This window comes from Leptinotarsa decemlineata, unplaced genomic scaffold (assembly GCF_025532065.1).
Source record: "Leptinotarsa decemlineata unplaced genomic scaffold, Ldec_3_MD MMD2_tig00000090_RagTag_RagTag, whole genome shotgun sequence".
In the NCBI taxonomy this organism is placed as follows: Eukaryota; Metazoa; Arthropoda; class Insecta; order Coleoptera; family Chrysomelidae; genus Leptinotarsa; species Leptinotarsa decemlineata.
The window spans coordinates 408,371-696,728 of record NW_027412541.1 but is presented as its reverse complement, the minus strand read 5'-3'; the positions used below and the strand labels follow the sequence as shown (position 1 = coordinate 696,728).

General features: G+C 36.6%; 3 protein-coding genes and 1 long non-coding RNA gene across 8 annotated transcripts; 1 reads left to right on the top strand and 3 right to left on the bottom strand.

The window, feature by feature from the left end:
- Positions 1–12,365: 12,365 nt before the first annotated feature.
- LOC141481166 (uncharacterized) lies at positions 12,366–17,172 on the bottom strand. 2 transcript variants are annotated; one of them, XM_074172288.1, is made up of 4 exons: positions 14,463–17,172; positions 13,866–13,937; positions 12,901–13,486; positions 12,366–12,840 (listed from the first exon to the last, which is right to left on the bottom strand). In XM_074172288.1, exons 3-4 carry the CDS (start codon positions 13,480–13,482, stop codon positions 12,505–12,507), a joined length of 918 nt encoding a protein of 305 aa, XP_074028389.1. In that variant the 5' UTR covers positions 13,483–13,486; positions 13,866–13,937; positions 14,463–17,172; the 3' UTR covers positions 12,366–12,504. The 2 variants fall into 2 exon arrangements, 1 of the variants encoding a protein (XP_074028389.1); XR_012464781.1 differs by having other exon boundaries at positions 12,372–12,840; positions 14,463–17,170.
- A 28,514-nt stretch (positions 17,173–45,686) lies between these two features.
- Positions 45,687–225,002, bottom strand: LOC141481165 (uncharacterized). 2 transcript variants are annotated; one of them, XR_012464780.1, is made up of 4 exons: positions 224,179–225,002; positions 223,294–223,460; positions 221,605–222,980; positions 45,687–45,730 (listed from the first exon to the last, which is right to left on the bottom strand). It is a non-coding gene; the product is annotated as an uncharacterized lncRNA (long non-coding RNA). The 2 variants fall into 2 exon arrangements; XR_012464779.1 differs by lacking the exon at positions 45,687–45,730 and having other exon boundaries at positions 219,081–222,980.
- LOC141481164 (uncharacterized) lies at positions 111,282–143,514 on the bottom strand. Its single transcript, XM_074172286.1, has 2 exons — positions 130,882–143,514; positions 111,282–111,779 (listed from the first exon to the last, which is right to left on the bottom strand). Exon 1 carries the CDS (start codon positions 141,658–141,660, stop codon positions 141,199–141,201), a length of 462 nt encoding a protein of 153 aa, XP_074028387.1. The 5' UTR covers positions 141,661–143,514; the 3' UTR covers positions 111,282–111,779; positions 130,882–141,198.
- LOC111514355 (uncharacterized) lies at positions 147,355–261,420 on the top strand. 3 transcript variants are annotated; one of them, XM_074172287.1, is made up of 4 exons: positions 147,355–147,747; positions 147,953–148,072; positions 148,127–148,310; positions 157,556–168,574. In XM_074172287.1, the coding sequence occupies exons 2-4, from the start codon at positions 147,956–147,958 to the stop codon at positions 157,624–157,626; spliced, it is 372 nt and encodes a 123-aa protein (XP_074028388.1). In that variant the 5' UTR covers positions 147,355–147,747; positions 147,953–147,955; the 3' UTR covers positions 157,627–168,574. The 3 variants fall into 3 exon arrangements, 1 of the variants encoding a protein (XP_074028388.1); XR_012464778.1 differs by lacking the exon at positions 157,556–168,574 and adding an exon at positions 260,362–261,420 and having other exon boundaries at positions 147,358–147,747; XR_012464777.1 differs by lacking the exon at positions 157,556–168,574 and adding an exon at positions 206,698–206,895 and having other exon boundaries at positions 147,359–147,747.
- Positions 261,421–288,358: the final 26,938 nt, after the last annotated feature.

The following is a 288,358-nucleotide window of genomic DNA, read 5'->3' as shown; positions in this document are numbered from 1 at the left end:
ACCACCGCAGAGATACCCTACAAACCGAGAAGTTTTCGGACCTCCTCAGAATGCTTTTAAACCAAAAAATATTCCACCTAATCAATTACCGAAACCGGAACCCATGTCCACTACATCAAGAAACCCAACAAAAATGTCTCAAAGACCTTTTCCTCAACAAAACAGCACTTTTAGGAACCCTAATACTTACCGAAACCCTCAAAAAATGTTTACCCCAAGTCAAAAACCCAATTTTATATCTGAGGAATTATTTTCTAACGAATACGATGAATTTCCCCAATATAATGACACTGATCAACAATTTTATGATAATCCCAACCTTAGTGAAGAAGCATACTCTTCAGAAAATGCTGTTTATTTAGAACACGAACCAAATTTTCAGAATGAATACTCAAGCGACATAGATTGTGATGAAACTGGAAATTTTCATTTAACAACCCAATTCGAAAATCATACTTAGCCGAAATTAATGCATTTTGTAACAATGCATTACCTTATGTCGAAGTTAGTCACAAAAATAAAATTATTAAACTACTAATCGATACTGGAAGTTCAAGATCGATTATTAAACCATCTATTATTGAAAAATTATTCCCAAACAAAATTTATCATTCAAATACTATTATCAAAACGGCTTTAGGAAGTCAGAAAGTAAGGTACCAAGCCTCGATACCTGCTTTTCCAGAGTTCAACACAAACTATGAAATTACTTTTATTTTATTTGATTTCCACGATTACTTTGACGGAGTTTTAGGATTATCAGACTTGATAAATATGCATCTGAATATAGACCTTGTAAATAAGAGACTGATAGGAAATCATGTTGAAATTCCTTTCAAGTTCAGACAGTCTACAGATACGAGTTTTTCTTTCTCTGTCAACCCACAAGAAAGAGTACTTAAATATCTGCCTGTCACAGTTCCTGAAGGTGAAATTCTTACCCTTGAGGGAACACTCAATGATCTTTTCATTCCGCAAATATTGACAACTTCAAAAAATGGTTACGCCCTTATGGAAGTACAAAACCCCACCGATAGAACAATATCAGTGAAATTGATACAACCACTTTCTGTAGAGAGCTTTCAATCCTCTACTTTCGAAATGTATTCTTACGAAACTTTCGAAAATACAAGGACGGACTCACCTAAATTGGCAACCGAAATTAATATCGCTGATTTGATACGTACAGACCACATGAACAAGGAAGAAACAAATGCTATACTGAAACTCTGTAAAGAATTTTCAGACATATTTTTGAAACCTGGAGATAAATTAACATTCACCTCCAAGGTCAAACACGAAATCAAGACCACAGACGAAATACCCATACATACCAGACCATACAGGTATCCATACGTTCATAAGAGCGAAGTTCAGCGTCAAATAAAAGACATGCTTGAAAAAAATATAATACGACCAAGCTGTAGTCCCTGGTCTTCCCCGGTCTGGATAGTTCCAAAAAAGATGGACGCTTCCGGGAAGCCCAAATGGCGTGTGGTAGTCGACTATCGAAAACTTAATGATAAAACCATTAGTGATCGTTACCCACTCCCAAACATAAACGACATTTTAGATAAACTGGGACGAGCTCAGTACTTTAGCACCCTCGATTTGGCAAGCAGTTTTCATCAAATCGAGATGGCCGAAAATTCAATCCAAAAAACGGCTTTTAATGTAGAGCACGGACACTACGAGTACCTGAGACTTCCGTATGGCCTTAAGAACGGTCCATCAAGTCTTCAGCGCGTATTAGACGAGGTTCTGAAAGACCTACAAAATAAGGTATGCATGATTTACATGGACGACATAATTATTTTCAGCACTGGACTCCAAGAACACATCCAAAACTTGAAATTGGTCTTCTCTAAATTACGAGAGGCACAATTTAAGATCCAACTGGATAAATCGGAGTTTCTCAGAAAAGAGGTAGAATTTTTGGGTCATGTTATTACGCCCGAAGGCATAAAACCAAACCCAAAGAAAATCAGAGCTGTTCAAAATTTTCCTATCCCAAAAACACAACGGGAAATGAAGTCATTCCTAGGATTATTGGGATACTATCGAAAATTTATAAACAACTTCGCAAAACTAACAAAACCTCTCACAAGTTGTCTTAAAAAGAACGCAAAAGTTGAACACACTAAAGAATTTATCGAATGTTTCAATACTTGTAAATCGGTATTGACTTCAGAACCGGTTCTCGCATACCCCGATTTTGAAAAACCCTTTGAAGTCACAACTGATGCTTCAAATTACGCCCTTGGCGCCATTTTGTCACAAAATGGACACCCAATTTGTTACGCTTCTCGAACACTTGACCCACCTGAAATTAATTACTCAACTATCGAAAAAGAACTTCTTTCGATTGTATGGAGCTGCAAATATTTCAGACCATACCTTTTCGGCAGAAAGTTTACAATTTATTCAGACCACAAACCCCTTCAGTGGCTTTTCTCACTAAAGGAACCTAATTCAAGACTTGTGCGATGGCGTTTGAAATTAGAGGAATTCGACTATGTTGTAAAATATAAGAAAGGAAAATGCAACCAAGCAGCGGATGCTCTTTCCAGAAATCCTCATACAAATGACTTCAATGCTATCGAAACACTTTCAGTTCAAAATAATCCTGGAGACATAAACGAACTTATCGACATCTATTTGAATAACGATAATATTCCAGTCTTAGACAACGACGTTCTCAATGAAGTCCTGGAACCGCAAGAACCGAAAAAACAAATTAACATATTATCTGATATTCAAATTGTTCCCCCAAAATTAAACGAAATCGAAAAAACATCGGATTCACAAACCGTTCACACTTCTCTCGAAGACCCTGTCTTTCAAATTCCCATTTCAGAAAGACCAGTTAATACATATAAAAATCAAATAATTGTAGCTATTGGTGACATAGAAAAACTTAAATGTAGAATAGAAAAGGTATTCGAGAATTTGCGATCTTATATTACCATACCCTCTAAAAATCTGAGCGAGAATATTGTTAAACTCATTAAAGAATATATCGATCCAAAACAAACATTTGCCTTCCATTTTAAAAACCCAGCAGTCTCACAAATGTTCAATACAACAATCCAAAATTTACTCAAGAATTCTTCATTCAAAATTGTTCATTGTCCAACATTATTAGAGGATGTAGAAACATCGAAAGAACAGAAAGAGAAACTTAAATGCTATCACGTTAAGAAAACATGCCATAGAGGTATAAATGAAATGAGGACATCCCTCAGTTCACGATATTATTGGCCAAAAATGGCAGAAGACATACAAAATTATATTAATAATTGCGAAACATGTCAGAAAAATAAATACGATCGGAATCCTCCTGTAATTAAATTCAACCTAACACCTACAACTTCTAAGCCTTTTGAGCATGTTCACATAGATACATTCAAAATTTCAAACGAAACTTTTTCAACAATTATCGACACATTTTCACGATATGGTCAGGCATATCCATTAAAATCCTTAACCGGAGTTTTAGTAGTCGAAAATCTACTCAATTATATTACTCATCACGGTTTACCACTCAAAATAACCGCTGATTCAGGCACCGAATTCAAAAATAAAGATCTAGAAAACTTTTGTAAAATTTATAACATTGAGTTGCATTACACAACTTCAAAAAACAGTAATTCTAATTCACCAGTTGAAAGATTTCATTCAACACTGATTGAGCATTATCGATGCTTAAAAGAAGAAGGAAAATCGTTCACACCTGAACAGCTGATGAAAAGAGCTGTCCTTGGCTATAATAATTCAATACATAGTGTTACCAAATTTACACCTTTCGAAGTAATTAAAGGTCATATTAATAACACAGACCCATTTGATTTAAATGATCGTATAATTGTTTCCGATTACGTTCAAAAACACAAAGAAAATGTCAAAAAACTGTATCAATCTATTCAAAATTGCAACCAAATTACTAAAGAAAAAGTCATTGAAAACAGAAATACCCAACGAAATGAACCCCCAGAGTTTGCAAATCAACAAGTTGCGTATATTAGAACAAAGGCGCGAAATAAAGATAGACCGAAATTTAAGAAAACTGAAATTATTGAAGAGACCGATATAAAACACAAAACAAATAAAGGCACCTACCACAAAACAATAGCCAGAAAACCAAAAATTTCAAAAAAACTTTTGTTACAGGGAGTAAAAGAACATGAAGATACACGTGTTGATAACGCTATACCTTCTACTTCACGTGCTCCGAGTCCAAAGTGACGATATTCAAATAACCCCTATAACCAACCCCATCCTTCCCATACAGCTGGGAAATGCAAGAATTATATACAGCAAACATACATTTTTATATTACATAGAACTTAGCTCTATAATAAAACAATTAAACAAACTAGACGACTACTTCCAAATAATCAAAAATAATTTTGATAAGGGAACAATTAATAACCCAATTTCCTATCATGGATTAGCATACAGCCTGCTAGTCAGAACCGAGTATCTTATTGAAATGACAAAAAAGAAATTAGAAAACCTCCAACCCCATATCCGTATTAAAAGAGGTATGATAAATGTTATTGGAAAAATCGAAAATTGGTTATTCGGTACTCTTGATGCTGATGATGGTAAACGATACGACGAAAGTATCGCTATATTAGAACGTAACCAAGAAAATATGATTGATGAGGTAAACATGCAAATCTCTCTGTCCAAAAAATTAATCAATCACTATAATAAAACTGTCCAAATTTTGAATTCAAATCAAGAAAAATTAGAAAACAGTCTAAAAACATTTCAAGTTGCAGTTCAAAAAACCATTGGCGACCTGACGAATTACATTAGTTTTCAAGGAATTGTTTCACAAATAACCCTTGACTGCCAAAATATGATTACTTTTATCGATAATCTAGAAGATGCTATCACATTTGCAAAGTTAAATACCTTACACAATTCAATAATACCTAGTTCTGAACTGAAAGAAATAATAAATTATTTAAGCAACATCTACTCTGATTCAAAAATCCCGAAATTTGAAAGTATGTTGACATATTATCAATTTTTCGGTGCACAAGTAACTTTTTCGAATGACAGAATAATTTTCGCAATACACGTTCCTATTGTCGGAAACGAAGTTCTTACATTTTTCCACCTTTATCCTATCATCCAAAATAACAGTATTTTTATCCCAAAATACCCATATTTGGCACGAGCAAACCACAATATCCAGTTCGAAGACAGTCCATGCCCAGTATTAGAGAAAACGTATTATTGTCCAGAAGATTACTTTTCCGAAGACCAATGCACATCCCACCTGATCGAAGGCAAAGTCGCCGATAATTGTCAGCCTCTTCCAATCAATGTGGCAGAGTCGATTATCGAACAAATCACTCAAGAAGAAATCCTGGTAATTCCGATACAGAGCGAAAGAATATTTTCCAAGTGTAAAACCGATCAATATTTGGAAATAAAAGCGCCCACCCTAGTCAAGATCCCGAAAAATTGCCAAATTGAAGTGAGAAACAAGATTTTCACCAACAACGTGAAAATAGGAACAGGCAAGCCACTGATCTTACCTAAAATTGAAATGAAAAATATCGAGAAGTCAACAATATATGAAACACAAAATTTCTGGAGAATCAATTTTGAAGAACTCTACGAAATCAACAATATAGTGGACCGATTGAAACCAATCCACAAATTTAACAACTCCGAAAATAACACTACCATTTTTGGCGTTTTTGCAGGAGTTACTATCACAATAATTGTCCTGATATTGGCAGCTTTTAAGAAAAATTGGATTAAAACCCGTATACTGGGATGTTGTTGCTTCAAAACACCCCAAAAAGAAGAAAATACCAATGACGAAGATATGGTTCCAAGCCGCCAAAATAATTCCATTATTTTTTCGGCCTAAGGAGGGAGGAGTTACGTGGTCATATTTCCCACGACACGGAGATTCAGCTGAGTAAGAGATATTCCAGGAATCCCTTATCTCGACATGTAGTTAGCATCCAGTTAACATTATATTAATTATCATTCTGTTTGTAGCTCTCGTAAGAGACAGTCGTCTCTAGTTTGTAAAATAAATTCTTTTTAAAAAGTTATTTTCTCGTTCCAATCATTTAATTCGCGGACTGATTATTGGACCTTCTAATTGTGGCAAAACAAATGTTATGATTTCTCTGCTGACTCATCCTCTAGGATTACGATTTGCAAATGTTTATCTGTATTCAAAATCTCTTTATCAACCTAAATATGAGTATTTACGTGAAGTGCTAACTCCAATTAGAGGATTGGGATTTTACACCTTCGCCAATAACGCAGGTGAAATAGTAGAACCGTCAGATGCCAAAGCGTATTCGATATTCATTTTTGATGATGTTATGTGTGAGAAACAGGATGTTATACGATCATATTTCAGTATGGGTCGTCATAAAAATGTGGATTGTTTCTATCTAGCCCAAACATATTCACGAGTCCCAAAACAATTGATTCGAGATAATGCAAATTTTATTGTGCTGTTCAAACAAGATGATATGAATCTCAATCATATTTTTTCCGACCATGTGTCACCAGATGTTACATTCAAGCAATTTCAAGATATGTGTGCGAGATGTTGGAAAGATAAATATGGATTTTTAGTAATTGATAAGGATCGAGAAGTGCTAGATGGACGTTATCGAAAAGGATTTGACGCTTTCATATATCCTTGACGTTCTTGAAATAATTGATTCATTCAGGTGCTAGATAGTGTAGACAACACTTCATTGTACTCATTTTCGGAGTGAAAACAATATGAAGGGGAAAAATGATGACGACATATGTTTAAAAAGAAAATTAATTGAAGCAACGGATGCCGTTCGAAAGAAATTCAATTATATCAAGAATAGTCGCCAAGGTGATCAATCAACACTCGAGAGAATCTACGAGCCAATAATAACACCATTGAAAGCAATATCTGCCAATACTGGAGGATTATCTCAAATGAATGGAGTTATACAGAAAACAGATAGTGGTACACCATTCACCGCTAAAACTATAATTAAAAGTGAGTTGAAACCAAAATTTGAAGGTGCTTTTTCGAAGGCTCATCAATCTTCTCAATTGTCAACTTCAAATTCAGAATCACCAAATGCACTTGATAATGGTGATGAAATACAAATGCATATACAAAAGTTACTATCAGGAAATCCCTCATACGATACAGTCTTTGGAGTACACATGAACACTGATACGGGAAATTTACAAATGGGTGTAGCTGATGTGGAATTTATCGATGAGAAAATTGTGTTCAAGAAAAATGGTAAAACTATTGCCACATATCAAGGCACACCAAAATTATATAAATTGATATTCATGAAAGTACCATCGGGAAATATTCCCTCTTCCGATATGAGCACTTATGGTGATATACTCAAATTAACAAAGGCGCCATATAAATATAATGAAAGAAAACAGGGTCTACTATCGAATAATTGGAAGAAATATCGTGAAATAATTCTACCACTATTATCCAATGGAAACCCTCTGCCAAACTCTAGTAGAGAAGGTGCTGGCATGATCAAACCGCCAACCCAAAAAAAATATATCAGAAATAAGCATATAGATTATGTATATTGGAATAAACTCGAAGAATTGATTGATCGCCTTCGATTACTTTGGAGTTCACGAATGGCTGGTCATACCGGCCACGATAATGAAATATTGTCCATAATTGAGGAATTACGTGAAGAAGGATTAGTCTATTAATTACAAAGTCATAAACACAGAATCAGTTTGTGAAACTGACTCATCACTAAATGATTTGAGGAATGTGGAAATGTGAATTAGCGTTATAACTGAATTGATTGATACTTTTACTGAGCGAGTTGGTGAATTTGATCAGTCAGTAATTAAACCTGCACTTGAACAGTAGAGAAGTGAATCCTTAACATAATAATCTTGAGTAATATGAGTGATGCAAAATGGGAGATTGTGAAAGAAATACATAAGCCAGCGCGTCGAAATTTTCCCCGTCGAAAGACAATAATAAAGGGATTTTCGGACTTGTGGCAGATGGATTTGATGGAAATGCAATCATATGCTAAAGAAAATAACGGTAATAGATACATACTCATAGTAATCAATTGTTATTCAAAATATGTATGGTCAAAACCGTTGAAAAATAAATCTGCTGATTCAGTTACTGCAGCTATGGCAAGTGTGTTGGAAGATGCAAAGCATGTGCCGAGAAACTTACAATCTGATCACGGTAGTGAGTTCTATAATTCAAAATTTTCATCGTTAATGAGGAAACACCATATCAATCATTACTCAACATTCAGCACAAAAAAAGCTTCAATTGCCGAACGAGTTATCAGAACTTTGAAAAGTTGGCTTTATAAACAATTTTCACTTCAAGGCCATTACAAGTGGTTGAAAGTTCTTCCTAAAATTACCAATCAATATAACAACAAAGTTCATCGCACCATTGGCATGAAGCCTGCAGAGGTAAAACCATCTACAAAATTGTTCGTTTATACAAAATCTGAGAAGCCAATTGGTAAACGTGAAAAAAGTCAATTCAAAATTGGAGATATGGTGCGAGTTAGTGAATTTAAAAACATATTCGCCAAAGGTTATACTGCAAACTTTACCACTGAACTTTTTAAAGTTGTGAAAATTAATAGTACGGACCCTATAACTTATGAGCTAGAAGATGTGAATGGACATCCAATCAAAGGTTGCTTTTATAAAATGGAGTTGAATAAAGCGAAAGATCCCAATACATATTTGGTTGAAAGAGTTTTGAAAAAGAAAGGACGTCGCCTATTTGTGAAATGGTTGGGATTTTCTGGAGATCATAACTCTTGGATTGATGAAAATTCATTAATGTAATTGCAGTATTATTGTTTTTGATGAAAAATAAAGATATATAAATGAAATTGAATTTTTTTTTTTTGAATTTTGATTCTAAATAGTAAAAAAAAACAAACAATATTCAAACTGATTTTATTCATCACATTTATATCTATTAATGCATTTGTTTAATTATTAGCGTTCGTTGTGATAGGTGGCACCATAACCAATGGAATGTAAGATCGAATAACGTTGCCATAGATTTCTAGTGTCCTCATCTGATCTTCACTCTCCAAACACCAACAATCCCGGAAGTGAAAGTTCTCATCGGGATGGAAATCACCAACATTTTCACATGATAACCATCCATTTCTACACATACTACATAAATTGTTCCAACAATCTACTTTGTAGTTATCACAACGCATACAACGTTGAATTAGTAACTCGCGATTTGATGCACAATTCACACACATATTTCTACAAATTCCTATATTGTTATACACGATTTTGGTAAAACATTTGTAGCACTGATGATGGACGCATACTTCAGGAGATGAATCATTTGACGTCTTCGGAATTGTGAATGGACTCGGAACTGGAACTGGATTCTCCAACACACATCTACGACACAAACCAGTACATGGATTAATATACGTCTCAGGCCAATAACCTTGACAATTATTACAAAATATAGTTTTATCAATTTTAATTGGATCGCCACACACTTTCGGTTTTGAATTCCATTCTTTCGGAAAAGGCATATTAGTATTCACTATTAGATGCTGCAATATTCAACTGACAAATTCAACTGCACTCTCATGAACCTATTTTTCCTATCATAAACTCATAGAGAGAATAGAGGGAGAAGAGTGGTGGGGCTACCACCTCCACAATCGAACAAATCATAAAAATCGAATGCTGATTCTAAAACTTCACTTCACTAGTACTATTAGTAACTTCAAGCTTTTCACTCAGAAATAAAGAAAAATGAATTCTGCAAAAATTAATGAAGTTTTGACAAGGTTGACACTTGAAGATGAAAATAATTGGTTTTCGGATGAAGAAGACGAACTTCCCAACATCATTATCGAAGGAGAAGATAACATCGGAGGAGAAATCGATATATTCGATGTAGCACAAGAAGATGGTGGAGCCATAGCTGCTGCTGATAATTTGCAGGATAATGATGGTGTAATGGATCCAGAACTTGAAGATGAAGGCATTGATGATGATCCAGCGACAGACAATGGCAACATTATAATAGGGAGCCGGTGGATGAACATTAGTGAGACAGTGGAAAATAATTTAGATCTGTACTGTGTGACGGACTCTCATGTGCGTATACGAACCATTAATGATAGCATCCACACATTATGTTGGTGTTGTTTTAGATTTTATTCCCATCGAAATAGAAATAATGTAGGCGAATATGAACATATGGATTTACATTTCACTATATCGATGATGGAAATAACACAAACTTGGTGTGAATCTTGTGACAGACCTCTGACGAATTTTCGCCGTTTAGATGCGTGCATTATTTGTAACAATGTCCCTCCACAATGAAATGTTATAATAAATATCATTGATTTCACTATTGTTGATGTTATTTTAATAATGAACCTTTTGATGGAGAAGAAAAGTCCTTCTCAAAAAATATGATTGACACAATATACATGATAAACTAAAGTATATTGTTAAGACATCCAAGTTTTTTTCTTAAAAAATAATTGTATTCTAGTCGACGATTTGAATTCAATTGAATTCTTCTTCAGAGCTCAAAAAGTCTTTTTTTCGTGTTGATGATGTTAATAATTTAAAACCTATCAGAGATAGTAGATACATATTTGAAAAATAAAAATCATTGCAACAACAAATTTTCGAGACAACATCAACACAAAACGAGATGAAACAAACAAATGGCTTTATCTTTATATTCATCATTCATTTTTCACATTGAATTTTGTATTGAACTTACCTAATTTTTTTCTAACATCTATAAGTGATAGATATGAGTAATCAGTTTTCAATAAAATAATGTCTTAGGTTGAACACTGTCCCAAACCACGCAGTATTCCGTGTGCACCAACCAAATTATGTACACTCCGAGTACACTAGCGTAACCTAACCATTCTGATCATCATCGATAACGACTATTTCAGGATCTGGAGAATCAGCTATCATAATGATTTCTGGGGGGTCGGCGAATTGATTTTGTACAATTTCTTCATCCAAATACGGTTCCATAAGGTCAGGGCTGGGTGAATCCCGAAAGATTGGAAAAAATTCATTCATCACACCAAAGTCGGCGTCGCTATTATTTGGGTCGTCAAATAGACCGTATTCGTCAGCGTCGAATTCGAAACCACGGTCCTCATCCAAATCAATTGTGGTGTCTGAATATCCATCAAAGTTGTTGTCCACACCCGTTGAATTGATAATTTCAACTTGAATGTCTCCATAAGCTGAATCCTCAGAAGGAACGAAATATGGTTCACTCGTTGAATCGGCTTCTTGCACAACCGGTGTTACTTGATTCATGATGAGGGAACAAGTGGTCTGTTACTTGCAGTGTGAAGCTGAAAATCTCCAATCTTTCGACATTGACAATGAATGACATCACAAATCCTTGGGATATTTTGTGTCACATGACCTCGATATATGAACACAACTTATTTATATCTCATATGACCTTGTGTTATGAAATGTCATATACCCTCCGACATGGAGTTTTGGCCTTGGTTTTACTTGATTCATTATGAGGGAACAAGTGGTCAGTTACTTGCAATGTGAAGCTGAAAACTTCCAATCTTTCGACATTGACAATGAATAACATCACAAATCCTTGGGATATGTGTGTCATATGACCTTGATGTATAAACACAACTTTGCGTGTCTCATGATCTTGTATTATGATCAAGTCATATAATCTCAGATGACATCACAAGTCGCTGAGATATTTATATCTCATACGACCTTGTGTTATGAAATGTCATATACCCTCTGACATGGAGTTTTAACCCTAACGATTGACTTTGTTTTCGACAGATAACTTTTGAATGTAATGAATGATAATCTCATTCTGTTTTCTGAAAAATAACCATTGATTTGTCTTCATCTGAGTCATCCATCTCAATATAGGATGTAGAATTTTTTTTGATCTGTGGCATTGACGACATTTAATAATCAATGCTACAATCATTTTAATTTTTTCAGAAATTGAAAATAACTTTCTAATTGTTACTTTTATATATTTTTTAAATAATCAGATTTGCACTTTTAGTTATGAGTAGAAAGTAACATACATAAATATTATTTGTTTTTTAGAAATAAAAATGACTCATCATTACTTTCCTTATTTATTTTTCAAAATATACTTTTTTACATATAAATAGAAATTGCATTACATAACTTTATTTTGTTTTTTTTAAACTAAATGATTAACTGATACATTCATTATTCATTTTTTCAAATATGAATAATCAATTTTACACTTTTAAATATGACTAGAAAGTGACATTCACATATAACTTTATTAGCAACATACAAAAAAAAATATTTACAAAATATTTATTGCGGGAGATTTCTCGACACGATTGCTCTGAATAATACAGATATGGAAATAATATAGAAAATATTATGATACATGTATTGCAAATGTACAGGGAAAGATAAAAATTTTTACAAGAGATGTAAGATGGAATTTTCATGTATCTCCTTACTGAAGATTTCCAATTGTCGAATTTTGGGAGAAAGTTTTTTCATGTGAGCAGATCTCTCTCGTTGAGCTGCTCTCATTTGTTCACATTCCACTTTGAGGGGAGAAACTTGCTCTTCCAGTTCAACAAGTTTTTCCCTCTTCGCTATATATTCCGTTTCGAAGCCATTGTAAGCGTGATACATCTCTAGAAATTTGTCTCTCCTGGATCTCATAAATGAAAACCAATCGTCTGATTTTTCGAGGTCAATCGTTGGGGGAGGCGTGCTTCCAGCACTGAAATTGTCGTATTCAGGAACCTGTGGAATGAAAGGATATGATGAACTAACATCTTGTCGCGTTTGAGTAATGATAATTACCTGATGGAGTGATGTAGAAGGTCCTGCTATGACTTCCATCTCTCTCACTTTTATCGACTTGACTTTATCCCTTTTTTCGTGTTTCGCCTTGTGTCTCCTTCTAGATGGCGACTTCGAGCTAGACTTTTTAGACTTCTTCGCCTTCTTCATTATTTTTTCATCACTCTCCATTTTTTTTCTTTTTCGTCTCTCAAGGTCATCATCCGAACTGTTCTGAATGATTGAACTATGTGGAGATCCCATATTCTTTGAATATGTTTCCTCCATCTCTAATATGTTACTCACAACAGTTTGTGATAAGTTCGGAAGTGACTCATCAAGATTCTGGGTGTGAGTCGCCATCACATTATCAATGTTTGAGGGATTGTCATTCATCTCCACATGGTTTGGATTGAATCCATTTAAAAATGATTTAGCATTGTGCATCTGCTGAATGGAAGTCATCACCAGTTGTGGTATCTCCCCGCCTTCCTGAATGATCACGTTCTGGTGGACAATTACATCCCTGCGCTCCATTTCACACATTTCTGATCGGTTCACAGAGCTTGATGGTTTTAATAAAGCTTCTTTCAACAAAGACATGGTTCTGAAATCAAAAAATAATAGACAATATAATATGATTAAATTTAATTAGCTAACAAAAAAGTTTTCATCTTTTCTTTTCATCACCTTGATTCAAAACAGTGGAAATCTTTAAGAAAAAGCAATTTCAAAAGAGGTAACTATATACGAAGAAGTAACGTTTAATCACAATGTACCCTTTCTAAAACAACTACTTTCAAAAAAACATTGAATTACATGAAACAAAAATTACATTCAAATTAATTACTTTCATATGAACACTGAATCATACAAAAAAAAAAATACTTTATAGAAAAACAAAAACCGTTCTTTACCAAAATTATTCTCATCTTAAAATATAACCTTTTCAGTTTGATATGAATAATATAGTAGGTTGTACTCACATCGAGATGAATTTTCAGCTGCTAAGATTTGAAGGCTTTGATGGAGTTGCTTCACCTGGCTGCTTTATTGAACTGAAAGGAAGGAATCAATTTCAAAAAAGAATTCCATATAACATCATCAAAATCTCAATGACCTTTTAGAAACCTTCAAACTTGTTTCACACTTTTCAAGGTTGTATTACGTTCACATAAAAACAACTACTTTCATAGAAAACAATGAATTATATGAAAAAAAACTCTGAACTAATAATTTGATATGAACACTGAATTATACAAAAAAAAAATTTTGAAACTGAAAAGAAGGAAGCAATTTCAGACAAGAATTTCATATATCATCATCACATCTCAACTTCCTTTCAGAAACATTCAAATTTTGTTCAGAATATTCAAGGTTATATTAAGTATAAATAAAAACTCTCTTTCGAAAACATCTACTTTCATGAAAATCAGTTGATTTACACAAAAAAAATACTTTTGGAATAGATAATTTTATATGAACACTGAATTGAATACAAATTAGAAATTCAAAAAACTAAACACTCCTAAAATTATAACCCTTTCAATTCGAAATGAATAATATAAGTACACTGTACTTACATTGAGATAACTTCAACTGCTAAGAATCGTTGATGATTATTGGATTGCTTGAGTCAACTATATCACTTGACTTGACTGTGTCACTGCAAGTTAGTTCGATGGGTAAGAGATACTGAAACAGAATGATGTGTCGTCCCTTCTGATTCTGTTCTGCTGTTCGGAAAGGTCAGCCCTTTCTGGTGGGGATTGAATTCGAGTCTTATGATTTGTCCCAACGATACAAAATTGAAAATGGAAGAAAAGGGTAGTAACAGTTTATTGTTGGTAGAAACTAATTTGAGATTTTACAATTGTTCAGAGTGCAGGGTCATATAATCACAAAATTGTTAGAATTCCGTCTTTATTACCCTATAAAACTTCCCGAATGTCCTAATGGACATTTCGACGGTTTCTACCTCAATTATGTCAATGCACCTCTGAACGTGCTAATGAATTTTACGATCAGGGTTTCCTACCCGAATTTTTTTTCAAATAAACCATTCAACCTCTTGCATCCCTTCAATAAAATAATATTGTCTAGACACGCTATAAAAGTTCCTGAATGGACTCTTCGAGGGTTTCTATCTCAAATATGCCAATGCACTTCTGAACGTGCTAATGGATTTTACGGTCAGGGTTTCCTACCCGAATTTTTTCTTCAAATAAACCAATCATCCTTTGGCATACCTTCAATGAAATAATGAGATTGAGTAGAATACTGCACCATATAATCATAAAATATTTTCTCTCCAAAAATAAACCAAACAACCTTTTGCATCCCTTCAATAAAAGAATGAAAATTGTCTCGACATCAACAGCATATAATGATAAAATATTTTTTCTCCAAATAACCAAACATCTTCTCGCTTCCCTTCAATAAAATAATGAAATTGTCTAGACTTCAGAGACATATAATCATAAATTTTTGTTTGAATATCGATATTTTCTACCCACAAATTTACAAAACTCAGATACTAAACATCCTTTTTTCCCAAAAATGGCGAATACGCGCAATTGTCAGTTTTGGAATAAAATATAATAATTGAATATTTTTTCTAAATCATATACTCGCGCTAAACTAATTGTGACTCAATCACTTATGAACATGAAATCTTAATTCTAATTTATAGTGACACCACAAACGATTTGAACGATTCTTTTCGTCAAATATGAATTTTCCAAAATGTTAAAAGCAAAAATTAGATTTGTAAAATTCAATTACTCGATTGCTCTTCCAATAATGCAATAAGGAGATCTAGGTTTTCATCGATGGTATTGTTGGAATCTTTCATTACTTCCAAAAGAATTCTCAGATTCTGTTGGGAGCTTGTTTGATAAAATTCAATATCGGAATGACCCCAAGGTAATGTTTTGGTAGTATTCGGAATTATGAATCTTTTATCATCGTTATGCGACAGAGCGACTTTATTACACATCAAAGTATAAATATCATGTAAATCACTTCTGAATACATTCATCTTTCGCAATATTGTTCCACCTGTTTCAACAATCCTAATGTAATCGTCAATTGAAATCCGATTTTTAATCACGGATTTTTTGACACCCTTAGCCCTTTTAATTTCACTTGACACACTTTGGATGTGATATGCTTTTGCTCCAGTCCCATGAAAACTAATAATAGTATCGTTTGGAAGTTCGTCTTTCATATTTCCAATTACCGACTTCTTAACTGGCACATAGAACTTATTATCCAACGAAGTGTCAAATTTATCAACATTCTCAATGATAAATTCATAAAAATTATCTGTCATTATTTTCAAAATCAAAGAGTCTGTGTCAGTGTAGAGAAGAGAAGAACGTGATCCGAAATGTTTTTTAATAACATCATAGAAAAAGTCGTAAATGACAGTTTTCGACATATCCAATATACTAAACCCCAGATACAATGGTTTGTTGTAACAAACCTTAACTTTATCCATATGTATGACTACAAAGTCTTCTGCAATTATGGATAATGTTTTGAAATTAGGGCGAGCTATCAAAGCGTTGGCACCCATTCCTCCCCGTATAGATTCCCAATGTGTAACAATTCGAATGTCTCTCCTGTTGTAAACATTTTCCAAAGTTTTCCCATAAATAGAGTTCACATTTAATTTGAAGTAATTCTTCTCAAACTTATTGGTGGCTTCATTTCTCAGTTTAGTATTTAAATCGATATATTTTTTCAACCATTGTGACTGATCGAATCTGAGAACTCTATGGGTTCTAATCAGCTTTAAACCATTACGAAGCGCCTGTTTCAAATTTCTATAATGAACGATATATTTATTTTTATCATTCAAATTAGGTATAAGTTTGGCTATTTTAGACTTTGACCCAGGCGGTATGATACTTTCAACCAAAAATGGTAAGTCTGAATGTAAATCGTGCATTTCAACGGGGTAATGAATATCAACTTCAAGAATGTATCCTTGAGAATTTTCATCTGGAATACTGACGATATCTAGTTTACTTATTTCATCGGAGGTCAACCATGTGAACCCTCCAAAAGGTAGTGATTGAGACATGCTATGACCATACAGATTTGTTGCATCCAAATACATGATAAATGATGAAGCTTCATTAGGATTATAATTTGGAAGGAATTGATTATTTGCAATGTGCTGTCTCTCCGAACATTGACTAACACCGCCACGAATACCTTTTTGAAAAAAATGCACCATGTCTATATCAGTTAATAATTCCAACTTGTTGCCTGTATATTTCAACATAGCGTCTCAAGAAAGTCCTGGAGATGTGAAATAATGTGCAGGTTCCAATTTATATGTACTCAAACTCATGTTTCTGAAATTTTAGAAAATATCACACAGTAATAGAACATCTGATTTTAAGTAAATATCAGAATATTCACCCAAATCACGACAATTGAATGTTTTCCATACCTGCTTCACTCTATCATATTCATTATCAGAAATATGTCTTTCATTCAGTTTGTCAAAAAAGTCCGCCTTTGATGGTATAGATGAATAATTCAATTTATCTAAAGAATCGATGAAACTGTATGGAAAAACACTTTTCTGTCTCATAAGTTCAAATTTATCATTTTCTGGAAAATGTTTTCTCATTTCCACAAAATGTTTCTCATCTAAATTATCGCCCAACTCTTGAAGAGATGCACTCATAAATTTGAAACTATCAATGAACCTTAATTTCAAAAATACTTTTTTCAATTGCTCATTTCGATTTAATTTGTTTTCCATAAATAAATGTTTCGTGAAAGAAATATATTTCTCTTTAGTTTGAGCGAGGACGTCAACTTTACTTTTATTGGTGCATAAATCTTTTATGAACAAGTGACAGTCATACCCACTAAGATTATGGAAAATGATCGGAATGAAATTGGGCAATTTGAAATTGAGATTACATATGGAATGTGTTGCTCCAATTCTTTTTTTTCCTGTCAGGTGACAATGATCACGGATTTTAATGTCATTCTCTTCGAATGTCTTTCCACATATAGCACATGTAGTGGCATTATTGAAATCATTTTCTTCCTCAACAGTTAAAGGGTTCATTGGAACGATATTTTTCAAATATTTGTGATATATATTGGTGACGTCAGCCTCCAACTTTGAAATGAAAACTTTAGATGCATCAGCCCCTCTATACAATACGAATTTTGAAATTGAATCATCAAAAGAGCACTTTATGAAATATGAGAAAGCGTATGGTTCATGAAGATAGGTTCGATTTGTGAAAGACTTAGCAGGATTTGGCTCATTTGTGTGCAGTGGTTTAAGAATTGATTCAAAATCACCATACACCGTGAATGGAACCCTCAACTGTTTCTCAATATTTTCAATTACAATCATTCAATTGATGTCGCAATAAACCCCGCTCATTACTGAAGTATAATAAACAACCATCACAGAAATATTTTCTATGTTCATGTGCTGATATTTGAGATGATACTAATCTCGATAAATCTTCAATCCAACAATAATGACTGTTACCAGAATCATCCATTATATTAAGCAGATTCACATGACTATTAAGTCTACGTTTCGAATAATGTAACGGGCCTACAACATCAAATGAATCTTTACCGTTTTTGAAACATTTTTCTAAACCATAAACATTGATAGAGCAATCATTCATAATCTCAAATTTAGGAATATCTTTCAACTTTACTGGAAAATCCATACCTGCTACATTCAACACGGTAGAGAAGTGAGGATAAGATGAAATTTCACACACTCTCACACTGGCAGGATACAGAGCTGAAGTTACAGCCCATGCAAAACAGTATTGATCTTGATTAATAACATTCACAACACTTTTCTTCAACTCAATGAATTTGGGTAACTTGATATAAGAAGAGCCTCCAAGGGGACTATACTTGTTGACATTTACTTCCATAAACAGAATTTCCTCGATAGTCCAACCTGAAAATTTATTTTCTCTCCACATCTAATAACAAATTTTGTGAATACATCACTTACCTGAATCTCGATGTTGAAATTCCATTGCTTGAGCAGTTAAAGCATCAATAAAAATGTTATAAATCACATTCAAATCATTCGATTGATCGACAACTTGATTGGGACTATTGAATGATTTTACTTCTAAATTCTCCTTAGTTTGAAGATAGTAACGTCCAAACACCTCCATATTGACTTTCACACTTTTATGGATAACTAACACTTCTTCGAATATTTTAAAAACTTTTTGCTTCAATTCATTGAAAAATTTGTGTAATCAATGTGATGGTTTTGACTATCCACTCTATAGCTCACAATTCTACACTTGAATGCTGTGCGTATGATTTTAACACCGTCCCCATATTGAATACATGCATTTGTTCTATGTTGCAAAGTCCTCCGATGAATATTCATCTGATCACTTGCAATATTCAAATTGCAACACAAACAGGTTTGCATTTCTGGAGATAATGGAGCGTTTAACCTAGGCCTCTTCGACATTGATGGTCCTTCATTATTTGCAAGAATACATGATTCTCGCTGATGACGACGCAAGTTATCACTCCGAGTGAAACTATTTCCACATTCACTACACGTATACATCTTTTATATAATACCACACGATTATGATGAGAATACGGACAAAAAAGAAACATTCACAACACACATGTTATATGTGCATAACCCCCCACTCCAATGCAAGGTAAATCTACGTCATTTTATTAAATATCACTCAAACTCAAGGTAATACATCAGTAATATCGTTCAAAATTTTTCCCAAGGTCATATGACGTGTTCGAAGCTCGAAATCGCTTAGGAAATTTCCTAGGTCATGTGACCATGCAAGGCCTAATCATAGCTGTACAGTAAAAAGCGGTTCACGGTCATGACATCACACAAATCTCAATGCCAGTCATGGGCGGAGAGTAAAAAAGGGGTTTCACCTCATTATGTTACACATTACTCAAGGTCAACTCATAGGCAGAGAATAAAAAAACGAATCAAGGTCACAGTCAGTGTTGTGGATCTGGGGGGCCTAGCCTTGGGGGGAGGTCCAGACCCGTCTTTCCCCCTCTACTCACCTGAACAGTTGAGAATTGAATGGTTAACTTCATCACTTTGAAGAAGTCATAGAGAAGTAGTATGAGTAATGCAAAATTGTAGGTCGTGAAAGAAATACATAAGCCGGCGCGTCGAAATTTTTCCCGTCGAAAGACAATGATAAAGGGGTTTTCGGACTTGTGGCAGATGGATTTAATGGAAATGCAATCATATGCCAAAGAAAATGAAGGTCATAGGTACATACTCATAGTAATCAATTGTTATTCGAAGTATGTATCGTCAAGAGCATTGAAGAATAAGACTGCTGATTCGGTTACTGCAGCTATGGCTAGTGTGTTGAAAGATGCAAAGCTTGTACCGAGAAACTTACAATCTGATCATGGTACCAAGTTCTATAATTGAAAATTTTCATCGTTAATGAAGAAACACCATATCAATCATTACTCAATAGGCTGTAATTGCGGAAAGATTTATCAGGACGTTGAAAAGTTGGCTTAATAAACAATGTTCACTTCAAGGCCATTACACCAGGCTGAATATTCTTCTTGAAATTATCAATCAATATAACAACAAAGTTCATCGCACCATCGGTATGAAGCCTGCAGACGGTAAACCATCCACAAACTTGTCCATTTATGCAAAATCCAACATGCAGCGCGGCAAATATGAAAAAAGTCAATTCAAAATCGGGGATATGGTCCGAATCAGCAAGTATACAAAATTTTCGCTGAAGGTTATACAGCAAACTTCACAATTTAACTTTTTAAAGTTGTAAAAATCAATAGTACAGAGCCTATAACTTATGAGCTAGAAGATGTGGATGGGCATCCGATTAAGGGTTGCTTGTATAAAATTCAGTTGAAAGAAGCGAAAGATCCCAATACATATTCGGTTGGGAGAGTTTTGAAAAGAAAAAGACGTCGTCAATTTGTGAAGTGGTTGAGATTCTCTGAAGATCATAACTCTTGAATCGATGGAAGTTCATTAGTGTAATTGTAATATTGATGTATTTGATGAAAAATAAAAATACAATGAAATCGAATTTTTATTAAAAAAACTGTTCTCAACAAACCGGCACTATGAAGTCATCCACTGTCGACATCAAAATAGAATTCGAAACACCCAAGGTGATGTTTTCAGCAAACACCAAAGTATATACATTCGCGTTCGCAACATCTCACTATTCATCATCGATTGTTCCCACTAACCCAAAGCTATGAACTCGTCCACTGTCGACATCAAAATAGAATTCGAAACACGCAAGGTCTTGTAACTTCCTGATCTCACCCGTTATCCAATTCTATATGACCCATTGTATGGCCAGCCATCGCTGGGTTACAATTTGAACATAGGAAGATACAAGTTGTCTTATAGAAAAAATGGTTTTACATCAATAATTATTGATATTTCATTTGAAAAAAAAAGTTTTTCACACCATTGACTTCTACGTAAAAAAGTGCTTCAGAAATGTTTCAATAGAAACGAGGAATTTTTGCATTTTACATTTTGCAACTCAGAAACTATGATAGATATCTTCCACCATTAAGTTTGTTATAAAATTTGAATTTCAAGCACATCCATCATTTTCCATCTATTCAGTACGAAAACAAGAGTTTTCGATACTCTCTATAAACGGCCATGCCAGAATAGACTACACTATGAGCTTTCAGAAAATGAAGGAATTGATTACTTTATTTCCATCGCAAATCTATTTTACTCTTCAGGACATTATGAGAAATATATACAAGTATATACGAGTGAAATCGCTATCGACAACTTCTACAATTATGAAGTATGAGTGCCCCGAATCTAGTACATCGCACCCTTGCTGTCAAAGCGGCACTGTAATGCATTCTTGCACCACCGGATTCTCGTTCTGACTAAATGAATCACAGTAACCGTCTGCTCAGCGAGCAAGTGTGAAATGTCAACCACAAGATGGAAGGCAGGGGTCCCGCAAAGAGCAGTCCTTTCGCCGCACCTCTTCTCCGTATACACAGCGGACGTGCCCAAGCCAGAGAACAACTTCAAAAAGTTGACGCTCTACGTGGACGACACGGCCTGCTGACGAGATCCACGAGCCAAGTACATGTCACAACAGGCGAACAGATAAGAGGAGTGGGCCAACCTGTGGAAGATCAGTATAAACCCTGACAAGAGTCTGGCGATACTGTTCACTCGCAGGTTTGTAAAACCGGAAGGCATTGTCACCTTCAACGGACAAGAAATTCCGTGGACCAACAAAGCGATATACCTGGGAGTCATCTTAGACAGGAGATTAACATTTCAGTCTCATGTACGGCAGAGAATCGGAATGGCCAGACACGCCAGACAACGACTGGCACCAATCATAGGACGCAGAAACAACATGGGGTTGAAAGTGAAGTTGCTGATGATCAAAACCGTTCTCATGCCCATAATACTGTACGCCTGCACTGCCTGGGTCCAGTGCACACAGACATACAGGAAGAAGATACAGTCGTTCATAAACGCGAGAGTAAGGGCCGCCGTGAACCTATCGTTCTTCATCCCCGACAGATTTATATACGGAGACTCAGACAAAGCGATATACCTGGGGGTCACCTTAGACAGGAGATTAACATTTCAGGCTCATGTACGGCATAGAATCGGAATGGCCAGACACGCCAGACAACGACTGGCACCAATCATAGGACGCAGAAGCAACATGGGGTTGAAAGTGAAGTTGCTGATGATCAAAACCGTTCTCATGCCCATAATACTGTACGTCTGCACTGCCTGGGGCTAGTGCGCACAGACATACAGGAAGATGATACAGTCGTTCATGAACGCGAGCGTAAGGGCCGCCGGGAACCCACCGTTCTACATCCCCCACAGATTATATACAGAGACTTAGAGATACAGAGACTTAGACCTGGATACGCAATATGTGGACGTGTATATGAGAGAACACGCAAAAAGCGTGTTCGATAGAATCAGATTGCACAACAACCCAGCGCTACGCGATCTACACGATGCGTTGAATATGGATGACTCCAGATTCCGAGAAAGGGACAAACACCCAAGGCCGACAAAGTAGAATCTACGACCGCCCCCCCGAGTCGCCGTTAGGCGACTCCCCTAAGAAAATTAATCAGACTTTCTTTCAGCAAGTTCACCGCAGAACAACTCGACCGCGTTTCACATATCCTTGGATTCACTGAGGAATGCCCGACGTAAGAAACAACAGCCGCCGGTTAGTTTTTGGGGGCCCCCATGTAAAAATTCAGTTGGGAATAGCCATGTCATAGCAATAAACTGATCGCGAGAGAAAAGCACCCAAAGGCTGACTTTCGACCAAAAGAGGTTAGATATCAATCTTGCTGAAGTGCCCATCAGTAAGTTGAGGACCGCTCGAAGAGCGGGTGTAGATGGATTGGGGTATTAGGTTCTCCTCGCTAACTAGCTAGTTCCCCCTCCAGCTGGGGGGGGGGGAAACTTCTACTTCAGGGCACTCAACTCGGGAGGGGGCATGGAGGTTCGAAGTTCAGATACTTTTCGAATTGAGAGCGCTATTGATTGATATTTGAAAAGACTTCTACAAGCGATTATTGCAAATTGGAATTCGATCTTCGAGGAGTTATCGACTTGAAAATTTGGAGATTTATTCAAGGTTGGATTATTTTGGATTTACTTAATCATACCTTAGTCTGTGCAGGTTCCTGCTTGGCCCAAAATCCTACGAAGGAAAAGTAGATCCCTACTAAAGTTGCCCGGTATTACTCCACCTTGCGGTGTTGAAGGTCGAGGTGTTTCGAGATTAAACTCGGGGAAGGGGGGGGTCAAGACTTCATCAGTTACGTTCTTTGGGCGAACGATCCAATTTAACCGTTGAGACCTTACCAGGACATCGATACATATCCTGCGAGCGGCCCTCATCCTAAGGTGCAGTTCAACAGTTAGGTTCCGAAACAGGAGACGTTTCGAATGCAACGAGGGAATCTTCAATGAGGAATCGCCGGCAGGCGTTGAACGTAGAAAGGGCCTCCGAAATACAGGGTGTTCCGGAAGTGTGGATGAATATTTCGAGAACGGATAGGAAGTTTTCATCGATGGTTCGCCGGCGGGCGTAAAACGCAAAAACGACGCAGTTAAGGATGTCTGACGCCAGGCGTCGCGTTGCCCCCAAGCGACAACCCTCAGCGGTTCCTGGGAGGAGTGGGACGTCGTGCACGCAGGAGTGCACAACGTCCGAAGGGAGTTTGAAACTGGCGTCCTAACGGATGAGTTAGGGGGTGATGGAAGGCCAGTGGGTCACCTTGAAACCGAAAGAGGCTTGGGGGTGGCTTAATGGCGTGGCCGGTGTACCAAAGAGACTCCCTTCTCGCTCTCACAACGAGACCAGCTGAAGATCGTGAACCTCCAAGAGAGGAGGAACTCAGCAAAATGTAACTCCTAGACGAGGAGAAGGTGAATCTGCAGGAGGGGCCTATGGAGACGTCTGAAGGTCAACGCCGATTCACGAGTGAACGTCGTGTCGGGGACAGACGAAGATCTCGAATCGTTGCACTAGAACACAGCAGTACGCAACGCAGACAGAGCACTGCTGCGACGAGGGATGAACTGCAGAACGTGTACCGTGCAGCAACGGGGGAGGGTGATAGTGACAGCGACGATGAGGACGTTGGACTTACGGTGATAGTGACCAGTACCCTGGTACACTAGAACCTTGTGAGTGGAACGAGTACTTTCCTATTGGGGCCGAGAAGGGTGCCACGACAGAAACCTTGTCGTTCCATGACAATCATGACAATCAGGTGGTTTAAGGGGCCCTTTCCCTCTCTTGGGCCGCTGATGGGGTCACGTCCTGTCGAGCAAGAGCTGTTACATTGCACTAATACATGTGCATGTGATGTACTGACGAGCGACACAGATTGATAACACGTGACTCGGAACGACTCACGTGTCGATTGTAATTAAAGGGGAGGAAGTGTCGTGAAACAAAACTGTTTACTTCTGTTTCCCGAGCCTCAGTGCGAGCTACGCCCACTCTGAGGGCACAACTGGAAACTTGGAAATAATGCTTTCCACTGATATTTCGGCTCAGTTTATGGAAATTAAGATTTGGAATATCATTTCCTATATGTTAGGGAAAATCTTTTACAAGATTGTAGTTTTCGCAAAATTTTTAAATAGGGAAAAAGTTGACTTTTCAGAAAATGGCTTTTTCAGTCATTTAGATAGGAAAAATTGTGCTTTTTTCTAAGAAGCACCGATAGACTTTCCAATTAGCTTTCGTTTGACACCTCGATCACGTCTCTAACGTGAGTGGGTCAGATTTTACGTAGACTCGGAAACGAAAAAGATCACACTTTCAAACTCATTTTACAGCCAGAAGGAATGGAAATATCGAAAAATGTTATTTGACTTTTCGATTCGGATTGATGCAAATCAATGAATGAAATGAAAATTTTTGAAAAATGTTTGCAATTTCCGAGTATTTCCGAGAATTACCGACCGTTGCCCTGATGGCAGAAATCACACTACCAGCTAACGTCTGATTGGCTGTAAGCGATCAAATGATTATTGATTTTTCGTCGATCGAAACAGATCGTGATTTTGTGAGCGATATGATTGGCCGAATAGAGTTCGTCCAAGAATGTATGAATATACGGATTTTTACATTCGAAGTTCACAGAGATTGCTGACTTCCGTAGAGAGCAAACGTGTCCCAGCGATTAGGTGTGTTTTTGCCGATTTTTCTTGTGAATGAACAGCCGTGCTGTAGTGTTTCTGGCTCGGCGTAGTTTCGTGCGTTGTGTTATTTGTGCAAACAAAAAAAACGTTTCTGGTGAGTACGTTTGAATATTTCATTTGAGTTACATTCATTATGCTCACGCTTGTATTGGTGCTCTTTTTTGTTGTAAAAAAATGTCTAGCAGTATGGAGGAACTGCTTCGCAATCTGGCTGGGAGGGACAAAGCCGAGATTGTTAGCATCGTTTGCCAACTAATCTCGTGCTTTGGCCTAAACCAGGCAGACTTGCATGGCAGCGCATTGCCGGTTCCTGGGGCCAGTTGTCAAAACCTGACGGCTGCGAAACAGGGAGTGGCTAATGCTCCGACTGGTAGTAACTTTTCAGACCAAGAATCGGATACCATAAGCGTACTTTCCTTCTCCTCCTCAGCGTCGAAGAAGCGTCGTATCAGCGACGATTTTCCACCTTTACCAGACGTATCCAGCCGCAAAATAAGTGACCCAACGACACAAAATCGGGTCGACGAGTTGACCGCACCTAGCGGCAATACACAAAGTGAAGACGAAATGGAAACTGACATAAGAATCAATCACAGTGCTTCAAAAAAGCCAAAGCCCCCCTATTGTTGTCCGTCAGAAGGACGAATGGGTATCTCTGTTGAAGTTGACGACACAGGAGAACATCAAGTTCTCCAAAGCCGTCAACTTGCATGACGGCATTTGAGTCCAGCCGGAGACTTCTGACGATTATTGTCGGTTGTCTAAACTCCTGGTGAAGGAAAAAATTCCTCGCCACACATACTCGCTCCCTGAAGAACAACAAATCCGTGCCAGAACACTTGGCAACTAACGATGTTCGTGAGGAGCTCGAAACCAGAGGCTTTGACCTCGCATCAGTAACGTACATGAAACGCTTCAATAAGCCCATGAATAGTTCTTGTTCTATTGAGCAGGGACCAGAAGCATATTTTCGAGGTCAAAGACCTTCTGAGCATGAAGATCCAGGTTGAACCTCAACACCCAAAAGCTTCGGTGGGTCAGTGCCACCGATGCCAACGCTTCGCCACTACCAACGCAACGGCTAAGCAGTCCCCATATGCGTAAAGTGCGCTGGCAGGCATCTAACCAGTGCCTGCAAAAAGGTTAGGACTGACCCCCCGAAATGTAATAATTGCAAGGGGGCCCACACCGCCAACTACCGTGGCTGCCCGGCGTACCCGAAGGTACAGCAAAAGGGAAAGTCTTCCGCCAGGAAGCCAACCCCTCCAAGAAGACCCGCGGGGTCTGGACGCGTCCAGAAAGGGGTCAGGTTTGCTAAGGCTGCATCTAAAGGTGCAAAGCCCACCCCTTCTCAACCTGGACCCTCTCCTCAGACGCAGGGGGTTTCAGACATCTGTTCCGCATTGGATCAGATGAAAAAGTTGTTCGTGCAATTCCCCGTGTTACAGAAAATGTTCACGGTGAATACTGACGTGATAAACGGAACTGCCAATGTCTAGAAAACCGACATTGCCTGAATCTCTGAAGATTGCTTTTTGGAATGCTAATGGCATTCGTTCTGAAAAACTCGACTTTGAGAACTTTTTAACTGAAAATAACATCGATGTGGCTCTAGTCCAGGAGACACATCTGAGAAACGAATCTTTTGTCATTTCAAATTACAGATTCTTTCACAGAGAACGTTTCGGACGTGCTGGAGGTTGAGTTGGCATTTTTGTCAAACGATCCCTTCAATGTGTCCAATACGGTGTTGACAGTGTACGATTACACGGAACTGAGGCTGTAGGTGTCGAAATTCAACTGGGTAGAGGTTGTCACAGAATAATCTCTGTCTACAATCCCCCGAACAATCGATTACTCTCTGAATCACGGGATGAACTGTTGATGGGAAGCAACACTCCGACAATTCCTGCTGGTGACTTCAACGCCAAGCACAGACCATGGAGCAGAGCCACTAATCGAAACGGCCAAGCGCTCCATGCGCACGTTGACAGACATGAATATCTTGTGCTGGGACCAGATGAGCCTACCTACTATCGCGGGCAGATCAGGCCTGACGTACTAGACATCGCGCTCCTCAGAAAAGTCTCTCTGACTAGCGAAATTTACGTTCTGTCGAAACTGGACTCTGATCATAATCCAGTAATCCTGGTATTGACCGATGATCTTCCTTTCCCTGACTATCACGTGAGATCCAAGACGGACTGGAATGTCTTCACAGCCCAGCTCGGAGAGATGCGCGCCCCTCCTGAGGCACTTGACTCTCCCGATGAACTTGACGTGGCAGTCGAACGTTTCGAGCTTTCTGTAAATGATGCGTTTCGAGCGGCTACCTCCAGGAAGGAGTGTCCGCTGACGAGCTACAATGAGTTCACCCCTCGTATCAAAGCCTGAGAAGGCTCTATCAGCGAACCCTTTTCCCAGGGGATAAAATTGCGGCAAATAGGATGGCCAATCGAGTAAAACAGGCCATCTTTGATCACCGGAACGAAAGGTGGGAAGAGCTTTTGGAATCTTTCGAACCTGGGAGTGACGAGCTTTGGCGAGTCACTCGCAGGCTCAAGGGGAAGAAGACTGCTCTCTCACCCATTCACGGAGAGCGCGGAGTGTGCTACTCCCCCGTTGACAAAGCGCTAGCCTTTGCTGACACGATGGAACGTCAGTTTCAACTTAACGTTGACGACGATGACTACATCGACCGGGATATGCTGTTGGAAGACCGGGTTTACCGACTCCTCAGGGAGGATGACGATGACAACATCCTACAGGAAAATTGCATCGAATGTTTACTGAACATTATAAACAGTTTGTTGGCTCTCAGACACTTCCCCAGAAGGTGGAATCATGCGGTCGTCGTCATGATCCCAAAACAGGGTCAGAACCCGCTGTTCCCACAGAACTATCGCCCGATCAGTCTACTGTCATCGGCGGCTAAGCTGGCTGAAAGAGTTGTTCTTCAAAGGCTCAGCGAAGAAGATGAGGACCGGAATGTTCTGCCTGATGAACAATTTGGCTTCAGTAAAGAACACTCCACTGAGTTACAGGCTCTATGGCTGCTCGAAAACACCATCAAAGAGCTTAACTCCAATGGAAAAGTACACATAGTACTACTCGACATCTCGAAGGCCTTTGACCGTGTTTGGCACGAAGGCCTTCTACACGAATTAAACGAGTTCGACCTGCCTCGGGGCCTCATCCGGTGGATTGGGTCTTTCCTGAAAGACAGGACATTCCAGGTTAGAGTAGAGGGCTCTCTGTCTGACAACAGAGAGATCCTCGCTGGAGTGACACAGGGGGCCGTGCTCTCTCCGACGTTGTACTCACTTTACACCAGTGACCTTCCAAAGCACGAGCGTGTGAAGATATCTCTGTACACCGATGATACGGCTCTCCTCTCATCTTCCATGGGTCGAGAGCTCGGTGTCATCTACATGCAACGGGCATTGGACGACCTCGAGCGCTGGTACCTTGATTGGAAGATCTGAGTGAACCCGGAAAAGACTCAGGCGATAACCATAGGAAGAATGAAATCTTCTCCGGCCAGAAAAGTGAGAATCTCTGGAAGGGAGATTGACTGGCAAGCGCGGGTAAAGTACCTCGGCCTTCTACCGTAGGCTCACTTGGAACCCGCACATAATGACCGTTAAATCTAAGATCGAGGGTCGGATAACACGTATATACCCTCTGATCAACAGAAGATCAAAAATGAGTCGTCTTGTAAATAAGATTTTCATCTATAATACGAAGGCCAAGCCTGTCATCATGTATGCTTGAGGCGTCTGAGGACAAGCGGCGAAATATAATATCTCCATTTTGGTAGTATTGCAAAACAAGTTAATGAGGATGATTGTGAATGCTCCTTGGTTAGTGCGGAATGAAGCCATCCTCAGAAATTTGCAGCTGCCTTCCATTCGGCAGTCCATTCAGTCGAGAAATCAGAGAGTTTTTGATGGTGCAGAAGCTCATAAAAACCCATTAGTCAGGGAAGCTATGGATTATACTGTAGACGACCCCTCCTGATATAGAAGGCCCCGACACTCTGTCGAATGAGGCCCCTATGTCCTCCGTTGAAAGATGAACAATTTCTTCATCCCACCCACCCCATCCAGGTAGGGGTACACCGTGATGGGCGGTACTGATGTCTGAGGACATTCATGCCGCCATACCATCAACCCACCATCAGTTATGACCCGTTCGTCCTTCTGAGAAACATCAGTCCAAAGGGTATGGGAGCCAGGCTTCAACCTGTCTGAAATCAAGACGACGTGTAGGTTCGAAGTTCAGATACTTTTCGAATTGAGAGCGCTATTGATTGATATTTGAAAAGACTTCTACAAGCGATTATTGCGATTCCTGGCTGGCATTTGAAATACTTGTTGGATATTCGAAAATTATTGGAGAGAGATTTCTGCAGTGGATTGTTGGATATTCTTCTGGGTTATTTTGAAGGATTCATTGATATTCTATAGGTCTTATTAGAACTGAAAGAATTCGTTTATTTTCTCTTGTTCTTATCAAAACTGAAAGAAGAAAGATTTTCTTTTAGGTTGGACTTTGAGTTAAAGAATTCGAGAGAGTGTTTTCTTGTACTTTTCAGAACTTTTAAGGAAACAAATTGAGATTCGATCTTCGAGGAGTTTTCGACTTGGAAATTTGGCGATTTTTTCGAGGTTGGATTATTTTGGATTTGTTCAATCATACCTTAGTCTGTGCAGGTTCCTGCTTGGCCCGAAAATCCTACGAAGGAGAAGTAGGTCCCTACTAAAAATGCCCGGTCTCACTCCACCCGACCACCTTGCGGTGTCAAAGGTCGAGGTGTTTCGAGATTGAACTCGGGGGGTCAAGACATCAGTAGTTACGTCCTTCGGGCGAACGATTCAACTCAACCGTTGGGACCTTACCAGGACGTCGATACCTTTTATCCATATCCTGCGAGCGGCCCTCATCCTAGGGTGCAGTTCAACAGTTAGGTTTCGTGTTCCTGAAATATTAGTTCAGTTCACTCTGTAGGCCTTGGTTAGGGAAAGATTAATTTCGTGAAAAAGAATGAACTTGAAATTTGAACTTTCCGTGTATCCTTCCCTCTGTCTATTTCCAAGCCAGAGTCATTTTAGGGAACTTTTTCGAACCGAATTTGCAGACTAGGGCCAGACAAGCGCAAGCGCAACTTGCAATGGGTACGACAGTGCCTACACGCGAGGTCACACATTTCGACCGACTTATCCCACCTACAGACAACTTTAGTCGCCCTATTGCGACTTCGACTGAACTACGAGGAAACCCAATGGAATCTGTGTTCACCGGACACATTATTCCGAGCTGAGACAGCTAGTCTGAGGCTGTCTCATGCTAATCGTAATATTTTTGCCGACTAGACCACAAGTACCGTGGTCGCAGAGCGACAAAACCCAGGCACTATCGGTTCTGTTGTAAGCCGATTAGATAGAGAAAACGATATGTCACAAAGGACTCAGTCCTCAAATCGCGTAAAAACTTCGGGTTTTCAATCTATTCTATACCGAATTGAAGATTCTAAAACGCCGAAAAACCAGCAGCACAGTATTCTCCAGGAGGAAAATGAAACGACTTTCCAGGAGGAAAGAAATGTCAGGGAACGTCAGGAGACGTTACCCGTGACACGGAAAGAAGCCAAGACACAAAGCGCGCCCCAATTAGGGCTCCGCGCTATGATGAGTGCGACAAGGAGACCCGCTATACTGAGATCGGTCGTGAAGAGGGAGAGTCGCCGAAATGCATTTGCCGGAGAAAAGGCAAATTGCGAAGAAATTTACCGGCAGAGTTAGAAGGAGAATGGAATCCCTCCAGAGACAATTCTGTCTTAGAATAATGTTTTCAGACAAAAAGAAACGGTGGCCACTTATGTGGAGACACCGAAACCAACTGTGTACAGGGTGGACAGTTACTCTGTACCAAAGAGTATAGTCCAGGAAGAGAGGCCATTGTCGGCCACGACAAAGAGTTCGTGCCATAGCGGACAGGACATTCGAAACAGGAGACGTTTCGTCGAGGGACATGGGATGTTTCATCGCCGGTGGGCGTAAATCGCAGAAACGATGAAGTTAAGGACGTCCGACGCCAGGCGTCGCGATGCCCCCAGGCGAAAACCCTTAGCGGTTCCTGGGAGGAGTGGGACGTCGTGCACGCAGGAGTGCACAACGTCCGAAGGGAGTCCGAAACTGGCGTCCTAACGGATGAGTTAGGGGGTGGTGGAAGGCCAGGGGGTCACCTCGGAGCCGAGAAAGGCTTGAGGGTGGCTTGGCGGGGCCGGTGTACCAAAGGGACGCCCTCCTCGCTCCTACAACGAGACCAGCTGACCGAACAAATAAAATGGTACAACAAACGAGTCGGACAGCCCAGACAGGAGGTGAGTCTCGAAATTCCTGAGGCTCAGGTCTGTGAGGCCTGCTGGCCGTCTCGACGAAGCGGAACGGTATATGGGGTGAACGGCGGGGTCGACGTTACCGAACACGCCCCCGTCTACACCTACGAGCATGATTCAGGGGAAAACGACGTCCAGCGTACCCGGCTGGAAAAGGAGATCTCCCAAATCGATATCGTGGAAAGAATGATTCAGAACTCAGGTCTTACACCAAATTTATACAAAAAAATGTTGGTGTGGGGAATGGTGGGGAGAGAAAAGTGACATAAGATTTATGTAATGTTCCATACTGCTTCTACAGATATTGACTTCTTCAAAGAAAAGGAGAACTGAATGAAAAAAAAAAACAATATAAATTGTGAGAAAAAAACTTGATCCATTATGTAACTAGTTTTTTTTTATTTTTTTCTCAAGAGATTATTTACATGAGATGAAAGAATATACAAATTATTGCGAGAGATTTGTCTACAAGTGCTTGCCTTTTCTTTTTAATTATTCATTGTAGATTATATATACAGATAAACTTGAAACTATTATTAGAAAAATTCACCTACAACTGACTCAATCTACTATTCCGGATCGGAAAGAGCATATCCGGGATGATCCCCTCACCCAGCATACCCATAACATCCTCGTGGGGTCAGTCATGACACCCTCCATTGGATCTGGCATTATGATTCTGTCAATGGCGGCGAAGTTGAAGAAATCCATATCTGAAACAAATAGAAAACATATAATTGGACAATATCATATTGTTAACTTACCTAGTGGTGGTTGTTTTGCAAATTGTTATACAAGTACAAAGTGAATACCTTGCGTGTTACGGTGGAGGGTCGAATAGACCCACTCACTTTGGACCTAACCTAAAAAAGTGAATAAAGCGACACTGGTCCGGGAACAAGCAATAGAACTGATCGGCTGGCAGCTGAAAGTCACACTGGCGATATTCTGAACGGAGCCTTGTTTCAAATACTCCAACTAACCCCCAACCTTCCACTCTCTACCTTCAATCTTGTCATTCTTTCTTTGTAGCCGAGCGAGTGAAAAATTTACCACAATCACAAGAATACATCTCTCAATATGCTCTCACAAAATCACTCGATGTCAGCTGATATTAGAAGAAATCCTCAACTTCTTTTCAGACACTCTTTAACTCACTCGCAAACAATTTCTAAATGCCGCAGATATCTTCTTTTGATGATTGCATGTGAAAAAACGTATTTCCTATTTGATGGATAGTGAGACACCTCCCAAGTAATATAGCTAGAGGAGTTCTGGCTCATTCCTTATAGAAAAACACGTGCAAATTCAAAGCAGATCTATTCTGGACCTTTTTGGACCTAAAGACCACTTCACACGGAAAAAGAGCAAAGGTCAGCGCCTTGTCTCTGTCAGATGTCCATTATGTGCAAACTGAGCCTTAGCCTTCAAAGCCCACTTCAGAACATCTCCACTTCTCCACTTTTACCGTCATTTAGTCGACCTATCAGCTACCACGCATACAGCGGGAAATTCAAATCAGTAGATGAACAAACTTGTTCCTGGCGCAAAATCCCATGCATTTTCTTATGGAGCTGAACTTTTTGCAATTTTTGTTTCAAACAGGAGTGAGGGAAACATGTGACGTCATCGACGCAGGATGGAATGAGTATCGCAGCGATTCAAGCGTGAAACTTCGCCCCTTGGCCCCCTTGGTACTCCGCCTCACCTATCAGCTCCCTTAGTACTCCGCCCCCGGCCTCCTTGGGATTCCGCATCACCGCTCAGGCCTCCTTGTCACGTGATTCTGATTAAAAAAAGTTTATAGTTATAAGATTCGAACCTGGTTCGTCCGCGCGGTAGGCATTGTCCTTGGCCTCTACACCAACGTGAGATATTGAAAGTAACTGCGAATGATGGGTATTTATAGCGTTAGTTTTGGAGGGACAGAAATTGACTCATTTCATCGTATCTCTCGTATCATTGACACGTATCGAGGTTATACGCTGCCAATGCCAGCATGGCGGTTCGGCGTTGCCGGTTGTGAAATTCATCGTTGTTTATGGGGCAATGTAGCGTTGCCGGTTTTAAAATTGAGCGTGAACGACTCGACGAAAATTGGAAACGCGAAAGTGATATATCAATAATAATTATTCAGATTTAAGAAAAAATATAACAACCCAACAAGTCAACCTACGATCCCTCAATGTGTACGGGGTGTCTCAAAATACATCATTGGAAGAAAGAAACATGGCGTCGAAGTGTACAGGTTGCATCAAAATACATACAACATTCAAGAAAAAGAAAACAAAACAGTTCCACGAGGCTGTAGGTTTTAGTAGATGAACAAGGCGGATTCTGGCCCACTTGGGAGTGGGAGAAAACGTCATCGAAATCGACGCAGGATGGAACGAGTATCGTAGCGATTTAAGCGTGGACCCCCTTGCCCTCGGCCCCCCTTAGTACTCCACATCACCGCTCAGGCCTTTTTGGTACCCTACCTAACCCCTCGGCCCCTTATCACGTTCCAGTCACGTGATTTTAAATAAAAAAAATGTATAGTTATGAGATTCGAACCTGGATCGTCCGCGTGGTAGACATTGTCCTTAGCCTCTACACCAACGTAAGATACTGAAGTTAACTGCGAATGTTGGGTATTTATAGCGTTAGTTTTGTCGGGACCGAAATTGACTCAATCATTATACTTGACAGCATTTTTTTGATTTCCATAGAATGTAATCGTCATTATCATACTGAAGATAGGAAAATATACTTAGATTTGGGAAATAATTAATATTCCATGTGAAGATGTGTATGTGTGAGAGCGAGAGACGCGTGTGACGTAATCGATACACAAATTTACGTGGCTTTGCTTATATTGAGAAATCTCTCAATAATTCAAATGAATCATTTGAATAATTTATCGTACAGAATTGTTTCATATCCTGTTATCAGTAACCACACAAAGATAAGTGCTCGATTCATCGATACAAAAGTATATGGAAACAACAAAAGTTATAGAACACACAGAGTCATCTATGAGTCACTAGCTGAACTATCTATTGGTTGAAGAAGGACACTGTAAACACTAGACTCATAAGACTGCATCTGTCAAATGTCAATACATGCCAGCATAGCAGGTTCGGCGTTGCCAGTTGTACAATAAATCATTGTTAATGGGGCAATGTAGCGTTGCCGGTTTTGGAATTAATCGTGAACTACTCCACGAAAATTGGAAGCGCGAAAATGATATATTTTATAATAATGAATCAGATTTAAGAAAAAATATGACAACTCAACCTGCGATCCGTCATTGTATACGGGGTGTCTCAAAATACATCATTGAAAACAAACATGACGTCGAAGTGTACAGGGTGCGTCAAAATATATTTAAAAAAAAAACATGTCCGTTTAACAGAAGTCTAGCATTCCAACATGTCGGAAGTCTCGTATCTTTGTTAACCAAGTTAGCATCATCAGGTGAAAGAGGAGATTCAAAAGTGTCGAGAGGTTAAGCGTTGTGGACTCAACGTGAGGGCAATGGGAGAGCGAAGTATTCGACAATGACATTTCAAAATACGTGACTTTCCGTGCGTTTTCGATCGTTTTTGTGCGTTAACGATCGTTTTTTCGAGCGTTTTCGACCGTTTTACGTGCATTTACGGTCGTTTTTCGTGCGTTTACGGTCGTTTTTCGTGCGCTTTCCATCGTTTTGCATACGTTTTCTATTTTTGTTGAGGGTATCATAAGGCGGTGAGGTTAGATAAAAAATAAGGAATGATTTAGAAATTTATTATACATTTTACTTTTGGTAATATATCACGAAGCCATTTCTACAAAATATTTCGGAGACTGCAATTGTAGTTGGTTCGCTTGCGAATGTGATGCATACAGGGTGAGACACCTTCGTTGTTGTCGAATGTGGGAACCATCCATGTTGTATTGTCATAGCCCTCCAAATTCACAACGCGTGACGGTATATTCAACTCGTGAAATTTTTCAGTTAGAAAGTCATGTTTTTGATGTCCTCGCACATAAATGACATCGACACCTTGTAGATTTTCCATGAGGATGGCATCCAATTGATTATATTCCACAAAGCCAGAGGAATACCTCAATCCGTGAATGTTTCGCTCCAAGTAACAGGCGGTACGACGATCTTCTTTACTCAAACTGGAAAATGGTGTGTTTGGCAGCAATAAAAAGTTACTACACTGAATTCCAATCCAAATGGCTATTTCTTCAGGATGGAATTTTTGCTCGACGGTGAAGCCTTGAATATCTACAACAGCTATTCTCATGTTGACTCTTCGATTGATACTGAAGCAAAATCACATGTTCAGTTCCATTTCTTAATAATTTCGCTGAGTGGGAGGTGTTCTATGACAGTGTCGTGCACAATGATGCAATAGGCTCTAGTATTTTGAGGAAATCCCTCGGACGCTTCGATTTCAAGTTTTACATCAACACTGGAACTTTTGATGCTCTCATCCCTTCTGGAACAATCGATGACAAAGAGAGCTTTGTCCGTAAAGATGGTGGAAGTGAGAAGAGGATTATGTTGATTGGTCATTTTGTAGCTGAGGCCAAATTGTGAGTAGTTGAAATAAGCTTGTGAAAAATTCCCCTTTGCAAAATTCAAATGCATATTTTCCTTGGGGTAATTCTCGCCGTTAAGAGTGAGCGTTATATTGGTAATATTCAAATGATTGAATATTGTTGGATCATTGTTGACTTTAGTGTAGTCACGATTTTTTTGGAAACATACAATTACATAGCGAGGGCTTTCGAGGAACGAAGAAGTCTTGACGGCCCATATTTCATTTTTTGCACCTTGTGTGAGAGCAGGCAGCATATGAAGTTCCCATTTTCTGAACGGTATGAGAATGGGAGTGTCTGCTTGGATAGCTTTCAACAGTTGCAATTTAATTTGATCATGCGGAAAGAGTCGTTTAACTATCAGTTCGATATTTTCAATTTCCAATTCAACTTCCGTTTTCGGTGTTAGTGCAGCAGGAGTCTCTTCTATTTTGAAAGAGTTGCTATCATCTCCAGCTGGTACTAATCAAATGGTATGTTTACCGTAGAAAACACTGATAATCGTTGAAGATATTCAAAAAAAGCTTGATGGGTATGAGCATGTTGAATGTTAGATGAGTTGTGTTGATGACGCCTATATTGTTGGGAAAAGTCCAACCGGAGGTGGCCAAGTGTTTGATATCTTCGTCGGTGTAGATGAGAAAGCCTCTAACAGTACTAACAATTCCAAGTTCACGAACTGCTTCCAATTACTTACCACTCTGCTCATAACTAGCAGATTGAAACATGAAAGCACCAGCATTGTTTACGAATGACACCTCACCGTCCCCTTTAGTCTTCTCAACTTTTCCACTAATGAACAGAAGACTATCATACAAAGCATCGTAGGCATCAGATTGATTGATGTTGATTTCAATAACATCGTTGCTGCGAAAAGATTTGACATATGGATAGTAGGTCCGCCATTCTACCTTTTGTATGGACTCATCGATTTGCAGTTTTCGAAAAATGTTGAACACTTGATTGGACAACATGATAACCAAGAGATTCCAGAAACAATTTATTTTCCGTTGTCAATAGTTGTCGACTAGTGAAGATCTTGGTGAAGACTGACTTGGGGTATGGAGGTGTATTATTTTTATAGATAGTCAGCACCATACTTCCGCTTCAATTCAAAACGAATAATTATTTCTTCGTTTCGGAAATCAATGAGCCTAGAATGTTGGTCGAACACTCGTAGCGTGATATTGTTTATTTCGTCTCTATGTGCAATAGGTAGGTAAATGGGGTGATTAGGTGTTTCGTCAATTGCATACCCCGAATCAACACCAACAGCAAATTCGTATATCGTATGAGTCGGTGTGTCGTTGTATAAGGCTCCAAACGTAATGTTGCTATCTATGTGTATGGTGCGTACTTTAATGATATCCACAGGTAGATCGGATTAGTGATGTAAGTTTGGTTTGAGAAGAGTAGATGAAAAGCCCAGTATGTGAGCCAAGCTATTTGCAGGTCGGAAATCAATCGAGTGCTTCAGACAGAATATTTCACTTTTCAGCGTATTATTATTCGATTTCACATAGAAAAAATAGGCGTGATGTATCGTTTATTAATTCTTCAATGTCACCAATTTCGTAAGATCCAACAGGTATATCGATGCTTTCTGTTTAGTTTTGTCAGCGTTTTCATAGTAGTAGAATTTCGTACCTTCTTCAATGTTGGGTATACTGTTGTACGAATGGAAACTGAGCAAAGTCAAAGTATATTCAGAATCAGAATCTAATCGAATGGGTGGATTGAAATCGATGGAGAGCGTCGAAGAACGACTCGTTAGCGTTAATATCATAGACATGACTAATATAATGTCAGTATGACATCTCCTTAAATAATGATTGAAACAACAACATTTTACATAAAAATCATGTATTTCTACAATAACGATGTAACGATGACGCAGCTGATGTAGGTGGTGGTACCTCATGTCGGTAATGGATGAAACATGGTAAACGAATCTGCAAAGCGAATCGATGTTGGTAGTCCTTTGGTAATCTATGCCAAAACTTCCAATAATTCCCAAGATTTAGCATTCTCAATCAAAAAGTCGATCGATAAAATTTTCAATTCAGCATCGGTTAAATCTCGCAAAGTTTATCTCCAACCATTTTTGCAGACATTATGGAGCAGAAACTGTAGGCACAGATGTCCGCAATTACTCTGGTCAAAATTTTGATACTGATCATTGTTATATGTAATCGTTAGACCCCCTCCAAAATATCTGACCAATTCCATTGGAGGTTTGAGATTACCGAAACTATCAAAATATTGTACAGCATTGCCGTTTTTAACGTAAGCTACCCAATGAGTGCCTTTATTCAATCGAGAATCCAAGTTCAATACAGCACATTCTCGCAGTCGAGGACCACGAGTTGGCAACGTGTCGCGCATAAAGACTCCACGAAAATGTGGAATTTTCAGTTTACGGGCACATTTTTGAATTTTCGAATCGTATAATGCTCTATGGGGTAGCTTCAGTAGGAGTTTTTTCGCTTTTTCAAGTAAAGACCTCGCCCTTTGCGTTGCTGTTGTTTCTTTAGGAACAGACCAAATCCTCGAGGTGTTTTGCGTAGGTACAAACCGGAACCTAAATGTTCCATAGCTTTATTGTGGCGTTGATCTTCTTCAAGTTTCTTTTTGGTATTTTTAGCATCTATTGTGGTTTTTGCGATAGCGCCTGCTCCACCTGCCAATGAACCCAAAGCTGAAAGGGCAGCGAATAAAGGTATGAGGGGAAGGATTCCCCCAGATTTTGCTTCGAATGGTTCTTACGTCCTCCAGCCGAAGCACTAGATTTCTTAATATTGGTAGGATGTGGCTTCCAATTTTTAGTATTTTTTTTAAGCATATTACGTCGAAAGGACAACCCCATGCCGAGCTTACGTTTCGCTTTCATTGTTGTAGTTACGAGCCAAGCTGCAGCTTTTTCACCAAATCTAGCGTCTTTCGATTTAACGCGTTCCGAAGCTATATTTTCCAACACTTGATCTGCTTTATGACGGTCTTCTAATGAGTCGCATTGGGAGTACGCGATATCGTGATCTTTACAATATTCGTGCAAAGGATTTACACCGGTGTCACTGCGTTCCAATATCTTTTTCAATTTGGTGCCTGGTCCGCAAAACTGATAACCAGGTCGATGTAATTCGAACGGGAGCTTATTGATAATCGAATTGACGACACCTGCACCGGAGTAAGTCAAAATTGAGAATGATTGGGTGATGACTGTGATGTTTTTATTTATAACCGTAGCGCACTCATTATCCAGCATCACATCATGAAAGTCGTTCAACAAGACAAGACATCACCTATTGAAAATTTAGAGTTTTTTAATGAAGTCAACAATAGTAGTGTAGTTGGGAAGCATGGTATATTATTACCCATTTCGTTTCGTGAAATAATTTGTGGGCCGAGTGGTTGTGGAAAGACAAACGCTATCTCAACATTGCTATTCCACCCGAATGGCGCCAAATTTGAAAATATCTACGTATTTTCAAAATCATTGTATCAACCTAAATATCAAGTGGTTCAGTAATTTTCAGTAAAGTCAAGGGGTTGGGATATTATCCGTTCAGGGAAAATGGGGATATCATAAGCCCTCACGAAGCCAAATCAAATTCCATATTCATTTTCGATGATGTCGCATGTGATGGCCAACAGAAAATTCGCGAATATTATTCTGTATGTAGGCATAAGAACATTGACGCCGCCTATCTTTGTCAGACATATTCCAAAATCCCCAAACAATTGATACGAGACAATTGCAATATGATTGTACTTTTCAAACAGGATGAAATAAATTTGAAACATGTATCCGATGAACACGTCTCTCCCGACATAGCTTTCGATGAATTCAAGAGAATGTGTGCCGAATGTTGGCAACATCGATATGGAACCGTTGTAATAATGAAAGATTTCGATAAGAATGGTGGACGTTATCGTCAAGGATTCGACAAATATATGAGTATACACAGTGCGTGATGTAGTATCATTAACCATCATGAAACCGTTAAGCAAAGAAGTTGATGTTATTCGAAAGAATGAAATCAACGAAATTGCACGCATCATTCGAAAAAAATATTTGGCTTTGAAATTGGGCAAATCCGAAGAAGATGAGTCATTGCAAAGATTTTTCAACCCTCTGTCTATTCCATTGAAGAAAATAGCTAATGAAACAGCAACACAGTCAGCTAGTACCCTATTGAAAACTGAGGCAAAAACCGAAGTCAAACAAGAGACAGTGGATGAGCCTGAAACGACTCCATTCCAATCCCTCGTACATGTTGCAGGTACAGATGAGGATGACGATGATGATGAAAACATCTTTAGTGGGTATGCAGAAGACGAACAAGACGACAACGTTGCGTCTGGCATAAATGAACAAGTTTTAGAAGAATATATCGATCAATATCCGATAATGTCTCAACCGTACATTAAAAAACATTGGGGAAATGACAAGGAAATCGACAAAGTATGCGGTCCCATATATGATGACGATGAACACCCGGTATATATGAACTGTTATTTCTCGACATGCCTGAAAATTATAACACTGAGGATTTGAATGTATACAAAAAGATTTTGAATTTATCGAGCGCTCACAAGAATTCGGCTGGGCATCTGAAAGGCACACAGAGATACAAGTACACCAACATAATCAAACCGTTGTTTTCTACAGCAGGAAATCGTCGTTAAACTGGTACTGGGTTTTTTCAACCTAAAACACCTCTTACTACTACTACTGCGATGACATCATGTCTACCCAAAACGTCACCTCTTTCAATGACATTCAATACGAAACCAATTGAATACATTTATTGGGACGATCCCAACGAGTTATGCGAACGTCTCAAATTATTGCTAGCCTCTCGAGATGCAGGAAATACTTCACACAACAATGAAATCATTGCCATTTTGAATGAAATCAAAGGGGCAAAAATAATTCTATAAGATACACTACGTTCCCCAATACATTATCATTTTCAAAATGGTTATCGATAAGTTTGGACGTAGCGACAGCAACAGAAAGCAAAAATTGCCAACGCCCTATGGAGGATGTTTGTTGCATTATACCTCAGATGGTAATATTCATTGTGGTGATGTGAAATTGTGTCATGTGAAGAGCCCCACCGCTGATTACGATGTTGCTAATAAAAAGTATGTGGATGGAACCGATTATGAACTTGCTTCATTTATATATCAACTAGCTAAGAAACACCAAAAAAAATGATCCAAGTAGATGAAAAACTAACCAAATTTCAAGGTGACATCTCCAAACAAATACCGAAATAAATTCGAAGGTACAATCTACCATCAAGGAAATCGAAAAGATACAAAATAAGGTTCAAGCAAAACCGTAATAAAAGAGTGGGGTTCACACATCTTCACCATCAGTCGTCATGACTTCCAAAGACAAGATTCAACTTGTCAACGAACTACATAAACCAATTAGAAAAAATTATCCTCGACGCCGTACAGTTATCAAAGGAATAGATGACTTATGGCAGATGGACTAGGCTGAGATGAGATCGTTCGCTCACCAAAATCGAAATTTCAAACTGATTCTAGTCGTCATAGATTGTTTTCCGAAATTTGTGTGGACTCGACCACTGAAATCAAAAACGGGAGAGGAAATTACGAAAACGTTTACAGATATCTTGACACATACGAAACTTTGTCCAAAAAATTTACAAACCAATCAAGGTAAAGAGTTTTACAACAATAAGTTTCAAACTTTGATGAAAAAACATGGAATGAATCACTACAATACGTACAATATCAGTAAGGCTTCTATGGCTGAACGTATCATTAGAACGTTAAAAGAAAGACTTTTCAAATATTTCAGTCTGAATGGCACCTACAAATGGTTGAATGTCTTGCCTGAAATCACAAAATCCTACAATGATACGCGACACTCGAAGACGGGCATACAACCTTCGAAAACCACCAAAACTAACAAAAAACAAATTCTCAAATCAACATACACCCATGTGAAAATAGCTGGACCAAGAAAATTCAAAGTCGGTGATGTTGTACGAATCAGTAAGGCGAAACACGTTTTTGAAAAAGGCTATACGCCCAATTGGACTACGGAATTATTCAAAATTATCAAAGTCAATATTACCAACCCCGCCACCTTCATGCTAGAAGATATGCAGGGTGCACCTATTAGGGGTGCTTTTTATGGAGAAGAATTACAAAAAACTGCAAATCCTGATATATATCTCGTTGAAAAAGTCTTGAGAAAGAAAGATAAAAAAATGTACTGATGTAATGGCTGAGTTTGGATAACAAACACAACAGTTGGATCGAAAATGTCGATTTTGTATAGAATCTTATGGAAAACAAGCACACTGACGAAGTATTGAGAGGGCCTTTTGTGAAGAAATATTTGTGTGTTTAACAAATGCACAATATCTGAAATGGACCACGTGATCTGAAGCTATAAGAGTGCATGCAAACACAGATGGATATTCAGTTTGAAAATGTCTCTTGATAGTGGTTACGGTAGTGGAGTTGAAGTAATGTTCGACAGTGATGGTGAAGATCATAATGGAACTCTAAATGCAATAGACAGAGCGTTGGAGCAATACGAAGTGGCTGCTCGAAACGAACATCAATTGCTGTTGATGGCATTTCCCATGTCGTCTTATGAAATTCGATGTGACCTAAGTCCTTGCAGAGACTTCAGCCCATGCATAATTTTGAAGCAGCAGTTCTCCATTCGTTCCATCAATTCAACAAGTTATGAATGGGCGACCTTCATTGACATCCTGCAACAAATGAAGGAAAATTTCTTTGAATCACAAATCGATGGATATGTAGACGAATATGATCCAATTACAACACGTTGCGGGGATTACATTTACTTCACACAGTACATCGAAAGTAATACCAAACAAGTTTCCATTTCCAAGGACACCACGAACATGGAGCTCTTTCAACGAGATGTAAACGAGATCCTGAATACTCAATTTGGTGTGCTATCTGACAGTATCGCTATGCTGGATGCTTTGAACTTTTGAAGCTATCTGTATCTGTTTCATTAACTTGCAATTTTCTATACCTAGAGTGGGCACCATGAAATCGTAATGGAAATCAAACATGCATGTTTTTGAAATATCTGAAATTGCCATTCCGATGTACAGAGGTTTATTGAAAACAAGTTCAGTCCTTTTCAATTCAATAGCCACCAAGGCTGTATCGAAAACGGTTCGACTCTGAAATCGGGGGCTCGCAATTAAATTTTTGGCGCCATAACGACCGTTCCAGGAATTCACAAGTTTGACCACCCTGTGTCACCGAATGTTTTCCATAGTTTTCCCAAAATTGCATTTATCATTAGTTTATATAGATTTTTGCCAAAAGAACTGGTGGCTGCATTCCTTAGACGAGTATTCAACTCGATGTAGGGACGCAACCATGCAGATTGTTTGAATTTCAAAACCCGATGAATTTTGGTTAGAATCAAACCGTTTTTCAATGCTTGTTTCAAGTTGCGATAATGCAAAATATATTTGTTTCTATTATACAGGGTACCCATTAATTTTTTTTGTTTGGAATTTGGTGGTGCTTGATGCTCTGGACAAAACGAAAAATCTTTATGTGAATCATGTAATCTCTCAGGGTATTCCAAATCAACTTCCAATATGTAGCCTTCTGAAGCATTGTCAGGAATTTCAGTTACATCTTTGTCAAAATTTTCCACCCACTGAAAACCGTCGTAAGGTAAGAATTCTGACATTGCTCACCCATATGAATTATTGACGTCTAAATATAAAAGATATTTTGGAGGTTTTTCGGGATTGTATGCTTCCATATATTTATTATTTGCTTCAGAATATCTATTTGAATAAACAGATATTCCGCCCCTTATCCCTTTTTCTACAAACATAATCATGTCAATGTCTTTTAAAATTTGTAATTTACACTTCGTATACTTCAACATGGCATCCCACGTGTGCCCAGGCATATTATAATACCATGCGGGGTCCAACCCATAAGTTGCCATGCTTTTTTGACGGAAATTTTCAAAAACGTCTGCCAGTAATAAAATATCTGTTTTCAAATATAGGTCCGCATACGATCCCAAATTTGTAATTTCGAATGATTCCCAAACATTTTGTGCGTGGGCATATTTCTCTCCTGTTATCTATTCATCATTCAATTCATTATAGAATTCTTCTCGTGATGGTAACTCGTTGATGTTCAATTTTCCATGCTATCTATATAATTATACGGAAATACTCCCTTCCTGGTGAGAAGAGCGAATTTCTCATCATCTAAATGACTAAATTCTTTTTTTTTAATTTCCAAATCATTTTGATCCAATGTGGATACTAATTCATCCAACGATGTTCCCATGAATCGAAAAGAATCTATGAATCGAAATTTAATTTTAGTTTCAGCATCCTTCTGTGTAAAGGAAATAAATTTTTCTTTATTTGAGGGAAGTATGCTCACACAGCCTTTTTTTGCGATATCTCTGATAATGAAGTGACTGTCGTATCCTGAAAGATTATGAAAAGTAATGGGTACCACGAATAATTTTCGAAAGTTGACATTACAGGGGGCTTGGTGGGCAAAACCGCGGAACGCCCCCGTATAGTGATCGTGATCGTACACAATAACATCTTTGGGGGCGAACGGTTTTTCGCGAATATGACAAGTCGTTGCAGCACCGATATTATTTAAAGGCACTGTCATCGGCTCAATATTCTTAATTTTGGATTCAACAAATTTTGCAATATCAGACAACTCATCGGCAAACCATTTAATAAAGTCTTCACCTCGATAGCTTTTGAAATGAGAGAGATTGTCGTCATAGGAACACTTGAAGTAGTAGCCTGCACTGGAAGGTATATGTTTTTGGTGTTTTGTAGTTTTGTTAGTTTTGTTAATCAGCAAAAATTATAAACGGGCATTTTTGTTCATAAACATAATTTCGAAATTCCACATAATCGTATGTAGGGAAGGAAATTATACAATCATTCACTTTTTCGCACAAAACAGTATGATCATTTAATTTTTGCTGTATTGAAAAATAATTGAGGCATCACAAAAGAATTTTTTGTCTTTCTTTTTGTTCAGTTGTCTACCTAACAATCGATCCAACAATAATGGAATTCAATTTCAGTCTCGTCATCGTCATTAATGGGTGGAGCCTCATAATCGTTCAATTTTGGGAAATATTCGTCTTGAATCAATGAAAAATTAACATGTCTGTCTCGTTTTGTTTTCCTGAGTCTGGCAGGTACTACTACAAAAAATGATTTTTCCTTTATTTGATTCAATTCCAAAGTGTACACATTTACAGAAATATCATAAGTTTTTCAAATTTGGAAATTTGATGTAAGTCCATATAGTCCATATATATAGAATAGTGTGGATATTTTGACACTCTTTGTGGATGTTTCGCTACAGGATACAAGGCGCTAATAATACTCCAAAAGAAGCACATTTCGTCATTGTTTTGTACATTAATGCATGCCTTCTTCCTTGCGATTTCTTGTGACAATGAAAAGAAAGAAGAACCGTTACCAATCACATATTTATTAATTGCTACTTCCAACAAAATAATTTTACTCAAAGCCCACCCCGACAATTGTTCTTCAAATTCGCCTAATTTATTCAATATAACATCCACAGCGTTTTCATTGTACCAAGCAGTCAAGTCCGTAACTGAATCGATAACTTTATTTGGTGTACTGAAATATTTGCGATCAACAATTTCCCCATCATTCGACTTTTTAATAAAATCTCCTGAAAATGTAAAATTAACTTTGAGACATGACATTTGTTTTAAAATTTCAGAAATCTCACGTTTGAATTATGAAAAAGCATCGCCTAGAAACTTTTTAGGATCTTTATGAGTTAAATTCATGATTACCCCCGTTGTTACTCTACGATTGAAAACATTGTTAACAGTTTGCCACTTTACCCTGGAGCTTCGTCGCTTCAAACCCATGCCTGTATGTTTATTATTCATCATTTTGAAAATCACTTCAAAGCGTTTCAATTCCCCAATTTTTTTAATTATTTTCTTTTTTTCTCCAACCGAAAATTTAATTTTTTTCATAGCTAAAACGCATTTCCTTATATGTTTATTGATAAATTGTATAGCTTGTTTGGCAATATACTCTGAATAATTATTTCTAATGACTGAAAGGTAATTATCAATTACCGACTTGATTTTTGGAAAATCGACCATTTGGATTTTATTTATTGACATGACTCACCGATATTTTTTTCACAAATGAAATTCTAGGTGTTATGAGTCGGTTTTGGAAGCTGCAGAGAATTGAATTTCGTTCTGTGGACACTGTTGAGATGGTTCTGGAAGCTGCTGTAATTTGAAACTCGTCCTGGAAAGGTTGCTAAGTTGGATTTGGATGTAGTTGTTGAGATGACTGAACTGATACTGCACGGGTTGATGTAGTGTTCTGAAATAAATTTGATTTTCAATGCAAATATACACCAGAGAAAAATAAAATTCAAGAGTGGGGGTAATGTGTTTCATGGAGTGATTGTGAAAAATGAGCGAGCTACAGTTATAATTAAAAAAATCAACTGTCATTCAAAACAACGAATTTAAAACACATATTCTGCAAGTACTAAACACATAAAAAATATTGAAAACACTTCTTCATGCGGATCATATCTATGAATGAAAAACTTTTTGAGTCGAACAAAAAATATAGTATACAACCACAAACTCTATACATAAATTAAAGAAAGAAAAAATGGGAAAGCAGTACTAACCTTATTTTCGTACAATTTCAAATGAAACAACACGACAGCGTATTTTCCTTGTGAAAAATTCTTCTAATTGGGGGTGATACTCCTCCGTCACTCGGTGTGGTAACAAATTGTTGTTGTTATTAATTGGTTCCCTCTTCACGACTGAATTTGAATTTCAGGAAATCCACCTAAGAGAAACCAAAAATAAAAAAACCATTGATGTTTCAAATTATACGAACACTCTCTCAATAAACGACAACATGAATGAAAGTTATTCGTAACTTACTATGCGTTTTATTCAACTAGAAAGCTGCTCACAAAATGAGCTACAAATGAGCTGTTTACTACATAATAAATGTGTATATAGACAAGATATGGCATTGTCAAAGACAACTAGATGAAATACGAGAAAAACTCTTATTCAGCTTGGAGGATTCCCGAGTAAAATTCATAATCCAGTTTTCCGGTTCTGAGGCTGCCATCTAATAAAACATCAAAACAAATTGTGCGGTACAATAATTACTGTGAGAGATAGTATTCGAGAAAAATGGATGTCAGCAATTACCAGTTCTTATCTTTTATTCATTATTGAAGATTGAGAAATATCAGTAATTGTTATTTCTTATCTTCTGATGTATGTAGGATAAAAATAGTAGTCCAGGGTTGGCTTGAGGAATACGTAAATACCTCTGAACCGTTTTGTATTACAAAATAATTGAAAAAAACATCAATCCTCAAAAACTATGTTTAGAAAAACACTCAAGTGTATAAATCTGAGAAAAATTTTGGAAAATTAATAATAATTCAACAACTTTCACGACCTTTGAATTAAATTAAATTTGAATTAATTCTCTTGCGAAAAAGTCAAAAACGTATAAAAAATCTTGCAATGAAAACTCATGAAGTGAACATGAAAAACACTTACTTTCAGATAAAATCACTAGTATCACTGATACAACTAACTCATCATCTCGCCTCGCAGGAGGTATTTATAGGAAAATAAGTGATGACAAATTATGAAACCAAACAAAGAGCCTTTGTTCCGTCGCTTTGAAAACTGCTTATCTCTGGGTGATGATTCAGCATTGGCAGTGATCAATGTCACCTTGGGTATGAATAGGAAAATAGGTGATGACATATTATGCAATCAAACAAAGAGCCTTTGTTTCGTCACTTTGAGCCACGTATCTGGCTTTACCGATAAGTGATAGCGATAATTCTGCATACCTATATATATTTTTACCAACTTGAAATGAAACAACATTTACTCAATAAAAATATTCATTTTTTTATTAAATTTCATAATTGTTGTACAACTCTTATAAAATTTTTTTCTCTAGCCTTGTTGCGTATCCTGGAACAAATTCAACAATTATTTTTTTTTAAATGACGAAGATCTTGAAATATCTTTTTCAATTCACATTTGAATGGTGTATTCTTTGGAATTGCGCCTGCGCAAATACTGCTAACTGACCCTCATTGACTGATGTGGAACGAATCAATTTCCATTGTTTACACTAGCCTTCATGCATATTTCCTTGGAATTTCACCCATATTCGGTACGTTCACATTCCTCTCAAATTCCTTTAGTTTACATCTGTATTCTCTGAATGCCATTTAATACTAATTTTTGTTTACCAACGACGTACGGAACATCGTTTTCCTTCGGAACTATGCAAAACAACGTATGTTGAAATGTCATTGTCGAATACTTCGCTCTCCCATTGCCCTCACGTTGAGTCCACAACGCTTAACCTCTCGACACTTCTGAATCTCCTCTTTCTCCTGATGATGCTAACTTGGTTAACAAAGATACAAGACTTCCGACATGTTGGAATGCTAGACTTCTGTTAAACGGACATGTTTTTTCTTAAATATATTTTGACGCACCCTGTACACTTCGACGTCATGTTTGTTTTCAATGATGTATTTTGAGACACACCGTATACAATGACGGATCGCAGGTTAAGTTGTCATATTTTTACTTAAATCTGATTCATTTTTATAAAATATATCATTTTCGCGCTTCCAATTTTCGTGGAGTAGTTCACGATTAATTTCAAAACCGGCAACGCTACATTGCCCCATAAACAATGATTTATTGTACAACTGGCAACACCTGCTTGCACTAGCAACCGGTAAATCTCGATATCATCTCCATCTCTCTTTGCATCGATTACGTCACACGCGCCTCTCGCTCTTACACACACATACACATCTTTACATGAAATATTAATTATTTCCCAAATCTAAGTATATTTTCCTATCTTCAATATGATAATGACGATTACATTCTATGGAAATAAAAATAAAAATGCTGTCAAGTATAATGAATGAGTCCCGACAAAACTAACGCTATAAATACCCAACATTCGCAGTTAACTCCAATATCTTACGATGGTGTAGAGGCTAAGGACAATGTCTACGGCGCGGACGATCCAGTTCGAATCTCATAACTATAATAAGGGGGCCGAGGGGTTAGGTGGGGTACCAAGAAGGCCTGAGCGGTGATGTGGAGTACTAAGGGGGGCCGAGGGCAAGGGGGTCCACGCTTAAATCGCTACGATACTCTTTCCATCCTGCGTCGATTTCGATGACGGTTCCCCCCACTCCCAAGTGGGCCAGAATCCGCCTTGTTCATCTACTCGTTTTCAACTTGCAATCCCTCAATGTGATCGAGGTGTCTCAAAATACATCATTGAGAACAAACATGTCGTCGAAGTGTACAGGGTGTGTCAAAACACATCATTCAAGGAAAAAACACGTCGGTTTCAAACATGATATGTGTATGATATGTGTATGTGTATACAGGGCGTTCCAAAATACATTATTCAAGAAAAAAACATGCCGGTTTAACAGAAGTCTAGCATTTCAACATGTCGGAAGTCTCGTATCTTTGTTGACCAAGTTAGCATCATCAGGAGAAAGAGGAGATGACACCAAAGTTGTCGAGGAGTTATGAATTGTAGAGTTAACATTCGAAAATGGGGAAAGCGACCGTTTTACAAGCGTTTCGACCGTTTTACGCGCGACAGTTTTGCGTGCGATAATTTTGCGTGCGTTTTCGACCGTTTTCCGTGCATTCTCGATCGTTTGCGTGCGTTTTCGACCGTTTTTCGTGCGTTTTCGATCGTTTGCGTGCGTTCATTCGTTATCGTTTCATCGTTATTGTCGTAACCGTTTTTCGTGTTTCAATATTACAGTCATTAATCACTTAATGCGTTTTGCTAACCAAGTAAGCATCATCAGGGGATGACTAAAGGCCACGCTTTGTCGTATGAAGGATCGTTTTGCGAATTTTCAGACTCCTGGAAGGAAATCTTGTGGAACACTCGACCCAACTTCTGTTACAGAGTGGTGTCGGAATGGAGGAATCAAAAATCATTCGATTGAAAGTGTTAAATGAAATTGAATTGGACATTGAGTGTCGAATAATAATAGTGATAAAACATTAAAACTTTTGAAGTGACGTGGTCAGCGTGGGAGGTGGTGGCGTGTGTGATGATCTGTGGAAATGAATGAGTCATTACAAAAAATGATAGCGCAACTGTCAGAAGTTGTATATTCATAAAATGATCGGATCGTCACGTACAGCACGTCAAATGAAAGGATAAGAAATGCAGAATTCATCGACAAAGAGAAAACAAAGATAGCGCAACATGTCAGAATGGGACTAAGCCAAATCTTCGTTAATAATAGTTGAATCCCAACGTGCAGCACATCAAACGGTAGGGAAACGAATATTATTCACCAAGGAACGTCAAACTGATTGTTGGAAGGATAATCCGAAGTATCAAAAATTTGTGACAATCTTGACGTATGATTTCATGAGGATTCTGATTGCATATTTCGTAAATCAGGCTATCTGTATCGGTGTAGAGAATTACATAATTATCTCCGAATCGATGGCGCATATAGCCATAATGAAAATTGTATATGGTAGTCTTTGCCAAGTCTAAGATAGTCTGTACTACCCGTATCGGTTTAGTCAGATAAACTTGCACTTTCCTCAGTTCTACTGCCACCAAATTATCGTTGAAGATCTTACAATTTTCGAACTCTGGCTTAGCGACCAGCCCATTGGTGAGGAGTTTGATGTTGACTCTTCTTCTAATGTCTTCCATGGTTTTCCCGAATACTGCATTGTTCATTTGCTTGAAGGGGTTTTTTTCAAACTCATTCGTAGCCCTTTTTCGCAACTCAGTATTCAAATCAATATATGACCTCAACCATGGCGATTGAATGAATTGAAGTACTCGATGAATTTTCGTTATGACAAGACCATTAGCAATGGCCTTTTTGAGGGCGCGATAATAAATCACATATTTTGCTTTGTGATGAAGGGTAGCCATCAATTTGGTGAGCTCTTTCATTAATTTCGGGTGCTTTTTCGTTTTTGGATTTATATGTTCAGGGCAGTATGGTAAGTCTTTATGTGAATCATGTAGCTTTCTGAGATATTCCAGATCAAATTCAAACATATAACCCACGTTGCTCTCGTCGGGTATTGATGAGACGTCAATATTGGTATCGCATCACTTAAACCCATCATATGGTAAATACTATGACATCTCCCACCCATACTGGTTATTCACGTCGAAAACATGAGGTATGTGTCAGGATTTGAAGGGTTATAATTGTTCAAATATTTATTGTTCGCATGAGCTCTTCTTCGAATCCCTCGTTCGACAAATAGAAACATGTCAGGATCGGTGAGTAGTTCTAATTCAACTTTGATGTATTTGAGCATCGCATCCCACGAAAGCCTGGTAGCGTAAAGTAGTGGGCACGGTCCAGATCATGAGTCCTAAGGCAGCTTGCACGAAATTGTTCGAATACGTCAGCGAGGAGGAGAATATCTGTTTTTATATATAAATCCACATATTGTCCCTAAGTCTGACAACTGACTCTCTTCCACACATACTGGGCTCGTTGATATGTCTGCTGTTGTAGAAGGCATCAATAGGTGGCAAGCAAGCTCCATCAAATCTATCGAATGAATCACACTCAACGTTAGTTGATAAAAGCGCTCGCGCAGCTGAGTTTAGTCATTCTGTTACAGATATTTGAAGTGGAAACATCTTATCACAGAAAAATGGCGCTCTTTGCTGACTTGGTGCAGTATATCTCCTCTCTTTTGGGATTGATAACCACAAAGTTCAATGCAGAAACTGCTCTAGATGGATCAGAGAATGTGATAAAGGTTCACGAAAAATAAGGAAAGCGGTAAAGACCGCATCATCATTGGATGAGAAGCAGCATTTGGAAGCTGTTACCGTAATATCAAAAGTCTAAGGAGTCGTTTCAAAGTGATACGAAAGAAGGGGGCGGGACGGGCATCACGATGAGAGGGTGCTAGAAAGTGGGTTCATTGGGATGATTCCCAGTCGGCTTCCAACACTAGAATTAGATCTGGTGTTATTTCCAATCTCAAACATAAGGACCCCTCAGCTTTTATGGATGACTGCAAGGCTATCTTCAAGCGGAGAATTAAGAACGCTCTGAAGAAGGATGAATCTATCAAGGTAAATACCACCTTCTGCGGAGAATTTGAGATAGTGAATGAAGGGAGACAGATTACTGAAGGAGTACAAGTACTTCACTATTGTGAACTTTTCCATATATAGAAACACCGCCCTCAATGATTGGTTCGATGAAAAAATTACATAGAAATTGAATAGTTTCAAGAGAGGGGCAGCGGCTGAGCGCTGAAGAAGATCTTGAACTTGAGTGTGAATATAAATAAGTTCACACCGCAGCGGGGGTCTACCCCAAATTTCACGGAAAAAAGCATGTGTTAATATTAAGAACAACGATGAAGCCTGCTTTGCGTGGGGTGTAACCTCAGCACTTCATCCTGCGCAAAATAATGATGATCGTACTTGATCATATCCTCATTATTCCAGCGTTCTGAAATTGGAGGGTATACAATGGCCGATGACTTTCAAGCAGATTTCAAGATTTGAAAAACTGAATGATATTACTATCAATGTTTATATCATTCAAAAGAAATGTGAAACGTTCATTACCCTACCTAGAAAGCTAGACATGTGATTTAACTGCTAATTCAAGACAATTATGATGAATGTGAAACTCCAGTCCGCTATCACTACGTATGGATAAAGAACTTATCAAGACGTTTATCGAAACAGTTGAGTGAAGCACATGGTCAAAAGTACTCTCGATCCCAAGAATAATTACAGAAACATACTAAGGATTGCCAGAGAATCAATGAAACAGCTATAAAGATGCCTGAGGAGGGTAAAAACATTCTCGAGTTCAAAAATCATTAATATTAAGAAAAGGCTCTATTCGTCGTATACGCCGACTTGGAATCCATTCTAAAGCCTACTGATGATCCTAAGAAACTTAAAATCATATTCCGGCAGCTGTGGGTTACTACTTAAAGTGCTCATACGATGACACTTTCCTTTCATATGTTCAAAAATCATTAATATTAAGAAAAGGCTCTATTCGTCGCATACGCCCACTTGGAATCCATTCTAAAGCCTACTGACGACCCTAGGAAACTTCAACATCATATTCCGGCAGCTGTGGGTTACTACTTGAAGTGCTGATACGATGACACTCTATCTTTTCATAGGGCTTATCGCGGAGAGAATTGTATGCAATGGTTCGCTGAAAAGATGGGTCAACTAGCTGAAGATATGACTACAGTGTTTTGGTGTCCATTCGACATCGATATGACTGCAGAGCAAGAAGTTGAGTTTCGAAAAGCTACACACTGCCACATCTGCGAAAAGCCCTTCACTCACGAAGACATGAAAGTACGCGACCATAGCCATCTCATGCCATGTGATAATTATCGTGGCCCCGCCACGATGAAATGATGATGAAATGCACATTTCATCATCACAGATATTGCATCTAGAATAAGGGGTACGATTGACCTGCTCCCCATCACGAAAGAAAAGTACATCACTTTCGATTCATCGATTCTTTCCACTTCATGAATTCATCTCTGGATGTGTTGTCATCATATTTGACAGAATTTCCCAATGTTGAGTTTCATTTCTCTGAGTTACCTGAAGGCTTGGTTGAATTACTTACTGAGAAGGGGATCATGCCTCATGCTCATATTGATTCTTTCGATAGATTTGATGAAGCTTGCTTGCCCCCTATTGATGCCTTCTACAACAAATTAGAAGATGAGCTCTGCCCCAGCAAACTATATCAACGAGCCCAGGATGTGTGGAAGAGTTTCAGTTGTCAGACTTTGGGACAATATGTGGATTTATATATGAAAACAGATATTCTCCTCCTCGCTGACGTATTCGAACAATTTCGTGCAAGCTGCCTCAGGACTCATAATCTGGACCCTGCCTACTAATTTACGCTACCAGGCCTTACGTGGAATGTGATGCTCAAATACACCAAACTTGAATTAGAACTACTCACCGATCCTGAAATGTTTCTATTTGTTGAACGAGGGATTCGAGGTGGCCTTAGCCAAGTTAAATATTTGAACAATCATAACCCTTCGAATCCTGACACATACCATACTGCCCTGAACATATAAATCCAACAACGAAAGAGCTCCCTAAATTGATTACAGAGCTCACCAAATTGATGGCTACTCTCCATCACAAAGCAAAATATGTGATTCATTATCGCGCCCTCAAACAGGCCATTGCTAATGGTCTTGTCATAACAGAAATTCATCGAGTACTTCAATTCAACCAATCATCATGGTTGAAGTCATATATTGATTTGAATACTGAGTTGCGAAAAAGGGCTACGAATGAGATTGAAAAAAACCTCTTCAAGCTAATGAACAATGCAATATTCGACAAAACCATGGAAGACATCAGGAGAAGAGTCAACATCAAACTTCTCACCAAATGGGCTGGTTGCTACGGAGCCGAAGCCTATATTTCTGAGCCAGAGTTCAAAAATTGTATGATCTTCAACGATTATTTGGCGGCAGTCGAACTGAGGAAACTGCAAGTTTATCTGAATAAATCGATACAAGTAGGACAGACTATCTTAGACTTGGCAAAGACTACCATATACAATTTTCATTATGGCTATATGCGCCATCGATTCGGAGATAATTGTGTAATTCTCTACACCGATACAGATGATAGCCTGATTTATGGAATATGCAATCAGAATCCTCATGAAATCATACGTCAAGATTGTCACAAATTTTTTGATACTTCGGATTATCCTTCCAACAATCAGTTTGACGTTCCTTCGGTGAATAAAAAGGTTCTCGCGATGATGAAAGATGGGAATAATGCAGTTCCGATGACTGACTACGTAGGCCTTAGATCGAAATTGTATACAACTAGGGTATTGGAAGATGGTATCAATAAGAAGCGGCAGCAGTCGGTAAATGATGGCTATGATGAGGATGAAATTAATCAAATCATCTCATGTCTGGGGGTTACCAAGAAGGCAAAGGGTGTCAAATCTTCTGTGGTGAAGGATAAATTACGTTCGATGATTATGTGAATAGCTTAGATAATTGAAAGAATATGAGAGTCACTCAAAATTTGATTCGATCCGATAAACATCAAGTACATTCCATCGCCCAATACAAGATCGCTCTCAGTCCTGAAGATGATAAACGTTATATAATTCCAGATTCACACAATACGCTTCCTTGGGGTCACTATTCTTTCCCTCAAACATCAAATGCTCTGGATATAAACGATTAGACCATAATTATCAGTATATATGTATTCGACTGCAGTTCAGCTGGGGAAAGATTTATATATTATTAATGAATGTTCAACTAACTACTTCATATTATCAATAAATTTAAGGTAGGTATATCGATTTAAAAAACTTCAATAGCAGCACAATGTGTCGATACTTGTAGAATGTAATTACGAATATATTAATGAAATGAGTAGATATCAATAAATATGTTGTAGTATATTTTTTGAATTTATGAATGATTCCTTCACACGTTAGAAACTTCCAAACCCATCTCCCTTTCTGGTTCAACTAACCCCTCACTCATAACTAACATGATGCTTCTTTACGTGGTGGTGCCATTACAAATCATTATGATTCAACCAAAATAGACAGATTTCTCATTTTCACCAATATCCTGAGTGAAAACTTCCTATGCTTCACAGAAAAGGTTTTTTGATTAATTCAATTTCAATTGTTCGACTGATACTTCAAACTGATATGTAATGAGATGGAGATGCGCTTATTTCTACACAATTTTTCATGACCCGTTACATTGTAAATCATATGGATATTTGAAAAAAAAAGGTGCTTGAAAATGCGTGTTTTTGGCTGCAGTTGAAGTGACCAAAATCCTCTAGATTTTTATCCATGGGATCATCTCTTGTATATAAAGCTCCTGTACTAGATATCAATAATTTTAGGAATCAAATAAATGACAATTGTAATGTCATAAGGGATACTCCTGTACTAGATATGAATGATTTTGGGAAACGAATGAATGACAATTGTAATGTCATCGTGTATTTTTAAATGTGTCAGATAATTAATGACAGATCGATCGCAGTCGTATATTTCATCGGACATTTCGCTCATTCACTTCAGGCTCGAAATAGTTTATTATTTACTTTTGGTCTTCACCCCACCATCAACTACTTACAACTTCACGCCAACCTAGTCAGTTTTGTGGTGACAGTGTGATAGTGAAACTCCAAACTTAAAGCCTCCTTTTGGTTTGATTATGATTCAAACTGCTGCTATTGAATTCTACTCATAATTGTTGGTAAGCTAACAACATTGAATTTCAAGTTTTTTCAATGTTTTTTCTTTTTATTTGCATTTCTTTCTTTGTTATTCCACATTAGACGCTAGATATTATATTTTCCTTAATCAGCAAATGAAATCATTTGAAATGAGAACCCACATCGACCTGTCACGACTAGAATAGTGAAAATAGGTCATGGGGTTCTTTTGACTTCGTGAAATGACTTACTATGTTTTTTTGACATCTCAACGAATCCATTGATGTCAAAATCATCGTAATCGGACGACCGTAAGTGAAAACAGGTCACTACCTGTTTTTGACGTATTCGATACCTTCTCACCCTAAGGAATCCAAAAATACACTAGTAGTTGTTCATAACCCAACAACTTTTAATTTCAAGTATGTTCCATGATTTTTTTGAAATGTGTAATTCTTCCTATGCTTTTTCACATCAGACTCTGTATATTATACTTTTCATGATCTACAAATGAAATCATTATAATTGAGTACCCACTTCGGTATGTTGCGGCTAGTATAATGAAAATAGGTATAAGTCCCTTTCGACTTCGAAAAACGAATAATTATGTTCCATGACATGTAAACAAATCCATTGATGTCGAAATAATCGAAATCGGATGACCGGAAGTGGTCGTCTTTTGATAGATTCGAAACCTTCCCACCCTGAGGAATCCAAACATATCATATGTTTCAGTATACAGGGTGTCCCTGGACTTCCTCTTTTCCTCTCGGGAATGTATAGATGGGGTCAAAATATCACCAGTACTTCATATAACTTTTTTTCCTAAAAGTCTTCGTAACCAAGTTACGGGCCTCGAAGTTACAATATGAAAAATGTTTTTCTTTGATAACTTTTCAAGTGAATATTCAAATCATCCAATTTTGGTATGACTAAACAAATGAATTCCGTCGATGAGCTTTCATGCAGGAGTCAGTTGTTTTGCTACAAAGTCAGGACGGAACCCTCGATGGTCCACACCCAAAACTTTGAATGACAGATATTTTTCAATATTTTTCAACAAAATAAGGTTACTTGGACAATTTTATGAATAAAAGTACTCGTGTGGAAAGTCGATCGGAGCAACGAGTCAAAATTATCAAACAATGAGTCAAGTCATGATGAACTGTAACACAAACAAACAAACAGACAAACAATAATAAATACCCCAACACAAAAACCCACAATAATACTAGAATAATATCAATAATATTCAAAATACAATCACAACATTTATAATAATGACTAGTCACAATATTTGATATACTGAAAATCAATTCCAATCAAGTTCATGTGAAATTCTCAACAACAATCAATAAAAACGTTAACTTCTCAATGAATTATACATCAAACCACAACTCTCACTCATTACTTGATATATGAATGAATTCATGATAACATGAAATAATAGTTTCATGAACATAATTCTACAACAAAGTTCTTATTACTGACTTCAAAAATCACAAACTTATGAATATACATGTCACATTGAATTTTCTAATTACATATAAAAAGTACAGATATTATTATTGATGAAAAGTAAGTAACAAATACGTTTGATTACATTGTGAAATGATTGAGTACATTTTGTAAAAGAAATATCAATTTTAAGTAGATTTCGTAGTGAGTCTTGATAAAAAAAGTTCTCTCGACGACACGTCGTCACCATTATTTGAAATGAATAATTATCAAAGCAGAAATAATAATGATAACGTTAATTCAACAACATTTATAACAGGAATAATACAAAGTATGCTAAAATGAAGTCGTAAACAAAAAGTACAGTACCTATATGGAAGTTTAAGTCACAATTGTGATAGCAGATATTTTTTCAAAAGAAATATCAAGTTCTGTAGATTCGTAGTGTTTTTAAACTAACAAGCTACTCTACTATGAAATATCGAATTCATTCCATATTTTGTATGTACATAATACGTGTAGAATAATCACGTTTCGTGTTGATCAGTTATCTGAATCTCATGAAACTCAACATTCGAATGTTTCAAATTCTTCTTCACAGCTAAACTGTTGAGGAGTTTCACTGATAATTATAATTTTATGGAAGAAATTCTTTAACACGAATCTAAATTTAGCTGAAAAAACGCACATCGGAAAAATATTTACTATACTAATAAAAAGCAAACGAATGAACTACAAAAACGGCTGCACATGATCAGGTGAAAAATATCCAGGGAATAATTATGTTCCATTTCTTTCACAGATGTTGACAAAAAAACCTTTTAGAAAGTTTTGATAAAAAATGAGAAACTGGAATGCGATTTTGTTTTGTTGAGTGGTGCGTTGTCATATGACTATCATTGTATTGTCAATATTCTATAGGATATTTTGAATTTTTTTGATATGGCCGAACAGTTTACATTCAATGAATATGCAGATATGCATGTATTTTATGACGAGCATTTTGTAATGCTGCAGAAGCTCGTCGTCTGTATTCCGAGCATTTTCCCAATCGAACGGTACCGTCAAGAGAAACATTCGAGCGTGTCGATCGCAGCTTGAGGAAGACAGGTATGTAATAATTGATAATTAATTTGAGCACGTTGTTTTATTTCGATATTATTGTAGGTACAGTTTTGCCAAAACGAGGTGGTGAGGACGCTCCTAGGACTGTACGTACCGTTGTATTGGAGGAAAATATTTTGGAAGCCGTCGCTGATGATTTTTCAATGAGCATCAGAAATTTATCAGAACAGTTCCATACATCCAAGTTCACTATTCATAGAATAATTAGGGAACAACTGCTCCACCCATTTCACATCCAGAAGGTACATGCCATGACACCTCAAGATTTTCCAGCACGACTGGAATATGCCAATTGGTTGATGGATAGGCAAAGAGAGGATATGACTTTTATTAATCGAGTTTTATTCACTGATGAAGCAGGTTTCAGTAGAGATGGAGTTATCAACTCTCATAGTCTCCATATATGGGCCGAAGAAAATCCCCATGGGATATTGCAAACCAAACACCAACGGAAATTCAACGTGAATGTTTGGGCTGGTATCATAGGAAACCATCTTATAGGACCATTCGTTCTACAGGACCGATTGAATAGAGAACGTTATTTGGAGTTCATTCAGAACGATTTGAATGGACTTTTGGAACATGTTCCATTGCAAACCCGAAGAGATATGTGGTTTATGCATGATGGCTCTCCTCCTCATTTTAGTTTGATTGTGCGTGACCATCTGAACCATATTTTCACAATAGATGGATTGGTAGAGGTGAGCCATATTCATGGCCATCGCGGTCTCCGGATTTAAATCCATTGGATTTCTTTCTGTAAGGGCATCTAAAAAGCCTTGTTTACGCTGCACCTATTCACACAAGAGATGCATTGTTGAATAGAATAACATTACATTGTGAAGCCATACGAAACGACCCTGGAATGCTATTTCAAGTACAGAGAGGGTGTCTTCGCAGACTAAGAAAATGTATAGAGAGAGAAGGTGATCATATCGAGCAGTTTCTGTAGCGGATTGTTCATTTCTGTTTGCTCTTGAGGCTCTTGAGTTTCGTTAGTTAAACGTGTTTGCATTATAAAAATTCGTTATGAACATTTTACCTATCATTTCCATTTTCCTTAAAAACTAATATTTTCGAATAATGGTAGACATCTCAGGATAAATGTTGTTGAATTAACGTTATCATTATTATTTCTGCTTTGATAATTATTCATTTCAAATAATGGTGGACGAGCGGGTTTGATGTCGTCGAGTGAAACTACATTTTTATCAAGACTCATTGCTCCGATCGACTTTCCACACGAGTACTTTTATTCATAAAATTGTCCAAGTAACCTTAATTTGTTGAAAAATATTGAAAAATATCTGTCATTTTAAAGTTTTGGGGTGTGGACCATCGGGGGTAGTCCGTTCCTGACTTTGTAGCAAAACAACTGACTCCAGCATGAAAGCTCATCGAAGGAATTCATTTGTTTAGTCAATTACCAAAATTTGGATGATTTTGAATATTCACTTGAAAAGTTATCAAAGAAAAACATTTTTCATTTTGTAACTTCGAGGGCCCGTTACTTGGTAACGAAGGATTTTGGGAAAAAAAGTTATATGAAGTACTGGTGATATTTTGACCCCATATATACATTCCCGAGAGGAAAAGAGGAAGTCCAGGGACACCCTGTATAATGATTTTTTCATTTTCTTTGTCAATGAATTCTGTGTTTTGAATCAAGCTCTCACAATTGTAATACACTCATAATTGTTCATTACCCAACATCTTTTAATTCCAAGTTTGTTCAATTACTTTTTTGAATTTGCAATTCTTTCTATGCTATTTCACATTAGCCGCTGGATATTATATTTATTACTCCATCTTTGTTTTTTCTCTGTCGGTACACTCTGTATTCGTTTCCCTACTGTTTGATGTGCTGCATGTTGGGATTCAACTATCATTAACGAATATTTGGCTTAGTCCCATTCTGACATGTTGCTCTATCTTTGTTTTCTGTTTGTCGATGAATTCTGCATAACTTATCCTTTCATTTGACGTGCTGTACGTGACGATCCGATCATTATTGGTGAGTGAATATACAACTTCTGACAGTTGCGCTATCATTTTTTTGTAATGACTCATTCATTTCCACAGATCATCACACACGCCACCACCTCCCACGCTGACTATGTCACTTTATAAGTTTTAATGTTTTATCACTATTATTATTCGATCCTCATTGTCCAATTCAATTCCATTTATCACAATCAATCGAGTGATTTTTGATTCTTCCATTCTGACACCACTCTGTAACAGAAGTTAGGTTGAGTGTTCCACAAGGTTTCCTTTCAGGAGTCTGAAAATTCGCAAAACGATCCTTCATACGACAAAGCGTGGACTTCAGTCATCTCCTGATGATGCTTACTTGGTTAGCAAAACGCATTAATGATAAATGACTGTCATATTGAAACACGAAAAACGGTTATTTTTTTGATGATTTGATTTGAATTTCCCACTGTTTGCACGGTAGCTGATTGGTCGACTAAATGACGGTAAAAGTGGAGAAGTGGAGATGGTCTGAAGTGGGCTTTGGAGGCTGAGGCTCAATTTGCACATAATGGACTTCTGACAGAGACAAGGCGCTGACCTTTGCTCCTTCCGTGTGAAGTTGTCTTGGGGTCCAATAAGGTCCAGAATGGACCTGCTCTAAATTTGCACGTGTTTTCCCATAAGGAATGAGCCAGAACTCCTATAGCTATAATACTCTCCCATCACAATATGTACAAAAAATTGCGCACACATCGCTAGTAGGCCACTCGGCAGAACAACTCCATCATTCTAAATCGATGAGCTTACAGAAAGTAGTGGGGGCATTCATTAGTGGCTGGAACTTCGTGGAGTGCAGGTGTGAGGTGTATTGAGTGCTCATGTTAGTTGGTGAATGTTGTGTGTGTGTGTGTGTGTGTGTGTGTGTGTGTGTGTGTGTGTGTGTGTGTGTGTGTGTGTGTGTGTGTGTGTTTGTGTGTACACATACACATTCTGTATGCAGAATTCAATGTCATTTTTCCCTTTCCCTCCACTGCCACTAACTGACTAGATGAGCTCACAAATTGTTTAATAGTTGAAGGTTTTTTGTGTTCAGACATGTGTACTCTGTACAAGATAGTTTGAACCTTCTTAGTACACGTGTATGCGCTTCGCGTATTTCAAGATCAAACAATTGTTATGACGTCACACACACACTCCCAATTTCTCAGGCAAAGGAATATTTCTATGCTATGCACCAGATTTATCGTTGAACGTCAAAACTAATTATGCATCAGACATATCGTTCAAGATCACTTTAATTACACCACTTCTCATTATTTGGTCATCAATGACGTCATTGTGGTGGGGGAGGCTTAGAACTGGTTCAAATCTCTTACTTTACACTATACGACTTTCTTGGAGGTGGTGAAGAAAATAGATCAGGTTTCTCTTGAGTAGTGAGATCTTCAGCAGACGATTTACAATGAGTTTGTTTCCTTCCAATTTTGCAGTTTCCTTTTCAGTTTTTGCTAATATCAAGTGATGAACAATAATTTTTCTGTTCTCTTAATCTTTGGGTATAAGATCTTCACTTATGAATGCTCCGGTATTTTGAAGTTTCGAGCAGTTGCTTATAATGTCTTTTCTTTTCAGTTGTGAATGAAACGTCACCAAAATTGGGATGGATTTACTTCGCGATTTCCCCAGTCTATAAGCGTTAGTTGTATCAAAAGTTTGCATTTTTATTTCAAGAATATCTTCAATTGTTTCTTCAATTACGTTTACAAGGTCTTCGTTTCCACCGGCGTTCTCTTTTATACCGTAGAAAACCAAATTGAAGCTTCTCAATTTCCTTTCAATACTTTCCTGTTTAGTTCTCAATTGATGTTTTTCTCCAGAACTTTAATTCTTTCATTGAGTATTTCAATTCTTACATTTATTATTTTTATGAATGATTTCAGTTCACGGTTCCCGTTATCTACTTTTTCTGAGAGAATATTATTTACTCTTTCTAAGAGGCTGTACACATCTTTATTTGTCATGTTTTCTGTAGTCTCTCCTATAATATTCTATCGGCGCCACTGGAATATTTATTTCGGTTTTATTGTAAGTAGCCCTTTTTACAGTTGAAGGATTTCAATGTATTTGTTGTTTTAATTTGATTAATTATTCATGACTGTACACGAAATTTGGGATTTGTAGAGATCTCATTATATACTAAAGGCACTTTTAGATACAAAATGTCCACATTGTATAATGTGTAACGTTCCAATGAATGATATCGTTTCAAACTCATAACGAGTGTTTGGGGTTTGAACTGAATATGACAAAGTGATTTTAATATAACTTAATGTTGATATGATAGTGGTTGATTTCAAAGCACTCTTTCTTTCGGGTAATTTGATGTTTATGTGGAAGTACTTTTTTCGGTAGGGCTTTTTTCTCTGGAGAAGGTTCTCCTATTCTTGTGTGAAGAAGGTGAAGTAGAAAAACCAAAAAGCTGTATTTCTAAAAATAAATCTCGACAATAAAGTATACTTTCCTCATTCAGAATGCAAACATATTATATCGTACAGATTTTATATACAACAAAATAGAAACAAACAAAAACCAATTCGGGTAATAGCTTATATAATTGAGATAACGTGAATAAGATGGAAATCAAATTTTTCATTATCACTCTGACCCATTTTATTGAATGATAGTATTTTGAGTGGTTCTGATCAATATCCCAATTCAAAAAATATTTATAATGTACGAGTGAATTCCTCTATGATCATTAACTGCCTAAATGATTACTTTTGCATCAACTATATTGAAGACAACAACGATAAAAATAAAAACAACAATAAAAATGAATTGGCGCTCGGGGCGACTTCATCGATTCCAGTGGCGCATTTGCTTCTTCAGCTGAAGGAAAACCCACACCAAGCACCACATCATCTTTTGCATTTACACTTTCATCTCATCGAGCCTTATCATAAATAAAAAATCATCATCGGTATAGCGGACAAATTCGTCTTGATGAAACTTATTATTCAGCAGAAAATCACTCCTAAATTACCACGACGCATTGCATCGATTCGCTTCGGTAAAAACAGTTGGGCGAATAAGAAATAAATTCCATTCAAGATAACAAAATGCCTTGAAAGCACTTCAAAATAGAGTGTGAAAACTTTCTATATTTTACGCAAATTGATTCATTTGTTTTAGAGGGAAATTCACCTCCAAAAAGTTGAAATTAATGTAGATTGGATTCAGAATATTATTAGTAGTCTGTTATGATATGATGAGCAGAAATTCGAGAAACTTAAATCTCTGCAAAGTTGTAATTACAAAATAATTCGATTTCTGAAGTTAGAGTCCTTGTAATTCTAAGTTGTTTGAAATAATCCAATTGAAAACTGTGTGTTTCGGCTTGGAAACTGGCTTTGAATAGGAAATGGTCATGAGAACCCATGATTTTTTTCAAGGTATGAAGTGATTTGATGCAAAACAATAATACTTCATGATTTAGGTATAATCGTTCTCTAACATCGGAGAGAATTTCCATACTATATAGGTAGGTACATCGTATGAAGAAAAACATATTCATCATCAAGAAAAATCACCTGACGTGTTGTTCATGCCTTTGAGAATTGTAACAAACTTCATTCAATATGAAAGTAAGATTGACTAAGTATGTTAATCAATCTCTCTCAAAAATGTGGCGATGCATTGAAGCCTCTGCATTGCATTGGAGCCTCTGGAGACACCCTACATTTTGTTTTATGAGAGAGAGGACATTGTTGGATCAAGATCTTCAGATGATGTGTGCTGCAGGTTTTTCCGGGGTTTCCTGCAGCTGAAAAAGCAAATGCGCCACTGGAATCAATGAAGTCGCCCCGGAGCGCCAATTAATTTTTATTGTTGTATTTATTTTATTTTCAAAAATAGTTTGAAAAATTTCAACTTGGATTATTGTCATAACTCCAATAACTCCTTGAACGCGTATTGAATTTTCATATAAAATATAATATAAAAATCAGTTTTAACTTTTCATTCACACTGTACACAATTTGGAGAGATACTGACAAGATGGAATCAGCGGAAAATATTTTCTTATAGAACTTACTTCCTACGATTTTCAGAAACAAAGAAAAAAGGCTGAAAGACCGAACAAGGGTCTTTTTGAATTTGCCATTTTGTTTTCTGAAATCTAATCGTATTGGTGATCAGATATCCTTCATAGTTTATATTTATTTGGAAACATTTGAGTCCATTATTTTAGCACAACACTCCTGAATGGTATTCTCTAAATGTTCTTTATTTGCAAATGGTCTGTGCTTATACACTTTTTGTTTTAGATAACCTCATAGAAAAAAGTCCATCGGCGATAAGTCCGGTGATTTTGGTGACCAATAATCTTTCCAATCGCGTCCTATCAAATTGTTCCTAAACATTCGACTGAGACACTGTTTCAAATCTACCGTTTGTGGATCGGTGCACCGTCAAGCTGATACCACAAATTTTGTCTAACACTTAGAGTCAGATTATCCAAAACTTTAGACAACTGATTCATAATGAAATTTCTGTACATGTCTGCGTTCAAATTTTCTATAAAAACGTATTCGCCGTACAATGGCTTCTTCACTTACTATATTCTACATATTCAATGAATATTACTGGAGTTTTTTCCCAACACCAAATCGTTATTTTTAACACCTCGACACGTGTTTCGATCACCAAGTGATCATCTTCAAAGAGGAAGATTAAAACTAAGAACTAGTGCGAGCTAATCCTATGCATGCTATAAAGGTAACCCATACAGGTAAACCATCCAGGCGTACCAACCATACAGGTATACCAACCTAAATTAATTTTACAATTTTGCCTTATCTATTATTTTACAATATATGTTTATATAAAACAATTTTCAGCTTTATAAATATTGCCTATTTATTTTTGCAATGTGTCCTTATGTAGTAATCAGTAAACCCAACAACATTATTTTATTTTATTTCAACAAGCTATATAGTATGCTCTTTGGTATAGGTCCGTCATCGTTATTCTTAATATTATTGTGTTTACTTATTTCTACACTCTCATAGGCATATGAGAGTGTAGAACCTGAAATCCTCAAAAATCAGATGTGGAGAAATTATGTATGATAATGTCCGTGTAAGATGGTTTGTGAAAATTTGCAAATTCATGTCTATTGTTATTTTTCGTAATGGTTGTTTCAAAGTAATTTATTGAATTATTTACCTCCTCAGTGGTAAATTTTATTGACGGGTGTATGGAATTGATATATTCAACGAACTTGCTGTACCAGTAAAACTGACTAAGATATTATCTATGTCACCGTAGATAAGTGAAAAGAAGTAAATTCACTCCCGTCAGTCTCTTTGATGTTTGAGAGAATGATTGAGGCAAGGAAAGAAAGGGGGCGCACGGACCCAAATAGTATGGCGCAGGGGCCACCAGAGTAGTAACCATGGCAACCAGAAAGCCCATGAAGAGGCAACTCGAAGCCTCAACCTTGAAAACGTCACCTGGAACGTAAGAAGAATGGACAGTAAGAATGAGGAGAGAAAAAGGATAAAAAGGGCATAAAGGAAGAATGGCAGAGGGAGTGGGAAGAAGGAACGAATGGGCGACTGTTATACAGGTACTGTTGAACAGTCGGATTTGAATCACTCAATCTGTCGAGGAAGGCTGTCCAATTGTTCACGGGGCATGGTAACTTCACGGGTTACCTTGCCAGGCTCAACCTGAGACCTGAGGTGTCATGCCCCTGTGGCTGGGGGAGCCTGAAACGGCAGTGCTAGAGAGGTGTATAGAGGGAGAGAAAGTCGGATGACGCAAATGGAAGGAACGACTGGAGCGAGAAAATGGGGAAATGCAGCTTAGGGGAACCAATGAGAAGGAAAAGGAATGGATCCGGGTAGCGAATGAATGGGCGGAGAGTGTGGTGAGGGATGAAAGGGAATAATGACGGGCAAATTGCCACATATAAAACTGCGAGGAAAGCGATACGCGCCCCAGTCCTGTTACTGGCCTGGCGGGTGAACCCCAAATTATGTATTGATTTGGAACGCCAGATAATATAATGTATTGTTTGCCATGAGAACTCAATATTAGTTAGTTAGATAGATATTAGTTAGATAATAGTTATTGTTTGAAAGAATGTAAACTTTAATTTTCTAGTAATTGAATGTAATAATATATATGAACAATAAAGATACCCCCGCTGGTTTCGTCCTTCCGTGTGGCCGGCGTTATGCGTCGACTACACGAAGGGGGGGTGAGTTCAGAGGAGTAGGGGTTTCATTAACAGTGGTGGCGTTAGATAGAGGGAAGATGCCTAGCTGTAAGGGTCTCGAGCCAGGTCAGCGGAAGGCGATGGCATTATTCATGTACCAGTAAAACTGACTAAGATATCATCTGTCACCGTACATAAGTAAAAAGAATTAAATTCACTCCCGTCTGTCTCTTTGATGTTTTGGGTCAAGATTTTATTTTTTGCTGGCATATGGCAGGGCGGGAGGGTGACGGCTAAAAGCTGTTGTGCACCTCTGCACGAGGTTCGATAAAAATATGTGACCATGATCTGACTTCATCATTGCTACGGGGAGCTCCCAATAAATGTCTTATATGATTGTGAACTGTTTAGGAATTCATAAAAAGTAAGACAAGATGGTGAAATGAGCGTATATTTTATATACTAAAATGATATAATTTAGATCAAAAACTTATGCTAATATATTTTAAACAACGATAGTTAGAAATGTTGGTTTTTGTAACTCCGTAAAATATACATTCATTAAATATATGCAACAATTACCAGAAACATCACAGATTCAAGTGGTAACGATAGGAGTACAGAAATAACAATACAAATGCAGTTCACTTCAACAGCAAGGCACTCCAGCACCACAAGAATATACATATGTACATATGTCATATATGTCAAAAAAAACTTTCATCGTGAAAAGAAGTGTTTTTCACCGTGAAAAAATTGTTTTTTTTTTCACTGACGAAATAACTCACAATTCATAAAAATAAGAGAAACCCACAGAATTTGCAGTTCGAACAGTTTTCATCGAAATAAGGAAAATATTTGCATTTGAGGGAATTTTCTGACAACTGTCATATTTTAAAATAAGTTCGTCAAATTCAGGAGGTGAAAAAATCATTCAATTCAAGTGGACCAGTTCAACTAAAAGCTAAGTATTCTTAAAATATATCTTTTATATATAAAACACATATTTTACTCATTTTAAACCGTAGTTCTATATCATTCATTTCAATGACTGCTAACGATGGCCTTCCTCTTGATAACAAATTCTGTAAAATTTGTGAAAAATCCTTTAAAACAACGAAAGGTCTCAAAATTCATAATGGTAGAGTTCATAAAATTTCTAATACAAAATCTTCTTTAAATGAATCAGTTTTCACACAAGCTGTCGATTCCAACGTTTGTTTGAAGGATGGAAGATGATCATGGACCAATCTTTGCCAAGATTGAAAGGACGTGCTTGAAGATCCGCCAAGACATGGAGAATACCCACAACAGAAAGTGGGGGAAGTTAGTGAGGAAACAATGCCCAAATACAGACCGAAAACAGGACAACTATGAAGCCACCAACGTCATCAACATGAGTTCCCGCCCGCTCACGGGAATAGAGGAATCCTTGTTGAGGAAAGGCCTGAATTTTGCCATTACGCCAACATCTGTGCCCACTTTGGAGATAATTACTGCAGTGGAATCCACCAGTTCCCTCATTGACCAGACCGAGGCAGAAGAGTTCAGATGGAAAATTAGAGAACAGTTGGATCGAGAACCAGTTCCAACATCTAACATCAACAAGGAAGAACGTAGAGCTCTGAACGGCCTACGTAGAGACAACACCATTAAGATCCTACCTGCAGATAAAGGAAACGCTACTGTGGTAATGGATACCGTTCTCTACGAACAGAAGATCGAAGAGGTTCTGCAGAAGGGACGATACACAAAGATCGTACGGGACCCAACTGCATCAATCGAAAGGAAGTTGTACCAGATTTTGAAAAAACACCAAGTCTATTTTTCGGACAAGGAAAGATCATGCCTAACACCGCACCACAGTAAGCCCCCTCACTTGTATGGTCTACCCAAAATCCACAAGAAGGACGTTCCGCTTAGACCGATCATCAGCTCTAGAGATTCGGCTACTCAAAACTTGTCTAGATTTTTACTTCCCTTAATACAACCATTACAAGGGAAAACATCGTCTTTTGTGAAGAATTCAAGACATTTTGTCGAACTACTAGGGTCAATTGAAGTCACACAGGAAGATCAACTAATTAGTTTCGACGTGGAAAGCCTTTACACCAACGTTCCGGTCGAAGAAGCACTCCAAATCATACAGAGAAAGCTATCCGAAGACGGGAACCTGAAAGAGAGAACGAATCTACCTATAGAAGTAATTATGGAATTACTAGGATGCTGTGTACGAAACTGTTATTTCCAACTGAAGGACGAATTCTTTACACAAGATGAGGGACTGCCAATGGGATCGCCACTTTCACCAGTCATAGCCAACATATATATGGAGTGGTTTGAAACTCTGGCCATTGAAGAAGCCCACAAGAAACCTCGAGTCTGGTTGAGATATGTTGACGACACCTTCATAATATGGAACCATGGGAATACTGAACTAGACGCCTTTCTGAAACACATCAACAGCGTGAGACCTTCCATCACTTTCACAATGGAGAAGGAAATCCACAATGAATTGCCATTCTTAGACGTTTTGGTGAAGAGGACCGACACTAAGTGGGAAACATCTGTATACCGAAAACCCACTCATACGGGACAGTATCTGAACCACGAATCCAACCACCATCAATCGACGAAAAGAGGAATCATCAAGACTCTATTAGACCGTGCTTTTGGGCTTTGTAATACAAAGGAAGGTCTCGAGAAGGAACTAGACATCATCAGAAGTGATCTTCAGCGGAATGGATACTCCAAAGCGATGGTAGAAAAGACTTTGGCCAAAAGACAGCAGGAGCCTCGCAAGGAAGAGAAGCCGTCACAACCAGTACTTTCAATTCCCTACATCAGAGGATTATCGGAAAGGATAAGAAGAATTGGTTCCAAGTACAACATTAGAACCTGTTTTAGATCCGGTAACACTATCCGTAGCAGCCTCACGAAAACCAGGCCCCCAAACGCGGACTGCGATTCCAAGAATTGCATTTACCGGATACCCTGTGAGTGCGGAAAATCCTATATTGGTGAAACTAAGAGGCCATTGAATATTCGCATTGCCGAGCACAAGAAGCACACACAGCGAGGAGAAACCAGCAAATCAGGAATAGCAGACCATGTTTGGACCCATCAACACAACATCGAGTGGTCCCAAGCTGAGATCTTGCACAGAGAGGAACATTGGTTCAGGAGAAAATTTAAGGAAGCCGCATACATGTTGTCCAACAACGTATTCAGCCAGGCCAGCGTAGATATACGAAACATATGGAAACCCATCATCAAACGAGAAATGACCAACTCCCGCCAAATCGGTCATCTCTCACGGAATCAGTGAAGCGGAAAATGGAAAGTAGAGAAAGTGAAAGTATTTCAACGACCTATAAAATAGTCATCTCTCGGAGGAATCAGTCCAGTCATCACCCGAAGACGATTGTAGATACCAACAATCGAAACGTTGTGAACTAACGTGACTTGGAATCTCTACACTTTTTTATTTTTATTATTTTCTTTTTGCATTCCTTTAATTTTTATTTATTCAATTATTATATTTTTACTTGTAGGTTATTTTACTATCATTTCATTTCAGGTTTATTGTTGCTTAATATAATTGTGATTTTCAACTATTCTTTTTTTAATTTTTCTTTTTTTACTTGTTTCAGGGATTTCAAATCATTTTATATAATAGACAATGGAAGTCCGAACTAGTGAAATTCTGTCGATTCTGTTCTGTTGCCTTATTCTAATAAAGATACTTCATTCAATACTACGTTTCATGAAAAATTGTCCTCATTGAAACGATCCAGTCACATTATAAAAAGGATTTCCAAATCTGCAAGAAATTGCTCTGCCTCTGCCCTTTGTGAAATTATAGAAGAATGTTTACATACAAACTCTCCAACAAGCTGGGAAAACTTTTAACTTTCTCTTATTGTTCTCCATCCCACATGCCAAGGACTCCCGTAGATCTTCTCTAGCATTTCTTATAAAGAAAAACAAACTTCTTGATTCCAAGACCAATGTAATTCCATCTCAGATCGATAAAAGGAAATATAACCAAAGCTTTTCTAAGCTTGTTTTGAGTAAAATAGCTGATGGTGACATCAGGTCAGCTATCAAAATCTTCAGCTCAAGTGATACGTTGGCCGAATACGATGAATCCACACTTTCAGTTCTCCAATCAGAACACCCTCGATCAGATTCCTCCACACATTCTCTGGATTCGCAACTACCACACGATTTTTCAGAGTTTTCGGTGTTTGAATTTTCAGAACATGTAGTATCGGAGGCAATTGAATCTTTTCGTTCTGGTTCTGCTGGTGGTTTGGATCTTTCCGCCCTAGTCATATGCAATACCTCATTAGTCACAGCTCTGGAAATTCAGGACAGAAACTTCTTTCTTCTGTTACAAAATTATGTAACTTCCTTTTCACTGGAAGGGTTTCTCCAGAAATTTGTTCTATACTTTTTGGCGCTTCACTGTATGCTCTTCGGAAGAAGGATGGAGGAGTAAGACCGATTGCCGTCGGTACCTTTTATCGTCGATTGGTAGCTAAACTTGATCGTATGAGGAAAAAAGACGAACTAGGATCGATGTTACGTCCACTACAGTTTGGTTTCGGTACTGCAGGTGGATGTGAATCTGTTGCTCATGTTGCTCTAATCTTCATCCAAATCCCGATTCAAAAATTTTCCTGAAAATAGACTTCAAAAATGCCTTCAACATGATTGATAGAAAGAAACATCATGTTTCGTAAGGTTGAAGATTCGTTTCCAGGATTATATCCCTTCTTGAGTCAGTGTTATAAATCAGCTTCCTATTTGAGTTTTGGTGAACATCTGATTCTATCTGAGAGAGGTGTTCAACAAGGTGATCCCTTAGGACCTGCTCTTTTTTGTCTGACCATCAACGAACTCACTAGAAGCTTATCATCTGAATTTAATTGTTGGTATTTGGACGATGGCTCAATCGCTGGCGATGAAAACAGTGTTTCAAAGGATTTAGAAAAATCATTGATTATTCAAAACATCTTGGACTTGAACTAAATTTTGAAAAAGAGATTTGAAAATAAGAATTTTGGAAAAGTCTAAATGGAGTCTTCTGGGTGCTCCTCTCTCTAAATATTCACTTTCAGAACATCTTCGAGAAAAACGGGAATCACTCAAATTGCTGACCACCAGATTGAATGAACTTTCAAAACACGTTGCATTTTTTCTTTTGAAAAATTGTTTGGCGATTTCAAAACTCATGTACGCCCACAGATGTTCCCCCACTTGGTCAAGTCAGTTAGAGCTTAACGAATTTGATAATTTACTCCGCCACACGACGGAATATGTTACAAACAATCATTTCAATAATGATTCATGGCTCCAAGCAACTCTTCCTGTAAACCTTGGCGGATTAGGGCTACGTTCGGCTTCTTCCTTAGCTTTACCAGCTTTTCTGTCATCAGTCAATAGTGTTTCCGATCTTATCGATTCCATCCTTCCTTCCATATTTATCAATATCAAAGACGTTTTTTATTCTGAAGGTGAATCACTTTGGCATGCCGCAACTAATATCGCTCCTCCTACAGATAAAAAGAAAATACAAAGTGTATGGGACCGACCTCTTCTGAACATTATAACTGATAAACTTCTAAAATCTATGAGTGTATACGATAAGGCTCGTCTAAAAGCAGCAATGATGAAGGAATCGAGTGCTTGGCTGAATGCTTTACCTGTTGCATCTCTTGTAACACTGTAACACTATTAGACGATGAATCTTTGAGAATAGCAGTAAGACTTAAGATGGGTTCATCTATTTGTGTTTCTCATACTTGTGTTTGCGGTAGTATAGTTGATGAGATAGGTACACATGGTTCGAGTTGCAGGAGAAATGCAGGGCGTACATCTCGACATCACCAAGTGAACGACATATTGAAACGAGCTATGTTGTCAGCGGATGTTCCTGCAATTCTGGAACCCTTAGGTACCAGTCGAGATGGTGGTGAACGACCAGATGGTAAGAAAGCCGCATACATGTTGTCCAACAACGTATTCAGCCAAGCCAGCGTAGAAATACGCAACATATGGAAACCCATCATCAAGCGAAAAATGGCCAACTCCCGCCAAAACGGTCATCTCCCACGGAACTAGTGAAGCGGAAAATGGAAAGCGGGGATAAGTGAAAGTACTCGAACGACCTATAAATAGTCATCTCTCAGAGGAATCAGTCCAATCATTACCTGAAGACGATTGTAAATACTAACAATCGAAACTTCGTGAACTAACGTGACTTGGAATCTCTCCACTTTTGATTTTTATTTTTTTTTTCATTTCTTTGTTTTCATTTATTCAATTGTTCTATTTTTACTTGTATTTTATTTCACTATTATTTCATTTCAGGTTTATTTTGGTTAATATAATTGTTATTTTCAGCTATTCATACTCAATTCTTCTTTTTTAGTTGTTTCAGGGATTTCAAATCATTTTATATAGTCAATGGAATTCCGAACAAGTGAAATTGACCAGATGGTATGTCTCTCATACCATGGAAATACGGTAAACCTGTGGTATGGGACTTCACTTGTGTTGACACGGTCGCGGCTTCCCATCTAGCCGAAAGTTCCAAGTCTGCTGGAACTGCAGCATTGTCTGGCGAGAAATGGAAAAGAAAAAAATAACAAAATCTTGGAAACAACTATCAGTTTCATCCAGTAGCGGTTGAAACTTTGAATGTTTATGGCCTGGAGCCTCTGTTATCACCGTTCTACCTCTTTTTTGATAGAAAAAATTAGTATTGCTATTCAACGTGGCAATGCTGCTTCAGTACTTGGAACTATTCCTCCTTCACATAATATTGATGAGATCATGCATTGCCCTAATTTCAGTACGGAACTGAAGCCTCTTCGAAACAAGCCGAGATATGTGGATATCCATCAGTCTCCTATCAAGGTTAATTCACAAGTGATTGATCCACCTTCTTGTTTTTCAGTGCGGTCAGTGGACTCAGGTCATTCTTGCCCCCCAAATATGAGTTGCAGTCCTCGTAGAACTAGTTCCTTTTCAGTGGAAGAGCTTCATGAAGCAAGAGCTGAATCGATCCCTCAACGAAACCCATCTTCACTTGGAAGGATCGATCGCAGCTTGAGAAATGGTTTTATGGAGATTTTGTGAAACATGTTCTTCCTTACGAATCAGTAGATAGTTGTCCTGAAATTTTAGAGAAGAAAATTGGATAGCATTTTATATATAGCATTTTACAAGTGTTGTTCATGACGAAGAATTTCAAGAACGAAGTTTTAATGATTAACGAGAACGGGAATGTTTCCTACTTATTCATCAAACTCAAACACCTGTTCATGCAGCTGCAGTTTCGTCAGAAGGTATCATCTTTCCCTCCAACCGAATTTCTGGAGTCTTTGAAGTCCACTAGATACTCGTTAGGACAACGAGAGGATTGTTCCGAATTCTTGGGGTTCTTACTGAATACTCTTCGTGAGCAAAACAATAGCAAAATCAATACTCCTGACCGCTCTGGACTGAATGATTCCGTACAGCCCATCTCGTCTTGTGTTTGTAAATCTTTTGCTGGAAAAATCCTCACTTGTTTACTTTGTGGTGAATGTTCAAGAAGTACCGAAAACTTATGTGAATTTTTGGAAATTCATCTAACTTTTCCTAATATGACTAATAACCAGTCCGTGCAAAGCTTATTGTTAAATCATCTGAAAATGGAATTTTTAACAGGTGATGATCGACTATATTGTCAAACATGCGCCAAACTAACTGACTGTTATAAGGAAACAAGTATAGCTGAGGCACCAGTCAATCTAATAATAACACCGATGATTTTCAAACAAGACTCAACCTCTAACGGAAGCAAGAAACTCTTTGGGAGGTTCGAAATAGATGAACATTTCAACCTAGCAGATCACTATTATAATATTCATGCAGTCATTGTTCACTGTGGTTCTGGCGTTGAATTTGGTCATTACTATGCCTTGGTCAAAGATGGAACGGACTGGTTTAAGTTTGACGATAGCCGTGTCACGAAGTGTTCTGGCAATGTATTGAATTTATTGGAGCCTCTGGAGACACCCTACATTTTGTTTTATAAGAGAGAGGACATTGTTAGATCAAGATCTTCAGATGATGTGGTGCTGCAGGTTTTTCCGGGTTTTCCTGCAGCTGAAAAAGCAAATGCGCCACTGGAATCAATGAAGTCGCCCCGGAGCGCCAATTAATTTTGATTGTTGTTTTTATTTTATGTTTATCGTTGTTTTAATAAAAAATATTTTAAAGGTTTTTCAGAATGATGAGTTTTTGATTTTTTTTAACATTAGTTTTCAAATTTCTATTGGCAAATTTCTAAATATAATAAATTCCTTCCCTTGTGAAAAGAGAAAATAAATAATCCAAAGGAAAATTATCACAATCAGTGGCACATAAATTGTTGAAACTTCTGTCTCTAGATGAATGATACATTGAAAAATTGAATCTGGAGGCATATATAAACTCCCAAACTGTTTAGCTTCTGTATTGCTATATGCCTTGAAAATACTATATACCTACATTTGATTCATTCAGTGTCGTACTAGCCGCCGTGGCAAAATGTGTACATAGGTACTTCTCATGAATATTTTCTTGAACATTTTCTCAAAAGATATCCACAAACATAGCCCAAGCTGTTGCCTTCTGGGGTGGCTAGAGTTCTATAATCATTTTTCTCTTCTCTCAAAGGTTTATAGGGATTTTTTGGAAATTCCACAATAATCTCCATGTCTGCATCTGTAATACTAGATAGAATCTCACTAGTGTCTTCTAGACAGTTAGTTCCTTTTACCTGTGTGAAATACTGAAAAGTAAATGTGTTTTTGAAAGCTCTGGTAATTTGAATAAAAGTTGGGTTTCTGGCATTTCCGCAAGTATTCCTAAGTTGACCAAAATAATTTTCCACACAGTCCTTCCTGATTTATATTCCTCGTCAATATGTAGGAGTGTCCTTCACTATGTAGGTTCTCCCAAAGTTGCAGAAATGCCGAAATTGTTATCTGCCACCTCTCAATGAATCTCATTTGTCCAGTCGTGTTTTTTCCTTTTTTTGATATTACAGTTAATTTGTTAAACAATTATTAAACAACGATAAAAATCAAAACAACAATAAAAATCAATTTTATCTTAACTGTATCTTGTCCCTTTTATCAATAAATTATTGTTTGTAAAAAATGTCTTTCGATTATTATTTGTCAAAGTTTTGAAACATGTCTTTGCTCCAAGTACGTTTTTATATTTACAAATATTTTATAAATATTGAATATTCAGTCAACGATTCAAACCGCTTCACCGAAAGTAAGATATTACAGTTCCCAGGACAGCGACTAAATCCATTTGTAAAGTGAAAAACTTTGAAAAAGAAGCAACATTTGATTCAAAGCGTATAGCCGGAATGGACACTGCGCTCGGCTGTCGTAGACATTTGGCTACTCCATACAAAAATATCCTATTTCAATTCGGCTTGTCACTTTAGAAAATGTGAAGATAGGTTGAAGGGAATTCAGAACGTATCGGCATCTGATGTGTTTGACATCGTCTTGCTTTCATATCGCGTCTCAGCTAAGCTCGTTCGCAAGGGAAAATGGCCAGATTTATCACCTAATTCACATCGGCCCAGAAACTGGTTTCATTCAAGAAAATTACATGTACCTACCTTGTAAATTGGTAATTTTTTTTTAGAAAATGTGAAAGTTATTCATGAGGCGGTGAGATGAGTCTAACTGAAAACTTGGGATCATTCTCAAATTATGAGATCAAGGATTTCAGTGGGATAAACGCATTGACAAAAATGACTAGTACCTATATTTCCTTTTTAATACTGTTCGTATTGATTATACAAGGTAAATTCTCAGGAAATGCGTCCATAGGTATTGCGAACACTATAAAGAGGAAAATTATGAACATTTGTGAGTTCGAAATGCAATTCAGCTAAAATAGTCGGGTCAATACCCGAAAACCGTTGTGCATACTAACAATCGAACGTCGTGAAGTAATTTAGTATGAAACCATTTTCAACTTTTTCAATTTCATTTCTAATTGTTTAATTTTTGATATTCTGCTTATTTTTATTGTGATTTCATTTCTTGTTTTTATTGCTCAATATAATTGACATTTGTAGTCAAACATTTTAATTTTATTTGATTTTTTCAGAGACTTAAAATCACATCAGACAATGTAAGTTGAAGTCCAATATTTCATTTCAGATTCAGATTCAGATTTCACATTTGAAATCATACTCTCCTTCATTTCGCACACTTCCAACCTATCTTCTATAGTTTCCGAAATATTTGAAATTTAATATAAGTATAATGTATTGGGACTTGATACCAATAATTAGGTCACTCGTGGTTTCAAAGTAGGTGTTTATTCTTGAACGGCTACATACATACTCCCCGATACCTACTGTTTTTTTTCCTCTAAAAAACTGACGTCCTCAAATATAAACTGAATTACCGAGTGGCCCACTAAATCAATATACTACAATACTTCCTTCCCAAAAATAACAAAACAAAATACATATAATCTAAACGAAAAAAAATACAATTTTCGATATTCTAACCGATCTACGGGTTTTATTTCACGTCTTGGTCTTACATTGGCTATTGTACGCTGAGGTGAATGGGAGGTCTCTAGTACTCCCTCGTAACTACTCTTACTGTCTAAATTCTCCCTTGTTTCTTGTCTAAGTTGCATGGAAATGGCGTTTGAATCACTTGTCTCATTATATACTTGTGTTGGTAGAGAAGCTTCCTTGAAAGTATATTTTTTTATTTGATTCAAATATCTCTTCCATACATATCCAAGTTCTGGAATTTTCACTGAATACACTAATTTTTCTAATCTCTCTATTATTTCCCCTTTTATCCAAATAGGATTCCTTACAGTTTGATAGTTTTTAAAAATACCTAAATCTCCTTCCTTGAGATCTATAAATCTTTTACCTTTATGATACTGTTTTTGTTTCTTAAACTCTCTTGCAACATGATTTCTCAAATCTTCCTTTTCTTTACATTTTTTTTTGGTAAAAGAATATCGAATCGTATACGTAATTTACGGCCAAACATTAAATCCACTGGATTGTATCCAGTAGTACAGTGGACCGCGTTACGGTAATCGAAAAGAAAATTATTCAACACTTTGTTCAAATCTATTGATCTATTTTTTTCCAAGATAATTTTTTAAAGCGTTTTAATGGTTCTTACCGAGTTTTCGGCCGCACCGTTCGACGAAGGTTGAAAAGGAGGGGGGGTGACATGTTCAAAATGCAAAATGTAGGTGTGTTATCTGAAACAATTTTCCGTGGAAGTCCAAAACGAGCAAAAGTAGTTCTCAAAACTTCAATGGTTGCTTTGTCAGTGATCGATGCCATTGGAAAAACTTCATTCCACTTGAAATGAGCATCCACCAAAATAAAAAAATATTTTTGTAAAAATGGTCCCATAAAATCAATATGAAGACGAGACCAAGTTTCATTTGGCCAAGGCCATTTCGTAAATATCGCTCCATTTGGGATTTTCTTGTTCAATAAACAATTCTCACAATTCTTACATACAGTGTGTCTCACTTCTCATGGACACACCCCCGTATCTTCCGTAATATTCGAGACAGAACGATGAAACTCTCTGGACTGATGGAAATGCTCAAAATGCACTTACCACCTGAATGGGGTTGGTCAAAGTGATATACACTGTCCGCCACTCGCGATGAAACACCCCATTTTTACGGTGAAATATATTACGGGGCAAAATAGGCTCAAAATTCCTTCAGATTCGTGATCAGGACTACCAACTTACCACAATTACATTTTTCTCCTGAAAAAATTTCAGTCCTGAAAAATCCGAATTTGTCTCACTTCTTATGGAAACTTCTCCGTATCTTCCGTAATATTTGAGGTGGAACGATGAAACTGTCAGGACTGATGGAAATGCTCAAAATGCTTCTACCACCTGAATGGGGTTGGATAAAGTAATATACACTGTCCGCCACTCGCGATGGAACACCCCATTTTCACGGTAAAATATATTAGGGGGCAAAATAGGTCAAAATTCATTCAGATTCGTGATCAGGACTACCAACTTACTACGATTACACTTTTTTCCTGAAAAAATTTCAGTCCTGAAAAATCTGAATTTGTTTCACTTCTCTTGGAAACACCCCAGTATCTTCCGTAATAATTGAAGTAGATTTTTTTTTTGGTTTTGACATCAAAACATGAACGAAATTGTTTAAGAGAAACTCGACTTTTGATTTCACATAAATAATTTATTTTTTATTTTGTTGTGAGGAAAGTTATTCCTTCTCAATAAGAGAGAAAATGGTAATTTTGTAAGAGGACCGGAAAGATGTAATCAGTGAGGTTTTAGGATGGATAATGTTAGTTCATATTCTCATTTTCCCGTCATTAAAAAAAAAACAAGGATATTTTGTGGCGAAAAATGTTATGTAGTTCAAAGTTCTTGAGTACTACTTTCAGAATCACATTTTCAAATAAAAAACAAAACAATCAATTTCAAATGCTTCAGCTGTTGTCAATTTTATATTTTCGTGCCTCTCTAATCGAACACATTTTTCTATGCGCCTTCTATTATTTCCTACAACTCTTCTCAGTTCTCTAGGTGTGATTCTCTACACGCTTTTATAATTCTTGCACGGAAATCTTCCTTATTTGTTGGCCTATACCTATAAACTTTACTTTTCAAGTTTCCCCATAAATGAACATCCAGTGGAGTTAAATCTGGGGATCGTGGTGGCCATACTACGAGAGGACTATTGGGTCCTATCCATTTCATAGGTAGATTCGTATTCAACCAAACCCTTGTTATGCCACTATTGTGAACTGGTGAACCATCTAACTGAAAAATTATGCTGTGTCTCACATCCAAAGATAGTTCTTCCAACACATCGGAAAATGTATATTCGAGAAAATCAACGAATAGTCGTCCGTTTAAATTTTGATCGAAAAAAAAAATGGCCCAATAATATTTTCGTTCAGGATACCACACCACACATTAACTTTCTGACATATTTGGTCTCTACAATTCACCACCCAATTTGAGTTTGTTCAGCCCAAAACCTCATGTTCTGGGAAGATACAACACCATTCGTGGTAAAGGTAGCCTCATCACTGTATAAGATATACTATAAAAAATTCCTGTCATTGAGATAATTTCCCTGCATCCATACGGCGAATTTCATCTCCTTCGTGCAAAGTATCTAAAAATTTGGATTTGCATGCATTTTTTGCCTCTTCAAACACCTCCATATTTTACTGCGGCTCATATTGAGTTGAAGCCATAAGTTTCTCAAACTAATTCTAGGATCAGCTTGATGAGCCGCCAATATCGTATCATCATCAATATGATGTTTTACAATTTTTCTGTACTTTGTTATTTGGCCGGTGCTCATGAATAGATTATACATTTTATGTACAGTTCCAGGGTGTACAGCTACTCCAGCAGGTGTCTTCTATTAAATTCAGCGGCCGCTTCACAATAAGACCTCACCCCTTCACCAACAATTAAAACAATTTCAATTTTTGCTTGAAGTGACAGACGTGCCATGTTGAACTTTGTCAATCAAAATGAGCTGATATCAGTTGAAATGGAAACTTCAGAAATATCAAAATATGAACAGGAACTCACGAACAGAAAACAACTGGAACACAGGAACAATATCCAACACAAATACAGGAACAATAAACACAATGGTAACAAAAACACGGCAGTAACAACAGGAACAACGGTGATCCAAAGAACAACAATACTAGAAACAACAAATGCAATGAAAACTGGTCTGGGGGTTAATACAACAAGATCTTTCAACAATATTGTCAGGTTGACAATAAATATCAATGAGCAACTGTTTTCCATGGTGATTTCAGGGCACCGCATGTTTCAATGAAACTGATGTTATTCAATCCCTTCAAATGATTTCAGACAACAATTCAGCAAGTAGGTAAAATAATCTAAATTATACCTGTTCACCAACTGCGATTTTTTCTTTAAAAATTAACAGTTGTTTCGGTGTTGCAATGAGTATGAAGATTAATTTTGTTTCGGATGGTAAAATGTTTCCTCAATATTTTGATAAAGGACCCCGCACATTTCTTATAAGAAATGGCTTGCCTTGAATTTTGCCGAAATTTTGATAAGTTGTAGTTCTTGATGTGCTGATTGAAAGTGTCCTCAGCCAAAGCTCAGAGTTGTACAGTTTTCGAGATGTGAACCTTTGAATATAGATTTTTTCCATTCTTTGCAGTTTTTGCTCATCAATCGACAGCTCTCACTTCTGGTTGGGATAGAATTTGGATGTTCAGCAACCAGAATTAGTTTTACGAATAATCTTCTTCAGTTATAATAGATGCCACCATCGATAATTTTTCATACACTGCTTCACATTATCTCGATAATCTGAGAATATGTTGCTGTGACATTTTCCTCAGATAGGCTCAAAATGGATGATAGCATCTCACAGCATCTGTATCTTTTATAAATAAGAGTACTCTCCAGATAGAATGAGGGGGTTCAGGTTTTGGAAGCGAACTATTTTGCGCCGTAATATGTTTTACCTAAAATTGGGTTGATCCATCGCGAGTGGCGGACAGTGTATATCACTTTGGCCAACCCCATCCAGGTGGTAGATGCATTTTGAGTATTTCCATCAGTCCTGAGAGTTTCATCGTTCCACCTCGAATATTACGGAAGATACGTGGGTTTCCATAAGAAGTGAGACAAATTCGAATTTTTCAGAACTGAAATTTTTTCAGGAAAAAAATGTATTCGTAGTAAGTTTGTAGTCCTGATCACGAATCTGAAGGAATTTTGAGCCTATTTTGTCCCCTAATATGTTTTATCGTAAGAATGGGGTGTTCCATGAGTCGATGCAGATCTACTAAATTGCATTTAAATATAACTTGTAGAGAATTGGTCAAATCCTTCAATAATAATCTACCATTAGAATTACACTTACCTGGCTATCAGTATTGTAGTGCTGGTACCAAATTGCAGAAAAGATTGGTGAGAGGAGATCCGGGTGTCAATCAACTGGATTTTGAATGCAAAAAACACGATATTATATATTCACAGGATCCTGACAATCTTGCAGCTAGACACATAGCCGATCAGGAGCTTGCAGAAAGTGCTTGGAGTCGATTCAAAGCAAAATACGCTTATGTTGGATGGAAAGGAGCTGCTTGACTAATTACGAATGTAATGAAAGGAAAACACTGATTTGGTTTGGGTTGTGAGTCATTATCCAAACAGTCACACATACAGAAAAAAATGAGTCCTATTGAAAAAAGAAAAGCTAAAAAATTATCAAAAGATTCTTAGGTGATAGCTTTAGGTTCTGGGATCATTGAGAGGGTACGTGATGTTCTACATGAAGCGGGCGGAAGTGAATTTTTTGTCGAAAATTCTAAAAGAGCAGCTGAAATTGCACTAAAAGCAGCACGCAAATATACTGGAGCTGCTGGTGGGAGAAAGAAAATTCGTACACAGCAAATAATACCGATTCCTGAAATTGGTGGAATACTACCACTCATTCCTATTTTTGCTGGTTTATCAGCTATAGGTAGTTTAGCCGGTGCTACTGCTGACATAATGAAAGCAGTTCAAGCAGCTTGAGCGAGTAGAGAGCAGTTGAATGAGGCAAATCGGCATAATAAACATATGGAGGTAATTGTTCTAGGTAAACAAGGAAGTGTTATCTACTTGAAGCCTTACCGTAAAGGATTAGGACTCTATTTGAAACCTCAAAATCCAAGAAACTCATAGATTTGCTACCTCAAAGAGCTCTCTTCAACATTGACCTCAACTATCATGCTAATAAAATGATGATTCCATATTTTCGGGGTGTATATATGCGTGACGATTTGGCAAAATCAGGATCACTACGATATGAATCTGCCATAGTGAATTTGGATAGTCGCATAGTCGAGGGACACATTGGGTAGCATACAGAAGAAGTGACACTTCAGTGAAATATTTTGATAGTTTTGGTGATTCACCCCCTACCAAAGAATTGATTCACTATTTTTATATGAGTTCGAATCGTATCAATACAATCACATATAACTATGAGCGTAGACAACAATTCAACACAGTATGGTGTGGTCATTTGTGTTTGAAGTTTCTCCAGAAAAAGACATGGAAATAACACCAGCACAGGACAGGGAGAGTATTGAAAAGATTAGTTATTTATTGATAGCATATTCCAGAGTATGCAGTTTACAAAAAATGAGTAAAGAACAACTCGCTGATATGCAGAAAGAGGTGTTGATTGTGTGTATCTGAATGGTGTATCTGAATGGGATAAATTACCACAAAACCTTCAAAATTATATTGATGTCTTGAAGTATCAGTACTGCCAAGACCATCATAATGATTACAGTAGTAGCAGCAGTAATTCCGGTGTGAATGATGGTCCACCTACAAGAAAAATATTCTGTTGTTATTGAAAAGTGAGTGATGTGAATGTAGTCACACATTATGATATAGATATAACGCCCAAAAAACGACGATTATTCCACAATTTCTGCTGTGAGCAATAAAAAGACATGAATCAGTGAAAATACATCAGTCATGTCACGTACGTTTTCATTGTCGTGATACTCTAGTGAGTTGAGCGCCAACTTCTACCCACTCATCGCATTGGATACCAACAGTAATTATGGTCTGGGATTACGTGATTTTCACTCCTACAACTCCATATTCAATGTAGATGCTAAGAATAATGTTATCGGTTATTCGCAGACAATTAACTCACCTCCCACTATTATAAAAATTCCACCTGGGGCATATGAAATTGAGGAAATTAATAAGGTGATTCAAAGATACATCAAATCCAAAGAAGTGGAACTAGAAATTTGTGTTGAAGAAAATATTGACGAAGTATTTCTCCTACATGCAAACAACAACACTCTGAAATGCGAAATGTGGTCGAAATATTACATGCATCTCAAACATGAAAACACTATTGCCGAACTTTTAGGGTTTGAAGCCGATGTGTTTGGCCTCGATGAAAGTCATGAATCAACATTGCCCGTAAATATCAATAAGGTGAGAATTATTCGTGTAGATTGTAATGTCACAGCTGGAGCATATTCAAATGGTGATGAAATCCATAGCATCTCTGAATTTGATATTGTTGTAGAGCCCGGTTACCAACTCACCAAGGAACCGCAAAATATTATTTATTATGCCAATCCAGCCTGGCGGTCGTAAGTACCTCGACAATATCACTTTACGCATATTGGATGATAATGGTGATCTAAATCAATTTCAATGGTGGGGTTGGATTTTTTCCATTCCGGATCTGGAAGAGTATATCCAGGATAAACCCCTCACCCAGCATACCCATAACATCCTCGTAACTAGCATCTAGAAGCTCACACTCGATGTGGTCAGTCATGACACCCTCCATAGGATCCGGAATTATGATTCTGTCAATGGCGGCGTTGACCGCGAAGTTGGAGAAATCCATATCTGAAACAAATAGAAAACATATAATTGGACAAAATCATGAATTTGATATTGTTAATTTACCTAGTGATGGTTGTTTTGCAAATTGTCATTCAAATACGAAGTGAATACCTTGCGTGTTGCGGTGGAGGGTCGAATAGACCCACTCACTTTAGACCTAACCTAAAAAAGTGAATAAAGCGACACTGGTCCGGGAACAAGCAATAGAACTGATCGGCTGGCAGCTGAAAGTCACACTGACGATATTCTGAACGGAGCCTTGTTTCAAATACTCCAGCCAGCCCCCCCCCCCCCCTTCCACTTTCTACCTTCACTCTTGTCATTCTTTCTTCGTAGCTGAGCGAGTGAAAAATTTACCACAATCACAGGAATACATCTCTCAATATGCTCTCACTCGACAACCTAGCCACAAAACTGGCTAGGTTGGCGTGAAGTTGTATGTAGTTGATGTTGGGGTGAAGACCAAAAGTAAATAATGAACTATTTCGAGCCTGAAGTGAATGAGCGAAATATCCGATAAAATACACGACTGCGACCGATCTGTCATTGATTATCTGACACATTTAACCCGTAACTGTTACTATCCCACTTTTATACCATTCGTACTAATACCGGGTCCTATAGACCCATATTTCAAAGATAGAAATAAATGTTCAGACGACAAATTTCATTCATTCGGGTGAAAGAAAATAACAATCACATTTCAGACAAACTCAAGTGAAATAAAAATTAATTCAAACAGTCTGGACACACGGTACAGCAACATTTCAGACAAATTGGTGTTTCACATGTTCTAGAAACATAGCTAGTATTTCAGTCATTTTTGGGGGGGCAGAGGGCACATCTTTTCCTTTTTCTATTTTCTTGAGTTTCTTCAGCTGTCTTCCGAAATGTGGAATGGATTTTGAAAATATCTGCTACTCTGTCGCGAATTTGGCGCGTAATGAAGTTACAATTAATTCTTATGTGGACGTGTTGAGAGCAAAGGGCTAATCCAAATTCCTTCAGATAATTATATCGAGATATTTCTTTTCCATGTCTTGCAAATTGATATAGGATGCGACTGTTCACTCTGGATATATTCAGAAAACTGTAGTATATTCAGAAAATACTGTAGTGGGCCATCTTCTAGAACGACGAGATGTAGTATACTTGGCACACTTTTCGTCTAATGCATCTACCACGGCTTTGGTACTATTATAAAACAGTATTATATCATGTGTTTTTGTGGCAGCATCAATTCGATTGTCATGGTGCATAGAGGATAGCAAAACGACACTTTTACTCTGTTTTGGGACGTAGCTGACAAGAGTAAGATCAGATGTGAAACCAAAAAGGGAAGAACCCACTTCTCTAGCTCTGGATAGTAAAAATGCGGCAGGTATCACTCTTTTATTCTTCTTCATAGTTCCTACATATGTAAGGCCTTTTTCTTTCAACTCCCGAGCTGCCTCGATTGATGTATACCAATTATCTGCAGTGAGATTTCGTTTGGAATTATAGAATGATTCCGTCATTCGCATAACAACTTGTGTAGGATGAGAAAGTGATTTTTCTTTGCATCGTTTGCTACTTTTCAGTGCATTGATTTCATTTCCGGTATACACCTCAGCATTGCACATATAATGTGTTTTCAAATCAGCTAAAATCTGAATTTCAATGCCAAATTTTGCCGGTTTGTTTGAGATGTACATCCTAAAAGAAAATCTCCCTCTAAATAGAACCAACATCTCGTCCAATTTTAGGAATATTCCAGGAGCGTAGCTAGTTTTTGAATTTTAAAAAAATTTTTTGAATATATTGGATATTGGAGCAAGTTTATTTGTTTCACAACGCTCAACTCGTGTTTCGAAGTCATCAAATCTAATGGCAGCTAAAAGGAATAAAAATCTAGCTAACGTCATGGTACACCGAAAAATGTCTCTACCTGTTTCATCTGTTGCCCAAAGTGATTTTGAATCCTCGTGGCCAGATTTGAAAGTACCTTGCAAATATAATAGGCTAATAAATGCTTCTATTTCAAATTTATTTGTGGGTTGAATGAAACGGGGATGGAATTTATATCTTGAGTTACGTTTAGTTTTGAATGAACTGTAATTCACTCTCAAAGGATCAATTTTTTTGTTATCTGTCAAGATATCATCAGAAATAATCAATCTCCATGCTTGTAATGGAGATTCAGATGAGGGATTTTCTCGTGCAGGACCTTTTAGACCAGGCAGAAGGGTGTGAATATTCTCTGCTCGCTCTCGTCCTCTAACTGGAGCTTGTTGTGAATATTTTATACAAGGTTTTGCAGTTTTCTTATCCAATCTTCCATAAAAAAATATTTTTCTACAAATAGTTTCTTCCACTCCATCTACACCAAAATTTTGTTCATTAGTATCCTCGTTTTCACTACCGCAATACTCTGTATTCGCTCTAGAGTTTTCTTCATTATCGGGTACCCACTTATCATCTTCACTTTCTGTATCATGATCACTGAACAGTTCATGATCAGATTTCCCTTCCTCGCTTTTGTCCCCATCAAGAAGAATAATATTTATCGCATCCATTTCATCATCAGCTGTTAAACATTGAGAGCTAGAAGGACCTGCCCCATCTTCTCCTGTAATTTCTTCATCGGCCCAAAAATCTTCACTTGTTGGTATGTCAGCAAGTTCTTTCTCAGTTGAAAGTTTTCTGTTGTCCATATTCACTGCTAAAAAAAAGAATTCCGAAATAATTGAAAATTATAACGAATCTCTAGTTTTTGAGACATAAGGTTACAACGTATCGAGGATACACACGTTATGTTCATACAGTGAAATACTCCCCTTATTACTATCACCGGGTCTTCCAGACCCTAAGTAGCACGTACTTTGTTGAAAATCGAAAAAAAACGATGCGATCTGCATAACAGTCTAAACAGAACTGGAGTAGACGAGAAGTCACGGATCGCGCTAGTAAGGGAGGTAAGGCGCCGGTAAGGAAGGAGTATGCAAATATATCGCTGGGTCGTACAGACCCGGTAGTAGCAGTTACGGGTTAGAAATACACGATGACATCACAATTGCCATTTATTTGATTCCCAAAATCATTCATATCTAGTACAGGAGTATCCCTTATGACATTACAATTGTCATTTATTTGATTCCTAAAATTATTGATATCTAGTACAGGAGATTCATATACAAGAGATGATCCCATGGATAAAAATCTAGAGCAGGGTTTCTTAAAGTGGGGTCCATGGACCCCTAGGGGGTCCGTAGCACGTATACCAGGGGTCCGCAGTAGGTCAGTTAAATAATAGTCACAAAACATGAGTTAATTGAAAAAAAGATTAAACTGGGCAGGGTTTCTTAGCAGCGCAGTTGTTTTATGTTTGTTTCTGATTGTTTATTTACTATCGCTTGCCAACTGGGATCGGTCACCGACTATATATTTATCTATGGTCACCGATCGTCGATGAAGGAAAGGCGGCGAGAGACGGCGCGCCGCGCCGCACGCACCGATGGATGGTGTGAGAAGTGCGGGGTACGCGCGGTGCGCAGGCTCTCTGCCGCTCTCCCTCACCCGCTCACCCGCGTACGCTAGCAATACGAGTGGACGTGTTTATTGTTCTGCGCTGCACTGCGTACGGCGCGAAGTATTAATACCACTGCTTGCATTATTTTTATAAGTTGATTTCATAGTGAAAAGTTAAAAGGTATGTAACAAATGAATTTGTTATTTTTTAGAACACACAAACGTATTTAGTTACTTACTTATTTATACGCAACATTGTTTCAGTTTGTCTAAGAAAATGTCAAAAAAACGAAAGTATGATGACTCTTATGTTACTTTTGGCTTTACTTTCACAACTGAACGTGATGGAACTCAAAAACCACAGTGCTTCTTATGCGGTAAAGTGCTTGCTAATGGAAGTATGAAACCAGCAAAGTTGTCGGAACATCTTAAAACTGTCCACCCTGGAAATATATCTGACAGTATTGACGAATTTCGTACTAAAAAAGCTCGGTTTGAAAAAGCCGGTACTTTACCTAAACTTGGATTCATCCCGACACAAAAACCATGTCTTGAGGCATCGTACAAGGTTGCTTACCGTATTGCTCAACAAAAGAAACCACACACAATTGCGGAAACATTATTAAAGCCTTGTGCACTGGATATTGTGGAACTTGTATGTGGTAAGGATCAAAGAAAGAAGGTGGAAGCTGTTCCTTTATCAAACGATGTAATTCATTCCAGAATTATTGAAATGTCGTCAAATATTTTGAAGCAAGTTATTGAAGAACTGAATGCTTCACCATTTCCATTCAGTATGCAATTGGATGAAAGCACCGATGTTTCACAATGCAGCCAACTCTTGGTGTTTGTTCGTTACGTCCATCATGACACACGTAGTATCAAAGAAGAGTTTCTTTTTTGCGACTCGCTTTTAGCGACTACTAAGGCTTCCGACGTATTTGAGATGGTAAAAAGATTTTTCAACGAACATCATATCGATTGGAGAAGTAAACTAGGAAGCATATGCACTGACGGAGCTCCGGCAATGCTTGGTAACACATCTGGTTTTGCAGCTTTGATAAAAAAAGAGATCCCACATGTCATAATCACCCATTGTTTTTTACATCGACACGCCTTAGCTTCACGAACTTTGCCCACTTATTTGAAGGAAGTTATGTCGATATGTGTGAAAATAATCAACTTCATCAGAGCAAAAGCCTTAAACCACCGCCTGTTTAAAAGACTTTGTCAAGAAATGGGATCAGAACATGAAGTACTGCTTTACTACACAGAAGTTCGTTGGCTGTCAAGGGGACAAGTGTTAAAGCGCTTGTTTGAGTTGCGAGCAGAAGTGTTACTTTTTTTGAAAGATAAAACAAATACACTTCATGAATATCTCAAGAGCGAAGATTTTTTACAAGGGCTAGCGTACTTAGCAGATATTTTTTCTCATTTGAACGAAATTAACCTGTCTCTTCAGGGTCCTGCAGTGACTATCGTGGATGCATCTGAACGGTTGAAAGTTTTTTATGTAAACTGCCTCTTTGGAAAAGGAGGACAGAATCCGATAACTTCGCAAATTTTCCGATGTTAGAAGAGTTAGTGACACAAGGTGACGGAAACATGACGAAAATTACATCAAAAATTCAAAATAAAATGTCTAAACATCTGGAGACATTACAGACGTCTTTTGAAGGCTATTTCAGCTCCGAACAAAGAAACATGGGTGCGAAGTCCATTTTTAATTGAAATTGACAGCATCAGCGATGAAGATCTTATCAAAGACGACTTAATTGACATCAGATCTAAAGCAGTTTTGAAGGCTGAATTTCATGCAAAAGGTCTTGGCGAGTTTTGGTGTTCATTGAGTGAAGCTTACCCTCTTCTTGTCAAGCGAGCTTTGTCCGTTCTAATACCATATGCTACTACGTATCTTTGTGAGGCCGGGTTCTCGGTTTTAGTGTCAATATAAACAAAAAGTCGAAATCGCTTGAACGTCGCCGATGACATGCGCCTTGCTTTGTCGAAGACAACCCCACAATTTAACGTTCTTATCGAGGCCAAACAGCAACAGCCTTCTCATTAGTTTTAGAAAAAAGAATAGTGCCATTATTACTACCAACTAATAAAAGTGATTTTATAAATTGGCTTGTTTTCTTTACTTAAGATTAAGATATAGGGGTCCGTGGAATTATTTATATTGTGAAAGTGGTTCGTGACTGCAAAAAGGTTAAGAAACCCTGATCTACAGGATTTTGGTCACTTCAACTGCAGCGAAAAACACGCATTTTCAAGCACCTTTTTTTTTTCAAATATCCATATGATTTACAATGTAACGTGTCATGAAAAATTGTGTAGAAATAAGCGCATCTCCATCTCATCACATATCAGTTCAAAGTATCAGTCAAACAATTGGAATTGAATTATTCAAAAAACCTTTTCTGTGAAGCATAGGAAGTTTTCACTCAGGATATTGGTGAAAATAGGGAATCTGTCTATTTTGGTTGAATCATAATGATTCGTAATGGCGCCATCACGTGAAGGAGCATCATGTTAGTTATGAGTGAGGGGTTAGTTGAACCGGAAAGGGAGATGAGATTGGAAGTTTCTAACGTGAGAAGGAATTATTCATGAATTAAAAAAATTTACTACAAAATATTTATTGATATCTTATCATTTCATTAATATATTCGTAATTACATTCTACAAGTATAGACACATTGTGCTGCTATTGAAGTTTTTTAAATCTATATACCTTAAATTTACTGATAATATAAAGTTGAACATTCAATAATAATATATAGATCTTTTCTCAGCTGAACTGCAGTCAAATACATATATACTAATAATCATGGGCTAATCGTCTATATCCATAGCATTTGATGTTTGAGGGATAGAATAGTGACCCCAAGGAAGCGTATTGTGTGAATCTGGAATTATTTAACGCTTATCATCTTCAGGGCAGAAGGCAATCTTGTATCAGATCGAATCAAATTTTGAGTGACACTCATATTCTTTCAATTATCTAAGCTATACACATAATCATCGAACGTAATTTTATTCTTCACCACAGAAGATTTGACCCCCTTCACCTTCTTGGTAACCCCCAGACATGAGATGATTTGATTAATTTCATCCTCATCATAGCAATCATTTACCAACTGCTGCCGCTTCTCATTGATACCATCTTCCGTCACCAATACCCTAGTTGCATACAATTTCGATCTAAGGCCGATCGTAGTCAGTCATCGGAACTGCATTATTCTCATCTTTCATCATCCTGAGAACCTTTCTATTCACCAAAGGAACGTCAAACTGATTGTTGGAAGGATAATCCAAAGTATCAAAAAATTTGTGACAATCTTGACGTATGATTTCATAAGGATTCTTATTGCATATTTCATAAATCAGGCTATCTGTATCGGTGTAGAGAATTACACAATTATCTCCGAATCGATGGCGCATATAGCCATAATGAAAATTGTATATGGTAGTTTTTGCCAAGTCTAAGATAGTCTGTCCTACTTGTATCGATTTATTCAGATAAACTTGCAGTTTCCTCAGTTCGACTGCCGCCAAATTATCGTTGAAGATCATACAATTTTTGAACTCTGGCTCAGAAATATAGGCTTCGGCTCCGTAGCAACCAGCCCATTTGGTGAGAAGTTTGATGTTGACTCTTCTTCTGATGTTTTCCATGGTTTTCCCGAATACTGCATTGTTAATTAGCTTGAAGAGGTTTTTTTCAAACTCATGCGTAGCCCATCTTCGCAACTCAGTAATCAAATCAATATATGACTTCAACCATGGCGATTGGTTAAATTGAAGTACTCGATGAATTTTCGTTATGACAAGACCATTAGCAATGGCCTGTTTGAGAGCGCGATAATGAATCACATATTTTGCTTTGTGATGGAGAGTAGCCATCAATTTGGTGAGCTCTGTAATCAATTTAGGGAGTTCTTTCGTTTTTGGATTTATATGTTCAGCGCAGTATGGTAATTCTTTATGTGAATCATGTAGCTTTTTAGGATATTCCAGATCAATTTCAAGCATTCAACCCACGCCGCTCTCGTCGGGTATTGATGAAACGTCAATATTGGTATCGCAACACTCAAACCCATCATATGGTAAATACTGTGACATCGCCCACCCATACTGGTTGTTTACGTCGAAATACATGAGGTATGTGTCAAGATTTGAAGGGTTATAATTGTTCAAATATTTATTGTTCGCATGAGCGAACAAACTTGGCTTCTCTTCGAACAAACTTGGCTAAGTCCACCTCGAATCCCTCGTTCAATGAATAGAAACATGTCAGGATCGGTGAGTAGTTCTAATTCAACTTTGATGTATTTGAGCATCGCATTCCACGTAAGGCATGGTAGCGTAAAGTAGTGGGTAGGGTCCAGATTATGAGTCCTGAGGCAGCTTGCACGAAATTGTTCGAATACGTCAGCGAGGAGGAGAATATCTGTTTTCATATATGAATCCACATATTGTCCCAAAGTCTGACAACTGAAACTCTTCCACACATCCTGAGCTCATTGATATAGTCTGCGGGGGCAGGATTCATCTTCTAATTTGTTGTAGAAGGCATCTATAGGGGGCAAGCAAGCTCCATAAAATCTATCGAAAGGATCAATATGATCATAAGGCGTGACTCCGTTCTTAGTAAGTAATCCAACCAAGTCTTCAGGTAACTCAGAGAACTGAAACTTAACATTGGGAAATTCTGTCAAGTATGATGATCCAGAGATGAATTCATAAAGCGGAAAGAATTGATGAATCGAAACTGCACTGGAGTAGCATCCACATGTTTCGTGAAGGAGATGTACTTTTCTTTCGTGATGGGGAGCAGGTCAATCGTACCCCTTATTCTAGATGCAATATCTGTGATGATGAAATGTGCATCATAGCCACTAAAATTGTGAAAGACTACAGGAACTACATGGCTTTCTTTGTAGTTTATATTACACCCTTCGTGCGCGTGGCCACGATAATTATCACATGGTATGAGATGGTTATGGTCGCGTACTTCATGTCTTCGTGAGTGAAGGTCATTTCGTAGATGTGGCAGTGTGTAGCTTTTCGAAACTCAACTTCTTGCCCTGCAGTCATATCGATGTCGAATGGACACCAAAACACTGTAGTCATATATTCAGCTAACTAGCTGACCCATCTCATCAGCGGACCATTGCATACAATTATCTCCACGATATGCCCTATAAAAGGATAGAGTGTCATCGTATGAGAACTTCGAGTTGTAACCCACAGCTGCCGGAATATGATGTTGAAGTTTCTTGGGATCATCAGTAGGCTTTAGAATGGATTCCAAGTCGGCGTATACGACGAATAGAGCCTTTTCTTTATATTTATGGTTTTTGAACTTAAGAATGTTTTTACCCTCCTCAGTCATCTTGATGGCTGTTTCATTGATTCTCTGGCAATCCTCAGTATGTTTCTGTAATTTTTCTTGGGATCGAAAGTACTGTAGGCAGCGATTACAAAAGTACTTTTGACCATGTGCTTCACTCAACTGTTTCGATGAAAGTCTTGATAAGTCCTTCATCCATACGTAGTGATAGCGGACTGGAGTTTCACATTCATCATAATTGTCTTGAATTAGCATTTAATTCACATATCTAGCTTTCTTTCCCTTTGTGAGGTATGTAGGTAGGGTAATGAACGTTTTTCATTTCTTTTGAAGGATATGAACATTGATAGAAATATCATTCCATTTTTCAAATCTCGGAATCTGCATTAAAGTCCTCGGCCACTGTATACCCTCCAATTTCAGAACGCTGGAATAATGAGGATATGATGAAGTACGATCAACATTATTTTGCACAGGATAAAGTGCTGAGGTAACACCCCACGCGAAGCAGGCTTCATCGTCGTTCTTAATATTAACACAAGTTTTTTTCCGTGAAATTTGGGGTGGGAGATCTATGGATGAGGACCCCAGCTGCGGTGTGAACTTATTTATATTCACACCCAAGTTCAAGATCTTCTTCAGCGCTCAGCCGCTGTCCCTCTCTTGAAACTCTTCGAGCTCTCTGAGTATTGGTGTTGTAATTTTTTCATCGAACCAATTATTGAGTGCGGTGTTTCTATATTTGGGAGAGTTCACAGTAGTGAAGTACTTGTACTCCTTCAGTAATCTGTCTCCCTTCACTATCTCAAATTCTCCGCAGAAGGTGGTATTTACCTTGATAGATTCATCCTTCTTCAGAGCATTGAATTCTCCGCTTGAAGATAGCCTTGCAGTCATCCATAAAAGCTGAGGGGTCCTTATGTTTGAGATTGGAAATAACACCAGATCTGATTCTAGAGTTGAAAGCTGACTGGGAATCATCCCAATGAACCCGCTTCCTAACACCCTCAGGTCGTGATGCCTGTCCCGCCCCCTTCTTTCGTATCACTTTGAAATGACTCCTTAGACTTTTGATATTACGGTAACAGGATTCCAAATGCTGCTTCTCACCCAGTGATGATGCGGTCTTTATCGCCTTCCTTATTTTTCGTGAACCTTTATCACATTCTCTGATCCCATCTAGAGCAGTTTTTTCATTGAACTTCGTGGTTATCAATCCCAAAAGAGAGGAGATATACTGCACCAAGTCAGCGGAGAGCGCCATTTTTCTGTGATAAGATGTTTCCAATTCAAATATATGTAACAGAATGACAAAACTCAGCTGCGCGAGCGCTTTTATCAACTAACGTTAAGTATGTGTAATGTTTTTCTTGCGCATAAAATAATTTCACTGGAAATTATTTTTCGCGAAAAAAAAAACATCCTCCGACTAGGGTATTGGTGACGAAAGATGGTATCAATAAGAAGCGGCAGCAGTTGTTAAATGATGGCTATGATGAGGATGAAATTAATCAAATCATCTCATGTGTAGGGGTTGCCAAGAAGGCAAAGGGGGTGAAATCTTCTGTGGTGAAGAATAAAATTACGTTCGATGATTATGTGAATTGCTTAGGTAATTGGAAGGATATGAGTGTCACCCAAAATTTGATTCGATCTGATAAATATCAAGTACATTCCAGCCCTGAATATGATAAGCGTTATATAATTCGAGATTCACACAATACGCTTCATGACACGTTACATTGTAAATCATATGGATATTTGAAAAAAAAAGGTTCTTGAAAATGCGTGTTTTTGGCTGCAGTTGAAGTGACCAAAATCCTCTAGATTTTTATCCATGGGATCATCTCTTGTATATAAAGCTCCTGTACTAGATATCAATAATTTCAGGAATCAAAAAAATGACAATTGTAATGTTATCGTGTACTTTTAAATGTGTCAGATAACACAACACAACAAAAAAATATTTTTTGAATGTTTCCTACACTAAATTAGTCAATTTCTACTAATTTTGGGGTGATAGAAACGAAAATAACAATGAAAAATTTTTTATTAGCTCTGGTTTTTGAGATACACAGTACTTAATCTTAAAGAGTAGTTATACTATACGTGAAAAGTGAAAGTACATAAAACAATATTGTCATGTTTCTTTTAGAATATTTTAAGTACAAAATTAATAAAAAAAACATTATTCTTAGTGTTTTGACAAATAAAAGATGTTTGTACCACCAAATTTCAATTAAGTCCATCCGATTCATTGTAAGATCGCTGTCGTTTAGCTTGTCTTTTATAAAACACTTCTGGAGCATTCCTACACACAGACCAGCAGTAGTCTGCAAGCATTGCTTCATTCCAACGGCCCTGATATCTCTGTTCCATTAAGGCAATGTCTTGATGGAATCTTTCTCCATGTTCGTCACTCACAGCTCCACAGTTTTGTGGGAAGAAATTAAGATGAGAGTGAAGAAAATGAATTTTTAAGGACATGTTGCATCCAAGTTGGTGGTAAGCTTGAAGAAGCTCTTCAACCAATGCTGTGAAGTTATCATCTCTTTTGTTACCTAAAAACCCATGTACAACCCCCTTAAAGGCTTCCCAGGCTCTTTTTTCATTTCCTGTTAAAATCATGTCAAAAGCAGGATCATTCATCTGTCATTGATTATAATCAATGACAGATCGATCGCAGTCGTGTATTCAATCGGACATTTTGCTCATTCACTTCAGGCTCAAAATAGTTTATTATTTACTTTTGGTCTTCACCCCACCATCAACTACATACAACTTCACGCCAACCTAGCCAGTTTTGTGGTGACAGTGTGATAGTGGAACTCCAAACTTCAAGCCCCGTTCTGGTTTGATTATGATTCAAACTGCTGCTATTGAATTCCACTTATAGTTGTTGGTAAGCTAACAACATTGAATTTTAAGTTTATTAATGTTTTTTCTTTGTATTTCAAATTCTTTCCTTGTTATTCCACATTAGACGCTCGATATTATATTTATCATAATCAGCAAATGAAATCATTTGAAATGAGTACCCACATCGACCTCTTGCGACTAGTATAGTGAAAATAGGTTATGAGGTCCTTTTGGCTTCGTGAAATGACTCTCTCAACGAATTCATTGATGTCAAAATCATCGCAATCGGACGACCGGAAGTGAAAACCGGAAGTGACCTATTTTTGACGGATTCGAAACCTTCTCACCCTAAGGAATCCAAAAATATCATATGTTTCAGTATACGATGAGTTTTTCATTTTTTTTGTCAACAAATTCTGCGTCTTGAATCAAACTTCTACAATTGGATCACACTAGTAGTTGTTCATAATCCAACAACTTTCAATTTCAAGTATGTTCCATGATTTTTTTGAAATGTGCAATTCTTCCTATGCTTTTTCACACCAGACTCTGTTTATTATACTTTTCATGATCTACAAATGAAATCATTATAAATGAGTACCCACTTCGGTATTTTGCGGCTAGTATAATGAAAATAGGTTATAAGTCCCTTTTGGCTTCGAAAAACGATTAATTATGTTCCATAAAATGTAAACGAATCCATTGATGTAGAAATAATCGAAATCGGATGACCGAAAATGAAAACCGGAAGTTGTCGTTTTTTGATGAATTCGAAACCTTCTCACCCTAAGGAATCCAAATATATCATATATTTCAGTATATAATAATTTTTTCATTTTCTTTGTCAATGAATTCTGCGTTTCGAATCAAACTTCTACAATTGGATTACACTAGTAGTTGTTCATAACCCAACGACTTTTAATTTCAAGTTTGTTCAATTACTTTTTTGAATTTGCAATCCTTCCTATGCTATTTCACATTAGCCGCTGGATATTATATTTGTTACGCCATCTTTGTTTTTTTCTCTGTCGGTACACTCTGTATTCGTTTCCCTACCGTTTGATGTGCTGCACGTTGGGATTCAACTATCATTAACGAAGATTTCGCTCAATCCCATTCTGACAGGAGTCTGAAAATTCGCAAAACGATCCTTCATACAAAGCGTGGACTTTAGTCATCTCCTGATGATGCTTACTTGGTTAGCAAAACGCATTGAGTGATAAATGACTGTCATATTGAAACACGAAAAACGGTTATTTTTTTGATGATTTGATTTGAATTTCCCGCTGTATGCGCGGTAGCTGATTGGTCGACTGAATGACGGTAAAAGTGGAGAAGTGGAGATGGTCTGAAGTGGGCTTTGAAGGCTAAGGCTCAAGGCACTGACATTTACTCCTTCCGTGTGAAGTGGTCTTGAGGTCCAAAAAGGTCCAGAATGGACCAGCTCAAAATTTGCACGTGTTTTTCCATAAGGAATAAGCCAGAACTCCTATAGCTATAATACTCTTCCACCACAATCTGTACAAAAAATTGCGCACACATCGCATAGTAGGCCACTCGGCAGAACAACTCCATCATTTCAAATCGATGAGCTTACAGAAAGTAGTGGGGACATTCATTAGTTGCTGGAACTTCGTGGAGTGCAGGACACACACTCCGTCCTCGCAAACTTTTGACTTCATTTTAGTATTCTACGTATTATTCCGAACTTCAGATGTACGTATAAATCAAAAATAGGCGATGTCCTCATAAGACCATGTTACTACGGACACTCAGTTCACCTAACACACTGCTAGGCGTGCAACGATCAATTAATGAATACACTCCTACCTAATTTCTGCATATCCTCCGAGGCCACACAAGAAGGAGATTTGAGCCGGTTCTAAGCCTCCCCCACCACTATGACGTATTAATTGCTTTTTTGTTGTTGTTTAGTGAAGTCAAGGTGATGTGACCTTGAAGTATCTGGTGCATAGATCGTTCAGAATTTTTTTCCGGTTCTAAGTCTCTCCTCACCACTATGACGTATTGATTGCTTTTTTTTTGTTGTTTAGTGAAGTCAAGGCGATGTGACCTTGAAGTGTCTGGTTTATGGATCGTTCAGATTTTTTTTTTTTCATATGAGATTTTGTGTGTGTGTGTGTGTGAGAATGCACGGTACAGGGTTTCATCATGTGCTTGTCTATGTACAAACATACGTCTGCATACTTCGAATATCCTCCAAGTAATGAATGTTCCATCGGTGTGAGCCCACCAAGTTAATAGTGGTGTGACGTCACAGCAGCAGCAACCGTTCAACGGTAAGAGAGCAAGATGTTCACTCCACGGCGTCTGACTGAGTAATGCGTATTCATCGGTCTGCCCTCACCTCTCTCTCGATGCAGTGAAGGCTGTGACGTAATGCATCGCTCTATCCCCAGCAGCAATCGTTCAAGGGTAGGAGAGCTAGATGTGCACTCCACGGCGTTTGGCTGAGTAATGCGTATTCATCGATGTGCCCTTACCTCCCTCGATGTGGCGATGGCTATGACGTAACGCATGGCTCTACTCTCACTCTCGACGGTGACGCGCAGGCGACGTGGATTATGGTATTTAAGAAGCGGGCGAGTGTTGGTTATGTCAGTTTCCATCGAGTGAGTTAGTGAGAACATTTTATAAAAAATGTATACTTGTGAATGTGGTAAATATTTTACTCGTAGTGACAACCTTCGTCGTCACCTCCAGAGTTGTCAAGAAGGTCCATCAGTGAAACGAGTGAGATTAGATGGAAGTATTTGGGAGTTATATTCTGCAAACACAAGACCTGAAGGAAACCAAATCATTCAACTCCCAGAATAGAACAGTTAACCAATCTACTGATTTGAATTCCTTATTTGATGGATTTCGAAATGGGATTATCGCTCAAACTACAGAATTCCAGGAACGTGATTCAGGTAAGCATTTCTACCAAGTTTTAATTGGATGGATCAGTAATTTTGATTTATATTTAAGGTTGTGAAAAAATCATGTTTCTGGAGTTGAACATTAATAAATACAGCCCGCTCAGTGGATGTTCATATGTGAAGCTGCTTGAATGTATCAAGCGTAGGAAGGCCGTGGTTAATGGCCGTAATGAAGATCAGCATTGTTTTGCATGGGCTATCACTTCAGCACTACATCCTGCAATCGACAGAACGTCAGAAGTTTCATCATATCCACATTTCAATACAGTCATAGATGTAACAGGTATGAATTTTTCGGTAAATTTGAAGGATATTGTGAAATTTGAAGACAAGAATGATATTTCAGTTAATGTGTACGGTTTAGAAAGTAAATTCGAGAAGGGTAAAATATGTATCAAATAATTGGACCATTACGTTACTCTCAGAGAAGACTTAGGAGACATGTCAATTTGTTACTTATCACAGATGATTTCGGTAATAGTCATTATTGTTGGATCAAAGATCTTTCAAGATTAGTTTCCAGCCAATTATCGGCTCATGAACATAAGAAATATTTTTGTGATGGCTGTTTATTATATTTTTCTAATGTACAATTTCTATTACGTCATAAGATAAATGATTGTAATAACTTGAGTACTACAACACCATCAACCAATTTCAAAGTCAATAAATATGGAAAATGGTGCCTGAAAATATACTAACTTTTGAAAACTTTGAGAAACAAATGAAGGTACCATTTGTAGTGCATGCCGATTTTGAATCAGTACTCAAGCCGATTCAAACCACTAAACCAAATCCTGAATACTCGTACTCGATCAAGACATTCAAACATGAGCCTTATTCATTTGCTCATTTGATTAAATGTTCATACAATGATGATTTATCAAAATTTGTTTCGTATAGGGGTGTGGATGCAGCCCAGAAATTCGTTATCAAAATCGAAGATGATTTGAAAAATATTAATGAAAATCATCTCAGGTTTCCTATTCCTATGGATGCACAAACTCCTGAGGAAGAGGAACAGTTTGCTTCCGTCACAAATTGTGGCATTTGTTCTAAACAATTCAATGATGGTGAAGTTAAAGTGAGGGATCATTGTCATCTCACAGGAAAAAAAAGGTTTCCTGCTACTTATTCATCATGTAATTTGAATTTTAAATTACCAAATTTCATTCCTATAATTTTTCACAATCTGAGTGGATATGATTGTCACTTATTAATGAAGGAATTGTATAAAAACAAAGATAAAGTGTATGTCATCCCACAAACTAATGAGAAATATATATCTTTCATAAAACATCTCTTTACATACTCCTATACGGATAAAGATGGTAGAGTGAAGAAGAATTATTTGAAAATAAGATTCATTGATAGTTTCAGATTCATGCCTAGTTCTTTAGAGAATTTAGGAGCCAATTTAACATCTGATCAGTGTATCGAGATGCGCATACATTTCCCACAAGTTGAAAATTTCAATTTGATGAGAAAGAAAGGTGTATTTCCCTATAGTTTTGTTGATGACATCGACAAACTGAATCATCCGAGACTTCCAATCAGAAATCAATTTTATGATAAACTCAATTGTGAACATATATCAGATTATGATTATGGGAGAGCTCAACTTGTTTGGAATTTGTTCGAATGTCAGGATTTGGGTGAATACTTCGATTTATATTTAAAGTCAGATGTGTTACTATTATGTGACATTTTTGAAAACTTTAGAAATATATCTGTTGATAAATATAAATTGGATCCGGCACAATACTTCACTGCACCCGGATTATCATGGGAAGCCATGTTGAAATATACTAATATTGAATTGGAATTACTAACTGACATTGATATGGTTCACTTCTTTCAAAATGGTATTCGTGGTGGAATCAGTCAATGTAGTGAAAGGAAACATAAAGCAAACAATAAATTTTTACCGAATTATAATTCAAATGAACCATCTTCATTCATTTCATATTTGGATGCAACAAATCTATATGGTCACAGCATGTCACAATCATTACCAACAGGTGAATTTTCATGGTTAACACCTCATGAAATTCTCAATCTTGATATAATGAATGTGGATGTTGATAGTCCTTATGGATATGTATTGGAAGTGGATATACATTATCCCCAAGAACTTCACGATAAACATTCAGATTTTCCATTCTTAGTTGAACGTTTGATACCTCCATATGCAAAATCGAATGTTCCCAAATTAATTCCAAATTTATACGATAAAAGAAAATATATTGTTCACTATAGAAACTTACAGCAAGCTGTCAATCATGGCTTGATAGTGATGAACACACATAGAGTATTGAGGTTCAAGCAATCATGTTGGATGAAGCCCTATATAGATTTGAATACTGAAATGCGTAATCGGTCTAATAACAAATCTGAAAAAGATTTCTACAAACTAATGAATAATGCAGTCTATGGGAAAACAATGGAAAACGTAGACAATAGAATTGATGTTAGACTCATTACACATTGGGAAAATATAAAAAGAACTATAGGTGCTAGTTGTCTCATATCGCGACCAAATTTCAAAAAGTGCTCCATTTTCACTGAGAATTTTGTTGCTATTCAATTGGCTAGAGTAAAAGTTCATTATGATAAACCACTGTATTTGGGATTTTCCATTCTGGAATTATCCACAACAGTTATGAATGATTTTTTCTATGGATGTATCAAACAACAGTTTGGAGAAGATACGTTCTTACTCTACATTGATACCGACTCCCTTATTCTCAAAGTAAATACAGACAATTTCTATGAATTTATCAAAAATAATATAAATGAGTTCGATACATCTAATTATAAAATGGGAAACCAATTCAATATCCCAGTGACAAAGTCTGTTCTGGGCAATTTCAAGGATGAATTCCCAAATTATCCAATAATCAGCTTTTACGGTACAGGTGCTCAAAGCGTATTATGTGAAATTTGTTGATGGTGAACTGAAGAAGGCCAAAGGCGTCAAACGATCTGTTATAAAGAATGAATTGACATGTGAAGACTATGAAAAAATCATCGAAGAAGGAGGTATGATATTCAGGAAGATGAACTCATTCAGAAGCGTATTACATGATATTCACACTGAATTGAAAAATAAAGTCGCATTATCATATCACGACGACAAAAGATTCATCATTCCGAATACTCGAACTCTTCCATGGGGTCATAGCGATATAGAGTTTTATCGAAATGATCCTAATGACAACATTCGTTGGGTGTCTGAAATCGTTCATTCTTTTTTTCAAGAGAGCGCCTTAGACCAACTAATTAATTTGTTGACTGTTGAGATGAATAACTGAATTGTCATTCGAAGTGTTGTTGCTTTTTCCTTCAAACCGGAACATTCATTATTTGTGATTATTTCATTGTGATTTTTTCACATTGAAGTATTACTTTTGTCAAGTTACTTTGATGAATATAAAAATGATTAAAAAAAATGTTATTTGTTTTACTTATATTTTTTCTAACCAATTACTGCAAAGTATATAGTATAATGTAAATGAAAGAAATATCAGTTTGAAAAGAATCATCGTATGGTGCACAATGTCCAAAACGATAGATAAGTTTGGTAGAAAAAGAAAATGGGGTGGTAATATTATTCGAGGTCCTCCCGGGAATGGATTCAAATTAACAAAAGATGGTCATTATGACATGAGAAAAAAATCACTGGTATGTGCAATGACTGTATGTCGCGGATTCAGCTGTCGCCTCCACCTCATCTACCGAAGCGGCCAAAAATAGAATACCATCAGCAACAGTTACAGTGCCTGAAGTGTTCCGAACCTATAATATCCAATAATATGGGTATTTGTAGAAATATTTGTGCTACCTGTGCTGCTATTCCAGCTCCGTTGCTACGTTGTTTGCGTTGTAACACATACACAACGAATTGTTGGAATCATGTATGCACTTCATGTAGAAGTACTTAGGATCTGTGTGAGAAGGTTGGTCAACTCTACCCCAATAGGAGAATTGATTTCCTTCAATGCTGCTGTCTGACACATGATCAACAAATATTGAGGAGAATAATCAAAGAACATTCTGCAACGACAGAGACACATCAACACTTTTAATATTTTTTTGTTTTATTGATGTCATTGTCTTCTGTTATCAATAAATATATCATTTCGAATCTATTCGTGTTATTTTATCACATTTTGAAATGCATGCAACAAAGTGTTCCTATTGAATGACAAAGATCGTCACATGCGTGAACAGTTTAGTGAAAGAGCGCATGTGCTAGTCAATGAAAGAGTGGGCTAGTTGATGGAAGAATGCATACAAAAGTGCATGTGCTAGTCAATGAAAGAGTGGACTAGTTGATAGAAGAGCGCATGCGTTAGTTTATTTTCTTCTATAAAAGGTGAAGTATCAGTCACATCATCACCTTTCCTATTCACATTATATTGCTATCACATATCATTCCTCAGATCTAAATAATCATTGCCATGAGCTCTATGCCGTTGTTGATTACTGAAGATGGTTCACCACTTGTTGATATCGATCACACTGATTTTGAAAATATTCCAGTATTACATTTATCGAGTCAAGATTCGATAAATGATTTTGATATTAACGACTTTGTTAACTTTGCAAATGTGCCGGAACCGAATGAGCAAATTGTTGTTGAAAATCCAATCGTTTCGAAATCACCACTCAAACACCCTTCATCTACCCTTCATCAACACCAAGGTGTTGATAAGAAATCTAGAACAATCAAGAGGAAGGTTACTAATGCATCTCCATCGATTGTCACTGACTTCAGAGAAAAAAAACAATCGAAAAGTGTTGTGCGAGAGAAAAAACCCACAACGAAAAGTGACAGATCGAAGAGGAAGCCAAAAGGTTCACTTAAAGGAATGAATGGGATTTGAAAGCTGAATCGCTATCTTCTTTCAGTCCTCTACATCGGTTTGGAGAAATGAAAAAGAAAGCAAAATGCCGCTTTGTAAAGGCGCAGATGGCTATTGCTGAACTTGAAAAGAGTGAGCATTAGATGCTAAGATTGCATTAGCGAAGGTTGAATTGGCTAAAATGTGTACGGATGTAGATGAACTCCGTTCAAAAATTGTTAAAGATGATCATTTCAATCAACGTTCGAGAATGCAAGCTCAGGCTGAGTTTGAGGAGTCGACTCAACTTTATGAGACAGCATTATCAGTGAGAGATAATTGGCGAAAAGAGTTGGAGAGTGCATTTCAAAGTGACGGCGATTAGTTTTGGGAATGATAATGTGTTTTCAATATCGTGAGTTGAAAAATATAAGCGGGAATGGAGTATACAATTAATTTGGTTTGGTATACACAGAACGTAATTCTTCAATTATTGAGATTATTTCATTGTCATGTCCAGTATGCCCAGCTGACTTTGAGGCTACCAATAGTCGTAGACGAACAACTGACTCCTCTTTCGGTGAATTCCAGTACACATAATTCACACGTTTAGAATTATATGTTTTCTCCATTTTCTTTCGTTTGAGTGCTCCACCAATTCTACTTCTTATTGGATATTGTCTTGAGTCTGATAGAGGTTTGATAACTTCACGAAATTTTTTAGAATTTGTGTTTTTAAAACCATTCTTCAGATGATATTGTTTATATGGAGCATTCGTTATTTTCAATATTTTGGAATATATTTGACGAGTTTCTTCATTATCAATGTCTTGCGGATTCTTCAAAAAGATCATATCATACAAGTCTGGAGTACCTGCGCATTCATATTTTTTCACTTCATTAGCATCCCAAAATGAAATATTTACATCTTTGAAATGTACCACTAGACTTCCCATTTTCAGCTTTTGTGTAATAGGATCCATACCTACACCAAATGTTCCATCATATGCTGGATTTCTAGATTTTACATTATTCAAATGTTTCGCCAAAACATCTTCACGACTTTCATTCATATTAGGTGAGGAGTCATGTTCCGATGAATCGATGTGGGACGATGATGGTGTTCCGAATAGAGTTGTTCTCATATTGTTTTGAAGTGTGCTCGTGTCACTATTCACAGATGATACACTACCAAAAGATTGTTTTCTTCCTACTGGAGTACTCATGGGATAATTTGAAGTAGATTGAACATGTCTATGGGTTGACGATAACATTGATGATTTCGAAGTAGCGTTTTATGATTAAACATTCAATGGTTTCGTTATGGGCTCATACAATTTCTCAAGTGTTGTACGATTTTCAATATTATCATTCTTGATAGAGTTGAATATCTGCCTGACAGCTTCTCTTGTCTCTACTAGTTGACGTTTCAAATTCATTTCACTATTTTTATTTTCAGAATCATTTTTCGTATTCATAATGCTTTTTTAAATTATAGCTCAATTCACTGATGAAGTGACCTCTACGATATTCAGGGATCGAATAAGTTTGAATAATGAGATCATGGATATATAAAACTATCGAATCCTTTGCGATATCTACCTTCATCTATTTTTCTGTCCTTATCAATGACTAGAAATCCATATTGGTCCTCCCAGCATTTAACACACATCAATTGGAATTGTTTGAATGTTACATCGGGTGAAACATGATCTGAATAAATGTGGTGTGAATTCGTCTCATCTTGTTTGAACATTATAATGAAATTGGTATTGTCACGCACTAATTGTTTGGGTACCCGTGAATATGTCTGTGCTAGATAAAAACAATCAACATCCTCATGATGTCCCATACAGAAATATGATCTAATAATATCCTGCTTTTCACATATCACATCATCAAAAATGAGAACAGAATTAGGCTTAGCGTCGGAGGTTTCCACTATTTCTGCATTATTGCTGAATGTATAAAAAACTAATCCTTTCATAGGTTCCAAAACATTTCGCAAGTACTGATATTTAGGTTGATTGAGTGATTTCGAATAGAGATACACATTTCTAAATCTCAGTCCTTGTGGATGTGTTAATAGTGATATCATTGCATTCGTCTTTCCACAATTTGAAGGTCCTATAATGAGTCCTCGAACTGATGATGGTAGTAGTGGACCATGTCTGAATACCCTTTGTCCATTCAATCCACACCCAAATTTCTCATCTAGATTATCTTCAACAAACTTTTCTTCCTGTTTTACAATGCGCATCGTGCCGTGGTTGGAGACTATATAAATGTTATTAGCTTATTCATTTCAATGTGTACCATCAAACGATACGGACGTATTGAAAGTGATCGTGAAATTAAAAGAGGTTGTGGTTTTGTTAATGATTTAATTAACAAAATTCCTTTCAAATTACATCTACCCGGAGGTTATCAATAATGTGGACCGGGTACAAAATTGAAACATCGTTTAGCTCGCAACCATCCTGGAATCAATAAATTAGATATTGAATGCAAAAAACACGATATTCAATATTCTAAGCATCCATCCGATCTTGCAGCAAGACATTTAGCCGACAAAGAACTTGAATACAGCGCTTGGTATAGGGTTAAATCGAAGGACGCGAGTATTGGGGAAAGAGCAACTGCATTACTTGTCACCAACATTATGAAAATAAAAAGACATATGGGCATGGGTTGTAGTACCAATAAGAAAAAATGTAAGAGGAAACAAACGAAGAAAAATAAAATTAGAAAAGTTGCATTTGGTGCTGGGATAGTCAATAAAGTGCGAAATCTATTGAAGAAAGCTGGTGGGAATCAATTTGTGATGAATAATAGCAAAAAAGCTATCACTGTGGCATTGCAGGCGGCACGTAAATACCTCAAAGCTGCCGGTGGAAAGAAGAGAATCCGCACACCACGCATAATTCCTGTTCCCAAGATCGGTGGACTTTTGCCATTGATACCAATTTTGCTGGACTATCCGCACTAGGGAGTTTGGCGGGAGCCGCTGCTGGTATTACCAAGGCCGTGTATTCGGCAAAAGTCAGCAGAGCGGCTTTAATGGAAGCCAATCGCCACAATAAAACCATGGAGGCTGTAGCATTGGGTAAACGCGAAAGTGGATTATACCTCAAACCATACCGTGAAGGTTTAGGACTATATTTAAAACCATACAAAGCCACAAACAAAACAAAAAACTAATTGAACCCCTACCTCAGAGGCCTCTTACTGATCTCGATCTCAGTTATTATGCACAAAAAAATAAAATTCCACATTTTCGTGGTGTTTTTACACGTGATAGATTACCCTCTTCAGGTCCAAGACAAAACAAGACAGCTATTGTTAATTTAGATGGAATAAGTGGACCAGGAACACATTGGGTGGCATATAAAAAATGCGGGAAAGAAGTCACATATTTCGATAGTTTTGGAGATCTACCCCCACCATTGGAATTGACTCGATTCTTTCGAAAATGTTCGAATGTAAAAATTAAATATAACTATGATCGTCAACAGAAATTTAATACAGTTCTCTGTGGTCACTTGTGCTTACAGTTTCTCTCTGAATAATTTTCCAAATAAAAAATGGATACAACACCAAAACTGGATCGGGAGGCTATCAAAGGAATGGGGTTTTCACTTAGAATGTTTTCAAAATATGTTACCTTGAAAAAAATGGATAAAGTGATGCTTGCAAATATGCCCAAAGAAGTGATACTTGCATGTGTTGCACATAAGATTGCATATGTTTGGAAAAAGTTACCCAAACATCTACAAGATGACATCGATATAATGAAACATAGATATTGTTATGAACACCACCCCGATGAAAATTTAGATTCAGATGTTAATGATGGTCCTATACCTCGAAAATCTGTGTTGTATTTGTAATATAGAGGATGTGAATATCGGTATCAATAAAAATGATACTTATTACAATACAGCACCTTCCAAAAAGTGTAAATTGTCTCAAATGTGCTGTTGCTGTGTACAATAATAAATTAAAATGTGTTTCAAAATATCCATCAGTCATGTCACGAAAGTTCGAGCTACAAGCTGTCGGGACAAGTGTCTTGAGTGCGGATTTTTTTCCACCAGTTGAATTGGATAGGAACAGCCGTTATGGATTAGGACTTTTGGGATTCTATGGATGCAATACAATCAATAATATAACTGAAGCTAATAATTTAGTGAGTTTCAGAATCAGTAATGACAAGTCATCGATACTCCAAAAGTTTACAATTGAAATTCCATGTGGTGCTTACGAAAAAGAAGAGATCAATGCCGTCATACAGAAACATATCATGCTCAGATTGTTCCATGATAAAAAACCAATTGATATCGTTGCAGATGATATTTTCTATCTACACGCCAATAATTATACATTCAAATGTGAAATGCGATCCAAATATGAATGTGATCTGACACATCCAAATTCTATAGCAGAAATGATGGGATTCGCTCATGACATATTTCCATCAAATCAGATACATGAATCCTCATTACCATTAACATTACAACTGTGAGAATTATCCGCTTAGATTGCAATATAATATCTGGTTCATATATAAATGGTGAAGATTCCCATATTCTTTTCTCATTCGATAATGATGTCGAACCTAGATACAATCTTACTAAAGAACCACACAGAATTATATATATGCCTGTCAGTCCAGAAGGTTGTCAATTGATTCACAACATTACAGTGCGTATTTTGGATGAAAAAAATAACCTTATCGATTTTGGAAGTGAAGAAGAGATTTCCATTATTTTGGAATTGAAGAAAATCGAATAACTATTGTTATGGGTTTCATTTACAATAGACAAAATCGTATTGAACAATCTCAAACCAAAACGAGCTGCACTATCAAAAAGAAAAGTGTGCATAAAAAGAAAATTGTGCATAAAAAGAAGCTCATTCCACAAGTGTATGCTAAACATTTAGTACATAACGCTCTGTCTGTGAGTGATCTTAAATTTTTGAAACCGATTGGATTGAAAGTGAGAAAATAACAATGATGCTCGAAAAAAAACAGTGAAAAGTTGAATATATTCGATGAACCAGTGCTCGATCATTCTCTCATAAGTTTACATGAGCACACATATAAGCCCTACGGATCACCGCTATTCAGGAATTCGGATGAAATTAGAATTGCAACCAATAATCAAGATGTTATACTAGATACTGCCGAGAGCTTCATTTACATAGAAGGTAAATTCACCCCGAAAGATGTAGCGAAAACATGCTATCTCTCGAATAATGCAATTGCATTCCTCTTTGATGAAATTCGTTACGAAATGGGTGGTGAACAAGGGGCTGTTGTTAGAAAACCTGGGATAACATCTACAATGAAAACCATGATATCTTTTGGACAATCACATGCTAACACATTATTGACATCTGCCTGAAGACTTTCACTATTGAAACAAGATATCTTGGATGCAAACATTCATGTTTTTAGTGGAAAACAACCACAGAAATATTTGATGGGTTTTGCTGAAGTTTACAACAAAAGTATCTTGAATGCTAAACAGGAATTGATTTTGATTATCGCTCGATCATTCAAAAACTCATATATAGATGAGGTTGATGCTGATTTGGAAATGAATAAAATCGAATGGAAAATAAGACAGATTGTACCATATGATAAACACAAGCTCAAACTTTCGAGTAGAATGAACAAAAGTGTTCTAAATGCCAAAATCAAGTTGGCTTATCGTATGTGGGACCTCTATGAACTATCATAATTACGTGGGACTTCTTCAGACATATGGTCCATCAAAACAACTAACGGTCTGGAACCTCCTCGTTTTGTCATCATCGCATTCCAAAGTACTACCACATCTAAGGATAGAACACAGGATATTACAAAATTCACAACCGCTGATATCAATAATATTCGAGTATACTTGAATTCTGAAGTTTATCCATATGAGCGTTGGAATTTGAATTTCGATAAAAAACTTGATGCTCCTGCTTATTATGCTTTTGAGAGTTTCCAGCGGAGTTATGATAAAGATATGAGTGAACCTCTGATGGACATTGGACAATTTAGAGAGAATCCACTATTCGTCATCGATTGCTCCCATCAACCGAATGCAACAAAATCATCAACTATTGATATAAAGATTGAGTTTGAGACAAGGAAGACCAAGTTTCCAGACAACACTAAAGTATTTGCAATCATTTTGCATGATACAGTTTCAACATACAATGCATTGGATGGTTCAGTTCACAGCAGATATTGACACTCTTTAAATTATTGATACTATTTCATTTTCCACCCTATCATGTACTGTTTTACGATTTTTTTTTCTTTCATTTGTAACTGACTTATATCATGTATTGTGATTTTTCCTAATTCATATATATCATACCTATTATTTTGTAATCATTTTCCATTATATGTAATGGGATTTAAATAAATAAAACATGAAAATGATACAAAGTTTTTTTATATGACATTATTTATGATTTACAGAAACATACAGACTATCTAAAATAACTCCTTCCCCATAGTCATCATTTTCGCGACCACCTTCAATTTCCTCTCGATTTTCATCATTCAATTCAAAGTGATGAATAATCCATTCTGGCAAGTATGGTTGTAGGCTATACAGGAATCTTCTCAGGTTCAGTTCAATCATAACCTCACGAAGTTGCCACAATTCCAATTCATTATCCAGAAATTTGTTAAAAACTTCAGCACCACTCCGATAGTTCTCAGCATCACGAAGACATAATTCGATTTGTTTTTCATCATAGCATACACTCATATCATAATTGCTTGCATGTTCAGCTCCATCACCCAACACCTTCAATTTAGACGACAAATGTTGAACCGATGATTTGAGATCTACAACATCGACCCAATCTCGACTTGCATACTGCATCCACATCTTTGAATGGTGGAACTGAAATCAAATAAAAAAAAAACAATGAGCAACCTCCAACTTGTTTCCATGATATAATACTCACATTCCCATTATATTTGTACTTATAAAGTGAGTGTATTCAACTAAGGTTGTTTATATTTCCATATAATTATCATCTAAATTATCTAATATATGAATATTATTAAAACAAAAAGAAATTCACTATACATAATAATTATTATTATTCAATCATACTGAATTTGATTAGAGATCGCGTTTTCATACCTGCAAAACTTTGCGGGTTCTGACCTAAATACACCATCGTATATTTACCACCCGATGAGTTGATACAAGTTATATCGTCATCACTGAATTGCAACGAAATACGTTTTGGTAGCCATGTTTTAAATAATTTATCATTGCTCACATCTTCCAAAGTTAATAAAATTGATTTTCCAAACCTTGTAAAATAAGTTGACATATTCATAATTATATATATTTCATCAATTGGTAATGATGATAAAGCCTTTTGCTCTAGTATTTCAACCTCCTGTACAATCAAATTATTGATTTTATTTAAGTCCACTTTTGAAACGGACATGATGAAAATATGTAAGAAAAAATAAACAATTTCCAACAGCAAAATACACTCACCGTCTTCCTTCTATTACGAACTGCTTACTGCTGCAGATATATGCTTACTGCTGCAGATATATTCGTCTACTGATTTCATAGTGTGCCAGGCATTTCTTTTATGTTGAACAGCGCGAGTCACCCCCACCATGAAACCGTGAAAGGTTCACATTGCTTGCTGCTATCCACTAGAGATGCCTGACGTCACAGCCAAACCCACCTCCCAACTGGATGCGATAACAGATGCCGATACGAACAGGCAGTGGTCGTTGTGCTCTCGGAGAGGGCAGACGTTAGCACAGTCCTCGGCCAACTGCGTGTCACCATCGATAGCGAGGCTAGAGCGATGCGTTACGTCACAGCCCTCTCCACTTCGAGAGAGGTGAGGGCACATCGATGAATACGCATTTCTCAGCCAGACGTCGTTGAGTGAACATCTTGCTCTCTTACCGTTGAACGGTTGCTGCTGCTGTGACGTCACACCACTATTAACTTGGTGGGCTCACACCGATGGAACATTCATCACTTGGAGGATCTTCGAGGAATGCAGACGTATGTTTGTACATAGACAAACACATGATGGAACCCTGTACCGTGCATTCTCACACACACACACACACACACACAAAATCTCATATGAAAAAAAAATCTGAACGATCCATAAACCAGACACTTCAAGGTCACATCGCCTTGACTTCACTAAACAACAAAAGAAAAAGCAATTAATACGTCATAGTGGTGAGAGGAGACTTAGAACCGGAAAAAAAATTCTGAACGATCCATGCACCAGACACTTCAAGGTCACATCACCTTGACTTCACTAAACAACAAAAAAAAGCAATTAATACGTCATAGTGGTGGGGGGAGGCTTAGAACCGGCTCAAATCTCCTACTCACACAAATGCAAGTGAGATATCTGCCTTTGAGAGGACTCAATTCGTGTGTCGATTCGAGGACATCTTCGACATTTGTGTGTAGATACGAGGACTCTGTATATATTTGAAAGCAAATGAAATATTTCAAATAACATCACATTTTGTATTGAAGACCCAATTTGTGTGACGATGCGAGGACTTCATTTGCATTTGTGTCAGGATGCGAGTACCTCAAATGAAATGAATTATATGTACTTTTCAGAAGAAGTTCGTCAAATTGTGTTTTGGAGTAAAGACATCATTCATGTCGCATTGCGAGGAGTTTTGTGTAGGGTGAGAATTGGGATACGATTCCATCATATTCACGGCTTTTTCATTTTCATATTTCGCAGTTCAAAGCGTAAAATTTTACCAGTGTTCTTTTTACAGATTGCACAAATCATTTTGAAAACACTTGAGAATTATTCAAATTTAAAAACCATAGAATGTTTGTAGTTTACAATTTTTAATTTTTATATACTACAACTGGAGAATAAACACGAAATAAATATATTTTTCTTCACTCGAAAACTAAAAATGTGTAATTCAGTAGAGAAATCGATAAACAAATGAAAACTGAACTGCGCTCCAAAAATATTCCTAACGGACTGACGCATTTCTGTATAGTTTCAAACACCCTAATCTGCTAGAACATCCCTACTACTTGGTCACATCTGTTGATGACCTTCGAAATGTTTGAAAAATACATAAAGAGCTACGTCACACGAGCAGGTAAGAAATGGACCATCTGCAAAGTTTACCGAATACTATAAGTTGGTTCACTCCAAGGAATTCGTTTGTCGGTACGGCCAAAGTTTACCGAATACTATAAGTTGGTTCACTCCAAGGAATTCGTTTGTTTTTATCAAAATTTTCAATGAATATGTTTTCCATCTCTATTACATGGTCAACAATATCTCTTGATGGTACGGTTAATCCACCAAACGATGATTTGTCGGTACTCTAAGCCTTTAGCTTACAGAAAATTGCATCTTGATCAAGAAGGTTTTCTGAGGATTTGCTAAAATGTATGCAAATGTCACACGAATGTTGCATGAGACATTTTTTCATGAGGTATCCTGTGACATAGACAAGAGCGTTTCCTTCGGGACTTTTAATGTTCTTATAATCTCGAGTGAAAACTTTCAAAGGAGCATAGTTTGGAATGTCGGGTGTAGCAAGGATGTATCGACATTGTTCAGTTAATTCTGGCGTCAAACTTAACAAAACGTCATTAACATCATCCATACAATTAGCACCTTCACTAGAATCAAAATATTTCAAAGCAAATATTTTTTTGAAAGCTCTACAAAACTGTATGGGTGTTGGATTCTTTGCGTTGCCAGAACAATTTCTGATCTGTCCAAAAAAATTCTCCAAACAATCTTGATTCGAATTACGCGTGAAAAAATATTTATAATCACGTTCTTTCAACTTCTCCCACAAGGCAAAAACTGCTTTCAAAGTCAACTTCCACCCAAAAATGAATTTCAATTGTTTCGTGACATTTTTGCCATCGTGTTTTTTTACTTGGAGATTTTGAAACATGACATAGGCTTCTTGAAGACATTTCATCTGCTTTTCCGTTCCCATAAAAGCCTGACATTTCTCAAAATTGCTCGAATTCAATAAATCAAAAAGATCATTCATTTTTTTAATGAAATCAGCAGTAACTAATGCTTCCTTGGACAAAATATTGAAGTCAATGTATGTGTGCATAGCCACGGCTACAGAGTGACTCAAAACTTTGGAAGCCAACTTGACTTTCATTTTTTGAAAATTATTTGGATAAATGTGGTCATTATTGAGTTTAGGAGCCAATTTATATTGTTTAGTTCTATCATAATTATACATTGTTTCTATGTAATGTTTTCTTGTTTCTCCACCCTGAAGTAAAAACTGATAGGAAAACAAATTGTTTCGTGTCGACTTCATTAAGTGCGGGATATCAAACAAATATACAAGTTTATGATCGTCTATCAGAAATATGGGATTTTCGTCTGTAACATTCAAAGTTTTCACCAACTTCTGAAAATTTGAACCCTGATCGGAAACCACACCCATGACATTTAGGCCTATACTTTTGCATCTTCGTACCGTTTTGAACAAAATATCTTTCAAATCATCAGAAGTTGCTGATGTCTTATAGAAAAAGTATGCAAGTGGTATTTTCCAATTGCTTGCTAAACCTCTGACCATTACTGTTAGAGCACTACTTGCTATGTCAGTAGAGGTCCCATTCAAACTCGTTTGGAAACCTACTATTTTGTCTCCGGAAATATCATAATAAAGATGAGATTTCAAAGATATTTCGTCTAGGCATAAAATACAATCTCTTTCTTTCTCCTTCATGAGCCCAATCCTGAATTCAATAAAACGAACAATAAAATCGTTGAAGCCTGGTTCAACAATCCAATTTTTCGTGAAACGATGAAGTGTACTTTTTGACGGTAATCTACAAATTGTTGAAAATTTTTTGTATGCTTTCGGACCAAGAAAATAAACAGTCAATGCAAACTGTTTGAATTCGTCACTATACCTGGACCCTTTTGGTGCTTTATTTATCAAAGAAAGCTGTGCTTTCAAGAGCTTACAATATTGCTCAAGATATTTTCGATCCAGAAACTTGAAAACATCATCCAGAGTAATTCCGGTTTCGTCCAGTGTTCTTTTCGATGTTGAAGCTACTTTTTTCTCTAGTGATACAATTTTTTTTCGTAATGCCACTTTTCTTGGAGTTCCCGAAGAGAGTTTAGCAGATGTTTGGCTGCATTCATCTAAAAGAAAGATGTACGTACTTTCAATAATTGTTTTCTTGTCATCGTTTTTGTTTCCGAAGCATATAAAAATAGATCAGGTAAGTATATAATATAACGAAAAGATATTTCACCTCGTGATCCTAATTGATCCGTTTGAACCTGAGCATCAATGTAAATAAAATCCTTGCTAGTACCGGCAATGGCATCATCATCTGGAAGGTTTAAACAACAAAATTGATATTGTAAATTTCATATGTTGAAAAGTGGAATAAGATTTTTTCATCATTTGAATCTATAAACTTCACTGAACCAACCTTTCTGAGAACCATCTTGAGGCAGACGCAATGAAGGAACAGCATAGCTATGAATACGAGAATTCACAATATCATCGGCTCTAAAATGTAAGCTGCAAATTTTAATTCTATTGTGACTCTGCTCTGGGGTAAGATTAGCATATCTATGATTCCCAATGAAGCCTAATACATTTTTCCAACGTTGACACCTAAAAAAAATTCAAGTATATCAATCGATAAACTGAACATTTTGAAAAAAGATTGAAATGAGTTTGGATTGGCAAATGCCGGCGGTATATTTCATTATGAATAATTTTATACAACAAAACCATAAAAGGTATAGATAGGTAAAATAAAAATTAATGGTGAATATATTGAATGCATACCTTTCACTGTACTTTGGGCAGCGGAAAAACGAAATACCTGGGCTTCCCACCGTACTCAGACAACCATCCACTGAGCAATACGTCGACATTTTCACAAAATAAATATTTCGAACTCCGAACGAACACAACACAATCACAATACCAAAGTTTACCGATTCTGTAGTCTTTGACAATACCAAACAATACGGACAACCTTTATATCTCGTGTGCCGACGAGAACTGGTAACTTCAAGCGACACACTGTACTACCTCGGCTGGTAATTACCCGCTGTCGCTAGCGGGCGGCGAGATTTCTCAGATGTCGAAAAATGAGCGAGTGACACGTCTTATAGTATTCTGTAGTCTTTGCCATCTGCGGGTTCTAAACTCCGAAATGTTTGACCTTCGAAATGTTTGAAAAATACATAAAGAGCTGCGTCACACGAGCAGGTAAGAAATGGACCATCTGCGGGTTCTAAACTCCGAAAGTATACTAAAAATAGTACAATTGAAGAAGTCTTACAACTTTTTCAGTGACCTTCAGTGTTACTTACAGCAAGAGGGTCTTCTAATGTTTCAATGTTTTAAGAAATACTTGAGAAGCAATTTTTCCTCCGAAGAGCACTGTGACTTAGAGAATACCTCTGTCACGAGGATAGATAATTTTGCCGCAATATACATTTTCTATGAGTTTAACTGTTCAACTTTAACAAGAAATTGTTCATTTCATATAATTTACAACATATCTTCAATTTGAATTGAAGGGGTTATATTTTTAGGAGTGATTAATTTTTGGGAAAGAAAGTTTTTGGCTTTCTACTACTCCATCTGATACAAAAAAAGGGATGACAGAATCTTCCAAAGAAAGGAAGGAAGTAATCAATTTGAAAATAAGTAACTCTATACATGGATGTGTAGATCATGCAAAGAAGTAACTTTCAGCACAAACTGAAAGAAAGTCCTCCTGAAACAGTCATTCATGAATTACGATTTTGAATGTCACGGAATAAGCTTGATCTGCTTATGTCATCGTAATGACATTCATTCACCTTTTTGATTTAATCCCAGCCAAGAGGAATCTTATTTGAATTGAAGGGGTTATATGAAGTGTGTGTATTTTCTATAATGTTAACCAATTTGGTACTGAAGAGCCTTAGGGCAAGTATCTTAAGGCGAAACATCGGTGTATACCAGTGAGGGTGACAGTGTTCCATGTGAGTACAATTTATTACCATTCATTCAAAGTAGAACTCATGTGAATGATATCTGATTCTTATTCCACAACAAATGTTTGATGTACAAACTGAGTAGAGAAAAGTATCTTCTGTATAATTCAGTGTTCATATAGAAGTATTTGTTTCGAAAGAATTTTTTTCTTCCGTGTAATTCAATGTTTATATGAAAGTAGCTGTTTCAGGAGGACTTTCTTTCAGTTTGTGCTGAAAGTTACTTCTTTGCATGATCTACACATCCATGTATAGAGTTACTTATTTTGAAATTGATTACTTTCTTCCTTTCTTTGGAAGATTCTCTCATCCCCTTTTTTTGTATCAGATGGAGTAGTAGAAAGCCAAAAACTTTCTTTCCCAAAAATATCTTCAATGAGGCCCAATATGCGCTCTCTTTTCAACTCATAGATATGAATGAAGCTGTCTCGCTCGCGCTCGCACGGGAACGTTTTTCCCTCTGGCAGATAGTAAGTGATGATGCGAAGTGAAGTGCAATAATATATATTCTATAAATATTTTCTGCATTGTGTTAAAATTTGAAGATTAATGAAATAACAAAACTCAACCTATTTTTTATAAATATTTAAAGCGTTCTGTCAATAATTAGGAGGGACGAAAATATTCTGGCTAATTTTTTATACGTTCAGTATACTTTTAAAAATAATCTGCATAAATTTAATGACTGATACTTTTACTAAAATAATTCTTATTTTCTACCCTCTTTAAAATTTTAGGGTAATTTACCCAGGCCATTGGGGGCTGCCAGAAGTAATTTCTATTATCGAGCAGATATTAAACATTGAGTCAGTAAATTTTCATGACTTCTGAAATAACAACTGAAATTTGGTCACTGGCTCTTCGTCTATAAGTAATGAATTGCTTCGAGTAATAGCTGTAAAGTAATTCGCAAAATCAGCACAACCGTCAACGACTTCTGCCCTCACTGCTCTCAGATAAACAATCTTACGGTACATTATATGCATGTTATATTAGAAAAATCAATGCACCCTTTGTCCAAGGATTGCACCATAATAAACAAACATTGCATCAGCCTCTACGCAGTTACCCAGGAAATGACTCAGCATATTCAGCACATTTCCAAGGTTTTTCTAGAACATTCGAAGAAACGCATATCTACATCAGCAGTTCCTGGTCCTATAAATATGGGAAAACAAGAGGACGCCTCATTCTTGAATCACTTCGTGACTATCCAAGTTCATCGAAATCTTGAATCATTTTTGTAATATTTAATACTTTATTGTAAATATTATATTCAATAAAGTTTGTTTTTAAAAATATAAATTCAGTGTGAACCATATAACATGCATGTAACTCCAACGGTATAGGCAGCGCACGCCAAGATAACTCTCAGGAAACAAGAATTTTTGCGACTTACTCAATACTTATCGTTATATTATAACCAAAATCACACAAAACCTTTGTGAATTGTATCCTATATGTTATTCTGATACATAAGCTGTATTTATATAAAGTTTCATGTAAATCCGTTCAGTGTTTGGGCGTGAAAGAGTCGCAAACATACATACATACTCACAAACTTCCATATTTAAGCCGGAATTACATTATTATGTTGTGGTGTGTTGTGATGCTCTCTGACGTGACGGCGAGTGTGCAGACTATTCTGTCATGTCGGGGCACGTTCTGATGTTATTTCGAGTCAATACAGTGGTTGAGTAAACGCATATCATTATGGAGAAGATGAAAGCTAAAATCTTTCTTGTCCCAAAAAAAAATGGATGTAGGGTTGGTTAATGTTGAAGTGATACATCCTACTTTCAATTTCACTAGTTCGGACTTCCATTGTCTACTATATAAAATGATTTGAAATCTCTGAAACAACTAAAAAAGAAGAATTGAGTATGAATAGCTGAAAATAACAATTATATTAACCAAAATAAATCTGAAATGAAATAATTGTGAAATAAAATACAAGTAGAAATAGAACAATTGAATAAATAAAAATAAAAAGTGGAGGGATTCCAAGTCACGTTAGTTCACGACGTTTCGATTGTTAGTATCTACAATCGTCTTCGGGTGATGACCAGTCATAATAAATAAAAAGTGGAGAGATTCCAAGTCACGTTAGTTCACGACGTTTCGATTGTTAATATCTACAATCGTCTTCGGGTGATGACTCCACTTTTCATTTTTATTTTTATTTTCTTTTTTCATTTCTTTATTTTTATTTATTCAATTGTTCTATTTTTACTTGTATTTTATTTCACTATTATTTCATTTCAGGTTTATTTTGTTCAATATAATTGTTATTTTCAGCTATTCATACTCAATTCTTCTTTTTTAGTTGTTTCAGGGATTTCGAATCATTTTATATAGTAGACAATGGAAGTCCGAACTAGTGAAATTCAGCATGAAACATTGTCAATCACCTTCAAACATCCTACTTTCAGTTCTGATTTGAATAATATTCGAGATAAACTTATTTGAGTAGATTTCAAATAACTTTTCCAAATAATTATTTTCCGTAAAGGAAAATATTTTTATTTTTTCGAAAAGCATTTGTGAATTTACTACTAAGCCATAGCTTAGAAGAATCGAAAATGAAATGAACGAATCATAATTCATTCATGAATGGATAATGTGATATTCGATATATGAGAATTCTGACAGATTTAAACAACTTTTCCAAAGGATTCCATTCGATGAAAAATGTCTCAAATGTTTTTTCCTAACACTAGAATGAGTCATTCTAGCAATTATTTGTTCATGCGTCTTTGAAAACTATACACGATAAACTAAATTGAAGGAGAATTCGAACAAAAAAGATTGAGGAGGAACGGGATTGAAGTGAAAATCGTTTTCATTTTTTTTCCTGATTATGAGTACGATTTACACCACAAAACTATTTTATAACAAGTTCGTATTCACAATGGAATAAATATTTGAACACGACTTCAAATAAAAAACATTCAGATGTTTTTGAAGTTCTAGAGACATACTGTAGAATGTAGAAAATCATCAAAGTCAAATCTTCTACAAATAATAATCCTTTTGAACATATCGTTGAACATATTTCAAATATACATTTTAATATCTACAAAAAGCATTACTGAGGATACAATACAAAAACACACTTTTGTCTATTTTCCACTATATTTCTTTATTGTTGACCGGTTTCGGCTATTATACCATTTTCAAAACTAAGTTTTGGTATAATATGGTATAATAGCCGAAACCGGTCAACAATAAAGAAATATAGTGGAAAATAGACAAAAGTGTGTTTTTGTAGTGTATCCTCAGTGAACATGAATTTCCACAAAATAAATAAGTCGTCAACCGAAGAAGTGAAAAAGCATTAAAATGCAAATTCAAATTTGATAAAAATTCTGAATTATGCGATTTCATTCGTTGAAGGTTTCTTCATCAAAATGTGGAATACTCAGGTGCTTGAACGCCTGACATTCTCTAAAACCTTTCCTGAATGATCAGAAGTGATAATGAACTATTCCGTGATTTTTTGCAAGGTTACGAAATATTTGAGAGCAAGAAAAAATTTCCAGAAATAATTCGAACATGCTCAGTATATGATGAGAAAATTTCACATCGCCGTGAACATTCGAAAATTTATTGCATGAGTCTATAAAGGTAGGTCAATTTGAGAGATTTGATAAATCAAATAATTATGAATCCTATATGGATGGCGGTTTATAAGGGGACTGTGTCTCATAAACTGCTATTAAAGTATTAGGGAACAGTAAAATGAAATTAATAAATTTGATCATCATATAAAATGAGTTATTATTCGTAAGCGTATTGAATATAAAACAGTTTGAATTTTCTAAATATATCTCATACAGTTCGGTCGTAAAAAGTTTCCTCTCCTTTCAATTGTTGAAAAGAGAAATTATTCGATGTCGTACAAAGTTTACGTAACAAGACATCATTTTAATAAGAGAAACAATAAGTATGCATCATTTGTCACCAAGAGGATGCTATAATTTTTTTAAATGAAAATGGGTACTTTCAATTGAATATTCAATAATAATCAGTTATGAAAATCACATCATTTTGAATTATAACTATCAGCAGCTTCAAAGGGAGTCATTGAGAATCTGCAAACGATAAATATTTTATCTTTCAATATATAAAATCACTTTGAGTTCACTTGCGAATACAAGTATAGAGAAATGGATTGCAGATGTGTATACTTCATGTATATGAATACAAAAATTTTTGCGGAGATCATATGCTGCGGGAGTTTTTGAGGAAGTAAGTCAGCCTATCCGCTGGTTAGAATAATTATCATCTAACTTTCTAAATAACCTTTCATAATGAAGAGGTGCCCTATCTTGCTGAAATCGATAGATATGACCATCGTCGTCAATTCGAATGACCCGCTAGATCACTTGATATTCCGCCCCTGATACATTACATCAAAGGCTGATATACTCCCATGCGTTTCGAAGAGAAAGACAAACCAATTTGAGGACCGCCAATTAATTAGGTTGAAGTTGAAAGCTTTCCGTTCTTTCCTTCAGGATTTCATTTAGAGGACGCTACAGTAACGATGTTCGATAGCGCCACGGCTAATCACAGATAATGTTCCCCCGCGTCTCTTCATCCCCATCTGGCCGAGTTATGGATTGAAGGACAGTTATTGATGTGTGAGAGATTGGGGTTGGCGAAAGGAAACTGTCTACATTTTAGGAGCGTGTCTCCTCACTTTACGATAGGGATAAAAATGTGGAATTAAGGAAAAAAAATCATTGTGACTACAGCGGTACACGGTATACCGAAGAAAAAATATTAACCTCCATAATACATTAATTTTTTTTTCTGAAAATTCTATCTACCAAACTTTTCCAGTAGGCACGAAAAGTTGGTTTCAATTACAAAATCTTTGCCATATGGACTTTTCTTGTAGAGAGCTTAGTCAGAATCCTTGTAAAACCGATAAAACACGGCAGAATTCAACGTTTTCACTTATGATAGTAACCTCAGGTTAATTGTAAATATATATTTGCTTTCGTCTACTTATTATTTAGTTTGAAAGTTTCCGAAGACATCGACAAAGAAGAAGAGCTTTTGTTATCTTGAAAAATTACGATTTGAAATATGAGAGTGGTTTGAAAACTCCAACATCATTATTGAAAAATTCTACTATGTTAGCACTGAAAGTTTTCGACAAACACATTGGCATACATTTCACAAATAAAAAAATATATTTCAGAATGGTATACAACAAATGCGATTTATTGTAATCACAGGGAATATATCTTAAATTTATTGCCGCGAACTCAAACGTTCAAATATTGAAAACAATTGGAGACAACCTGTATACGTCTCCCATTGGAATCGCACGTTAAAATGAAAGAACTACTACACATATGATACAAGCGAGTATCATCCAAATGTTTCCTTTGACGATTGTGCTGTCTCGAAAACAATATTTTGATACTCCCCTGTATACTTATTGCATTGCCGCCATGTTTTTGCTTCTAATGATGTATTTTGAATCCCTATATCCCCAATGATGCGTTTTTTTCTCTGCCTGATGACCTGGTATGCTACATTTGAGAGCAACCGCTTGAAATGCAGTCGCCATATTCTTCTATTTTTTTTTCATCATTATTATTATTATTTCACATTCACTATCTACAATCAATATTCTTTTTATAATTCAGCCGCGCGCTCGACTATATCTTTCTACTACGTCGCAATGAACGCCAAGAAGCACCGCTCTGATAACAATCGGAGGTGCCTCTTGGTTGGCGTTTGAGGGGGGGGTAACAACCCCCACTCTTAGTCATATTCTGAAATTTTCTCCGCCAGTACAAGAAATAGCATCATTTATTTGAAAAACTATAGTGAATAATTATTTTCGGCAGACTACCGATTGCACGCTAGCATGTTTCGCCGATAATGGTTTCTACCATATCCGAGTTTTATGAAGCTATTGGGAATATTTTGTATATTTCATGAATGAAACTACTCTAGGGGGATTATATATCCTATCGAACGGAGACCAATATGAAATTCATATTACGTTCGGAATAAAATACGGATTCTACGGAAAAAATTAACTATTTCATAGCGAGTGTATGATAAACTGCTCTCGATGGTTACATTGGATAATTCTGAATATTGAAACTTATTCAACTTTTTGAGAATAATAAAAATTGCAAAATATAAGTGACTTTTATTGTTGTGTCATGTGTTGCAAAAATACAATAGAAAAACAGTAGATGAACAAAGCCGGTTCTGTGACACCGGAAATTCAACTAACAGAAGCAAGGTATGCAATGTGTTTGCAGCGTCAAGGCCGTAGCCAGGGGGGATCAAGGGGGATTGATCCCCCTTTCCCGAACAATGTGAGGATTTTGTGAGGAATACCAAATAAGGGCGTGAAAATATGAGTATTACGGCAGCTCAAAGTAAGTAATTTTGACATCTTACATTGGCAACACTGCTTATGCCGTTACTGCGGAATATATAAGAGCTCTGTCGAGCACGTCATACGTGATTCAATGCGAGTACGGATATATAAGCGAAGTAATAGTGCAGTGTGTGGAATTATAGTGTTGAGAATTAGTGAAGTGAAGTGAAGAAAAAAACATGGCTGCCAACATGCAAGAAAAAAACATCCAAGTTGGCATCATCAGGAGATGACGGAGATAAAACATAGATGGCGCGCGCGCAACATGAAAGGTTAGGAGGGTCTAATATTTTTTTCGTGGGATCCAACATGCCAGGCATCATTTGTCATTGATGAATGTGAATTATTATGAATTAATAAAGTTTCTGATCTGTACGATTCATCGAAAAATAAACACTTCCGGTTTATAAAAATTGAGATAGAAGCAAAGTAATGGTGAATTCGAAATGGCCATATCGTGTAGAGTTCAAATCTACAATAAAATGGTAACTCCCAATTTTCACTTCCGGCCGTCCGATTTCGATAATTTCGACATCAATGGATTCCTCTCGATGTCAAGAAACATAATTAGGCATTTGCAAAAGTGTTGAAAGCATAGGAGGCTAACTTTGTGATTATTGGAAATGGCAGGGGATTGCGGGTATTCTAACGTCACAATTTTTACTGGAGAACACGTAGGCAGTTAATAATAAAGTCTTTTGTATCGAATATCTGCATTTCGGATATTGTAATTATATTTGACTCGGCTGTGCAACATTGCCAAATATTAGGGGGTAAATGGGAAGGGGGAAGTGGGAGGAGGTTATGAAGGGATTTAGTGCAACATTTTTGTTTTCATTATCATCATCAGGTGGTGAAGTTTGCTAAAAGAAAGGAACGAAACATTTTGAATATTCATTATACATTTTCATTTTGGTAATATATTATAAAGCCATTTGTATAAAATATCTGCATTTTGGAGACTGCAATTATATTTGGTTCGGTTGTTAATGTGGTGCATACAGGGTGAGACACCTTCGTTGTTGTTGTCGAATGTGGGAACCATCCACGATGTATGGTAGTACTCCTCTAAATTCACAACGTTTGTAGGTATATCTAACTCGTGAAATTTCGAAATTGGATAGTCATGTTTTTGATGTCCTCGCACATGAACGATATCGATATCGTGTAGATTTTCCATGAGGATGGCATCCAATTGATTATATTCCACAAAGCCGGAGAAATACAACGATCTTCTTTACTCAAACAGGAAAATGGTTTGTTTGGCAGCAATAAAAGTCGGGTCGGTTTGTCATATGAGTGTGAGAGAGTGGAGGTGGTATTGAGCTGATCCGTTTCAAAGATATCAGCGCAAACAGTTCGGTGTTGTCGGATGTGAAATAGAGCGTTGTTTATGTGACTTATGAGGCGTTGCCGGTTTTTTGAAATTAAGCGTGGGAGAAATGATGTCGTCAACGGCGATGATTACCAGAGTCTAATGTTCCAACGTGAGATCCGACATGTTGAAGGGCAGTAAGAGCTGTTTAAGTTGACACGTAAAAAATTGAGCGTGCTAGCAACACGGTTGCGTGCTAACAATGATGTTATAATAATGATAATGTCGGAAAAATCGGCTTGAAGAAAAAAACATGACGGCAGGCATTCAGTACAGCGTTCAAGAAAAAAACATGGCTACCAACGTAAAAAAATTGCTGTAATCGAGGTATACTGGGTGTATCATTTAAGACAAAACATGTCAGTTTAACGGGGCTCTATCGTTTAAGCATGCGATCAAAGATGCCAGAAGGACACTGAGCAGCATCTTCGTTAACCAAGTTGACATCATCAGGAGAAGTGGATCAAGAAGATTTTAATTTTGCTTGCATATAAACACAGATGGTGTGACGTGCAGCACATCGGAAGGAGGAAAATTAATGTGTAGATGAAGAAAAAAGGTATATACAGGGTGTGTTTCAATAGATTTTTTTTATTGAAAATACAAATAGTCATACAGTTTTTCATGATATTCATAATAATAATAATAATAATAAAAGTGTTGATTATAACATTTCAGATTCTGATATATATTGAAATATGAATGCGCATTCACATGTATCAGGACCGCATTGAGTATTGGGATTTAACCAGGGGCAACTTTTGTAGTGTTCACCATATTTAGTTGTGGACGTTTAAGCAGTAGTTATGAAATCCATCAGTATCTTCTTCCGATTGGTCCATTTTTCTATAATCTCCGCATATATATCGTAGCGATCGATGTGTTTATCGATGGAATCATCGATTTTTTCACAAGCGGATGATATATCTGAAGCTGTCGGAAGCATATCGGTAACTTATGATTTTGCATAGTATCTCCATGTCGAATCATGAAGGAAATATCGTGTTCAAAAACCATTGGCGTAGATGTTCCACATTTCTTTCAGTACACGAAAATTGTCCATTAGCATGACATGGATTTACATCTTTCCAGTTGCATAAGGTGTTCCATCAAATTTACAAACATCAATGATTATAGGATAAACTACGGAAGTTATACATTCCTGCCGCAAAAATTCTGATTTTTGCTCACCACGAACGTAAATGTAGTTGGCAGCATTCAGCAACTTGGATTTTGTTCAATTTGAAATAGTCGATAACTCCATCACAGTACCGAATACCATGGATATTTCTTTCCAGATAAGATGCGGTTTTTTTGTCTTAATTATTTAATGCGGCAAACGGTTGTGGAGGCATGAACATATAATGGCTCCGTTTAAACCCAATTTCGATGGTGAGTTCTTTAGGGATGAACAGTCCATTTACAATAAATCCCTGAATATCTACGAATGCAACTCTCATGATGACAACTTGTACAGTACTAACACTCCTTACAACTAAGTCCTACTGGGACTTGATGAGTGACTAAGGGCCTTCTGTTTCTTATGAATCTAGAGACGAGAAACGAAGGTTGTAGAATTGAAGAGGTGATATCATAGCTGAGACCACATGAGAGATGCGACAGTGATTCAGACATACCTAATTTCGGAAATCCTTCCACCTGGCACGAGTTCGGTAACCACCACAAATCCTCAAAAGAGCTTAAGTTTCAGACTGCAAATATCCACACCAAAATGACCAATCAGTCTTCCACTATACAATCCTGACTTATAGAAATAATCCCCGTGAAGGATGGCACAAATACAACCATATATATCCTACAATCAGTCTGATGGTACGCTTGAACTCCGAACCAAACTCATCGAAGGCCAACTTCCGAATACTAAGAGACTGCCACATCTGACAGCTAACCCGTTGTTGCCACAGTGCGTCCAACCTACAAGCACCAAGGGGGCGCTGTGCACAACATCATAAATCTATCAATTCCGCCACAGCCACTTGAGACATCATCAACAAGTCCATGACCCATCAAAACTCCTTCTCAAAGCAATGCAACCCTAAAACAACCCTTGACAACTTGAGTAGCCGATCAATCTCTCACCCGTGAACAACTGTAGAACTAGTTCGGTGTAAGTCGACGGAACGACACTACGAAAGTTCGGCAGATGTCAACCAACAGCTGTCTCCTAACCTTGTTTACGAATGTTTACAAAATATTGTTCCAACCTATTTTCAACTATTTACCAATCCTTATTCATGCGATGGAATAGAAACATATAAGGTAAGTCGCCACATCTTTCCCATTCAGTACGAATATTTGAACATTCATATTATGCAGAATATTTATCGAAAATATCAAACAGTATTCAGAAACCAGAGCTAACTAGTATTGTTTTTCAGGCGATATGGCTCTAATATGTAAGTAATCCTTTGGAAGTGATGAATAACAATCTATGCAAGAAATATTCTCGGAAAGGTATAGAGAATAAGGCAGGCAACGGCTGAAAAATGATAGGCGAAGTAAACTGAGAAACAAACAATAACAACTATTTCAACCTAGCGAGGAATTTTCGGATCTCCAACGTCGATTGGCAATAGGAGAATGTGTAAGTACTGGTCAAAGCAGTTAGTCAGGGAGCATACATTTATTCTTGTACATTTCAGGTATAGTTTTCTATGGAACGGAAGATTCCCATTACTATGATGTTAAATGTAACTTAATTACATTGTTAATATCCTTTGAATAAAAATCTTAAAAGGTAAGGTAGTGTTTTGAAAGGTCACATAAGAGCAGTTTGATCTAGTGCTAAATTGAAACGTAACACGTGCTCCTTCTCGTGCTAGTGACTCAGCCTCTTCGTTGCCCTTGTATCCTATGTGGCCTGGTACCCAGGCTAATGACAGTCTGTTTTGACTACCTAGTTCTTGTAGCTCTTCTAGGCAGTTCCAGACCAGTTTGGAATTGACCTGCATGAAGCTAATTGCTTTTATAGCTGCTTGGCTATCAGAGTATATTGCAATAGTCTTTTCCTTGAACTCTTGCCTTAGTAACTCTTCTGCGCAGTGACGTATTGCTGCCGTTTCTGCCTGGAATATCGTCACTTCTTCACCTAAGCTTAGTGAGACTTTTGTCTTTGGTTTAGTTATAGAGATTCCTGCTCCTACACCTTCTTCAGTTTTTGAGCCGTGTGTGTAACAGGCAATCTCTGCATTCATTGGAGGTCCTCCCTTACATGCCTCTCTGCCTGTTATGATTGTTTTGAAGTTTTTTCCGAAGCTATACTGGGAAAGCATCTCATCCGATGGCATTTCCATTATGGGGTCGTTTTCCAACTCTTTGTTTAGCTCGTTGTACCTCTTACCGTGCAGCATGCTTATAGGCATTTGCCCTCTGGTCAGTCTACTGATGAATGACCTGGCTTCCCCTTGAATATATAGATGTAGTGGCGTTGGGTTCAGCAAGACTTCTAATGCCGCTGTTGGGGTGGTTCTCATAGCGCCCGGCAGCAGCCAGGCAAGCTTGCCTTTGAATGCCACTTAGCCTTCGAATCTCCCCTACCTGCTGAGTCTCTGGCCACCATACCACCGAGCCATATGCTATCATGGGTAAGATAACCCTGGTATATAGCCATATGGTAATTTTTGATTGAAAACCCCAATTTTTTCCGCACATCCTTCTACACAATTTAAAGGCTATCGTGCTTTCTTGGATTATTTTTTGTAGGTGTTGATTATATGTCAACTTGTGGTCAAAAATGACTCCCAAGTATTTTGCCTCTTATGCAATTTGAATTTCTACCCCGTGCAGTACTGGTGGCTTCAGCCCTCTAAGTACTTTCTTTTTTGTAAAGACTACTTATGTAGTTTTGAGAGGGTTTACTGTTAGTTCCTCCTCCTGACACCATTTATTCATTATGTTTAGAGCCGGTTGTTTGTGCTCCGAGACAGTTCTTGCGAATTTGCCTCTTACGATAATCGCGAGGTCGTCGGCATATCCTAAACAATGCATGCCTTTGAATTTTAGCCTCATTTGTAGTTCGTCCACTAGGATAGCCCACAGTAGGGGCGATAATACTTCTCCTTGTGGACACCCCTTGCTAACTCTAGCTGTGACTATGACCATACCTATCTTGGGTATGTAGATGACTCTGCCTTTTTGCCACTCATTCGATATGTATGTCATGACTATGCAAGCCTTATATATTCTACATAAGTATGGAATCAGTGATTCCTGCCCCTTTTGAAGAAGGATGGGATATATTCCGTCCTCTACTGGAGATTTATATGGCTGGAATTTACTTATAGCCCACCCAATTCTATTTGGCCTTGTTATCTCAGTAGCTAGTCTCCAGTCCGAGGCATTTAGCCTATTCGGCTTGCTTTGCGGACAGTGCACTGCCACTGGGCCTTTCAGAATTGTTGCGGCCGGAAAGTGTGCCTTGATGAGCATTTCTATGCTTTCCCAAAATGCTGTCGTGTAGGTATCATCGTCCTTTTTTAGGAACCCTACCTGGTTTATAGTACCCTCCTTAGCTAGCACTCTGTGGGTTCTCGAACAAGTAGGGGTATCCATTACCTATTCACAAAATTTCCTCCACGATTGCCTCTTAGCCTTTCTGATTTCTTTATTATACTGTGAGAGTGTAGCCTTGTATTCCGTCCAGTCTTGGTTGATTTTAGCTTTGTTAAATAGCCTCCGCACTTCCCTTCGGAGGATTTCTAAATATTTGTTCCACCAGACTGTTTTGTTAAACTGTTGCCTTGTTTTCTCCGGACAGTTTGCCTCGTAAGATGCAATTATTGCCTCGCTTACTTTTGTCACTGCCCTTTCAAGGATTTTATCGTTCTCTATTTCAATCACCTCACCTTCGAGAGCCTCGTTGAGTGACAATAAGTATCCTCTCCAGTTTGTCTCTCAAGGGTTACGATAAGTGATTGATGTTCGAGGAGGGGGGTGACTAGGTCAAACCTAATCTGTCTATGGTCGGAGCATGAAGGCTCCTCTGACACATGCTAATTGTCTTTATTGTTACATGCTTTTTCCGAAGAAAGTGTGATATCTAGTAACTCTTTCCTCGCTACGGTGACAAATGTTGGTTTGTTACCTACGTTGGCTCTTAATAGCCTTTTTTTCAGTATGAAATCTAGTAATGACTCACCTCTTGTGTTGATGTCCGTGCTTCCCCATAATATATGGTGTGCATTTGCATCGCATCCTATGATGAGTTGGAGGTTTGCTCTGTCGCGTATGCGATTACTTCGCCTAATTGCGGTGGTAGACAGATCTCCTCGCCTGGAAGATATGCTGAGCTTACTAACCAGCTTCTAGTGCCTTCCCCTGTTGGCGTGGTCAGGATAGCTGTAACAATATCAGCGGTGCAGAGCACCGGGATTAGTGTGCAGTTTACCCTATTACTATATACAATACAAGCGCGAGGTTTTTTTGCACCTTCTTACAATGGAGTTTCACCCCACACCGTTCACAGATCTGTGTTGAGCCCGTGATTTGCGACTTCTAGCCTTCGCAGATTTTTTTCCGCTTCCGGCCTTTGTCCTCTATCGTCCGGGATGTAGGTGGTGCAGCCGATTGCTTCTGGAATATCCTTCCCTTCCATTACCTTCAGGGTTGCCCTTTCCCAGGGCTTTATGGTGGGTATAACATCTCTGAGTTAGTCTGCACTTGTGCGATCTGCGCACGTCATAACCAGGTAACCCGGTTAATGTGTGCATTTTGCAAAACGCACTTGAGGTCCCTCTGGTGGGATTTCGTCGTGGGCTTCAGAAATTGAGTCCTGGACTTTTGCTAGCCTCTCCGAACTCATTTTATTCTTTGGAAACCCCGCATCTGCCTCAGCTACCTTAACTGAGGTGAGGGCATCTTTGAAGGAAACTCCTTCTTGTCTTAGTTTCTTCCTCAGCTGGCTTTGTTGTGGAGGTGCGCTGCTGCTGAAGTGAGGGCGTTTTGTGAATGTGCTCTTCTTGGTAACCGGCCTTGTGGCTTTTTTCGGTTGCTGATTTTCCAGAAAGTTTTCTCTTATGACGAGCCTCTTAGTCGAGTCCACTTTATAAGTGTTTTTTGAGCCTCATTCTCGAAGCTCCGCCTAAATGAGCAGTTTTAACTTCTTCATCCGATAGTAGTTCTACCTCCTCTAGGGAGGATACAAGAACCTTGTATTTAGGTGCTTGCTATGGGGCCTTAGCATCAAGCCCTTTTGGTTTTTGTGTGTGTTTGAGCGTGATCGCCTCTGTATCTTTTTTTACTTTTTTTGAATACATATGAATCCCACCAGTAGCTAGGGAATCTTAGTCCGTCGCGACAGAGCCCCGCATGCCGCGGTATGGTCTTGATACTCTGAGATGCGACCTGGTGTCTCAGAGGTACCGTTTTCGACAGCTTACCCTGTTGCCTTTCAGTCCTCAGCACGGTCACTCACACCTTGACTTGGGGGATTTTGTCAACTTGCCTTGTTTAGATCCGTTGTGTTCGGTTCACAGCTCCTCTCTCTGCCAGAGCATTGAGACTACACTGCTAGGCAGGGCCACCTTGTGCAGGGTGCTATTCTTCATAGCGCACAACGGTCTTGGGATAAGCATTGACTTTGGTGTAATCACGATGTTTTTGGAAACATACAATCACATAGCGAGGGCTTTCGAGAAACGAAAAAGTCTTGACGGCCCATATTTCATTTCTTGCACCTTGTGTGAGAGCAGGCAGCATATGGAGTTCCCATTTTCTGAACGGTATGAGAATAGGAGTGTCGACTTGGATAGCTTTTAAAAGTTGCAATTTGATTTGATTATGAGGGAAGATTCGTTTAACTTTCAGTTCGATATTTTCAATTTCCAGCTCAACTTCAGTCTTTGATGCTACTGTATTAGTAGTCTCATCTATTTTGAAACAGTTGCTATCATCTCCAGCTCGTACTAATCGAATGGTGTGTTCATTATAGGAAACACATTGATAATCATCATTGAGAATATTCAAGAAATGCTTGATAGGTATTAGTATGTTGAACGTTGAAGATGTAGTTTGAATGATGCCGAAGCTCTTGGGGAATGTCCACCCTGAGATTGCCAAGTGTATGATATCTTCATCGGTGTAGGTGAGGAAGCCTCTGACAGTACTAACGATTCCAACTTCACGAACTGCTTCCAATTTTTTACCATTCTGTTCATAGGTAGCAGATTGAAACATGAAACCACCAGCATTGTTCACGAAGGTCAATTGATCATCTCCCTTGGTCCTCTCAACTTTTCCGCTGATGAATAGCAAGCTATCGTACAAAGTATCATAGGCATCGGATTGATTAATGTTGAATTCAATGACGTCATTGTTGAGAAAAGATTTGACGTAAGGATAGTAGGTACGTCACTCTACCTTTTGTATGGACTCATCGTTTTGCGGTTTTCGAAAAATGTTGAATACTTGATTGGATAACCCAGAGTTTTCAGAAATGATTTATTTTCTGTTGTTAATAGTTTTCGACTATTTAGTGAAGACTGACGAAGCGTATGGTGATGCGTTATTCTTATAGATAGTCAGTACCGTACTTTCGTTTCAATTCTAAACGAATTATTATTTCTTTGTTGCGAAAATCAATGAGCCTGGAATGTTGGTCGAGCACTCGCAGCGTAATATTGTTTATTTCGTCTCTATGTGCAATATGTAGGTAAATGAGGTGATTAGGCGTTTCGTCAATTGCGTATCCTGGATCTACATCAACAGCAAATTTGTATATCGTATGAGATGGTCTGTCGTTGTAGAATGCTTCAAACGTAATGTTGCTATCTATGTGTTCTCTTAGATGATTTGATTTATTGCCACTCTTCAAGTATGCCCACTGACTATACGTGAAAGATTTTTTTCCTTATACGAGGAATTGGGCAAATTTCAGATATGCAGTTGGTTACCTCGTTCACAGGCAGATGGGGCGACGACAAACCTGTTGTTTGTTGTAGTCTTCAGCTTAGTTCGGGGAATGATACTCTGACGGAATTCGATTTTCAATTATCGGAAATCATCGACTTTATGTTGATGATATACACTACCTTGCACTGACGAGTGGCCAAATAGCCCGAAACCGGTCTGCAAGTGTGTTCCAATAATTGAAAATCTATTGCGGCAGTTGTATCGCCAACAGCATATGCAGGAATAACTTCTGTGAAGAATCCTGCACTGACACCTGTCGGATATAATCCAACGCCCTTCGTGGTATTAGCCAGGGGGAGTAGTTGTTTTCTGATAGGTGTCAGTCCATTAACCTACTGTGTAGGGTGTTGAGACTGGCCTGAACGAATTGTTCTCTTAGATGATTTGATTTATTGCCAGTCTTCAAGTATGTCCACTGACTATACGCAAATATCGTATCAGGTTTGAGATCACCAAAGCTATCGAAATATTGTACAGCATTAACGTTTTTAATGTAAGCTACCCAATGAGTGCCTGTATTCAATTGGGAATCCAAGTTTATAATAGCACATTCTCGTTACCAAGGACCACAAGTTGGCAACGTATCACGCATGAAAATGCGGAATTTCCAATTGATGGGCACATTTTTGAATTTCCGAATCCTATGGGGTAGCTTCAACAGAAGTTTTTTCGCTTTTTCAAGTAAAGACCTCGTCCTTTGCGTTGATGCTGTTTTTTTAGGAACAAACCTTATCCTCGTGATGTTTTGTGAATGTACAAACCAGAATCCAAATTTTCCATAGCTTTATTGTGACGCTAATCTTCTATTAGTTTTTTTTTTCCTCATTTTTTGCATCTATTACGGTTTTTGAGATAGCGCCTGCTCCACCTGCCAACGAACCCAAAGCTGAAAGGGCAGCGAATATAGGTATGAGTGGCAGAACTCCTCCAGATTTTGCTTCGATTGGAATTATCCTAGGTATCCGTATGTTTTTTCGTTCTCCAGCTTCACTAAATGCCATTTTAGCAGCTCGCAAAGCCGAAGCACTAATTTTTTTAATATTAGTAGAATGTGGCTTCCAATTTTCAGTAATTTTTTGGAAAGATCAGTTGTATATTCTCAGGTCGGCACGATTCCCGAGTATTTGTGGGTTCTTGGAATGGAAGTCTTTGGAGTTCCTTAGCCACTGTCTGTTTATTTAACCAGCTGAGTTATCCCGGAACTTTAGAATGATAGAGGAAATAGTACTCACCTCGTAAGCTACAAAAAATACATATTTTTCTAAATGGAAAACACAATTGTCACAATAAAAATTTCATATGATAAAATTTGGGAAAATATAAGATTACATAATTTGGTTAACGTAGCTACAAAAAATACGGGTACAAGCCAGAATCTTTGAGATTTTGCTATATAAAACCACAGGCACATTTATAACCAGAGGTGTTTCTGTATGAGAAATCAGCACTAAAAAGCACTCGTAGAATCAGATAATTCCGTTCTGGCATTCAACTAGTTTTTGCAATTCGAACTTAAAAACATTTTTCCACCAGAGTAGAATACGTTGCACCCTGTATCAATGAGAGCAGTAGAAGCGCAGTACCAGCGTAAAGGAAATAATTTTAGTTTGCTCCCGAACATCAGTCGAATTAGGCAATCATAAATACATGGAACATTTGTAGACCGGTTATACTTCCGGCTGGAGCAATATAAAAAGATCTGCTACATCCGACCCCCTTCCTTTAAGGTGAGTGTGTTAAGGAGAAAACCAGGATATATTAGAACGTTTTATGGAGATAGTGATATCAGTGAGCAACACACGAGACTTCAGTGACCCCAAGGCAGGACACCCTAATATACACAAAACAATAATGGCGGTAAGTGATGATACAGTTTTAGGTGGCTCGCATGAAAAACTACACGTTCACCACTTCGCTCCAAAAACTCTAACAGAAAAGTATGATCCCGAATTTGCTTTTTGATCCTGTAGGGGCCCTCAAAAAGCAGTGAAATTTTTTGGTTTCAGCGCGAAACACGGACGAAACGTTGTTCGCCTTCAGTAGTACCGGATTTCCTACTTGAAAACAGGAATATAGCCGACCAGGATACGCCACTGACCTGCGAGCTACACGAGACTTCAGCGTTTCTTCAGCGAGGATTGATTTGGCTGAATGGCTTGACGGATCTCGTTGGGAGAGAGGGGGAAACAAAGTTTCAGGTGCAAAACCCATGGATTCATGCACTACGGAATTCAAAAACCGTTCGAAAAGTTTTATATCCACCGCCCAGCTACGGTGGTTTTCATGACAGTAGGTGCGCTGAATACAAGCAATTTCGCGCATGATCCTTTCACTTGGATTTGCACACGGGTGGCGGACAGAAATATAAGTGAGTTCCATTCCAAGTTCTTGCATAGTTGACCTCCAGTGTTTAGAAGTGAATTGCGTCGCGTTATCTGACAAGATACGCTGCATCATGCCTTGCAAGGGTAAATAGTCTTTGATAAGACTTGCTTTTTGCCAAATATCATAATTTTTTACGTATTTCTTGATCTCGCGATTCATATTAGAAAAATAAACTTCACCACGTGAAGCCAAATATGTCTCATAAACCCTGAAGTGTCCAAAGGTTTCATGAAAAGCAATCACGATATCATGAACAAGACTTCTCGGAATACAAAGCTTTAAATCCATACCATTTGAACCCTTTTTATATAAAATATCTCGACTTATAACAAAACGGGTACTCAAGTGCTCTTGCGTTTTCAGCTTGTTATTAATAATTGAAAATTTTTGGTCGGAGACCTGCAACTCACAAATTTTCTTCAACCTCTCATGAACAAACGAAAGCAAAGTCAGTAGGGAAAAAATATGAAACTACTTGTCTGGTGGTGTTGGAAAACGGGTACAAGCGTACCTTGACATGGCATCGGCCACAAATTTTTTCTTTCCCGAAACATGGACAATGTCGAAAGAAAATTCTTGCCAAGCTAGAGCCCAACGGGTTATTCGGGGAGACATCAGTCTGGAAGTATTCAAGTAAGTTAATGTTATACTGTCGGTGTGCGAAATAAATTTAGTTGCCATCGGGTAAGTCCTCCAACGTTGAATGCACCTGCTAGAACTTCCTTCTCATTTGCGTGGTAACGGCGCTCCCGATCTATAAGGAGACGACTAGCCCATGCTACAACTCATTTCTGACCATCAAGCTCTTGATACAATTGGCCAGCTATTCCCACTTCACTGGCATCAGTCAAAACATGCCAGGGCAAGGAAAAGTCTGGGTGATATAGCAGAGTGACAGACTCCAACTCTTCTTTGAGACATCGAAAAGCCCGATTTTGGGAACTACCAAAACAAAAGGCATCCTTTTCACGCAACAGGTAGGTGAGCGGTTCTGAAATCTCGGCAAAACGAGGCAAGAAACTTCTGTCATAATTGCATAAACCTAGGAATTTTTGCACCTCCTTTATATTTCTTGGTTCTTTATAATCTACGATGGCTTCGACTCTTTCCGGGTCAGGTTGAACACCCTGTGGACTAACCCATAGCCCATAAACCGCATATCTTGCTGGATAAATTTACATTTCGATGCCTTCACGGTAAAGCCGGCCTCTTGGAGCCTAGAAAATAAAATACTTTTTCTAGATGTACTAAGCGCTCCTCAAAATTTTTGCTCATCACCAACAAGTCATTGTTAAAAGTTACCAGGAAACCTGAAAACTCATATCCAAAAATGATGTCAATTGCTCGGGTGAAGCTACTGACTGCAAAGGCCAGTCCAAAAGGTAATACGCACCATTGGTATGTTTTCGTAACCACCATGAACCCACAATACTTTTTATCCTCTTTCTTCAGCGGTATTTGCCAATATGAGTTCGACAAATCGATCTTCGAAAGGTAGTTTTTTCCGCACACCATTTTTATGATATCCTCAATACGTAGAGGTAATCCCCTGTCCGGTAGCATCACAGAGTTTAGGTGGCGAGCATCCAGACAAATTCGGATACATTATCTCTCTTGACTGTGGTCATGAGGGGATATAGATAGGGTGTTGAGGCCCTCTCAATGATACCCCATTCCTCCATTCGCTTGATTGCACTAAAAACAATATCCCTGTGTGCTATTGGGATAGAATATAGCAGAATGAAGAAACCACTCTCATCTTTAAATTTGATCGAATGTTAATAACGGTTCCTTCTTCCAGGAACATTTGAGAAAACATTTTTGAAATTTAACAATAAAATTTTCAATTTTTCTCTTTCAGACAGAGACAAAACATTGGACGAAACAAGGGACTCCATATCAAGTGGTTCCTCCGCGTTAAAAACATCATGGACATGTGAGAATTTGTTGACTGAACCATTTACTATAGCAGAAATATTCAACAACCAATCTCTTTTTGCATGGTGTGGAGATAAAATTTCCTTCACAATAAATTTTTCTGTGACATTTTTCAGGCAAAAAAATAAACCGGGTATCAAAAGAAATACATGGGTGAATAGTTTGGAGTCTATTTCGGAATTGATTTGAATTTGTGCTGTTACTTTTTCATGTTTGCTTCTGAAGGAAGCAAGAAAGACTGAAATTTCATTTTTGAAATCCTCGAGTTGTGCCCAGACCACTTCAGAAATTGATGATACAGTATTGTCTGTATCATTCAATGCTTCAAAGTTCAAACCGAACATTTTCATTGCGATTTTAGGTGAACTAATTTACGGAGGGGTTGAAATCGCATTCCTCCAGCAATTCCTTCTCTGGATTATTATTTGGAATAACGTTTGTGGCTCTATTTTGCCCCTTCCAGAGCCTTGATTTGAAGGCTTTGATCGTTTTTCGAAGTGTACGGATCAGTTGAATCTTCCATTTCCAAAATTGAAACGGAGGAGTATGAGGAGTATGCTCTCGAGAAAATTTGGCACTAAAATTTTTCCTTGTGAAATTTTGCTGATGATCTGTTTCACCCAAACGTTGGTTTTGAAATGATTTCCGATCAGATCCATGACTATTTCTGTCATTACAATAATGATCTGCTTAGGCGAGGGCCCAAGGTGTTCCACAGCCTCGAGCAGGGTTTTCGCTTCCACCAAAGTGGCAGCAATATTCGGGGGCCAAAGTACTAATGAGTTATTCTTGAGGATAAGGAGGTGTCAAATATTTTGCTTTAGCTACACACTTGTTGAAATATAATACAGAAGATTCATCTCCTTCATAATATTTTCCGGTTTCGAGCCTGAATTTCAGTCTATGTTGCCTAGTAAGACCCTAAAACTGCTCAAGAGAAGCTTTTGAAAGAAATTTGAATACGAATCAAACGTGTTCATAAAAGCATCAGCCCACGATTTTGCTGATTTCTCAAACAGAGTATGAGTGTACAAAAAACACTGAATAATATTGACGTTACTAATATCAATATACCATTCTGGAAAATTCAAAAAATCTACAGGGTGAGTAGGAGATTTGAGCCGGTTCTAAGCCTCCCCCACCACTATGACGTATCAATTACTTTTTTTGTTGTTTAGTGAAGGCAAAGCGATGTGACCTTGAAGTGTCTGGTGCATGGATCCTTCAGAATTTTTTCCCGGTTCTGAGCCTCTCCCCACCACTATGACGTATTGATTGCTCTTTTTGTTGTTCAGTAAAGTCGAAGCGTATGACCTTGAAGTGTCTGGTGCCTGAATCGTCCAGAATTCTTTTTCATATGAGATTTTGTGTGTGTGTGTGTGTGTTTGTGTGTGTGTGTGTGAGAATGCACGATATAGGGTTTCATCATGTGTCCATCGGTGTGAGGCCACCAACTTAGTAGTGGTGTGTCGTCACAGCAGTAACCGTTCAACGGTAGGAGAGCGAGATGTTCACTCCACGACGTGTGGCAGTAATGCGTATTCATCGGTGTGCCCTCACCTCTCTCGATGCGGTGAAGGCTGTGACGTAACGCATCGCTCTAGCCTCGCTATCGATGGTGACACGCAGGCAGCCGAGGACTGTGTTACTCCCTCCACCACTATGACGTTTGAATTGTTTTTTTTGTTGTTTAGTAACATCAAGGCGATGTGACCTTGAAGTGTCTGGTGCATGGATCATTCAGAATTTCTTTCATATGAGATTTTGTGTGTGTGAGTGTGTGACATAATGTAATTACATTTGGTTGGTTTGTGTGTGTGTATGTGTGTGTGTGTGTGAGAGAATGCACGGTACAGGGTTTCATCAAGTGCTTGTCCATGTAGAAACATACGTCTGCATACTTCAAAGATCCACCAAGTAATGAATGTTCCATCGGTGTGAGCCCACCAAGTTAGTACATCTTCGTGCTACACTTTCAACATTGAAATGATCTCTACATACGTCACACGATGTCGACAAGGTGACTTTGAAGATGTCTTTACACTCAGACAAGACGACTTTGAAGTAGTGGGTTTGACATACATGGTAATGTTAGGATTTGACATATTTGACATTATCCTTCATGTGTACTCTGTACCAGTTTGTACAGAATAAACACACGTCTGCATACCACGAAGATCCACTGACTAGTGCTCCTTCCTAATTAGTTTGGATGGTACCTATCGTGACAGAGAATGCACACTTCTACACTCCCTGAATTTCCAACGAACACTGCTTGCTCGTATCACCATCTGTCAACACATCGAGTTGTGATGGTGTGGAGGTCGCAAGACACTTTCAATTCTGAAATGATATCAACATACGTCACACGATGTCGACAAGGTGACTTTGATGAAGTCTTCATATGCGGACAAGGCGACATTGAAGTAGTGTTCTGGGTTTGACATACACGGTGAAGTTAGGATTTGACATTATCGTTCATATGTACTCTGTACCAGTTTGTACGGAATGAACACACGTCTGCATAACGAGTTGTGATCGTGAACGCCATCATTCAGTAGATGAATTCGTCTTGAGTATATTTCTTCCAAAATTTTGTTTGCATTGTCATAAAACGAATGTGAAACTGCTGATTACACAGAAATGACTAATTCGAAATTCCAAAAGTATTACAGTGTTGAATAGACAATTGGAACAATTTTTAAAATCCCCCTCTCCATTTGGAAAAAAATTGGTAACGCCCTCTCTTTCGAAGATCCACCAAGTATTGAATGTTCTATCGGTGTGAACCCGCCAAGTTAGTTCGTCTGCATACTTCAAAGATCCTCCAAGTAATGAATGTTCCATCGGTGTGAGCCCACCAAGTCAGTGATGTGACGTCACAACAGCAACCCTTTTACGGTAGGAGAACGAGATGTTCACTCCGCGGCGTGTGGCTGTGTAATGCGTATTCATCGGTGTGTCCTTAACTATCTCGATACGTAGATGACTTTGATGTAACGCATCGCTCTTCCTTCGCTGCCAATAGTGACGCGCAGGCGGCGAGGACTGTGTTAGCATATGTCCTCTAAACAATAGCGCAACGACCGCTGCTTGTTCGTAACGACTTCTGTTAACGTGTCCAGCTGAGAACTGGGCTTGACTGTGACGTTAGGCACGCCAGGTAAGTATGGTTATGCTTTATTATGTTTATATGGTCTTCCAAGAGTATTTCAATACAATCTCAAAACATAAGGGCACAAGCATTAGCTGGAAATATAGTAGGGCCATCTATGAACTGAGGTTGAAGACCGTGATCGCCAAAGTGTGTAAAGGCATTGGTGTTCACTTTCGTACGGTTGTGAAGGTCTTCAACGTCCTCTTCATCTGCATAATTCGTCTCGTCGGTTTCCTTAAATTTCATTAACATCTCTACTCTTTTATAAAATTTGACTTCCAAGCCTTCTGAACTTTTACAAATTATTTTGGCAACGAGCAAACGGTAGGCCATTTTTCCAGAAACTCTCACTACCACAAACGTGCCCTCTTGCGACTCTTTTGGCTCATCTTCTTCAACTTCCTCAACTTCTTCGTCCCATTCGTCAGTACCGTCGTCATGTAAGGAAATGGCCTCATCACATTCAGACTCGTCGTACTGATAAGAAAGTTTTCTTCTCCTTTTCTTCTCTTTATTTCCTTTCTCCATCGCTTACTTTTCCTTAATTTCTCTCTTCAAAGCTCTATCTCGCTCTTTTTCTTCAACTTCCTTTTGTTTAATTCCTTTGTTAAAAGCTCTCTTTCTTTTTCTTTCTTCAACTTCCTTCTGTCTCATTTCTTTTTTAGAGCCTTATCTTTTAGCTGGCCCTCCGCCTGCCTTATTCTTAAACTTGGGTTTCTGCGCATAAACGAATTAAACCAGGGAAAACCTGCAAGACCAGTATCCTCACTGGAGGAAGTTTTAATTTGAAGTGCCTGCGCAATCCTGAAGGCCGTTTCACGCACAGCCCTCCGGTCTGGTGCGAACCCTCTCGCTTGTAATTTTTTGATATAGTTGACAGTTTTCGTTTTCACTTTTGCGCCTAGTTGACTAGGCGGCCCTAATGAAACTTTTGATTTTATTCCACTTTCAAGTCTGTTCTGTAATATAGTTCTGGGGATGCTATATAATTTTGCAATAGCAAGCACCTTCTGCCCGTCTCTTACTTTGGCAATGGCCTCCTGCAGAGATTCCTCGGTCCAGGAAGCTTTTGTGTGTTTCCCTTCCGAACATACACAGTTGGCATCTAATAGAAAAATATCAGAATATAATCTAACTCAGTTATCGAGGATAGATGTGCACCTGCCCAACTATCCTTGTGCCTTTAATGCCCATCTCTCCTTTTTGTTGAGGAGAGATGGGCACCTCGGCCATACGGTTTACATGTTCGTTAAGCGACTCCAGTGCATTTAACATTATTATCCAGCCCCATCCTAGTTATGCCAAAGCATAATTATTCAAAACACAGTAAAAACGAAAATGTAACACATCTTTAAAAATATGAGCGAAAAATTTTGAAACCTTACCTTGACAGTGTAAATAATATAAAAATATAGACACAACGACTTATAAAACGACTCTACAACAATGGCCGCGCCTGCTCCTCCAACTAGCAGCGGACGAAATGTTAATAGTTCTTTAAATAACCGCTTGAGGATATTGTGCCCATCTCACCTCACTGCCCATCTCTCCTCGAATTACCCTAATATCTACGCAAAAATTGTATTAAATTTATGAAAAAAAAAAACGATCGAATCCCTGAGTACTTATTAATACAACCTCATATTTTTAGGAAGTGCTTTCAAGAGTAAATCATGTGTAATACCTGATCAGGTGTATCGTTAGGAAAAATCAAGAATGAAATCTTTGAATTTGAGATGGTTACAGTAACCACTCAGTATATACACATACAAATGCAAAATATGAGACTTCTTAGAAACACTGAGATTGACGAGTTGCCATCCCAAATCAGGCAAATTCACAATCAATCATATTCGGAAACAGAAAAATACTTCAAAATTGGAGACAGGCAGTAGGTTAAAGAGACTAAATTCGATTAACTTACATTTGATGGAATGATAATTTTCAATTTCAGTTGTTTCAATTGGCGTCCGAAATTATCATCAATAAACCAGAACGCTATATATCAACTGCGCATGACCCTGACGTCCTGGGACCTGAATTTTGTAGAACCAGAACAAACCTGACATGATATGTGTTGAAGAATATAAAAATTAAATTGCTTTGATCAATATTGTTTCCACACTCCCAATTACTCTTGTTAATATCCCGGTAATGCGGAATTATAATCACAAATGTCAATTGTGAGGTTGGAAATATTAAAGAACATTTATTAATAAAACACATTGTATTGTACTTACTTTGAAAGTAATGTTGCCAAGAGACGTTAGGCTTTGAAAAAAACAATTTTTGTAATATATTTCACTGCAAAATACTGTAGAACTGACGAAAACAATACCCGATAACATGAAACAATGATACTGTCAATATCATGTCTTGCATAGGTAAATTGTGTCGGCTGTCTGGTTATTTCTTTCCACTGTTATGAGTAATAATTGATCATCACTATAACATAGGTCTATGATTAGAAGACAAATGTTAACGAATTGTCATCTGAAAGAGATGTTACATACAGGGTGTGTGATTTCTATGATCATAAATTGATGACGCATCGGTACCTTGAAATAATCGAAGAGCCAAAAAGATACTTAGTCAGTAATTCATTTGGTTTACCCCATGGTTGTCTTATTATTTGATTACCATTTAAAAATGTATTTCCGATAGCCTGTTTCATTCTTAACAAAAAATGTTTCTTGGGTTTTTTGCCCAAAATAAACCAGTTCGCAACAAAAAAATTATTTTACGAACAACTACAGAGATACATCGTCATAAATGTGAACTGGTTTTATTGTTATTTTGTAGTTAGTACCTGCATTAAACGATTGAAGGGTAAAAACAGAGCTAATTTATTCTCAACAAAACACACAATATATAGAAATCATAGTAAATGAGCCACGTATTCGCTCAAATATTCCTGGAGTCTCTCTGATTACCCTGCACGCATCGATGATGCGGTTTCTTAAGTTCTCTACATCGCAAACAGGAGTAAAAAAATATCAAATGCTGTAAATGGCCCCAAATAGAGGAATTGAGAGGATTGAGATCCGGGGATCGAGCGGGCCAGTTCTGTGGTCCTCTTCGACCTATTCACTGATTTGCATATGTTTCAGTTGAATGCACCATCATGCACAAAAAACATAACCCTCCTGAAGCCCGAAGGAACTTTCTCCAGCAGTACTGGATGCACTCCTTTTAAAAATTGAACGTATGCCTCACCATTTAATCGAAGGGGTAGAAAATGAGGCCTAATTAAATCATCCCCAATAACTCCGAGCCATACGTTAAGAGAAAACTGTTCTTGATGGTTAGTTTCGACAATAGCGTGAGGATTTTCATCAGCCCATATATGATAATTATGAACATTAATAATCTTGTTCCGAGAAAAACTACATTTGTCTGTGAATTCTATCGTCTTCGGAAAGTTACAATTTCTTCTAATCATTTCCAGCATCTAATTGCAAAATTCAAGACGGTTCGGAAAGTCTCGCGGTAACACTGCCTGTACTCGTTGCAGATGGTAAGGGTATAAGTGTTATTCCTTTAAAATTCTAAATACCGTCATATGATCAACATTTAGTGGGAAAGCAATCTTTCTAGTACTGGTAGTAGGTTGTTCTTCAATCAAATAAAGTACTGCTTCCTCAAACTGTGGTGTTCGTACATATCGATGGCGACCACAATCCTGCGTTTTTTTTGTCGAATGAACCATATTCTCGTAATCGTTGATGAAGTCGAGCAAATATTAGATGTGAAGGATGCTGCCGTTGAGGATACATTTCGGCATATCTTCTACAAGCTTCTAACCCATTCCCCTGCGACAGACCGTAAACGTAATGCATTTCCCCATTTGTGTTTGCCATTTTAATAACAAGTGAATGATTAAATTAACAAAGTAAGAACATAACAACAACACACAAATAGTATTATTTCAATTTCGAAAATTCACAAACTGACCTATAATTTTCCTTACCTTATTTCAATGGATTTTCCGAAACATGCTAATTTTGAAGTAATATTCGATATAATTTACGAGAAGTCAACCCACAGCATAAATAAGGAATTTTTTGTTGCCTATTTCGAGGGTTTCAAATATCATTTATTTGATATTAGATTTTCTACTGATGGAAAGGTGGCGCCACCTATCAGTCTTTTGAAAAATGAGTTCAAATATTTTTTAGCATTTCCTATTAATTTTTGCTATATAATAGATCATAGCAATTTAATTCTTATATTCTTCAACACAGATCATATCAGGTTTGTTCTGGTTCTACAAAATTCAGGTCCCAGGACGTCAGGATCATGCGCAGTTGATATATAGCGTTCTGGTTTATTGGACTGGTTTATCTGTCTGGTTTATCGGACGCCAGTTTTGAGTCATAAAAAGCTAACTAACTTAGAGGTTATGTGCGGTATAAGCATCAATTGATTCTGACACTATATCAGCAATTTTCATAAAGTGTGAAGCAATAGAACCTATTTGAATCACCAAAAAAAGTGATTGCGCAAGAGTTATTCCCCAGAACAAACCTGATATGATCTGTGTTGAAGAATATAAAAATTAAATTGCTTTGATCTATTATATTGCCAAAATTATAAGTAATCCTAAAAATATTTGAACTTATTTTTCAAAAGACTGATAGGTGGCGCAATCTTTCCGTCAGTAGAAAACCTAATATAGAATGAATTATTTTCAAGAAACCCTCGAAATAGGCAACAAAAATTCCTTATTTATGCTGTGGGTTGACTACTCGCAAATTATATCGAATATTACTTGAAAATTAGCATGTTTCGAAAAATCCATTGAAATAAGGTAAGAAAAATTATAGGTCACAGTTTGTGAATTTTCGAAATTGAATTAATACTGATTGTGTGTTGTTGTTCTGTTCTTAACTTGTTACTTCAATCATTCACTTGTTATCAAAATGGCATACAAAAATGAGGAAATGGCTGATATGCATTAGGTTTACGGTCTGTCGCAGGGAAATGAGTTAGAAGCTTCTAGAAGATATGCCGAAATGTATCCTCAACGGCAGCATCCTTCACATCTAATATTTGCTCGACTTCATCAACGATTACGAGAATATGGTTCAGTCGACAAAATAAACTCAGGATTGTGGTCGGCATCGAGATGTACGAACACCACAGTTTGAGGGAGCAGTACTTAATTTGATTGAAGAACAACCTACTACCAGTACTAGAAAGATTGCTTTCCAACTAAATGTTGATCATATGATGGTATTTAGAATTTTAAAGGAACAACACTTATACCCTTATCATCTGCAACGAGTACAGGCACTGTTACCGCGAGACTTTCCGAACCGTCCTGAATTTTGCAATTGGATGCTGGAAATGATTAGAAGAAATTGTGACTTTCTGAAGACGATAGAAATCACAGACGAATGTAGTTTTTCTCGGGACAAGATTATTAATTTTCATAATTACCACATATGGGCTGATGAAAATCCTCACGCTATTGTCGAAACTAACCATCAAGAACAGTTTTTTCTTAACGTATGGCTCGGAGTTATTGAGGATGATTTAATTAGGCCTCATTTTCTACCTCCTCGATTAAATGGCGAGGAATATGTTCAATTTTTAAAAGAAGTACATCCAGTACTGCTGGAGAAAGTTCCTTTGGGCATCAGAAGGGATATGTTTTTTATGCATGATGGGGCTCCCGCCCGTTTTAGTCAAGTAGCACGTCAGCATTCAACTGAAACATATGCAAATCAGTGGATAGGTCGAAGAGGACCATAGAACTGGCCCGCTCGATCCCCGATTTCTCTATTTGGAGCCATTTACAGCATTTGATTTTTTGGTACTCCTGTTCGCGATGTAGAGAACTTAAGAAACCGCATCATTGATGCGTGCAGGGTAATCAGAGAGACTCCAGGAATATTTGAGCAAATAGGTGGCTCATTTACTATTATTTCTACATGTTGTGTGTTTTTTCAATGATGAATCAGCTTTGTTCATTACCCTTTAATCGTTTAATGCAGGTACTAACTACAAAATAACAATAAATCCAGTTCGCATTTATCACGATATATCTCTGTAGTTGTTCGTAAAATATTTTTTTTTAGCTGCGAACTGGTTCATTTTGGGCAAAAAATCCAGGAGACAATTTTTGTTCAGAATGAAACATGCTATCGGAAATACATTTTTAAATGATAATCAAATAATAAGACAAAAATTTACATTGGAAATTAATTTTAGGGGTTGCGTTTTCCACCCCTTACAACCATGGGGTAAACCAAATAAATTACTAAGTGTCTTTTTGACTCTTCGATTATTTTAACTTTACCAATGCGTCATCAATTTATGATCATAAAAATCACACATCTCTTTCAGATGACAATTCGTTAACATTTGTCTGCTAATCAAAGACTTATGTTATAGTGATGATCAATTATTACTCATAACAGTGGAAAGAGATAACCAGACACCCGACATAATTTACCTACATTTGCCAGACATGATATTGACAGTTGACAGTATCATTGATTTATGTTATTGGGTATTGTTTTCGTCAGTTTTACAGTATTTTGCAGTCAAATATATTACGAAAATATTTTTTTTCAAAGCTAAACGTCTCCTGGCATTATTACTTTCAAAGTAAGTACAATACAATGTATTTTATTCATAAATGTTCTTTAATATTTCCAACCTCACAATTGTCATTTGTGACTATAATTCCGCATTACCGGGATATTATACAAGAGTAATTGGGAGTGTGGAAACAATATTAGGAGAAATAACATTAATTAAATCTATAAAGTCATGCCAAAAACATGTACAATATATTTATACTCCTTTTTAGATTATGCCTGGAAGTATTCTTAATTCACAAATACAACAATTTGTGTTGAACTTGTGCAAATATTTTGAAAGGGAGAGAGCGCATGGAGGACCTTTGTTACCATTTTCATCTGTTCAAGAGGTAACCATTAAAATCATAAAAGAAATGTCATAACTTTTTTTAACTGTATTTTAGAGAGTTGCAGATGCACTTGAAATATCTCAAAAAACGGTGTTCAACATCAAACAAAGAAATAAACACAAACCCATTACATCATTTCCAGAAAAAAGTAGTCATCGTATCAAAAAGAAAACATCTGATTTACCTGAAGGGCAGAAAATGGAAGTACGAAATACTCTGTACGATATGTATAAAGACAGTGAGTACACCTTCTCAGTACATGGTGAAGGAAAGACTGTACAAATTGAATGTTCAGATGTCTATATGATATAAATGTTATTTCACGTGTTTTCTCTTTGAGTGTGTTGCGCCGGGGCTTCTAATTCTAGCTATACCATTAGTTAAATTTTGACAAATGTCATTTTTAACCAATGAAATTTAGTGTATCGTTGCAGCACACTCTCAAAAAGAAAGCAGATTTCACTCGATGCACGTGACTTAGACGCGACACTGACTAGACTAAACAACACTACTAAACAAACTGACTAAACAAATATAACCCTGAATTGAAGGGGTTATATTTTTAGGAGTGATTAATTTTTTTGGGAAAGAAAGTTTTTGGCTTTCTACTACTCCATCTGATACAGAAAAATATAACCCTCTATTTTCATCAGTCACAACTGTATCAGGAAAGGCCTTGGATGTATGATAATTAGTCAACTAGTCAAACTTTATTGTCAAATATATTTTTCTTTAACATTTGAAGGTTCACTTGTATCTCGTATTCGAAGTGCAGTTATGATATCAATTCTCCTATTCTATGAATTTTGAAATGTACCTATGGTAATTTGAATATTTTCTTTCAAAAAACATCTCACCCTTCGATCTTTGAACGATGATAATCGAAGGGCTTTGATTGAAAGACCTAATATCGTTTCACAACGAGCATTTTTTTACGCAAATACCAGGAAAACCGAAAAAGTTTAAAACCACGAGAAGTGGTTTTCTTAGATGAAACATGGATTTATTCCAGAGGAAATAAAAGAAAGTTTCGGCAGGATAATAGTGTAAAAAGTGTACGCAAACCCGAAGGATATGATGGTAAACGATTTATTGTTGTGCATGCTGGTTCTACGAAAGGTTTATTCCAGAAGCCAGTTTATTGCTCTGTTCAAATACTCACCACCTTAGATTACCATGGGGAAATGGATAGTACAATGTTCACCAAGTGGATCACTTTACAGTTTCTTCACAGTTTGGAAGAACCATCTTTGATTATAATGCACCATACCACAGTGAAATTTTGAATAAACAGCCTACCAGTTCTTCAAGACAATCGGAAATGTTTAGTTGATTACACGAAAACAACATTGATTCTGATGGAAAATTGACAAAACCAGAATTATTGCAATTGGATAAGATGAACCTAAAGAAAAATATATATGTATTATAGATGAACTGGTACGAAAACATGGACATGAAGTATTAAGATTACCACCTTACCACCCAGATTTGAATGCTATTGAATTAATTTGGGCTGATTGCAAAACCTACTATAACAAATATATTGGTAGAGATGGATACAGTGATGAAAAAGTATTAAGTTTGTGGAATGAAGCGTTAGAGAAGTGCAACGCTGAAACCTGGGCAAAATGTGTGAAACACACCGAATCACTCATAGAAAAATGGTATGAACGAGAAAAGCTTCTTTGTGATATGGATATTACACCTATTATTACAAACATTGGTGAGAGTTCTGAATCTGAAAGTGATTAATATAATAATTTTTTAGGTACATAATTGTACGTGCTCTCAATGCATACGTATATGCATAAATATATTTTCAGTTGATGATGTGTTGAGTATTTCCTGACCAAATATATTTCAACTGGTGTTTTTTTACTTCTTAGACATTCGTTTGTGTCTCTGCATCCATGCACGGATGATTTAATGGAAACTCGTTTGTTTATATCATTGTCTGCAAATGTTTTGAAAACATTGCAATGCCACCTTTTTCGTTAACTGTCACATCTACACAAAAACTAACCTTTGAGGTTGTTAGGATTTTATGGAATTTCTTGTATATCTTATTGTTGTGACTGAAATTAAATGAGTGGGAGGGGTTAAAAGTTTCTAGTAAATGAGGAAATTTTATAAACATATCTTTGGCTTTATGTTTCATTATTCTATCAAAATGTGATGATGGATAGATATATAATATATTGTATCTTTAGGTTGTTCTTACAACATGAAATATGTAACCAAGTATCGTGCTGACTCTCTGACGTGTTTATTTCTGTATCATCAATATTTACTGTGATAGGTAGGTACATTCAGTTGAATAAAAAACAAATCATCAGAATGTGTGAAGATCTGACATTTCCATAAATTTGAAAATGTTAATTCATTGTCATTACCTACACGTTATAATTTTTATCGGGATATTAGCCACTTCATCTCACATTTGACCACAATTTTGCGATTTATTTCATATGCACATCAGCGATGACGTATCGGTAAAGTTAAAATAATCGAAGACATTCAATGACTAACAAATTCCCAACTTCGACTTTTCAGTGAAAGTAGTAATTTGTCATATAATGCACATGTATTCAATGACTAACAAATTCCCAACTTCGACTTTTTTAGTCAAAGTAGTCATTTGTCACATAATCTGTGAATACTACTACTACTGTTTGTATGAATAATGTAGCCCTGAAAAGGGCTGTTGTTTTTTTTTGACCAGTAGTTCCACTGTTATCGTGTCACAGGTTTGACATTATTGCATATTAGACATGTCGACACTCGGGTGGAGTTTGTTAGGGGTCTCTCACAAGCATCACACCAATTATGTCCCATTTCCATCATGGAAACGGTGTTGTGGGTGTTGAATAACTATTGTTTCGTGACACTTCCTGAAGATGATATTCAATATTTTTCAATTATGTTTGCATAAATCGATAGTTCGAAGACACATCATGTAAAATGAAACTATTTTTCAAAATGTTTTATACTAATGAAATCAATTTTTCCTTCACTTCACCATCTTATATCTTATCGACTTATCCCCTCTATACAAAAACGCTTGATTTTTTATTGAAATTCTCAACTTCTGTGCATAATTTTCCTTACCTTATTTTGATGGATTTTTCCAAACATGCTAATTTTCAAGTAATAGTCGATATAATTTGTGAGTAGTCAACCCACAGCATAAATATGGAATTTTGTGTTCACTATTTCGAGGGTTTCCTAAAAATCTTTTATTTGATATTAAGTTTTCTACTGACGGAAAGATGGTGCCACCTATCAGTCTTTTGAAGAATAACTTCAAATATTTTTTAGCATTTCTCATAATTTTGGCTATATAACAGACCGAAGCAATTTAATTTTTATATTTTTCAACACAGATTATATCAGGTTTGTTCTGGTTCTACAAAATTCAGGTCCAGGACGTCAAGATCATGCGCAGTTGATATATAGCGTTCTGGTTTATTGATGATAATTTCGGACGCCAATTGAAACAACTGAAATTGAAAATTATCATTTCATCAAATGTAAGTTAATTGAATTTAGTCTCCATTACCTACTGCCTGTCTCCAATTCTGAAGTATTTTTCTGTTTCCGAATATGATTGATTATCAATTTGCCCAATTTTGGATGGAAACTCGTCAATCTCAGTGTTTCCAAGCAGTCTCATATTTTGAGTTTTTATGTGTATATACTGAGTGGTTACAGTAACCATCTTCAATTCGAAGATTTTATTCTTGATTTTTTCTAACGATACACCTGATCAGGTATTACACATGATTTTCCCTTGAAAGCCCTTCCTAAAAATGTGAGGTTGTATTAATAAGTACTTAGCGATTCGATCGTTTTTTTTTTTCATAAATGTAATATAATTTTTGCGTAGATATTATAGTTCAGGAATCGCAAAGTTGCGAAATAATAGAAAAATGGAGCAATTGAATTGAATAGTTCAAGAGACACTTTCTATGGGATTTTCTCTGAATATTTCGCAAAACCGAAGCACTTGTATAACTGTGTACTGTATACTATAGTTTTCTCTAGCGTGTTCATACTAGATATATTTTTAAAGTGGTCATAATCATTATTGGTTTTCAATTATGAAAAAAAAAACATACTTGCAGTCTCTACTATTCAAGCTGACACTTGATCCATTGTGACGTTATTTCCACATTTCAAGCTCTCCAACTTCTAAATACAGTGACTCGTTTTTATTCAGTTATTTTATTCGAATAAAGAAGCATATTCCTCCCAAATTACTTCAAGACCTTCACAACCGTACGAAAGTGAACACCAATGCCTTTACACACTTTGGCGATCACGGTCTTCAACCTCAGTTCATAGATGGCGCAAATATATTTCCAGCTAATGCTTGTGTCCTTTTGTTGTGAGATTGTATTGAAATACTCTTGGAAGACCATAAAAACATAATAAAGCATAAACATACTTTTCTGGCGTGCCTGACGTCACAGCCAAGCCCAGCTCTCAGCTGGATACCTTAACAGAAGTCGTTACGAACAAGCAGCGGTCGTTGCGCTATCGTTTAGAGGACAGATGCTAACACAGTCCTCGCCGCCTGCGCGTCTCAATTGACAGCGAGGAAAGAGCAATGCGTTACGTCAAAGCCATCTCCGTATCGAGAGAGTTAAGGACACACCGATGAATACGCATTACTCAGCCGCAAGCCGTGGAGTGAACATCTCGTTCTCCTACCGTTAAGCGGTTGTTGCTGTGACGTCACACCGATAACTTGGTGGGCTCACACCGATGGAACATTCAGTGTATCTTCGTGATATGCAGACGTGTGTTCATTCTGTACAGACGGGTACTGAGTACACATGAAGGATACTGTCAAATCCCAACATTACCATTTATGTCAAACCCACTACTTCAAAGTCATCTTGTCTGAGTGTAAAGACTTCTTCAAAGTCACCATGTCGACATCGTGTGACGTATGTAGAGATCATTTCAATGTTGAAAGTGTAGTATGTAAACGTACTAACTTGGTGGGCTCACACCGATGAAACATTCATTACTTGATGAAACCCTGTACCGTGCATTCTCACACGCACACACACACACACACACACACACACACTCAAACCAACCAAATATGATTACGTCATTATGTCACACACACAAAATCTCATATGAAAGAAATTCTGAATGATCCATGCACCAGACACTTCAAGGTCACATCGCCTTACTGTTACTAAACAACAAAAAAAAGCAGTTAATACGTCATAGTGGTGGGGGGAGTAACACAGTCCTCGGCCGCCTTCGTGTCACCATCGATAGCGAGGCAAGAGCGATGCGTTTGTTACGTTTCAATTTAGCACAAGATCAAAACTGCTCCTATGTGACCTTTCAGAGCACTACCTTACCCTTTCAAGTCAGAGGATGTTAACAATGTAATTCAGTTACAAGTTGATTTTATTCATTCAACATCATAGTAATGGGAATCTTCCGTTCCATAGAAAACCATACCTGAAATGTACAAGAATATATGTATGCTCCCTAACTAACTGCCGTGACCAGTACTTACCATTCACTTCGCATTCGACGTTGGAAATTCGAAATTCCTGGCTGGGTTGAAATAGTTGTTATTTTGTATGTTTCTCAGTTTTCTTCACCTATCATTTTTCAGCCGTTGTCTGCCTTATTCTCTGTACCTTTCCAAAAATATTTATTGCATAGATTGTTGTTCATCACTTCCAGAAGGTTTACTTACATATTAGAGCCATATTGCCTGGAAAATAATATTATTTAGCTCTGGATTTCTGAATACTGTTTGATATTTTCGGTAAATATTTTGCGTAATATGAATGTTCAAATATTCGTACTGAATGGGAAAATGTGGCGACTTGCCTTATATGTTTCTATTCCGTGGCATGAATAAGGATCGGTAAATAGTTGAAAATAGGTTGGAGTCTATATTTTTATAAACATTTAATAACAAGTTTAAGAGGCAGCTGTTGGTTGACATCTGCCGAACTTTCGTAGTGTCGTTCCGACGACCTACACCGAACTAGTTCTACAGTTGTTCACGGGTGAGGGATTGATCGGTCACTCAAATTGTCAAGGGTTGTTTTAGGGTTGCATTGCTTTGAGAAGGAGTTTTGATGGGTCATGGACTTGTTGATGATGTCTCGAGTGGCTGTGGTGGAATTGATAGATTTATGATGTTGTGCACAGCGCCACCTTGGTTCTTGTAGTGTAGATTGGACACACTGTGGCAACAACTGGTTAGCTGTCAGATGTGGCAGTCTCTCGGAATTTCGGGGTTGACCTTCGTTGAGCTTGGTTGAAAGTTTAAGTGTACCATCAGACTGATTTGTAGGATATATATATATATATATATATATATATATATATATTTATATATATATATATATATATATATATATATATATATATATATATATATATATATATATATATATATATATATATATATATATATATATATATATATATATATAAATCTAGAAAGGTTAATGCAGTCAAGCTGCTGGAAAATAATTCCATGAAAATCAAAAAATAAATAGATAAGTACTCTTTGATCATTCCCATATTGATTTCAATTTAAGAGCCACCGGTATACAGCTGTTTCAGCCTATTGGGCATCGTCATATCCTCGATTGAAGACAAAATGAGAAAAAACCAAGAAAGTACTTGATAAAAGTAGCTGCGTAAACACAAGCGAAACATAAGTGGAACCACCTATTGGTGTGACACCCAAGTCAACTTGCCAAGTTTTTATGTCAGTGTTGGTGGTTTGACCAATCAACCGACAACTGCGGTAGCAGAAATTTGGGAAGCTAACCTGAAATGCCATCGGAAAACGAATCCACATGTTTCTAGAAATGATATGAAATCTAGAAAGGTTAATGCAGTCAAGCTGCTGGAAAATAATTCCATGAAAATCAAAAAATAAATAGATAAGTACTCTTTGATCATTCCCATATTGATTTCAATTTAAGAGCCACCGGTATACAGCTGTTTCAGCCTATTGGGCATCGTCAGTACCGGGCAGGCAGCTACTTTTATCAAGTACTTTCTTGGTTTTTTCTCATTTTGTCTTCAATCGAGGACCGCCTGCCCGGTACTGACGATGCCCAATAGGCTGAAACAGCTGTATACCGGTGGCTCTTAAATTGAAATCAATATGGGAATGATCAAAGAGTACTTATCTATTTATTTTTATATATATATATATATATATATATATATATATATATATATATATATATATATATATATATATATATATATATATATATATATGGTTGTATTTGTGCCATCTTTCACGGGGATTATTTCTACGAGTCAAGATTGTATAGTGGAAGACTGATTGGTCATTTTGGTGTGTATATTGGCAGTCTGAAACTCCAACTCTTCTGAGGATTTGTGGTGGTTACCAAACTCATTGTGCCAGGTGAAAGGATTTCCGAAATCAGGTATGTCTGAATCACTATCACATCTCTCATGTGGTCTTAGCTATGGTATCATCTCTTCAATTCTACAACCTTCGTTTCGCGTCTCTAGATTCATAAGAAACAGAAGGCCCTTAGTCACTCATCAAGTCCCAGTAGGACTTCCGTGCAGAGCACCGCACACGAAGAAAACGTATAGGAAATCCCTTGGCCAGGGTAAGAATTATACTATTAAATGTGTTTTTGATTATTTTAGTAATTTTTTATTTCGTCGTTGTAATTCACCTGAATATTAGTTTTGGAGAGAGGTTTCAACACTCATTCAATTTTCTTGATTTTTTTAACGGGTTATATGGTTATACAGGGCACCCAAAAATATACTCTTGTTATCTTGTTACTTTTTTAATGGAAATATACCAGGGGTATCGATTAGTCAACTAGTCCCTATTGAACGGGTTCGAATCTCACTTTGGTTTTATCTGATTCTGATTGAGAATTTCCTTTCGTAGGGTTTTATTTTTTTTGGGGTCCTATTTGGTGACCCATTACTGGTGATCTATCTTGGTGGTGCTAGAAGGTGATCTATCTTTGCGGTGCTACAGCGTGATCCATCTCCGCCGTACTACAGGGTGATTCACCTCCGTCGAACTACGGGGTGGCCTAACCCCATATGCCGGGTGGCCCAAAAGGAGCACGCAAGTTATTTTATTTATTTGAATAGTTGTATAATATTGAGTTATTTAAATAATTGTTTGCCCTTTCGTTTATTGTTACCTGTTTAAATAATTGTTTGCCCTTTTGTTTATTGTTACCTCTTTGATATAGTGATTACCTTTCTGGCTGAATTCACCGCTAGTTGATTACGTATTTGGTTTTATTTGTAAAACGCAAATTGAGGTGTTTACTTCCTTTTACAATTGTTTGTTGACACCGATGCGCCTACGCCTAAGCTCACGCGACGCAAACGAGATTGTCTTACCTTCCAATACTAGTATTTACGATTTCGCTCACACCTACTCAAGTTTCGTGGTAGTTTTACATGACGTATTGTAGTTTTTTTTGAGCGTCGTTACCACCGTAATTTATGGCTGATTGAATTTGTGATTATATACACCGCGCTCTTGTATTGACATTTGAACATCGCGTAGTAGTGTGAATATCGCATTGTTGTCTTAGAAGCGTTGTCGGTTAATCCATGTAAGTCAGGTTTTCTGAATAAATCATATTGGGGATCTTTATCTTTCATTTCCAATATTGATTGGTAAATTATTGATATTGTGAGTTACTTAGGGTATCTGGAGGATTAAATTTACCTGGTGCCCATCAAGATCTATTTGAAATTTGCTAATTTGGTTAACCCACTCCCGTCTCCACTGTTAAGCTTAGCCGCGGATACCCATCGGTCTTATTTGTTACCGACAGATGATTTAGTCTCCTCTTGTGGTTTGTGAGGTGACACGTTACGTTTTAGCCTTCATCGCATCGAGAGAGGTGAGGGCACACCGATGAATACGCATTACTCAGCCACACGTCGTGAAGTGAACATCTCGCTCTCCTACCGTTGAACGGTTGATACTGTGACGTCACACCACCACTAACTTGGTGGCCTCACACCGATGGACACATGATGAAACCCTGTACTGTACATTCTCACACAAGCACACACACAAAATCTCATATGAAAAAAAAATCTGAACGATTCATGCACCAGACACTTCAAGGTCACATCGCCTTGACTTCACTAAACAACAAAAAAATCAATTAATACGTCATCATCTGCGAACGTTTCTTACAATTGCAAATTTTCAACATCATTTCTAATACCAAAAGGAATTTGACCTGAACTGGTACCTAAACTATACACGCTATTTTCCTGACTATTTTGAGTAACATTGTTATTGCTTATCTCGTGCCAACGTGGAATATTAAAATTTTTATTTGGAAATGAATTTTGGAACCTTGTTTGAGAATGATTGGCCGATGTAGGGAAAGCATTAACAGTGTTGGGAAAATTTATTTTTTGCATGACCTTAATCACTTCCAGGTACCTGCGTTTTCTGGTGGTGCAACATCATGGAGTGTGGGCTGCTGATATACTGCCCGCTGCAGAGGTGACGAAGGTAATCCAGTATTACCTTCCGCCATAACATGTGGAAGTTGTAAATTGTTACCTTGTTCAACTTTTGAAGCATTTCCTTAAAAAAGCCTACCAGCGCCTTCTCTGCCACCCTGTGATGTCTGTTGCTGGTTGTCGTGAAGAGATGAATGTTGTCCTTTGCTCTGGAGTTGATATGGTGGTGTTTTCTCCAGAACCATATTGGCCAGGAACCAAAACTATCGGGCCTCGAGATGGGAGCTAAGATGTAAAAGATCGGTTGTATATTCTCAGGGTCGACGCGATTACCGAGGAGTTGTGGGTTCTTGAAATGAAAGTCTTTGGATTTCCTTAGCCACTGTCTGTTTATTCAACCAGCTGAGTTATTCCGGAACTTTAGATTGATAAAGGAAACAGTATTCACAAAAAATACATATTTTTACAAATGGAAAACACAATTGCCACAATACAAATTTCATATGAAAAAATTTGGGAAATTACAAGATCACATAATTTGGTTAACGTAGCTACAAAAAATACGGGTACAAGCCAGAATCTTCAAGATTTTGCTATATTTATACCAGAGGTGTTTCTGTATGAGAAATCAGCACTAAAAAGCACTCGTAGAATCAGATAATTCCGTTCTGGTATTCAACTAGTTTTTGCAATTCGAACTTAAAATCATTTTTCCACCAGAGTAGAATACGTGGCACCCTCTATCAATGAGAGCATCAGAAGCGCAGTACCAGCGTAAAGGAAATAATTTTCTTTTGCAATCACAATCACACATCAGTCGAACTAGGCAATCATAAATATATTAAACATTTATAGACCGGTTATACTTCCGGCTAGAGCAATATAAAAAAGATCTGCTACACTTTTCGCCTTCATTGTTGTAGTAACGAGCCAAGCTGCAGCTTTTTTCCCAAATTCAGCGTCTTTCGATTCAACGCGTTCCGAAGCTTCATTTTCCAACATTTTATCAACTCCGTGACGATGTTATGAAGAGCTGTTTTGAGAGTATGCAATATCGTGTTCTCTACAGGCCTCGTCTAATGGATTTACACCGGTTTCACCTAGTGAAAGACGTTCTCGTAGTTTCGTACCGGAACCGCAATATTGATAGCCTGGTAAGTGTAATTCGCATGGCAGCTTATTACTATTAGCGTATTGACGAAACCTTCTCCGCGATAAGTCAACATGAGGAATGATGGATGACGTCAATGCGCACGCTACATATCAAAGTGAATCCCTCAACCACCAATCAGAACATGGAGGTCGTTCCACAAGACAATACGTTACACATAGACAACTTGGACTATTTGAATAATGGTGTCAAGTATCGGAAAAAACATGGCAAGTTATCACCCAATCCGTTTCGCGCCATCATATGTGGTCCATCGGGGTATGGAAAAACCAACGCAGCATTGTCGATATTATTCCATCCGAATGGAGCCAAATTTGAAAATGTCTACGTGTAGTCAAAGTCGCTCTATCAACCCAAGTATCAGCTGCTTCGGGAGATATTGGAAAAAACCGACTCCTGTCGGTTATTTTCCATTTCAAGACAACGAAGATATTCAGAGTTCAGAGGCGTCTAAACGAAATTCCATGTTCATATTCAATGATGTAGCCTGCGATGGTCAGCAGAAAATTCGTGAATATTATTCGATGGGTCGTCATAAGGGCATTGATGCCATGTATTTGTGTCAGACTTATTTCAAGATACCTAACCAACTGATACGTGACAATTGTAACATGATTGTATTGTTCAAGCAAGACGAAATGAATCTGAAGCATGTATTCGACGAACATGTCTCTCCCGATATGTCTTTCGATGGATTCAAAAGAATGTGTGCCGAATGTTGGCGCGACAAGTATGGAACTCTTATCATTTTCAAGGAATGCGATGTAAATGAGGGGAGATATTGAGAAGGCTCCGACAAATACATAAATGTGCGTGAATAAAAATGGAAACGTTATTTGTCAATATGAAACCGCTTAGTAAAGAAGTTGATGTTGTGTGTAGGAACAAAATTAACGAAATTGCAAAAAGCATAAGAAAAAATTATCTAGCTTTGAAATTGGGAAAGTCTGAAGAGGATGAGTCGATGCAAAAGTTTTTTCAACCTGTATCTAAGCCGCTGAAGGATATTGCTGAAATCTCTGAAAAATTGGTAGGTCATTTGAGACGACGTAGTGATGTCACCAAGAAGGAGGAGAAGAAAGATGAAATAAAAATGAAACCATTCGATCAATCTCAAGCATTTGAAGATACACAATTTTTACCACTCGAAAATGTTGCTGAATCGACAGGAAATGATGATGATGAGGTATTCCACGAATCACCACCACCACCACCATCAATGGAAAATATTTCAAAGGAGAGTATGATTGAATATCTGGAGCAATATCTGTCCATATCACACAAATATGTCATGAAACACTGGGCTAAAGACAATTCAATCGATAAAATATACGGACCAGTTTATGATGAGTCCTCTTCAAAATGAATTATCGGTAGAAATTACATTGACTTTGATGAACGTGGTAATATTACAACTGAAGGAGTCTCCTTCGGAGGAACTCCAGGACTATATAATTTGATCATTCTCGATAAATCTGAAGACTATAATAAAGAGGATCGAGCCTCTTATAAACGTTTGTTGGAAGTAACACAAGCCCACCTGGATGCCAGAGGATCCATGAAGGGAACACAAAAATGAAAATGGTCAGATGTAATAAGGCCCATGATTCGTAATCAAACACTTGGTAAGGGTAACGATAATGTAGTGAGCAATGATGTAGTTGGTTCCAGCATTTTACAAGCGAATGCCATCAATACTCATCGTTGTATATATAATGACAAGCCCCTCGAGTATGTGTATTGGGATAATCCGAACGAGTTATGCGATAGATTGAAGCTCCTTATAGCTTCGAAAGATGCTGGAAATATGTCACATGACAATGAAGTTACAGCTATATTCAATGAACTCAGAGAAGCCAACATTATTCAGGAATGAATCATTCAAAATCACATGTATTTCATTCCAAAAATTCGATGCGATAATGCAAAATTGACATGAAAATCGTAACGAAAAAATGTCGAAAATTCAATGCGATAACACGATCATTTCTGTCACTTTAATCGTAACGAAAAAAACGTATTTTTCAAATCATCATCTCGTGCAGAAACCCATATGATTTACGTTGTAACATGCTACGGAAAATAATGCAAAATTATCATGAAAATCGGTGGAGGTTTACTACACACACCCGATGGCAACATTGATTTCGATAATTTCAAATTATGTAATGTGGAAAGACCTACGACCGCATCAGATGCAGTCAACAAAGAGTACATGAATGAAGCTGAGAAAATAATTTATGTAACTATACAGAATAAAAGCGGTCGATATCAAAAACAAATGGTAAGTAAATGAAAATCTAACAAAATGCGAGAGCAAGTCGATCAATGTCAACATCAAATAACTCAAGTTAATGATAAAGTAAAAAACATGAGTAAAGACATTCAAAAACAGGAGAATGTGAACAAACGATTCGACGCTAAATTTCAAAAACTTGATACCAATTTTATTCAAATGCTACAAACGAATATGGTACGCAATAACGAGGCGGTGGCGCGTAACAAAAAATTCAATCAGCAATATCTAATTAATATTGAAAATATTCAAGCAGATTTGTTAACGAAAATAACAGAAATCACCGATTTGGTTCATTCGCATAACAAAACTTTGAAAATTGAACAAAACGACATGATGGAGCACTTTCAAGGTGATATCTCCAAATAAATTTCCAAAATAAATTCGGATTTAGCGAAGGTACAATCTGATATCAAGAAAATCAACAAAATGTAGTTCATAATAAAATAACAAATTTAACATTCTCGACCATCAGTCTATCACATGGCTTCCAAAGACAAGATTCAACTCGTTAGTGAACTGCATAAACCTATTAGAAAAAATTTTCTACGACGTCATACCGTTATCAAAGTACAGGATGATCTGTGGCAGATGGACTTGGCGGAAATGAGAACTTTCGTCCATCAAATTCGAAATTTCAATCTCATTTCAATTGTCATCGATTGTTTTTCGAAATTCGTGTAGACCCGACCGCTGAAATCCAAAACAAGAGAGGAGATCGTCAAAACATTTTCAGATATTATGGAACATACGAAACCTTGTCCAAATAATCTACAAACCGATCAGGTGACGGAGTTTTACAATAATTAATTTCAAACTTCAATGAAAAAACATGGAATAAATTACTACCATACATATGGCCTCATGAAGGCTTCTATGGCTGAACGTGTCATAAGAACGTTAAACGGAAGACTTTTCAAATATTTCAGTTTGAATGGCACCTACAATTGGCTGAATATTTTGCCTGAAATCACAAAATCCCATAATGACAAGCGGCACCCAAAGACGGGCGCAAAACCTTCGGAAGTCAACAAAAACAACGAAAAACAAATTCTCAATTCAACAAACTCCCACCTGAAAATATCTGGTCCAAGAAAAAGGCTACATATCCAATTGGACTACGGAATTATTCAAAATCATCAAAGTCAACATTACTAACCCCGCCACTTTTATGCTTGAAGATATGCATGGTGCACCTATTAGAGGTACTTTCTGTGGGAAAGAATTGGAAAAAACTGCGAATCCTGATGTATGTCTCGTGGAAAAAGTGCCGAGAAAAAAAGGCAAAAGAATGTATGTGAAATGGCTCGGTTCAGATAGCAAACATAACAGTTGGATAGAGAAAACAGATATTCTGTAACTACTTTTTGGATGTGCACGTATGATTTCAATTCTAGAAAGTAGGTACATTTTGATGTCGAAGAGTGGTGGGGGTTATGTATGAATTGAATGTATATTGAAACAGATTCGTACTTTTTCAACAGCAGTAAGCAGTGTGAAGTCCTTCACACACACATATATTAACATGAGTTCTGAAGATTGTGGTTATTTCAGTAATGATACCAATATGTCTGATTACAACAAAGAATTAGATAGAATTTCAATGAAATATGAAGTGTCTGCCAAAAATGAATGTCATTCACTGCTTCAAACTGTTTTCTCTTGGAGGTTATGAAATAGTGGTAGGATTATCTCTAGCTAGAACATTCAGTGCGACAATTGTTGTGGAGCAACCTTTCAAACCAGAGAAAATATCGTTCAGCATATTCGAATGGGCTACTATCTAGCTACTCATACAGAAGAAGACTGACTTTTTCGAAGAAGACCTTTCAACATTTTCAGATGAGTATAATCGTACGATATTCCCTTGTGGTGATTATTGTAAAGTCACACAATTGGTATATGATGATACGAAGTGCTTAGCGATTGTGGAACACGGTATTGAATTCCTGTTTTACGAAGAAGAAATATACCAAGTAATCCAAGCTGATAAGAATTTGCTATCACATCGAATTGCCTTATTGGAAAACATTAACTTTTGTGTTGATTATTATAGTATAATAGATAGTATTGAAAGATTTTTCAAAGATAAACCAGACTTTAATTCTGGAAAGTTAGAATTATTAGAAAAATCTTGTGAAATACCGAATACTGCATTTTTTAATGCTTTGAAAGAATATATTTTTCATTATGAAGTGGAAGTTATAAATAATTTATGCGAATGAAAAAAAGCATTGAAAAATTTCTTTTCATTACTACTTTTTTCATATGCATTTCACTGACGACGAAACGTCAACGCAACGCACATCAATGAAACGTCACCATTTTATTGATGTACGTTCCGTTGATATTCCGTTGACAACAAAACATACCTGAAGCGTAGACGGAGCGTCAACGTTTCAAGGATGTGCGTTGCGTTGCATTAACGTTCCGTTGTCAACAAAACGTCAACACAATGCACATCAATGGAACATTACCGTTTTATTGATGAATGTTGCGTTGATGTTCCGTTGACAACGGAATGCACATGAAGCATGGACGGAGCGCCAACGTTTTCATTGATGTGCGTTGCGCTAACGTTCCGATGTCAACGAAATATCGAACGCAACGCATATCGATGAAATGTCAGCGTTTCATTCGATATGCGTTACGTTGACACTCCATATATGTGCGTTTAGTTGATGTTATGTCGACAACTTGACGAGAAACATCATCACAAACGCTCCATCTATGAAACAAAAAAAATCAAAAATAATCCTGAAAGAGAAAAAAACAAACAAAACTTTTTTCAACGTTATTTTTATTTTATTATTTTTCGGTAATCAAAGTTTCAGTCGTACACTGCACTACTTTTGCATTGATTAGAAAACATTCTAATGGAAGGAATATTTGTTTTTCTATTTCATTATACAAAAAAAAAATGATGATAATATAATTAATATTTTTCAATAACCTATTTATATATGACACTGACCACTCCGTGCCATTTCTTGACACAAGGTTCATAAGAACTACCAATAATAATATTGTGATAGATTGGTACAGAAAACCTTGTAGTTCAGGAAGATATATCAACTACTGGTCATATCACAAATACTCGATGAAAGTGAATCTAGTGAAACAAATGAAAAATAGAGTGTTGAAAATCTCTGACATCCAATTTCACAAAAAAAATCTTGATATTTTGCTTAAACTTTTTCTGGATAATTCATATCCTTTAAGTATGTTAAAAAATATTTTGTTTAATTCCTCATCCATATCAGAAATTAATATAACCATACCACCAAACCCAAATATAATTGAAAACAATGGAATTAATATTGCTCCAACTCCAGTTTTTTATAGTACTTTACTCTTCATTAAGGAGATCACCCCCAAACTCTCTAGAATTTTCAATGAATTGCCTAATATTAAAATAGCCACCAAAGCAGTTCTCACGATTAGAACTTTACACACCAGAGTTAAAGATAAACCCCTCATTACTTCTCGAATAAATGTAATATATAGTATTCCATGTCAATCGTGCAACAAAATCTATGTTGGTCAAACGTCAAGAACTTTAAGTTCCAGAATAACGTCTCACAAAAGCGATTGTAGAAACCATCCTGAAAGATGTACTCTAGCTGAACATGTCAATAAGTTTGACCACCATATGAATTTTGATGCCACTAAGGTCTTAGCTAGTGAAACACATTTAACAAAAAGGTCCTTCCTTGAAATGGCCTTCATTGCTGAAAATAAAAATTGCATCAACAAAAAAACAGATATTAATCATCTTAGTGAGATATATTCCTATCTTTTGACGTTAGATAGAAATCCATATAACAATGTTTCAATGAATCCACCTAATCTAGCATTAATAGAATAATATACTTTATACTTCAATCCAAATGTTATTATCCTACATTCACTTTAAAAAAGCTGCACAGGTAGAAATTTCCAAAAATAATTCTTTACAAGTCAAAGTTGGTAACAGCTTTTATCACTAGAACCACTAACATATGTCATGTCAACTATCTGTCAATCCTTCCAAATTAATGTTTTGTGAAATTTCGACATGTGACATTATTCTTCCTTCAAAATAATTTTAATCTGTAACGTTTTTCACAAATATTTTATCCAATATTAGACATCCTTTAACCAGTTTTATAAATGTATTGTATCAATGTTCATCCGTCATGTTGTGTCCAATATTTTACATAAACATCGTATGAAACATCCTCAAAAAGTTGTAAGTCTAACCATTCATAATTATATATTAATATTACTCACACCCTCAAATTGTAGCATCCCTGATGATGGAAACAATTTATTAAATTTCCGAAAGCTTGGACAAATTTTAAAGAGTACTCTTTCATTTGCTGCTTAGCCTCATTATTTGTTGGTATCAGAGGTTAACTATGTGTTAGTTTACCGGAAAAAAATATATTAGGAAAAGAAAAAGATGCCGTTATTATTGACTTTTTATGTTTTATATATGATTGATTACTTCTTTATTTTGTGGTAATTCATGATCACTTTGATGAAATGAATAAAAACACTTTTGTCTAAGTGCCACTAGTTGACTTTATTTATACGACCTGTTTCGGGTTTGATTCCATCATTAAGTATTTTTTCATTATTTGATAATGGGGTCAAACCCGAAAACGGTCATATGAATAATATTAATTAGACAAATGTGTTTTTATTCATTTCGTTAAAGTTTCAGTCCTAATGCTATTTAGTTTATTGGCTTGCCAATATTTTGGTATAATTAGAGAATAATTAGAGAATATATGGGTATATGACAATTACAAATAAATATCATAACATCTACTTAGTTTTAAGTAATTCACTGTTTTTCAATTCCTAACTCTGAAATGAAATCTTATTTTTCTGTGTTTTCATTTTCATTCTGAATGGATGTTTCAAATTTGGTATATCGATTTGATGATGTGAATATGTGTAGAAAGTAGTAAGTATTAGAATAAATATGATACTTCACGGAAGCTCATCAAATTTTGTTTAATTCAAATAGACGTTACAGTTCGTTCAGGACTGTTGTATTAAATATCCATAATGCATGTGTTTCTTCAAGCACTACGATATCCATCAATCACTAGTGAATAATGAAATCATTACAGAAAAGCAAGTAGGCAAGTTCGTTGAATATGTCAATTCCATTCACCCGTCAATAAAAATTACCACTGAGAGGGGGGTAAATAATTCAATATATTACCTTGACTCAACCAATACAAAAAATAACAATTAACATGAATTTGCAATTTTCCACAAACCATCTTACACGGACATTATCGTACATAATTCCTCTACACACTCTTACCAGCATAAAGTTGCTGCATTCAATAATATTCTTTATAGACTATTGAATATTCCACTGTCTGAGAATAATTTCCAGAGAGAGCTGAGTTTGATCACACAAATCAAACAAAAACTAAAAAAGCAATCCATGGATCACATCTACCCAAATTCAAGATGCGATAACGTCAGTTATAAGACATTGTCATTTTTGTCTGAACCAACCAATAATATTTTTTTGAAGAAAAACTGCGTAAACTCAGCTCACAGAACGAATAATAGTCCGAATAATAGTGTAAGTGCATTCATTAAAAACAATAAAGACAAAACTTCGGTGTCGGATAGATCAGGAGTATACAAGCTGACTTGTGGCTCTTGCCCAAAACTGTATATTGGCCAAACAGGGTTATTTTTCAAAGAGTTAAAAGCATAGATGTGATTTTATGAATAGTAAGACCAATTCCACATTTGCAAACCACCTTTTAGCAGAAGTACATGAGTTCAGTCATGAATACGACATGTTACATTTAGAAGAGAAGAGTTTGAAATTCAATCTTCCAGAATGTTAAGAAATCAATAGATTCAAGAATTCGGATGATTAACTAAATGATCAATTAGAATTGAATAACCATTACTGAATATTTTTCAAATGTGGGGACTGGGACATGAGCCCAGGTAATTTAATTCATTACAAACTGAGGTACTTGAAATGTAGGTACTTTAAATTTTAAAATTAGGTATATCAGGCATTAAATTTGTAAAATATAGTAGATAAAGATACGCCCGAAGAAGCCATTGTATGGCGAAACACGTGTCGCGTTTTTGTAAAACTGTTTAGTGAAACATTTTTGGCTGTGAGTTTTAGAAAGTATTTTGAAGTGTTTCGTGTGAGAAACTTTGCCAAAAATCCAACAGATATAATTCAACGGTAATACGCGACAAAAGTTGTTTTCTGTTAGAAACTTGACAATAGAAATAACTGGTGTATACGTTTTTGTGAGAGATTGTATCAATTAATCTAAAAAGTCGTTCACTTATACTTCAAGGACCTTCTTCACAGTAAATTAGAAATCAACTCTGAAAAATCATCGTTGAATTCTTGATAAAATCACCTATCCAATAGATGGCATATATGGGGTTATTTTGTTTGATATTTTGAAGGGGAGTGTGTACGCATTTTAGCGCCACCTTATGATATTTCACAAAAATGAAGTGTTTCGGGAAATTTACATTACTGTCTTATTTATGGAGATCCTTTCGAAAAAATTTTCCTATATAAACATTTTTGAAATCAATTATTTATATTTTGAGCTGTTTTGGAATCATCCGTATCTCTTAGTATAGGTTGGAAATGAGTCAAATCATTTATTTTCATTCATTCATTTTTGGATCCATTTTCAACCCGTTTGATATCTTGATAGAGTTTTTCAACACACTGATCTCATTTCAGATCATCAGACACGCACAGTTTCAAAAACAATGAAACCTTCTCAAAAACAAACTTGGTCTAAGGAACAAAACGAAATATAGTCAAAAAGCTTTTCGCTCCGAAAAACAAAAAGTGCTAGAATTGAATTGAGTTCTTGTTTGTATCTGAAATATAAGGAAAAGAAATATTCATCATTATTAAAAATTTAAACTGGGCTGCAATCAAAAAATACGTTTACAGTTTCTGTAGAAAGAAGAAATAATAATAATATTTTTCATTTGATATTTTTTTAGCCATGTTGTAGTTTCATTTCATTGGAAATTAGTAGGAGCGGCCCCGATTGAGCCAGACAGACAGCCGGAGCGAGACAGACCGCCAGGCATCCAACTGGTACTCCACATCACCGCTCAGGCCTTCTTGGTACCCCACCTAACCTATCAGCTCCCTCGGTCCCATTCAGTCACGTGATTTTAAATAAAATAAGTTTATAGTTATGGGATTCGAACCTGGGTCGTCCGCGCCGTAGACATTGTCCTTAGCCTCTACACCATCGTAAGATATTGAAGTTAACTGCGAATGTTAGGTATTTATAGCGTTAGTTTTGTCGGGACCGAAATTGACTCATTCATTATACTTGACATGATTTTTATTTTTGATTTCCGTAGAATGTAATCGTCATTATCATATTGAAGATAGGAAAATATACTTAGATTTGGGAAATAATTAATATTTCATGTAAAGATGTGTATGTGTGTGTAAGAGCGAGAGGCGCATGTGACGTAATCGATGCAAAGAGAAATGGAGATTGAGGTTTTACCGGTTGCTAGTGCAAGCAGGTGTTGCCAGTTGTACAATAAATCAATGTTTATGGAGTAATGTAGCGTTGCCAGTTTGAAAATTAAGTTATAGAATACACAGAGCCATCTATGAGTCACTAGCTGAACTATCTATTGGTTGAAGAAGGACAGTGTAAACACTAGACTCATAAGACTGCATCTGTCAAATGTTAATACATGCCAACATGTCAGGTTCGGCGTTGCCAGTTGTACAATAAATCATTGATTATGGGGCAATATAGCGTTGCCGGTTTTGGAATTAATCGTGAACTACTCGACGAAAATTGGAAGCGCGAAAGTGATATATTAATAATAATGAATCAGATTTAAGAAAAAAAATTACAGAATAATGAGGCTGTATCGTTTCAAAGTGTGATCCCTCAATGTTACAAGGTATTTCAAAATACATCATTGAAAACAAACATGGCGTCGAAGTGTACAGGGCGCGTCAAAATATATTTAAGAAAAAACATGTCAGTTCAACAGAAGTCTAGCATTCCAACATGCCAAAAGGGCACTACGTCTCGTATCTTTGTTAACCAAGTTAGCATCATCAGGAGAAAGAGGAGATCCAAAATTGTCGAGAGGTTAAGCGTTGTGGACTCAACGTGAGGGTAATGGGAGAGCGAAGTATTCGACAATGACATTTCAAAATACGTGGTTTTCCGTGCGTTTTCGATCGTTTTTCGTGCGTTTACGACCGTTTTACGTGCGTTTACGATCGTTTTTCGTGCGTTTACGGTCGTTTTTCGTGCGGTTTCGATCGTTTTTCGAGCGCTTTCGAACGTTTTGCATACGTTTTCTATTTTTTTGTTGAGGGTATCATAAGGCGGTGAGGTTAGATAAAAAAGAAGAAATGATTTGGTAATATATCACAAAGCCATTTGTATAAAATATCTACGTTTCGGAGACTGCAATTGTAGTTGGTTCGCTTGCGAATGTGATGCATACAGGGTGAGGCACCTTCGTTGTTGTCGAATGTGGGAACCATCCATGTTGTATTGTCATAGCCCTCCAAATTGACAACGCGTGTCGGTATATTCAACTCGTGAAATTTTTCAGTTAGAAAGTCATATTTTTGATGTCCTCGCACATAAATGACATCGACACCTTGTAGATTCTCCATGAGGATGACATCCAATTGATTATATTCCACAAAGCCAGAGGAATACCTCAATCCGTGAATGTTTCGCTCCAAGTAACAGGCGGTACGACGATCTTCTTTACTCAAACTGGAAAATGGTGTGTTTGGCAGCAGTAAAAAGTTACTACACTGAATTCCAATCCTAATGGCTATTTCTTTAGGATGGAATTTTTGCTCGACGGTGAAGCCTTGAATATCTACAACAGCTATTCTCATGTTGACTCTTCGATTGATACTGAAGCAAAATCACATGTTCAGTTCCATTTTTTAAAAATTTCGCTGAGTGGGAGGTGTTCTATGACAGTGTCGTGCACAATTATGCAATAGGCTCTAGTATTTTGAGGAAATCCCTCGGATGCTTCGATTTCAAGTTTTACATCAACACTGGAACTTTTGATGCTCTCATCCCTTCTGGAACAATCGATGACAAAGAGAGCTTTGTCCGTGAAGACGGTGGAAGTGAGAAGAGGATTATGTTGATTGGTCATTTTGTAGCTGAGACCAAATTGTGAGTAGTTGAAATAAGCTTGCGAAAAATTCCCCTTTGCAAAATTCAAATGCATATTTTCCTTGGGGTAATTCTCACCGTTAAGAGTGAGCGTTATATTGGTAATATTCAAATGATTGAATATTGTTGGATCATTGTTGACTTTAGTGTAGTCACGATTTTTTTGGAAACATACAATTACATAGCGAGGGCTTTCGAGGAACGAAGAAGTCTTGACGGCCCATATTTCATTTTTTGCACCTTGTGTGAGAGCTGGCAGCATATGAAGTTCCCATTTTCTGAACGGTATGAGAATAGGAGTGTCTGCTTGGATAGCTTTCAAAAGTTGCAATTTAATTTGATTATGCGGAAAGAGTCGTTTAACTTTCAGTTCGATATTTTCAATTTCCAATTTAACTTCCGTTTTCGGTGTTAGTGCAGCAGGAGTCTCTTCTATTTTGAAACAGTTGCTATCATCTCTATCTCGTACTAATCGAATGGTATGTTTACCGTAGGAAACACACTGATAATCGTTGAAGATATTCAAAAAATGCTTGATGGGTATGAGCATGTTGAATGTTAGATAAGTTGTGTTGATGACGCCTGTATTGTTGGGAAAAGTCCAACCGGAGGTGGCCAAGTGTTTGATATCTTCGTCGGTGTAGATGAGAAAGCCTCTAATAGTACTAACAATTCCAAGTTCACGAACTGCTTCCAATTCCTTACCACTCTGCTCATAACTAGCAGATTGAAACATGAAAGCACCAGCATTGTTTACGAATGACACCTTACCGTCCCCTTTAGTCTTCTCAACTTTTCCACTAATGAACAGCAGACTATCGTACAAAGCATCGTAGGCATCAGATTGATTGATGTTAATTTCAATAACATCGTTGTTGCGAAAAGATTTGACATATGGATAGTAGGTCCGCCATTCTATCTTTTGTATGGACTCATCGATTTGCGGTTTTCGGAAAATGTTGAACACTTGATTGGACAACATGATAACCAAGAGATTCCAGAAACAATTTATTTTCCGTTGTCAATAGTTGTCGACTAGTGAAGGTCTTGGTGAAGACTGACTTGGGGTATGGAGGTGTATTATTTTTATAGATAGTCAGCACCATACTTCCGCTTCAATTCCAAACGAATTATTATTTCTTCGTTTCGGAAATCAATGAGCCTAGAATGTTGGTCGAGCACTCGCAGCCTGATATTGTTTATTTCGTCTCTATGTGCAATAGGTAGGTAAATGGGGTGATTAGGTATTTCGTCAATTGCATACCCCGGATCAACACCAACAGCAAATTCGTATATCGTATGAGTCGGTGTGTCGTTGTAGAAGGCTCCAAACGTAATGTTGCTATCTATGTGTATGGTGCGTACTTTAATGATATCCACAGGTAGGTCGGATTCGTGATGTAAGTTTGGTTTGAGAACAGTAGATGAAAACCCCAGTATGTGAGCCAAGCTATTTGTAGGTCGGAAATCAATCGAGTGCTTCAGACAGAATATTTCACTTTTCAGCGTATTATTATTCGGTTTCAGATAGAAAAAATCCTCAGGGTTTTCCTTGAACGTTTTAGGCGTGATGTATTTGTTTATTAATTCTTCAATGTCACCAATTTCGTAAGATCCAACAGGTATATCGATGCTTTTCTGTTTAGTTTTGTCAGCGTTTTCATAGTAGTAGAATTTCGTACCTTCTTCAATGTTGGGTATACTGTTGTACGAATGGAAACTGAGCAAAGCCAAAGTATATTCAGAATCAGAATCTAATCGAATGGGTGGATTGAAATCGATGGAGAGCGTCGAAGAACGACTCGTTAGCGTTAATATCATAGACATGACTGATATAATGTCAGTATGACATCTCCTTAAATAATGATTGAAACAATAACTACAACATTTTGCATAGAAATCATTTATTTCTACAATAATAACATTCTATTTGCGAACTCACAGGACCATAATACATTGCTTTTTGTAGCGATGACGCAGCTGATGTAGGTGGTGGTACCTCATGACGTAATGGATGAAACATGGTAAACGAATCTGCAAAGCGAATCGATGTTGGTAGTCCTTTGGTAATCTATGCCAAACATCCAATAATTCCCAAGGTTTAGCATTCTCAATCAAATAGTGGATCGATAAAGTTTTCAATTCAGCATCGGTTAAATCTCGCAAAGATTCATCTCCAACCATTTTTGCAGACATTATGGAGCAGAAACTGTAGGCACAGATGTCCGCAATTACTCTGGTCAAAATTTTGATACTGATCATTGTTATATGTAATCGTTATACCCCCTCCAAAATATCTGACCAATTCCATTGGAGGTTTGAGATTACCGAAACTATCAAAATATTGTACAGCATTGCCGTTTTTAATGTAAGCTACCCAATGAGTGCCTTTATTCAATCGAGAATCCAAGTTCAATACAGCACATTCTCGCAGTCGAGGACCACGAGTTGGCAACGTGTCGCGCATAAAGACTCCACGAAAATGTGGAATTCTCAGTTGACGGGCACATTTTTGAATTTCCGAATCGTATAATGCTCTATGGGGTAGCTTCAGTAGGAGTTTTTTTGCTTTTTCAAGTAAAGACCTCGCCCTTTGCGTTGCTTTTGTTTTTTTAGGAACAGACCAAATCCTCGAGGTGTTTTGCGTAGGTACAAACCGGAACCTAAATGTTCCATAGCTTTATTGTGACGTTGATCTTCTTCAAGTTTCTTTTTGGCATTTTTAGCATCTATAACGGTTTTTGCGATAGCGCCTGCTCCACCTGCCAACGAACCCAAAGCTGAAAGGGCAGCGAATATAGGGATGAGGGGAAGAATTCCTCCAGATTTTGCTTCGAATGGTATTATCCTAGGTAGTACCCCATTGAAAACTGAGGCAAAAACCGAAGTCAAACAAGAGACAGTGGAAGAGCCTGAAACGACTCCATTCCAATCCCTCGTACATGTTGCAGGTACAGATGAGGATGACGATGATGATGAAAACGTCTTTAGTGGGTATGCAGAAGACGAACAAGACGACAACGTTACGTCAGGCATAAATGAACAAGTTTTAGAAGAATATATCGATGAATATCCGATAACGTCTCAACCGTACATTAAAAAACATTGGGGAAATGACAAGGAAATCGACAAAGTATACGGTCCCATATATGATGGGGTATCTTCCAAATGGTTCCTAGGCCAAAAGGAAATCGATTTTGACAAGCGTAGCGGATACATAAAATTGGCTGGGTATCACTGGAAAGGAACACCCGGTATATATGAACTGTTATTTCTCGACATGCCTGAAAATTATAACACTGAGAATTTGAATGTATACAAAAAGATTTTGAATTTATCGAGCGCTCACAAGAATTCGGCTGGGCATCTAAAAGGCACACAGAGATACAAGTACACCAACATAATCAAACCGTTGTTTCCTACAGCGAGAAATCGTCGTAAAACTGGTACTGGGTTTTTTCAACCTAAAACACCTCTTACTACTACTACTGCGATGACATCATATCTACCCAAAACGTCACCTCTTGCAATGACATTCAATACGAAACCCATTGAATACATTTATTGGGACGATCCCAACGAGCTATGCGAACGTCTCAAATTATTGCTAGCCTCTCGAGATGCAGGAATTTCTTCACACAACAATGAAATCATTGCCATTTTGAAAGAACTCAAAGAGGCAAAAATAATTCTATAAGATACACTACGTTCCCCAATACATTATCATTTTCAAAATGGTTATCGATAAGTTTGGACGTAGCGACAGCAACAGAAAGCGAAAATTGCCAACGCCCTCTGGAGGATGTTTGTTGCATTATACCTCAGATGGTAATATTCATTGTGGTGATGTGAAATTGTGTCATGTGAAGAGCCCCACCACTGATTACGATGTTGCTAATAAAAAGTATGTGGATGGAACCGATTAATGAACTTGCTTCATTTATATATCAACTAGCTAAGAAACACGAAAAACAAATGATCCAAGTAAATGAAAAACTAACCAAATTTCAAGGTGACATCTCCAAATAAATTACCGAAATAAATTCTACTATCAAGGAAATCAAAAAGATACAAAATAAAGTTCAAGCAAAACCATAATAAAAGAACGGGGTTCACACATCTTCACCATCAGTCGTCATGACTTCCAAAGACAAGATTCAACTTGTCAACGAACTACATAAACCAATTAGAAAAAATTATCCTCGACGTCGTACAGTTATCAAAGGAATAGATGACTTATGGCAGATGGACTTGGCTGAGATGAGATCGTTCGCCCAGCAAAATCGAAATTTCAAACTGATTCTAGTCGTCATAGATTGTTTTTCGAATACAGTTGCAAGAATGCACATCAAGCCTTTTGTCGTAGTACGGTGACCGGGGCAAAGGTACAACTTCAGCATAATATGAATGTTTATAAATATTAGGGAAGGTCAAGATCATCAACAGGTATTAAGAAATTCATTCGGTGTCCAAAGCTTTCGGAATACAATGCAAATAATTTTCTTCATGACTATTCGTTCGATATTAAATATTATTACCTCAAAATATATCGAAATCATAACACGTTTGCGATTCATTTTTTCAGTTATATTTGAAACGTGAGTTTCAGTTTGCAGAAATAATAGCCCACACATATTTCAAATATTGATTCACTCTGTATGTGTGCGCTTATATTTCGTAGAATTTTCAATACGATTTTCGCCACACTATGGCAAAATTTCCAACATGTGTGGGCTATTATTTCTGCAAACTGAACCTCATTTTTCAAATATAACTGAAAAAATGAATCGCAAACGTGTTATGATTTCGATATATTTTGAGGTAATAATATTTAATATCGAACGAATAGTCATAAAGAAAATTATTTGCATTGTATTCCGAAAGCTTTGGACACCGAATGAATTTCTTAATACCTGTTGATGATCTTGACCTTCCCTAATATTTATAAACATTCATATTATGCTGAAGTTGTACCTTTGCCCCGGTCACCGTACTACGACAAAAGGCTTGATGTGCATTCATGCAACTGTATTCGAAAAACAATCTATGACGACTAGAATCAGTTTGAAATTTCGATTTTGCTGGGCGAACGATCTCATCTCAGCCAAGTCCATCTGCCATAAGTAATCTATTCCTTTGATAACTGTACGACGTCGAGGATAATTTTTTCTAATTGGTTTATGTAGTTCGTTGACAAGTTGAATCTTGTCTTTGGAAGTCATGACGACTGATGGTGAAGATGTGTGAACCCCGTTCTTTTATTATGGTTTTGCTTGAACTTTATTTTGTATCTTTTTGATTTCCTTGATAGTAGAATTTATTTCGGTAATTTGTTTGGAGATGTCACCTTGAAATTTGGTTAGTTTTTCATTTACTTGGATCATTTGTTTTTCGTGTTTCTTAGCTAGTTGATATATAAATGAAGCAAGTTCATTATCGGTTCCATCCACATACTTTTTATTAGCAACATCGTAATCAGTGGTGGGGCTCTTCACATGACACAATTTCACATCACCAAAATGAATATTACCATCTGAGGTATAATGCAACAAACATCCTCCAGAGGGCGTTGGCAATTTTCGCTTTCTGTTGCTGTCGCTACGTCCAAACTTATCGATAACCATTTTGAAAATGATAATGTATTGGGGAACGTAGTGTATCTTATAGAATTATTTTCGCCTCTTTGAGTTCATTCAAAATGGCAATGATTTCATTGTTGTGTGAAGAATTTCCTGCATCTCGAGAGGCTAGCAATAATTTGAGACGTTCGCATAGCTCGTTGGGATCGTCCCAATAAATGTATTCAATGGGTTTCGTATTGAATGTCATTGCAAGAGGTGACGTTTTGGGTAGATATGATGTCATCGCAGTAGTAGTAGTAAGAGGTGTTTTAGGTTGAAAAAACCCAGTACCAGTTTTACGACGATTTCCTGCTGTAGGAAACAACGGTTTGATTATGTTGGTGTACTTGTATCTCTGTGTGCCTTTCAGATGCCCAGCCGAATTCTTGTGAGCGCTCGATAAATTCAAAATCTTTTTGTATACATTCAAATCCTCAGTGTTATAATTTTCAGGCATGTCGAGAAATAACAGTTCATATATACCGGGTGTTCCTTTCCAGTGATACCCAGCCAATTTTATGTATCCGCTACGCTTGTCAAAATCGATTTCCTTTTGGCCTAGGAACCATTTTGAAGATACCCCATCATATATGGGACCGTATACTTTGTCGATTTCCTTGTCATTTCCCCAATTCTTCTAAAACTTGTTCATTTATGCCTGACGAAACGTTGTCGTCTTGTTCGTCTCCTGCATACCCACTAAAGACGTTTTCATCATCATCGTCATCCTCATCTGTACCTGCAACATGTACGAGGGATTGAAATGGAGTCGTTTCAGGCTCTTCCACTGTCTCTTGTTTGACTTCGGTTTTTGCCTCAGTTTTCAATGGGGTACTAGCTGACTGTGTTGCTGTTTTATTAGCTATTTTCCTCAATGGAATAGACAGAGGTTTGAAAACTCTTTGCAATGACTCATCTTCTTCGGATTTGCCCAATTTCAGAGCCAAATATTTTTTCTAATGATGCGTACAATTTCGTTGATTTTATTCTTTCGAATAACATCAACTTCTTTGCTCAACGGTTTCATGATGGTGAATGATACTACATTACGCACTGTATATACTTATATATTTGTCGAATCCTTGACGATAACGTCCACCATTCTTATCGAAATCTTTCATTATTACAACGGTTCCATATCGATGTTGCCAACATTCAGCACACATTCTCTTGAATTCATCGAAAGACATGTCGGGAGAGACGTGTTCATCGAATACATGTTTCAAATTCATTTCATCCTGTTTGAAAAGTACAATCATATTGCTATTGTCTCGTATCAATTGTTTGGGGATTTTTGAAGATGTCTGACAAAGATAGGCGGCGTCAATGTTCTTATGCCTACATACAGAATAATATTCGCGAATTTTCTGTTGGCCATCACATGCGACATCATCGAAAATGAATATGGAATTTGATTTGGCTTCGTGAGGGCTTATGATATCCTCATTTTCCCTGAACGGATAATATCCCAACCCCTTGACTTTACTGAAAATTTCTTGAACCACTTGATATTTAGGTTGATACAATGATTTTGAATATACGTAGATATTTTCAAATTTGGCGCCATTCGGGTGGAATAGCAATGTTAAGATAGCGTTTGTCTTTCCACAACCACTCGGCCCACAAATTATTGCACGAAACGAATTGGGTAATAATATACCATGCTTCCCAACTACACTACTATTGTTGGCTTCATTCAAAAAGTCTAAATTTTCAATAGGTAATGTCTTGTCTTGTTGAACGACTTTCATGATGTGATGCTGGATAATGAGTGTGCTACGGTTATAAATAAAAACATCACAGTCATCACCCAATCATTTTCAATGTAGACTTACTCCGGTGCAGGTGTCGTCAATTCGATTTTCAATAAGCTATTACATCTACCTGGTTATCAGTTTTGCGGACCAGGCACCAAATTGAAAAAGAGATTGGAACGCGGTGACACCGGTGTAAATCCTTTGGACGAATATTGTGAAGATCACGATATCGCGTACTCTCAAAGCGACTCATTAGAAGACCGTCATAAAGCAGATCAAGTGTTGGAAAATAGAGCTTGGGAACGCGTTAAATCGAAAGACGCTAGATTTGGTGAAAAAGCTGCAGCTTGGCTCGTTACTACAACAATGAAAGCGAAACGTAAGCTCGGCATGGGGTTGTCCTTTCGACGTAATATGCTTCAAAAAATTACTAAAAATTGGAAGCCACATCCTACCAATATTAAGAAATCTAGTGCTTCGGCTTTGCGAGCTGCTAAAATGGCATTGAGTCAAGCTGGAGGACGTAAAAACATACGGATACCTAGGATAATACCATTCGAAGCAAAATCTGGAGGAACTCTTCCCCTCATCCCTATATTCGCTGCCCTTTCAGCTTTGGGTTCGTTGGCAGGTGGAGCAGGCGCTATGTAATAGATGCTAAAAATGCGAAAAAGAAACTTGAAGAAGATCAACGTCACAATAAAGCTATGGAACATTTAGGTTCCGGTTTGTACCTACGCAAAAAACCTCGAGGATTTGGTCTGTTCTAAAGAAACAACAGCAACGCAAAGGGCGAGGCCTTTACTTGAAAAAGCAAAAAAACTACTGAAGCTACCCCATAGAGCATTATACGATTCGGAAATTCAAAAATGTGCCCGTCAAATGAGAATTCCACATTTTCGTGGAGTCTTTATGCGCGACACGTTGCCAACTCGTGGTCCTCGACTGCGAGAATGTGCTGTATTGAACTTGGATTCTCGATTGAATAAAGGCACTCATTGGGTAGCTTACATTAAAAACGGCAATGCTGTACAATATTTTGATAGTTTCGGTGATCTCAAACCTCCAATGGAATTGGTCAGATATTTTGGAAGGGGTATAACGATTACATATAACAATGATCAGTATCAAAATTTTGACCAGAGTAATTGCAGACATCTGTGCCTACAGTTTCTGCTCCATAATGTCTGCGAAAATGGTTGGAGATAAATCTTTGCGAGATTTAACCGATGCTGAATTGAAAACTTTATCGATCGACTATTTGATTGAGAATGCTAAACCTTGGGAATTATTGGATGTTTGGCATAGATTACCAAAGGACTACCAACATCGATTCGCTTTGCAGATTCGTTTACCATGTTTCATCCATTACCGACATGAGGTACCACCACCTACATCAGCTGCGTCATCGCTACAAAAAGCAATGTATTATGGTCCTATGAGTTCGCAAATAGAATGTTATTATTGTAGAAATAAATGATTTTAATGCAAAATGTTGTTGTTATTGTTTCAATCATTATTTAAGGAGATGTCATACTGACATTATATCAGTCATGTCTATGATATTAACGCTAACGAGTCGTTCTTCGACGCTCTCCATCGATTTCAATCCATCCATTCGATTAGATTCTGATTCTGAATATACTTTGGCTTTGCTCAGTTTCCATTCGTACAACAGTATACCCAACATTGAAGAAGGTACGAAATTCTACTACTATGAAAACGCTGACAAAACTAAACAGAAAAGCATCGATATACCTGTTGGATCTTACGAAATTGTGACATTGAAGAATTAATAAACAAATACATCACGCCTAAAACGTTCAAGGAAAACCCTGAGGATTTTTTCTATCTGAAACCGAATAATAATACGCTGAAAAGTGAAATATTCTGTCTGAAGCACTCGATTGATTTCCGACCTGCAAATAGCTTGGCTCACATACTGGGGTTTTCATCTACTGTTCTCAAACCAAACTTACATCACGAATCCGATCTACCTGTGGATATCATTGAAGTACGCACCATACACATAGATAGCAACATTACGTTTGGAGCCTTCTACAACGACACACCGACTCATACGATATACGAATTTGCTGTTGGTGTTGATCCGGGGTATGCAATTAACGAAATACCTAATCACCCCATTTACCTACCTATTGCACATAGAGACGAAATAAACAATATCACGCTGCGAGTGCTCGACCAACATTCTAGGCTCATTGATTTCCGAAACGAAGAAATAATAATTCGTTTGGAATTGAAGCGGAAGTATGGTGCTGACTATTTATAAAAATAATACACCTCCATACCCCAAGTCAGTCTTCACCAAGACCTTCACTAGTCGACAACTATTGACAACGGAAAATAAATTGTTTCTGGAATCTCTTGGTTATCATGTTGTCCAATCAAGTGTTCAACATTTTCCGAAAACCGCAAATCGATGAGTCCATACAAAAGATAGAATGGCGGACCTACTATCCATATGTCAAATCTTTTCGCAACAACGATGTTATTGAAATTAACATCAATCAATCTGATGCCTACGATGCTTTGTACGATAGTCTGCTGTTCATTAGTGAAAAGTTGAGAAGACTAAAAGTTGAGAAGACTAAAGGGGACGGTAAGGTGTCATTCGTAAACAATGCTGGTGCTTTCATGTTTCAATCTGCTAGTTATGAGCAGAGTGGTAAGGAATTGGAAGCAGTTCGTGAACTTGGAATTGTTAGTACTGTTAGAGGCTTTCTCATCTACACCGACGAAGATATCAAACACTTGGCCACCTCCGGTTGGACTTTTCCCAACAATACAGGCGTCATCAACACAACTCATCTAACATTCAACATGCTCATACCCATCAAGCATTTTTTGAATATCTTCAACGATTATCAGTGTGTTTCCTACGGTAAACATACCATTCGATTAGTACGAGCTAGAGATGATAGCAACTGTTTCAAAATAGAAGAGACTCCTGCTGCACTAACACCGAAAACGGAAGTTAAATTGGAAATTGAAAATATCGAACTGAAAGTTAAACGACTCTTTCCGCATGATCAAATTAAAATGCAACTTTTGAAAGCTATCCAAGCAGACACTCCTATTCTCATACCGTTCAGAAAATGGGAACTTCATATGCTGCCAGCTCTCACACAAGGTGCAAAAAATGAAATATGGGCCGTCAAGACTTCTTCGTTCCTCGAAAGCCCTCGCTATGTAATTGTGTTTCCAAAAAAATCGTGACTACACTAAAGTCAATAATGATCCAACAATATTCAATCATTTGAATATTACCAATATAACGCTCACTCTTAACGGTGAGAATTACCCCAAGGAAAATGTGCATTTGAATTTTGCAAAGGGGAATTTTTCGCAAGCTTATTTCAACTACTCACAATTTGGTCTCAGCTACAAAATGACCAATCAACATAATCCTCTTCTCACTTCCACCGTCTTCACGGACAAAGCTCTCTTTGTCATCGATTGTTCCAGAAGGGATGAGAGCATCAAAAGTTCCAGTGTTAATGTAAAACTTGAAATCGAAGCATCCGAGGGATTTCCTCAAAATACTAGAGCCTATTGCATAATTGTGCACGACACTGTCATAGAACACCTCCCACTCAGCGAAATTATTAAAAAATGGAACTGAACATGTGATTTTGCTTCAGTATCAATCGAAGAGTCAACATGAGAATAGCTGTTGTAGATATTCAAGGCTTCACCGTCGAGCAAAAATTCCATCCTAAAGAAATAGCCATTAGGATTGGAATTCAGTGTAGTAACTTTTTACTGCTGCCAAACACACCATTTTCCAGTTTGAGTGAAGAAGATCGTCGTACCGCCTGTTACTTGGAGCGAAACATTCACGGATTGAGGTATTCCTCTGGCTTTGTGGAATATAATCAATTGGATGTCATCCTCATGGAGAATCTACAAGGTGTCGATGTCATTTATGTGCGAGGACATCAAAAATATGACTTTCTAACTGAAAAATTTCACGAGTTGAATATACCGACACGCGTTGTCAATTTGGAGGGCTATGACAATACAACATGGATGGTTCCCACATTCGACAACAACGAAGGTGCCTCACCCTGTATGCATCACATTCGCAAGCGAACCAACTACAATTGCAGTCTCCGAAACGTAGATATTTCATACAAATGGCTTTGTGATATATTACCAAATCATTTCTTCTTTTTTATCTAACCTCACCGCCTTATGATACCCTCAACAAAAAAAATAGAAAACGTATGCAAAACATTCGGAAGCGCTCGAAAAACGATCGAAACCGCACGAAAAACGACCGTAAACGCACGAAAAACGATCGTAAACGCACGTAAAACGGTCGTAAACGCACGAAAAAACGATCGAAAACGCACGGAAAACCACGTATTTTGAAATGTCATTGTCGAATACTTCGCTCTCCCATTACCCTCACGTTGAGTCCACAGCGCTTAACCTCTCGACACTTTTGGAACTCCTCTTTCTCCTGATGATGCTAATTTGGTTGACGAAGATACGAGACGTAGTGCCCTTTTGGCATGTTGGAATGCTAGACTTCTGTTGAACTGACATGTTTTTTCTTAAATATATTTTGACGCGCCCTGTACACTTCGACGCCATGTTTGTTTTCAACGATGTATTTTGATTTTCCTTGTTACATTGAGGGATCACACTTTGAAACGATACAGCCTCATTAATTTGTAATGTTTTTTCTTAAATCTGATTCATTATTATTAATATATCACTTTCGCGCTTCCAATTTTCGTCGAGTAGTTCACGATTAATTCCAAAACCGGCAACGCTACATTGCCCCATAATCAATAATTTATTGTACAACTGGCAACGCCGAACCTGACATGTTGGCATGTATTAACATTTGACAGATGCAGTCTTATGAGTCTAGTGTTTACACTGTCCTTCTTCAACCAATAGATAGTTCAGCTAGTGACTCATAGATGGCTCTGTGTATTCTATAACTTAATTTTCAAACCGGCAACGCTACATTACTCCATAAACATTGATTTATTGTACAACTGGCAACACCTGCTTGCACTAGCAACCGGTAAAACCTCAATCTCCATCTCTCTTTGCATCGATTACGTCACATGCGCCTCTCGCTCTTACACACACATACACATATTTACATGAAATATTAATTATTTCCCAAATCTAAGTATATTTTCCTATCTTCAATATGATAATGACGATTACATTCTACGGAAATCAAAAATAAAAATGCTGTCAAGTATAATGAATGAGTCAATTTCGGTCCCGACAAAACTAACGCTATATACCTAACATTCGCAGTTAACTTCAATATCTTACGATGGTGTAGAGGCTAAGGACAATGTCTACGGCGCGGACGACCCAGGTTCGAATCCCATAACTATAAACTTTTTTTATTTAAAATCACGTGACTGAATGGGACCGAGGGAGCTGATAGGTTAGGTGGGGTACCAAGAAGGCCTGAGCGGTGATGTGGAGTACCAGTTGGATGCCTGGCTGTCTGTCTCGCTCCGGCTGTCTGTCTGGCTCAATCGGGGCCGCTCCTACTGAAATTATGTTATTTTTTCATACTACATGTTTATCAGTTTATCGAACAATTATTGTCAGCAGTTCTCAAATTGAAGAATATTACTCCATTCAAATAAATGTTCATTGAAATGTCTGTCATGAATAGTCAACATAATAAAAAAACATTGGAGCATTCTGTAAAATCCCCACCGTTAATAAGTTTTGATCTCCACTTCATTATGTTCAACCTGAACAACATCATACCCCCAAAAACTGAAAGGGAGTTTTCGAAAAAACTATTGCTAAGAGAAAGAGAATTGAAACTTATAACTAATATCTGTTTCACAAATTATATCTTACCTTATGTTAGTCACTCTGAATTTCGTTTCGTCATAGAAAACATACTTAGTGCGATTTTTACCTTATTTTTGAACTAAATTATATATCGGAACTCCGTAGTGCTGCTGCGGATTTTTGTATAGAATTTATTGAAAGGGGTAGACATTCTGGATAGTCACTAATAATTTTTCAATAAATTCATTACCAGATCATTCATCACATTTTAGATTTTTTGTTTGTGAAAAAAATGTCATTTCTCATTTACTCATTTCTACTCAGACACACTTCGATTATTTTTGTGCCGTCAGGTTTTCAAATCTGCAATTTCAAACTCAAATCCGAAGTTTCCTGCTTAATGTCTCAAATCGATTTACCCAACGCGATTTCTGTTGAGGCGTCCATGCCAAATCATTAGAATTCGAAAATCTACATTTGAAAATACGAACAGAAAACTGTTTAAAATATGTCTGTTCAAAATCTGTTTTTCCGTTAACCAGCTGTCGCACCCCTACGAACGACAACCTTCCGTAGTCGAAACTTGTACTAGCTATAGATAAACGAGGTCTTACCTTCTAACGTGTGATTCCTAACACTATATTGATACTTTCACCTTATAACATATTCAAATTTTTGTATCTAAGATAGCGCAGAAGTCAAAATTGCTTCGACAAGCTAAATGAAATAACACAAGGTTAGTTATTATATTATTATTATCCTAACTGGAACGGAAACAGTAAATTTCCGTACTCGACGTCGTTATCCGAAAAAGCTGATTTCGGGTAAGTAGTCGAATGTGGGAAAGTAAGAGTTCAGATCAAGCATTTTTCTACAAGTGAAAATGTTACGAAGCTCTGAAAAAACTTCTATATGCGAAACAATTCGTGATCTAAATCGCTTGTAGATATAGGGTGATGCACGCTCACGCACGCTTGTACAAAAAAACATACAAAACAGGAACTTTTTCAAAAAATTCTCCATCTCTTTTATCGGATTTCTGCACCACGATAATCTAGTTAGAATATTATTCATCATGAAATGCAAGTGCAGCGTTGCCCGATTGTGGGCTGACCAACATGCTATCCATTGAAAGTGTTCGTATAAACCTGGGCTCACAAAGACACTATTCACATCAGGTGTATACAATTACACAGCCACGCCTCCTGGCGAAGTTTTGTGAAAGTAGGTGATGTATCAGCTATGTGTATATGGCGTAATTGTCGACCCAACCGAAAATTTGCCAGATATATATATATATATATATATATATATATATATATATATATATATATATATATATATATATATATATATATATATATATATATATATATATATATATATATACAAACTGGATTAACGGGATCTCTCAGTCAAAAAATCAAAAATCAAATCTCTGTTCTACTTAGATATAATAAAAATATGATAGATGTGATAAAAATTTACAGTTCACTATCGAAATAGAAAATACTCAGACCCTTCCTTTTCTTGATACAAGAGTTATCCGTAAATCTGATAATTCCTTGATTACTGATTGGTATGTCAAACCTACTAAATCAGGAATATATATTAATTACTATTCTTTTCATAAAAAATCAGTTAAAATCAATTTAATACTCTGTTTGAAAGAAAGAATAGAAAAATTAGTACACCCTTCCCTCAAGCAAAAAAATCTCAGACTTCTCAGAGACATATTGATCGAAAATTCTTATCCCAGAAAACTTCTCAATAAAATAATTTTCAATACTGGCAATAATACAAATTCCAATGTAATCAACAGAAATGTATGTAATGATAGTTTATCTATCAATTTTTCTTATAAATCTATACCTAACCTAGGGAATGTATCTACAAATATCATAAAACTATTTCATAATGAACAAAATATCAAAATATGCCAAACAAAAGTAAATAGGCTGCAGGAGTTCTAAAAGTTTTCTTATGGAGATTAACATGGGAAAACGGCTAAGGTCCATTCTGGCGTTTTTGGTTCCTTTCAAGGTCACGCGTACGGCAGAGTCCAATCAGAGCGCTCCAAATTGTCACGTGACCCAGATGTATCGCCGCGAGTACACCACACTGGCGCCACCTATGAGTCACTAGCTGAACTATCTATTGGTTGAAGAAGGACACTGTAAACACTAATCCTAGCGCCACCTATGAGTCACTAGCTGAACTATTTATTGGAAGATGAACAACGTATGTTCTGGCCCACTTGGGAGTGGGGGAAACGTGTGACGTCATCGACGCAGGATGGAACGAGTATAGTAGCGATTTAAGCGTGGAACTCCGCCCCTCGGCCCCCTTGGTACTTCACCTAACCTATCGGCCCCCTTGGTACTCCACCTAACCTATCAGCTCCCTCGGCCCCCTTCAGTCACGTGATTTTAATTAAAAAAAGTTTATAGTTATGAGATTCGAACCTGGGTCGTCCGCGCCGTAGACATTGTCCTTAGCCTCTACACCATCGTAAGATATTGAAGTTAACTGCGAATGTTGGGTATTTATAGCCATCTAACATCAAAACAAATTGTGCGGTACAATAATTACTGTAAGAGATATTTTTCCGTAGATTGTAATCGTCATTATCATATTGAAGATAGGAAAATATACTTAGATTTGGGAAATAATTAATATTTCATGTAAAGAGGTGCATGTGTGTGTGTGTAAGAGCGAGAGGCGCGTGTGACGTAATCGATGACTCATAAGACTGCATCTGTAAAATGTCAATACATGCCAGCATGGCAGGTTCGGCGTTGCCAGTTGTACAATAAATCATTGTTTATGGGGCAATGTAGCGTTGCCGGTTTTGGAATTGATCGTGAACTACTCGACGAAAATTGGAAGCGCGAAAGTGATATATTATTAATAATGAATCAGATTTAAGAAAAAACATTACAGATTAATGAGGCTGTATCGTTTCAAAGTGTGATCCCTCAGTGTTACAAGGTATCTCAAAATACATCATTGAAAACAAAAATGGCGTCGAAGTGTACAGGGTGCGTCAAAATACATCATTCAAGAAAGAACATAACAGTTCCACGAGGCTGTAAGTTTTCAACGTGCGATCTCTCAATGTGTATAAGGTATCTCAAAATACACCATTGAAAAACGAATATGACGTCGAAGTGTACAGGGTGCGTCAAAATATATCATTTAAGGAAAAAAACATGTCGATTTGAAATATGATATTAATGTGTATACAGGGGCGTTTCAAAATACATCATTTAAGAAAAAAACATGTCGGTTCAACAGAAGTCTAGCATTCCAACATGTCGGAAGTCTCGTATCTTTGTTAACCAAGTTAGCATCATCAGGAGAAAGAGTAGATCCAAAAGTGTCGAGAGGTTAAGTGTTGTGGACTCAACGTGAGGGCAATGGGGGAGCCAAGTATTCGACAATGACATTTCAAAATAAGTGGTTTTCCGTGCGTTTTCGATCGTTTTTCGTGCGTTTACGATCGTTTTTCGTGCGTTTTCGATCGTTTTTCGTTCGCTTTCGACCGTTTTCCGTGCGTTTATTCGTTATCGTTTAATCGTTATTTTCGTAACGGTTTTTTGTGTTTCAATATGAAAGTCATTTATCATTTAATGCGTTTCGCTAACCAAGTTAGCATCATCAGGAAATGACTAACGTCCATGCTTTGTCATATGAAGATTCATTTTGCGAATTTTCAGACTCTTGAACGGAACCTTGTGGAACACCCAACCTAACTTCTGTTACAGAGTAGTGTCGGTCAGCCAATCAGAATGGAGAAATCAAATATCGATCGATTGATTGTGCTAGATGAAATTGAACTGGAGAATGAGGGTCGAATAATAATAATAATAGTGATAAAACATTAAAAGCTTGAAAGTGACGGAGTCAGCGTGATAGGTGGTGGTGTGTGTGATAATGAATGAGTTATTACAAAGAATATTAGCGCAACTGTCAGAAGGGCACTGAGTTGTATATTCACTAATAATGATCGGATCGTCGCATACAGCACGTCAAATGAAAGGATAAGAAATGGAGAATTCATCGACAGAGAAAAAACAAATATGGCGTAATGAATATAATATCCAACGCCTAATGTGAAATAACATAGGAAGAATTGCAAATCCCACAAAAATCACTGAAAAAAGTTGTAATTAAAAAATGTTGGGTTATGAACAACTATAAGTTTATTCCAATTGCAGAAGCTTGATTCAAACGCAGAATTTATTGACAAAAAAAATGAAAAAAATCATTGTATACTGAAAATGTTATTTTTGGATTCCTTAGGGTGAGAAGGTTTTGAATCCATCAAAAAACGACCACTTCCGGTTTTCACTTCCGGTCCTCCGATTTCGATATCAATGCATTCGTTTAGATGCCAAAAAACATAATAAATCATTTCACGAAATCAAATGGACCGTATAACCTATTTTCATTATACTAGCAGCAACAGACCGATGTGGGTACTCAATTCAAATGATTTCATTTGTAGATTATGAAATGTATAATATCGAGCGCCTAATGTGAAATAGCATAGAAAGAATTGCACATTTAAAGAAAATTATTGAACATATTTGAAATTAAAAGTTGTTGGGTTATGAACAACTACGAGTGTAATGTAATTGCAAAAGTTTTATTCAAAACACATAATTTGTTGACAAAAAAATGAAATAATCATCGTATACTGAAACATATGGTATTTTTGGATTCCTTAGGGTGAGAAGGTTTCGAATACGTCAAAAACAGGTCACTTCCGGTATGAAAAAAATTAAATTTTCGGTTGGGGAAAAAAAAATTATAAAAATTGGGGAATTGAAACGCTTCAAAGTGATTGTCAAAATGATGAATAATAAACATACAAGCTCGGGTTTGAAGCGACGAAGCTCCAGGGTAAAGTGGCAAACTGTTAACAATGTTTTCAATCGTAGAGTAACAACGGGGGTAATCATCAATTTAACTCATAAAGATCCTAAAAAGTTTCTAGGCGATGCTTTTTCATTATTCAAACGTGAGATTTCCAAAATTCTGAAACAAATGTCATATCTCAAAGTTAATTTTACATTTTCAGGGGATTTTATGAAAAAGTCGAATGATGGGGAAATTGTTGATCGTAAATATTTCAGTACACCAAATAAAGTTATCGATTCAGGTACGGACTTGGCTGCTTGGTACAATGAAAACGCTGTGGATGTTATATTGAATAAATTAGGCGAATTTGAAGAACAATTGTCGGGGTGGGCTTTGAGTAAAATCTTTTGTTGGAAGTAGCAATTAATAAATATGTGATTGATAACGGTTCTTCTTTCATTCCATTGCCACAAGAAATCGCAAGGAAGAAGGCATGCATTAATTTACAAAACAATGACGAAATGTGCTTCTTCTGGAGTATTATTAGCGCCTTGTATCCTGTAGCAAAAAATTCTAATAGAGTGTCAAAATATCCACACTATTCTACAGTTCTGAATACTACAGGGCTAAATACTCCAATGGATTTACATCAAATCTGCAAATTTGAAAAACTTAATAATATTTCTGTTAATGTTTACACTTTGGAATTGAATCAAGCAAAGGAAAAATCATTTTTTGTAGTAGTACCTGCCAGACTCACGACAACAAAACGAGACAGACATGTTAATTTGTTATTAATTCAAGACAAATATTTTCCAAAATTGAACGATTATGAGGCTCCACCCATTAATGACGATGACGAGACTGAAATTAAATTCCATTATTGTTGGATCAAAGACATGTCTCGATTATTAAGTAACCAATTGAACAAAAAGAAAGACAAAAAATTCTTTTGTGATAGATGCCTAAATTATTTTTCAAGTCAGCAAAAATTAAATGATCATACTATTTTGTTTATAAACATAATTTCGAAATTCCACATAATCGTATGTAGGAAAGGAAATTTTACAATATTTTGCTTTTTCGCACAAAACAGTATGATCATTTAATTTTTGCTGACTTGAAAAATAATTTAGGCATCTATCACAAAAAAATTTTGACCTCTATGATTACTCATTTGTTTTGAAAATAGTCCAGACATGTCTTTGATCCAACAATTATGGAATTTAATTCCAGTCTCATCATCGTAATTATTGGGTGGAGCCTCATAATCGTTCAATTTTGGAAAATATTTTTGAAATTCGTGAATTCCTGGAACGGTCGTTATGGCGCCAAAAATTTAATTGCGAGCCCTCGATTTCAGAGTCGAACCGTTTTCGATACAGACTTGGTGGCTATTGAATTGAAAAAGACTGAACTTGTTTTCAATGAACCTCTGTACATCGGAATGGCAATTTTAGATATTTCAAAAACATGCATGTTTGATTTCCATTACGATTTCATGGTGCCCACTCTAGGTATAGAAAATTGCAAGTTAATGTATACAGATACAGATAGCTTCATCTACGAAATAACGTGTGAAGATGTCTATTCAGAACTCATCAAAAATAACCTATCAAAATTTGATACTTCCGATTATTCGCCCGATAATAAGTTTCAAATTCCACTTGTGAATAAAAAAATTCCTGGGTTAATGAAAGATGAAGCAAATGATAAAATCATCACGCACTTTGCGGGGTTACGTTCCAAAATGTACACCTACAAAGTGCAGGGTGGAAAAGTTATCAAAAAATCAAAGAGAATTCGATATAATGTAGTCAAAAATAAAATTGATTTCAAAGATTATATCGATTGTTTCAGAAATTTTAAAGAAGAAAAATGTGAGCAGTTCACTATTCGATCATATGCTCATAACGTTTTCAGTATTAAGCAGGTGAAAATAGGCTTGAGTCCACACGACGATAAACGAAAATTAATCCCCAAATCATCCGACACTTCACCTTGGGGGGCACTATAGCTTGAAATGAGGTTATCATTTGGATTTTATTTCTATTGATGTGATTCATTGATGAATTTTGTCCTTGTTTGAATATGACTGATAGGTGTGAGTTACTCTGAGAATTTTCAACAACTTTTCAATTGACTGCAAACAGAAATATGTTTGAGTATTTCAGTTTTTGCATAATATTTATTATTGTACATGTACACTTTGATATAATTTGAATGAAATATATTGAAATTTTGTATACTTATTTATTGTTGTACACACACGTTGATAAAATTTGAATAAAATATATATTGAAATTTTGGTGTTTTTTTCCATCAAATAACTTTTTAAAGCTGTTGTTTTCACCTTATACATCAAATGAAACAAATGTTACAACGTTTTCTCATTTATTACATAAATCATACACTATTTTTTGTTTATAATAAAATAAATATTCACGTAAAGCATTAGCATACAGACTATCTAGAGCTGAGGCTTGACAAAAACCTTCTATGATGTCTTCCAAAGTTAAATTGGTTTTACTCTCACGTAACCATGATTTTATGATATTGAAAATACCTCGATAATAATCACAAAAGTTCAAAGCATCCAGCATAGCGATACGGTCACAGAGCACACCAAGGTGAGTATTCAGGATATCGTTTACATCTCGTTGAAACAGCTCCATGTTCGTGGTGTCCTTGGAAATGGAAACTTGTTTGGTATTACTTTCGATGTACTGTGTGACGTAAATGTAATCCACGCCACGTGTTGTAATTGGATCATATTCGTCTACATATCCATCGATTTGTGATTCAAAGAAATTTTCCTTTATTTGTTGCAGGATGTCAATGAGGGTCGCCCATTCATAACTTGTTAAATTGATGGAACGAATGGAGAACTGCTGCTTCAAAATTATGCATGGGCTGAAGTCTCTGCATGGACTTAGGCCACATCGAATTTCATAAGATGACATGGGGAATGCCATCAACAGCAATTGATGTTCGTTTCGAGCAGCCATTTCGTATTGCTCCAACGCTCTGTCTATTGCATTTAGAGTTCCATTATAATCTTCACCATCACTGCCAAACATTACTTCAACTTCACTACCGTAACCACCATCGAGAGACATTTTCAAACTGAATGTCCATCTGTGTTTGCATGCGTTCTTATAGCTTCAGATCACGTGGTTCGTTTCAGATATTGTGCGTTTGTTAAACACAAATATTTCTTCACAAAAGGCCCTTCCAATACATTGTCAGTGTGCTTGCTTTCCATAAGATTCTATACAAAATCGACATTTTCGATCCAACTGTTGTGTTTGTTATCCAAACCCAGCCATTTTACGTACATTTTTTTATCTTTCTTCCTCAAGACTTTTTCAACGAGATATATATCAGGATTTGCAGTTTTTTGTAATTCTTCTCCATAAAAAGCACCCCTAATAGGTGCACCCTACATATCTTCTAGCATGAAGGTGGCGGGGTTGGTAATATTGACTTTGATAATTTTGAATAATTCCGTAGTCCAATTGGGTGTATAGCCTTTTTCAAAAATGTGTTTCGCCTTACTGATTCGTACAACATCACCGACTTTGAATTTTCTCGTCCAGCTATTTTCACATGGGTGTATGTTGATTTGAGAATTTGTTTTTCGTTAGTTTTGGTAATTTTCGAAGGTTGTATGCCCGTCTTCGAGTGTCGCGTATCATTGTAGGATTTTGTGATTTCAGGCAAGACATTCAACCATTTGTAGGTGCCATTCAGACTGAAATATTTGAAAAGTCTTTCTTTTAACGTTCTAATGATACGTTCAGCCATAGAAGACTTCGTGATACTGTACGTATTGTAGTGATTTATTCCATGTTTTTTCATCAAAGTTTGAAACTTATTGTTGTAAAATTCTTTACCTTGATCGGTTTGTAAATTTTTTGGACAACGTTTCGTATGTGTCAAGATATCTGCAAACGTTTTCGTAATTTCCTCTCCCGTTTTTGATTTCAGTGGTCGAGTCCACACAAATTTTGAAAAACAATCTATGACGACTAGAATCAGTTTGAAATTTCGATTTTGCTGAGCGAACGATCTCATCTCAGCCAAGTACATCTGCCAAAAGTCATCTATACCTTTGATAACTGTACGGCGTCGAGGATAATTTTTTCTAATTGGTTTATGTAGTTCGTTGACGAGTTGAATCTTGTCTTTGGAAGTCATGACGACTGATGGTGAAGATGTGTGAACCCCGTTCTTTCATCATGGTTTTGCTTGAACTTCATTTTGTATCTTTTTGATTTCCTTGATAGAATTTATTTCGGTAATTTGTTTGGAGATGTCACCTTGAAATTTGGTTAGTTTTTCATTTACTTGGATCATTGGTTTTTCGTGTTTCTTAGCTAGTTGATATATAAATGAAGCAAGTTCATTATCGGTTCCATCCACATACTTTTTATTAGCAACATCGTAATCAGTGGTGGGGCTCTTCACATGACACAATTTCACATCACCACAATGAATATTACCATCTGAGGTATAATGCAACAAACATCCTCCAGAGGGCGTTGGCAATTTTCGCTTTCTGTTGCTGTCGCTACGTCCAAACTTATCGATAACCTTTTTGAAAATGATAATGTATTGGGGAACGTAGTGTATCTTATAGAATTATTTTTGCCTCTTTGAGTTCATTCAAAATGGCAATGATTTCATTGTTGTGTGAAGTATTTCCTGCATCTCGAGAGGCTAGCAATAATTTGAGACGTTCGCATAGCTCGTTGGGATCGTCCCAATAAATGTATTCAATGGGTTTCGTATTGAATGTCATTGCAAGAGGTGACGTTTTGGGTAGACATGATGTAATCGCAGTAGTAGTAGTAAGAGGTGTTTTAGGTTGAAAAAACCCAGTACCAGTTTTACGACGATTTCCTGCTGTAGGAAACAACGGTTTGATTATGTTGGTGTACTTGTATCTCTGTGAGCCTTTTAGATGCCCAGCCGAATTCTTGTGAGCGCTCGATAAATTCAAAATCTTTTTGTATACATTCAAATCCTCAGGGTTATAATTTTCTGGCATGTCGAGAAATAACAGTTCATATATACCGGGTGTTCCTGTCCAGTGATAACCAGCCAATTTTATGTATCCGCTACGCTTGTCAAAATCGATTTCCTTTTGGCCTAGGAACCATTTTGAAGATACCCCATCATATATGGGACCGTATACTTTGTCGATTTCCTTGTCATTTCCCCAATGTTTTTCAATGTACGGTTGAGACATTATCGGATATTGATCGATATATTCTTCTAAAACTTGTTCATTTATGCCTGACGCAACGTTGTCGTCTTGTTCGTCTTCTGCATACCCACTAAAGACGTTTTCATCATCATCGTCATCCTCATCTGTACCTGCAACATGTACGAGGGATTGGAATGGAGTCGTTTCAGGCTCTTCCACTGTCTCTTGTTTGACTTCGGTTTTTGCCTCAGTTTTCAATGGGGTACTAGCTGACTGTGTTGCTGTTTTATTAGCTATTTTCCTCAATCAAATAGACAGAGGTTTGAAAAATCTTTGCAATGACTCATCTTCTTCGGATTTGCCCAATTTCAGAGCCAAATATTTTTTTCGAATGATGCGTGCAATTTCGTTGATTTTATTCTTTCGAATAACATCAACTTCTTTGCTCAACGGTTTCATGATGGTGAATGATACTACATCACGCACTGTGTATACTTATATATTTGTCGAATCCTTGACGATAACGTCCACCATTCTTATCGAAATCATTCATTATTACAACGGTTCCATATCGATGTTGCCAACATTCGGCACACATTCTCTTGAATTCATCGAAAGACATGTCGGGAGAGACGTGTTCATCGAATACATGTTTCAAATTCATTTCATCCTGTTTGAAAAGTACAATCATATTGCTATTGTCTCGTATCAATTGTTTGGGGATTTTTGAATATGTCTGACAAAGATAGGCGGCGTCAATGTTCTTATGCCTACATACAGAATAATATTCGTGAATTTTCTGTTGGCCATCACATGCGACATCATCGAAAATGAATATGGAATTTGATTTGGCTTCGTGAGGGCTTATGATATCCTCATTTTCCCTGAACGGATAATATCCCAACCCCTTGACTTTACTGAAAATTTGTTGAACCACTTGATATTTAGGTTGATACAATGATTTTGAATATACGTAGATATTTTCAAATTTGGCGCCATTCGGGTGGAATAGCAATGTTAAGATAGCGTTTGTCTTTCCACAACCACTCGGCCCACAAATTATTGCACGAAACGAATTGGGTAATAATATACCATGCTTCCCAACTACACTACTATTGTTGGCTTCATTCAAAAAGTCTAAATTTTCAATAGGTAATGTCTTGTCTTGTTGAACGACTTTCATGATGTGATGCTGGATAATGAGTGCGCTACGGTTATAAATAAAAACATCACAGTCATCACCCAATCATTTTCAATGTAGACTTACTCCGGTGCAGGTGTCGTCAATTCGATTATCAATAAGCTCCCGTTCGAATTACATCTACCTGGTTATCAGTTTTGCGGACCAGACACCAAATTGAAAAAGAGATTGGAACGCGGTGACACCGGTGTAAATCCTTTGGACGAATATTGTAAAGATCACGATATCGCGTACTCTCAAAGCGACTCATTAGAAGACCGTCATAAAGCAGATCAAGTGTTGGAAAATAGAGCTTGGGAACGCGTTAAATCGAAAGACGCTAGATTTGGTGAAAAAGCTGCAGCTTGGCTCGTAACTACAACAATGAAAGCGAAACGTAAGCTCGGCATGGGGTTGTCCTTTCGACGTAATATGCTTCAAAAAATTACTAAAAATTGGAAGCCACATCCTACCAATATTAAGAAATCTAGTGCTTCGGCTTTGCGAGCTGCTAAAATGGCATTGAGTCAAGCTGGAGGACGTAAAAACATACGGATACCTAGGATAATACCATTCGAAGCAAAATCTGGAGGAATTCTTCCCCTTATCCCTATATTCGCTGCCCTTTCAGCTTTGGGTTCGTTGGCAGGTGGAGCAGGCGCTATCGCAAAAACCGTAATAGATGCTAAAAATGCCAAAAAGAAACTTGAAGAAGATCAACGTCACAATAAAGCTATGGAACATTTAGGTTCCGGTTTGTACCTACGCAAAACACCTCGAGGATTTGGTCTGTTCCTAAAGAAACAACAGCAACGCAAATGGCGAGGTCTTGAAAAAGCAAAAAAACTCCTACTGAAGCTACCCCATAGAGCATTATACGATTCGGAAATTCAAAAATGTGCCCGTCAAATGAGAATTCCACATTTTCGTGGAGTCTTTATGCGCGACACGTTGCCAATTCGTGGTCCTCGACTGCGAGAATGTGCTGTATTGAACTTCGATTCTCGATTGAATGAAGGCACTCATTGGGTAGCTTACATTGAAAACGGCAATGCTGTACAGTATTTTGATAGTTTCGGTAATCTCAAACCTCCAATGGAATTGGTCAAATATTTTGGAGGGGGTATAACGATTACATATAACAATGATCAATATCAAAATTTTGACCAGAGTAATTGCGGACATCTGTGCCTACAGTTTCTGCTCCATAATGTCTGCAAAAATGGTTGGAGATAAATCTTTGCGAGATTTAACCGATGCTGAATTGAAAACTTTATCAATCGACTATTTGATTGAGAATGCTAAACCTTGGGAATTATTGGATGTTTGGCATAGATTACCAAAGGACTACCAACATGGATTCGCTTTGCAGATTCGTTTACCATGTTTCATCCATTACCGACATGAGGTGCCACCACCTACATCAGCTGCGTCATCGCTACAAAAAGCAATGTATTATGGTCCTGTGAGTTTGCAAATAGAATGTTATTATTGTAGAAATAAATGATTTTTATGCAAAATGTTGTTGTTGTTGTTTCAATCATTATTTAAGGAGATGTCATACTGACATTATATCAGTCATGTCTATGATATTAACGCTAACGAGTCGTTCTTCGACGCTCTCCATCGATTTCAATCCACCCATTCGATTAGATTCTGATTCTGAATATACTTTGGCTTTGCTCAGTTTCCATTCGTACAACAGTATACCCAACATTGAAGAAGGTACGAAATTCTACTACTATGAAAACGCTGACAAAACTTAACAGAAAAGCATCGATATACTTGTTGGATCTTACGAAATTGGTGACATTGAAGAATTAATAAACAAATACATCACGTCTAAAACGTTCAAGGAAAACCCTGAAGATTTTTTCTATTGACAATTGACGAAATACCTAATCACCCCATTTACCTACCTATTGCACATAGAGACGAAATGAACAATATCACGCTGCGAGTGCTCGACCAACATTCTAGGCTCATTGATTTCCGAAACGAAGAAAAAATAATTCGTTTGGAATTGAAGCGGAAGTATGGTGCTGACTATCTATAAAAATAATACACCTCCATACCCCAAGTCAGTCTTCACCAAGATTTTCACTAGTCGACAACTATTGACAACGGAAAATAAATTGTTTCTGGAATCTCTTGGTTATCATGTTGTCCAATCAAGTGTTCAACATTTTCCGAAAACCGCAAATCGATGAGTCCATACAAAAGATAGAATGGCGGACCTACTCTCCATATGTCAAATCTTTTCGCAACAACGATGTTATTGAAATTAACATCAATCAATCTGATACCTACGATGCTTTGTACGATAGTCTGCTGTTCATTAGTGAAAAGTTGAGAAGACTAAAGGGGACGGTAAGGTGTCATTCGTTAACAATGCTGGTGCTTTCATGTTTCAATCTGCTAGTTATGAGCAGAGTGGTAAGGAATTGAAAGCAGTTTGTGAACTTGGAATTTTTAGTACTGTTAGAGGCTTTCTCATCTACACCGACGAAGATATCAAACACTTGGCCACCTCCGGTTGGACTTTTCCCAACAATACAGGCGTCATCAACACAACTCATCTAACATTCAACATGCTCATACCCATCAAGCATTTTTTGAATATCTTCAACGATTATCAGTGTGTTTCCTACGGTAAACATACCATTCGATTAGTACGAGCTGGAGATGATAGCAACTGTTTCAAAATAGAAGAGACTCCTGCTGCACTAACACCGAAAACGGAAGTTAAATTGGAAATTGAAAATATCGAACTGAAAGTTAAACGACTCTTTCCGCATGATCAAATTAAATTGCAACTTTTGAAAGCTATCCAAGCAGACACTCCTATTCTCATACCGTACAGAAAATGGGAACTTCATATGCTGCCAGCTCTCAGACAAGGTGCAAAAAATGAAATATGGGCCGTCAAGACTTCTTCGTTCCTCGAAAGCCCTCGCTATGTAATTGTATGTTTCCAAAAAAATCGTGACTACACTAAAGTCAACAATGATCCAACAATATTCAATCATTTGAATATTACCAATATAACGCTCACTCTTAACGGTGAGAATTACCCCAAGGAAAATATGCATTTGAATTTTGCAAAGGGGGATTTTTCGCAAGCTTATTTCAACTACTCACAATTTGGTCTCAGCTACAAAATAACCAATCAACATAATCCTCTTCTCACTTCCACCGTCTTCACGGACAAAGCTCTCTTTGTCATCGATTGTTCCAGAAGGGATGAAAGCATCAAAAGTTCCAGTGTTGATGTAAAACTTGAAATCGAAGCATCCGAGGGATTTCCTCAAAATACTAGAGCCTATTGCATAATTGTGCACGACACTGTCATAGAACACCTCCCACTCAGCGAAATTATTAAAAAATGGAACTGAACATGTGAATTTGCTTCAGTATCAATCGAAGAGTCAACATGAGAGTAGCTGTTGTAGATATTCAAGGCTTCACCGTCGAGCAAAAATTCCATCCTAAAGAAATAGCCATTAGGATTGGAATTCAGTGTAGTAACTTTTTACTGCTGCCAAACACACCATTTTCCTGTTTGAGTTAAGAAGATCGCCGTACCGCCTGTTACATGGAGCGAAACATTCACGGATTGAGGTATTCCTCTGGCTTTGTGGAATATAATCAATTGGAAGCTATCCTCATGGAGAATCTACAAGGTGTCGATGTCATTTATGTGCGAGGACATCAAAAATATGACTTTCTAACTGAAAAATTTCACGAGTTGAATATACCGACACGCGTTGTAAATTTGGAGGGCTATGACAATACAACATGGATGGTTCCCACATTCGACAACAACGAAGGTGTCTCACCCTGTATGCATCACATTCGCAAGCGAACCAACTAGAATTGCAGTCTCCGAAACGTAGATATTTTATATAAATGGCTTTGTGATATATTACCAAAATAAAAATGTATAATAAATTTCCAAATCATTTCTTCTTTTTTATCCCGGAAGTGAAAACCGGAAGTGGTCGTTTTTTGATGGATTCAAAACCTTCTCACCCTAAGGAATCCAAAAATACCATATGTTTCAGTATACAATGATTTTTTTCATTTTCTTTGTCAATAAATTCTGCGTTTGGATCAAGCTTCTGCAATTGGAATAAACTTATAGTTGTTCATAACCCAACATTTTTTAATTACAAGTTTTTTCAGTGATTTTTGTTGGATTTGCAATTCTTCCTATGTTATTTCACATTAGGCGTTGGATATTATATTCATTACGCCATATTTGTTTTTTCTCTGTCGATGAATTCTCTATTTCTTATCCTTTCATTTGACGTGCTGTATGAGACGATCCGATCATTATTAGTGAATATACAACTCAGTGCCCTTCTGACAGTTGCGCTATTATTCTTTGTAATAACTCATTCATTATCACACACACCACCACCTATCACGCTGACTACGTCACTTTCAAGCTTTTAATGTTTTATCATTATTATTATTATTATTCGACCCTCATTCTCCAGTTCAATTTCATCTAGCACAATCAATCGATCGATATTTGATTTCTCCATTCTGATTGGCTAACCGACACTACTCTGTAACAGAAGTTAGGTTGGGTGTTCCACAAGGTTCCGTTCAAGAGTCTGAAAATTCGCAAAATGAATCTTCATATGACAAAGCATGGACGTTAGTCATTTCCTGATGATGCTAACTTGGTTAGCGAAACGCATTAAATGATAAATGACTTTCATATTGAAACACAAAAAACTGTTACGAAAATAACGATTAAACGATAACGAATAAACGCACGGAAAACGGTCGAAAGCGCACGAAAAACGATCGAAAACGCACGAAAAACGATCGTAAACGCACGAAAAACGATCGAAAACGCACGGAAAACCACTTATTTTGAAATGTCATTGTCGAATACTTGGCTCCCCCATTGCCCTCACGTTGAGTCCACAACGCTTAACCTCTCGACACTTTTGGATCTACTCTTTCTCCTGATGATGCTAACTTGGTTAACAAAGATACGAGACTTCCGACATGTTGGAATGCTAGACTTCTGTTGAACCGACATGTTTTTTTCTTAAATGATGTATTTTGAAACGCCCCTGTATACACATTAATATCATATTTCAAATCGACATGTTTTTTTCCTTAAATGATATATTTTGACGCACCCTGTACACTTCGACGTCATATTCGTTTTTTAATGGTGTATTTTGAGATACCTTATACACATTGAGAGATCGCACGTTGAAAACTTACAGCCTCGTGGAACTGTTATGTTCTTTCTTGAATGATGTATTTTGACGCACCCTGTACACTTCGACGCCATTTTTGTTTTCAATGATGTATTTTGAGATACCTTGTAACACTGAGGGATCACACTTTGAAACGATACAGCCTCATTAATCTGTAATGTTTTTTCTTAAATCTGATTCATTATTATTAATATATCACTTTCGCGCTTCCAATTTTCGTCGAGTAGTTCACGATCAATTCCAAAACCGGCAACGCTACATTGCCCCATAAACAATGATTTATTGTACAACTGGCAACGCCGAACCTGCCATGCTGGCATGTATTGACTTTTGACAGATGCAGTCTTATGAGTCTAGTGTTTACAGTGTCCTTCTTCAACCAATAGATAGTTCAGCTAGTGACTCATAGATGACTCTGTGTGTTCTATAACTTTGGTGTTTATATATACTTTTGTATCGATGAATCGAGCGCCTTTTTTTGTGCGGTTACTGATAACAGGACATGAAATAATTCTGTACGATAAATTATTCAAATGAATCTCTCAATATACGCAAAGCCACGTAAATTTGTGCATCGATTACGTCACACGCGCCTCTCGCTCTTACACACACACATGCACCTCTTTACATGAAATATTAATTATTTCCCAAATCTGAGTATATTTTCCTATCTTCAATATGATAATGACGATTACAATCTACGGAAAAATATCTCTTACAGTAATTATTGTACCGCACAATTTGTTTTGATGTTAGATGGCTATAAATACCCAACATTCGCAGTTAACTTCAATATCTTACGATGGTGTAGAGGCTAAGGACAATGTCTACGGCGCGGACGACCCAGGTTCGAATCTCATAACTATAAACTTTTTTTAATCAAAATCACGTGACTGAAGGGGGCCGAGGGAGCTGATAGGTTAGGTGGAGTACCAAGGGGGCCGATAGGTTAGGTGAAGTACCAAGGGGGCCGAGGGGCGGAGTTCCACGTTTAAATCGCTACTATACTCGTTCCATCCTGCGTCGATGACGTCACACGTTTCCCCCACTCCCAAGTGGGCCAGAATATACGTTGTTCATCTTCCAATAAATAGTTCAGCTAGTGACTCATAGGTGGCGCTGGGATTAGTGTTTACAGCGTCCTTCTTCAACCAATAGATAGTTCAGCTAGTGACTCATAGGTGGCGCCAGTGTGGTGTACTCGCGACGATACATCTGGGTCACATGACAATTTGGAGCGCTCTGATTGGACTCTGCCGTACGCGTGACCTTGAAAGGAACCAAAAACGCCAGAATGGACCTTAGCCGTTTTCCCATGTTAATCTTCATAAGAAAACTTTTAGAACTCTTGCAGCCTATTTACTAACAAATATTAAAACTATAATGAATTTGAATACTAAATTGAAAGATGAAACTGATACCATCAAAAAGTCAAATGAGATTTATAACATTCCTTGTAACAACTGTAACTTGGATTATATTGGAACAACATCTAGAACTCTTAATGATAGAATATCTTTACATAAAAGTGATATAAAGCTTAATAAAAAATCATGCGTATTAGCACAACATTCTATAGAAACAGGACATAAACCAAATTACTCTAATATCAAAGTTTTACATACAGAAAAAAATATTTCTAAACGCCTTTTTCTTGAAATGGTTGAAATTAATAAGTCTTCAGTTTGTATGAATAAGAGAACTGACATTGATAATCTCAGCAATATATACAGTCACTTACTGGAACTACATCGAAAACATGATAATAATGAAAATTGTATCAATCAATAACTCTTTCTCAAAGTCAAAGATTATGAAATCATCATACCCATTGGAAGATGACATTCATGTGAAGGTATGACATTTGTCAAAACCAAAAAATCTTATACATATTCAACCTGTTTATATGTTCAATTCATTGTTTTTAACTCATTTTTAAAGTAAGTATGAATTGTAATGTTTTTTGATGGCAAAAAAACCAACAACTCAAAGAATTATAGGCCCTGAAGAAGCTTCCCATTAGAAGCGAAAGCTTGGCAAAGTAGAACAGAGATTTGATTTTTGATTTTTTGACTGAGAGACCCCGTTAATCCATTTTGCTATACATTTCTCCAGTCGCTAAGATTATATATATATATATATATATATATATATATATATATATATATATATATATATATATATATATATATATATATATATATATATATATATATATATATATATATATATATATATATATATATATATATATATATATATATATACCGGGTGTCCCACATTTTATGTGACAGGCAATATCTGATTTGTTGAAGGAGATACACAAAAATGTTTCATACAAAAGTTTTAGGAGTTCATGAGAGCTATATTTTGATAGAATTTTTAAATATACAGGGTGTTTGGTGTAGGTGCTACAGACCAAAATTCCATTTTTTAAAATAGAACGCCCTGTATATCATTAAATATTCAGATGCTACGTTAAATTCTGATATCATTTCATGTTTGGTTTTTGAAATTCGGTTACGGCGTTGTTGAGTTATTGCTTAAAATGTAAAGTCTTGAGAACGACTATTATTTTAAAAAATATCTCATACAATTATTCTCTCTGCATCAGATCACATGAAAATTAGTCAAAATTTTGGGTGTTCGAAGTAATGGTTTCAATTTTGAGTTGTGGAATTCAGTCAGGAATCATTTTGAATATGAAACAATTGCGAAATTGAAAGAGGTGTATTCGAAAACAAATCTTTAATTAATAACAATGTAAATAATATAACTTGATAAATCATTTCATAAGAATGGTAGGTACCTAGAAATAAGTCATAAAAATTGTTCAAAGTGATGCCCATTAGATATTATACAGGCTTCGAAACGTCGAATCACTTCTCTCGTACAAGTCGCTCTTATAATATCAGGCGTAATATCACTGCACGCTAGTCGAATTTCCATTTTCAGATCATCCACATTCAAAGGGGGAGTAGTGAAAACAATATCTTTCAAATAACCCCATAGGAACAAATCAAGCGGTGATAAATCTGGGGAACGAGCCGGCCACCGAATTGGACCCTTATTACCAATCCATCTATTTGGGTACGTTCTATCCAGATATTCAGTAACAACCTGTGAATTGTGAGGAGGAGCACCATCTTGTTGCCACCAAATTCCTTGTCGTTCTGCTATGAGAATATCTCCCATCAACTGGATCAAATCATTTTCTAGAAAATGTAAATATCGCAATCCATTGAGATTTTCATTGAAAAAGTAAGGTCCTATGATGCGGCCATTGAACAATCCACACCATACATTAATACCCCAAGTAGTTTGAAAATTACTTTCGCGGACCCAGTGGGGATTTTCTTGAGACCAATAGTGACTGTTATGTCGATTCACAACTCCATTATTGTGGAATCGCGATTCATCGCTCCACAAAATTTGACTGAATATGTTAGGACTTTCATGTAATATTACCTGAATACAAACAATGAATTCAAGTCGTCGTTCAAAGTCCGTGGGTTTCAAACCTTGTACCAACTGAATTTTGAATGGGTGGTATTTATTTTCTTTCAGAATTCTCTGTACATTAGATTTACTCACACCGACTTCTTCTGCAAGAGTACGGATAGAAACATGTGGATGAATAATAATATAAGCCAACACATTGATCTCTAAATCTTCAGTTCTAACAGATCTCGTATGATGATGATGCTTTATAGTAGAAGGAAATGACCCAGTTCGCAAGTTTTCTACAACTCTCGAAAAAGTCATTCGTGACGGAATGGGTCTGTCTGGAAAACGTTCTTGCTTGACGGCAGTTTTTCTGACATTCCCCAAAAATTATTAACACATCAATGCAATCACTTGGACTAAACGCGAAAGGCATACTGGAGTTTTCGCACAAAGAACACAGTTACTGTTTTGCAAAGAATCACTGAATCTAACTGACAAGTAGATACAAATCAACATTTGTTACTATGGCATCAACAAGCATAAGCTACTTGATGAAATTGTGCAATATAAAGCAATTCGCCCTCAAGTTAGTCACATTCTCAAGAATTTCAATATTATATTCAACTGATATCGATATCGTATCGTAGAGGTGAGAATAATGGTTTGTATTCAGTAGTAGTCTAGTTCAATTTAATAAAAGATATAGACTGGATTCGTGTACGAGTAAATAAGTTTTTTTGAAACTTTATATTTAAGGAAAAGTGCAATAACTCAACAACGCCGTAACCGAATTTCAAAAACCAAACATGAAATGATATCAGAATTTAACGTAGCATCTGAATATTTAATGACATACAGGGCGTTCTATTTTAAAAAATGTAATTTTGGTCTGTAGCACCTACACCAAACACCCTGTATATTTAAAAATTATATCAAAATATAGCTCAACTTTTGTATGAAATATTTTTGTGTATCTCCTCCAACAAACCAGATATTGCCTGTCACATAAAATGTGGGACACCCGGTATATATATATAAATATATATATATATATATATATATATATATATATATATATATATATATATATATATATATATATATATATATATATATATATATATATATATATATATATATATATATATATATGAAAATCTCAATGGATTGCGATATTTACATTTTCTAGAAAATGATTTGATCCAGTTGATGGAAGATATTCCCATAGCAAAACGACAAGGAATTTGGTGGCAACAAGATGGTGCTCCTCCTCACAATTCACAGGTTGTTACTGAATATCTGGATAGAACGTACCCAAATAGATGGATTGGTAATAAGGGTCCAATTCGGTGGCCGGCTCGTTCCCCAGATTTATCACCGCTTGATTTGTTCCTATGGGGTTATTTAAAAGATATTGTTTTCACTACTCCCCCTTTGAATGTGGATGATCTGAAAATGGAAATTCGACTAGCAGTGATATTACGCCTGATATTATAAGAGCGACTTGTACGAGAGAAGTGATTCGACGTTTCGAAGCCTGTATAATATCTAATTTGCATCACTTCGAACAATTTTTATGACTTATTTTTAGGTACCTACCATTCTTATGAAAAGTGCAATAACTCAACAATGCCGTAACCGAATTTCAAAAACCAAACATGAAATGATATCAGAATTTAACGTAGCATCTGAATATTTAATGACATACAGGGCGTTCTATTTTAAAAAATGTAATTTTGGTCTGTAGCACCTACACCAAACACCCTGTATATTTAAAAATTATATCAAAATATAGCTCAACTTTTGTATGAAACATTTTTGTGTATCTCCTTCAACAAACCAGATATTGCCTGTCACATAAAATGTGGGACAACCGGTATATATAAATATATATATATATATATATATATATATATATATATATATATATATATATATATATATATATATATATATATATATATATATATATATATATATATATATATATATATATATATATATATATATATATATATATATATATATATATACAGGGCTCGATTTGAGACGGAACGCGGCGGAACGGCGTTCCGGGACCCCTATCCTTCAAAAAATAATAATAATAAAATAATAATCTGTACCAAAAAGCCACAGAAACCAAAACTAAATTTTTGGTTGGTGAGTTAATTACCAAATTCATTATGAACATCAAATTCTTAAAATATATGATTTACTATAGTTTACCTCGCAATCAATAATAAAACATTCAAATTCAAATGTATCACGAAGCTATCTCGAAGTGCCTACAGTTTTTAAAATGCGCCAGAAGCCTCCTAATCTTTCCTCCTCCACATGCGTCCTCCCCTCCGTCAGTGGCATATAGACTCGCAACAATGCAACAATGACTTGCCAGATTGTTGGAATAACTCGCAAAAAACAGAATTTTGCAAAGGTATGACTGACTGTTTATTAAAAATGGAATGTTAGGATGTAGGACTTGTAAGGAAGTTGGGATCTTATCTGTAAAGAAAAAAACAGGCATGAAAATTTCAAAAGAATGGGCAAATGGTGAGATAGACAGTTATGGAGACACAAAAGAGAAAAAACAAACTTCATTAAGGAAAAAAAATCATGACCACAAAGAGAGTGCTGGCCATAAAGCAGCAGATAAAATTTTATCCGAAGCTAAAGACGGAGCATTGGAGAAAAATATCTTGAAACAGCGTTCCCAGGAAAAAGAAGTGACTGAAAAAATAAGGTTGTTAAAGAAAATCAATCCTTTAATGATTTTGAAACAGAAATAGATTTGCAAGAACTTAACGGGATTAACATGGGTCGCATTTTACATTCTGACAAAGCTTGTGCTAACATTTCTTTGCACATCAGTAAGGAAATGAAGAAAAAATTTGTAAGTGAAATTATTGAGAATGAGACAAAAATTGGTCTGATAATTGATGAATCCACTTCCTTAAGTAATAAGTAAAGTTTGATTGTATACGTCCGGTGTTCTTTGAAAAAAACTGGTATGTGTGGCTCTACTAACGTATTTCTGGATCTGGTAGAACTTGATGGCGTTACCGCTGAACAAGTATTTGACTCTTTAATGAACTGCCTTCATTCAAATGGGTTATCTGAGCAGTTTTTAAGCGATGACTTGACAAGCTTAACTTGTGATGGTGCTGCTACCATGCTCGGAAAACACAAAGGAATTGGGGCATTATTTTGTCGAAAATTCCCTTCTATTATTGTCTGGCACTGTGCAAACCACAGACATGAGCTGTCAGTTTCAGACGTTATTAAATCTGTTTCAGGAGTAAGCAGATTCGAATCCTTCATTGATAAACTCTATGTTGTCTATCACGCCTCACCAAAGATCAGTAGGGAACTGCGGAACTGTGCGAATCTATTATAGGCAGAAATTTTAAAAATTGGAAGAGTTTTGAGCACCCGTTGGGTCGCATCTAGTTTCAGATCTGTCTCAGTTGTATGGGAGTCCTACGATATATATATATATATATATATATATATATATATATATATATATATATATATATATATATATATATATATATATATATATATATAATATATAATATAATAGAAAAACAAATATTCCTGTCATTAGAATGTTTTTTAAACACTACAAAGTAGTGCATTGTACGACTAAAACTTTGATTACCGAAAAATGATAAAATAAAAATTACGTTGAAAAAGTTATGTTTTTTTTTTCTTTTTCAGGAACATTTTTTGTTTTTTTGCTTCATAGATAAAGCGTTTATGATGATGTTTCTCGTCAAGTTGTAGACATAAAATCGACTAAACGCAGAACTATGGAGTGTCAACGTAACGCATATCAAATATAACGATGATGTTTCCTCGATATGCGTTGCGTTCGATGTTTCGTTGTCATCGGAATGTTAATGCAACGCACATCAATTAAAACGTAGACGCTCCGTCGATGCTCCATGTGCGTTCCGTTGTCAAGGAAACATCAACGCAACGTACATCAATAAAACGGTAACGTTTCATTGATGTGCGTTGCTTCGACGTTTTGTTGACAACGAAACTTTAATGCAACGTCAACGCAACGCACATCCATGAAACGTTGACGCTCCGTTTACGCTTCAGGTGTGTTCCGTTGTCAACGGAATATCAACGCAACGTACATCAATAAAATGGTGACGTTCCATTGATGTGCATTGCGTTGACGTTCCGTCGACAATGAAATGCATGTGAAAAAAGTAGTAATAAAACACAATTTTTCAATTTTTTTTTTATTCGCATAAACCATTTATGAATTTTACTTTATAATAAAGAATATATTCTTTGAAAGCATTACAAAATGAAGTATTTGATATTTCACAATATCTTTCTAATAATTCTAACTTTAAAGAATTAAAAACTGGTTTATCTTTGGAAAATCTTTCAATACTATCTATTATACTATAATAATCAAAAAAAAAGTTAATGCTTTCCAATAAGGCAATTCGATGTGATATCAAATTCTCATCAGCTTGTATTACTTGGTATATTTCCTCTTCGGAAAACAGGAACTCAATACCGTGTTTCGCATTCGCTGAGCACTTCGTATCATTATATACAAATTGGATGACTTAACAATAATCACCACAAGGGAGTATCGTGGGATCATACTCATCTGGAAATGTTGAAAGGTCTTCTTCGAAAAAGTCAGTCTTCTTCTGTACGAGTAGGTCGATTAAAGTAGCACATTCGAATATGCTGAACGATATTTTCTTCGGTTTGAAAGGTTGCTTCGCAACAATTGTCGTACTGAATGTTCTAGCTGATAATCCTACCACTATTTCATAACCTTCAAGTGGAAACACAGTTTGTAGCAGTATATGACATTCATTTTTGGCAGACACTTTATATTTCATCGAAATTCTATCTAATTTTTTGTTGTAATCAGACATATTGGTATCATCACTAAAATAACCACTATCTTCAAGAGTCATGTTGATGTATGTGTGTGTGTGTGAGACGATAATGATAATGACGGACTTCACACTGCTCACTGATGTTGAAAAAGTACAAACTTGTTTCAATATACATTCAATTCATACATAGCCCCCACCACTCTTCAACATCAAAATGTACCTGCTTTCCAGAATTGAATTCATACGCGCACATCAAAAAAGTAGTTACAAAATATCTGTTTTTACTTTCCAACTGTTATGCTTGCTATCTAAACCGAGCCATTTCACATACATTCTTCTGCTTTTTTTTGTCAGCACTTTTTCCACGAGATACATATCAGGATTTGCAGTTTTTTGAAAATCCAACCAACCATAGAAAGCACCTCTAATAGGTACACCAGTAATGTTGACTTTGATAATTTTGAATAATTCCATAGTCCAATTGGGTGTGTAGCCTATTTCGAAAATGTGTTTCGCCTTACTGATTCGCTCAACATCACCGAATTTGAATTTTCTGGGTCCAGCTATTTTCAGGTGGGAGTATGTTGAATTGAGGAATTTGTTTTTGTTGTTTTTGTTAACTTCCGAAGGTTTCGCGGCCGTCTTCGAGTGCCGCGTATCATTACAGGATTTTGTGATTTCAGGGAAAACAAGTAGATGAACAAACTTGTTCCTGGACCACTTGGGAGTGGGGGAAACGTCATCGAAATCGACGCAGGATGGAACGAGTATCGTAGCGATTTAAGCGTGGAACTCCGCCCCTCGGCCCCCTTGGTGCTCCACCTAACCTATCTGCCTCCCTAGTACTCCACATCACCGCTCTGGCCCTCTTGCGACTCTGCCTCACCCCTCGGCCCCCTTGTCACGTTCCAGTCACGTGATTTTAATTAAAAAAAGTTTATAGTTATGAGATTCGAACCTGGATCTTCCGCGTGGTAGACATTGTCCTTAGCCTCTACACCAACGTTAGATATTGAAGTTAACTGCAAATGTTGGGTATTTATAGCGTTAGTTTTGTCGGGACCGAAATTGACTCATTCATTATACTTGACAGCATTTTTTTTTTATTTCCGTAGAATGTAATCGTTATTATCTTGTTGAAAATAGGAAAATATACTTAGATTTGGGAAATAATTAATATTTCATGTAAAGATGTGTATGTGTGTGTAAGAGCGAGAGACGCGTGTGACGTAATCGATGCAAAGAGAGATGATATCGAGATTTACCGGTTGCTAGTGCAAGCAGGTGTTGCCAGTTGTTCAATAAATCATTGTTTATGGGGCAATCTAGCGTTGCCAATTTGAAAATTAAGCGTGAACTACTCGACGAAAATTGGAAGCGCGAAAATGATATATTTTATAATAATAATGAATCAGATTTAAGAAAAAATATGACAACTTAACCTGCGATCCGTCATTGTATACGGGGTGTCTCAAAATACATCATTGAAAACAAACATGACGTCGAAGTGTACAGGGTGCGTCAAAATATATATTTAAGAAAAAACATGTCGGTTCAACAGAAGTCTAGCATTCCAACATGCCAAAAGGGCACTACGTCTCGTATCTTTGTTAACCAAGTTAGCATCATCAGGAGAAAGAGGAGATCCAAAAGTGTCGAGAGGTTAAGCGTTGTGGACTCAACGTGAGGGTAATGGGAGAGCGAAGTATTCGACAATGACATTTCAAAATACGTGGTTTTCCGTGCGTTTTCGATCGTTTTTAGTGCGTTTACGACCGTTTTACGTGCGTTTACGATCGTTTTTCGTGCGTTTACGGTCGTTTTTCGTGCGGTTTCGATCGTTTTTCGAGCGCTTTCGAACGTTTTGCATACGTTTTCTATTTTTTTGTTGAGGGTATCATAAGGCGGTGAGGTTAGATAAAAAAGAAGAAATGATTTGGTAATATATCACAAAGCCATTTGTATAAAATATCTACGTTTCGGAGACTGCAATTGTAGTTGGTTCGCTTGCGAATGTGATGCATACAGGGTGAGGCACCTTCGTTGTTGTCGAATGTGGGAACCATCCATGTTGTATTGTCATAGCCCTCCAAATTGACAACGCGTGTCGGTATATTCAACTCGTGAAATTTTTCAGTTAGAAAGTCATATTTTTGATGTCCTCGCACATAAATGACATCGACACCTTGTAGATTCTCCATGAGAATGACATCCAATTGATTATATTCCACAAAGCCAGAGGAATACCTCAATCCGTGAATGTTTCGCTCCAAGTAACAGGCGGTACGACGATCTTCTTTACTCAAACTGGAAAATGGTGTGTTTGGCAGCAGTAAAAAGTTACTACACTGAATTCCAATCCTAATGGCTATTTCTTTAGGATGGAATTTTTGCTCGACGGTGAAGCCTTGAATATCTACAACAGCTATTCTCATGTTGACTCTTCGATTGATACTGAAGCAAAATCACATGTTCAGTTCCATTTTTTAAAAATTTCGCTGAGTGGGAGGTGTTCTATGACAGTGTCGTGCACAATTATGCAATAGGCTCTAGTATTTTGAGGAAATCCCTCGGATGCTTCGATTTCAAGTTTTACATCAACACTGGAACTTTTGATGCTCTCATCCCTTCTGGAACAATCGATGACAAAGAGAGCTTTGTCCGTGAAGACGGTGGAAGTGAGAAGAGGATTATGTTGATTGGTCATTTTGTAGCTGAGACCAAATTGTGAGTAGTTGAAATAAGCTTGCGAAAAATTCCCCTTTGCAAAATTCAAATGCATATTTTCCTTGGGGTAATTCTCACCGTTAAGAGTGAGCGTTATATTGGTAATATTCAAATGATTGAATATTGTTGGATCATTGTTGACTTTAGTGTAGTCACGATTTTTTTGGAAACATACAATTACATAGCGAGGGCTTTCGAGGAACGTCTTGACGGCCCATATTTCATTTTTTGCACCTTGTGTGAGAGCTGGCAGCATATGAAGTTCCCATTTTCTGAACGGTATGAGAATAGGAGTGTCTGCTTGGATAGCTTTCAAAAGTTGCAATTTAATTCGATCATGCGGAAAGAGTCGTTTACCTTTCAGTTCGATATTTTCAATTTCCAATATAACTTCCATTTTCGGTGTTAGTGCAGCAGGAGTCTCTTCTATTTTGAAATAGTTGCTATCATCTCTAGCTCGTACTAATCGAATGGTATGTTTACCGTAGGAAACACACTGATAATCGTTGAAGATATTCAAAAAATGCTTGATGGGTATGAGCATGTTGAATGTTAGATGAGTTGTGTTGATGACGCCTGTATTGTTGGGAAAAGTCCAACCGGAGGTGGCCAAGTGTTTGATATCTTCGTCGGTGTAGATGAGAAAGCCTCTAACAGTACTAACAATTCCAAGTTCACGAACAGCTTCCAATTCCTTACCACTTTGCTCATAACTAGCAGATTGAAACATGAAAGCACCAGCATTGTTTACGAATGACACCTTACCGTCCCCTTTAGTCTTCTCAACTTTTCCACTAATGAACAGCAGACTATCGTACAAAGCATCGTAGGCATCAGATTGATAGATGTTAATTTCAATAACATCGTTGTTGCGAAAAGATTTGACATATGGATAGTAGGTCCGCCATTCTATCTTCTGTATGGACTCATCGATTTGCGGTTTTCGGAAAATGTTGAACACTTGATTGGACAACATGATAACCAAGAGATTCCAGAAACAATTTATTTTCCGTTGTCAATAGTTGTCGACTAGTGAAGGTCTTGGTGAAGACTGACTTGGGGTATGGAGGTGTATTATTTTTATAGATAGTCAGCACCATACTTCCGCTTCAATTCCAAACGAATTATTATTTCTTCGTTTCGGAAATCAATGAGCCTAGAATGTTGGTCGAGCACTTGCAGCGTAATATTGTTTATTTCGTCTCTATGTGCAATAGGTAGGTAAATGGGGTGATTAGGTGTTTCGTCAATTGCATACCCCGGATCAACACCAACAGCAAATTCGTATATCGTATGAGTCGGTGTGTCGTTGTAGAAGGCTCCAAACGTAATGTTGCTATCTATGTGTATGGTGCGTACTTTAATGATATCCACAGGTAGATCGGATTCGTGATGTAAGTGGTTTGAGAAGAGTAGATGAAAAGCCCAGTATGTGAGCCAAGCTATTTGCAGGTCGGAAATCAATCTAGTGCTTCAGACAGAATATTTCACTTTTCAGCGTATTATTATTCGGTTTCAGATAGAAAAAATCCTCAGGGTTTTCCTTGAACGTTTTAGGCGTGATGTATTTGTTTATTAATTCTTCAATAACACCAATTTCGTAAGATCCAACAGGTATATCGATGCTTTTCTGTTTAGTTTTGTCAGCGTTTTCATAGTAGTAGAATTTCGTACCTTCTTCAATGTTGGGTATACTGTTGTACGAATGGAAACTGAGCAAAGCTAAAGTATATTCAGAATCAGAATCTAATCGAATGGGTGGATTGAAATCGATGGAGAGCGTCGAAGAACGACTCGTTAGCGTTAATATCATACATATGACTGATATAATGTCAGTATGACATCTCCTCAAATAATGATTGAAACAACAACATTTTACATAAAAATCATCTATTTCTACAATAATAACATTCTATTTGCGAACTCACAGGACCATAATACATTGCTTTTTGTAGCGATGACGCAGCTGATGTAGGTGGTGGTACCTCATGTCGGTAATGGATGAAACATGGTAAACAAATCTGCAAAGCGAATCGATGTTGGTAGTCCTTTGGTAATCTATGCCAAACATCCAATAATTCCCAAGGTTTAGCATTCTCAATCAAATAGTCGATCGATAAAGTTTTCAATTCAGCATCGGTTAAATCTCGCAAAGATTTATCTCCAACCATTTTTGCAGACATTATGGAGCAGAAACTGTAGGCACAGATGTCCGCAATTACTCTGGTCGAAGTTTTGATACTGATCATTGTTATATGTAATCGTTATACCCCCTCCAAAATATCTGACCAATTCCATTGGAGGTTTGAGATTACCTATTTCACCTATTTGATTTTATGAATGAATGTCATTACGATGTCATCGATGACATAAGCAGATCAAGCTTATTCCGTTACATTCAAAATCGTAATTCATGAATGAAGTGTGTGTATTTTCTATAATGTTATCCAATTTGGTACTGAAGAGCCTTAGGACAAGTGTCTCAAGGCGAAACACGGTGTATACCAGTTAGGGTGACAGTGTTCCATGTGAGTACAATTTATTACCATTCATTCAAAGTAGATATCATCTGAATGATATTTGATTCTTATTCCTCAACAAATGTTCGATATACAAACTGAATAGAGAAAAGTATCTTCTGTATAATTCAGTGTTCATATAGAAGTATTTGTTTCGAAAGAATTTTTTTTTCTTCCGTGTAATTCAATGTTTATATGAAAGTAGCTGTTCCTGGAGGACTTTCTTTCAGTTTGTGTCTGAAAGTTACTTCTTTGCATGATCTACACATCCATGTATAGAGTTACTTATTTTCAAATTGATTACTTCCTTCCTTTCTTTGGAAGATTCTCTCATACATTTTTTTGTATCAGATGGAGTAGTAGAAAGCCAAAAACTTTCTTTCCCAGAAATTAATCACTCCTAAAAATATAACCCTTTCAAATCAAGTTTTTTTGCTTTTTCAAGTAAAGACCTTGCCCTTTGCGTTGCTTTTGTTTCTTTGGAACAGACCAAATCCTCGAGGTGTTTTGCGTAGGTACAAACCGGAACCTTAATGTTCCATACCTTTATTGTGACGTTGATCTTCTTCAAGTTTCTTTTTAGCATTTTTAGCATCTATTACGGTTTTTGCGATAGCGCCTGCTCCACCTGCCAACGAACCCAAAGCTGAAAGGGCAGCGAATATAGGTATAAGGGGAAGGATTCCTCCAGATTGTGCTTCGAATGGTATTATCCTAGGCATCCGTATGTTTTTACGTCCTCCAGCTTGACTCAATGCCATTTCAGCAGCTCGCAAAGCCGAAGCACTAGATTTCTTAGTATTGGTAGGATGTGGTTCCTATTTTTGGTAATTTTTTGAAGCATATTACGTCGAAAGGACAACCCCATGCCGAGCTCACGTTTCGCTTTAATTGTTGTAGTTACGAGCCAAGCTGCAGTTTTTTCATCAAATCTAGCGTCCTTCGATTTAACGCGTTCCCAAGCTCTATTTTCCAACACTTGATCTGCTTTATGACGGTCTTCTAATGAGTCGCTTTGAGAGTACGCGATATCGTTATCTTTACAATATTCTTCCAAAGGATTTACACCGGTGTCCAATCTCTTTTTCAATTTGGTGCCTGGTCCGCAAAACTGATAACCAGGTAGATGTAATTCGAACGGGAGCTTATTGATAATCGAATTGACGACACCTGCACCGTAGTAAGTCAACATTGAGAATGATTGGGTGATGCCTGTGATGTTTTTATTCATAACCGTAGCGCACTCATTGTCCAGCATCACATCATGAAAGTCGTTCAACAAGACAAGACATTACCTATTGAAAATTTAGAATTTTTGAATGAAGCCAACAATAGTAGTGTAGTTGGGAAGCATGGTATATTATTACCCAATTCGTTTCGTGCAATCATTTGTGGGCCGAGTGGTTGTGGACAGACAAACGCTATCTTAACATTACTATTCCACCCGAATGGCGCCAAATTTGAAAATTTCTACGTATATTCAAAATCATTGTATCAACCTAAATATCAAGTGGTTCAAGAAATTTTCAGTAAAGTCAAGGGGTTGGGATATTATCCGTTCAGGGAAAATGAGGATATCATAAGCCCTCACGAAGCCAAATCAAATTCCATATTCATTTTCAATGATGTCGCATACGATGGCCAACAGAAAATTCTCGAATATTATTCTGTATGTAGGCATAAGAACATTGACGCCGCCTATCTTTGTCAGACATATTCAAAAATCCCCAAAAAATTGATACGAGACAATTGCAATATGATTGTATTTTTCAAACAGGATGAAATGAATTTGAAACATGCATTCGATGAACCCGTCTCTCCCGACATGTCTTTCGATGAATTCAAGAGAATGTGTGCCGAATGTTGGCAACATCGATATGGAACCGTTGTAATAATGAAAGATTTCGATAAGAATCGTGGACGTTATCGTCAAGTATTCGACAAATATATAAGTATACACAGTGTGTGATGTAGTATCATTCACCATCATGAAACCGTTGAGCAAAGAAGTTGATTTTATTCGAAAGAATAAAATCAACGAAATTGCACGCATCATTCGAAAAAAATATTTGGCTCTGAAATTGGGCAAATCCGAAAAAGATGAGTAATTGCAAAGATTTTTCAAACCTCTGTCTATTTCATTGAGGAAAATAGCTAATGAAACAGCAACACAGGCATCTAGTACCCCATTGAAAACTGAAGCAAAAACCGAAGTCAAACAAGAGACAGTGGAAGAGTCTGAAACTCCATTCCAATCCCTCGTACATGTTGCAGGTACAGATGAGGATGACGATGATAACGTCTTTAGCGGGTATGTAGAAAACGAAAAAGACGACAATGTTGCGTCAGGCATAAATGAACAAGTTTCAGAGGAATATATCGATCAATATCCGATAATGTCTCAACCGTACATTGGAAAACATTGGGGAAATGACAAGGAAATCGACAAAGTATATGGTCCCATACATGATGGGGTATCTTCAAAATGGTTCCTAGGCCAGAAGGAAATCGATTTTGACAAGCGTAGCGGATACATAAAATTGGCTGGTTATCACTGGAAAGGAACACCCGGTATATATGGACTGTTATTTCTCGACATGCCTGAAAATTATAACACTGAGGATTTGAATGTATACAAAAGGATTTTGAATTTATCGAGCGCTCACAAGAATTCGGCTGGGCATCTAAAAGGCACACAGAGATACAAGTACACCAACATAATCAAACCGTTGTTTCCTACAGCAGGAAATCGTCGTAAAACTGGTACTGGGTTTTTTCAACCTAAAACACCTCTTACTACTACTACTGCGATGACATCATGTCTACCCAAAACGTCACCTCTTGCAATGACATTCAATACGAAACCCATTGAATACATTTATTGGGACGATCCCAACGAGCTATGCGAACGTCTCAAATTATTGCTAGCCTCTCGAGATGCAGGAAATACTTCACACAACAATGAAATCATTGCCATTTTGAATTAACTCAAAGAGGCAAAAATAATTCTATAAGATACACTACGTTCCCCAATACATTATCATTTTCAAAATGGTTATCGATAAGTTTGGACGTAGCAACAGAAACAGAAAGCAAAAATTGCCAACGTCCTCTGGAGGGTGTTTGTTGCATTATACCTCAGGTGGTAATATTCATTGTGGTGATGTGAAATTGTGTCATGTGAAGAGCCCCACCACTGATTACGATGTTGCTAAAAAAAGTATGTGGATGGAACCGATAATGAGCTTGCTTCATTTATATATCAACTACCTAAGAAACACGAAAAAGAAATGATCCAAGTAAATGGAAAACTAACCAAATTCCAAGGTGATATCTCCAAACAAATTACCGAAATAAATTCGAAGGTACAATCTACCATCAAGGAAATCAAAAAGATACAAAATAAAGTTCAAGCATAACCATAATGAAAGAGCGGGGTTCACACATCTTCACCATCAGTCGTCATGACTTCCAAAGACAAGATTCAACTTGTCAACAAACTACATAAACCATTTGGAAAAAATTATCCTTGACGCCGTACAGTTATCAAAGGTATAGATGACTTATGGCAGATGGACTTGGCTGAGATGAGATCGTTCGCTCACCAAAATCGAAATTTCAAACTGATTCTAGTCGTCATAGATTGTTTTTCGAAATTTGTGTGGACTCGACCACTGAAATCAAAAACGGGAGAGGAAATTACGAAAACGTTTGCAGATATCTTGACACATACGAAACGTTGTCCAAAAAATTTACAAACCGATCAAGGTAAAGAATTTTACATCAATAAGTTTTGAACTTTGATGAAAAAATATGGAATAAATCACTACAATACGTACAGCATCACTGAGGCTTCTATGGTTGAACGTATCATTAGAACGTTAGAAGAGAGAATTTCAAATATTTCAGTCTGAATGGCACCTACAAATGGTTGAATGTCTTGCCTGAAATCACAAAATACTACAATGATACGCGATACTCGAAGACGGGCATACAACCTTCGAATATCACCAAAACTAACGAAAAACAAATTCTCCAATTAACATACACCCATCTGAAAATAGCTGGACCGAGAAAATTCAAAGTCGGTGATGTTGTACGAATCAGTAAGACGAAACACATTTTTGAAAAAGGCTATACACCCAATTGGACTACGGAATTATTCAAAATTATCAAAGTCAATATTACCAACCCCGCCACCTTCATGCTAGAAGATATGTAGGGTGCACCTATTAGGGGTGCTTTTTATGGAGAAGAATTACAAAAAACTGCAAATCTTGATATATGTCTCGTTGAGAAAGTCTTGAGGAAGAAAGATAAAAAAATGTACGTAAAATGGCTGGGTTCGGATAACAAACACAACAGTTGGATCGAAAATGTCGATTTTGTATAGAATCTTATGGAAAACAAGCACACTGACAATTTATTGGGTGGGCCTTTTGTGAAGAAATATTTGTGTGTTTAACGAACGCACAATATCTGAAACGGACCACGTGATCTGAAGCTATAAGAGCGCATGCAAACACAGATGGATATTCAGTTTGAAAATGTCTCTCGATAGTGGTTACGGTAGTGAAGTTGAAGTAATGTTCGACAGTGATGGTGAAGATTACAATGGAACTTTAAATGCAATAGACAGAGCGTTGGAGCAATACGAAATGGCTGCTCGAAACGAACATCAATTGCTGTTGATGGCATTTCCCATGTCATCTTATGAAATTCGATGTGGCCTAAGTCCATGCAGAGACTTCAGCCCATGCATAATTTTGAAGTAGCAGTTTTCCATTCGTTCCATCAATTTAACAAGTTATGAATGGGCGAGCCTAATTGGCATCCTGCAATAAATGAAGGAAAATTTCTTTGAATCACAAATCGATGGATATGTAGACGAATATGATCCAATTACAACAGGTTGCGGGGATTACATTTACGTCACACAGTACATCGAAAGTAATACCAAACAAGTTTCCATTTCCAAGGACACCACGAACATGGAGCTGTTTCAACGAGATGTAAACGAGATCCTGAATACTCACCTTGGTGTGCTCTCTGATCGTATCGCTATGCTGGATGTTTTGAACTTTTGTGATTATTATCGAGGTGTTTTCAATATAATAAAATCATGGTTACGTGAGAATAAAACTAATTTAACTTTGGAAGAAATCATTCCAATCATAGCAGGTTTTTGTCAAGCCTCAGCTCTAGATAGTCTGTATGCTAATGCTTTACGTGAATATTTATTTTATTATAAACAAAAAATAGTGTATGATTTATGTAATAAATGAGAAAATGTTGCAACATTTGTTTCATTTAATGTATAAGTTGAAAAAAAATTTCAGCTTTAAAAAGTTATTTGCTGGAATAAAACACCAAAATCTCAATATATATATATATATATATATATATATATATATATATATATATATATATATATATATATATATATATATATATATATTGTATTCAAATTTTATCAACGTGTGTGTACAAGAATAAATAAGTATACAAAATTTCGAAATATTTCATTCAAATTATATCAACATGTACATGTACAATAATAAATACAAAAACTGAAATACTCGAACATATTTCTGTTTGCAGTCAATTCTGGAAAAGTTGGTTGTCTCCTACCGCTGTTGAAAATTCTCAGAGTAACACACACATATCAGTCATATTCAAACAAGGACAAAATTTATCAATGAATCATATCAATAGAAATAAAATCCGAATGATAACCTCATTTCAAGCTATAGTTCCTCCAAGGTAAAGTGTCGGATGATTTTGAGATTAATTTTCGTTTATCGTCGTGTGGACTCTAGCCTATTTTCACCTGCTTGCTACTGAAAACGTTGTGAGCTTATGATCGAATAGTGAACTGCTCACATATTTTTTTTTAATTTCTGAGACAATCGATATAATTTGAAATCAATTTTATTTTTGACTACATTATATCGAATTCCCTTTGATTTTTTTTATAACTTTTCCACCCTGCACTTTGTAGGTGTACATTTTGGAACGTAACCCTGCAAAGTGCGTGATGATTTTACCATTTGCTTCATCTCTCATTAACCCAGGAATTTTTTTATTCACGAGTGGAATTTGAAACTTATTATCGGGCGAATAATCGGAAGTATCAAATTTTGATGAGTTCTGAATAGACAACTTCACACCTTATTTCGTAGATGAAGCTATCTGTATCTGTATACATTAACTTGCAATTTTCTATACCTAGAGTGGGCACCATGAAATCGTAATGGAAATCAAACATGCATGTTTTTGAAATATCTAAAATTGCCATTCCGATGTACAGAGGTTCATTGAAAACAAGTTCAGTCTTTTTCAATTCAATAGCCTCCAAGTCTGTATCGAAAACGGTTCGACTCTGAAATCGAGGGCTCGCAATTATATTGTTGGCGCCATAACGACCATTCCACGAATTCACAAGTTTGACCACCCTGTGTAATCGAATGTTTTCCATCGTTTTCCCAAAAATAGCATTTACCATTAGTTTATATAGATTTTTGCCAAAAGAACTGGTAGCTGCAGCCCTTAGACGAGTATTCAACTCGATGTAGGGACGCAGCCATGCAGATTGTTTGAATTTCAAAACCCGATGAATTTCGGTTAGAATCAAACCGTTTTTCAATGCTTGTTCCAAGTTGCGATAATGCATAATATATTTGTCTTTATGATACAGGGTACCCATTAATTTCTTTAGTTTGGAATTTGGTGGTGCTTGATGCTCTGGATAAAACGAAAAATCTTTATGTGAATCATGTAATCTCTCAGGGTATTCCAAATCAACTTCCAATATGTAGCCTTCTGAAGCATTGTCAGGAATTTCAGTTACATCTTTGTCAGAATTTTCCACCCACTGAAAACCGACGTAAGGTAAAAATTCTGACATTGCCCACCCATATAAATTATTGACGTCTAAATATAAAAGATATTTTGGAGGTTTTTCGGGATTGTATGCTTCCATATATTTATTGTTTGCTTCAGAATATCTATTTGAACAAACCGATATTCCGCCCCTTATGTTCTACAAACATAATCATGCCAATGTCTTTTAAAATTTGTAATTTACACTTCGTATACTTCAACATGGCATCCCACGTGTACCCAGGTATAGTATAATACCATGCGAGATCCAACCCATAAGTTGCCATGCTTTTTTGTCGAGAATTTTCAAAAACGTCTGCCAGTATTAAAATATCTGTTTCCAAATATTGGTCCGCATACGATCCCAAATTTGTAATTCCGAATGATTCCCAAACATTTTGTAATGACTAAATTCTTTTTTTTAAATTTCCAAATCATTTTGATCCAATGTGGATACTAATTCATCCAACGATGTTCCCATGAATCGAAAAGAATCTATAAATCGAAATTTAATTTTAGTTTCAGCATCCTTCTGTGTAAAGGAAATGCATTCTTCTTTATTTGAGGAAAGTATGCTCACACAGCCTTTTTTTGAGATATCTCTGATAATGAAGTGACTGTCGTATCCTGAAAGATTATGAAAAGTAATGGGTACCACGAATAATTTTCGAGACTTGACATTACAGAGGGCTTGGTGCGCAAAACCGCGGAATGCCCCCGTATAGTGATCGTGATCGTACACGATAACATCTTTGGGGGCACTGTCATCGGCTCAATATTCTTAATTTTAGATTCAACAAATTTTGCAATATCAGACAACTCATCGGTAAACCATTTCATACAGTCTTCAACCTCGATAGCTTTTAAAATAAGAGAGACTGTCGTCATAGGAACACTTGAAGTAGTAGCCTGCACTGAAAGGTATATGTTTTTGGTATTTTGTGGTTTTGTTAGATATGCTCTCGTTACATTTTTCCAATAGTGACTCGAAATCAGCAAAAATTATAAACGGGCATTTTTGTTTATAAACATAATTTCGAAATTCCACATAACCGTATGTAGGAAAGGAAATTTTACAATATTTTGCTTTTTCGCACAAAACAGTATGATCATTTAATTTTTGCTGACTTGAAAAATAATTTAGGCATCTATCACAAATTTTTTTTCTTTCCATTTTTGTACAATTGTCTACTTAATAATCGGGACATGTCTTTGATCCAACAATAATGGAATTTAATTTCAGTCTCGTCATCGTCATTAATGGGTGGAGCCTCATAATCGTTCAATTTTGGAAAATATCTGTCTTGAATTAATAACAAATTAACATGTCTGTCTCGTTTTGTTGTCGTGATTCTGGCAGGTACCACTAGAAAAAATGATTTTTCCTTTGCTTGATTCAATTCCAAAGTGTAAACATTAACAGAAATATCATTAAGTTTTTCAAATTTGGAAATTTGATGTAAGTCCATTGGAGTATTTAGCCCTGTAGTATTCAGAACCGTAGAATAGTGTGGATATTTTGACACTCTATTAGAATGTATTGCTACAGGATACAAGGCGCTAATAATACTCCAAAAGAAGCACATTTCGTCATTGTTTTGTACATTAATGCATGCCTTCTTCCTTGTGATTTCTTGTGGCAATGGAATGGAAGAAGAACCGTTACCAATCACATATTTGTTAATTGCTACTTCCAACAAAAGAATTTTACTCAAAGCCCACCCCGACAATTGTTCTTCAAATTCGCCTAATTTATTCAATATAACATCCACAGCGTTTTCATTGTACCAAGCAGCCAAGTCCGTACCTGAATCGATAACTTTATTTGGTTTACTGAAATATTTACGATCAACAATTTCCTCATCATTCGACTTTTTAATAAAATCTCCTGAAAATGTAAAATTAACTTTGAGACATGACATTTGTTTTAAAATTTTGAAAATCTCACCTTTGAATAATTAAAAAGCATCGCCTAGAAACTTTTTAGGATCTTTATGAGTTAAATTGATGATTACCCCCGTTGTTACTCTACTATTGAAAACATTGTTAACATTTTGCCACTTCACCCTGGTGCTTCGTCGTTTCAAACCCGAGCCTATACGTTTATTATTCATCATTTTTATAATCACTTTGAAGCGTTTCAATTCCCCAATTTGTGTAATTATTTTCTTTTTTTCCCCAACCGAAAATTTTATTTTTTTCATAGCTAAAACGCATTTCTTTATATGTTTGTTAATAAATTCTATAGCTTGTTTGACAATATGATCCGAATAATTATCTTTGATGTGTAAAATGTACTTATCAATTACCGACTTGATTTTTGGAAAATCGACCATTTGGATTTTATTTATTGACATGACTCACCGATATTTTGTTCACAAATGAAATTCTAGCTGTTATGAGTCGGTTTTGGAAGCTGCAGAGAATTGAATTTTGTTCTGTGGACACTGTTGAGATGGTTCTGGAAGCTGCTGTAATTTGAAAGTCGTTCTGGAAAGGTTGCTAAGTTGAATTTGGATGTAGTTGTTGAGATGACTGAACTGATACTGCACACGTTGATGTAGTGTTCTGAAATAAATTTGATTTTCAATGCAAATATATACCAGAGAAAAATAATATTCAAGAGTGGGGGTAATGTGTTTCATGGAGTGATTGTGAAAAATGATCGAGTTACAGTTATAATTAAAAAAATCAACTGTCATTCAAAACAACGAATTTAAAACACATATTCTGCAAGTACTAAACACATAAAATATATTGAAAACACTTCTTTGTGCGGATCATATCTATGAATGAAAAACATTTTGAGTCGAACAAAAAATATAGTATACAACCACAAACTCTATACATATATTGAACAAAGAAAAATTGCAGTACTAACCTTAATTTCGTACAATTTCAAATGAAACAACACGACAGCGTATTTTCCTGATACAAAATTCTTCTAAATGGGAGTGATACTCCTTCGTCACTCGGTATGGTAACAAATTGTTGTTGTTATTAATTGGCTCCCTCTTCACGACTGAATTTGAATTTCATGAAATCCACCTGCGAGAAACCAAAAATAAAAAAACAATGTTTCAAATTATACGAACACTCAATAAACAACAACATGAATGAAAGTTATTCGTAACTTACTATGCGTTTTATTCAACTAGAAAGCTGCTCACAAAATCAGCTTCTGTTTACTACTTAATAAATGTGTATATAGGCAAGATATGGCATTGTCAAAGGCAAATAGATAAAATACGAGAAAAACTCTTATTCAGTTTGGATGATTCTCGAGTAAAATTCATAATCACGTTTTCGGTTATGAGGCTGCCATCTAACATCAAAACAATTTGTACGATACAAGAATTACTGTGAAAGATAGTTTTCGAGAAAAATGGATGTTAGCAATTACCGGTTCTTATCTTTTATTCATTATTAAGGATTGAGAAATATCAGTAATTGTTATTTCTTATCTTCTGACGTATGTAGGATAAAAAAAGTAGACCAGGCTTGGCTTGAGGAATACGTAAATACCTCTGAACCGTTTTGTATTACAAAATAATTGAAAAAAACGTTAATCCTCAAAAACTATGTTTAGAAAAACACTCCAGTATATTAATCTGAGAAAAATTTTGGAAAATTAATGATAACTCAACAACAACTCTCACGACCTTTGAATTAAATTAAATTTGAATGAATTCTTTTGTGAAAAAGTCAAAAACGTATAAAAAATCTTGCAATAAAAACTCATAAAGTGAACGTGAAAAACACTTACTTTCAGATAAAATCGTTGCACTTGTCACTAGTATCACTGATACAACTAACTCATCATTTCGCCTCGCAGGAGGTATTTATGGAAAATAAGTGATGACATATTTCAAAACCAAACAAAGAGCCTTTGTTCCGTCGCTTTGAGAACTGCATATCTCTGGGTTCTGATTCAGCATTGACAGTGATCAATGTCACCTTGGGTAAGAATAGGAAAATAGGTGATGACATATTATGCAATCAAATAAAGAGCCTTTGTTTCGTCACTTTGAGCCACGTGTCTGGCTTTACCGATAAGTGATAGCGATAATTCTGCATACCTATATTATATATTTCTACCAACTTGAAATGAAACAACATTTACTCAATGAAAATATTCATTTTTTTTATTAAATTTCATAATTGTTGTACAACTCTAATCAAAATTTTTTCTCTAGCCTTGTTGCGTATTCTGGAAAAAATTCAACAGTTTTTTTTTTAAATGACGAAGATCTTGAAATATCTTTTTCAATTCACATTTGAATGGTGTATTCTTTGGAATTGCGCCTGCGCAAATACTGTTAACTGACCCTCATTGACTGATGTCGAACGAATCGATTTCCATTGTTTACACTAGCCTTCACGCATATGTCCTTGGAATTTCACCCACATTCGGTACGTTTACATATTGAACAGAAATTATTGTAGTCGGAAGTACAAAATTTGTTTTTCAGCATCGTTGACGACATATTCTACACTCTGAGGCTGAAACACTTTGTCTTGAATGTGTAAATTATTCAACTGCTTGAGAATCATTTTCTTTTCCTCATATAATTGAATATCTTCACTTATTTGTTGGGCAAGTCTCTCAAATTCCTCTACTTTAGTCTGTATTCTCTGAATGCCATTTTATGAATAATTTTTGTTTACCAACGACGTACAGAACATCGTTTTCCTTCGAAACTATGCAAAACAACGTATGTTGAAATGTCATTGTCGAATACTTCGCTCCTCCATTGCCCTCACGTTGAGTCCACAACGCTTAACCACTCAACACTTTTGGATCTTCTCTTTCTCCTGATGATGCTAACTTGGTTAACAAAGATACGAGACGTAGTGCCCTTTTGGCATGTTGGAATGCTTGACTTCTGTTGAACCGACATGTTTTCTCTTAAATATATATTTTGACGCACCCTGTACACTTCGACGTCATGTTTGTTTTCAATGATGTATTTCGAGACACCCCGTATACAATGACGGATCGCAGGTTAAGTTGTCATATTTTTTCTTAAATCTGATTCATTATTATAAAATATATCATTTTCGCGCTTCCAATTTTCGTCGAGTAGTTCACGCTTAATTTTCAAACCGGCAACGCTACATTGCCCCATAAACAATGATTTATTGTACAACTGACAACACCTGCTTGCACTAGCAACCGGTAAATCTCGATATCATCTCCATCTCTTTTTGCATCGATTACGTCACACGCGTCTCTCGCTCTTACACACACATACACATCTTTACATGAAATATTAATCATTTCCCAAATCTAAGTATATTTTCTTATCTTCAACAAGATAACGACGATTACATTCTACGGAAATCAAAAAAAAATGCTGTCAAGTATAATGAATGAGTCAATTTCGGTCCCGACAAAACTAACGCTATAAATACCCAACATTCGCAGTTAACTTCAATATCTTACGTTGGTGTAGAGGCTAAGGACAATGTCTACCACGCGGACGATACAGGTTCAAATCTCATAACTATAAACTTTTTCCAATTAAAATCACGTGACTGGAACGTGACAAGGGGGCCGAGGGATGAGGCAGAGTCGCAAGAGGGCCTGAGCGGTGATGTGGAGTACTAGGGGGGCCGATAGGTTAGGTGGAGTACCAAGGGGGCCGAGGGGTGGAGTTCCACGCTTAAATCGCTACGATACTTGTTCCATCCTGCGTCGATTTCGATGACGTTTTGTTGATTTTCTTGATATCATATTGTATCTTCGCTAAATCCGAATTCATTTTGGAAATTTGTTTGGAGATATCACCTTAAAAGTGCTTCATCATGTCGTTTTGTTCAATTCTCAAAGTTTTGTTATGCGAATGAACCAAATCGGTAATTTCTGTTATTTTCTCAACAAATCCGTTTAAATATTCTCAATATTACTTAAATATTGCTGATTGAATTTTTGGTTACGCGCCACCGCCTCGTTATTGCGTACCATATTTGTTTGTAACATTTGAACAAAGTTGATATTGAATGTTTGAAATTTATTGGCTAATCGTTTGTTCACATTCTCCTGTTCTTGAATATCATTACTCATTTTTGTTACTTCATCATTAACTTGAGTTATTTGATGTTGACATTGATCGACTTGCCTTCACATTTTTGTTGGATATTCATTTACTTGGGCTGTTTTTGATGTCGACCGCTTCCATTCTGTATAATCGCATCAATTTCTTTCTCAACTTCATTCATGTACTCTTTGTACTGCATCTGATGCGTTCGTAGGTTTTTTCACATTACATAATTTCAAATATCGAAATCAATGTTGCCATCGGGTGTGTGTAGCAAACCTCCACCAGTGCCTACTGCTGATGTTGCCAATTGCTTTCGCTCTCTATTGTAGCTGTGTCAAAACTTGTCGAGAGTCACGATGGAAATGTGACACACACTGATAAGATTCATATATTGTGCGTTTTGTCTAAGCGACCTAGATATGGTTGTTTCAACACATTCAATTTTTGTTGAATTATTGATACGTTTATTGTGACGAAAATGAACGTTTTATCGCATCGAGTTTTTGACATTTTTTTGACGCAATTTTCGTGTCAATTTTGCATTATTTTTTGTAGCATGTTACAATGTGAATCAAATGTGTTTTTGCACGAAATGATGCTTTTAAAAATACGTTTTTTTCGTTGCGATTATAGTGACAGAAATGATCGCTTTATCGCATTGAATGCTGTCAATTTTGCATTATCGCATCGAATTTCTGGAATGAAATACATGTTATTTTGAATCATTTATTACTGAATAATGTTGGCTTCTCTGAGTTCATTGAATATAGCTGTAATTTCATTGTCATGTGACGTATTTCCAGCATCTTTCGAAGCTATAAGCAGCTTTAATCTATCGCATAACTCGTTCGGATCATCCCAATGCACATAGGCGAAGGGCTTGTCATTATATATCCAACGATCATGCGTTGAAACGTTAGACCCTCGTTACCGTTTTTTTCTCGAACGAAAATGCTGCTCTGTGCCCTTCTGGCATGTTGAATCGCACGTTGAAACTTTAGACCCTGCTAATCATCGCCGTTGATGACGTCATTTTTCCCACGCTCAATTTCAAAAGACCGGCAACGCCACATCGCCCCCATAAACAACGCCGAACTGTTTGCGCTGCCAAACGTTTGTTATTTTTGAAACGGATCAGCTCGATACCATTTCCATCTGTCTCACACTGCTATGACAAACCGACCCCTCTCACTTCTACACACACGCTCTCATGAAAACACATCATCTCGCTCTGACACACACACTCTTATGCAAAAACAAATTTGAGGTTATGTGCAAAAATTGAGATACCTTTCGCCTTGTATTTCTACTATGAATACTTTTTTTTTCCAAATCCCGAATCATTTTGATCCAATGTGGATACTAATTCATCCAACGACGTTTCCATGAATCGAAAAGAATCTATAAATCAAAATTTAATTTTAGTTTCAACATCTTTCGGTGTAAAAGTACTGTATTTTTCTTCATTTCAGGGAAGTATGCTCACACATCCTCTTTTTGCGATATCTCTTATAATACAGTGACTGTCATATCCTGAAAGATCATGAAAAGTAATGGGTACCACGGATTATTTTCGAAAATTGACATTACATGGGGCTTGGTGTGCAAATCCGCGGAATGCCTCCGTATAATGATCATGCACGATAACATCTTTGGGGGTGAACGGTTTTTCGCAAGTCGTTGCAGCACCGATACAATTCAAAGGCACTGTCATTAGCTCAATATTCTTTATTTTTTATTCAACAAATTTTGCAGTATCGGACAACTCATCGGCAAACCATTTCATACAGTGTTCAATTCGATATCTTTTGGAATGAGAAAGACTGCCATACGAATACTTAACCCTTGAGTGCACGGGTTGGGTCTGACATACACAGCCTATTACGTTTGAGCGCTCCCCTCTTGAACGCGGCTCATATGATTGCCGTCTTCTACAGTACCTTCCTATCTTCAGTAGACCTTTATATCCTGAGAAGTTTGTTTCGCTTGCACTTTCAGTTCCCGCTAATTCAGACCATCGGTGTATATCAGACCCAACCCGTGTCTTCGTGGTAAGATTTTTTTCAAACTCATTTCGATGAAATGTATTGAAACGCTCATTTCACAGCTTTCATGATGAATGATCCCTACGAAAGAGAGATACGAGAGTTGCAATCTATGTTTGATGAAGTGTTGACTGACGAAGAAGTCAAATCTGATGATGATTCTGAGACGGATGATATGGAGATGTTGGAGGATAGAACAAACATTATAAGTACTCTTGAAACAGATTCAGAACAGGAGCTGAGTACGGATGATGAAGAGAAAGGAATGATTGTAGATATGGATCAACGTCGTGGTATACATCGTCACCTGTCTTATTATGGAAAAACTGGTTTTCAATGGAATAAGTGCTGCTTTCCAAAGAATGTTCGAACTAGGCAACATAATCTGACAAAAAAGCTGCCAGGTGTTATTGGCGTTGCAAAAAACGCAAAAACTGCTATGGAAACTTGGAAGCTATTTTTTTCGGATAACATAGTACAGAAAATAGTTGAATATACCAATCAGTTCATTGAAAAAGTAGCTTATTCATATGAAGATAAATACGACGTACGTTACACAGATATAACGGAAATCAAAGCACTAATCGGCCTGTTATATTTAGCTGGTGTCCATGAAGGAGGTCGAACCACTATTTACGAATTATGGGTAACAGATGGTACTGGTCTGGAGATATTCCCAGCAGTTATGGCTAAAAGAAGATTCCGCTTTGTGATAAGATGGTTACACTTTGATGATGTCGATACACGTGAAGAGAGGAAAAAAACCTACAATCTTGCACCTATTAGGGAATTGTTTGAGGAAGTAAATGGAAAATTCAGAAATCATTACTCGCCAGGAGAATACGTCACGATTGATGAAATGCTATCAGCCTTCCGTGGCTGATGTGCCTTCCAATTCTACATACCTAATAAACCTGCAAGATATGGAATAAAAATATATTCGCTTGTAGATACTATGTTGCATTATACGTTCAACATGGAAGTGTATACAGGAACCCAACCAGCTGGACCATACCAAGTGAGCAATAAATCTCTTGATGTTGTTGTCAGAATGACAGAGCCCATCCATGATAGCAAAAGAAACATCACGATGGATAATGGGTTCACCTCTATCCCCTTAGCACGATCACTATTGACTGATCATAAATTGACTCTTCTGGGAACTTTACGCAAGAATAAAGTGGAAATTCCACCAGAATTTCTAACAGTGCGAAGACCTGCTAAAACTAGTATGTTTGCTTTCACTAAAGACATGACTTCAGTATCTTATAAACCGAAAAAAAATAAATCAGTTGTATTACTGTCTACTATGCATCATGACGATAAAATCGACGAAAGTACTGGAGATAAAAATAAGCCAGAAATGATCACCCTGTATAATGCGACAAAAGCGGGGGTAGATAGTGTGGATCAAATGGTGGCATCATACGATGTATCAAGAAATACTAGGAGATGACCAATGACAATATTTTATTCCGTGCTCAACGTCAGTGCAATAAATTCGTGCCTCATATATAGGACCAACAATAAGGATATGGTTATCACAAAAACAGGAAGGAGAAAATACCGGAAACAACTAGGAATGAGTTTAGTTACGGAACAGCTAAAGAGAAGAGCTATTGACAAACAAATATCAAGAGATGTAAGGCTGAAAGCTGCGAAGTTTAGTGGACAGAGTTTGGTTGAGCAAGCAGATCCACTACAAGGAACATATCGAAGATGTGTCTTTTTCCGAAATCGCAAAACAAGATTTTTCTGTCACATCTGTAAAAAAATGATTTGTATGGAACATTCCAAGCATACATGCCCAGACTGCGCTCAAAATGAATTTTCTTTTATGGTAATGAAATATATCGGAATACTTGTTTTTGGTTAATAGTGAGAGTAACAATAAACATAATTTTGCATGAACAGTATCAATTCAATTTATTTAAAAAAGATAATGATAATAACAAATGTGTGTATCTCAGAACCAACCCGTCCTTTCTTGGTATATTTTTTTACACGTTTACTCAAGGGTTGAAGTAGTAGCCTGCATTGAACGGTATATGTTTCCAAAAACATATACCGTTCAATACTAATACCACAAAATACCAATATTTTGTAGTGTTAGATAGATGTGCTTCCATTATATTTTTCCAACAGTGACTCGAAATCAGCACAAATAATTATAAACGGGCATTTTTGTTTATGAACATTATTTTGAAACTCTACATAATCATATGTAGGAAAGGACATTTTACACACGTATTCACTTTTTCGCATTTGAAGAATAATTGAGGCATCTATCACGAAACATTTTTTTTCATTTTTGTACAATTGACTATTTAATAATCGGGACATGTGTTTGATCCAACAATAATTGAATTCAATTTCAGTCTCGTCATCATAATTGATATGTGAAGCCTCATAATCAATCATAATCATAATTAATATTTGCCTTGGATTATTAACAAATTAACATGTCCATCTCGTTTTGCTGTCTTGAGTATGACAGGTACTACTACATAAAATGATCTTTTCTTTTCTTGATTCAATCCACAAGTATGAACATATACAGAAATATTATTAGTTTTTTCAAATTTGGAAATTGAATGTAAATTGGAGTATTCAGCCCTGTAGAATAGTGTGGATATTTTGACAATCTTTGTGGATGTTTTGCTACAGGATATAAATCGCTAATGATATTTCAAAAGAAGCATATTTCGTCATCATTTTGTAAATTATTGCATGCCTCCTTTCTTGCGATTTTTTTGCGGCAATGGAATGAAAGAAGAACCGTTACCAATCACATATTCATTTATTGCTACTTCCAACAAAAGAATTTCACTCAAAACCACCTCGACTGTTGTTTTTCAAATCCACGTAATATATTCAATATTACATCCATAGCATTTTCATTGTACCAAGTCCGTACTTGAATCGATAACTTTATTTGGCGTATTGAAATATTTACGATCAACAATATCCACATCATTCGCATGACATTTGTTTTTAAATTTTGGAAATATCATGTTTGAATAATGGAAAAGCATTTCAATTCTTCAATTTTTTTAATTATTTTTTTCCAAAACGAAAATTTAATTTTTTTCATAGCTGAAACGCATTTCTTTATATGATTATTGATGAATTGTATAGCTTGTTTGACAATATAATCTGAATCATTTTATCTTTGATAAGTAAAGGGTATCCATCAATAACCGACTTGGTTTTGGAAAATCAATCATTTGGATTTTATTTATGACTTACCGATATTTTGTTCACCAATGAAATTCTTGGTGTGATGAGTCGGTTTTGGAAGCTGCAGAGATTTGAAGCTCGTTCTGAGAAGACTATTGAGATGGTTCTGGAAGCTGTTGAGATTTATAGTCCGTTCTGGAAAGGTTGCTGAGACACTTTTGGATATAGTTGTTGATATGACTCTGAACTGATACTGCAGACGTTGATGTTGTGTTCTGAAATGAATTCGATTCTCAATATAAACATACACTAAAAAAAATTAATTCAAGAGTGAGGGTAATGTCTTACATGAAGTTGTTATCAAAAATGACTGGGATATGGCAGATTGTTGGCTGTCTAGAGAAACGTTCTCCTCAAAACAAAAAGTTTTCAGTGGTTTATTCCGCGTTTTGTATAGTGAATTCCAGTTTTATATGGGCAGAAATCCCTGCATAATACACTAGTGTAAGTTTGAACTTTGCATGATTAGCGATAGAGGCGTTATATGAATGAACTTCGCAATAAATAGATTTTAATAATAAGTGAGGAAAAGAAGTAATAATATAGAGAAATGAGTCGATCCAGTGATGAAATCTACAATATTTTATTGAAAATCAAATGAGAGATCAGCGAAATGCGTGTAAAAATTATCGATCTGTGCACAGGGGAAGAGAGACTGGAACAAAAGTTACGTGAACTAGAGAAACGATTGGAATCCAGTGAGAGACAACAGAAGAAGTATAACCTGATACTTTATGGCGTGCAAGAGAACAAAGACGATAACAAAGAAGTACTTCGCATATTTAATCAAATTTTGAAATTGAGTTGTGACAAAGCAGCGATCAGAGATTTGTACCGAATCGGAAGACAATAAAAGAAGACTAGTGATTATCGAGCTAACCCATTACTTCCTGAAACAATCAATTCTCCAAAATATCAGTTCTCAAGCAGAACAACTGAAGTTGAATGATATTAGCATCTCTCGAAATTATAGACAGAGTGATTATAATAAACGCAAAGTACTTCTTGAGCATCTCAGAGCAGCCCGCCAGAGAAACTTAAAAGCAAAATTAGTAGAAACGAACCTCATAATCAACAACCAAGTATATACCTACGAGAAAGTCACAAACAAAACAAACCCGTCTGAAACCGTGACTGCAGGCAATAGTGGAATAGAGAAGATTACCACCTTCATTCCCCCAAGAAAGATAAACTACGAGATCTGGACACCAACACAGAATTTATCTACAAAATCGCAACCAGACAACAAAAGAAAACTCATTTCATGAACAAGTGAATCTTCTCTTCATGTCCTACTTCTTTTGTGTATTTGATATCAAATAGGTCGAAATCTTTTTTGTGTTTGCTTTATCTTATCTCAATACTTGAATGTATCTACCCTCAGTCAAATTCAAACATGCATCTGGGACATTTGAACGTGAGGTCTTCAATGGTACACTTTAATATAATAAAAAATTTCATATTGCAACAACAGTTCGAAATTTTTGTTGTTATGTTGTCTACGGAATAACTTGAAAAAAGCTTCGCTAAGTGTATTAAATACAGAGATTTCTGCAATTTCAAAATGGATACCCTCACAACTTCCTTTCACTCAGTTGAATATTACGGATACAATTATTCACGGATACAATGAATTTGATGAAATGGTGAATTTTCTCAATAACTCACTGCTAAGTATTTTTGACCAATGTGCTCCAGTACCAACTAATCGCGTAACTAAACCACCCGCACCTTGGCGGACTGATGTTATGAAGATCATGATGAAAGAAAGAGACAAAGCATATAGCAAATGCAAAAAATTCAAATTCCCAGCTGATTGGAACTATTATAAGACATTAATAAATTTCACAAAACAATCAATAATACGTGAGAAAAAAGCATACTTTGACTATGTGTCACATCAAAACAATCTCTGAGGAAGGCCCTGCGGCAATTGACTACTCATCAAAAACCTGACATAACATTACCAGATGATTTGATAGATGTCAATGCAATAAATAAACTCTTCACAACTGCTCCCAACGTTGTTAAAAGCAAAGGTCATACAGACTTACTCAATGAATATAAACAAGATTCATATAATCAGAAAGGCACTTTTGTGTTTAGTACTGTGGGGAACGTGGAAGTACTTAAATATATAAACTCAATAAAAAGTAACGCAGTGGGCTCCGATATAGTGACCTTGAAAATGCTTGATTGGATTTCTGATTTTCTTATTGATTATATAACATACATATACAATCATTGCATGAATAACTCAACATTCCCTACGTCTTGGAAATTGTCACTTGTGATCCCCTTAGCAAAAATAACGAATCCTACCAATATCAACCATTTAAGACCAATCAGTCTTCTTCCAGTTCTAGCTGAAACATTTAAAAAAATTCATTCAGTCGAATCAATGAATACGTAATGAAACATAATATTATACCACCGATGCAGTGTGGCTTCAGGGAAGGATTTAGCATGACCACAGCTCTAACAAATATTCTCGATGATATTTTTTAGGGTAATTGATGAAAGAAAGGTTACTTGTCTGATCCTGCTGGATTACAGCAAGACCTTTGATACCATGGAGCATGAGGTTTTCTTTAGTAAATTAAAATTCTTTGGATTCCACCCTGCTTCAGTGAAACTATTGGAATGTTACTTGAATAGAAGAACGCAGAGAGTGGTTAATGACCCTGAATCCTCAAATACTCGAGCCATGGCGTTTCACAAGGATCAATATTGGGCCCACTGTTATTTTCTTTGTACATCTCAGATTTTCATTCATTCGTCAAATACTGCCACATACACCACTACGCGGACGATACCCAGCTGTACAAATCTTTCAATGAAGTGAAACCTGATGTTTGGACTTGGGGTTACCACATAAGTGGGCACCACCTCCGTCATGTACCTTACTGGCTCACATTCAGGTAAAATTAATGGTTTCGGACGGAAACATCCTTTCGGTTGTCGCCGTCGGCAAAAATCCTCGATTTTTGCGTTTTGTTCCGATTGGGAACAAAAATGCGAATTTCTTGATTTCTGGGCCGATCTCAGCATAGGAGATTCGTTGGCCACGCGCGTCACGCGGAGCCCTAATTGGGGCGCGCTATGGGGATGATCCCTTTTCGAGATCGCTCTCGGTGTGGTCAATACTGCTCTCATCTCGAGCAGTTGACGGAGATTGATCTGGGACTCGCTCCCTGTCTTGGACATCACCTCTTCTCGAAGAAGACGTTCATTTTCTCGTAATAACATCTCCTGACGTTCTCTTGCAAATGTTTCCTGATCCATTCGCAACGTATTCGGTGTATTTAAATTGCTAAAGCGGTTTGATAAAATTTCACTATTTCGCGGAGTTTTTTCGCGATTCGAGGACTCTGTCCTTTGTGTCATGTCGAGTTCTATAGCTACTCGACTTGCTGAAAAACCACCAATGCCCAGGGTTTGTCACTCTGCGACCACGGGAGAGGTACTAGTGTCCTCGTGCGCAAAAAGTCTACGTTGAGTAGAGTGTACCCTCAGACTGGCCGACTTTACCGGAGTTCTCGGAATACTGTTTCCTGAGAAAACAGAGTCCTGGGGAGTTCCGCGTCTGCTTGTAGAAGTCGCACTCAGGCGGCTAAGCGTGTCTGACAAGGAACTTAATTGACCGAAGCTTATGGTCTCGCGATTTGGCACTGGTGTATTTTCTGCAATCGGCGCTAGAGCTTGTCTTGCCCTAGTCTGCATTTCGATTACAAACTTTCCCTAAAATGACTCTGACGAGGAAATAGTCAGAGGGAAGGATTCACGGAAATCTAATATTTTTAGGTTCACCCTTGGATCTCGAAAGCTACTTTCCTATCCAAGGCCTACAGGGTATACTGAGCTAGTGATTTAGGAACAAGGAGCCTAACGGTTGAACAGCACCCTAGGATGAGGGCGGCTCGCAGAATAAGGTAGAAAGGTATCGTAATCCTGGAAGTTCCCAACGGTTAGGTTGAGTCGTTCGCCCGAAGGACGTAACTAATGATGTCTTGACCCTCTCGAGTTTAATCTCGAAACACCTCGATCGTTTAACACCGCAAGGTGATCGGGTGGAGTGAGACCGGGCAACTTTTGTAGGGACCTGCTCTTCCTTTGCAGGATTTGGGCTGCTTTCCTCTGGCGGAGTGCCAAAAGGAACCTGGACAAACGTAAGGTATGATTGAACACTTCAATGAATTATCCAACCAGTAATTTGCTCTAGTATAAGCTCTGTTAAATCCCAGAGTTTACACAATCCTAGAATTCCTCGAATAAATGTCCAGCCACTGGTCTGCTCTGATTTAATCTCAATTGGTCCTAGAGATTCCTGATTCCAGAAAAAATTCCTCCAATTCCACTAATTGATGATAACCGCAGATCTTCCGCAGCACAGACTCCTGTGCTGTGCTTTGTCTTTATTAAGTTCTGAAAATAACCAGAGACTCGAATTCATTTAATAAATCCCAACCGCAGCTTCAAACTTTCGAAAAATCTTCGGATTTTTAAGATGACTGCTACTCGCTCGATGTTCAAACTTCAACTAACTATCGCGGCTTGGAAATCCGTATATTTATACTAAATAAACGGGATCTCTTCCGCGCCACTTTCGGCCAATCGGCGATCGCAAAAGCCGTGCGATCCTGCCTGACCTAGATTCAATGTGTACACAACGAAAAAAACTCATTTTGTATGTATTTGCCAGCGTTTACGACCTGTTTTTCTGCAGGCGTTGGGCTTTGAAGTAGGAATACCGCTCTGCTACTTTCCATTGACGTCTATATGCCGCTGTTTCTATCTCATTCTTTCCATGTATCGTTTCGCTTCCTCAATTTGCGTTCTTCGATAAATGAAATCTAACAGTCTTCGGCCTTACCCGGAAATCTTCGTAAAATCACGAAAAATCTGAATTTTCGTTTTCCTCGATTTCATGTAGAACTCAGCATCCTAAGACAAAAAGTTTCATGCCGCGTCTCGATATTCCCATTCCTTCTTGCAAAAAACTGCATTTGAAAAATATAATATTTTTCAAAACTCGAATGCTAATAAAAATTGAACCACGAGCACTAGAAACGTGATCGAGATGTCAAACAAAAGCTACTAAGAATCTCTATTGATACTTTTTTGAAGAAAGCACGATTTCCCTATCTAGATAGCTGAAAAAGCCATTTTCCATAAAATCAGCTTTTTCCTATTTAAAAATTAGGCGAAGGCTACTAATCTTGTAAAAGATTTTTCTATCGCTTAGGAAACGACATTTCACATCTTAATTTTCAAAATCAAGCTGAAATGTCTTGGGAAAACCGATATTTTCCAAGTGGGCGGTCCTTGTACTGGATCTCGTGAAATTCCAAACTAGTTTTGTTTCACGACACCCCCCTCCTTTAAGAAAGGTTCCTGGTTTTTGGTGGGGAAAATTCCCATTAAAAATAAACCTCGGACTCTGGTTACACAATGAATTCAGGTTCACAAAACATGTCAATCAAATTTGCCGAAGTTCACATAATATACTCAAACAACTTTATCCGAGTATTTGATCTCCACAAACTTTATTTGAAAAAATATAATCACAACATGTTTCGCTAGCACAATAGCTTCTTCAAGTTTAGCAATGTACGCTAGCACAGTAGCTTGAAAAAGCTATTGTGCTAGCGAAACATGTGATTATATTTTTTCAAATATAGTTTGTGGAGATCAAATCGTGAGGTGTAGTTTTTGAAATTAGTATTGATCTTCATCAAGTACCGGCCGAATCAATCAGAAAATTTATCCAAGTAGACAATTCATGAGTTTGCTAGATATGAGGAAATTACATCTATTAAATATGACTTATAAAGTACTGAAATATAGGACACCAACATATCTATATGACAAACTAATCAAAATAAGGAAACTGAGTGATTATAACACTCATAACTCGGGGTTACTGGCAATGTACAAACATAAAACCTCAATTTTTCAGCGATCTGTTACTTACAATACCTGTATGTTCTATAATTAACTTCCACAATATGATTAACAAATGTCGAACTCTGCATCTACAAAACGGATAATGACCAGTCAAACACTTTATGAATTTGAGGTACTAATTAATTCGATAGACCTCAGACAGCAAAATTATTCTACAATGTAATAGAATTATACTCATCATTGATATTATAGCTAAGATAATTTAAAAAATTGTAAATTATTATTGTATTTCCATAGTTAAGTTGAAAAACACCCTCAGGTGACACTTCGCCACTTTATCTTTGTTGAATACCTATTATTGTTATCTCTCTACATGTGTGTTCAAAGATTCATTATTATTATTATTATAATTATTAATATTAGCGAGCTATACTTATAATAAAAAAAAGTGTCATTCAAAACAAGCAATTTAAATTACATATTCTGCAAGCACTAAACACAGAAAAAGTATTGTTTGGAAACACTATTTAATGCGGGTCATATCTATGATTGAAAAAAGTTTTTAAGTCAAACTGAAAATATTGTATACAACCACAACCACAAAGTCCCACAAACAACACGACAGCGTATTTTCCTGATGAAAATTCTTCCAAATGGGGCTGATACTCCTCTGTCACTCGGTGCGATGAAAATGACACTTTCTCGCCCAAATCCAAGAACAGCACTTCACCTACTTTGCCTTTCACGATGTTGCCTGTCAATATTATCTGCGGCATCTCTACAGGTAAATCTGCTATTTTGTTAATAAAAAAAGTGTATGTTTTGAATTACAAATTATACGAACACTCTCCCAAGAAACGACAACATGAATAGAAGTTATTCATACCTTACTATGCGTTTCATTCTACTAGAAAGCTAGTCACAAAATGAGTTTCAGATTACAACATTACAAATGTGTATATAAAAAAGCTATGGCATTGTCAAAGGCAAATAGATAAAATACGAGAAAATCTCTTATTCAGCTTGGACGATTCTAGAGTAAAATTCCTCATCACATTTCCCGGTTATGAGAGTTACGTGGTCTTAGTTCCCACGACACGGCCATTCACACGGAGATTCAGCTGAGTAAGAGATATTCCAGGAATCCCTTATCTCGACATGCAGTTAGCATCCAGTTAACATTATATTAATTATCATTCTGTTTGTAGCTCTCGTAAGAGACAGTCGTCTCTAGTTTGTAAAATAAATTCTTTTTAAAAAGTTATTTTCTCGTTCCAATCATTTAATTGGCGCAGTCAGTAGGATTTGTGCAGCGTGAAAACGAACTTTTTGCGTCGTGGAGTTTCAACCCCTTCAGCACAAATTCAACAAGAATCCTTCGAGGACCACCCAGAACGAGCGGACAAGGAGACGACAGAGCCCCAGGGAAGCTGCAAGGAATCAACGGGGAAGGAACTGGAACTTACAAGTAAGTGCCAAATATTTCCTTCTTGCCTTCACGAACCCTCTGTATAAGGACTTCGGCGAAGATATATAGTATCGTTCATTGCGAACAAATTGTTGTCTATTCGAGACGAGTAATTTTAAGAAACTATTTATTGAGAAAAACAATTATTTATTTATGAGTGAAATTGAAGATATTTTATCACGATTGAATAGTTTATCATTTCAAGAAAGTTCAGCAAATAATACTGAAAATTTTGATAATACTTTTCAACCCACAATGGTTCCACCAATTCCAACCCAACCAACTCAAATAAATTGGAACCTTTTCAAATCTAGAATAAACAATTTAAAAACTTTTGATGGTGATAGCAATACATTGAACAAATTTATCAGTAGATGCGATGCTATAGTTAACGCGTACAATGTGTTTAATGATGCTTCACTTAATGAACACGTTCTTGAATGTATTCAAGAAAAATTGACAGGTAAAGCCGAGTATATGGTTGGTAACAGAACCGAACTTAATACTTGGGACGCCTTAAAATCTGCTCTGAAACAATGTTTTTCGGATAGGAGAGATTTGGACTATTTAGTTCAAGAATTAACTAGAAGTCGACCCTATAGAGGAGAAGACCTAATGACTTTCGGTAGTAGAATTCAATTAATCAAAAGTAATGTAGTTCAAAGAGTCAGTAACAACCCAGACTTAACTCCAGAAGAAAAACTTTACCAAACAACTCACTACGATAAAGTAGCCCTCAGTACTTTCATTGCTGGTTGTCCTGGTATTTTAAGAAATAATATGCATCTCAAAAAACCAGCCTCACTGGAAGATGCCATAGCATACGTAAACGAGTTCGAAAATTTTGAAAAAATGTATGGTTCGTTAAACGATTATAAACCAAAGTTCAATACTTTCGGTAGACAATCCATCATGCCAAACGTCAACCAAAATGGCCCTAGATTTATACAACCTCAAAGACAAAATTTTCAAAACGAAAATTTCTCTAACCCAAATTATTTTTCAAAAAATGAACATTTTTTCAATCCACAATTTTCAAGTAGACCTAATTGGCCTAGCCAACCAATTAATATCCAACCTAGACAATTACCACCGCAAAGATACCCTACAACCCGAGAAGTTTTCGGACCTCCTCAGAATGTTTTTAAAGCAAAAAATATTCCACCTAATCAATTACCGAAACCGGAACCCATGTCCACTACATCAAGAAACCCAACAAAAATGTCTCAAAGACCTTTTTCTCAACAAAACAACACTTTTAGGAACCCTAATAATTACCGAAACCCTCAAAAAATGTTTACCGCAAGTCAAAAACCCAATTTTATATCTGAGGAATTATTTTCTAACGAATACGATGAATTTCCCCAATATAATGACACTGATCAACAATTTTATGATAATCCCAACCTTAGTGAAGAAGCATACTCTTCAGAAAATGCTGTTTATTTAGAACACGAACCAAATTTTCAGAATGAATACTCAAGCGACATAGATTGTGATGAAACTGGAAATTTTCATTTAACAACCCAATTCGAAAATCATACTTAGCCGAAATTAATGCATTTTGTAACAATGCATTACCTTATGTCGAAGTTAGTCACAAAAATAAAATTATTAAACTACTAATCGATACTGGAAGTTCAAGATCGATTATTAAACCATCTATTATTGAAAAATTATTCCCAAACAAAATTTATCATTCAAATACTATTATCAAAACGGCTTTAGGAAGTCAGAAAGTAAGGTACCAAGCCTCGATACCTGCTTTTCCAGAGTTCAACACAAACTATGAAATTACTTTTATTTTATTTGATTTCCACGATTACTTTGACGAAGTTTTAGGATTATCAGACTTGATAAATATGCATCTGAATATAGACCTTGTAAATAAGAGACTGGTAGGAAATCATGTTGAAATTCCTTTCAAGTTCAGACAGTCTACAGATACGAGTTTTTCTTTCTCTGTCAACCCACAAGAAAGAGTACTTAAATATCTGCCTGTCACAGTTCCTGAAGGTGAAATTCTTACCCTTGAGGGAACACTCAATGATCTTTTCATTCCGCAAATATTGACAACTTCAAAAAATGGTTACGCCCTTATGGAAGTACAAAACCCCACCGATAGAACAATATCAGTGAAATTGATACAACCACTTCCTGTAGAGAGCTTTCAATCCTCTACTTTCGAAATGTATTCTTACGAAACTTTCGAAAATACAGGGACGGACTCACCTAAACTGGCAACCGAAATTAATATCGCTGATTTGATACGTACAGACCACATGAACAAGGAAGAAACAAATGCTATACTGAAACTCTGTAAAGAATTTTCAGATATATTTTTGAAACCTGGAGATAAATTAACATTCACCTCCAAGGTCAAACACGAAATCAAGACCACAGACGAAATACCCATACATACCAGACCATACAGGTATCCATACGTTCATAAGAGCGAAGTTCAGTGTCAAATTAAAGACATGCTTGAAAAAAATATAATACGACCTAGCTGTAGTCCCTGGTCTTCCCCGGTCTGGATAGTTCCAAAAAAGATGGACGCTTCCGGGAAGTCAAAATGGCGAGTGGTAGTCGATTATCGAAAACTTAATGATAAAACCATTAGTGATCGTTACCCACTCCCAAACATAAACGACATTTTAGATAAACTGGGACGAGCTCAGTACTTTAGCACCCTCGATTTGGCAAGCAGCTTTCATCAAATCGAGATGGCCGAAAATTCAATCCAAAAAACGGCTTTTAATGTAGAGCACGGACACTACGAGTACCTGAGACTTCCGTATGGCCTTAAGAACGGTCCATCAAGTCTTCAGCGCGTATTAGACGAGGTTCTGAAAGACCTACAAAATAAGGTATGCATGATTTACATGGACGACATAATTATTTTCAGCACTGGACTCCAAGAACACATCCAAAACTTAAAATTGGTCTTCTCTAAATTACGAGAGGCACAATTTAAGATCCAACTGGATAAATCGGAGTTTCTCAGAAAAGAGGTAGAATTTTTGGGTCATGTTATTACGCCCGAAGGCATAAAACCAAACCCAAAGAAAATCAGAGCTGTTCAAAATATTCCAATCCCAAAAACACAACGAGAAATAAAGTCATTCCTAGGATTATTGGGATACTATCGAAAATTTATAAACAACTTCGCAAAACTAACAAAACCTCTCACAAGTTGTCTTAAAAAGAACGCAAAAGTTGAACACACTAAAGAATTTATCGAATGTTTCAATACTTGTAAATCGGTATTGACTTCAGAACCGGTTCTCGCATACCCCGATTTTGAAAAACCCTTTGAAGTCACAACTGATGCTTCAAATTACGCCCTTGGAGCCATTTTGTCACAAAATGGACACCCAATTTGTTACGCTTCTCGAACACTTGACCCACCTGAAATTAATTACTCAACTATCGAAAAAGAACTTCTTTCGATTGTATGGAGCTGCAAATATTTCAGACCATACCTTTTCGGCAGAAAGTTTACAATTTATTCAGACCACAAACCCCTTCAGTGGCTTTTCTCACTAAAGGAACCTAATTCAAGACTTGTGCGATGGCGTTTGAAATTAGAGGAATTCGACTATGTTGTAAAATATAAGAAAGGAAAATGCAACCAAGCAGCGGATGCTCTTTCCAGAAATCCTCATACAAATGACTTCAATGCTATCGAAACACTTTCAGTTCAAAATAATCCTGGAGACATAAACGAACTTATCGACATCTATTTGAATAACGATAATATTCCAGTCTTAGACAACGACGTTCTCAATGAAGTCCTGGAACCGCAAGAACCGAAAAAACAAATTAACATATTATCTGATATTCAAATTGTTCCCCCAAAATTAAACGAAATCGAAAAAACATCGGATTCACAAACCGTTCACACTTCTCTCGAAGACCCTGTCTTTCAAATTCCCATTTCAGAAAGACCAGTTAATACATATAAAAATCAAATAATTGTAGCTATTGGTGACATAGAAAAACTTAAATGTAGAATAGAAAAGGTATTCGAGAATTTGCGATCTTATATTACCATACCCTCTAAAAATCTGAGCGAGAATATTGTTAAACTCATTAAAGAATATATCGATCCAAAACAAACATTTGCCTTCCATTTTAAAAACCCAGCAGTCTCACAAATGTTCAATACAACAATCCAAAATTTACTCAAGAATTCTTCATTCAAAATTGTTCATTGTCCAACATTATTAGAGGATGTAGAAACATCGAAAGAACAGAAAGAGAAACTTAAATGCTATCACGTTAAGAAAACATGCCATAGAGGTATAAATGAAATGAGGACATCCCTCAGTTCACGATTTTATTGGCCAAACATGGCAGAAGACATACAAAATTATATTAATAATTGCGAAACATGTCAGAAAAACAAATACGATCGGAATCCTCCTGTAATTAAATTCAACCTAACACCTACAACTTCTAAGCCATTTGAGCATGTTCACATAGATACATTCAAAATTTCAAACGAAACTTTTTCAACAATTATCGACACATTTTCACGATACGGTCAGGCATATCCATTAAAATCCTTAACCGGAGTTTTAGTAGTCGAAAATCTACTCAATTTTATTACCCATCACGGTTTACCACTCAAAATAACCGCTGATAGAGGCACCGAATTCAAAAATAAAGATCTAGAAAACTTTTGTAAAATTTATAACATTGAGTTGCATTACACAACTTCAAAAAACAGTAATTCTAATTCACCAGTTGAAAGATTTCATTCAACACTGATTGAACATTTTCGATGCCTAAAGGAAGAAGGAAAATCGTTCACACCTGAACAGCTGATGAAAAGAGCTGTCCTTGGCTATAATAATTCAATACATAGTGTTACCAAATTTACACCTTTCGAAGTGATTAAAGGTCATATTAATAACACAGACCCATTTGATTTAAATGATCGTATAATTGTTTCCGATTACGTTCAAAAACACAAAGAAAATGTCAAAAAACTGTATCAATCTATTCAAAATTGCAACCAAATTACTAAAGAAAAAGTCATTGAAAACAGAAATACCCAACGAAATGAACCCCCAGAGTTTGCAAATCAACAAGTTGCGTATATTAGAACAAAGGCGCGAAATAAAGATAGACCGAAATTTAGGAAAACTGAAATTATTGAAGAGACCGATATAAAACTCAAAACAAATAAAGGCACCTACCACAAAACAATAGCCAGAAAACCAAAAATTTCAAAAAAACTTTTGTTACAGGGAGTAAAAGAACATGAAGATACACGTGTTGATAACGCTATACCTTCTACTTCACGTGCTCCGAGTCCAAAGTGACGATATTCAAATAACCCCTATAACCAACCCCATCCTTCCCATACAGCTGGGAAATGCAAGAATTATATACAGCAAACATACATTTTTATATTACATAGAACTTAGCTCTATAATAAAACAATTAAACAAACTAGACGACTACTTCCAAATAATCAAAAATAATTTTGATAAGGGAACAATTAATAACCCAATTTCCTATCATGGATTAGCATACAGCCTGCTAGTCAGAACCGAGTATCTTATTGAAATGACAAAAAAGAAATTAGAAAACCTCCAACCCCATATCCGTATTAAAAGAGGTATGATAAATGTTATTGGAAAAATCGAAAATTGGTTATTCGGTACTCTTGATGCTGATGATGGTAAACGATACGACGAAAGTATCGCTATATTAGAACGTAACCAAGAAAATATGATTAATGAGGTAAACATGCAAATCTCTCTGTCCAAAAAATTAATCAATCACTATAATAAAACTATCCAAATTTTGAATTCAAATCAAGAAAAATTTGAGAACAGTCTAAAAACATTTCAAGTTGCAGTTCAAAAAACCATTGGCGACCTGACGAGTTACATTAGTTTTCAAGGAATTGTTTCACAAATAACCCTTGACTGTCAAAATATGATTACTTTTATCGATAATCTAGAAGATGCTATCACATTTGCAAAGTTAAATACCTTACACAATTCAATAATACCTAATTCTGAACTGAAATAAATAATAAATTATTTAAGCAACATCTACTCTGATTCAAAAATCCCGAAATTTGAAAGTATGTTGACATATTATCAATTTTTCGGTGCACAAGTAACTTTTTCGAATGACAGAATAATTTTCGCAATACACGTTCCTATTGTCGGAAACGAAGTTCTTACATTTTTCCACCTTTATTCTATCATCCAAAATAACAGTATTTTTATCCCAAAATACCCATATTTGGCACGAGCAAACCACAATATCCAGTTCGAAGACAGTCCATGCCCAGTATTAGAGAAAACGTATTATTGTCCAGAAGATTACTTTTCCGAAGACCAATGCACATCCCACCTGATCGAAGGCAAAGTCGCCGATAATTGTCAGCCTCTTCCAATCAATGTGGCAGAGTCGATTATCGAACAAATCACTCAAGAAGAAATCCTGGTAATTCCGATACAGAGCGAAAGGATATTTTCCAAGTGTAAAACCGATCAATATTTGGAAATAAAAGCGCCCACCCTAGTCAAGATCCCGAAAAATTGCCAAATTGAAGTGAGAAACAAGATTTTCACCAACAACGTGAAAATAGGAACAGGCAAGCCACTGATCTTACCTAAAATTGAAATGAAAAATATCGAGAAGTCAACAATATATGAAACACAAAATTTCTCGAGAATCAATTTTGAAGAACTCTACGAAATCAACAATATAGTGGACCGATTGAAACCAATCCACAAATTTAACAACTCCGAAAATAACACTACCATTTTTGGCGTTTTTGCAGGAGTTACTATCACAATAATTGTCCTGATATTGGCAGCTTTTAAGAAAAATTGGATTAAAACCCGTATACTGGGATGTTGTTGCTTCAAAACACCCCAAAAAGAAGAAAATACCAATGACGAAGATATGGTTCCAAGCCGCCAAAATAATTCCATTATTTTTTCGGCCTAAGGAGGGAGGAGTTACGTGGTCATAGTTCCCACGACACGGCCATTCACACGGAGATTCAGCTGAGTAAGAGATATTCCAGGAATCCCTTATCTCGACATGCAGTTAGCATCCAGTTAACATTATATTAATTATCATTCTGTTTGTAGCTCTCGTAAGAGACAGTCGTCTCTAGTTTGTAAAATAAATTCTTTTTAAAAAGTTATTTTCTCGTTCCAATCATTTAATTTGAGGCTGTCATCTAATAAAACATCAAAACAAATCGAACGATACAATTATTCACTGTAAGAGATAGTATTCGAGAAAAATAGATGTCAGCAATTACCGGTTGATATCTTTTATTTATTATTGAAGATTGGTTTTGATGAAAAAAAAAATATCAGCAATTGTCATATCTTATCTTGTGATGTATGCAGGATAAAAAATAGTTAAGGGTTGGCTCGAGGGATACGTAATTACCTCTAAACCGGCTTGTATCACAAATTAAAAAAAAAACGTTAACCATCAAAGAGAATGCTTGAAGAAACACTCGAGTGAGTTATTCTGGGAAAAATTTTGAAAATTTAATGATAATTCAACAACTCTCACCACGTTTGAATTAAAATACATTTGAATAATTTCATCTGAGAAAAAGTCAAAAACGTATAATAAATTTTGCAATGAAAACTCATAAAGTGAGCATGAAAAAAACTTACTTTCAAATGAAATCAGTGCACTCGTCACTGGTATCACTTTCGAATGATACAACTAACTCATTTCACCTCGCAGGAGGTATTTATAGGAAAATAAGTGATGACATATTATGAAATCAAACAAAGAGTCTTAGCTTCGTCGCTTCGAGAACTACATATCTCTGGATGCTGATCCAGCATTGACAGTGATCAATGTCACCTTGGGTTAGAATTGGAAAGAGGTGGTGACAGATTCTGAAACGGAATAAAGAAAATCAAAGTCTTTGTTTAGTCGTTTTGAGGTGTATTGCCCGATGCCGATTCAGCATTGATATTGATGCATGTCACTCAATACCATATTATTATAAAGCCACGTGTCTGGCTTTATCGATAAGTGATAGCGATAATTCTGCATGTCTGTATTATATATTTTTACCAATTTGAAATGAAACAAAAAATTTACTGTTTCAACCAGAATATCAATTTTTTTTATTAAATTTGATATTTATTGTACAACTCTAATCAGAATACATGCTGACATCGTAAATACTATGACACTTCTATAAACGTCAAATTGCATTTACAACTAATTCGTCTTTAACATTGTTGCGTGTTCTGGAAACAAATTCAACAGTTTTTGTATCTAATTGATGAAGATCTTGAAATATCAACTCCAATTCATATTTGAATCTTATATTCTTGGGAATTGCGTCTGCGCAAATACTGCTAACTGCCCCTCATTGACTGTGAAAATGATATTTCACAAGATGTTGATAGGATTCCCGGTAGCTTTGGACGTTCAGAGAGAGTGGTTTCAGACGGTCGAATTCCTTGTTACTCTTTTTCTGAAGATCGGTTTAGAGTTTTTGATATAGTATCGAGATGGAATTTGCGGAAGTTTGATGGCAATTCTAATGAGTTTGACTTTTTGGAAAGAGTCGAGGAACTTCGTCTTGCTTGTGGCTTATCAAAAGATCAGCTGATGGGTGTATATATTTTACTTTTTGATGATGAAATTAAAGCATGGGTCAATGCGAATGTGAAAATCTGGCATTCCTGGAATGATCTTATCGTCCTCTTAGGCAATACTTTCCTACCAACCGACTTTCAGGAAGACCTTTGGGAAAACATCCGACATAGAGTCCAACTCCCTGAAGAGGAAGTTGCACTCTAAATGCCGAAATGTAGTCTCTCTTCAATAAACTTCCAGCCAAGCCTAACGAGCAAACTCGAATTTTCCATATTCGTAGAAACTTACAACCTTATGCTCAACAAAGGATTTCGGCACAAGAAGTTACAACCGTATCCGAACTAATTAGGTTATGTCAGCTAGTGAAAAACTCTGAAGGACGAGAGGAACGTGTCAGTACTTTACTGGCCATCGGAAGTGATTCCTCCCTACCTTCAACCCTGATCCGTGATAGTGATGTACCTCAGGGCCCGGCTTTTGGCACTGTTACTCAAGAACCTGTTCGCGCTATTGTGTGCTGGAATTGTCGTCGAAATGGCCACATCAAACGCAATTGTCGTAGTCCGGCAACCAAGCACTGTTACAGGTGTGGTCACCCAAATGTTATTTCCACCAACTGCTCTTCATGTTCGGGAAACTTGCAGATAGCTCGCAGGTAAGTTGTTCTGTGAGCCTAACCGCTGATTTAGACCAAAAGCTCCAGATTCAGTTAGATTTTATACTTGCTAACGTTATCGGAGATGAACGTCCTTACCTAAAGGTGAAAATATTTGATCAAGTGATTCTTGGGTTGCTCGACTCTGGAGCCTCAAGAACGATCTTGGGCCGAAATGGATACGAGCTTTTTAAAAGTTTCAATTTGAAACTGTTACCTAGTGCTGTGAAAAGTTGTAACGTGGCAAACGGAAGTAGTTGTCAGGTTGTAGATAACTTTGATGTACCTTTTTGTTTACAGACTCAGGTTAGGGTGATCAATGTACTCGTTATACCATCTCTACCTCATCTACTTATATTGGGTTCTGATTTTTGGAAGTTTCATGGGGATAGTCCCTGATATTAGAAGGGGTTTGTGTAATTTTTCTAATGGATGTGAGGATCAAATAGATGCTATTATTGATCATAGAAACTTGTGTTCCGATCAAATGAACCAACTTGAGACTATTGTTGGGCAGATTTTCTCAGAAATGCCAGAAGGATTGGGGTGTACGACTTGTGTAGAACATAAAATTGTTACCAAGGCAGATCCAATTAAGCAACGCTACTACCCAATCTCGCCCGCTCTTCAGAAGCATGTTAACGAAGAACTGGACGAAATGTTGCAACTCGGAGTAGTGGAGCCTTCTTCTTCACCATGGGCATCGCCGATTGTGATGATGAGAAAGAAAGATGGACGTTACAGATTCTGCGTCGACTATCGCAAGGTGAATGCAGTAACAGAGAGGGACGCCTATCCTCTCCCGTTTGTCTCGACTTCGTTAGACAAACTCAGGGATGCCAAATACTTGTCATCACTTGATATGGAAAGTGCGTATTGGACTATCCCGATGTCTTCAGATAGTAAACTCATAACTGCATTCACAGTACCATGAAGGGGTTTGTTCCAGTTTTGTAGTATGCCGTTCGGCTTGCACAACGCTTCAGCTACTTGGCAGCGTTTTATCGATAGAATTCTAGGCGTAGATCTTGAGCCTTATGTGTTTGTCTATTTGCATGATATCGTGATAGTAACACAATCATTCGAAAAACACCTAGAAATATTGAAGGTAGTATTTACAAGGTTATCTTCTGCTGGGTTGACAGTCAGTCGAGAGAAATGTCAGTTCTGCAGGGAAGAACTTGAATTTTAAGAATATGTGGTAGACAGTAAGGGCTTGCGCTGCGACCCAGAAAAGGTTTCAGCTATTCCGAATATACCTAATCCAACTAGCGTCAAGGAAGTGAGATGGATACTGGGTATGACCAGCTGGCATCGTAGATTCATCACACATTTTTCATCACTGGTGGCACCTAGTACAAATCTTTCACGAAAAAAAGTTAAATTTGTTTGGACCGACGAATGCACAATGGCACTCAATTCTATCAAAGGGAAATTGGTTTCTTCTCCAGTTATAAGCTGCCCTGATTTCGAACGTCCTTTTATTGTTCAGACGGATGCCAGTAATTTTGGTCTTGGTACAGTGCTTTCACAATCGTATCCTGACGGAGAGAGGGTCGATATTTTTATCAGTCGCAGTGTAACCAATTCGGAAAGGAAATTCAGCACAACTGAAAAGAAGTGCTCAGCTGTAGTATGGGCGATAGGAAAATTCTGACTATATATAGAAGCAACAAAGTTTAAGGTTATAACTGATCATTTTGCACTTATGTGGCTTAGTAATTTAAAAGATCCTAGTGGAAGATTAGCACGTTGGAATGTTCATTTACAACAATATGATTTTGATATCGTCCATAGACGAAGCAAGGATAATGTGGTGCCAGACATCTTGTCAAGATCAGTTTTTGTTTTGGATGAACTTTGCTTTGAAAATGATTCTCTTTTCTCTGATTATAAGGACTCAAAGTACTCCAGAATGATCCAGAATATAACTTCACGTCCTCTAAATTTTCCTAATTGGAGGATTTCCAATGGGACTATTTACGAAAAGCTGCAGAGTCAGTATCAGTTCTCGATAGTGCTGTCTATGACTGGAAAATTGTAGTACCGAAGTCTCATCATAGGAAAATTTTGGAAGACTATCATAGTCCGACCGCCGGACATGCAGGTATATACAAAACCTTCAGTAGAATAGGTAACAAATTCTATTGGCCAATGCTGAGGTCGGATGTTGCCAATTATATCAGACACTGTCAGGTATGTGCAACTCAAAAACCGGAGCAAAAAGCTCCAGCTGGTTTCATTTCCACCCGTCCAGATATCACAAGACCTTGGGAGTTTGTGACTTTTGATATTGTTGGTAAGTTACCTAAGTCCACTTCTGGATATATGTATATATTGAGCGTACAGGATTATTTTTCTACATATTGCGTCTTTTTACCAATGAGGACGGCGAATGCTAAAACAATCGTTCGTCTTCTGGAAGATCATGTTTTCTTGGTTTATGGAGTGCCACGGTTTCTTCTATCGGATGATGAAAAGCAGATAGCTGGTAGAAAAGTTAAAGAAGTAGCACAAAAATACAACGTAAAATTTATCCAATCACCAAATCAGCATCCACAAGCAAATGCGTGTGAACGCCAACATCGTACCTTGAAAACCATGATTTTATCATTTGTGAAAGATAACCATCGAAATTGGGACATACTTCTACCCAAGGTTTCTTGCGCAATCAGAACATATTTCATAAACTATGGTTGGAAAATGGTTCTCAATGGCGCAGATCACAATCCACCACCGATAATTGAAACCGACATCTATGATACTATGGACCCGCCTTCACCCGAAGAGAGATCTTCCGCTTTGTAAGAAGTATTTTACAACCTACAATCTACCTAGTCGTACAACCTACGTCGCCGTGATGTCCAGTATGAAATTGGTGATCGAGTATGGCGCAGAACTTTCCTCTTTCTGATGCTGGACGGTATTTCACAGCAAAATTCGCACCAAAATTTTTAGGTCTTTTCAAAATCCATCGTAGACTCAATCCATGAACTAACGAATTGCGCGGACTCCTTGGTTCAAAGGGTGGCGTTTGGAATGTGAAAGACTTCAAACCAGATTTGACAGTATCATAGCTCAATTTCCAGTTCGTGTAAGGAGATTATGATTAGACAATATCTGGAACTCGCCACAGTGTCGATCATGGCCACTTGTTGTAAGTGGATCTAGTTTTCTGGAAGGATTGTAGATGTTAAGTTATTTGGCAACTGTGATTTCTTGAAGAAGGTTGTGCTGAATTTTCGTAACGTAGCTTGGAGAGGATTAGTAATCAAGTCACTTTCATTACACGAAGTTCTCTTTTGTGACTATTTTTTTTGTATAGTATTTCATTACAGTTCATGATGTTATTCAAACTAAGTCTTTTTTTTCGGGAGTTACAATTATTTCGATATAATTGAGTTTAATTTCAGAAGAAATTTTCCTGGGAGTAAAGGGGGAGTTGTTACGGGTCAAAAACTCACAACGAGCTTTTTCATTTTTGTAGCATAATCACCCTGTATTTCGAACAGTAGGGCTGATTGGTTATGTATCAACTGATTCAAATTTATAGACAACCAAGTTCTCTTTGAAATCATCGCAGAATGGGTCATATATCTAATGGGCGCTTTATCGGCCATTGTAGATTTAAAATATCCCAATCGCTCATCACCCTAATTTCATATGAATTGTTTTTCAAATAGTTTTTCTAAACAGGCTTTTTTGGCGAGTGATTGTAAAAGATTTCGACTGATGAACCTACGTAGATAAGTGCTGGTTTTCTGTGTCGTGATGAGAATGCGATTTGGTTCATTTTCCAATTGGGATATCCAGCTTCTCATCGAGTTTTCATTAATTTGGTCATTAATGCGAAAACGTGTTTCATGATTTGATTTTTTGGATTTGGGAAAACTGTGAACAGTACTTGTGTTTGATTGATCACGCGAAGTTCTTTCACATAAAGCCTACAAAACATCTCAAGTGAGTAAATACAACTGCAACTTCCCGGTGTAACATTCTCTAATTTTATTTTTCTGTTTCGTTCAGGACTTTTTTTATATATACCACAAAGAAAAGGTGTGATTACCAATATAAATAAGTTGGGCTGTTAAGATGGTTCTGGAGACCTGTGTATCCTGGGACTCATCCTGGAATCGGTGGCATAAAGATAAGTTTTATGTTTATATCGTTTCCAACATCGATAGTCAGGTCCAGTAAATTGTTATTCTCATTGCTTACACAAGTAATCGTTCAAGCGAAATCCAATTGGGAAATACCTTATTTGAAGAAAAAAAAAACAACGACTGATATTTATTTATAGTTTTTTTTAAATTTATAATTGAGTTTACTGAAGTCATGAAGTTCCATTGTGTGATTTCGTGAACATTGACGTTACTCATTCCTTTTGACTGTGTCGAAATAAATTATCTCTGAACCATTTTATTTTTTTTCTTTCATAGATTTTGTGGTTACCATAACTGGAAGTTTGATAAAGGCACACCGCCTATTTGTATTTGGTTTGTATAGTATTCTCGCTCATATAAATTCACTGTTTTGTAAATTATTTTGTGAGTTAGGTATTTTACATGAACTACTGATTGGTTTTAATCACGTGGCGCTCATTTTTTTTCTTTCACAAATTATGGCTCACGCCCACTCTCTGAGTTAGTCGGCGACCAGTCAATCAGTGGTTGAGTTCCTGGAAACCGTATAAAGTAGGTAGTCGAAGCCACGTGGTAACATAACCTCGACATTTCATCACTTTTTGCACCGATTACGTCATACGTTTCTCTCTCTCTCTCTCTCTCTCCTACAAACACACACCATTATATGAAACATCAATTCTTCACCAACTCAAAGTATATTTTTCAATCTTCTACAAGGAAATGACGTTACAATTTTCCTGACATCCTACAGAAAAAAAAATGAGGCCAAGTATATGAAAAGAGTTAATTTCAGTCACGACAAAAAGAACCGCTATTAATATCAACAATATGCAATTATATCCAATATCTCACGTTGGTGTCGAGGATAAAGACAATGTCTACCATGCCGACATCCTGGGTTCAGATCTCATATCGATAAGTTTTCTTAATTTTATTGCACTCAGCTGTCGATGACCACGTGACTGATGCGCGACAACGGGGCTCAGGGTTGAAGACCTAAGAAAGCCCAAGGGATGATGCGTAGTCCCAAAGGAGGCCCACGCTCTTTGAATCTCTCCAATACTCATTCCATCCTACTCTGCATCGATTACGTCACACGTTTCCCTCTTCCACTCACTGAAATACTTACCAACAACGCACGACCTTGAAGTGGGCTAGGACCAAGCTTGTTCATCTACTAAGTTGGAAATGAGGAAATTTTGCTCGACGTGCCCTCTCAGCCTTATGACTGCGCTAATGTGGTTATACTGAAAGATTCCAGAATCTTTCCCAACACCTAAAAAGTTATTCAAGCGGAAATTGCTGGACCAACGGCTCTGAATCAGGAATATTTGTGGCCAGATCTCTCGTAACAATTAATTTTGGAAAGCAATATTCAATTAGAAAAACTCATTGGATTAATATCCAATAAATGCATTTAAGTGCATTTATGGTGATCATCGAACCATCAGAACTAATATCTCGAAAAACTGTGGATTGGTTTCGCAAGAATTTTACTCTCAACGATAAAAGGTACGTACCCTGTAACGTTGTACAGTGTGCAACTGATGTTTGGCTTTGTACAGCTTACTGTTGATAATCATAATGTATTGATTTGCCATCGTACTCAACAATTATACTTGGGTCCATTCACTTCATGGAAAATTTTGCGTAAAACCTTTGGTTTACGTGCTCACAAGATTAAACTTTTTCAAAAATTTAAACCGCCATAAATTTGATGAATGAATCAAAGGAAAGAAGGCTGGTAAACCAGTTCATTTGAACATTTCGTTCCGTGATGAACTGCACTTTTGGTTAAATGACTATGCCAATGGACTAGAACTGCCTTATCTGTAGCGCTAGTAACTTACACACTATTATCGAATCCTTACATTTAGAAATAATACCGATTGGTTTTTGCTTCAGAGACTGATCAAATTATCGGGCCCATATGTTTTAGCACATAGTAGAGATATATAGTAACTAAATTTTGGTGCTTCAGACATTATTGTTGGAGATAAGTGGTTTCAGAAGGATGAAACTACATGCTACACTGAGCGTGATATAATTGCTTCGTGTAAGAAGAGCTATTATTTCTATGATATAGAACTTTTTAGCCACCCCATGCCTACGAAACGATGGGCCCCCCTTGAGTTTGTGTAAAATCATATTTCATAGTCGATTAACTGAAAATGATTGGGTACCTGGTAGCTAACATTCAACGCGTTATTGCCGAAATATAGCCTGAATATAATCCTGCCAACAGTTTGTGAAAATTGATTGCTAGTCGCGGTGGTCACATGATGGAAATCATACTCAAACTTTAATTACATAAAATGATTTACCAATAAGAAAAAATAAATTCCATTGATATTGAGAACATTTTTGATGTTCGATTTCCATTTGAAATTCTTCGCCTTTGTAGGCGAACAAAGCACATAGAAAGCACATACTTTTCAATTAGCCTCGTCAAAAAAACCTTTTTTCAGTGAGTGAAATAAGTCATTTGAAAACTTGTATTTCGCTTCTTCAATTTCGAAGTATGGAAGCTATGAACGCAGGTTTTCATTCAATTCAAAGATGATCTGCTTTTCAATGTCTAATTTTGAGCTATTTTAAGGTAATTTATCTGATTCTAACGAAAAAATAGATTTCAAAACAGATTTCTTTTTAAAAACAGAATTAATCAACTGCCATTCATCAATAACAAAAGTCATGACAAAAGGAAATTACATTATATTTCTCGATTCGACACAAGTGAAATGACAAACAAAATAATTCATCCACTTGTGCACATCAATGGAAATATAATGGAATACAACAAAACTAACTATTTTCTAACTCTGTTCTGTCACACCGTGTGCCAGACCCTTATCCTGAATTACATTCAGGAATTTTGATGCCCTGGTTATTAATGTTAGTGGCGAATTTCTATTAGAATATAGAATTGGCTGTTTGAAACTCTGGATTGATTTGTGCTAGAAGTTCCCTGATTACGCCTGTCATTAATGAGATCATGTTAATTCGAAAGGTGAGCTTAATGTCAGGTAGTGTTCAAGCTCATTGAGCGTTCAAGCTGATCAGAGTTTGATTTTCGGTTATTCATTCAAATACCAGCATTCATTTTTATTATTTATTCGGTAGTACGGTAGCCGATCGGTTAGGGGTAAACAACCTATGTTTACTCCATCACTCAATCGACCGCTGTGTGAATCGGTGGTTCGAGTCGTAAGGCTGAATGGTCGATTTTCATTTCTTAGTGCCAGAATCTAAAAAAAAAGTATGTTTTTTCACAAAATGCATAACTGTCGCGGCAAACTTCGTCTATACTTATGAACGCGAAAGTCACTAACACACATTCATCTCTGTTTCGTCGTACTGGTAAGTCCTATGAAGCTAAAATTTGGTACTTAAGTGTTTCCTAGGTCGTAGATGCCCACTATGAAAGTATTTTTGGAAATTTCAATAGGGGTGCCCGGGTGGGATTGAAATCGGTGCGGTTATATATGAAAATTACTTTTTCATTACTGTTCTGTACCACTATAATTTCGGAGGCTGGAATTTTGTATGTAGATTCGTTTCATGTTGTAGATGTGCAATAAGAAAGAATTTTTTTTCAAATATTACAAGTGGGGTTCTAGCCGCGGAGAAAAAGGCGCGTTCGTAAAATAGAGTTTCCTTTCAATCACTGTTTCCCCGTACTGCTTATTTTTGGAGGCTGAAATTTTGTATATAGGTTCGTTTTATATTGTAAATGTGCAATAATTATGAATTTCCAAATATTCTAAATGGGGCGCCCGCCACAGGGGAAAATGGGCGTTCATAAAACGAAATTATATTTTTATGACTGTTTCTCAATGCCCTCAAACTTCCAGTGGGAGAATTTTTGTATGTAGCCTCTTACATGTCCCAATTGTGTAATAAAAAGTATTTTTGAATATTTCAAGCATGTTATTTGAATGAACATTTTCGAAGATATTACAGTTTTAAAATGTAGGGACATAGTGGTTCCTGGCCAATTATATGTCGCTCTTTCAAGAGTAATCTCTAAAGAAAACATGTTTGTATTGTCTACTGAAAGGAAAGATGTGAACGTTGTATATTTCGTATCAGCATTGCACCCATGTGGAGTCTCCTTCTTTTCGGAGTGTGTTGCATTTTGTTTGAAATAATGTTTTTATCAATAATTCTTCGTACAAGTAGTTTTCATAAAAGAGCTCTAAAACAACGCATTTTAAGCTTATCATTTGAACCTTTTTTTTCAATTATTCAAATACTTAAAAAAGAAGAATGAAATAATGCATTCAACATTTAAAGGGATTCGTTTCTATTTCACCATTTGGCATCATCGGTCATAGCTAATAAAGGACAATGAATCTGTTACCTGTATGAGACAAACAAAGATGACATATTTCAGAGGCGTGCTGTTTTACTTATGTTCCGAGTTCCGAGACATTATGTTCCAGATGACATTTTGTGCACCTAACCTATCTTCCTCTATATAAATAAATAACAAAACAACTGTTGTTTATGTGGCTTGTTGTGGTATTGAACTATAATTTATATTTTGTCTTAATTGTTGATTTATAAAGATAATTTTCCTTTTTTAAAGTAGAATATCTAGGTATGTATAAATCATCTCAACTTGATATAGGCGCTGTTGCCAATATGTCAATTGAAAACAAATCCCTTCAAAAATTAAAACCCAACATTTGAAACATCAATTTGAATACTTTGCGGAGTGAATTTGAAAAACTCATGAATTACACTCAACTTCATTTTGTTCAAACTTACATTTGCTGAAATAACCCAAATTGAGGAACATTCCCCATTATATTTTTTTATGAAACAGGAAATTTCAGTACTAGAGGGTATGAAATGTTTGTTGTGAATAAAACTTGTCAAAAAGAAATTGGGAATTTTTGGTATTCAAAATACTTTCAGCTTAAATGACAAGAGAAATAAAAAAATAGATGATTTGATTGAGAATTTACATAAACTTTCCAACAACTCCTATTTCCATCATGAAACTCTGAGCAGATAAAAATACGATTGAAGAATTTTATATAAAAATAAATTTAAAAAACATATATTTCTATTAAGGGAATTTTGATCCTAATCTATCAGGTTTTTACAATCATAAGAAAATGTATACAACAAAAATTGGAAACATCGTTAACACTTAAGAATAATTTGATGAATAGATAATTCTTTCAAATTACATAACAAAGTTCACTTCAACTCACTCAATTCTCGAAGTGAAAGAAGAAAAATTTTTCCAGTGAAAGCATTCGACGGACTCAAATTTTCAACACCAAAGAGATCACAGAAACAATTCAGGTATGTGTGTCGTCAGAAAGAAAATTTCATACCAAATTGGGAGATTGAATATACACAAGCCTTATATATAATAATCACAGTTTGATATTTTATAAACCTTTTGTGAATAGTCTAGGGTTTGTTCATGTATTACCAGTCAGTCAATAGCATTTCTACCCCTCGACAGTAAAATGAACAATTGTATTATTTACTTGTGATGCACTGTTTGGAAACTTCGGTGTAGTAATGAATATTACTGGAGTTTTATCCCAACACCAAACCGTTATTTTAACACCTCGACAGGTGTTTCGATCACTGTGACATCCTCTATAGCTAGTCAAAAGTCCCCTCCCCCCCTCGTATCTTTTGAACGGGTATATTTCTAATAATGAAATTTGGAGGGTGGAAATAAACGGATGTAGGCTTCTTAACTGGTCATAACAGGTGACGCAATAGTCATAAATGACGTCACAAGGCCACTGTGACCAAAAATTTTAAATGGGACCCTATGGCAAGTGACAGCTCGTTTGAAAGGTATTGAAAATACCTATTCAGTCATACCAATTTTGTTTGGGTTTCGGCTGATTTTGATTGATAAATTGAAGAAATACGAAAATTATAGTTTCGCATTTAATTAATAAAGATTTAAGAACCAGTTCTTATGATAAGTTTTCAAAATATGCTCCATCTACTTCCTGGCAGTAATGCATCCTATTGCTAAACTCTTGTCGTACTCGTCCCAGTGTGTCAGCGGAAATTGCCCTACATTCTTCAACAATTCGTTGTTTCAGAATGGCAATACTGTCAGGTGCTGTAGCGTAAACCTTAGATTTCAAGTACCCCCATAGAAAAAAATCTAATGGTGTAAGGTCCGGTGACCGAGCTGGCCATTCGATCGAACCTCGTCGTCTAATCCATCTACCACGATATTCTTCATCTAGGTAACGTCTTACTGCATCGTAATAGTGTGCAGGAGCACCATCTTGTTGAAACGTTATTTCCAAGTTGTCGAATTCATCTGGATTATCTTCTAGAATTTCAAGAATTAACGCCTCAATATCAGTTTGTAACATCTCCAGAAACAATTCACCGGTTAAGTTAGCATTGAGAAAAAGAGGCCCAACTATGTGGTTTCCCAAAATACCTGCCCAAACATTTACTTTTTCTGGAAATTGAGTATGTTTTTCACGAAAGATGTGAGGATTTGTGTCACTCCAATACCTCACATTTTGAGTGTTAACATTTCCATTGAGAAAGAAAGTACTTTCGTCACTAAAACAAATTGTCTGTATGTAGCCTGGTTGTTGGTTCATTTTATCGGACATAGTTTCACAGAATTCTAGTCTTCGGTCGGGGTCATCATCTGAAAGTTGGTGCACCATTTTTAATTTGTATGGATGAAATTTGTTTTTAGCCAACACCCTATGTACTGTCCTTTGACTGACTTCACAGATAGACGCAACTTGGGCTGTGGAAGAAGTAGGGTTCACTACCATTTCTCCAAGTATGTCAATTTTTTTGTCATCACTAATTGTTGGTCGACCAGATCGTTTGGCATCTTGAACACTACCTGATGCTTCAAACTTCCGAAGAAGCTCCCTCAAATAAACCCTCGATATAGGGCGATCGGGGTACCTCTCATTAAACAGTCGTTCCGCTGCATGGAAATTGTTTCTACATTCACCAATTATTAAGATAGCTGCTACTTTGTCGGCTACAGTACGTACCATTTTGCCTATGTAAACACTTAAACGTCTCGTTAAACAATAGCTTAGGTAAATTTTCAAGGTATAAACACTTTTGACAAGTAGATAATTCAAACACGTCAACCTTTTTGACAATGAACCAGAGGCGTACTTTAAAATCTTTATTAATCAAATGCGAAACAATAATTTTCGTATTTCTTCAATTTATCAATCAAAATCAGCCGAAACCCAAACAAAATTGGTATGACTGAATAGGTATTTTCAATACCTTTCAAACGAGTTGTCACTTGCCATAGGGTCCCATTTAAAATTTTTGGTCACAGTGGCCTTGTGACGTCATTTATGACTATTGCGTCACCTGTTATGACCAGTTAAGAAGCCTACATCCGTTTATTTCCACCCTCCAAATTTCATTATTGTAAGTATACCCGTTCCAAAGATACGATGGGGGGGAGGGGACTTTTGACTAGCACTGTATAGTTTGTTACTGTAGCACTCTGTACATATTACTTCTTTATATATCATCAACGTACCGATGAGGAGTATGTCTAGGTGAGCGACATAATAAACAACAGAGAATAAGCAGTTGTATTGTTTTGAGTTGAATACATCACAATCACCAAGTGATCATCTTCAAGAGGAAGATTAATCGTTCTCTTGAAAAAACGGTTTGGTGTGGGGATGGAACTCCATTAATATTACCTGTATTATTGTCTCCACTATATATTTGATTTTTTGTATGAAAAATTACTTGGCGGTTAAAAAAATTAAACTTTCAGAAAGGTACATTGTCAGCTTGTAAAAAGCGCTGTATTTTAGTTTCAGAAGAATTAGAGATTTATGATGGAATTGGCCGATACTTGATGAAAATCCATAACGTATTGAAAAATTTATTGGGAGAATTTCACAAAGCGTTTAGTGAATAAAGTGTTTATGAATAACTGAATTGGATCCTAATGAAAACTGCAATGAAGTATCCAAAAGTATCAGAAAATGAGCAAAAAAAAACGATGATATGTAAGAAAACAAATTAGTGTGACTTGAAATAAAAATGAATTTGATCTCAAACAAAAAGTGAAATGTTATTTATATACAAACAATAGAAAAATAAACAAAAATACAATAAAATGAAGAATAATGAAAAAAATACCAAAAAAATCAATATAAGAGAAAGAATTGAGACCAAGTTATTGAAAGACGTTATGATTTATTGTATTATTTTCTGATGAAGCGACTTTTACGTTCATGGACGCGCGTCGGAGTCAGTACTTGTGTTATGATGTGGGAAAATATTTTGAATAGATAGAGACGAAGATCAAATTGAAGTCTGAATGAGAAGTTTACCATATATGTATACTTTTTCGAGAAAAACAAGTGAACATGTCATTGTTACATGCAACTAGACAATTCACAATTTATAATTAAATGAAAAAATAAAATCGCTATCTATTGGTGTAATTCGGATTATTCGCGAAGCAAAGTATTCCTTTTCAGTTGTCACCTCAATAATTTTTCAATAAATGGGAAGACCCTTCTCACTCATTTTTCAATCACATATTTAATAACATCTAACCATGACAACCAGAAAACACTGAAAAATTATCATAATTGGGTGCTTTTCAACTGCTGCTTGCATCCGCTACCTGAAGAAATCAACGCTGTTATGAAGCAAGGAAAATCAGATTATAAGAAAAAATAACGAACTCACCGAGAACACGCGGTTATGGTGGTGAGAGACTCTCATCAGGGCCGGTTTTCTTTTGATCCAACCAAGAATGAATATTTTTATAAAAATAAATTATGATTTTCTCTGCTTCATATTCAAAAATAATCCAGTAATCAATATAATTTAAAGAAGTCTCAGAATGTGATGACAGAAACAGGGAGTCTTGAAATGTATGTGTCGGATTTTCAACAATTTGGAAGGCTTTGATATGTGCATAATCGAAGTATTCCACTGTAAAAATATTGTATTTGGAATTTCAATTGATAAATTGTTGAATATATAAGCGGCACCCAACGCGCGGTCAGCTTTTTCATCTCTAAATGTTAATGTAATATGTCACAAACACGTTCTTTCTAAATGTTCTTCACCTCTGCTATCTATTTCAATTCAATTCGGCGGTCGTATGGTACCATTTGGTGAACGTTGGCGATGTTTTCGTCAGCAGTTGCAGATTTCTCAATACAGATAATATAACTTATCTTTGATTTGCAGTAGCTAATTTCTTTCATAATTTCTTTCATCTTGCTTCATGATTAGACATAAATTGAAGAAGTGTTACGTACATGAAAAATAATCTGCTTTTCATAGGAAATTATAGGTAACCTTGAATATTCTCATTCGATAGATGGGAGATAGTTAGAAAAAACCAAGGATACCTATTTATGTTTTTCAGTAACGAAACACTGATTGTCAAAGAAACTAAGATGTACATTGACTGGTTGATATAAAAATTGGTCATCACCCATACATTGAAGACAAGGTATTTCTAATATGCTAACAAATGATGTATCGATTTTATTACGGTGGAATTGTAAATTTAGTTACCAAGCAGTACTGTATAAGTATTTTAGTTAAATAGAAACCTCCAACACAAACACTACTCTCATATATTCGAGCTGGAATACTCTCCTCGACGCGCGTTTCATCTGATAAAATTTGATTCAATGCATCAGTTCCTGTTCTACTTTCGAACAGAAACCTGGTGAAATTGACTTCAATCAAGTCGAATTACATTCAGTGAGATTACTGTCATTTCAATCTTGTTTATATTAATAGAGATGTTTTTCGTCACTGGTTTCTATCTATATTTTTCTCTTATTCAAATCAGCTATTTGAGAATATTGTTTAATATTTTTGTAATATCATTTTATCCTTGGAACGGCTCTGCTTGGGTCACTAATGCGACTAAAGAAGATTAGTCAATGTCCCATACACACGCTCGAACTTTGCCATTAGCTGCGATCTTTCATTTTTATAAACGACTCAACTGTGACCTCTTGAATCCATCAGCAGAAAAAAAGTGGAAAAATTATACTCCACTAATTGGACACTGATTTTTCACGTGATAAAAAGATGCTGGAAAGAAAAATGAACAACAGCCTCGAGAAGCTGAGTAATTGTCAAGATGATGGGAAGGCATATATACGTACCTACACAAAAGACCGATTCAAGTAGAAGATAGAAAGAAAGTGAACATGGATCAGACCAATTACGGTTGTTCTCTTTATTACTATCAAATTTTCTCAGCCCTTATCACCCCTTAGCAAAATGAAGTTGATAAATGATAGGTAGAACTGGAATCTCTGGTGTAAAATGATTCTATTGCAAGAGCTTTCAAACATAAGAACAAAAATACTGTATCTCTCGATAACCAATTAGCATCATCAGGAGATAACTGAAGACTGATGATGCGAAACATGCATCAAGAAAAATCATTTTTGTTCTAGGGTAAAAAAGTGTTTTCAATAGATGAATAGTTATCAACGATTTCCATGGCAGAGAAATCCTAATTTTTGATTAAAATTTGTTAGAAGAAATGTACGTCTACAATGATTTTTTTGGGAGGAGTGGATTTCCACACTACAGGCTGAAATAATTGGAGGAATCTTTGGTTGAACAATATACAAACGATTAATAATCACTACAATTACATTGATCTCGATACTCCTATTAATCTTCATTATTTTCCAACATTCAGTTAACTCCAATAAAACCATTATATGCTCTTGGAATGAGAAAACAATCTTTATCAACTAGGTATTTCTAGAAAAATTTCTTTGTGTTACTACTTTTTCAGTCAAATCAGGAGTCTACTATCACTTGAAGATAAAAAAGTTACTACTATTATGAGAATATGTGGCAAATGCCAACCAATATCTGAAGGAATGTGTAGTAAGAAGTACCTCCATTATATTTTACCTAATTTTTGACAGCTCAATTTATCTAAATTGAAGATTTTTTCGACTACAAAATTTACAATTGATATATATTAATTCTTTGTAAGTAGCTGCGTAAGAAATGAAGGCTACAAAAAATCAAACGGAGAAAAAGAGCCCGTCAGTTGATAAATCAAAGAGCATAGTAGTAAAATTCTGAGCAAAACCTAAATGAGACTCTGAAAATATACCTCTGGAATACGACGAATAATTAGCCTGAGCCTGGAACCTGGGATTGAAGCCTTCAGATGAGACAGTTGGAACAATATGTGAATTCACTGTCGAAGAACTTGATACCGGTTGGAGCTCAAACATTCTGGGGGACAAATAAAACCCATAATTGGAATGAACCCAGCAGGAGAGTGACCATGAAAAATGGAGAAAGTGATCATTTTTGGCCTATTGATCGAAGTGACGGAACAGAATAATCTTTTTGGTAAAAAATATGTTTGTTTTAAAAAAAATTGCAGATAATAAATTACAGAATCCAAAAATTGAAACTTCACATGTAGATCACTGAAACCTATGTAACTTGTGATATACTATTCACATGCAAGGAAAAAATTGAATACAGGAATAAGTGACAATTATTCAAATAACGTTTTGCAATCAATGGAATTGAACTGAGAAAATCAAGAAGAAAACTATTTTCTAAGGTACACCCATCGTAACGTCCTGTAGTTTACTCATTGCATTATACATACCCAATTCTGTTGTTGAGATATGATAATCTGAAAATTTATACTTTGGAGCACCAAAATGAATTGTGAAAGATTATAATAAGATAATTAGTTTGTATAATTATTACCAAATTCTAATTTTTGTAAGTTTAAATTATCGGAAAATATTCAAAATATTCATTTTTGAATAGAAACAATTATTTATTCTATTGCTTTTTCTATTATTTTATTTTCACCATTCTACTAGTATTATTATTTTCTAGTTTTTTATATCTTCACAATGATAGTTTGAAACAATTTGAATACTTCCTATCTTCGATTTTCAGCCATTTTTTATATGTGAATATTATTTTCAATCAACCAAAACTTTTTACTTGATTTTTAGCGCTCCACTAGCTCCACGCTAAAGGCTCTGTCTTCAATAATTTGTCTCGTCATTTTCCAGAAATTCAAAACACCTTTCCTAATCGAGATTTTGTAAAACAAAAGTCAGTTATTATTATTCACGTTATGGGAATATGACCTCTTGCAATGTATACTGAAATTTAGATTCTCACAAGCCCAATGTCATACAATTTGAGATGAAACCATACAGCGCCCCTATGGCAGGGCTTCACCTTAATTAACATATTTGATTTTTGAGTTCTCTCACTGGGTTACTTACAGAACAGCAGATGTCTCTCATCACACTTGTATCATAATAGTTCTCTTTTGTTCCATAGTTTTATCATCAACAAACTAACATACCTTTTCAAATTGAATTACATGACAGATGTCATTGTAAATTGTTTTTTGTCTCTCTCTTCGGTCTTCAATCACATGGCTTTTACCGGTGAACCATAATTTCGAAACAAATAACGATTTTTTAGTAAATTTTAATTCAATATTCTTCTTTGTATCCAGTGAGGAGTCAACCTCTTTCAATGTAGTGACTTGTTCATTGTATTGACATGTTTCAATTATTTACATTCTTTTCGACACGGCAACCTCACTAACAGTAAGTTGTGATCTTTCATATTATTTTTATATTGCATTACAATTATACAAATTTTGTAGCTTTTCCTTGAAGATTATAATTAATTTTATCGAAATATTGGAATAACTTGTGCTATAAGAGTACACTTCCGTTCTACTGATCTCCCAAAGATATTTTACAAGAATACAATATACAAGTATACAATATATATATATATATATATATATATATATATATATATATATATATATATATATATATATATATATATATATATATAAACAGAAGTTAATATCGGACATAGCACTCATAAAAGTGGCAAACCATAGACACGTGTTTCGGGCTTTTGGCCCATCATCAGTATGGTGCAGCCAAGTGCAGCTAACTTATGACTAGGAATTAAAATGTTATAGTTTTTTCTCAGGATGAAGCCCGAAAGAAGACATGTATCATCTCTGTTCTAAAACTGGGAGCAATTTGATTTAACGTAGATTACGCAATTAAAAATATACATGCAAGTAACAGTTAATATATTCAACTTTGCAAATAGTGGTTTACAGGAATCGAGTTTTTTTTTTAAAACAAATTGTTCTAATATTTTTTTTCTGGAAAATTAATAAGACACTGATTCTATTGCAGTTGCCAAAACAAATAATACAGTATTTGAGGGCAGAGTGAATATATGCATAATAGTAACTTTTAAGAATTTCAATAGACACAAAATTACGCAGATTCCATATAACGAAACAATGTGTCACTAATTTCTTCAGTATGAAATCAACATGATGATTCCAATTGAGTTGGGAATCAATAAAAACTCCTAAAAATTTTTTATAGTTTACCTGTTCAATATTTTTAATCTCAGACCTAACCAATACACTACAATCAGTTTCCTGAATTGTAAAGAAAATGGTGTTGGTTTTAAGATTATTTAGAATCAAGCCATTCTTAGAACAATAATTTTGCATGTTGAATACAGCATCATTTGCTCTTACTGACAATGTTTCACATTCCGAACCACTGACAGTAAAAGATGTGTCAGCAAATTGTATAGAGCACTGTGGATGATTAATTTTTGAAAGGTCATTAACAAATAAAATAAATAGTGTAGGCCCCAAAACACTACCTTGGGGCACAGCTGTAACAACGTTTCGAAATTCAGAGGAAAATGACCCAGTCTGAAGCCTAACTTTAATAACCTGTGTACGACCAGTTGAATAGGTTTCAAACCATTTCAGACTTGGACCACGAACGCCCATGCCAAACAGTTCATCAAGAAGAAGACCATGATGATTGATATCAAACGCTCGTGTAAAGTCGAAGAGAACACTAAGTGATTTTTCATCGTTGTCGAAGTTTGATAATACATGATTATGTAGAGAAAGGATGGCATCCTGGGTTGACAAGCCCACTTGAAACCCATATTGGTTGTCAGATACAATATTGTATTTATTTGAAAAGGACACAAGTTTTGATATGATTCTTCAAATATTTTCGAAAATGGAGATAGTAAAGCAATACCTCTGTAGTTCGACATTACATGCTTATCGCTTTTTTTATAGCCTGGGACGACCATTGCTTGCTTAAATCGGGAACGAAAAATACCTTCAGAGAAAGATAAATTGATTAGATAAATCAGAGGTTCCATTATTTTCAAAGCAGCCTTCATTAAAACATTGCCTGGCAATTCATCAACCCCAATGGAATTTTTCGAACATGCGAATTTAATTATTTCCACGAGTTCAGTTTCATCTATTGGATAGAGGAAAAGACTCTCAGTTTTTACACAACGATTTTCAATGCCACCAGGTGCAGTATTTTTTACTAATGACTCCACTGAATCGACAAAATAACTACTAAATGCTTAAGATATACCGTGACCATCGTCAACAAGTACACCAATGTCTTAGATGAATCGTTTATAATAGTATTTTTCCTGATGATAGACCAGGCAGCTTCAGATTATGTTGAGCCTTGAGGAATTGATTATTAAAGTATTGACTTTTTGAGAGCACAATTTTTTGTCTATGATTTTTTAAGAGTTGCTTATATTGACCCAATAAATGTACATTGGTTTGGCTCTTGTTCAAATTATAAATATCTCTGAGTAATATACCTTCTTCAACGATATCCTTAGTAATCCATGGTTTGTGTCTACTTAAATTTTGATTTTGTTTAATTTTTTGAAACTGTTTAGGAAAGGATATATCAAAAGTTCGAAGAAAACCATCATGAAAATGGGAAAATTCAGTATCGAAGTCAAATTCAGTGAAGTATAGAAAATTGCACTTTTCATCCGATAATAAATTTATGAAATGGAGGATATTATGATCATCAAAATTTCTCTTCAGAAAATAATGGTATATATCAGCGGCGACGAAATTTATAGGTAAGGTAATACCTGGTAATGGGGTCAAACCCGAAAACGGTCATATAAATAAAATCAAATATAGGTAATTAGACAAAAGTGTTTTTATTCATTTCATTAAAGTTTCAGTATTCCCACAAAATCTGCAATTGTTTGACACGCGTTAACTATTTTGGCGCGAAACTCTTTGAGAACCGTTACGATCTTTGCAATGGTCCTAATGCTATTTTCTTAATTGGCTTGCCAATATTTTGGTATACTTAGAGAATAATTAGAGAATATATAGATATATGACGATTACAAATAAATATCATAGAATCTACTTAATTTTAAGTAATTCACTGTTTTCCAATTCCTAACTCAAATGAAATATTATTTTCCTGTGTTTTCATTTTTAGTTCGAATGGATGTTCCAATTTGGTATATCGATTTAATGTGAATGTGTGTAGAAAGTAGCAAGTATTAGAATAAATATGATACTTCACGAAAGCTCATCAATTTTTTTTATCAAATAGACGTTACAGTTTGTTCAGGACTGTTGTATTAAATATTCATTATGCATGTATTTCTTCAAGCATTACGATATCCATTTATCACTAGTGAATAATGAAATCATTACAGAAAAGCAAGTAGGCAAGTTCGTTGAATATGTCAATTCCATCCACTCGTCAATAAAATTTACCACTGAGAGGAAGGTAAATAATTCATTAAATTACCTTAACTCAACCATTACAAAAAATAACAATGAACATGAATTTGCAATTTTCCACAAACCATCTTACACGGACATTATCATACATAATTCCTCTACGCACTCTTACCAGCATAAAGTTGCTGCATTCAATAATATTCTTCATAGACTATTGAATAATTTCCAGAGAGAGCTGAGTTTAATCAAACAAATCAAAGAAAAACTACAAAAGCAAGCCATGGACCATATCTACCCAAATTCAAGATGCGATAACGTCAGTTATGAGACATTGTCATTTTTGGCTGAACCAACCAATAATATTTTTTTGAAGAAAGACTGCGTAAACTTAGCTCACAGAAATAGTAATAGTCCGAATAATAGTGTAAGTGCATTCATTAAAAACAATAAAGACAAAACTTCGGTATTGGATAGATCAGGAGTATATCAGCTGAGTTGTGGCTCTTGCCCAAAACTGTATAATGGCCAAACAGGGAGATTATTTTCCGAAGAATTAAAAGCTTAGATGTAATTTTTTGAATAGAAAGACCAATTTCACATTTGCAAACCACCTTTTAGCAGAAGTACATGAGTTCAGTCATGAATATGACATGTTATATTTAAAAGAGAAGAGTTTGAAATTCAATCTTCTAAAATGTCAAGCAATAAATAGATTCAAGAATTCGGGTAACTAACTAAATGATCAATTAGAATTGAATAACCGTTACTGAATATTTTTCAAATGTGGGGACTGGGACATAAGCTCAGGTCATTTAATCCATTACAAACTCAAGTACTTGAAATGTAGGTACTTTAAATTTTAAAATTAGGTATACCAAGCATTAAATTTGTAAAATATAGTAGATAAAGATACGCCCGAAGAAGCCATTGTATGGCGAAACACGTGTCGCGTTTTTATAAAACTGTTTAGTGGAACATTTTTGGCTGTGAGTTTCAGAAAGTATTTTGAAGTGTTGTTATTGAAGATGACCACATTGCATTGGCTTATCCTTGTGTTTCCGCAGAGGTTCCTGATATAAGGTGCATGGCCTACCGCGAGGCGCCCAAGTCCCTAATACACTTGCTATCAGCATATCCAGCATATGCGGTCTCGGCCTATATCAATTGACATAACGCGGCCGCAAGAGTGCTATATTTATTAAAATCCGACAGATATAATTCAACGCGACAGAAGTTGTTTTCTGTCAGGAACTTAACAATAGAAATAATTGTTGTATACGTTTTTGTGAGAGATTGTATCAATTAATCTAAAAAGTCGTTCACTTATACTTCAAGGCCCTTCTTCACAGTAAATTAGAAATCAACCCTGAAAAATCATCGTTGATTTCCTGATAAAATCACTTATCCAATAGATGGCATATATGGGGTTATTTTGTTCGATATTTTGAAGAGGAGTGTGTACGCATCTTAGCGATACCTTATATTATTTCACAAAAATTAGGTGTTTCGGGAAATTCACATTACTGTCTTATTTATGGAGATATTGAACGTGGCTCCTTTTGAAAAAAATTCCCTATATGCAATCAATTATTTATATTTTGAGCTGTTTTGGAATCATCCGTATCTGTGAGTATAGGTTGGAAATGAGTCAAATCACTTTTCAGTATCGTCTTTCCATTTTTTATTTTCATCATTCATTTTTGGATCCATTTTCAACCCGTATGATATCTTGATAGAGTTTTTCAACACACTGATCTCATTTCAGATCATCAGACACGCACAGTTTTGAAAACAATAAAACCTTCTCAAAAACAAACTTGGTCTAAGGAGCAAAACGAAATATAGTCAAAAAGTTTTTCGCTCCGAAAAAAAAAGAAGTGCTAGAATTGAATTATTTCTTGTTTGTATCTAAAATATAAGGAAAAGAAATATTCATCATTATTGAAAAATAGAAACTGGGCTGCAATCAAAGAATACGTTTACTGTTGTTATTGAAAGAAGAAATAATATTAATAATTTTCATTTGATATTTTTTTACCCATGTTGTAGTTTCATTTCATTAGAAATTATTATCGAATTTCTGCACCACGACAATCTAGTAAGAATCATGAAATGCAAGTGCAGCGTTGCCCGATTGTGGGCTGACCAACATGCTATCCATTGAAAGTATTCGTATAAACCTGGGCTCACAAAGACACTATTCACATCAGGTGTATACAATTACACAGCCACGCCTCCTGGCAAAGTTTTGTGAAAGTAGGTGGTGTATCAGCTATGTGTATATGGTGTAATGGTCGGCCCAACCGAAAATTTGCTAAACGTCATTTCACATGATAACATGTCCAAAAAACACTATATACAGTGGGAAACGTTGGTGAGCCCGAAACCGGGACGACCGACGTTTCCGAGGGCTGACCAGAGTTCACATCGTATATTCTACGGGCTGACAAATGACCGTTTACATATATATTTATTCGGGGATTCGGTCTGATTAGGATAAATATTTAAAAATTAAAGAAAACAATATCAATAAAAAGACAGACATCGACAACCTCAGCAAAATTTATTAATTTTTACTAACAAAAAATATAAATCTGAATACATCCTGTGATATTAACACAGCATAAATCACCATGATAAACGATAATAAAAAATTTGAAAAAGTATTTCACATTATTCAATGTCAAAAAGTTGTCATTTTGATGTTGAAGACTTCTTTCGAAATTGAAATTTCCAAATTGAATATTCTCACATAGCACAGGTATTCTGTTTTATATATATATATATATATATATATATATATATATATATATATATATATATATATATATATATATATATATATATATATATATATATATATATATATATATATATATATATATATATATATATATATATATATATATATTTATTATTTCCTTTTTATATTACAGCCCTCGATAAAGCTTATAAACATTAGCGAAAGCTCGGGCAGCTAAAAAGAGAAAATATTTATTCTAATCAGACCGAATCCCCGAAAAACTACTATTCTATATATACATACGGTCGTTACACTATCAATTACACAACAATATAATTATATCAATGATACGTCCATCAATTTGCAATTAACATCTGATGCTGCGTCCACCGCACTATTGCGTCCGTATACCGGACGCAGCAGTACAATCTTTCAATTTCCATCTCCTTCCTCTGCATTGCCTCATATAACGCATTTTTCTGTTGGAGAATTGGTTATCGAAACCACCCCTTTCGTTCGGACCATTTTACAACAGCCAATCAGAAAACATTGCTGCATATTGATATTACATTCGGACGCAGAATTCAAGGAAGTTTGAAAGACAATGAATATATATATGGAAGGAATACCGCCAGAGGCGCTCATAAATATTCGTTTTGAATATTTAAATTTCAATTTAATAATAATGCTGCGTCCATCAATTTGGCAACACTGCAGATTATCTACGGAAGGCAGTTGTTAGTATTTGAATTCACGTTTAATATATGTTCGTGTATGTACATTTTTGATAAAAATTAGTACAAGTGGTCGGGGTGTCAGAATACTGAAAATGCTTGATAAGTGGAAGATCCTTTTTTGAATACATGCATTTTGGAAAGTGACTATGTATAAACAATTACCGAGCTGGTGGCTCAACCACAGCAGCGGTAAATGGATTCAATCAGTGGTATAGTCGAGAGCCTTGAACAACGGAATCATACAGCTATCACGTTGTGCGACCTCTCGAAAGCCTTCGACTGTGTCGATCATGACATTCTATTGAAAAAATTATATTTTTATGGAGTAAGAGGAGTTGCATTTTCACTTTTTGAATCGTACCTGAAAAATTGATTTCAGGCAGTTCGTTCCAATAATAGTACTTCGGCTTTTAAGGAAATGAATCATGGTGTACCTCAAGGATCTGTCCTGGGGTCACTTTTATTTATTATTTATGTTAATGAGCTGAGTAACTTCATAACTCCCTTCAAATGTGTTCTTTTTGCCGATGATACGTCATTTATATGTTCAAGTCCAGATAATCACGTCTCATTAGATCGATCTAAAGAAGTTGAAGAAAAAGTTGAAACATGATTTATTGCCCACAATCTGAAACTTAATGACGACAAGTCTTAGAGGCACCTCGTAATGACCCGTCACTGTGAACAACTAGACAAGAATGTGAAGCTACTTGGTGTAACTTTAGACTCTAAACTGAATTGGAATGCTCATATTGATCAATTAAAATATAAACTGTCGAGCACATTATTTTTTCTGCGACATCTCAGGCATATTTCAAACTACGAAACTTTGAGAACAGTTTATTTCTCACTGTTTCAGTCTCATATGGGTTACGCCATTTTACTGTGGAGAAAATTCTCGGCTGCTAATGTTATTTTCATTCAACAAAAAAAGGCAATAAGAATATTAGGTGATCTAGGGTATAGAAATACCTTTATTCATCAAACTCATAATCATGACTCTTTCGTCCCTATACATTTACAATTCACTCCTTGAAATACACAAAACATCGTCCAACCTCACTACACATGTAGTCTGGTTCACATGTACCCGATTTAGCTCTTTTTAGTGACATTTTTTAGCCCTGTCCAAAAATTACGACCAAGGTGTCATTCGATTCGTATTTTTGCCTAGAAAGTTTAAGTAAAGGTCTGAAAACGCGCCGATGAAAATTACAAAAGTTATAAACAATTAGGTGAAAAAAAATGGGGCTTTAGTTTTTTCTTAATATCTCGGAATATTTTCAAAATTTTGGAAATTTGAAAAAGATTTGAAAAGATTAATGAATTTGCCTGAAAAAAGTTCCGACTCCGATTCTGTATCTCGATTATTTATAATTTTTACAGAGCCCTGAAAATAGAGCCAAAAGCGAGTAGTCTGGCTTCTGCGCGCCTTTCGTCATTCTGACATAAAAACAAAAAAAATTATTTAAACATATCAAATGCGAATATCAAGGAATGAAAAAATTCATGAAATGTTGGGATACATCAATGGACAATAATGTGCAGTCAAAAAATTTTTATCTCAATTTTAACGTTGATTATAAATTTGGTAATTAATAACTTTTTCTGAATTGAATGTTAATATAAAAATCCCTATAATTATTAAACTAAAACCCTGGCATTTTTTTCCTTTGGTGAAGTTATCCTTAATAGGCGAAAAAATAGATTACCGTTGCCGAAATTGAAAAATTTTCATTTTTTATTTCTTTAATAACAATTGAAAATTATAATTTTATAAAAAATTCATTGCAAATTTTTTTTAAAATTTTCTATTGTCTCATGGCTAAAATTTAATTATTGATTTTTTTATTTTCACAGCTATTGTTGATAAATTTATTATAAACAAATACATTGTTTATGAGCAATTCGAAAATATTTTTTTGCATTATGTTGATTGAAAAAAATCATGATTTAAAAAAAAATGGTTTCTTAAAAAAATGTCTTTATTGCTAAAAAATGCGTTTGTTAATTAACAATCGTTTTTTGTAACTAAATATTGAAATTAAGGAAAAAAATAAAAAAAAGAATTTGTTTATAGCATTTTTTTTCAAATAAACAATTAAAAAAAGAATAGAAAAAAGTTTTTTCAAAACCTTGAAGAACAATAGAAGTTTTGATTTTAAAAAAACGGTTCCTTAATTTTAATATTTAGTTGCAAAAAACGATTGTTAATTAACAAACGCATTTTTTAGCAACAAAGAATTTTTTTTTAAAACAATTTTTTTTTGAAAATCATGATTTTTTCAATTAACATAATGCAAAAAAAATATTCAAATTGCTTATAAACAATGTATTTGTTTATAATGAATGTATTAACAATAGCTGTAAAAAATTAAAAAAATATATCAATAATCAGTTTTTGGCCATGATACATTAAAACAATGAAAAATTAGAGAAAAAAAAATTTGTAATGTATTTTTTATAAAATTATAATTTTCAATTGTCAATAAAAAAATAGAAAATAACAATTTTTTTTATTCAGGCAACGGTAATCTATTTTTTTGCCTATCAAGGATAACTTCATCGAAGGAAAAAATGCCAGGGTTTCAGTTTAATAATTATAGGGATTTTTATATTAACTTTCAATTCAGAAAAAGTTATTAATCAACAAATTTATAATTAATGTTGAAATTGGGATGAAATTTGACTGCGGATTATTGTTTATTGATGTATCCCAACATTACATGAATTTTTTCATTCCTTAATATTTACATTTAATATGTTTAAATATTTTTTTTTGTTTTTATGTCAGAGTGACGAAAGGCGCGCGGAAGCCAGACTACCCGCTTTCGGCTATATTTTCAGGGCTCTGTAAAAATTATAAATAATCGAGATACAGATTCGGGAGTCGAGATTTTTTTACGCAAATTCATTGATCATTTCAAATCTTTTTTCAAATTTCCAAAATTTTGTTTATAACTTTTTAACTTTATAACTTTATAACTTTTGTAATTTTTATCGGCGCGTTTTCGGACCTTTCCTTAAACTTTCTAGGCAAAAATACGAATCGAATGACACCTTGGTCGTAATTTTTTACAGGGCTGAAAAATGTTACAAAAAAAGTACATGTGAACTAGACTAATGCTGACATTCACCATCATAACACTAGAAACTCTAACAAGATCAGACTTCCTAGATATAAGCTTTCTATTTCACAAAAAAATTCTTTAGATTAGTCTCAACAATGCACTGCCTCATCAAATCAAAACGATGAGTGTGAATAAGTTTAAACGAACCATCAAATCGTATTTGCTGAAAAACAGATTTTACTCAATCAATGAGTAGGTACTTGGAAGATATTCAAGGTGTCCTTTAGCCTCTGAGAACATACTTACCGTTTATGTACTGTTTGTTTAAATGTTTCTTATATTTTTGTATGTTTATGTGATGTGATATTTTGCAATTACTTTTGAAAGTGTAGTAGTGTATTACTAAATAGTTTACTCGATATCTTTTGAGACCTAATGACTTGCTATGAATATGCATATGTATTTGATATAGTCAAATAAACTGTCGATCTATCTATCTCTGTCTTTCGATTCTTGAGTTTTTGAGACCATTCATAGTCAACGTATTCAAAAAACATTTTATTGTGAGATTTTCACTAAACAATTTTACAAAAACGCAACACGTGTTTCGCCATACAATGGTTTCTTCGGGCGTGTCTTTACTAACAACATTCTTCATATTCAGTGCTTAATATATCTAGTTTTACAATTAGAAGTAGGTACCTGACTTTTACCTAAGTTTATAATGAATTGAATCATCTGAGCTTATCCCCCCATTTTAACATCTGAAAAATATTTAGTAAAGGGAGTTATTCAATTCCAATTGATCATTCAGTAAATTACCCGAATTCCTGATTCTATTGATTTATGAATATTCTAGAAGATTGAGTTTCAAACTCTTCTCAAACTCATGTTCTTCTGCTGAAAGGTGGTTTGCAAATGTGGAATTGGTCTTTCTATTCTAAAGAGCATAGAAGTAATTTTGTAAATAGAAAGACCAATTCCACATCTGCAAACCACCTTTTAGCAGAAGAACATGAGTTCAATCATGAAAGCGACGTCTTACAGTTAGAAGAGAAGAGTTTGAAACTCAATCTTCTAGAATGTTTAGAAATCAATAGAATCAGGAATTCGGGTAATTTACTGAATGAACAATTAGAATTGAATTACCCCCCTTCACTAAATATTTTTTCAAATGTGAAAACTGGGACATAAGCTCAGAAATTTTAATTCATCACAAACTTAGGTAAAAATTAGGTACTTGAAATATAGGTACGTCTAATTGTAAAACTAGATATATTAAGCATTGAATATGTAGAATATTGTTAGTAAAGATACGCCCGAAGAAGCCATTATATGGAGAAACACGTGTTGCGTGTTTAAAATTTTTAAGTGAAAATCTCACAATAAAGTGTTATGGATTTTCATCAAGTATCGGCCAATTCCATCATATACATCTATAGTCAATTTTATATCGATAGTGAACAAAATAAGCTTTACTAATACTTTTGATATTTCAGAGGAAACCGGTTAAATTTATAGAATGTCATTCAAAAATTAGGAAAAGGTGGTTTTGTAGAAAACCCTTGGAAGAAGTAACGGTTGCTGATAAAAATGAGCATGCCGAAATGGAAATGTGCCGAGAAAATTGTATTTCTAACACAAATTTTAAACTGATGAAGGTTACTAGTATCGACGGAAAAGAGAACTCATTGCCAAATAATCTAGAGAAGGCAAAGAGTCTTCCTTCAGATAAGAGAGAAAAATCATGTATTCTGAAAAGTGATAGAACTTTTGGAAATATTCAAGAATGTTCGGGCGCATCCCACGATAAAGGGAGATAATTATATGATGTGGTAATTCTCTATGCCTAATCCATGAAAAAACTTCTCGTTTTTATCTGGATAACTTGCTTGTGAAGAGATGAGGAAGTTTTACCAAGAGCATTCCAGAACATACCGGTATATTTTGGAATATTTGAGAATAGTGTGAAACGTTCGGAAATATTCCGAAACATACCAGATCATTGTGAAACATCTCAGAACAGTCTTTATTACTATGGGATGTTTTGGAACATTGTGGACCATTCGAAGTCCTTTTAGTGTGGATGAGGCATTCCAATTAATAAAGATATATAGAGCAAGTTTCGTTGACCCCTTATGATTCAAAATGTATACTCTTATTTCAACTATATTATCCCATTTGAACTCTTTGAGCAAAGGCCTCAGCTACTACTAATCTGTCTTTTGATAAAATTCGCTTGACCATAGTATGCTTGAAAAAGGTGAAAATATATCTACTTATAGACAACAAAAAGTAAAGATATGCCTCAACCTTCAAAATATGTCTGTCTGTTTGAAATCTGTTCACTACGGAAAACAAAACCAATGCATTTGGAACCTTTTTTCATCAGATCTGTCGCAATGGTTTGTCAGGCCTCCTAAAATCATTTTCTTGTATGATAGTTTCAATTTTGCAACAACTTCTAAAAAATTCATTTGAATTACATGGCGAAAGGTAACTAATATAATGTGTATAAAATGCTTAAGGCAAGTAACGCATTTATTTAATAAGAAATTATATCAGCTCCGTCTAAATAGTTTTCCAATTACCTACCAATTTATATGTAACCATTATTTCAAACATTGAAATGGATCTCATAAGCATCCATTGAAAGATAGGAATATGCCATCGCGAACTTTTTTTGTGAACTCATAAAATAACAATATCTAGTGAATTGCTTTCTTATATGTTAAAGGGCAGCGTTTTCGATGCAAGCTCTCAGTCTGAAATCATCACTCGAGGGTCACCCTGTACATAACAGAAAGTTATAATAAACAACAAGGTCGGATATGACATAATAAAATGAAAAAATATGCTGTCTGGTGTCAGTGACCAAAAACTTATTTACTAGAAACTGTCCACGTCGATATGGATTTTCTTCCCATGTCAGTTGAGTTCATTTATTCATTCATTCAATTTCCGTGAAATTATACAAAATCAAATTCAAAAGTCAAACTCTAGAGGTTCAATTTATAGTAAAGACAAGCACATTTGCAAATCGTAAACCAATCGGAAAAACCAAGAAATATTCTATAACTTTGAATGAAGTAAGAATCTCCACTTCTGCAATAATCTCAATAATCACACACTGGAGGCTTCTGGCAAAAGTATAAGTTATCTTTGATAATAAATATGGCAACAAGGCAGATGCAGGATTGTTGAAAAACTGAAACTGAATATTCATGTAGGACGCATGAATAACTTCAATGTATACAATTAATATACAATGGATTCAACAAACATAGACCATGATGAAATCATCATATCCATTCCCATAGTCATCTTCATTTTCATCAGGTTGGAAATTTTTTCCCTTACTCTTTCAACTGAGATTCATCAGGAGGACGAATGGTTCATAACGTAAGGTGTTTTGGTGGCGACATAAAGGTTCAATGACCTCTATGCCGCTCTGGCCTTGTGTACCTCTTCCTGACTGGGGTATTTGAAGAACAAACTGTTCATTTTAACAGACGTCGTGGGCCTTCATTCAACCGAGCGACGGGGCCTTTTGAATCGAGTGGGGTCGTCTATAGTGTAGTCTACAGCTTCCCTAACTAATGGGTTATCATGAGTTTCTGCTGACTCGAAAACTCTCTGATTCCTCGACTGAATGGACTGCCGTATAGTTAACAGCTTCAAATCTCTGCGGATGGCTTAATTCCGCACGAACCATGGGGCATTCACCAGCATTCTGAGAAGATTGTTTTGCAACCTTTCCAAAATGTCGAGGTCTGACGGGCGGTTTGTCCCCAAGCACCTGAATCATACATGATGACAGGTTTGAACATCGTGTTGTATAATAAAATCTTATTTTGAAGATTGAGTTTTGAATTTCTATTGACTAGAGAATAGAGTTTAGCTATCCTCATCTGCACTTTGCTCTTTATATAATCAATGTGATTTGCCCAGGTGAGTCGGCGGTCTACCCAAAGACCTAGGTACTTAACTCGCGTTTGCCATTCGATCTCCCTGTCTGAAATCGTGACCCTTGTGTCTGGAGAAACTTTTACGTCTCCCCAAGTCTATCGCCTGAGTTTTTTCTGGATTCACTCGAATCTTCCAGACAAGGTACCAGCGTTCGAGGTCATCCAATGCGCGTTGCATGTAGACGACCGCCAACGCTCGACCCATGGAAGAAGCGAGGAGAGCCGTATCATCGGCGTGAAGCGAAAACTTCACGTGATCGAACCTCGGAAGGTCGCTCTCGTGAAGGCTGTACTGTAGTGGAGACAGCACAGCTCCCTGAGGCACTCCAGCTTCGATTTCCCTGACGGGAGACAGGGTTCCTTCAACTCAGACCTGAAATGTTCTGCCTTTCAGAAAGGACCTAATCCACCGGACCAGACCCCGAGGCAGATCGAAATCGAGCATTTTGTGTAGCAGGCCTTCGTGCCAGAATCGGTCGAAGGCTTTCGAAATATCCAAGAGGACGAGATGGACTGTCTTCCTGTTGTTCAGCTCTGTGATGGAATTTTCGACCAGTCTCAGGGCCTGCAGCTCGGTGGAGTGTGCCCTCCTGAAGCCGAATTGTTCGTCAGGCAGAACATTTCGGTCGTCAACTTCTTCTGTTAGCCTTTGCAGCACAACACGTTCAGTCAACTTAGCCGTTGGGCAAAGCAGACTAATCGGACGATGATTCTGGGGAAACATCGGGTTCTGGCCCTGTTTCGGAATCATGACAACTACGGCATACTTCCATCTTCGAGGGAAGTATCTGAGAGTGATTGAGCTATTGATAATGTCCATCCAGCAGGTATCTGATGAAGTTCTCCGGGAGCTGCTTCAATAACCTGTTGTTAATTGAATCAATTTCCGAAGCCTTCTTGGGTTTGGAGGCCCTAATGTACCCCCTCAGTTCTTTCTCCGAAGCTGGACGGATCACGTCGTCATCATTTTCCCTAAGGATGCGCCGAACCCGGTGTTCCAGTCGGATATCACGGTCAATATCATTATCCGGATCAACGTTAAGTTGAAACTGTCTCTCCATTGTATCTGCAAAGGCCAATGCCTTCTCGGCGGGAGAGTAGCAGATGCCACGCTGTCCGTGAAGAGGGGAGGGAGCGGTTTTCCTCTTCTCGAGTCTGCGGATGAGTCGCCAGAGCTCGTCATCCCCAGGTTTGAGCGATTCCAAACACTCACTCCACCTCTCGTTTCTATAGTCAGTGATGGCCTGTTTAACCTGGTCGGCCATCCTGCTAGCTGCAGCCTTGTCTCCAGGGTAGAGAGTCCGCTGATAAACTCGTCTGAGTCGATTTCTCTCCCGGATAAGGTTCTTTACCCTGGGAGGAAACTCATTGTAGCTCCGCAGAAGACACTCTGTCCTGGTTGTGGCTGCGCGGAAAGCGTTGTTCACTGATAATTCGAAATCTGCCACTGCCGCGTCGAGACCGTTGCGAGTTTGAAGCGCATCACGGCTGTACGTGTCTCCACTAGGTGACCCTTGAAGGCTTCCCAATTCGTGGATGATCTCATGCGATAATTCTGGGGAGGGGAATCATCACCCAGCATCAGGATGACTGGATTATGATCTGAGTCAAGTTCCGACAAAGTGTACACATCGCAGGAAATGGAGACGTTCGTGAGCAGTGCGATATCAAGCACGTCAGGCCTTACATCCCCACGATAGAACGTGGGCTCATCTGGACCCATCACTCGATACTCATGCCTGTCACATGCGCATGGAGCGCTCGGCCGTTCGCCGAGTCTGAGTCTGCTCCACAGATTGTGCTTGGCGTTGAAGTCACCAGCAGCAATTGTGGGGGTATTTGTCGACATCAGCAGTTCATCCAGCGATTCTAGGATTAGACGATTCCGCGGAGGGTTGTAAACTGAGATTAGTCTATGACGACCTCTTCTCAGTTGGAGCTCAACGCCCACGGCTTCCGTGCCATGTAACTGATCCGAGTCAATGCCGAATTGTACGTGAGGAAGATTACGTTTGACAAAAATGCCAACTCCTTCTCCAGCACGTCCAACGCGTTCTCTGTGGTAAAAACTGTAGTTTGTAATACCAAAAGGTTGATTGTGCAGGTGAGTTTCCTGCACCAGTGCAAGAACTCAACACGACCATACAAATAGAAGTTTGAACCAAATATTTAAGTCTGCCAAATTACAGTGATCTGCAATTATGAACTGACATTTACCAAATTTGTTCGGTGTATTCAATCTGAATATTTCGTTGTTCGTTGTAGATTCAGGACATTCTTAGATTTAAAAAATTTTCTCTTTTGGCAATTGATAAATTTATATATTTTTTCAATTCCACATATTTTTACTCTTATAATTGAAACTGTTCTATATTTTCTAAGGTCAATTATATTTTTTTCCAAATTTCTTCACAGGTGAAATCTACTAGAAAAATCAAAGTTTGGTAAGTAATTGTTGTGTTTGTGCCTGAATCCACCTGAGAGGTAGAGAAAAATCTCTATACACTGAGGTATAGGATTTAAACTCAACATAAGAGTCCAGTCGAATAAAATTTTCATAAAAAATAATAATAAAAATCAAAAATGTTTAGATTTTTCAAAACCCAAATCAAATTTAAAATCAATTACAACATCATCATCTTATAATGAAATATATATATATATATATATATATATATATATATATATAGAGAGAGAGAGAGAGAGATATATTTTATCAAATTGAAACAATGATCATTATTGGAAAGTTCTTCAGAAATCTCCAACTCTTCAAGCAAGGACATTTTCATTATCTATTTTATCTAATATTTTGGAATTACTATTGGGACTCAAGTTGTGATTGTGAAATACTCAAGTAAACTTAAACAGAGATTTCCTTCCCCTTCATGAAAGGGGAAGAAGTGTTCCATAATGGAACACTCCTCAAGTTGGTACCATTATTTCAACATGACACTTGACACATTCTTTCTCAATTTGTCCTTCTTCATATGATACTTCAACTGAACAACAAAAATGTATTTTCTTGGCTATAAGCCTATTTTGTTTTATAGAAGTCAAATATTACAAATGTGCAATGTACTCAATTTGATACTTCCTGTTGCCTGACAAGTAAGTATTCTCAAACAATTTTTCCAAATTTCCTAACCTTGATAATTTCACAACTTCAATTCGCACTAAACTTCCTTTCCAATTAGATCACTTACTTTCAGGTGAGCACTGATGATGACGAAAGTCGAAAGCGGTTTGCAGGAATTTTAAAAACTATACACTTTAATACAAAAACCTCTTCGATTCATTAATTCAAATAAGTGTATTCAGCTTTTCCAAATCTTTTTATTTGCCATAGATCTGCAGAACTTCGAATGGTGGTTATTCTTCTGCGAAAATTACGTCTTGCAGGTGTATGTAAATCATTAACAACTTGTCGTTTGACATCACTCATTTCATTAGTCATTCTATTTCAATATAAATAATGAGAAAAGGTGATAATGTTCACTGCATTTAATGATGATGTGACAGTGATCATTACTTGTGGATATATCAATATATTATACCTTCTTCACGTAATTCTTCAATTATTGAAATTATTTCATTGTCATGTCCAGTATGTAGCTGACTTTGAAACTACCAATAGTCGTAGGCGAGCAACTAACTCTCTCGGTGAATTCCAGTACACATAATTCACAGGTTTAGAATTATATGTGTTCTCCATTTTCACTCGTTTGAGTGCTCCACCAATTTTACTTCTACTTCTTATTGGATATTGTGGTGAGTCTAAAAGAGGTTTGATAACTTCACGAAATTTTTTAGAGTTTGTCATTTTAAAACCATTCTTCAGATGATATTGTTTATATGGAGCATTCGATATTTTCAATATTTTGGAATATACTTGACAAGTTTCTTCATTATCAACATCTTGCGGATTCTTCAAGAAGATCATATCATACAAGTCTGGAGACTACCTACGCATTCATATTTTTTTACATTATTAGTATCCCAAAATGAAATGTTTCCATCTTTGAAATGTACCAATAGACTTCCCATTTTCAGCTTTTGTGTAATAGGATCCATACGTACACCAAATGTTCCATCATATGCTGGATTTCTAGATTTTACATTATTCAAATGTTCCATCAAAACATCTTAACGACTTTCATTCATATTAGGTGAGGAGTCAGGATCCGAGAAATCGATGTGGGATGATGATGGTGTTTCGAATAGAGTTGTTCTCATATCGTCTTGAAGTATGCTCGTGTCACTATTCACAGATGATACAGTACTAAAAGATTGTTCTCTTCCTATTGGAGTACTCATAAGGAAATTTGAAGTAGATTGAACATTTCCATGGTTTGATGATAACATTGATGATTTCGAAATAGCGTTTGATGATAAAACATTCAATGGTTTCGTTATGGTCTCATACAATTTTTCAAGAGTTGAATTTCTGCCTGACAGCTTCTGTTGTCTCTACTAGTTGACGTTTCGAATCTATTTCATTGTTTTTATTTTCAGAATCATTTTTTGTATTCATAATGCTCTTTTTAAATTATAGCCCTATTCGCTGATGAAGTGACCTCTACAATATTCAGTGATCGAATAAGTTTGAATAAAAAGATCATGGATATATAAAACTATCGAATCCTTTGCGATATCTACCTTCATCTATTTTTCTGTCCTTATCAATGACTAGAAATCCATATTGGTCCTCCCAGCATCTAACACACATCAATTGGAATTGTTTGAATGTTACATCGGGTGATACATGATCTGAATAAATATGGTGTAAATTCGTCTCATCTTGTTTGAACATTATGATGAAATTGGTATTGTCACGCACTAATTGTTTGGGTACCCGTGAATATGTCTGTGCGAGATGAAAACAATCAACATCCTCATGACGTCCCATACAGAAATTTGATCTAATAATATCCTGCTTTTCACGTATCACACCGTCGAAAATGAAAACAGAAGGCTTAGCGTCGGAGAGTTCCACTATATCTACATTATTGCTGACTGTATAAAAACCTAATCCTTTTATAGGTTCCAAAATATTTCGCAAGTACTGATATTTAGGTTGATTGAGTGATTTCGAATAGAGATACACATTTCTAAATCTCAATCCTTGTGGATGTGTTAATAGCGATATCATTGCATTAGTCTTTCCACAATTTGAAGTTCCTATAATGAGTCCTCGAACTGATGATGGAAGTAGTGGACCATGTCTGAATACCCTTTGCCCATTCAATCCACACCCAAATTTCTCATCTAGATTATCTATAGCAAACTTTTCTTTCTGTTCTACAATGCGCATCGTACCGTTGTTGGAGACTATATAAATGTTATTAGCTTATTCATTTCAATGTGTACCATCAATCGTTACGGACGTATTGAAAAAGTGATCGTAAAATTGAAAGAGGTTACGGTTTTGTAAATGATTCAATAAACGAACTTCCTTTTGAATTACATATACCCGGGGGTTATCAATACTTTGGACCGGGTACAAAACTGAAACAACGTTCAGCTCGCAACGATCCTGGAATCAATAAATTAGATATTGAATGCAAAAAACACGATATCCAATATTCTAAGCATCCATCCGATCTTGCAGCAAGAAATTTAGCCGACAAAGAATTTGAATACAGCGCTTGGGATAGGGTTAAATCGAGGGACGCGAGTATTGGGGAAAGAGCAGCTGCATTACTTGTCATCAACATTATGAAAGCAAAAAAACATATGGGCATGGGTTGTAGCACCAATAAAAAAAAGGAAGAGGAAACAAACGAAGAAAAATTAAATTAGAAAAGTTGCATTTGGTGCTGGGATAGTCCATAAAGTGCGAAATGTATTGAAGAAAGCTGGTGGAAATCATTTTGTGACGAATAATAGCAAAAAAGCTATCACTGTGGCATTGCAGGCACGTAAATACCTCAAAGCTGCCGGTGGAAAGAAGAAAATCCGCACACCACGCATAATTCCTGTTTCCACGATCGGTGGACTTTTGTCATTGATACCAATTTTTGCTGGACTATCCGCACTAGGGAGTTTAGCGGGAGCCGCTGCTGGTATTACCAAGGCCGTGAATTCAGCAAAAGTCAGCAGAGTGGCTTCAGTGGAAGCCAATCGCCACAATAAAACTATGGAGGCTGTATCATTGGGCAAACACGGAAGTGAAATATAACTCAAACCGTACCGTAAAGGTTTAGGACTATATTTAAAACCATACGAAGCCACAAACAAAACAAATCCCTACCTTAGAAGCCTCTTACCGATCTCGATCTCAGTTATTATGCACAAAAAATGAAAATTTCACATTTTCGTGATGTTTTCATGCGTGACAAATTACCCTCGTCAGGTCCAAGACAGCTATTGTTAATTTTGATGGAATAATTGGACCAGGAACACATTGGGTGGCATATAAAAAATGTGGGAAAGAAGTCGCATATTTCGATAGTTTTGAAGATCTACCCCCACCATTGGAATTGACTCGATTCTTTCGAAAATGTTCGAATGTAAAAATCAAATATAACTATGATCGTCAACAGAAATTTAATACAGTTCTCTGTGGTCACTTGTGCTTACAGTTTCTCTCTGAATAATTTTTCAAATAAAAATGGATACAACACCAAAACTGGATCGGGAGGCTATTAAGGGAATGGCGTTTTTACTTAGAATGTTTCCAAAATATGGTACCTTGAGAAAAATGGATAAAGTGATGTTTGCAAATATGCCCAAGGAAGTGATACTTGCATGTGTTGCACATGAAATTGCATATGTTTGGGAAAAGTAACCCAAAGATCTACAAGATGACATCGATATAATGAAACATAGATATTGTTATGAACACCACCCCGATAAAAATTCAGATTCGGATGTTTATGATGGTACCTCGAAAATCTATGTGTTGTATTTATGATAATGATACATTCAAATTTGAAATGCGATCCACATATGAAATTGATCTGACACATACAAATTCTATAGCAGAAATGATGCGGTTCGCTCATGACATAATTCCACCAAATCAGATACATGAATCCTCATTACCTATAAACATTAAAACATTGAGACTTATCCGCTTAGATTGCAATATAATATCTGGTTCGTATATGAATGGTGAAGAATCCCACATTCTTTTCTCATTCGATATTGATGTTGAACCTGGATACAATCTTACTAAAGAACCATACAGTATCATATATATGCCTGTCAGTCCAGAAGGTCGTCAAATGATTCACAACATTATAGTGCGTATTTTGGATGAAAAAAATAACCTCATCGATTTGGAAGTGAAGAAGAGATTTTAATTATTTTTGAATAGAAGAAAATCGAATAACTATTGTTATGGGTTTCATTTATAATAGACAAAATCGTATTGAACAATCCCAAATCAAAACGAGCTGCACCATCAGAAAAAAAAGTGTGCATAAAAAGAAAGGTGTGCATAAAAAGAAAAGTGTGCACAAAAAAACTCATTCCACAAGTGTATGCTAAACAGTTAGAACATAACGCTCTATCTGTGAGTGATCTTAAATATTTGAAATCGATTGGATTGAAAGTGAGAAAATAACAATGGTGCTCGAAACAAATAGTGAGGAATTGAATACATTCGATGAACCAGTGCTTGATCATTCTCTCATAACTTAACAGTTAACATGAGCACATATAGGGCTTATATATATATATATATATATATATATATATATATATATATATATATATATATATATATATATATATATATATATATATATAAGCCCTATGGATCACCGCTATTCAGGAATTCGGATGAAATTAGAATTGCAATCAATAATCAAGATATTGCCGAAAGCTTCATTTATATAGGAGGTAAATTCACCCACAAAGACGAAGCGAATAATGCAACTGCATTTCTCTTCGATGGAATTCGTTACGAAATGGGTGTGAGCAAGTGGCTGTTGTAAGAAAACCCGGGGTAACATCTACAATGAAAACCATGATATCATTTGGACAATCACATGCTAACATATTATCGACCTCTGGCTGGGGACTTTCACAATTAAAACAAGATATCTTGGATACAAACAGTCATGCATTTAGTGGAAAACTACCACTGGAATATTTGATGAGTTTTGCTGAAGATTACAACAAAAGTATCTTGAATGCTAATCAGGAATTGATTTTGATTATCGCTCGATCATTCAAAAACTCATATATAGGTGAGGTTGATGCTGATTTGGAAATAAATGAAATCGAATGGAAAATAAGACATATTGTACCAGATGATAAACACAAGCTCAAACTTTTGAGTAGAAAAAACAAAAGCGGTCTGAATGCCAATGTGGGACCTCTATGAACTACCATTTTCACGTGGGACTCCTTCAGATATATAGGCCATCAAAACAACTAACGCTCTGGAAACTTCTCGTTTTGTCATCATCGCATTCCAAAGTACTACCACATCTGAAAATTCACAACTGCCGATATCAATATTATTCGAGTATACTTGAATTCTGAAGTTTATCCATATGAGCGTTGGAATTTGAATTTCGATAAAAAACTTGATGCTCCTGCTTACTATGCTCTCGGGAGTTTCCAGCGAAGTTACTATGATAAAGATATGAGTGAAACTCTAATGGACATTGGACAATTAAGAGAGAATCCACTATTCATCATCGATTGTTCCCATCAACCGAATGCAACAAAATCATCAACTATTGATATAAGTTTGAGACGAGAAAGACCAAGTTTCCAGACAACACCGGAGTGTATGCATGTAACGAAGTTACTATTTTCCCCAGTGGTACGTCAGGTCAGGTGAATTAGCTTTTATTTTATGTTTATATTATTGCTCCGTTATTTATTTGACCCCGACTGAATGAATACCTTCCTCGATTGCCACTCTATCGCGATAGAAATTCCAGGTCGCCAATGCGAATTGCCACTCTATAGCGATAGAATACCGTACTATGCCATGCCGGGTCGCCAACGAGATTTGAAAAGTATACGTTATTTGTTAATACACCGTACCACCGATGGAGGGCACAATTCTCCCATCACCGGACACCGCCATAGAAATTTATTTCAAATAATATCGGGAGCATCTACCAAGGCAGATCAGTGGGTTCAGTCTGAGTCTCAGTTTAAGTTCCAGGTCCAGTTCCAGCTCCGTTCGAGTCTTAACCCCGATAAATAAAGGCAAACCGATAGATAAATGAAGTGAGTGGATAAAAAGTAGTGTTTCTCAGTTCGTTTGATAACTGACTGTTCTATATTCAAGGCTGTGTGAAAACACCCTTGATACCGAGTGGTCAATTGTATTTATATTGATGATTATTTCATTTTGTAGAAGGCCGTGTGCTAAACACCCTTCATATTGATATTGTTGATTATTTTGAAGGAGGTCGTGTGCTAAACAGCCTTCATATTGATGTTGTTGATATACTGATTTTGTTTTACATGGGCCGTGTGATAAACACCCCACATTCCGATTAATTAGCATACCGGGTGTACCATTATATTATTGTTATAATTTGTTGAGGGCCGTGTACCAAACACCCCTCAAGTTGATACCACCGTATATTGTTAATTATCTGTTTTGAACCGAGAATCACGAATCCTCATATAAGAGCTTTGAATGAGCTCAGCACTTGTGCTTGCCGTAGTCTCCTAACCGTCTGTCGATGCTTGGCACGTTGAATGCGTA

Excerpts from the sequence above, each read along its gene's own strand:
- LOC141481166 (XM_074172288.1), bottom strand. The coding sequence starts at position 13,482 with ATGTCTTTGTTGAAAGAAGCTTTATTAAAACCATCAAGCTCTGTGAAC. Across the intron at positions 12,841-12,900 it reads CTTCTACATCACTCCATCAG|GTTCCTGAATACGACAATTT; the intron begins GTAATTATCATT and ends TTCATTCCACAG.
- LOC141481164 (XM_074172286.1), bottom strand. The coding sequence starts at position 141,660 with ATGGAGAAAGGAAATAAAGAGAAGAAAAGGAGAAGAAAACTTTCTTAT.
- LOC111514355 (XM_074172287.1), top strand. The coding sequence starts at position 147,956 with ATGCCTGGAAGTATTCTTAATTCACAAATACAACAATTTGTGTTGAAC. Across the intron at positions 148,073-148,126 it reads CATTTTCATCTGTTCAAGAG|AGAGTTGCAGATGCACTTGA; the intron begins GTAACCATTAAA and ends ACTGTATTTTAG. Across the intron at positions 148,311-157,555 it reads GTACGATATGTATAAAGACA|GTACCTGCGTTTTCTGGTGG; the intron begins GTGAGTACACCT and ends AATCACTTCCAG.